This window comes from Lissotriton helveticus, chromosome 1_1, assembly GCF_964261635.1.
Source record: "Lissotriton helveticus chromosome 1_1, aLisHel1.1, whole genome shotgun sequence".
NCBI classification, from domain to species: Eukaryota; Metazoa; Chordata; class Amphibia; order Caudata; family Salamandridae; genus Lissotriton; species Lissotriton helveticus.
Window position 1 is genome coordinate 1065614017 of NC_136057.1, and position 288358 is coordinate 1065902374.

Sequence of the window (288358 nt, forward strand, 5' to 3'; positions counted from 1 at the left end):
CGTGGCTGGAACAACGGGGTGCAGGGGCGACTCCCGCCGCCGCCAGTCCGGCGGCAGCCATGGCGCGGGCGCTCGCTGCCATCCTCGGGACTTTGCTTGGACTTGTGACTGCGGTGCGGGAAGGCGAGACTTACACAGGTAAGGAGAGCTGCGGATGGGACAGATCTGGGTGCTGGGGGGAGGGCAGCCCCCTTGTTGTGATTTTGCTTGATGCTCTGTTGCAGCAGAGAACCGGTGACATGGGTCGTCTACCCCTGTACTGCCAACAGTGCCCCTGCAGTGCTACCTGTGCCTCTGCCAAGCTAAGGGGTGCACGGGCACAGGATGCATCTGTAGTTTAAGGGTGAAAGTGTTCATGTAGAGGCCCGTGGCGTGGGTGAGCCCTTCCCTATCAGTGCATGCAACAGTGTGCGTACTTGGCAAACTCCTCACCTGTGACTCGGGAGCTCTCTGGCAGCAGGCGCCCTGGCACGGCACATGGTATCAGCAGCAACTTCAGGGTGGCGGCCAAGGCTGCCCCTTTCCTCGCCCGAAACTGCCCCCTGGTCTGTCAAAGGATTTCTATGCTTCCATTCCTGTGCCCTTTCAGCTTTTGTTGCAACTCCTGATGCTACCCTCTTCCCTATACCATGAGGGTGCCCTCGCCACCATGCTGTATCACTCCCGTTGTATGTGCCCTCATGCCCAATGTGGCTGCCCTCCTTCCTTCTCTGTCGGCTCGCCGCAGTTGCCCTGTCCTGTGCATCTGACCTCAGGTCTGTCTCCTGTGGGCATATCTGCGGTGTATTTACCCGAGATCTGCCCTTTCAGTTGTCCTATTCTCTGCTCCTCTTCATAGCTTAGGATCTGTGTATTTTTGCGGTCAGGGGGTGGGGGCACCAAAGTCTGCATGGTTCGCACGGGGTTCGCACGGGGTGCACCCCAAGCAGCGGCTCCTGCTCGGAGCCGATGTGCACTTTAAATGGGCAGGTACAGTTGGATACAGAGTTTCTGCACTTTACTTATGAAGGGGGAGCACCTGCCCTTCTCAGCAGAGATGCAGGGGAATATTACCGTCACTTCGCAGTATCCCGCGGGTATTCTGGGACAGTGAGTACCTAAACTTCTGTATTTCCATTTCAAATACTGGAACAGGAGCACACCCAAACCTAATGTCAAATCTGCTCCAAGCCCACTGACAGTCACTCCTTCTCGGGCAGTCTCCAGGGAATCTTGGCAAAGCTCGCCCGCGCCCTCCGCACCTCCTGTGAACTTCCAGTGCCGGTCGCTGAGCAGACACTGCCTGATAAACATACTTCCCATGGCGGGTCGACTGGGTGGTACAGGCCTTATGCCAGTCTCCTCAGCGGGGGATCGTCAGTAAACATTAAAGAAGAACGGGGGGAGGAGGGGGGGCGCGATTCTCTCCAAACGCATCTCTTTCCAGAGATGGTGCGGTGCCCTGCAGTTTCAAAGTTTGGAGCCAGGGCACCAGCCGCCGAATCCTGGCGCTCCCCTCCCTTCACCTAAAGTGTCTGACACTGGGCAAATCTCTGTAATTTCCAGTTCCACGCTTCCTTATCAACGTGAGGGCTGGGAGCACTTACGCTGAAGTCTGACGAGCCTTGCTGAAATTAAGTCAAGTTCACACTTAACTCTACGCCTAGCCGCAAATTGACCCCAAACTCTACTAAGCTCGGTTTCCGTTGCTGAATAGCATCCTAGCAGGGGCGTCTGTCAGTCATGGTGGTTCTCCCCTTGGGGCAGGCTACGTGCCACCTAAATTTGTAATCTGTAAATATGTAACTCTCACCTCGAATAACCGTAGTAGCCATAAATGTGGTTCCTTACTACCTTGTTACTTTAAACCTTCTCATGTAGCACTCCTCGCTCCAATGTAGAGCGCTCTGACGCCTCTGGTAGTGCAGGCGCTGTATAAAATCGCATACATAAATCTGTAATATTGACTAGTGCGTGTTCTTGGAATTGTCCCAGTTGACTTGCTATGACTAATAAAGTACATTTGAATTACATTTTGCTGAGGCCCTGTAATCCACCCTCCCCCCGGAGTGTTCTTTGGGGCTCGTTAAAAGCACACACTTGAAGCGAGCACCAGGCACACACACCACCAGCCGTCAGTGCACGCTTTAGCCAGGCACATACCACCAGCTGTCAGTGCACACTTTCACCAAACACACACAATACCAGCCGTCAGTGCACACTTCCACCAGGCACACACACCACCAACCGTTAGTGCACACTTCCACCAGGCACACACACCACCAGCCATCAGTGCACCATTTCTACAGGCACACACACCACCAGCCATCAGTGCACACATCAATAAACGCATCCACAATTAACTATTGTAGAAATCGCAGTATGGCACACTTTACTTTCCACGCAACCACTGCATCACTCAGCGCAACCACAGCATCACTCAGCACCACCACAGCATCACTGGTTCAAATATGTTCTCTCAATGTTTCAAGCTTTATTACAAATGTCACAAAAAGATGTTAATATTTCACTTCTGTTCTTGGATTTTCGTCACAATAAAATACACTGAACATAATGTTCACAAAAGTTATTTACAGAAGTTTAAGCTATTGCCATTATAAATTAGAATCACTTTTAAGTATTAATTATTAAAAAGAAATAAAAGCCATTGTTATTTGTAATACCAACACATGTAAGTCACGTAAATACAAAACATGTTGCATTACCAATGCTATAGGTGTCACATTTGTGAAAGTTATAACTATTGGCATTGTAAATGACAAAGCTATTAATTACGTTATTTTAAAAAAAAACACATACATAAAAAATTTGTCATTTACCATACCAATAGCTCAAACTTTACTAATGCGAGACCTATTGCATTGCAAATGCTTGTTTCTCATGTGTTAAAAAATTAGATTAGGTAAGGGAGATCTGGCATCCAGCTAGAGGACACTTAAAATACTTAGATGTTGAAAATGTATGTTTATGGTGGGTTTCCATGCTGTAACGACACACTGTGGATCTAAGGGGAATGTTTATAAACCGAATGTGCATATGTCTCTAACACACAATACAACACAAAGTATGCACACTACCACTCATTCAAAAAGAATGGATCTTTCCCATGTCTGTTCTGCTAGCAGCATCAAATACCTTTGTTGAGGACAAAACCCTCATCCACCATAATGTGGCGTGCTTCATCACAGGGTTCTTTCTCACACCAGTCGCCAAAGTCAATGTTGGGGGATACAACGCCCCTAATCGGGAAAAAGAGCACTTGGTGGAATAGTGAGAAGTAGAAATCCTGAATGACCCTGTAAGTGGAGGTGAGGGGTATAGAATGCTAAAGGGAGGATATTGCAACTAAAACTATCTGTTGGTTGACTCGGCAAATACTTTATTTGTGTAGCCAAGGGATGGGATGAAACTAAGAGTGGAGTGTTACCTCAACCCAATTATGGTAAAGGGGTCAAAGTGTTTCTACTTATCTCAAAACCTTATTACGACGTAGTTAGGCATACTTCCAGGGCATTTTAGTAGTTATTCTAGCAATAAAAGGGAATGCAACTGTGGAAAATAATGTATAAAAATGCAGTACAATCAATGAATCAATGAATTGGTTACCTCTGAGGCGGAAGCCGGAGGCTTTGTTTGCACTCGTTTTTAAAATTGTATTTTTTTGTGTTTGGAACCTTTTAAAAAAAACTCACACCTTTCCCAGAGCACTCCTCTGGTTCTAGCATCCTCCCAGGCTTCCCACTACCAGCGGATCAAGCGCTGCTCCGTGGGCAACTTTTCAGGGCCGCCATCACTGCGAACGCGAGGCCACGCCCACCGTTAGGCCACGCCCACCTCGGCAACCTATGAATAGCGCTGATTGAAAGCGCATTCAGTTGAATTGGTTACCTCTGAGGCGGAAGCCGGAGGCTTTGTTTGCACTCGTTTTTAAAATTGTATTTTTTTGTGTTTGGAACCTTTTAAAAAAAACTCACACCTTTCCCAGAGCACTCCTCTGGTTCTAGCATCCTCCCAGGCTTCCCACTACCAGCGGATCAAGCGCTGCTCCGTGGGCAAGTTTTCAGGGCCGCCATCGCAGCGAACGCGAGGCCACGCCCACCGTTAGGCCACGCCCACCTCGGCAACCTATGAATAGCGCTGATTGAAAGCGCATTCAGTTGAATTGGTTACCTCTGAGGCGGAAGCCGGAGGCTTTGTTTGCACTCGTTTTTAAAATTGTATTTTTTTGTGTTTGGAACCTTTTAAAAAAACTCACACCTTTCCCAGAGCACTCCTCTGGTTCTAGCATCCTCCCAGGCTTCCCACTACCAGCGGATCAAGCGCTGCTCCGTGGGCAAGTTTTCAGGGCCGCCATCGCAGCGAACGCGAGGCCACCCCCACCGTTAGGCCACGCCCACCTCGGCAACCTATGAATAGCGCTGATTGAAAGCGCATTCAGTTGAATTGGTTACCTCTGAGGCGGAAGCCGGAGGCTTTGTTTGCACTCGTTTTTAAAATTGTATTTTTTTGTGTTTGGAACCTTTTAAAAAAACTCACACCTTTCCCAGAGCACTCCTCTGGTTCTAGCATCCTCCCAGGCTTCCCACTACCAGCGGATCAAGCGCTGCTCCGTGGGCAAGTTTTCAGGGCCGCCATCGCAGCGAACGCGAGGCCACGCCCACCGTTAGGCCACGCCCACCTCGGCAACCTATGAATAGCGCTGATTGAAAGCGCATTCAGTTGAATTGGTTACCTCTGAAGCGGAAGCCGGAGGCTTTGTTTGCACTCGTTTTTAAAATTGTATTTTTTTGTGTTTGGAACCTTTTAAAAAAAACTCACACCTTTCCCAGAGCACTCCTCTGGTTCTAGCATCCTCCCAGGCTTCCCACTACCAGCGGATCAAGCGCTGCTCCGTGGGCAAGTTTTCAGGGCCGCCATCGCAGCGAACGCGAGGCCACGCCCACCGTCTCTTTCCTTAAATGTGCCTTCTACGCAAGCGCAGCGGACGAGCGCAGCGGGCGCGCCGTTTGCACGCCAAAGGCAAGCCCGTCTGCGCCCGTCCGCGCTCGACCGGGCTTAGGGCCAGAACCTATGCCGGATCCAGCTCCCACAAGGGTAAGCTATTCCCGTCGAGACCTTCTTAGTCTCAGACCCGCTAATGACAGCACTTGCAACTATGTACACGATCTAGACGGACCCTTTACTAGCTGCATCATCTGCAACCCAGTCCAGTTACAACTCCCCAAACTTCCAGTACCCCCCCCCGGGCCTTAATCTAGCCACATTAAACTGCAGGTCTCTACCCATGCATTCCATGCTCATTAATCATCTCATAGTAGACCACGACCTGGATATACTGTTCCTTACAGAAACGTGGATCACCGACCACTCGGATTCGGATGTAGTCATGGCCCTACCCCCGGGCTTCCTTATCCAGTCTCAACCACGCCCCACCGGCCGAGGAGGCGGACTAGCCATCATCTTCCGGGATCACTTATCTTGTAGATCTAGCGATGCCCAAATCCTGGACTCCGAAAGCTGCCTTTTTACCATCCAGCTAGCCCCGACAAGTACCTTGTCCGGCCTATTGGTATATCGTCCCCCTGGCCATTTTGGCCCTTTTGCGGTCGCTCTCCTTGAATCCATATCATCCTTGGCCCATCTCACCTCCAATTTCTCTATTCTGGGAGACTTAAACATTCACTTCGACGACCCTCTAGACACAGGGGCATCCGACTTGATTAATGACCTGGCGGCCTACGGCCTCCTTCTTATCAACTCCGGAGCCACACACAATAAGGGACATTTGCTAGACCCAGTGTTTACTAACTTCCTTTCCCTACAAACCAAAGAGTCCCTCCCCCTCCCGTGGACGGACCACTTCTTGGTCACTATCCACTTACCAGGGTCATTCAGGAAACCCCAAAAACCAGCCACTTATACCAGGGACAGGGCATGGGCCAGACTCTCGGCGGAGGACTGGACCAGAGCCCTAAACTCAACAACCCCTAGTCTTCCGGATGACCCGGCCACTGCCGACAAACAGTTCAGGGAGTGGATTTCCACCTCCCTCGACTCCATCCTCCCTATAAAAACTCGTGAGGAGAAAAACAGGAAAATTGGCTCTGCCCCTTGGTACAGCCCTGAACTCAGATCTCTCCGCAAAGAGTGCAAAAAAGCAGAGAGATTGTGGAGAAAGGACTGGCTCCATACCAGTAAGGACGCCTACCGCAGGTCGGTGAGAATTTATAAATCCACCATGAACCTTACTAAAGCCGCCTACTATGACGCCAGAATACAGAACTCTACCAACTCGGCTAGAGAATCTTACCTTATCGCCAAAGAACTGCTTAAAATACCAGGGCCATCTTCTTCGCACCCACCTCCACCGGACAGAAGTACCGAACTGGCATCCTACTTCGATTCCAAAATTGCCCGGATACTAGCCTCCCTTCCACCTCCTAGTCCATCCAACCACACGGACAAAGAGGCGGCCACTATTCCTATGGGTAACAGCTTACATCCCCAGCTGTCCACATTTAGAGCAATATCTCTGGACGAAGTAGTTTCAACACTGGCCAAGATGAAAAGCGGCTCTCCTCTTGACCCGGCCCCTGTGAGATTCTTAAAAACTGTGTCCCCTAGCATAGCTCCCACTATCATGGAACTAATCAACATCTCTCTTTCGCAAGGCTCTGTTCCTTCGAACTGGAAGAGCGCTGTTGTCAAGGCTCTTCTCAAAAAACCTCAACTGGACCCCGCGGACATGGCCAACTACAGACCGATCTCGCTTCTCCCATGCATTAGCAAGATGGCTGAGAAATTGGTTAATGTGCAACTTTCTCAGTACCTCGAAGTCAACAATCTCCTGCGTCGGTCCTAAACTGGATTCCGCCCCGGCCATGGCACGGACACCGCATTCCTCACTGTCATCGAGGAGGCAAGGTGCATTCTGGATTCAGGAGGGTCAGTGGCGGTGATCCTCCTGGACCTCAGTGCAGCCTTTGACACGGTAGACCACCGTGTCCTTCTCCATCGGCTGGCCAGGGCAGGAATCGCGGGTACTGCGCTCGCTTGGATAGACTCGTTTCTATCAGGCCGCTCATTTCAGGTTTGGGATGGCAACTCACACTCTGCCCCTCTTCCACTGTTAAGCGGAGTCCCCCAGGGGTCTTCGCTTAGTCCCACCCTGTTTAATGTTTACATGGCCCCCCTTGAGGATGTTGTTGCCCCTTATGGGATAAAAATAGTGAGCTATGCGGACGACACGCAATTGGTCGTCTCACTATCTCACCTTGACAAACACCCAGATAACCTATTAAACTGCCTCCAGGACATTTACAACTGGATGAGCGAGTCCTCTCTGAAGCTCAACGGAGCGAAAACTGAAATCATGCTCATGGGCAAGAAATGGACAACCATCCCCCTTTCGGTCTGGCCAGACGTTTTCGGTGAGGTGCCAACCCCGAAAAGGGAAATCAAGACACTGGGAGTCTGGCTGGAACCTGAGTTGACCATGAAGACCCAGGCAGCCAAAACAGCAGGAATCTGTTTTGGGCTCATGCGATCCATCCGCAAGATCCTTCCACTTCTTCCTCCCTTATCAAGGAAACTACTGGTTCAAGGTCTCATTCTTGCCCGGCTTGACTACAGCAACGCCGTTTACCTCGGGGCCCCTGAATCCACCTTGGCTAAACTCCAACGCACCCAAAATGCGGCGGCGCGGCTCATTATGTGCCTCCCCCCCAGAGCCTCGGCCAGACCTGCCCTCAAGGCCCTACACTGGCTTCCTGTGCGTCAGAGGGTAGAATTCAAGGATCTGTGCACTGCCCATAAACTCATCAACGGTGTTGGCCCCGCTGTCCTGAAAGATATGGTCACCCCTTACAGAGCCCCCAGACTCCTGCGCTCGGACAACGAACGCTTGGCCACTGTCCCTAGATTCAGGAAGGTACGCACCGGTGGTCGACGCTTTTCGGTAAAAGCGTCCTCAGGATGGAACTCACTCCCCCGCAGCCTGCGTCTGGAATCCTGTTACCCCCTCTTCCGTAAAAGACTGAAAACTTTCCTTTTCCCCAAATAGTACCCCTCCCCATTCCCTCCGGTCTCCAATAATTTCACAGCGCGGGGATGCCTCCGGGTCACCAGGCGCTCTATAAATCGCTAAATAAATAAATAAATGTATCAACATCAACATGGCTGTTACAACCATTGTCATCACCTGAAACATAAACAATAATTCATGCAACAGACATAAAAACATCACTAGTGTTTGTCACTCAATTGTTCCAAACGGAAAAAATATGTGTGTCATGCCCATGTGTAGCAATAAGAAAACTCGTCAGCTGACAGTGTAAGATGTATTAGCATACCCTACATTCGTATTGAAGCACCCTTACCTGTAAAATGGTCAGTATTCCTCTTTAATCGCTGTCTGGTTGAAGAGACAGGGGGCTCCCGATGCTGTTCCTCATAACTACTCAAGGCTACCTCATTTATGCACACTATCGACTCATGAGAACTCTAATCCCATAGTCATCTCATAATGAGAAGTGCGTATGTATTAATGCATAGCACCAAGGGAAATGAAGTCCCAACGGGGGACTAAAGGACAGATGCAGGTTAATTCTAAAATATGGCAGAGGTCTCACTGGCTCCTGTCAGTGTTGTGTATAATTTCAAAATGTTAACGATTCAGGCTTCAACAGTTAGGCCCAGTGCACCCTACATGCGATGTTGTGATATCAAAATATGATGATTAATAAGGAGGCATGTACACACATATGCTAGCATAGGGGATTCACAGTCTAAAGCGGTCTTTGCCTAGCAAATGTCTATGAAAGAGTTTATGGTAGGCCTCATCTCTAACAATACTGTGCTCAGGGTAAAAAGATCCTCAGAATGTTATCATTTAACCCTACGATATGGGTCTTAAGCCGAAACACCCAACATTGTTCTTTCAGGAACAGAAAGTTGTTCAAATCATGTAACCGGGATCGACAGCTAGGTTTGCCAATAACAGTCCGCCTAATGTCTTCATCACTGTGATTGTGGTCCTGAAAATGCCTCATCTTCGTATTGTTATTGCGACATCATTTAGCGCTGCGATGTTCTGTTTATTTGAGACTTGATCTTACATACGGTCAAGCCCACATAGCATTGGCCACATGAACATATTATCAGATATATTTATTTATTTATTAAGTGTTTTGTATAGCACGTACATGACCAAGGGGTATAAGAGTGCTGCACAATACACATAGAACGTTTCTTTGTACAAATATGAGAGGCCACTGTCCAGTTTCACCCATTCTGGTTATAGGAATTTATGGATTGTAAGTTTTATGAGGTATGGGCGGTTTGCTGCTAGTGTCCAAGGATCCATTTGGTAGCCACTCCAGTGCTGTCTTCGGTACTATGTTTTTCCCCATAGTTACTAGTTTTAATTTGGTTGGAATTCATAGACCTGCTTGGTATGGAGATGGAGTTTTGTTTATCTTTCCTTCCAAGAAACTGGCCAGTTATATTATGTGTTTAGGTCCTAATGGGTTTGGCGCGTAGTGTTGGTAGGCTTATTCCTTCATGATACCAAGGCATCTTTTTAGTAGTAAGGATTTTGCACTCCTCTTGAAGTAGGCTGTTGATGGGTTAGCACGCATTTCTAGTGGAATTGAGTTCCATATCCTTGGTGCGTTTCCTGTGAATGAGCATTTATATGATCTATGCTTTTTTAACTTTGGCCGTTCCAGATGCAGTGTATCTGTGCTCCTCTGTTGGCGGTTTCTTCCTGATCTGATCTTTTGATAGGTAGTCCGGTATTTGTGGGTGCATGACCTTCTGTGTAGTGCAGGCTGTTTTGAGGGTGCATCTCCCTTCAACTGGTAGCCTTTTGAGTCTTTCAAAAGTGGATGTGATGTGCTCAGAGCATTTCTCTCCTGAAATGAGCCTGGCTGCTGCATTTAGTGTTGTCTTCATTGGTGCTAGGTGGGGTTTTAGTGTACCAGTGAGGGTTGCGTTCCCATAGTCTAGTCAGGAGATCACTATGGCTTGGATCACATTTCTGAGGCCTTCCTCAGATATGAGTGGTTTGATTTTTTCGATTGAATGGCACATGTTGGTGTGGAATTTATATTGGTAGTCATATTCAGATGTTTGTTCAGTGTGATCCCTAGTGATTTGGTATGGTCTTCTATTGTTGGCTGACAGTTAAGAGTATCCAATTGAGAAATCCATTCATGTATTTGAAAAGTTTGTTTTGACAGGAGATTATTCAAAATTCTGTCTTTTGGTGGTTGAGTTTTAGATGATTTGTATCTAGCCAGTGTTGCACTTCCATTAGTGTCTGATTTATGTGGACGATATCAGTGAAGTGATTTAAAGGTAACTTTACATGTCGTCTGCATAAAAGTTGTAGTTGAGGTTGGCTTCTTTCAGGATAGTTGTCAGTGGTTGCATATAATAGTTGAATTATGTGGGGGGATAGTATTAAGCATGCGTAACACCTTGGTTGAATTGGACTGTGTTGTCTAGTGAGTCATTTATTTTGACTAGTTGTGAGTGACTGTTAAGGTATGTGATGAACCATTTTAAAACGGTGCCCTTGATTCCCACACATGATTCTAGAGCCAGGTCTTCTTCAGGCCCTTGGAGATTCCTTCAAGCAAGGGGCACAGCACAGAGCAAAGTCCTTCCCCTCTCCTTGGCAGCAAAGCAACTGCAGGTCAGTCCAACAAAGAAACAGCTGGACAGTCTCCCTTCTTCAGTCTTCCAGCTTTCTCCTTGGCAGAGGTTCCTTCTTGATCCCAGGATCTCTAATTTTCTGTAGTCAGGGGTCCTACACTTATGCCCCTAAAAGTCTTTGTTCCCTTTGTGCAGGAGGGCTCTGAGCCCGGTCTGAACCAGTTCTGGGTGTTCCTTGACCCCTTTGTTTTCCTGGGGTCTCCCTTCTTTTCAGAGAGAAGGGCAGGGTCGTCAGCCGCCCAGCAGGAGGTGGAGCCAGCATTGTGGAAGGGAGGCACAGGCCTGTTCAGGCCCAGGTGCAATCTCCTCCCACCACTCAAGATGCAGATGCAGTCATTCAGCCTAGGGCTGACTCAGCCAGCCTCCTGGGGGCTCTCAGCCTCTGTCACTCTCAAATCAGACAGTCAATTCACAAACAGGCCAAGGCACACAGAGAGTTCAGACAAGAGAACAGTCACTTTCTAAAAGTGCTGTTATAAAACACAGGATTTAAAAACAACCTTTCCTAAAAGATGTGTTATTAAATTCTGAGTTCAGGGATACCAGACTTTTAGTCCGACCTTGCTCCTATGGGAAGATATGCTGGTAGCCACTGTAGCCAGCATTCCCCATAATAGCCTATGGGGCAAGGTAGCCTTACAATAGTGAAAAACGAAAATGGCTGTCATTCACTTCCAGAGCATGTCACCTGTATTAGTGCATGCTCTACCTTTCACATACACTGCACCCTGACCAAGGGGGTACCTTGGACCTTCCATAAGGGTGTTCAATGTGTACAGAAAGGGAAGGGTTAGGCCTGGTCAGTTGACCAGGAGGACATGGCAGTTCACAGACTGCACACAGGCACTGCGGTGGTAGGCCTGAGACACCATTTTGGGGCTACTCATGTGGGTGGTACAATCAGTGCTGCAGGCCCACTAGTAGCAATTGTATCACCAGCCCTGGCACACTCAGTGCACTTTACTAGGGACCTCTTGGTGATACAAATATGCCAATCATGGATAACCAATTACAATACAAATTTACACGGGGAGCACTTGCACTTTGACACTGATCAGCTGTGGCAAAGTGCCTAAAGCATCCAAACCAGCAAAAACGAAATCCAGCACAGCGTCAAAAATACAGGAGGCAGAGGCAAAAATACAGGGGAAACCATGCCAAAGATGCCAGGTCTAACAGGGGCCAACATGCACCCCTTTCCTAATTCTATAGGAAGGAGAAAGTTCTCCATTAGGGCCATAAGATACGTTAGCTGAAAGATTCTTATAGAACTGTGCATGAAGACAAACATTATTCACGGGCCCCATAGAAGAGCAGAGTATGCTGCAATATTGAATGATCCACTAATTGTTGCGCCATCCCAAGTTCCTTTCTGAGTCCATTCTGGGCCTCCGACAGGATGTAATTGTCAGTTGCCCTGTCCTCTAGTTCCTACAGAACAACTCTACACATGCTTTTCACAGATAAATCCAAGAGGAATACGGGATGGTAGCAATTCAGGTTTGATCTATCACCCATCTGATATATAGGTACAATAATACATTTGGCCAAAGAAGAAGGTGCATGCCCCTATACTGCAGCTTTAAAAATGCAAGTAAGTATTGGTGTGGACAACTCACACATGCCTATAAAAACATCAACCAGGACCCCACTGGGTCCAGAAGCTTTCCCTTTAGCAAAGTTTGGCATGGCATCTAGGATCTCATCCAACCTAAGACCAAGGGCAAACCACTTATAGGAGTGGGACTCCTTTCTGGTCTATTTATGGCCAAAGGAAAAGACCTTGATTCAGTATTGATTAAAGGGTCAAAAATCCTTTGAAAGTGGTCTACCCATGCTTGTAAGGGAACATGAGATGTTAAATCAGGACACAAATCGCTTTTCAAAAATGGGGCATTTGCGGTGTTCCAAAACAGGACAGTATCGTTTGTCTCAGCAGCCCGAACCAGAAGTAAGTCTTTATGGAATAGGTGTAAGAATGAGAGCAATCGATGTGAAGTTAAAGGAAAAAGAGAGACCATGTGTCTGTGTGACTACCGGCTTGTTTCTGTGTCGTTCTCACTTCCATCATCCATGTCAAATATTGGCATGTCAACTGACAGAGTTACACCATTCATATAAACAAACTAGTTAAGAAAAGGGGGCTCCTAAATTAAGCCTCTACAGCAACGGACTCCCGCAAGTATCTCGCTGAAACACATTCTGAATTAGAGGGCTCAGTCTAAGCCTGCGACTCTTCAACCATATGCAGAAATAAGAAAACCACATTACCTTTGAAAAGGCCATGAAAACTTCACATTTGTTGACTGTAAGAAATACCTACGCAGCCAAAAAGAAAATTACCCATCAATTACCAAATGATTAAACCACAATACAAGCCAGGAAACTACATATACCAACAATGAACTCAACAATTTCAGATAAAATATGCAAAGCTGAATAAATCTCAATCTATTTCCGCACATGCCTTTTAAAGCGATCCACGAGTAGCATGACGTTTGCTGAAACACAGGCAGAACACACGTCAGGGCCTCATTCTGCAATCAAATATTCAGATCCTCTTGTCTTCACTATGGGCAGTTAGAGTAGCATTTACGCACTATGCAAGCACCAGATAACATAACATAATATTTAAGTACACTTAAGCAAATTCTCAAATATGTCAATTTTGTCCGACGAGTTGCCTCCTTTTTTCAATAATGCTAGCCATTCTTGGTCATGCTTTCAATAACCTCTTGTTCCTACTTAAATGATCTCTCATCACACTTCAGAGGATCCAGACAATGCCCTTATCCCACCGGGCCTGCCATACATCAGTTAATTTTGCTCCCAGTGGCACAGGGGATACAGTGCAAGATGCCTTGTGTGGTTTGAAAACCGAACTTCGACATCAAGGCTTAAGCACTCCCACCATAGTGTACATGACAGAAGAAGGGAGCAGGATGCTAGTCAGTGGCTATGCAGCAGAATAACTCCGGCTAATTTCCTTCACCCTCGCCGTCCAGGAAAAAGAATTGACAGCCATTATGGAAGAGTTTGACAATGTCTTCTAAGGAATAGGGTGCCTAAAAGGAAAAGAGGTCTCTCTCCACATCGACCAATCAGTCCAACCAGTGGCGCTGAGACACCGACTCATAGCGTTCCACTTAAGGCAGAAAGTCGAAGAGAAACTGGAGGTGCTTGAACGGCAAGGTATCATAGAGAAGGTCAGTGGGCCCACTCCCTGGGTTTCACCAATCGTAGTGGCCAGAAAGCCAAAGAAGTCAGGCCAAGTGCGCATCTGTGTAGACATGCGCCTTCCAAATGTGGCCATTAAGAGGGAACGTCACTTAACACCCACCATACATGACATACTCTGTGAGTTAAATGGTGCCGTCTGGTTCTTGAAAATGGACTTACGCTCAGGGTACCACCAATTGCCTCTACATCCCAATTCCAGGTACATCACCACCTTCTCTACCCACGTAGGCCTGAGAAAATACAAGAGGATGAACTTCAGGATTTAGAGCGCAGTCGAGGTGTTTCAGAACACCATCAGAGAGGTCCTGAGTGGGCTCCCAGAAGTTCTTAATGCCAGCGACGACCTGATGGTCTATGCTGTGTCCCTGGAAGATCACCATAAAAGGCTCCGCAGTGTGTTTCAAAGGATCCGAGATACCGGCCTCACGTTGCACAGAGAGAAGTGCCAAGTCCTGCAAAAGAAAATCAGTTTCTTCGGGTACACGTTCTCAGATAAAGGAGTAGCCCACGATCCGGACAAAGTCAGTGATATTCAAGACACACCGGTACCCACCAACATATCTGAGATGCGGAGTTTCCTAGAAATGGTTAACTTCTGTGGCCGTTTCATCCAGGACCTGACCAATGTCACAAAGCCACTCCGAGAATTGACAAAAAAGTGCCACTTCCTGGCAGTGGTGGCCTGACCAGGAACATGCCTTCAGGGACACCAAAGCAGCCCTCTCGGCAGACACCACGCTGTTATATTTCGACCCAGCACAGCCCACCAACATCGCTGTGGATGCCAGCCCCTACGGCCTAGGTGCTGTGCTCACTCAACATCAACGCAATGAGGAATGGGCCCCGGTGACGGAATCCAAGCAGCGCTATTTACAGATTGAAAGGGAGGCCATCGCCATCCATTGGGCCTGTCGGCACTTTCACATCTACGTATATGGCCGCATGTTTACAGTTTCCACAGACCACAAGTCTCTCATCCCCTCTTCCAAGGGTCCACCTCCAAGACTCCTCGAGGATAGAAAAATGGATACTCCAACTGCAAGGATATGATTATCAGGTAGACTACAAGCCCGGTTCGTCAAACCCAGCAGACTATCTCTCGAGACACCCGAGGGCAGCGACCAAAGCCAAGGAGGACGAAGCTGAAAAAACTGAAGAATATGTCCGCTTTGTGGCCGAACGGTCCTGGCCGATGCCAATGACAATCGAAATGCTGGTTGAAGCCACGAAAAATGATGAGTGTCTACAGTTAGCCATTCAATTCAAGCAAATGACTGGTGATCCATCCAGACCAGCATGGCCAGACGGACAATCCCAGTGAAAGACACGTTAGAGTCGCCTGTGAGAGTCAAAGAAGAGCTGTCGACTGACAGCAGCGGATGCCTTTTGAGAGGTCCATGACTAGTCCATGACTAGTCCTTCCGTCAAGCCTTACACAGCAGGCAGTGTATCTAGCCCACTGATGGCACCAATGCGTGGGAAAAACAAAAAGCAGGCTAAGGGCAAAGGTGTGGTTCCCAGGAATGGACACAATTGTAGAACAGGTCGTCAAAACGTGCCAATGGTGCCAAGTCTCAGGCCAGCTGGAGCGACCCGTACCTATCATCACAGAAGCAAATCCACAACGACCTTGGGAGTGTGTTAGCATTGATTTTGGACATTTGCCAGATGGACGCTATGCCCTGGTGGTCCTAGATGAGTACATCAAATACCCGAAGAGAGAAATTGTAGGAAGCCAAACCGCAGGGGAGGTTATCACCAAAGTGGAAAAAATCATCGACACACAGGATTTTTGAAGTGAAGACTGATAATGGCCCGCCTTTTTAAGGACAGGAATTTGCTGAATATCTTGCATCCTGGGGAATCCCCCATTTGAAAGTAACACTGCACTGGCTTCAAGCAAACGGGGAAGTTGAACGGTTCATGCGCACCCTCAACAAGGTCATCCGCATTGCTTATGCCGAGGAAGTGTCCCTAGAACGAGCCATATACAGCTTCCTGAGGGAGTACTGTCTGACGCCCCACCTCATAACAGAGAGAGCACCGGGGGCCTGCTAGCATGGGCCGGGTAGTACGAGACACTATTCCCAATCAAGTGACCCATTGACGGAGCTTGAGTCCTAGCGAAAAAGGACCAACACCAATGTCAGATCCAGTATTGACAGAAAAGCGAAGGCATCAAGCATCCGTGCAGGAGACAAAGTATATGTCAAGGACAGACATCCAGGGAGCACATTCCACCTCCCATTCAAGCAGTCTCCATGGACAGTAACTCGCCGAAGAGGCGCGATGATCACTGCCTGTAAAGGCACGGAAGAACTTACACGAAATGTATCCTTCTTCAAGAAAGTACACATCGGGACGCCTAATTTCCCAGTCCGAGAAAATGAAGAAGAAAGTCCAAACCCGAGAACAGCGGCGGATGGTGACATCAGTGCGAGGAGGTTCCCAGTGGCTGTCCCGAGCGTGCCAGGCCAAGAGTCCCCGTCTCCACACAGAGACCCTGAGAGAGAACCAGCCTGCTCCCCACCGGAGTCTCCGGGTTGCTGCACGCAGGCAGAAGGAGTTCCATCCCCTGTACCATCCAGTGAAGAGCGTTCCCAGTATCACCTGCGGAGTAATCCTGCTCCCTCATCCCGCTTAGCTGGATTCTTTGTTTGAGGACCCACTGTCATGTGAGTGGCAGCGACTGTAAGCGGCGTCAGGTATCCGAGTTGGAACTGGTAACAGAGTGTTTTGATTTTTGGTATTGTGTGTAACTACGGTGAAGAGGAATGTAATGTTCTCAGTGCGTGGTGACGGCCTAGTCCTCCTCTGCACTGAGTGCACGCGTACACACTGGTTCATGACACAATGCGCATATATAAATAAAGATGCGGGGCTCGGCGGCGGTAGTCGGGACCGCGTTGCAAAACCAATAAGTTGTGTCCTGCATTTTTTCATGCTTGCAGCGCACAAGTGGTGCCAAGCAGGTGAGCATTTTACACTGGCGACGAGGCAGTAACGAACACACGCTGTCTCGCTGTGTGAAGAATGGCTGCACAGCCGCCCACAGAGGTACAGCTGTTTCTGCCACCAGCAAGGCTTCTGCTACCCTGCCTTCACACCCTTCCTGGTGCTGGCCCTGGGGTTCTGCCACCCCAGCTTCACGCCACCAGTGCCTGCTCAGCTCAAAGTGGCCCCTACCAAGTGACTGCTAGGTCCCGGCTGCCCTCTGCAGGACATCCACTGCCACACGTGGCGCCCAGCAGGCGAGCATTTTACAAAGGTGAGAGATGACTGGAAGAGATGAGGCTAGCAGAGAGCAGCGATGGTAGCAGAGCTGGAATGAGGCTGGGGGAGAAAGAGGTTTGTTTCTGAGAATAGTAGAGATGGAGCAAAGAGAAACAGATAGAAGTGACGAAGAAAGAAGTCCAGTGAGATGAGAAAAGGAACATCAATGGAAGTGAGAGAAACAGAAAAGTAGAAATGAAACAGATAATGACAGGAATAACTGAAAAGAAAAATGTAGGCGATTGTAATGAGACATACAGATGAAGGCGGCATAATGCGAGTTGTAGAGATGAAGAATACTGAGAAGCGAGAAGAGAGAGGGTACCTGAGAGAAAATAGGTAAACAGAGGGCAGAGCTAGAGATAAAGGGTGGATGATTGAGAATGGCTGAAATAAAGACAGTAAGAAAAGAAACAGTAGACATAGGGGAAGAGAATCTTGTTTAGTGGACACCAGTTTCAGCAATTGGTGTTGTAACACTGGTTTCCAGGGACCACACTACTGTTGCACCCAGATTGAAGCACTTGACTCTCTAAAGTTAGTGGGGGTGAGCAGTCGAAGGCTTTATCAAAGAGGTGATGTGAAGTTAGACATTAAATCACAGTTAACTCTTCGATGGCAGTTAATAGGTAGTTGTGTAGGTGATGCTACACTTTTTAGAACAAACGTACTTTAACATACCTAAGAATATACTACATGTAAAATGATGATAGGCAACGTAAACGCTAAAAGCTGTAAAAATATTTAACACGGGGACCTAAAGACATTGGAGCATATTAACAAGAGCAGGCGATAAAATTATCGCCGCTTTATCGGCAGGAAACTGCCGCTAAAGCAGCGATAATGGGCTTGATAATATGTCCTTGTGAATTGCCATAGCAGCCCAGGTTCTGGTATTAACCTGGGCTGCTATGGGAAGTCACAAGGGCATATTATCAAGCCCATTATCGCCGCTTTAGCGGCAGTTTCCTGGAGATAAAGCGGCGACAATTTTATCGCCTTTTCTTGATAATATGCCCCATTGTTACTTAATGGGCAGAGTAACAACTACTTGTCCTATCTTTAAATTCAAAGGAGCTAAGACTAACGATCCCTGTGAAAGGATCAGATAACCAAACAATAAAATGTTTTCAATCCTTCAAAGATACACTTTAAAGAGTTGGCACCTTATTCAGAAAGGTAAACTTACATTTTGTGCAAGTTTATGACTGTCTGCTAGTCACAAACGTATTTTACTTTACTGGTATTCTGCAAGTAGTGTCATTACGACTGTGGAGTCTCCGCACATAAAAAAATAGGACAGTCCTAGGATAGTTTGGGAGACTCTGCAGTCATAAAGATTCTACTCGTAAAATTCCTAAGTGAATAGTAAGCAATCATAAACTGACACTTTGTGTAAGTTTATCTTTGTGAACCAGGTCCCTGGAGTTTGCAGTGCTGCAATTCAAAGGGGGAAAATCACTTTTAATGTTTTTCGTCCAAAGAATTGGTTTCTGGTAGAGAATTGTTAATGGGGTTTAATGCTTCTATCACAGAAGCTTGTGAGGGCCTACGATCTGCTCACAGATGCACCACCCGATAAATTCATTCACACCCCCGTTCTGGCAAAAGCAACAATCTCTTTGGGGGTATGTGGATCGTGTCTTAATTGTTTAGTGCCCGTTAAGGGAGGCACAGTCCTCTAGTCCTGCTAATCATGTAGCCACTGAACTAGCTTTAGAGGTGCAATAGTGGGGTCAGCATACCAGCACAGCTTGATACCTACTCAGATGGTACTAAAGGTTGTGGGGTATGTACCTCAAACCCACTGGCTGTAGTCAGGATATTCTGGAGGAGGGTCTGACATGAGGGTGGTAGCATCAGCCACTCACCACAAAACAAGAAAAAGACAAAATCTGAGGCTATGCACGTCCAGGGGTAGTGACGAGGGTTTAATAGAGTTATCTCTGAAAATGAGTGAGCTGGAATAAAAATACCAACAGTACTGAAACAGGGCAGCCTCCTCCAGCTCTGCCACTGAATCCTTAGGCCATACAGTGAAACTGAGATATACTGAAAACACATGCAGATCCCCAGAGCACTGGCAAGTTAGCGATGGAATGGGTTCACCATCGACAATGGAGAATGTGGACACTTTACTCCTTGGACCACAATAATGCTCCAGCAGATGATATTCCCTGATAAGCCGTCAGGGGTCATCCTCTTACTTCCAAATTGGATGCAGTCCAACAGTTGTCTCCATCTGATCCTTGGTGGTCAATGGGGTTTGGTAGCAGAATGTCACTCCTACAGAAGGGTGCAGTCCGCCTTCTTCATCAGTCAGATATTCCTCCCTGCACAGATCAGCTACATCAGCAATTTCATCAAGTTCGACCCGTACTGCTGCCAAATCTGGAGGAAGAAAGCCTCCAGCAAATTTCCAGCTCTGGATCACAATCTTTCTCAGCTACACCGGTGTGCAGTCCCTCCTCATAAGTAGAGAAAAGTTGGAACCAGGCACTGATCAATGAACTGAATGCTTATGGTCAGACCTGTCCAATCAGATCTCTAGCATCCTTTGTAGCTGAGGGCTAACCCATCCTCGAATGTCCTGACAACCAGGTGATCATCTCATGTAGGGATCATGTTGGAAGTAGCTTACCCTGGGCCACTTTGAGACTGTCCTGCTGGCATGTGCTTCAGCTCAATACAGGAGGACATGTCCTAAAATTAGGCAACTCACTGTCAATAAGAGATAAGAGAGTGCTATTGATCTGGTGTAGGAAGTACAGCTATATTCAGTGAGGGGGATCACAAACTATATTTGCAGTAGGGATTAACATAGGTCCTGATGAGTAAAGCAGTGGGGGACTGCTTACGAAACATGTCGACCGAGTAGGGTGTAATAATTAACCCTACCACAACCCCTTTTTACTGTTCCCAGCTAGAGAAGTGAATAAAATATTTTTTTCTACTAGCCAGGGAATTTTTAATATTTCTTTTCTCTCACTTATTCCCTCCACCCCCTACCACTCACACCATCCTTACAACACACATAGCCTATCTTTCATAACAATCAAGTGCTCCCGCGTAGTCCGTAGGTCGTAGCACGCCCCGACCGTAGAGGGAGGGGAAGACCCCAATGATGAAGCATGACACTATGGGATTCATAGTGTGTGAGGGGTATTTTAAAAACACATAGTGCTTGCCCTTGTCAAACACAAGGCCCAGCCAACACTCCTCATCACACTTAATAATAAAAATAAAAAATATCATTTGATAGAATCTCATTGTTTGGAAAAACTGTATTGGAGGGTGATTCTATCACTGAAACCTCTAACCTCCCTCTTTTGGTTACTATAATAGATCGCAAACTATAAACATGTAGATCCCCTGGTCTATCACATACTCTAGGCAGTCTTGCACAAAGCCAGTCTGCATCTTGTCAGTATCCACACATGTTGAGTCCACTGAACTACAACACTAATCAGGCAAGCATATTTGTAAAAACCCTACTCAATCTAACTGTAAATACACAGAAGCAGGGTTCAAACTTGTAAAGGGTGACAAGGACCGCAGTTATGCAGGACAGAATGGACCTCACCTCAATCTGTTGGGAGCCAGTAGCCATTCTCCCTGTTGAATGTAGGAAAAAAGCTTGTCCCTGTACTATTCATTATGCTGCCACTACCGCCTGCCTCTGGTAACCATGGTAAAGAGGGCACCAGCTGAGATCTGTCATGAATTTAAAAAGAGAAACCTCATTGGATTAGCAGGCTGTAAATTTCACTGAGAGAAACATGCAGGGTCGCCCGACCCATCCCCAGGACGTGCTTTGTCCAAATATGCGGTAAGAGGTAGTGACGAGCTAAGAGAATGAGAGACTACAGCTGAATGTGTGATGATAGTTACAGGTGAGTGTAAAAGTGACACAGGCAAAACATGAGAAAGGGTAAAGTTGAAGGGAAGAAATGAATGAGGTAGAGATGGAGGTGATAGACTGAGAGGTAAATAGGACAGAAGAACCGGGAGAGATGGGTGAGAGGAGCAAGGGATTAGAAGAGAAGAGTATGAGACAGGTAGACATGACGAGAGTAGCAATAAAAGGACTTCCATGGAGGCTGTAAGAAGATGAAATTATAACAACAGTTAAAGGTTGAAGTAAGAGATTGAAATACATAGATGAAAGGAAACCTGGGAGACACAGTGATAGGAAGAAAGAGGTCAAGCGGGAGAAACGTGAGTGAGAAAATACGGGACAGAGACGATCTCTGAAGATTACTGGAGCAATTTGCAATGGCCAAGAAGTAGCATCTTTGCACAGAGCTATCTTTGATGTACTTCTGACCCGCCAGTCTCCAGAATGTCACCTATGATTGCAGCACCCGTTTATTAAAGTTAACACATGCCACTGCCTGAAACTACTGGAGATCCAACAGTCAGCTCTCTTGTACTGTGTGACGGCACCTGACTGAATATATTGCTATCCGCAACTTTCAAAAAAAGAAAATAAAGAATAAAAATTGAATAAAAGAAAGAAAATTCAAGTCACTACTTTTGTGTGTCCTTCTGAATATTTGGGAAAACTATCATTTCTGTTTATCAGTATGTTCTAAAATTGTTTTTGCAACAAATGTGTAACTTTTGAAGGGTGCTGTCCAACTTTCATAATTAGTTTTTTTGGGCGATAGGTTGTCTACCTCCCTTAAGGCCCGTGTGGGAATCACGTGTCTGGACATAGCACCTTCAGTCTTGACAAAGCTGATGGTATTTCAACAGTGGTGCAGTTTTTTCCTCAATTCCCAGTTCTTTTGTCTTTCTCTTGTACTGTGTGACGGCACCTGACTGAATATATTGCTTTTATTTCATGTAAATGCATTGGATTTATTAAGTTTGACTTGATTCCCCTTCCAGAGCGTTTGATCAATGCCTGCTTCTGTGTTAAAGGAGCATGATAGATATATGCTTTTTAGCAGGTCATTCCCTGCTCTTATTCGCTGTTGCACCTCTCTCCTACACATTACAAATACAATTGCATTCCAATTAACATCTTCGAGTAGTTGATGTTACTCTGAGTCATGAGCATAGCATCATGTCTTACACACGTGAGATCCATTTACACTTAAGAAAACATATCCAGCCTAAACGGGTCGCTCACATGTGACACTGAGGTCATGGTTTTAATTTTCATGATTAAAGTTATGCTTTTGATAAAAGTAGGAATGCATGCGCCAGCACAGCTGCGGATGGGTATATGATATTTACTTTACCGTGCACTTGTAAGAAACCCACACACCAACCACATGCCTCAACACAATCTGATCCTTTACAGGAAATGCCTTTGAAACCTTAATGTGCATCAGTCTTCGCCTTAAATAAACACATGTTAATAGGTGATTGAAGAAGTCTGGTTAAGTTCACAGGATTTTGCCTTCCAGCCTGGATTATCCTGCGTGTCTTCAAAAGGCTTGGATTCATTGGAGCTTTTATATTTAAATTTAGTATGCTGTTTTGCTGGTTTACTTCAAGGGACGCTCAATAAAATTAAACTTTCGCTTCAGGGGAACAGATTCTTCTTGTCGAATAGGTCGGTTTAAAGCAATTTTAGATTGCACTTTGCATAAACGCCAAAATATGCAGCACTGATCTGGACTGAAATCTGGTTTTCAATGACCGGTATAACTATAAAATCCATTTTCAAATTCCCCATAATTGTCCATGGATTTACAACATCTATTCTGAATAAATTTAGAGGTTTCAAGAGAAACTGGAATTTGTAATACATTAAACAGCCAGATATTACCACTCTTGCCGAGATGCTGCAGGCTTGATGGGAGTCAGGGGACCAGGTGCCTGCCCTGTGGGTAGTACAGTGAGTCAGTTTTGGGAGTACCTTTCATTGAGCAAAATCAGCTTTCTGCTCTCATGATGTAAAGTTATTCAAAAACTCCCTGAGCTCAGATGCCTTGTGTGTTTCCTTCCTTTTTTCTACATGCTGATTTTAGATAATTAAAGTAACTGTATGTCCCATGGGGGAGGTTGTCAAAAAGCAGCCATTGCACACAAGAGAAGGAGCTATCAACTGCATTGGACTCAATGGAATATGTTACTTACCATAGAAATGAATCAAACGAAAAAATTTAGTCCTCCTTGTCACAGTCAATACTTTGTTGGAAATCGCGACTCCTGGACGGAACCTGTTACACAATTGTAGTCTTTTTTCATGCTCTATGCAGAATACTGTTCCGTTCCCATTGAATTAGCCCCTCCTCCCTGTTACACTGCTTCACCCCAACGCTTCATTGAGGATTAAAGAATTATGTAAGGCAAGGAGGAAACTCTGATTGTGACGGGGAGGACTATAGGTTCGGTAATAAAGATATTTGATATTTATGTGTATTTGTAAAGCGCAAACGTTCGCTCCCAAGGGAGCATCATGGCGCTGAGCAAGCTGCAGAGAATAACTGATAAGTAGGATGTGATAAGAGATAAGAACTAGATGGCAGCCAATACAGAGGTGTCTGATTGTTGGAAGACCCATGTCTTAAGGAGTTTTCTAAAACTATTCACATTTTCAATGAGTCTAAGGTTGACTGGCAGGTTGTTCCAGGCCCTGGCCGCTAGGACAGTAAAAGATTTCCCACCTTTAGTCTTGTATTTGAATCTGGGGATCATGACAAGATTTGTCCCAGAGGATCTCAAACAACGCGGGGGGTTGTAGCGCGTGAAGCGATTTGCAAAATAGTGGGGCCCTAGGTTTTGCATAGATTTGAAAACTGTAAGGAGCAGTTTGAAAAGAATTCTTTTATGCAACGGTAACCAGTGTAAAGATTTTAATGCTGCTGACGCTGATGACCTTCTAGGGAGTTGTAAAACCAGTCTGGCCGCTGCATGTTGTATGCTCTGCAGCTTTCTGAGGGTAGATTTTTTCACTCCGGCCATCAATCCATTGCAGTAGTCGAGTCGGGAAAGAATTAAGGCTACCGCGACTGACTTTCTAGCTGCAATGGGGAGGAAATCGAAGAATTTCTTAAGAGATTTAATTAGGCCGAAACAGCGACCAGCAGTGATCCTAACGTGGTCATCGAAGGAGAGAGATGAATCAAATTGTACGCCCAGGTTCCGTGCTGAAGATACTGCACTGGGAGGGGCCTCTGATCCTAAGGGCCACCAGTCTTTCGGATGAAAAGACAGATTTTTACCCAGTGGAATGATTTCTGTCTTGGCACTATTACATCGTAAGTGGTTTGTATTTAACCATTTGAATACATCGGAGAGACAGTTTTTAAGCCGTAGGTCCGCGTCCGTCCACTGTTTGTCAATAGTGACGACCAATTGGGTGTCGTCAGCATATGACGTGACAAGAATCCCATGTGATTCTATCACAGCGAGGAGGGGTGCCATATAGATGTTGAAAAAAAGAGGGCTTAATATAGAACCCTGGGGCACTCCAGATGTAATGGGTTTTTCGCAGGATAGATAGGGACCGAGGGACACAGTCTGGGACCTATTAGATAGGAAAGATGAAATCCAAGCTAAGGCTGTGTCTGTCACGCCAATCTCTCGCATTCTGTTAATCAGGATGGCATGCGAGATGGTGTCGAACGCTGCTGTCAGGTCTAGCAGGATGAGGACGGCTAGCCTACCCTCATCCTGCAGAAATTGATGGAATCAGCAAGTTCGATCAGGGCTGTTTCGGTGGAATGACCGGAACGAAAACCTGATTGTTGAGGGTGCAGGATGTTATGGGCCTCTACGAATGTTTTAAGCTCCTCATGTACTAACTGCTCTGCGATTTTACTAAGGACAGGAAGTAAAGAGATGGGGCGCATGTTGGTGAGGTCAGTAGGCGATTTGTTCTGCTTCTTCAACAAGGGTTTTACAATGGCCTTCTTCCAGTCATCCGGTACTAGACCGGATTTGAAGGATTCATTAATTATGGCATTTATGTAGGGATTGACTGCCTCGATCAGGTGATGTAAAATGATAGGAGGACAGGAATCAGTGGGTGCTCCTGATTTACAAGTTAGGATTGCCTTGCTAGTTTGTTGCAGGGAGACAGGTTTAAAACTGGAGAGGGGGGAATAGTTATCTGTTACCTCTAGGAGGTCAGTCGGAGAAAGGGGAAAATTTTTCTGGATGTTGACGATTTTATCCACAAAAAAATCTGCAATTTGGTTGCATAAGCCCTCTGAAGGAGGTATTTCAATCATGAGGGCTTTCGGATGAGTGAAAGACTTAACTATTGTAAAAATAGCTTTTTGATTTTGATGGGCTTCAGTTATGACCTTAGTAAAATGTTCCTTTTTTGCTGTTTTAATGTCGGCCAGATATAGTTTCCTCTGTTGTACATAACGTATTCTAGAGGCCTTGTCATATGTTTGTCTCCATTGTCTTTCTAGTCTCCGACATAGAAGATGGCTCTCGGATAGAATCTGAGTGAACCAAGGAGCATTAGGCTTTTTCTTAGGGCCTTTTACCTGGTGGATTTTAAATTCGGAATTGGCCGAAACAATTTGGTTCATCCAGGTATGAAAATTGCGAGAGTCAATTTCAACATCTCCAGTAACTTTAGGGGATAGAGGTAGCGGTTTTGACTCCTGCTTTATGCGTTCAGTCACCTTCTTCCAGTTAACTGTGAAGGAGGCCGAGGGACGCCCTATGCTGAGTGGGGTGGGAAGGGGTATAACAATATCAAACGGGATAAAACAATGATCTGTCCAAATTTGCGGTAAAGGCAAGGACGTGGAGAGGGTAGAGAGATTAGAACAAATGCCATCCAGAGTGTGTCCGGCACTATGAGTGGCAGTAGTGATGTGTTGGGACAGTCCAAAAATGTTTAAGGAATGTAAAAAGGAGACGGTATGGGGGTCAATAAGAGATTCCAAGTGTAGGTTCATGTCACCTAATAATGTAAAGTTGGGGTACTGCAACACAAGCGCTCCAAGGACCTCGTCCAGAGAATTAAGGAAAGGAGTAGCGTTTCCTGGAGGGCGGTATAAGAGCCCCCCTGAAAAGGAAAAAGAGGCGTTAATTTTAATGGAGAAGCCTAGGCCTTCAGCGTCCTTGAGGTGGCCTAGATCAAAAGTGTGACAGGGAAAAGTTTCCTTAATAATGAGATCACTAGTAATTAGAATATTTATTGCCCCAAAACCAGTCCTCCACTTCAGAGACAACACTTTAAGAGATTTACATAAGATTAATTATGCAATGTTTCAATGACTAAACTATAACACCACAGTGAACTTGGAAAAGCCTCTGTAGCTAACAGTACTTATAGCTTTGCACATACAACACTCAGGGGGATATTCACAAAGACGGGCGATAACTATCGCCATCGTCAGTCATCGCCAGAAAAGTAAACACTGCCTAACCCTGATTAATATTGCCAGGTTAGCTGGGTATTTTCAAGCCCGCGGTACATGGCGATAGTAACAGGGATGGGGTGTCAAAACACACATACTAATCATCGCATTGGGGAATTAAAATCCTGCGTTAGCCGGCAATAAGTTGTGAATGGCCAATTATCGCCGGAAAAGTCCCATCATCACTACTTTTAGCTCCCGGCCCAACACTGCCCCTGCTGGAAGCCAGGTGTCACTGTGAGACTGGCAGCATGGTGACTGCGGCAATCAGCGTCCTCGAAGTCTGACCATTTGTTTTAACCATAAATACTATCATTTTAGTGGTGCTAACTTAGGCAGACACCTTCCATCTGGAATACCTTCATCTTAAAAGTCTCCTGGTTGTGTTCCCTTCCATGCTGCAGGTAGTCCTCCAGCCGAACACCAGCAAAAGGCAGGTGTAAACTCCCTCGTGCTACCGCAGGTTATCCCCTGTTTTTGCTTCGCTTCGCAGATCTGGCAGTTCGTTGTAAATGTGGTGTTGTGGTTTTCTCGTGTGTTTTTGCACGAGAACGCCCACTCTGCATCTCATTACTGTTAGTTGGTGGTGTCCACCGGATAGATAGATTTGGGGGCAGTTACCGCTGGGATACTGGTGTTGTCTGCAGTTTGCACCAGCTTTTGAATGGGGTGTTAATTCTATCACTAATTTTGATGCGGAAAAGTGGGGATAATTCAGAGATAAGTCCTTGCGGATATGCCCCTTAGTTAGTTGAATTTAGAGTAGTGTACCAATCATAGTTCATGTAGCCCATATTGCCCAAACAATCCTTAACATTTGAAAAAGATGAAAAAGCACACCTGAGATTAAATTCTGAGAGTCCACTTGTAAGAGGTATTCTCCACAAAGTGGTTTTTATTTTCAGGTTCCAAAATATTAATCCATACGAATTCTTTCCTTCTTTTGACATTTGATTAAATAAATATGTCTAAAATTCCCTTTATCGGCCTACCCAGCCCAGCCAATGTGTTTCATTCTGTCACCAGCACTTCATGAGGGATATGATATAATTATCATGCTACAGAACTTATTTTTTTTGGCAAATAGGTAGCACAATCATTGGGGCATTCTCTAATTTCTGGAAATATCCACTTTGATTTCACAACACAATTCCTCCATAAAACCTCCTTTCTTGTCGATATTATGAATTCATGTGTGCAAATATGCAAGCCAAAGAGTCACTCTCAGTAGTAATAATCATTAATGTCATGGAGTATGATCAAGTCCACTAGAGTTATGTGATAGTGTGGCTGTGGCGCTTTACGCATAACTATAGATTTGCTGCTTTTGCCACATCATCCATCATCTGCTGTTTAAACTGCAGATTTAAAAAAAGTTATTTCTAGCTCAAACAGCTCAAAGGATACTGAAAATGCAAGAACACGTGGTGCTGCTCACTAGAAAGCCCTTTGCAAAGGTTTACTGGTCTTTTTTCTGTTGCCCTACTGGTACTAATTAGGTGCAACCAATGCCCAGACAGTATTACCATGTCTAAAAATGACAAAAAATGAAGTAAACCCATCATAAAATGTGTTGCATTATGTTCCATAATTTGACTTTTCTTGGTGTATAATTTACTCAACCGTGCAGCATAATTTGGCCGTCCCATGCCACATAATTCTACTGTTACGTAGTTTGTTCTACATCTAGGTCTGCTAGCGGTCTGGTACATGCTGCCAGAACCAGATGCAGGACAAGAAAGTCAGTCTTGCAGCAGAAGTTTGAGTGACCTCATCAGTATGGAGCGGGGTCTGATCAAACTTCAAACATTATATAGACTAAGTTTTGAGTGAACTGTTTCATCCAGTATCATTTGTTTGTGAAATCAAAGTGAATACTTCCAGATTATAGAGTACTCCCCAAGGAGGTTGATACCTGTTTGCCCAAAAAATAGATTCCACATCAGGGGAGTAATATAATAGCCCTGATGAAATTGTGATGATAGAACAAGATAAGATGGCTGGGCTGATAAAGTTGAATTTTAGATGTTTTCCTTCAATAAAGTGGGCCTTCCTGCTGCACTGCTCTACGGCAAAAGAAAAGGGCAAGAATGCCCCATATCTATTACTGTCCTTTTCCCCTATGCAGGCGCACAACGGGCTGCCGTGCGCCAACACAGGCACATTTGCACCATGGTGCAAGGGTGTCTGCGTTGAGGGGCTGAATATTTTTGTGCAGGAAGGGAAACCTTCCTGCACAATAACAATCACAAGAGGTTTATCGGTTTCGATGTTTCGTAGCGATTGCCATACCCTTCTATTTGCCAGCTCTCCACTTTCTTCTGTGCTACTAGCCGCGGGCTGCCTGGCCCGGGGTGGCGCCCATCTTGCACGATTGTGTTTCTCCTTTTATATTTCTTTATTTTGTTCTTTCTCCTTCTTTTTCCCCCCTTTCTTTCCCCCCCCCTTTTTGGTTTCCTTCCCTTTGTTTCCCCCCATATTTTTCCCCCTTTCCTTCTCTATCCCCCTTCCCCCCCCCTTTTCTCCCCCCCCTCCCCCTTTTTCCCCAGGCTCGTATTGTTAGAAGTGGGTTCGGTTTGTACAGTTTATCCGTTCCCCTTGACTCTGTTAGCGTGTTATTGGGTGGGGGACATAAGATCTTGGTAGCGCTTGTATGCTCCACTGTGTTTTACGTTTATTTTGTGCTGCGATCGACTTGTGCCCTTACATCCTCCCTCTCCCCCCCTCAACCCCCCCCCCCCTCTTCTCGTTTCAGCATGGGTGTACTCCTGTTTTTGGGCTATCCCGTGTTTGTGAGTCAGACATGAGCCTTGTCCCCTTATCATAAAATAGACCTCATTGATCCTGATATTGGGCCGTTATTGCCGCGTATCCCATTTCTAGCAATGTTTACTTATGTTTGCTTGCCTGCCAACTGGTCTTGTGTCGCTTATTTTGATTTTTGATCGTCTTTGACTTGTGGCCGGCCGGATTGGTTGTAGGCCTGCATATGTTTATCCTAATGATGCAAATAAAGGTCTTCAAAAAAAAAAAACAATCACAAGAGGCTGTTTCCTCTTCCTATGCGTGCTGCAGAATGCAGCACTCATAGAAAAAGGAAAAGTTAGGAGGAATAAAAGATATTTCTCCCTGTTGGGCCTCGCTTACGCCCCCCCACCGGAGGCATACATTTTTGCCGCTGCCTCAGACTAATGATTTCTCGTAAGTTTGGAGAAGTATCAAAAAGCCGTGGCTGTTGCTGGGAATGCCTCCAGCAACACCCATGGAACGCTCATTTCACACAATTGTTTGCTGGAAAGGGCACATATTTATAAGACCATGAAAAGCCACATAACATGGCCTTCTAAATATGACAGTGGTACATTGCCCCATCGGAATGTAAAGAAAGTGACGTTCCGGTGGTGCAATAGTGCTGGTAGGGCCTCATAAATGAGGCTGTTTGTCTTTAGTCATTGGTTCATACCTTGTTGCTGTAGAATTCTATGTTCCAAGTCAGTTGTTGTACTGGATTCACTGCTGCAATGTGTTCCTGCTCTAAATAAAGAATTCAGCTACGAATATGTTCTCTTATCTTTTACCTACCATATTTGGCCTCTTATCTTTTACCTACCATATTTGGTGTTGAGCTGTAGGAGCACGCATGTGCATTGCATATGCTCTTGTTGCCAAGATTGTTTGTATGGGCAAGGATTCATCGTGACAAAAGTTGTGGCTCACGGTTACATCTAGCGTTTTCGTCTGACTACTTGTTGCCACAGGCTGTAATTTCATTATGGGAAGCATTGCTGCAAGAATTAAAGGCTGGTGGTGGTAAATAATAAACGTGATGGATTGGTCATTGAATTAGATCACTACAGGAGCTGCCACTGCTGTTGATGTCTGAGCAGCACATGGCGGATGATAATCACTCCGCGCAGACATACGCTCTACATTCTGTTTGCTTGCCGTATTGGTGCTTGGTTCAGTGGTGAGCCATAGGGCACTAATGTCAAGTGATGCAATTTTGGAAGTGCTGGCGGCACTGTGCTGTTTTATGTGTAGACAATTATCGCAAAGGATTATCTTTAAGAATCAGCTGATTTTTTTCCATCGTTTTCCACAAGGTTTGATTCATGGATTGCAATGCTACATTCAGGAACATCGGTACTGTTTACAACACATTTTTGATTATACCTATTTCAAACAATTGTTAGCATAATATCACTAACGCACAACACACACACTGCACACCACCACACTTTGTAACTCTTGCAACACATATACTTCCAATGTAATTATGGATCTACATATTTATCACTTTCTTCTAATTTAGCATTTCCAATGCACTAACCTATTTCGCAGCCTATACTTCGCTCAATATATCTTCTAGCCCAACCTTCTGACTCATCTCAAACTTCTTCTACTACTCCTTCCAATGCACTACCCTATCTCTCATCCTATACATCTATCAATATATCCTCTACATCCACTCTCTCATTTATCCCAAATCCCATACCACTACTATGATTGCCAAAATAACCCTTTCTAGACTCTCTCCTACTCTACCCCTCCTTGTATCATCTGACACCTCTTTTACTATGCCGATCCCCTAAAACAAACCTTTCCAAACTCTTTCCTCTGAGTCCTCCCCTCCAAAACTCCTTTTTACTCATCCAAAAGACTCCTCCTATTGCTAAGACCTAAAAAAAAAAAAAATCTTTCACTCTTTTATCCCTCCACTATCCTTTTCAATCGAAATTAACAGACTAACATGTTCACTTCTCAAATTCCATATTAAACAATACTAATATACTACCCAAATATTTGAATAACATATCCACTACTCAAATTACTTCACATTTTTTTACTATACTAATTTTCAACAGTAATCCTTTATGGGTTCCGGAGTGGCGTGCTTCTCACCAGAAAAGCGATTCAACACCCATCAGGGGTAACAATTGCTATATGAATGCAAATCTTTCTTCCCCTTTTATCCCTCCGCTATCCTTCTCACTCCAAGTAACTGACTAATATCCACCACTGAAATTACTTCATATTTCGTTTTTTTTTTTTTTTTCATAAAACCTGTATTTAGCAAAAGTATGGAAATACAGATTCTCGCCTACAACCCTTCGGGCCGGCCAGGAAAACATCACAAGGTATAGCATAATACACAGCTCATCAGCCGACAACCAGGGGTCCGGCAGCCATGGTAGAAAAAATCGTTAAGTTCCAAACGACAGGATACGAGCGGTTTCATTTCATAACATTCAAACAACAAAAGAAACAAGGCTGCACTCCGATCAGCATGGTCGTTTCGTGTGTGGCAGGAAGAAGCGGTCAGGAAACAATATGGTAAACAGGAGATGGAAAAAAAGAAAGGGAGGGAGGGACAGATCGGGAGCCCAGAGCCAGTGAAAATATCGTACAGGTAAGAGCCGAAGTGTACATTCAAGGGGAACAAGGAATATCAGGGAGATCTACGAGGGGGGGTTCACAAATGTCCCCACGGAATGCATTCCACTGGTTCCATATCCTACCCCATTTTTGGGGCCTGCCACGGGAAATGTAAACAATTTTCTCTCTGTACATGCACCAGTCCATGTTATCTTCCCACCCGGAGACCAAGGGAGCCCTCGGAGACCCCCATAACTGCGCAATGTCCCTCTTCGCGATCATGTAGCCTAGAGTCACCCATTGAGTCTGAGCAACATTACAGTCGGTCGGTTCCCACACATTCAAGAGACAGCGCCTAGGTTCAGGTAGCAGCCGAACACTCGTGACGTCATTCATCACTTCATGCACTCCCCTCCAGAAGGACTCAACCACCGGGCACTCCCATACAATATGGAGGAAAGTAGCAAGCATACCACAACCCCGCCGACACAGTCCATCATCAGAAAAACCCATACGCATCAGCCGGGGACCAGTGACATAGACTCGGTGCAGGACTTTCAGCTGAACAAGTCGCAAGCGCGCCGGAATCGCGACCTCTTTAGGAGAGGACACCGCAGCCTGCCAATCCTCATCGTCTAGCTCCAGCCCATCGGCAGTCCAGGCACCACGCAACTGGACAAGCAAGTCAGACCGAACATTAATAAGTTTTTTATAAATAAGAGAAATAGTGCTGTCTGGAACATGACCGTCCAATACCCTATCCTCCAGGGGGGAACTCTCCGGAATATCAGAACCAGTCGGAAAAACCGACCCAACGGCATGGCGAACCTGAAGATAACGAAAAAATTCCGAGTCATGTAGACCATACTCTAGCTGTAGTTCCGCAAAGGTCTTCACTCTATCCTTAACCCAAAGATCGCCCAATTTACTAATCCCAATGAGGTCCCATCTGTCGAACCCCTTCGACGTCCATAGTTCACCCAGCCTCTCCGAAGCAAATAAAGGGGTCGCCCTGGTAAGCCTATCTGTCCACCCGGTAGCCGCGGTCGCGCTGCTCCAAACCCGCACCGCCACTGCCGTGGGGCCCGTCAAATTCCTCCTAGCACTCCTAGAATAAAATGCCCTGTAGTAATCCCCCCCAGGTAAGATTCATCGGTTCATTTCAAAAGCCGGGTTCGGGACAGGACCATACATAGCATGGTTCACGGCACTCAACTGGGATGCCCAATAATATCGTCGTACGTCAGGTAAAGCAATGCCCCCGTCGTACCAGGGTAGCTTGAGTTTAGCCAATGCTATACGGGGCCGACCAGCCCACACCAGCTTTCTCTGTAGGCACTCTATTTCACGAAAATAGGTAGCCGGCACCAAATCTAGCGTGTTTTGTATGGCATACAAGAACCAGGGGAGGGACATCATTTTGAACAGTGCCGCACGTCCCAAGGGGGAGAGGGGCAAAGCGCACCACGCCGCAACGTCCGACCGGAGCCGAGCGAGCGGAGGCAGCAAGTCACGATCATAACACAGCACAGGGTCAAGTGAAATATAAATCCCCAAATATTTAAAACCAACAGTGCAAACCGGGATCGGACATATTCGGGGCAGAGAAAGAGGGTCACTAGTAAGCGGAAAGATACAGGATTTAGACCAATTGATAACCAACCCGGAGTTGCGGCCAAAACAGCGCAGTACGTCAATGAGAACTCCCAGCGATTTGCGGGGGGACGTCAGGTATAACAGGATGTCATCAGCATATAGAGAGACTCGGTCTTCAAAATCCGGAGCCCAGCGTATACCTTTCAGAGAGGGTTCCCACCGAAGCCAGGCGGCCAGCGGTTCAAGCGCAAGCGCAAACAACAACGGCGACAAAGGACAACCCTGCCTCGTGCCACGCCCGAGGGCGAAGGGTGCCAAGGCTCTGCCATTGACCACCACCTGCGCAAGCGGCTGTTCATACAGGAGTTTAACCCAAGCGAAGAATTTAGGGCCAAAACCGAACTTGGCAAGGGCGGCCCACAAATACGGCCACTCAACCGTGTCAAAGGCCATCGAAGCATCGAGAGAAACCAAGATGGCCGGCTCACGAAGAGATCCCGCCCTCGCGACGACACCATGTAGACGGCGAAGATTAAGAGCAGTATTGCGCTGGGGGATAAAACCGGACTGATCTGGGTGAACCAGTCCGCTGATCACCGTGACCAGACGATTTGCCAGTATTTTCGCCAATATCTTAGGTTCAGCGTTCAGAAGGGAGATTGGACGATATGACGAGCAACGCTCGCGGGGCTTACCATCTTTATGAATGACCACAATGGAAGCCAGCCGCTGGTCCCCGGGAAGAGAGCCAAGATCTCGCGAGGCCGCAAACATACGCAGCAAATACGGCGCCATTTTGTCCGGACACAGTTTATACAACTCAACCGGTATACCATTAGGGCCCGAAGCCTTCCCCGAACGAAGGGAGCGAATGGCAAGCGCAACCTCATCGGCGGAAAAATCAGCCTCCATGAACACCCCGTCCGACTCTGAGAGACTAGGCAGCGCAAGGTCGCAAAGTAACAAGCACGAGTCCTCCTCCGGGAGGCCCGAAACCGGGGCATATACGACCCGAAAATGCTGAGCAAACACCTCAACTATCTCCACCGGGTCCACGACTCGCACTCCATCATCTCCCTCAATCACTGGCACCACACGATTCAATCTGTCTCTCCTGTCCAGCCACGCAATCAATTTCCCGGCCTTATCACCCACATCATAAAGTCGCCCTTGCTGCATGCGATGCATCGCCTCAGCAGCGGCAGTCACAAGTGCCCTGTATTCAGTTTGCTTAAGAGCCAAAACATGCAGAATCTCAGGCGTCACTCCAGCCTCCAATCGCCCCTCAAGCACCGCAATCTCAGATTCCAAACTCACCACCTCCTCTTGGTTGCGCCGTTTCTCATCGGCCACAAGGGACAAGGTCTGACCTCGGATCACCGTCTTATAAGCCTCCCACAATGAAACCGGGGAGGAGACAGATCCCTCATTTTCTGCAAAGTAATAGTCCACACATTTGACCACCTCGGATCTGAGTCTAGGGTTCTGGAAATGCCACGGATTGATCGGGGCGATACGGCCCCCCGTCCCCAAACAAACGTCTAAGTGAAACCATATCGGGGAATGGTCCGAGATCCCCCTAGCCAAATGTCTAATTTCACGCACCGAGGTCAACTGCACCATAGGCACGACAATATAATCAAGTCTCGAGAGACTCCCATGAGCCCCGGAATGAAAGGTATACTGTAGTTGGCCAGGGTGCAGCTGCCTCCAACAATCGGCCAACCCAAAGGCATCAAGAAAGTTCCCCAACCACAACTGCGATGCAGGGAGGAGCCGGGGGGGGCTACGATCACTCTCACCATTTGCCACCGAATTGAAATCGCCACCCAGCACAAGCAGGCCTTCGGGCCGGCCCAGAATGACCTCGCCCAAGTCAGCGAATGTGGTAGACTGCAGCCCAGGCGGAACATAAATAGACAATATGGAGATCAATTTCCCCTCCCACCTCCCGGTAATGCCAGCATAGCGGCCCCTATCATCCAACAATGTGGTGTCCACCTCCAAGGGAAGGGAATTCCTGACCAGGATACCAGCCCCCCTCGATCCCGAGGTGAAGCCGGAGTGCGCCACCAAACGGTAGCCTCTCCTGTGCAGAGCGTGGCATGTGTTGCCCACCAAATGGGTCTCCTGAAGCAGGACCACATCCGGGGAACACCTCTTCAAGTATTGCAGCACAATCCCACGTTTTATCCTGTCCCCAAGACCATTAACATTCCAGCTCAAAACCCTAAGCCCCCTACCCCCCATCCCTGAAGCAAACCGACCGCACTCCCCACCTCGAAACAGGCAAGCGAAAGCAAGTGAGAAACAGAGCACAGCCTCGAAACAAACAAGAAGAAACAAGCATTTACAATGCAATAGGTCTCGCAGCATTAAAGTTTGAGCTATTGGCATTGTATATTACAATGTGTTGCATTAATTTGTTATCAAACTCTGAATTGTTTTATAAAGTTCATTTGCAAACTGTCGAATGTTGCTGAATAGTAAGCAACGTGAATAATATTAAGTATGAATTTGCTGTTTCCACTGTATTCTTCTCTAACTTCCCTTTGAATTTCTGTGATCTCTTCACAAAAGATATACACTATGTATCGCTGCTGTTGGCTGATAGACCATTAATTAATAAGATGCTGCTGACAGTCCCTTGTCTCCGGCGGGTGTGGCTGAGTGTCCTGTACTCTGCTGACAGCCTTAGCAGGCGCTGCTGTGATCCTCAGCAGACGCCACTGGCAGTCTCCTGCTGACAGTCTCTCGTGTCCGGCGGGTGTGGCTCAGCCCCTGTCCCCTCTGACGGTCTCAGCAGGCGCTGCCGTAAGTCTGGTGAGACCCTACAGACAGACAGACAGCCTCTCGCCTCCTGCTGCCCCCGTGAGACCCCTGCAGTGAGCTGCTGAGGCCGCCTCGCCCGGTCAGTGCCCTCACACGGGGCTGTGAATGAAGCCTGCCCTCTGCACACACTCACACCCGGGTGCCAGCCCCTCCCCTGCCAGGGCCGGGCGGTACCGGCCCATTCAAAGCACTGCCGGTAGTGCCCTGGTGAGTCAGTCTACCCCCATAGAGCCCACGCGCTACTTCACAGTACAGTCCGATTACCCCAGTACTGCACCTGTACCCCAGAACACCCACGCACACCCCAGGCTGCCCCCCCTCCCCGCCCCCCACACACACACGTGCTCTCACCTGTGCAGGCCTCTGTGTCCCTCCAGGCAGGTGGGGTGGCGGCTCTGTGTCCCCTCAGTACTGGCAGATGTCCCCGTCTCCTTCAGTTATTGGCCTCTCATTCAGATTTTGCGGACAAACTTTTATCTCCGGAGTGGGGGCGGGGGGGGGGGGGATTTCTCAGGCCCTGTCTCCTGCTGACAGTCTGGACGGATCCTGGTGAGAGGCTCTTGTCTCAGGGGATGTCTCTCAGGCCCTGTCTCCTGCTGACAGTCTAGACGGATCCTGGTGAGAGGCTCTTGTCTCAGGGGATGTCTCTCAGGCCCTGTCTCCTGCTGACAGTCTAGACGGATCCTGGTGAGAGGCTCTTGTCTCAGGGGATGTCTCTCAGGCCCTGTCTCCTGCTGACAGTCTAGACGGATCCTGGTGGCAGGCTCTCGTCTCTGGGGATGTCAGTCACTCCTCTGTCTGCTGCTGAAACTCTCGAGCAAACGCTGGTAACTGTCTCTCGCTAGCAGTCTGCTGCCGGGTCTTGCATCTCGACTCCTACTAGCAGTCGCTTGTCTCCGGCGGGTGTGGCTGAGTGTCCTGTACTCTGCTGACAGCCTTAGCAGGCGCTGCTGTGATCCTCAGCAGACGCCACTGGCAGTCTCCTGTCCTCTCCTGAGAGTCCCAGCAGATGCTGCTGTGAGTCTGCTGAGATCCTATAGACAGACAGCCTCTCGCCCCCTGCTGAGAGTCCCAGCAGATGCTGCTGACAGTCCCTTGTCTCCGGCGGGTGTGGCTGAGTGTCCTGTACTCTGCTGACAGCCTTAGCAGGCGCTGCTGTGATCCTCAGCAGACGCCACTGGCAGTCTCCTGCTGACAGTCTCTCGTGTCCGGCGGGTGTGGCTCAGCCCCTGTCCCCTCTGACGGTCTCAGCAGGCGCTGCCGTAAGTCTGGTGAGACCCTACAGACAGACAGACAGCCTCTCGCCTCCTGCTGCCCCCGTGAGACCCCTGCAGTGAGCTGCTGAGGCCGCCTCGCCCGGTCAGTGCCCTCACACGGGGCTGTGAATGAAGCCTGCCCTCTGCACACACTCACACCCGGGTGCCAGCCCCTCCCCTGCCAGGGCCGGGCACACGCCTCCTGGCACAGCTGTGCACGACTCGACGGACACTGCCCCAGCCGGACATGCGACGGACACTGCCCCAGCCCTGCTGGCCTTTGAACTACAGTGATGTTTGTCTAATGTCATGCCACAATAAGCAAACGTTCAAAAATGCAGTTTCAAGTAGCTATTCAGCCTTCATTCCACAGCGTGTTTGCTCTTTTCAAGATGTTGCGTTTCTGTAGTTTTATTTTCGTTATACAAATGACTCTTGTTGGGTGCAGACTGTGAAATGTGTCGTCTCCACATGTGTGCGTCTTCAGGTTGTGAGTGTTCAAGCTCTGGAGCGGAGTCTGAGAGCAGTGCAAGTTTCTCTCAGAGTCAGTGGAACATAAAGGTGTTCACATTTCATGCCCATCCGTTCTTTGCCTCGGTGCATCTCTGAAATCACCCTGAGGGATGGTCAACATATGTGCCCGTTGTAAAGAGAGTGAGAGGCCAATAGAAAAAAATGAACAGCACCAAAGGAAAAGACAAGCATTTAGATGAGATGATCTGCGAGATCAGGCGAGATGCGATCTGCGCGCGCATTCCAAAACGAAACCTAGCGTGGGGGCGGGACTCCGTCTTGTGCGCGAAGCCCGCGCCCACGGAGTTCCTGGTCAAGAGCAGTGCGTGATGCGGGGCTCCCATGCCGGAGATCCCCGCGGAGGCGACAGAACACACTGGATTGGCGGTAAGTGGGCCTTGGGGGGCGCTTGTGTGTGTGAGTGTGTGTACGCGTGTGTGCGTGTATGTTCGCTCCTGTGTGTGTGTCTCTGTGTGCGACGGCGGGGGGTAGGGGGGAGTGTATCTGTCTGTGTGTCTGTCTCCGCTCGTGTGTGTGTGTGTGTGGGCGCATGCGTGCAGGGGGAGGTGTGCCTGGGTATGTTTGTGCTTCCCAGGAGACAGCCAGGCCGAGCGCGGCGCGTGCCAGTCGGCGCGTGCCACTTTCAAATCGCCTCCAAGACGATGCGCGCGGCCAGGACTGTCTCCTGGGAAGCTCACATGCCGACAATAGGGGCTCGGCGGAGACGCGCTTCGCGTGGCTAGCCGAGACCTAAAAAGACCCCCCCACCCCCAAGGAACCCAACAGTGTCGAACCCCCCACCCTGCACCCCTGCGGTAGACCCAAAAGCCACCCCAACTTGCAGTGTGCCTGTCGCCCCATTAAACTAACCTACAGAAAGAGAGAAAGAAATCCCCAGAGGAGGAAGACCCCTCAGACCCCCCCCACACCCCCGGGCAGACACATAATACTCAAAACACAGTCCGGCAGCCCCTGCGATGTAATCCGGCTCGCCAACGTAGACTCACTGCTCCTGGTCCTCCACGCCTCCCTCGGCCCCCCTCGAGTCTTCCGGGTCCTCGGTGCGCTCCGGTAAAGTGTCCAACCAGTCACTCACCACCTCAGGGCGGTCAAAGAAAAAGGCACGCTCAGCATGTTCGATCCTCAGGCGGGCCGGGAAAAGCATGGCATATTTCAGTCCCAGGTCCCTGAGGCGCCTCTTCACGCCCGTAAAGCCCATCCTCTGTTTCTGGACAGCTTGCGTGAAGTCTGGATAGAAACTTATGGAAGCGTTCTCAAATTTAATGGGCCCAGTGGTTCGCGATGCTTGCAGGATAGCGTCTCTATCGCGAAAGTTAAACAGTCTAGCTATAATAGGCCGTGGAGCGGCACCCAGCTTCGGCTTGCCTCCCGGAACACGATGGGCCCTTTCGACCGCAAAAAATTTACTTAGGCCCTTCGCCGCCAGATGCTTCAAAACAAGGTCCTCCACCAGGACATCAACAGGCATATCGGCAGAAGTCTCCGGGACACCAACGATGCGGACGTTGTTGCGCCTGGCCCGGCCCTCAAAATCCTCCAACCGATTGGCAAACTGGTCACAAGTGGTCCGGAGATTACGGACTGTGGTCTGGAGGTCCGAGACATCCGTGGTCAGACTAGCGGTCTTAAGATCAAGAGATTTGACACGCTCGTTTGTTTTCCCAAGGTCCGCTCTGATGAGAGAAACATCAACCGCCACCGTGTCTATTTTAGCAGCCAGGGTTTCATACTGCTGGCCCATGCTGGATTGAATACTCGCAATGGCGCCCATCACGTCCTTCAGAGTAGGCTCCACATCATCAGGAGCACCTTCCCCAGCTTCCTCCAGGGCACCACTCGATCCGCCCGGGGAGCCCTTAGGTCGAGTAAAGCGATCAATGGTCTGAGATTGGGTGGCTCCCCCTCGGGACGAACCTCTTGCGCCGCGTCTCTCGACCACTGTCCTGCCCGTCATGGCCAGGGTGTAACTCCAACTGGAATCGCAGAACTCGGACAAAACAAACTCCATCGTGGCAGGCGCCAAAGTGCGAGTGAATAGGGGCACAGCACAAGCACCAGGCTGGCAGTAGCAGAGTAAGAACTCCAATCGGGAAGTGGGCTGGCACGAGGAGCAGAAACGAAACCGAAAGTACACCAGGGGCAGCGGGCGTGGCCCACCAGCCATTGTTGTTCGATCGCCACCTGGGTACCTCGGGGACTTGAGCCCCCGGTTGGCATACGTGGTAGGCCTCAAAGTTCAGGGCGCAGTAAGTTCAGCGTGCGACGGCCAAAACAAGTCACGAAAAGAGCGCTGGCATCAGCAGGGCGTCAATAAAAAATATCCGTCGTCTGAATCAGGATAGATGACAGGATAGTCGCCGGAGGTGGAAGGGGTCCCGGGAGCTCTTAGCTCACGCGTCCATCTTGGAATCGCGCGAAGCTCCTCCTCATTACTTCATATTTCACCATATTAATTCACCACTAAACCTTTGTAGGCTTCCTGAATAGCGTGTGTCAACAAGCACTATATAAATACAACAAACTTTATCCTTCTGCTATCATTCCAAATCCAAATAACTTGCTAACCTATCCACCACTTAAAATGTACTTGCATGTTTCACTATACTAATTCAACACTAATCCTCTATGGGTCCTGGAGTAGTGTGCTACTTGCCGAAAAAGTGCTTTGACGCCTCGTCAGGGGTAGTAAGCGCTATATAAATGCAATTACAATACAATACATTACAATACAATAAATAGTGTGCATGGAAATCTTTTCTGTCTGGGTCTAATCGGCCAGCGAAAAATGGGACAAGTGGCCACGACATTTTAAGAACGATATGCTGGCAATTAATGAGGATTTGTTTGCGTCCGATAGGAAATAAACACCATGATTAAATCTTATTGGAATGGAAGCTGGGGACATATTTGAACATTTAGCCCCTACGTAAGCTCCTCAAAGAGTAGATCCTCGACTGTGATTGTTTCACGGAAACATTAAATGGGTTAAAAGCTGATTTACTGGGGAGCTGCATATTGTTTTAGAAGGATTTATTTCTACACCAGACATCAACATGTCATTGAATCAGGGAATGCGTATTTTCCATGGCTCACAGTTCTAGCAGCTGAATGTGCTTTTGGGGTGGGGGTGGGTATGTAGATTATAGACCAGCTAATTATTAGATGTTCTAATAAGAAAATTCAAGAACAGTTGTTGCTACATCGCAAATTTTCATTAATGGAAACAATTGGCATTCGTAAAAGTGTTGAACATTCTATTGCTTCATTTAAGACTGTAAATGTGGATAATGTATTTCTCAATGTGGCTGCTGTATCTACTAAAGATTTCAATTACAAAGGAAAAGCTACAAAACAGAAAAATGTATTCTCGCAAACAGCTCATAATTCCAACGCAGCGACGGCCGACACAGATAAGTGCAGTGGGGCGGTGGGGCGGGGATGGACGGGAGGGGGTGAAAGGGAAGTCGGCAGACGATGGAATAGGTATAACTAAATAAATAAATAATACCTATTCTGTCATCTGTCGACTTCCTCACATGCCGTGCCCCGCCCAACCGTGCTTACATGTGCCGGCCGCCGCTGTGTAATCGGTAATGTTTGTATGTCTGGGAATAGAAGAAATGACTTGGTTCAAGACACTTACAGTACTGGTGAGTTAGAGAAAGAAAATGTTGTTTTGTGTTTGGCAGAATCTGAACATTTGATAAAAACAAGTGTATGAAGGTATGTGTGGACAAAGTATATTTACTTTCTTATGGTCAAGCTGAGAGATCAATGTGTTTGAGAAATATTGTAAAGTGGAAAGGATATAGTAAGTGTGGGTACTGTTGAGAATTAACATAAAGTGTCCAATGATTGTAATTTGATGGATGTTAAGTTGGTTGGAATAGATAAGGTTCATACACAACAAGGAGCATAAGAGGGAATTAACAGTCAGGTTGCCCTCCACTCATTAAATCACAATATATAAGAAACCCGATTGTACTTTGACATCAATCCTTTTCAAGGATACTAGGGGCAGCTTAATAATATCTCTGCCCAAAGGCTGGCTTTATAAAGTATGCCAGTCATATCTGGATCCAGGTGTTCAATTTTCACTGTTTGTCAATCCACCAAACTGAAAATCCTCTTGTAAATGTGATCAAGAAGAAAAAATGTGAGAAAGGTCAGAAAGTACCTCACTTAAGCATCACCAAGGCAGCTGCTGGTTGGTACTCACCAGTTTGCTCGCGCTTTCATCATTGGTGACTTTCATGACCGTGAAAAAAATCAAAATAGTGCCAAAATTATGTTTAAAGGTGAAGAGAGAGAAAGAGGCAGAAAGTGCTTGTGTCATTCTGTGCCCACTGGACCCCTTAGTAAGAAAAAGAATATTGCTTCTCCAAGCTAAAATTGTATTTATTAATTTTATTTAATGCGATTTTATATAGCGCAAACATTACCAGAAGATTTCAGAGCGCTTTACAAAAGAACCAGTTGCGTTACATAAGGACTTTGAATTACATGAGCTACACAAGAGATACAAACAGAGAAAAAAAAAACATTCAAATTTTCAAGTGGAGTGAAAGGAGGAAAAAATTGCAAATGTACAAGTTGTAAAGTCACACAAGGAAGAGGTACAAACAGAAACTCTAAAATCACATAGGCGTGATAGTAAGTACAAAAGGTCTACTACATATACTAGTCGTTAGAGTTATATATACAAGTGGAGTGAAAGGAGTGGAGACAGTTTGCAGGCACACAGGCCCACATGCATCATTGTGTCTTTTTGCATTTCTTAATTTGCGAAAAATAAGGAATCGCAAATTAAGAAATGCAAAATGATATGCATCAATATTTTCGGTATTCTTTTTGGATTCGGTAAAAATCGCAATTTTTACCGAATCCCAAAGAAATACCGATTTCTTAACTTAATTTTCGCAATTCCCATTGATTCCTATGGGCCAAAAGGCCCATAGGAGTCAATGGAAATTGCGAGTGGCACTTAGAAAATTTCATGGGTGCAGGGGGGGGTCCAAAGGACCCCCCCATGCACCCCTGAAATGTATTTTTCGCATCATGTTGCACACACACATGTCCTAAGGACATGTGTGTCCGTAACATGAATGTTGAAAAAAAACCATTTTCAACATTTTACACACTTTTTCCAAATTTACCGAGTGGTTCAACCACTCGGTAAATTTGGCACCCTATTTGCGAATTCTCACTTTTTAAAACAATGATGCATTGCTTTTAAGAAATCGCACATCTGCAACTTCTTAAAAGCACCCGCAATTTTAGAATTCGCACACATGTTACGAATTCTAAAATTGCTTCATGCATCCCAAAAAGCACTTTTGCATTCGCAAACGGCCGATTTTAAGGAATCGCACCGTTTGCGACTACATAAATGCTTGATGCATGTGGGCCACAGAGCTTTAAGAGCAGAGACATGCCAACTTTCTAAAAGTGGTATTTCTAAAATTGTAATGTCAAAACCAAATTTACCAGCAAAGAGGATTTGTCATTACCATTCTAAAGATATAAACCACGGGTGAGCTACTCCTTTCTAATCAGTGATGACAGCTTAAAAGTCAAAATGTCAGGTATACATTTGCATATTCCACAGATCAGAAAATGCTTGATTATAAAATTATGAGTTTTATTCAGGTTAGGGAGATATGCAAACACAGGACCAAGGAGTTCACCCTCAATTTCAGCAATTGTAACCATGGATTCAACATCTGTGGAACATACTGCCATATCATTGGCAAAGAGGTACTATGCTATGCAAGCTCATAATGCCTCTCATGTATGACTAAAAGTATAACTAGAACAGGAGTAGAGAAAGTGGACATCCCTATAATGTACCCGTCACCATCACTATTTTCTTGGACTGGAGCCCCATACTCACCACTGCAGTTGTAGACCTCTTACAGAGTGCCTGTATTTGGTCTATACAGGTGGATCTCAAACCAGTCGTATTCTTCCTAGCCCACAGGAATTGAGGAAACCCTTATTGAAGGGTTTTACAGCATCCAATAGGTTCATATTGGTCTTGAGGAGTAATCATTTGACAATACCAAAGTCCGTTCTAGCTGTATTAATATGAAATGTTGTTTAAAAGGAAAGTACCTGCATGAGTCTCAAGAGTGTGTTGCCCTCTGCACTACCTTGTTTTTCTGTACAAACTCAGGGCCTGATTTAGATCTTGGTAGATGGGTTACTTTGTCACAACGGGGATGGATATCACATCCGCTGAAATATAAATCACATTATATCCTACGGGATTTATATTTCGACTGACGGGATATCTGTCACTATTGTGACCGAGTAACGCATCCACCAAGATCTAAATCTGGCCCTTTGTCCAGTTGTTGTCTATCCCCCAACAACTGAGGCAGGCAATCATGCACATTTTACTGGGAATTCTCCTTGTCATTGGACTGAGAGCTGTGCTCGTAGGTCAATGGGCGTCCCATAGTGTAGCCCTCTTTAAGAGGGGCTATTGCCTTAGCTATCCATGCTTTGTGTTACTAGCAGTGGTGACATTTAGTGTGAATGGACAGGGTAGGACTCTCTCCTCCAAACAATCTCTTTACGGTGGAGAGGCATATTGGCCTCTCCTGTGTAAAGGTTCTACTAGTCTCTTGATGGGTTGTTAAAGTCTGTTCAGGAGATGTATGTGTGGAAGGTGCATACATAATAGGTGTATAGAAAAGATTGAGAAAGAGGGCAGTTTATCTGCCTGTTCGAGTACATGATGGAATCTAATTTGGCTGTGTCATACTTGTTGCATAAGTCTAAACTTTTGAAGGACTGAATGCGTGGCTGCCTAGGAGACTACACGTAGCAAGTTGTCTGAGCAAAATAAAGATTATTACCTGAACTAGTTAGAAATAGCTCATGAAGGCCTCCGGTTGTACATGACACTGGCATGAGCAGATCATGCAGTGGCTGTGCACTCTTTGATTAGTGAATAATTTGAAAATTGGAGAGCTTTGTATCCAGGCCTGTTCTAAACAGCTTTTAATTCTAAATGGCACAACCTCAGCTGCTGGCGACAGTAGCAGCTGCTGAGACTTTGAATTCCCTATTCCCTCTTTCAGCCCAGCATGGCTGACTTCAAATGGCTAGACTGTGCCCAACTGTGCGGCCCCTACCACAGATGTGTCTGTGCTGTCACTGGGCTGTGGTATCCAGAGCTCCAGAGCAGCTGTATAACCTTACGCAATGTCCCTCTATAAGCTGCCAATCAGTATGCCACGTTGGGAGCACGTTTGAGGCAGGGAGATGACTCACCATGGAGTCAAGAGCAGCAATGTGCCAGGAAAAAAAGGAAATCATCTCTGTATGTTGATCTACCCTGCTGACAGAGTGCTATGGAGTTGGTGTGGACCTCTGGCAGCTACGCCCAGCCAACCAATGCCTTTTCACTTTCCACCTCTGCGAGGCAGATGAAATTCCTTGCAGTTTCACAGCAAAGTATGCTGTACATTCAAGGCAATGGAACCCAGACTACCTAAGCTTGCGACTAATGAGCAATTTAGAAAGAGCAGGCCACATCACTGTGGCAGAGAATATTGTGAGCATGCTCCTTTCACCAGCCCAGGTACCTAACCTCTTTTCTGCACTATACTTCCAGTTGGCCAATGCCTCAGCCAATGTCTGCCTGTCTCTGTGCTGTTTGCCCCTTGGTACTGGTGACAGCGGTCCTCCTGACCCACATGCAGATGCATATGATCTGTTCCTCTAGATAGACACCAGTAGAAGTAGTGCATTCTAACCTCTCCAAAAGTCTCACAGTAAAGAGCGTTGACCAGATGTACTGTTTATGATGTCTGGTTAGGGGTAAATTATTGCTCATCCTATTTGGGGCAATTCTGGGACATAACGTTTTGATCCATAGGCAGAAAATGGATTCTGAGTCCAGATATCCTACAGAGTTCTTACTTGAATTTTACTTAGTGGGGCAATCTATGAACTTTGGAGAAAAGGGAATGAAATTGAAAGTGGTGTGCAAATCCCTGCCTCCTCTCCTATCGTCAATTTGGCCTACCTAAATGGGTCTTTGTCTTCTAATGCAAGGTGTATATAAGGAACAACATTAATTTGATAATTCATCACTTACGGCTATATGGTAGCTCAATTATCCTACTTCACCAAGAAATCTCAGCATATTAGGTTGGTCTTGCAGAGATCTCTCCTTGCATCTTGGATTCAGATACTTAGAGTCAAAAGCCAAAGAAATGGCTATGTCCATGGAGACAAGTGTTCGTGGAAAAGTAGTAGTTACAGTTTTACAGTGAAACGATTTTCTCTTTTCCTTCTCTATTAATCAAAATGGCCGAAGATTATGCCCCAGTTGTAGAATTTTTTTTTTTATTTTTTTTTTTATTGTGGCATTACGTGGAGATAAGCTCTAGTGGTGGTGGTGGTCCCTACAGTGGTGGGGAGCACACAGTGTTGTGTAGAATACCCCTCACACACCAACAGGCCCCTTGGTGTCATGCTTCATTATCGGGGTCTTCACACCCCTCTACGGGATGCGGCGTGCTGCGACTCACGACTACGTAGGAGCACTTGAAGTGAACTATGTGTTGGTGAGTGTGGGGGGGGGTTTAGTGTGAGTAGTGAAGTGGTGAGAGGTGAAAGTTTAAAAAGATACCTGGCTCGTAGGGTAAAAATAAAATGTATTAAGCCCTCGGCTGGTATTGTTAAAAAGGTGCAGGGTGAGGTTGTTACTGTATTTTAATGTACATCAACCTCAAAGAGTGCGTCGACATGACATGTTTCGGAGTGTGGAAACTCCTTCTTCAGGACGAGGGAGTGCACAAACCTCCTCACCTTACTCACATGTGGTGTAGATGTTAAAGTGTTAGTTACAAAAATTAAAATCTACAAAAAAATTAGGTGTAATGTTCCTAATTATGTTTATATGGTCTGGAAGTCTGTTGCGCCCAATTGGCGGTAATATAACAAGACTTATTTAATAAGGCAGGGTGGCCTCATGAGCCCTGCGTGGTATTGGGGGTAGTCTTCCGGCTCAATGCGGCTACGGTTACAGCATGCTTAGATGGACTGTCATCCCCTCAACGCGGCTCCGTCTCAAACCCCCCATTCTATGCACTCGTCTCAGGCACCACCCCAGGACGTTGCCAGTTCCACCATTGGCGAGTCACACAATTCACCCCGGTAGGTGTTCAAGTGTCCCCGTTTCTTGTCCCACACCTTGGGGCAACCCCTTATTTTATACACAGTCTTCTCCGCTAACATGCATTGGTCCACTGCGGCCACCCAGCCTATCACCAACGGTCTATCCGGGGAACCCCAACTCATCGCTATGGAGCGTTTAACCAGCAATAACCCCAGGGCCGCCCATTGTAGCTCCGGAGCAGTAAGGTCGTTGGGCCCCCCTATGTTGAGGACACATTCTTTAGGTGAGGCAGATAGGGGCTTACCCAGGGAGCGGCTCATTTTACTCAGCGCGGCCACCCAGAACCGCTGTATCACCGGGCACACCCACAGGATGTGGTGGAAGGTTCCAGGGAGTCCGCAACCACGGGGGCATAGGGTGTCCGGTCGCCGACCTATCCTGGCCAGTGTAAGGGCTGACATGCATGCTCTGTGTAAAATTTTTAGTTGGATCAGTCGGAACCTATGACATATAGCTGATTCCCTCGGAGACATCAGTGCCGATCTCTAATCCTCATCCTCTAGGGGACCCAGGTCTGCCTCCCACTTGGCCCTCAGCGGCAGGAAGGAGTCGGGGAGATTATTGCAGAGTTTACGATAAGTTAGGGAGATGGCCTTTTCAGGAAGAGGTTCCGACAAAAGCCTATCTTCCAAAGGGGCGGTGCCTGGGATGGAAGCGAAGTCCGGGAATGCCTCACGCAGAGCGTGTGTGATTTGCAAGTACCTAAAGAACTCCGTAGACGCCAGGGCGTATTTGACTTGTAGGTCGGAAAAGGTCAGCAATCTACCTTTGTGTACAAGGTCTCCGATCTCGGAAATCCCGATAGCATCCCATCTATCAAAGCCCTGGGAGAAGCATAGGGAACCCAGACGCTGAGCGAACCACAGGGGCGAGGCCGTAGTAAGTTTGTCAGCCCATCCGAGCTTTCTGTTGGCAGTGTGCCAAACCCCCACTGTATGAACGATAGGTCCAATGTATCCATTTTTTGTGGGTTTACTATACAGAGCTCCCAGGTACCCCTCACGTCCCGTTTGTGCTCTGTCCAACAGAAAGGCCGGGTTCAGAGGTGAACCATGTACCCAGTGGTTGATCACCACAAGCTGGGAGGCCCAATAGTAGAGACGGAGGTTGGGGAGGGCCATTCCCCCGTCGTGCCAGCCCTGAAACAACTTACAGAGAGCGATCCGGGCGGCACCCCCGTCCCAGAGCAGCCCTCGGAGCTCGCTTTCCACCGACCTGAAGTATGAATCCGGAACGGGGAAGGGGCAGTTCTGTAGGACGTACAGGAAGCGTGGAAGTGCCAGAGTTGTAGACATTTCTGATGCTAAGGTATTGTCTTCTTACAGAGTTCCCGTCTCTGAACTATCCGTGACTAATATCTGTGCATTAGAAAGTACATTCCTTAGGAAGAGAATTATAGTATTCTTTCTTCAATGTTTAAATTCACAATGTCGTATGGCCTCATTGGTAGTGGCCAGTTGCTTGAACTGGTAAATCTGTTTCACTTGAGCTATGGATATTGGTGGCATTAGTAAATCTGGGGGGTGGAGTTACTGAGTATTATGAGTGGGATGCTGAGAGTCTCTCTAAAAATGAGGAATTACTGGGGATATTGGAATTTCTGGTCTTCATTCCCATGTTAAGTGCCCATTCCTTCCAGACTCCGGCATTTCATCTGGAGATTTCACCTGCTTTTTTGCAGATGGAGCCTTGGGTGAAAGACACTGCACAGATTTCATAATTATGATTAGTCTGGTAAATTGCATAAGCAGATACTTTGCTATTAAGAAGTAATTCATGACAAGGATCTTAATGTTCTACTTCAGCATGAACCCTCAGTGTTTTTCAGGTTTGCTTATTTAAGCAGTCCATACTGCCTGCACTTCAACTATTGTTGCCCTATCTCAGGAAATTTCAGAAGCCAAAATTCAAGAGAACCCTCGGTGCCTTGCAAGAGCAAAGATGGAGAATTAAACAAGGTTGTCTCACCTCAATTGTTGTATTGAACAAGACACATCTGCCTGCCTGAGACTTACTTTGGTAAAGATAGCTTTGGTAAATGTGTCATGCTGCTTGGGTGTGTTACTTATGACAAATGTAATCAGACTCTTGTGAATTCTTTGAGTCTTGGACAAATCACAGAATCTCACCTATAGTGGTTGGTTGAGCTTTTTAACCTTATGCCATAGACCCTGGAAGTAGGGATGCTTGGGTGAAATAACAATTTTTATGTTAAATGTATTTTATAAAGTTTTGTATAGCGCGAACTTGACCCCTGCAGGTATCAGAGTGCTTCACATTTAGGGTAGGATTGATACAGTAATGGGAGAAGATCATTCGATACATAATGTGCATAGTATGCTATCGTTGTTATTCCCAACAGTACAACAATGTAGTAGTCAATCAAGGCATCAGAATAGAGGTCAGTAAGGAAGCAGAGGAGCCAAGGCCTTTAGGGCAGAAACGTGTTCATTAAAATCTTTTTCACTTCCTTTTTGAAAGAAGCTGTCGATGAGATTCAATGGACTTCCGGAGGAAGGGAGTTCCATCGGGGCAATGCCTAAGAAAGCTCTGTGACTCATTCTTTTTTTGTGAAAAATCTGTGGTTTTGGGAGCAGTGAACTTGCATTTCATGATGGTCAGCACCCCCTGATAATTCTAGTCTTTGAGTGAGCCAGATAAAAGGGGGTCTTGAAATGAAGGGCTTTGTGAGTCATGCAAGCAGTCTTTAGCTGTATTCTTGTTTCATATGACAACCAGTTTAGGGATTTTAGGGCTGGGTATAGGTGATCATTTCTTTTTGTACCAGTAATCACTCTGGCTGCGGCATTAATGGAAACCCTTAGTGGGGCCAAGTTATGTTTGGTCAGACCACAGAGCGTGGAACTACCGCATTCTAGGCTTTGCAATATTAGAGCTTGTACCGCCAATTTGGAGCCTTCCTGTGAAAGGAATGGTTTGAGAATCCTTAGTATTCTCATCTGGTGTTTAGCTCCCTTGGTTGCATTGCTGATATGATTCTGGATGTTCAGGTGCATGTTTAATGTGATTCCGAGGGATTTAGCTGACTCAATAATGTGGGAGAGCAGCTGAATGCTGTAAGATGTTTCGTCCAGAGGTCGATCTTGGGAGTGTGATTAGGGGGAGTGATGAGATGGATTTCTTTTTTGGAGGTGTTGAGCAAGAGGTAGTTCCCAGTGAGCCAGCTTTGAGTGTTCATCAGGGTGGAGTTGAATGAAATGAAGTCTTCAGGGGAGGTGACTTTCAGATACATTTGAGTGTCATCCGCATACATATGAAAAAGAATGTACACGAAGTTCAAAGCATTTTCTAATGGTTCCAAGAATAAATTGAAGAGTATGGGTGAAAGGGCGGACCCTTGTAGAACCCCCATGGTTACTGTAGAGGGCTGAGATAGGGATTAATTCATCTTGACTCTTTGGGATCTTTTGTGGAGAAAATAAGTAAACCATTGCATTATCGACCCTGATAGGCTCATCCTGTATTCTAGAGTGGATGGTAGTTTGACGTGATTAACAGTGTCGAAGGCAGGTGATAGGTCAAGGAGAATCAGAAGGCATGATTCATTTTGGTCTAGCAATTTTAAAATGTCATCCATGATGTGAGTGAGTGCAGATTCTGTGCTGTGACCTCTCCGAAAGCCAGATTGATGTTGATCCAACAGTTTTATCAATCAAGTAAACCTTATTCGGTTTCACAAAGAAGAACCATAAAAGTTACAAACATACAATTACATAAAACCATAATTCATTAAAAGTACAGGTTAAAAATAAAATCACTTACACAGCCTCCCATGTGATCTATAATCACAAAGTGCAATGTGCCATAAAAAACCTCGCTCCTTTGAGGATTTAACCTTATAATGTAGTCTGAGCCTTCACAACTTAATACCATCCCAATGATGCATATGTTAACTATACATCCAAGCAAGCCCTGGTTTTCACAGTGGATTTTAGATATCCCACAATGAAGGGTAAACAGTCCTCTTTCAGCAACTGCAAGTACAAAAGGGCGGGGTGGGCCTGAGTAAAATCCATCTTCTTTAAAATTGGAACCAAAAAGTGCCTTTGAGGGATTACATAAAACTTACATATAAACATAAAATGCAGCAAATCCTGTGGAAACTGACCGTCACAGCCACAGGGTGCTAGCACATAACCTCTACTGCATCCCTTGGGCCTTGCTACCAGGAGGTGAAAAAGGTTAATCCGAAACCTAGTAAGTAAAAACCTCTCGTGTGTAGATAGAGGCCCCATAAGATAAGGCTCCATCAACTGAGTTGTTTTAAGCATTAAAAACTTGCGTACACATAACTTCTGCAACTCCTGTTCATCCCTATCCAATTTTCTTTGGGTTAAAAAGGATCCCTAATTGATTCAACATCTTTCTTTACAATGGTTTCAGGCTTAAAAAATAAATTTGCACGCCCAACCCCTTCAAGTCTACTTTTAATATAATTTAACCAGGGGATTTGGGTTGCATTATCAAGGGACATACATTCTAGTAATATCATATGGTTAAGAGTTAGTTCCTCGTTCAACCAACACTTCAACCGAAACACGAGAGGACGTAAGGCCAATGTTTCACTTAAAATAGGAACCCCCAACTCCTCGTGAGCCACTAGGTTGGATAGACCACATGGGACACACAGCAGGCGCTTCAAGAAATTATTCTCGATCACCTGAAGAGAATCCACAGCGACATGTCCATAAATTTCACTTCCATAGCTTGCTGCTGCCACTCTCTTGGCTTGATAAACTTTTAGCATGGATCCAATCAGTTTCCTCCCTACTTTTGATGCAAAGTTAAAAATTGCCGCATTCACCCGAGTAAGGTATCACCTTTTACTCAAAATTAGTGGCCCCCACTTTAACTGATCGTCCGTGAGAACCCCTAAATATGAGAAAACATTTGTACGGGGGATTTTGGCCGGACCAACACTAAATTGAAAGCTTTTTTTAGAACGTTTCCCCAGTTTCATTATATAAGATTTTGCATTATTTACTTCCGGGTTCCGGTCCAATATAAATTTAGAAAATGCCTTTAATAAAATGTGCAGGACTAATGTGGTCCTAGATAGAAAGACGGCATCGTCTGCATCAAGTAAGACAGTTATGCCACGCCTTCCTACACAAAGGAAATCTATCCCCATGGCTCTCAGTACACTATCCAGCTCGTTAATATAGAAATTAAACAAAATGGAGCCAAAATTCAGCCTTGCCATACTCCCCTCTTAATTTCCACTTCCCTGGTGACCCTGAGATCCTTAGAGAACCTAACATTGGCCGTAGTAGACTTGTGCAAGTCCTCTAAAAAGTTAACAACACTGTCGAAAACCCCCATTACCCTCATGGACTGCCACAATTTGACCCTGTTGACACAGTTAAAAAGCGGACGACAGTTGGAATTTCTCAATGTGTAAGCAGAGTTGCGATTGCATGCACTTTTCCAGATGTTTCGCCAGCGTGGGGATGTTAGAGATAGGGTGGAAGTTATTAATATCAGAGCTGTCTGCGTTACATTTTTTTTTTAGAAGGGAGGATACCTGCACTGCTTTTAGACAGTCGGTGATCATGCCTTGCAATAGTGAAGCATTGACAATCTTTGCCCATATGTGGAGGATGGCAGCCTTTATTTCTTTGAAGATGGAAGGTGGTAGAGGGTCGCAGAAGTGGTTAGATGGGTTGATCGCAAGAAGAGTGTTGTAGATGTAACTTTCACTGAGGGGAGTAAAGGTGTGCCAAGAGGCATTGTTCTTGGGGCTAACACTTGGGGTGGCGGAGTCGCTCCTGGTGGGCAAGTGGAGCAGTGAACCGGTAAATATGAAGTAGAGCCCTCTTTGATTCTAGTTTGATATTGATGCTTTTTGTTTTCTCAGCAAAGAAGATGGCCCATTTGTCGCATGTTGGAGAGCTGTCACCAAGGTCAGGGTGGTTGGGTGCCTTGACCTATTGTTGCTTAATAATTTTGAAAAGATTCTTGGGGTGGTTTTTGGCTTGATTAAGTTGGGATTTAAAGAAATCGGCTTTTGAAATCTTCATTTTTTTTGTAGTAAGAGTTCCAAATAGCTCTAAGGTGGTTTAGAGGTTCTGTAGATAGTTTGGATCTCCAAGATCATTCTGCTGCCCTCACGTTACGGCGTTACGAGTTTAGGTTGTCGGTGTTTCGATGTTTGGAGATTTTGGAGGAGGAATATTTTTGTTGTAAAAGGGCTATAGCATCCATGATACCAGAGATAGAGGAATTATAGAAATATGTGAGGACATGACTATCATTCATGTCTGCTTGGGAAGTAAAGGCATTTATACAGCAGATTGCTAGCTCTTCAGTGTTGATATTTCTGAGGTTCCTTTTCCATTGCTTCGTTTTCTTGGGTTGATCCCACTTCGCGGACACCTCTCTGTTAATAAAGAAGAAGATGCAGGAGGGGTTGGGCAAGTCACATGGGATAATGGAATCCTATGTGATGGTACTACCTTTGGATATAGTGTGGTCCAGAGTTTCTCCCTCGTTATGAGTTGGGCTTTCACAGAATTGTGTCAGCTCATTATCCAATAGGAAGTGTTTAAGACAGTTCACTGCGTGATAGTTTGGGTTAGACCAGTGGAGGGTGAAGTCTCAGAAGAAGATTTGCAACACTAGAGGGTCGTCATTAGATGAGATGATTTCCATTAACTGCTCAATGAAGGAAAGATTTTCTCCGGGGGGGTGGTATAATGTGTGTCGTTCACTGGAGTTTAGATGGTGAATGAGTACTAAAGATGCCTTTAAGTTTGCTTATGTTTTTTCATATGGGAGATTTGGGTTACGTGTTTTTTTACTCTGACTGCAAAGTTAGATAATTTTGTAAAGTGAATCATACCACAATAAATAAATAAAATTAAAATAAATCTTGCTGGGTACAGTGAGTGTGAAAGGAAACGTTGTAGGGAGTCACTTTTATTCCTAACACACTACAAAATTTAAATACATGTAAATGGCCTGTCCGAATATTTCATTTCACATCTGCTGTTGGAAAAGCACAATGAACACCTTTTTAGGTCTGGCCTGACCCAGCGCTTGTGAAGCTCTGGCCAGACCTTAATTAAGAAGGGCTTCAAAAAATGCTACCACCAGCTACAGCTTGCAGTGCATGTGTACAAGCGCGCGCTTAGGAACAGAGGCGCCGTCCGTGGACACTTTCCCCCATGATCACTTTCGCGGCACCCCTTTGATGTTCTCGTTCAAAGAACATCAAACATCAAAGAACATGTTGTTGTGTTAATGCTTTGCTGCTGCCCGTTTGACTTACAACATGCTTTGTCTTTCCACAAACTCGATGTTTGTGTTCCTTTATTTTGAGATGCACACACACAACTACACACACAACAACACATACGACCACAACCACACACACATCCACAACCATATGCACAACCACACACACAACCACACACACACACAACCACACCCAACCACACAACCGCACACACAACCAACCACAACCACACACACAACCACACAACCACAACCACACACGCAAACACACACAACCACACAACCACACCCACAACCACACACACAACTACAACCAACCACACACACAGCCACACACACAGCCACACACACACACACAACCACACGCACAACCACACACACAACCACACACACAACCACACACAACCACACACACACACACACACACACACAACCACACACACAACCACACACACACACAACCACACACACACAACCACACACACAACCACACACACAACCACACATACACATAGCCACACCCAACCACACCCACACATATAACCACACACACAACCATATACACACACGCACCCACACACACCACCACACATACACAACCACACACTCACAACCACACACACATAAACACACACAACCACACCCAACCAAACACACACACAACCACAAGCACACACACAACCACACACACAACCACACACAACTACACAACCACACACACAACCACAAACACAACCACAAACACAACACACACAACTACAACCACACATGCACAACCACACACAACCACAACCACACACCCAACCACACACACACAACTACAAGCACACACACAACCATACACACACAACCACAAACACAAACACAACACATACAACTACAACCACACACACCCACACACACACACAACACACACAAAACCACGCACCACACACACATAACCACAACCAAACACACACATACACACACAACCACACACACACAACCACACACACAACTACACACAACCACACACACGCACACGCACAACCACACAACCACACACGCACACGCACAACCACACAACCACACACACAAACACACACAACTACAACCACACACACAACCACACACACACAACCACACACACAACCACACACAACCACACACCACACACACACAACCACACACACAACCACAACCAAACACACAACTACACACACACAACCACACACACAATCACACACACAACCACACACAACCAAACACACAACCACACACACAACCACACACACACACAACCACACACACAACCACACACACAACCACACACACAAACACACACCGACACAACCACACACACAACCATACACCCACACGTGTTACCATCCTTGTGGGGACTATGTGTGAATACCTGCCTTGTGGGGACTAACCTTTCCCAATGTTTTTAAAACACACTAATAACAGAAAAAGGTTAAGAAAAAATGTATGATACAGGATCCTTCTTAAAATTTGGAAATATATTGTTATTTAATCGTGCGCATAGCACCATCCTTGTGGGGACTTGAACTTGTGCTACCATTCTTGTGGGGACCTAGTCTGTAACACTATTTGTGATTGAATACAGTTGAAGGCACATGGCTAAATGTTTATTTTATCAACAATATACACAAACAACATTATAATATATTCATTTATGAATAGCTGCTTATATACTAGGGGTATGCATTAAAGACAGGTTATGATAATGTGCCAGAAAATATCATATCATGCTTAAAGAAAGACACTTAAAGCTGCATTTAATCTCTTTATCAGTGCCTAAAATCTTAGGGAGTAAGGGAACTAACAAATAAAGAAATTATCATATGGAACCTAGGAATATGCTCAAGTGGAACCTAAAGCTTGATTAGCTGCTTACTTTTTTTTACCAAAATAGATGTTCAAGTCCTCACATAGATAGTGGCTGAAGATTATTGTGTTTAAGTCTCCATAGAAATAGTGTGTACATTCAAAGCTTGAATCCCATTATTAAGAGAGTAAAGCTAATGATGTTTAAGTCCTCACAGAGGTTGTGTGTAATTATAGAAATGCTCAAGTCCCCACAGAGATGGTATGTTATTATAGCGATGTTTAAGTCCCTACAGAGCTAGTGTGTTATCATAGAGATGTTCAAGTCCCCACAGAGATGGTGTGTTATTATAATGATGTTCAAGTCCCCACAAAGATAGTGTTTTAGTACAGTGTTGTTCAAGACCCCCAAAGATAGTGTATTATTATGGTGATGTTTAAGTCCCCACAGAGATAGTGCGTGAAGGTGACTGTGTTTAAATCCTCATTAAAATAGGCCCCCATTCAAAAAGGTAAACTGAGACAAAAAGTCTAACTTTACTACTTTTCAGTATTCATAAAGGTAAATTTCGACCAAAAGTCTAACTTTACTACTTTTCAATATTCACAAAACCCTATGAAGAGAATGTGAAGCTGATTATGTTCAAGTCAAAGCAAAGACAAGGAGATGATGGACGGAGTGGTGAAACCTTTCAGTCACTCACCCCAGTCACAGATATGGGTTGGATCCATCATTGTTCTTTAGCTCAATTTGCCACCCCAGTTCAGACCCAGCTATATGCAAATCAGTCTTGACCCTGTGCCTCATGGGAACAGTCCAGCCCGAACTGCCAAGCCAGGTCTTCCCTGGAACAGAAACATGCATCCTGGGACCGGTTCAGCCAAGCTAGCTTGAATCCAGTGGCAAAATGAGCTTAGGGTGAACAAAGCAAGAACAAGAAGATGATGGACTGGGTGCTGAAACTTTACAACACATACGACCACAACCACACACACATCCACAACCATATGCACAACCACACACACAACCACACACACACACAACCACACCCAACCACACAACCGCACACACAACCAACCACAACCACACACACAACCACACAACCACAACCACACACGCAAACACACACAACCACACAACCACACCCACAACCACACACACAACTACAACCAACCACACACACAGCCACACACACAGCCACACACACACACAACCACACGCACAACCACACACACAACCACACACACAACCACACACAACCACACACACAACCACACACACACACACACACAACCACACACACAACCACACACACACACAACCACACACACACAACCACACACACAACCACACATACACATAGCCACACCCAACCACACCCACACACATAACCACACACACAACCATATACACACACACACCCACACACACCACCACACATACACAACCACACACTCACAACCACACACACACAAACACACACAACCACACCCAACCAAACACACACACAACCACAAGCACACACACAACCACACACACAACCACACACAACTACACAACCACACACACAACCGCAAACACAACCACAAACACAACACACACAACTACAACCACACATGCACAACCACACACAACCACAACCACACACCCAACCACACACACACAACCGCAAGCACACACACAACCATACACACACAACCACAAACACAAACACAACACATACAACTACAACCACACACACCCACACACACACACAACACACACAAAACCACGCACCACACACACATAACCACAACCAAACACACAAATACACACACAACCACACACACACAACCACACACACAACTACACACAACCACACACACGCACACGCACAACCACACAACCACACACGCACACGCACAACCACACAACCACACACACAAACACACACAACTACAACCACACACACAACCACACACACACAACCACACACACAACCACACACCACACACACACAACCACACACAACCACAACCAAACACACAACTACACACACACAACCACACACACAATCACACACACAACCACACACAACCAAACACACAACCACACACACAACCACACACACACACAACCACACACACAACCACACACACAACCACACACACAAACACACACACAAACACACACCGACACAACCACACACACAACCATACACCCACACGTGTTACCATCCTTGTGGGGACTATGTGTGAATACCTGCCTTGTGGGGACTAACCTTTCCCAATGTTTTTAAAACACACTAATAACAGAAAAAGGTTAAGAAAAAATGTATGATACAGGATCCTTCTTAAAATTTGGAAATATATTGTTATTTAATCGTGCGCATAGCACCATCCTTGTGGGGACTTGAACTTGTGCTACCATTCTTGTGGGGACCTAGTCTGTAACACTATTTGTGATTGAATACAGTTGAAGGCACATGGCTAAATGTTTATTTTATCAACAATATACACAAACAACATTATAATATATTCATTTATGAATAGCTGCTTATATACTAGGGGTATGCATTAAAGACAGGTTATGATAATGTGCCAGAAAATATCATATCATGCTTAAAGAAAGACACTTAAAGCTGCATTTAATCTCTTTATCAGTGCCTAAAATCTTAGGGAGTAAGGGAACTAACAAATAAAGAAATTATCATATGGAACCTAGGAATATGCTCAAGTGGAACCTAAAGCTTGATTAGCTGCTTACTTTTTTTTTACCAAAATAGATGTTCAAGTCCTCACATAGATAGTGGCTGAAGATTATTGTGTTTAAGTCTCCATAGAAATAGTGTGTACATTCAAAGCTTGAATCCCATTATTAAGAGAGTGAAGCTAATGATGTTCAAGTCCTCACAGAGGTTGTGTGTAATTATAGAAATGCTCAAGTCCCCACAGAGATGGTATGTTATTATAGCGATGTTTAAGTCCCTACAAAGATAGTGTTTTAGTACAGTGTTGTTCAAGACCCCCAAAGATAGTGTATTATTATAGTGATGTTTAAGTCCCCACAGAGATAGTGCGTGAAGGTGACTGTGTTTAAATCCTCATTAAAATAGGCCCCCATTCAAAAAGGTAAACTGAGACAAAAAGTCTAACTTTACTACTTTTCAGTATTCATAAAGGTAAATTTCGACCAAAAGTCTAACTTTACTACTTTTCAATATTCACAAAACCCTATGAAGAGAATGTGAAGCTGATTATGTTCAAGTCAAAGCAAAGACAAGGAGATGATGGACGGAGTGGTGAAGCCTTTCAGTCACTCACCCCAGTCACAGATATGGGTTGGATCCATCATTGTTCTTTAGCTCAATTTGCCACCCCAGTTCAGACCCAGCTATATGCAAATCAGTCTTGACCCTGTGCCTCATGGGAACAGTCCAGCCCGAACTGCCAAGCCAGGTCTTCCCTGGAACAGAAACATGCATCCTGGGACCGGTTCAGCCAAGCTAGCTTGAATCCAGTGGCAAAATGAGCTTAGGGTGAACAAAGCAAGAACAAGAAGATGATGGACTGGGTGCTGAAACTTTTCAGTCACTCACCCCCAGTCACAGATCTGGGTTGAATCCATCATCGTTCTTTAGCTCACTTCACCATGCCAGTTGAGACCCAGCTATATGCAAATCAGTCTTGACCCTGTGCCTCATGGCACCCCCTGGTGCTTCAAGTCAAAACAGAGCTTGCGTTTAATTACAGGAATGCTCAAGTCCCCACAGAGAAAGTATGTTTTTACAGTGACGTTCAAGTCCCCACAAATATAGTGTGTTATTATAGCGATGTTTAGGTCCCTACAGAGAGAGTGAATGAAGATGATTTTGTTTAAGTCCTCATTAAAATAGGGCCTGATTCACAAAGGTAAACTTAGATTAAAAAATCTAACTTTTGTACTTTTAAGTTTCAACAATGTAAACTTAGACCAAAAGTCTAACTTTACTACTTTTCAGTATTCACAAAGCCCCATACAAAGAATGCGAAGCTGGTGATGCTCAAGCCAAAACAGAGCTTTCATGTAATTACAGGAATGTTCGAGTCCCCACAGAGAAGGTGTGGGACTATAGTATTACCACGGTCACCGAAGAGAATGTGTGTGATTATAGACATGCCCAGGTCCCCACAGAGATAGTGTGTGATTGTAGACATGCCCAGGTCCCCACAGAGATAGTGTGTGATTATAGACATGACCAGGTCCCCACAGAGATAGTGTGTGATTATAGACATGACCAGGTCCCCACGGAGATAGTGTGTGATTATAGACATGCCCAGGTCCCCACAGAGATAGTGTGTGACTATAGTATTACCACAGTTGCCAAAAGAGAATGTGTGTGATTATAGACATGCCCAGGTCCCCTAGAAATAGAGTGGGATTATATACATGACCAGGTCCCCACAGAGATAGTGTGTGATTATAGAGATGTTGTGGACCCCACAGAGATGGTGTGTGACTTTAGTATTACCACAGTTGCCAAAAGAGAATGTGTGTTATTTGAGACATATCTAGGTCCCCACAGAGATAGTGTGTGATTAATGGGATGCACAGGGATAACAAACAGAGATAGTGCATGATTATAGTCATGTACAAGTCCTCACAGAGATATTGTGCGATTACAATGATGTTTAAGCCCCCACAGTGATATTGCGTGATTGCAGTCATATTCAAGTCTCCACAGTGATGTGTGTAATGAAAGGTATGTTGAAGAACCCATATAGATAGTAGTAGTCTGGTGGCTTATTAAATGAATTAATCCACTTGAGGAATATGTGTTTGACTACCCTCTCACATGTTTGAATCCTGGTGCTACCACGCAGACTTTATTCCTTCCAAGGTCTATACAATAAGTACTATTTACTTGGATAACAAAAACATATGGTATTCAACAAGAATATACCCTCAGGTGTGAATGTGCACTCTATATATGCACATGAGATGACATGGTGTAATAATAGTGTTACTCAAGCCACCACTAGAGGTAGACTGGAATTGTCCCACATCTTTGAATCCCACTTCGAATACAGCATTAACTGATTTAAAATGTGTTCATCCAGGAAGGCCCACACTTGCTTAAAAATCCAAGTCTCTAAGTTCTCATTTTCTTTTCTAGCCCCCATCTTTTCAACTCTAGTCTCCATTAAGAAGACAAAACTGTATTTCTGATTACAATAAACTCCCCATACTGATTCATTCTGACACTTTAGGATTATTACAATAAAGAAATTGATTTAAGAACTGGCACGTCTTTATAATTTGTGTCTCTATATTTCAAGAATGAAATGGTCCTCTCTTCACAAAGCTCTTCTTTCTCTCAAAGTATTCCTCTACTTGCTCTTGGGGCTCTTTCTAGCTAACCCGTCTCCCACTCTATAAATCTATAAAAACCTGTACATGTATGTATGTGTATATATATATATATATATATATATATATATATATATATATATATATATATATATATATATATATATATATTCACAGAAAAAACCATAGGTTATAGACCATATATAGTTAGGAATTAGCATTAACAAAACCTTGAAAATTCACTGAAAAAACCATAGGTTATAGACCATATATAGTTAGGAATTAGCATTTAAGAAACCTTTTTTTTACTCACACAAAACCATTGAAATTCCATATATAGTTAGTTGTACTAACTATATATCGCGCACCCGCAATCCACTGCTGATCATGTCACATATTACATCATTCATGACATGGTCAGTGACATCACTGATGACATCACTGATGACATCTCAAATGACATCACTGATGACATCACTGATGACATCTCAAATGACATCACTGATGACATCACTGATGACATCTCAAATGACATCATTGATGATATCACTGATGACATCACTGATGACATCATTGATGACATATCAAATGACATCACCAATGACATCACTGATGACATCACTGATCACATCTCAAAAGACATCACTGATGACATCACTGATGACATTATTCATGTGATAATACGATGAATCTCTTCAGACTCTAATAAAAACTTAGATACACTCACTGTAAACAGACACTCACAGACTGTCACTCATCCATGGAGTTACTCACACACCTAGTCAGTCATGTAAAGAATCAATCACAGCTCCATTTCCTCAACTATACAGTTATGCACACCTTACTTATTCAAACATATACTAACACATATTTACTCTCTTATACAATCCCTGATACAAGTTCACAATGATCCATACAGCCACTCACACATTCACTGGCTCTTATGCATAGTTATTTATATATGTCAACTCTCACATGTACTGTGTTTTACATATGTACTTACTTTGACATGTAGCACTTAGATATCCATTCACTCACCAATACACTCATGCACACAGTCAACTGCCCATACAGCTGTTTCCACATGCACTTTTGAACCCATACATCTAGTGAATCAACTGCTCACACATCTATGCACAGAGTTATACACCTCCCAGCCACCCACACACACACTCAGTCTCCCATACAAATACTTAGGCAATCAACCAATAACCCATATAGTTACTCATATAGCTACTGATCAACACATGCAGCAGTTTACAGAACAACAGACATAATGATGCACAAATTAAGACAGTTTAGTCACTAACCCATGCACTCAGTGAGACACATTTAATCAGTCACTCATACAGTCAGTCATGCACCTAATAAATCCTTCATCCAGACACTTATAAATCCACTCATTCTTCAATATGTAAGACATATTTTAACTTTATAGAAACATACAGTCACTGGATGTTGTCATCAGTGATGTCATCAGTGATGTCATTTGAGATGTCATCAGTGATGTCATCAGTGATGTCATTTGAGATGTCATCAGTGATGTCATCAGTGATGTCACTGACCATGTCATGAATGATGTAATATGTGACATGATCAGCAGTGGATTGCGGGTGCGCGATATATAGTTAGTACAACTAACTATATATGGAATTTCAATGGTTTTGTGTGAGTAAAAAAAAGGTTTCTTAAATGCTAATTCCTAACTATATATGGTCTATAACCTATGTTTTTTTCAGTGAATTTTCAAGGTTTTGTAAATGCTAATTCCTAACTATATATGGTCTATAACCTATGGTTTTTTCTGTGAATTTCAATGGTTTTTTAATAGCAAATATCAAAAGCTTTAAAATGTATTCTTCTTTAAATCAAAAAATATATTTTATATGTTTATTAATAAAAAAATGTATGTATTTTTTTTATTTATTTTTTTGTTTCGCTCCCGGTCCGCGAACCGGGTCGCTTCCCGTTAGCTCAAAATGGTGCCGCGACCCGGTCCGCGAACCGGTAAACGTTCCGTTTGCGCAACTTCCGCGTTAGAAAACAACATCGTGACGCGTCGCGTCAGCGTGACGTATCGCGTAGTCGCGTGAAACGTCATATGACGCCCCGCGTTAGCGTACCCGGAAGTGAACCGGTACGCGAACGAGGCGCGAAGCGCCGCTTCCCGGAAGCGATCCGGGACGCGGCCCAAAGCGCGTAACGTAAACACAACAGGTCATGTGACTTGCTAATAACACTTTTCATTGGTTCATTTCACTTTTAGTTTCATAATGATGTAAGACTAGGTCATGTGACCTAAAAGTAACACTTTTCATTGGTTTAGAACTATTGTTTTTCCCAAATGATGAAAACCCCTCCTTCTTTCCTCACTCTGACTTTCATCTTTGTGAGAGGAAGACCTTTTGTGATCACTGAGCAATGGCTTCATTAGTAGCTTCAGCTGGTGCTTCCCCACCACCTCCAAGGAAGAGAGGACCACCTGCTGAAGTTATCATTCAGCAAGAGGAGGAAGAAGAGGAAGAAGAGGAAGAGCAGGAAGAGAGGCAGTTTTTGCGTGAGGAGCCCAGGAGGTCTCATGTCAAAGAAAATTATATTTGGCAATTTTTTAAATTTCCCCGGGGCCAAAAAAAATCAATGCCCGGTACGTAACTTGCCTTATATGTAAAGAACGTCTGTCCAGAGGGACAGATAAAAAATATAGTTACGGGAATTATACAATGCATCGCCATATGCAGAGGTGGCACCCTATCAACTACAGTGCTGCGCAGTTACGTGACCAGCAAGATAATCCCCCTTCTATGGCCAGAAGATCAGTTGTACAGGAAGTGACGGGACCAGAGGCGAGGGAGATGGTCCCAAATATACAAATGAAGTTCGGGGAAGTGAAACAAGTGTGCGTGCGTTGTAACCAATTCATTTGCTACAGAGAAAGTAGCATCACTCTGATCAACAGAGCTATCGACAATCATGATTGTCCGAACCGCCCCAGAGAATAAATTCTTTTTTTTTTGTTGCTCCTGTTGAGCCCTTTATAATGAATCGTTTTCGTTTCCCCCACCCAAAAAAACCCCCAAAAAATATAAAACCGTTCAAAAAATACAAAAAAAGTAAAAAAATGTTCAGAAAAATAATTTAAAAAAATAAAACAATAAAAACAATTAAAAAAAAAGTTCTTATCAGAACTACCTCCCCTTTATAAAAAAATTGGTAGAATATTTAGCACTCTGCCAACCTCTATTTCTTTTGGTTCGCTTCCCGGTTCGCTCGCCGGTACGCGAACCGGGAGCAAACCCAAATTTTTTTTTTCAAAAAAAGAAGAGTAAGTATAAGGGAAGGAAACAAAGAGTATTGTTAAAAGAAAGACAGCTATAGGGACTAAACCAAAGATACTGTTTAATAGATCTATTTACCGAAGAAAAGATGGAAGAGGGTATAATTGAGAAAAACAAAATAGATAAGGAAGTGAAAGAAAAAAAAGGAGAGTAGAGAATGTGACTGAATGATTAAATTAAGATTAAAACATTGGAATAACAGAGAGAAAAACACAATGCAGAAAAGAAGAAGTAACAGAAAAGGAATGATTGAAACAGCAAAGAAATGTAAATAACATAGGGGCATATTATCAACATAGGCGATAAAAGTTTTGCTGCTTTTATCGGCAGAAATCTGACGCTAAAGACGCTTTTGCAGCAGTTTTCTGCCGATAATGACTGCTTTTATCGGCAGAAAACTGGTGCTAAAGCCGCTTTTGCGGAAGAAAACTGCCGCTAAAGCTACTTTTGCAGCAGTTTTCTGCTGATAAAAGCAGCGATAATTTTATTGCCTGTGTTGATAATATGCCCCTTAGTGTGCTTGAACAACAGAGAGAAAGCATAATGAACAAGTAGTGAAAGAGTGATCAGTCAGAGACAGTGAGAGTAATAGAGATGGAGTGAGTGAACAAGAGTGAGGAAGTATGAGAAGAGAGGGACTGACAAAAATAGTGGAAGGAGTAGAGTAAGTAAGTAATAGAGAAAGGAATGTGGAAAGTAGCAAAGGCAGGAAAGTGAGGGTTAAAGAAATGAAGTAGTGAAACTAATAGAAGTTAAATGTGATAGAAATGTAACGAAAAGAGTAAAAAACATTTACCTTATAATTGTCGTTAACTTAGTCACTTGTTATTTTTATACTTTCAATCTGTGAAAGAGAGAACAAACATTTGAAAAATATTAAAACATGTATTTAAAAATTAGAAAAGACAAGGGAAAAGATTGAAGGACAAACAGTTTTTCAACAACTTTGACACTTACAGAAGCCTCTGCTTCTCCATGCCCCTACACAGTCCTAAAAATATACATTTTAAACTAACAGTATCTTGATGCAGATGAAGTGAGGCCTATCTTGCAACATGGTGCATCTTTTGCACTGCTGCTGTCTCACAAAAGTGATGCAACGGCAGCGCAAAAGAGGTGCACAGCCATCATAAAACTGTCCCTAACATTTTAAATGATTGTTTCAGGATGACAATAAGGTGTGTCCTATCCAGAGGTTTGTTTGAGGTGAGGCCTACTCAGGGTTGCAGATGAAATTTAGGCTTGTTGAAGAGTACAGAGGAGATAATACATATCCATGTCTACCAGTGAAGTGAGTCATGTCCACTTCACTCTTGAACAAAGGCCAGACCTCCTCTGTTTCCTTGGACAGGCCTAAACTTGATTTGCACAATGTGATGTGTAATGTTAGGAAACACAGGTGATGTAATTGAAAAACGTGCAATTTCTTTTGCTCATTTCACAATCACATCAATTGTGTTTCCTTTGCTTAGGTATCTCATTGTGCAGATGTAGTCCAGCATATGAAAGAGTACCCAGAAGTGCAGCACTGCATGCAACAACTTTGACACTTACTGAAGCCTCAGCTTCTGCATGCCCCCTACACAGTCCTAATTATATACATTTTAAACTGACGGTATCTTGCTGGAGATGAACTGAGGCCTATCTTGCAACATGGTGCATCTTTTACACTGCTGCTGCGTCACAAAAGTGACGGAACAGCGACGCAAAAGAGGCGTATAGCCATCATAAATCTGCACTTAACATTTTAAATGATTGTTTCTAGATGCTGATAAGGTGTGGCCTATCCAGAGATTTGTTTCAGGTAAGTCCTACTCAGGGTTGCAGATGAAATTTAGGCTTGTTGAAGAGTATAGAAGAGATAATACATGTGCAGGCCTACCAACGGAGTGAGTCATGTCCACTGCACTCTTGAACAAATGTGAGACCTCCTCTGTCTCCTGGAACAGGCCTAAACCTCATCTACACAATGTGATGTGTAATGTTAGGAAACACAGGTAATTTAATTGAAAAACGTGCAATTTTTTTTGCTCATTCCACAGTCACATCACCTGGGTTTCCTTTGCTTAGGTATCTCATTGTTTAGATGTAGTCTATCATATGAAAGACTACGTAGAATGTGAGCACTGTATGCAACAACTTTGACACTTATAGAAGCCTCAGCTTTTCAATGCCTACTACACAGTTCTAAATGTATATCATAAATACAAAAAGTACAGAATTAATTATACATGTTAAATGGTTTATTTTTGCTGTTCTCAGAATTTATCAAATTTCACTAAAAATAGTGACTTGAAGGTATTCATCATATAACAGCGGGGGAAAAAAAAACACAATCAAAATGATTGTGTTTAAAAAACCCATATAACATAACCAAACAGAAATCAGAACTCCTGAAAAGTAACTTACTTTCCATGACGTCGAAGGATATCCTATGAACAGCTTACACTCTGTTGTGCTGCTATTATTTTCAGCCCGCCACTTTCTGAAAGAAAAGCTCCATCGTTTTGAAAAATATGTTACATACAATAAATGACTTCTCGCTCTCTACCGCACGTTTCCACAAGGCCAAATCGTGTAAGAGCCATTTATAACTCTTGGAATTCTTCTAAGCAAATCCCGTCATTTTGTATTTCCGCAACTTTCAGAAAGAAAACGTTCAAGATCACTTTCACAATCCTGGACTAGTAATATCTTACCCTTCTTGCTCACTCATGTTCTACATTTCCTATGACACTGATACTGCTTACTATGAAGCAGACTTACACTACCTCTATGACTACTACAATTATTTAATTCTCTACATCACTTTTAATCACAAAGCAATATAAAACAGTAGATAAAATTATATCAACCCCTAGAATCATTATACGGCAGTTACCTACCCTAAATTCTCTTTTCTGAAAACAGAAAGTAAGAATATTTTTAAATAAAAAGGCAACATTGTATCGTAGTCAAATGGGAATAATTTCCGAAACAGCAATTTTTTTTACATTTTCAATAAGCTGTGTAATAAGCGGATCTGTCAAATGACCATCATGCCATATAATAGCTGCAGTTACAAATGTTCTTCCTAAAATCAACGACTGTGTAGCCACAACATTTGTAATTAAAGTTGAAGACTTACTTTCATCAGGTTTATATAGTTGGATTTTCAAAATGACATTATAATCAAAGGTTTGGACCAATAATCTAGACAGCATTGCAGACATACATTCCCTCTACTCCATGTTTTGATTGGCTGCTTGAATTAGCTTATAAAAAGAAACAGTTTTTCTGAACTCATACGAAGTGCAGTTATTTTTCCATGACGTCAAGTGTTATGGTAAGAACACCGTTTGCTTTGGGAAATACTCTGTTGTCCTTCAACTAATCTCTGCCCACCACTTTCTGTAAGAAAATCTTCTTTTTTTCCAGGAACTATTTAAAACTCAAAAATAACTTTTGACTCTGTACTACACTTATCCTCAAGGCCAAATCGTGTAGGAGCCATTAGAACCTCTTGAAATTCCTCAGAGCAAATCCTGAGATTCCTTCCCTAAAATTTTGGTTTTAAAAACACCAGGTAAGAATTTTTAAGGTCAAAAGGCAATTTTTTTTTTAAGTTAAAACAGAATCATTGCAGAATGACCAGCCATTTCTAGACTTTAAATAAGCTGTGTAATGTCCTGATGTTATTGAAGGACCGTCATGATATATAATTGCTGCAGTTACAAAAGTCCTTCCTGATATTGAAAACTGTGAAGCCACAACATTTTTTATTAAAGTTGTCAATTTTGTTCCATCAGGCCTACATCGTTGGAACATTAAAATGACATACTGGCCATATGTTCGTATAAATAATGTTGACAACATTTCAGACTTACATTGGCTACACTCCATGTTGTGATCAGCTGCTTTTACTAGCTTATTAAAGGACACTGATTTACTGTCTGGCAAAGTTAAATATATAAATCTTTCTGAGTCTACACTAGTAGTACTTGATACCCTACAGTTCTCGCAGTCATGCTGCCATTGATAAGAAAGCCCAAACAGGTGATCTACATCTACACCTTCAGCATGCAATACATCAAGCATATACATTAAAAACTCCTGACAATCTTGCTGAATATTTTGAGAGAATTGTGTTTGACCTGAACATCTGTCTAACAGATTTCGAATTTCAGACACACTTTCTATTTTTGTTCTATCAGTGCTACATTTCTCTAACACAGAATTTAACAAACTGCAAAATCTTTGATCAGAATTGACCACAATCTCTTCTTTTACATTTTCTAGAGAAAACAAAACATTAACCACTACATTAGCATGGCAGTTGACACCAGAACTGTTTTCAAATTGAAAACCAACAACATCTTCAACAGAATCCTTTTTCTTTCTGCTTATAATTTCAGGTTCATCGACTTTTCGTCTTTTTGCTACAACCTCCCTACTATTGGTCACATTTCTTCGTTTCCGGCCTGCCACACGTTTCTCAAACAAAGGATATTGAGGCAAATGTGGCGCATACTCTCTTCTTAACCTATTGTATTCCTTAACACAATCTAGATTGGCACAAATGTTTGTGACATCACACTCAATCAAGTACAATCCCGATAAAGTTCTAACTCGTGACAATGCCACATATGCCATACCCTCCTTGAACACAGAACTGCCAATATTCACCAATGCACTGTCTACACTTAAACCTTGCGATTTATGGATTGTCACCGCATATGCCAAGCAAACAGGAAACTGCTTACGGCGAACATATAAGTCTTTTACAAGCAAAAATCTAGCAGAACAACGACCAATTAGCTGTACTTCCTCAATGCCATCAAATTTAATTTTTAAAAATTCAATTCCATCTCTATTTCTGTATTTCACAAAATCAACAACATTACCCATTGATCCATTTACCAGACCTCTTTCAACATGTAAATTCCTTCTTAAAATTATACGGCAGTTTAAGCACACATTCAGAGTCTTTTCAAAACCTGCAGTTTTAGATATAGTCTTCTCTAATGAATCCAATTTTGTTTTCAAATTCTCAGACAACATAATTGTTGATCCCATATGCTCTACTCTGTCAATAGCTTCCAGTTTCACAATCTCTTGGTTTTCTAAATGCAACATTTTGTTGTTGAAGATGGTACATTCTGCAAGAGTTGGCATCAAACATATTCCAGATTTCTTCTCAGTAATTTTCTGAAAAATATTCTCAGGCACAACGTCTTGTTCTGGATATAAATTTGACAGTAATCGTGCATGTAAAGCTTCTTTCCCATGCTCGGTCACTGTTGTATGAAACTCATCACTAAGTCTTCTGGATCTGTTCCAAATTTAGGTGCATCCTTGATCCACAGCAGCATATGTATATGAGGAGCACCTCTTGCTTGGTACTCCTTTCTCCAGAAGAAATCCAACACCTCTCCAAGAGGTGGATTCTTCTTATTCATGATGAAAGACATCATAGCTTCAAATCTATGATTGAAGTACCTGCATACATTCACTGGATCCAAAGAGCACAGTTCTCCGGGTGTCTTGAATTCGATATTTTCAATGTTTCCATTTGCCTCTCGTAGAAATTCAAGTAAGTCTTCCCAGCCATACTCGGCACAGCTCAGAGTGAGGAACCATGTGGGAGTTCCTAAGTTCCTCAGCATACATTTTAAATCACCATGACGACGGTACCAGTACTCATTAGTACCACGCTGACACGCCATGAGATTAATCAGGTGACAATCCAAAATACTGTCTTGGACATTGACTTTATCCATAAAGTCACTTGCCGAGATGTTTTGCATCTGTATACCACTTTTCAAGATGTGGTTCACTGCATATGACAGTCCAGACAGATCGCTTTCAAACAGGAGATGAAACAAATAGGGAATGCATTGTCGAAACCTAGCATCTTCTGCATACAATCGTAAAGTCCGGTATTCAGAAGCAGGAATTTGATGAGGTCGCTCATCATATCTTCCTCCTTGACCTGTTGGAAATAGCTGTGGGAAACACCGAGCTTCCAAACTTTCCTCCCAAACACTAATGGGACTCCCTTTGGCTTGTTTCATTTGAAACAACTCAATAGCATTCCCCATGACTTCCTTGGAATGCAAAGGATGAACACTATAATGTTCATATATTTCTTCACTTTTAGAGGGTTCTACTTTCTCAATTTGACCAGCACACAAATCGCTATCCTCTTCCTCACTTACTTCCTCTTCTGCAACATATACATTCTTATAGTACTTATTATTTTTTTTCAAATACAATGTTGCCTTTTTGACTTTCCTAACATCCACTAAATCTTGCCATATTTTCTTATTCTTTGTCGGAACCCCATTAACTAAGATAACCAGAGGTTCCTCTTCCACTTTTTCTACTCCAATTGTGTTAATGTTTTTCTTCAAATCTAGAGGCAAATAAACAACTCTTCCCTTTAATCCTCTCTGTAAATCTGATGGAGGCAATTTCCCTGTCTTTGGCTCCATTCTTACAATAGCCTGAAAGGGATGGATACTTTGAATCAAAATAGATGCATAAGTATTTAAATCCTTCAATTCAGAAGGAATCTCAACCAATTCCAGATTATTATGAACCGCTCTAGCAGGCATCTGGTTTTGATTTAATTTGTTACAACAATAAGTACACACACGTTGATCCGATCCCAAATCAAAACAATTTTCTACCATCAAGTATGTTGCGAAATCCTTCCATTCACTATTATTTTCCCTTTCACTTTTTGCATATAAATCCACTAACTTAGTCTGATTCTTATAATAAGTGCGTCGACAACACACACAAGTGAAATTAGGCCTCTCACTTGATTTCACCTGAAACGTGGCAATTTCCTTCTGAAAATTATCTGTACTGGAAACCTGTACACTATTTTCCACATTACCCTCTTCTTCTGGGTCAATTTCAACATTCTCCTCTTTACTTCCAAAGTAACAAAACTCAATTTCTTCACAAATATTTTTCACATCTATTTCAGAACCATGCAAAAGAGCAGCGCATAATTGTTTAAGCATAATTGCTGGACTCTTAGCATAATACAACATTCTAACTAATTTCCTCACTTTATTATGATGCACTGCTAGCATCCTGAAATGATGAAAAACACTCTGGCATACTCTCCTGGAAAGACAAGCCAGTGAATGACCATGCAAACCTGTCACTTCTCTCACTCTGCAAGGATCTAATTCTTGCAACAACATCATTTTCTGCTTCAAACTTTTCTTATTAAATGTCCGTACAAAATCACAAAGCAAATTGATGGAATCCTGTCGTACACTGCAAATACTACTACACTTCCAGGTGTACACAGGACCCTTAGGACGTCTTCCTAAAACCTCATTACCTAACACCTCTTCTGTCTCTGTTGTCACAAGTTTTTCTTTTTCAACTGGACAACCATCTTTCACCTCATAAGCTCGACCACTGGTGTCAACTGCATGCACCAAATCATTATCCTGGAAATAACTCTCCTCATTAAAAAATGCCTCACAACTTGAACTATGCATCCATTCTCCGGAAAAAACTTCACAAAAATTACTACGATTAACTATTCTCTTCCATCTACTATTTCTTTTGAAATCTTAAATTGCCTTGTTTAGCTTCCTAATTCTATTGATTATCAAAATAAATAACTTTCGTTTAATTTCAAATGCCTGATCAATAACTTTCTCAACTTTTTTTTTCCTCTTATAAAAAACCACTTTCTGTTGACCTTTCTTAATATTTTTTAACAAATTGCCAATTATCCTGTTGCGGAACATTCGTTTACGAATGTCCCTAAACTGTTGTTTCCTTCTACTATCATGCACAGAGTTATCTCTTGCTCTAGCAGTAACATTTTTGATTGGCCTTTCCTTTCCGTTTAAATTGCTTCTCTTTTTCTGGACTAAAACATTTTCTGTAGTACTACTTTTTTTTTTACAAATGTTTCTTATGAATGATTTCGTGGTCTTACCCGGTGCTTTCTTGGTGACTTGACGATTTTTTATTGTAGAGGACTGCTGCAACAATTGATGAACCTGCTGTCTTTGACGTTTTGTAGCCTTTCTGATTCTATCCTTAGACGGCATTCTCAAAATTTGAAATGATCTGCAGTTGAATCTGTGGTAAAATATAATAAAAAATGTTATTAACCACTATTACCAAACAGTAAATCAATAACAGTCATCAAAAACTTAACACACTACTTGACATTTTTACATAGAATAATTTTTAGTGATTTGGCAAATTTAGAATACACAAATAGCAGAAAAGAAATGGAATGCTTCTACATTTTACCTGTGCTGTTTTATATGTGAATCTGATCTAATTTTATGAGCATATTTTAATATTTTATTGAAGACACTACACATAACCTGTTTTTGAAGGTGTGTTTAATTTTAAATGAAACGGTTTACATTTTTACTTTTCAAGGTAGCGGAGCGCTTTACTTCAGGAGCGCGCTGTGCTGTGTGTTGAGCGCTTTTAACTGCAATTAGTGCATTTTGTGTGCAGAATTTGTGCTGCGCCGAGACAGGTGGGCTTTTTAAAATTCCTCTTACCCTCACGGTAAATTGTGTCCCCCACCGCCGCTTGGCGGGCTTGGTTCCTGGGGCGGGCGCCATAGTTCAGAGGGGCAGAGCAGCTTCATTACGCCAGCGCTTGACTGCGCATGTGTGAGCGAGGAGACGCCTACTAAAGGCGAGTCCCTGGCGTTTTTCAGCAGACAAGGTAGCGGAGCGCTTTACTTCAGGAGCGCGCTGTGCTGTGTGTTGAGCGCTTTTAACTGCAATTAGTGCATTTTGTGTGCAGAATTTGTGCTGCGCCGAGACAGGTGGGCTTTTTAAAATTCCTCTTACCCTCACGGTAAATTGTGTTCCCCACCGCCGCTTGGCGGGCTTGGTTCCTGGGGCGGGCGCCATAGTTCAGAGGGGCAGAGCAGCTTCATTACGCCAGTGCTTGACTGGGCATGTGTGAGCGAGGAGACGCCTACTAAAGGCGAGTCCCTGGCGTTTTTCAGCAGACAAGGTAGCGGAGCGCTTTACTTCAGGAGCGCGCTGTGCTGTGTGTTGAGCGCTTTTAACTGCAATTAGTGCATTTTGTGTGCAGAATTTGTGCTGCGCCGAGACAGGTGGGCTTTTTAAAATTCCTCTTACCCTCACGGTAAATTGTGTCCCCCACCGCCGCTTGGCGGGCTTGGTTCCTGGCGCGGGCGCCATAGTTCAGAGGGGCAGAGCAGCTTCATTACGCCAGCGCTTGACTGCGCATGTGTGAGCGAGGAGACGCCTACTAATGGCGAGTCCCTGGCGTTTTTCAGCAGACAAGGTAGCGGAGCGCTTTACTTCAGGAGCGCGCTGTGCTGTGTGTTGAGCGCTTTTAACTGCAATTAGTGCATTTTGTGTGCAGAATTTGTGCTGCGCCGAGACAGGTGGGCTTTTTAAAATTCCTCTTACCCTCACGGTAAATTGTGTCCCCCACCGCCGCTTGGCGGGCTTGGTTCCTGGGGCGGGCGCCATAGTTCAGAGGGGCAGAGCAGCTTCATTACGCCAGCGCTTGACTGCGCATGTGTGAGCGAGGAGACGCCTACTAAAGGCGAGTCCCTGGCGTTTTTCAGCAGACAAGGTAGCGGAGCGCTTTACTTCAGGAGCGCGCTGTGCTGTGTGTTGAACGCTTTTAACTGCAATTAGTGCATTTTGTGTGCAGAATTTGTGCTGCGCCGAGACAGGTGGGCTTTTTAAAATTCCTCTTACCCTCACGGTAAATTGTGTCCCCCACCGCCGCTTGGCGGACTTGGTTCCTGGGGCGGGCGCCATAGTTCAGAGGGGCAGAGCAGCTTCATTACGCCAGCGCTTGACTGCGCATGTGTGAGCGAGGAGACGCCTACTAAAGGCGAGTCCCTGGCGTTTTTCAGCAGACAAGGTAGCGGAGCGCTTTACTTCAGGAGCGCGCTGTGCTGTGTGTTGAGCGCTTTTAACTGCAATTAGTGCATTTTGTGTGCAGAATTTGTGCTGCGCCGAGACAGGTGGGCTTTTTAAAATTCCTCTTACCCTCACGGTAAATTGTGTCCCCCACCGCCGCTTGGCGGGCTTGGTTCCTGGGGCGGGCGCCATAGTTCAGAGGGGCAGAGCAGCTTCATTACGCCAGCGCTTGACTGCGCATGTGTGAGCGAGGAGACGCCTACTAAATGCTCCTCCCTTCCGTAGCGGGATCGCGGAGCGGGCGCGTCCTCGCGTGGCCGGAGTCGTGCCAGAGTCCTGCCCGTCTGCGCCCGTCCGCGACAGGACGTGCTGGACGTGGCTGGACTCTGGCCCTCCTCCTGGCCGTATTTCCGGCCATCATGCGGTGTTACACCAGAGACAGTCTGGCCGCCATCAACCGGTCCTGGGCGACCTGCACTGCACCTCGTGTGGACCCCTTATGCGGCCCGTTCTCGTGTGGTTGCGGATGTTTCATCTTGTCTGCCCCTGCAAGTGGGAACTGCAGGGAGACCTCCCGTGCGGCCATCAGCCTGCAACCCTATATCAGCCTTTGGAATCTCAATGCCAGGTCGCTTGTTAGGCACCATCTAGATATTTGCGATCTGCTAGATGAGGAGTTGCCCGATCTATTCTGTGTGACGGAGACCTGGCTGCAGGATGCTGATACGGCCGTCGTTAATCTGGCTCTCCCGCCGGAATACTCGGTGTTTACTTTAAACCGAGCTTCTAGAGGCGGAGGAATAGCTCTCGCTGTTAAATCTTGCTATTCTTGTACGTGGCAGGGTCAAAAAATTCCGGGTTGCGAAAGTGCTATGTTCAAGGTAGCTGTTACACCTAACTTCACCCTGTCGGGGCTTTTGATTTATCGGCCACCGGGAAGTGAAGTGGCCTTTAGAGCGGCGCTACCTGACGCCATTAGTCAACTGGCTACGGGGTGCTCCAATTTCTCCATCATTGGAGACTTAAATTTGCACTTTGACAACTCAATGAGCCCCTCGGTGTCCAGTTTTGTGGCAGATCTTGAGGCGCTCCAGCTGATTCAGCTGGTGGCACAGCCCACCCACTCAGGGGGTCATACCCTTGATCCGTTTTTTACAAATCTTACGGAAGCCTGCATTACCAGCTACACACCTCTAGCATGGACTGATCATTACTTGATACAGATCCAGTGCCCTTTTCCAGCTATTCAACCCAAGCCAGTGGTGTGTACGATTCCAAGACGACGCTGGAATAAACTTAAGCTGGATGAGTTTTTCCATCTCCTATCGGTTGACCCATTTGTCATCACGGGGTCACCTGATCAGGTTTATGACAGGTTTTGTAATTGGGTATCTAGGGCTTTGGACACTCTGATTCCCTTGGTCGGCTGCAAAACTGGGTCCGGTAAAGCCAGCCCCTGGTATGACGACGCACTGCGTGCTTTGAAGGTCTCCTGTAGGCGTGCAGAGCGGGCATGGCGTAAAGCCTACAACAGTACGAAGAAAGTTCTCTACCTGTCTACTGTCAAAGTGTATCATCGGGCGGTATGTAGAACTCGTGCCGCATTTTATGCTGCACAATTCAGGACTAGCTCGAACCCGTCCAAGGCTATTTTTAAGGTATTAAAAGACCTTACTGCCAAAAAGGTAACAACGACGCACCAGAGCTCCGTTGAGCACTGTGAAAAATTGGCAGAGTTCTTCCTGGAAAAGGTGAATGCTATCTATCGGGCCTTTCCTTTGGCTACTCCCTCGGCTAATCCATCTGTTAAGCCGCTACCATCTGAGGGACTGCATTCCTTTCCTATTTTAACATCTGATAGCCTAGACATATTGGCCCGTCAAGTGAAGTCTGGGTCCCCAGAGGATCCACTTTGCCCAGATGTGTTCAAAGACTTAGCGGTACATGACACCTCGCCGCTATGCTCTCTGATCAACTCGTCATTAACATCTGGCGAGGTTCCACTGAAGTGGAAGCGAGCCATGGTTCGGCCTATCCTTAAGAAACCCAGCCTGGACGGCAGCAAGCCGGAGAGCTATCGGCCGATTTCACTCTTGCCGTGGCCGGCTAAGGTTACGGAGGCACATGTAAACGCTGTCCTCTCGGAACATCTCCGCCGTGCAGATATCCTCGACGCAACGCAGAATGGGTTTAGGGCTGGTCACAGCACGGAGACGGCTCTGCTCTATATGGTGGAGCATCTTCGCTCCGTGCTTGACGCGGGACAAACGGCAGCGCTTGTGCTATTAGATCTGAGCGCTGCCTTCGACACCGTCTCGCACCCAATCCTTCTGCTGCACCTAGAGGAGGCTGGTGTGACCGGTATCGCTCTCCAGTGGTTCCGGTCGTTTTTAGCCAACCGGGCCTTTAGCGTGACCGTCCCACCTCACCAGTCCAAATTCCATCCGTTGAACCTGGGGGTTCCCCAAGGCTCCTCGCTGAGTCCTACGTTGTTTAATCTATACGTAAGGCCGCTAGCTGAGGTTGTCAGGCAATGGGGTATGACGATGGTGTCATATGCCGATGACACCCAGCTAGCGGTTACGATCAGCGGGGACGCCGAGGTAGATGCCCCCAGGTTTCAACAAGGACTGCGGGTGGTCGCCAGCTGGATGACGTCCAACTGTCTCCAGCTGAACGCTAGTAAGACCGAGGTCATGGTTTTTGGCAGACAGCCGGATCTTTGGGGAGAGAGATGGTGGCCTGGGGATTTGGGTCCTGCTCCCATCCCAGTCGCCGAGCTTAAGAACCTCGGGGTCTGGCTGGACCCTTCCCTTACGTTTGTGTGTCATACCAAACGCACGGCGGCCTGCTGCTTTGGCATCCTGCGCGGGCTCCGTCCACTGCTGAAGTTCTTCGATGCTCCCACTAGGCAACTCATGATCCAAGCCACAGTCATCTCGAGGCTGGATTATGCGAGTTCCTTACTAGTTGGTCTGAACCAAGCGGAGATTGGGCGCCTACAACGGATCCAGAACGCCGCTGCAAGAGCGGTGGTAGGCCTCCCTAGATTCTGTCCCACCTCCAGTACCCTGCGGTCATTGCATTGGCTACCGGTGGCCCAGCGGATTCAGTTTAAGGTCCTCTGTGTCGCCTACAAAATTCTGAAGGGGTCCCCAGCAACGATTCTTGTGGCTCTTCTTGCCCACTACACCCCAGCTCGACTCTTAAGATCTGTCGACCTAGAACTAGCTGTCGTGCCGCGCTTCAAGCGGAGTCGAGCTGGAGGACGCTCGTTTCGAGTGCGCGCGGCGGTTCTGTGGAACTCCCTGCCCCCGGCGATCCGCGCTATGAGGCATCTGCTTTCCTTTCGCCGTGCGGTGAAAACTCTTTTATTCCCTTAGTTTGTCTACACTGTTTGTTTATTGTTTCAGTTGTGTTGTGCAGCTGCCTTGTCGGGCGCCAGGACGCTCCTTATCTGGAGCATCTGTGCGCCAAATAAAAACGCATAACATAACATAACATAACATAACATTTATTGTAAATTTTAAAAATAAATGTTTATAGTTCCATAGGCTCAAGCAGGTCAGCTTCCCACCCTATGTCATACAATTCTGACAAATCGGCATCCTCATCATGTTCTTCATCATCCTCAGGATTTAAATCATCCAAGGGATCTACTTCCACTGACGTTTCAATTACAAGTTCAATGATAAGGTCGAGATCAACTGATTGCTCATTATCACTCATGGTTGATGTTGTCGTTATCTTTAAAGAAAGAGAACAACAATGAGATGTTGCAGAGTAAGAGACAAATCTCAGAGATTATAATAGTAAATTGTTTAACAAGAGTAACATTTTGCAGCTATTATTTAGCCATGTGCAGCGATGCTGAGGAGGTGAGGCCTATGTCCAAGTTTTCAGTGAACAGGACTCATCTCTTCTTAACCTTGGATAAGCCTCACCGACTCTGTGTCCCCTGCTCATACTTAAATGTAAAGGGGCAGATTTATGTTAACTGGCGCATCCCAACGGATGCACCAGTTAATGTGCACCGCTGCTCTGCCACCCATGGTGTGCCGCATTTACAATGTGGAGCACCATTGAGCAAAAACAGCACAGATGCGTCACGCATCTGTGCCGCAAAAGCAGCACATTGCAGGAATCATGTCGTAAGCGCGACATGTCTACTGCAATGCACAGGAGGAAGCCTCACATTGCATGGTGCATCACTTCTTATACCTGTTTCAAACAGGCTTAAGGATTTGATTAAGCAATGCTATAAAGCTGACTCAGTGAAATCTTCTAAATTTCACTGTGTTAGTTTTACAGGGCTTTCATGCAAATAAATGCATACCCTGCAACAAAACACCTATATGAAAACTGACGCAGGTTTCATGTGGCACAGGACTTTACAGCATGACACATCTGCCTAGATGCATCAAGTTGTAAATATGTTGCCACATAGCAAATCTTTTGCACCGCCGCTGCGTCACAAAAGTCACGCACAGTGACGCAAAAGAGGCATACACCTATCATAAATCTGTCCCTAACATTTTAAATGATTGATTCAAGATGACGATAAAGTGTGGCCTATCCAGAGGTTTGTTTGAGGTGAGGCCTACTCAGGGTTGCAGATGAAATTTACGCTTGTTGAAGAGTACAGAGGAGAAAATACATGTGAAGGCCTACCAATGAAGTAAGTCATATCCACTTCACTCTTGAACAAAGGCCAGACCTTTTCTGTGTCCGTGGACAGACCTAAACCTCATCTGCACAATGTCATTCGTAAACTTACGAAACACAGGTGATGTAATTGAAAAATGTGGAGTTTATTTTCCTCATTTCACAATCACATCACCTGTGTTTCCTTTGCTTAGGTATCTCATAGTGCAGATGGACTCTAGCATATCAAAAAAGAGTACACATAAGTTGAGCAGTGTATACAACAATTTTGACATTTACAGAAGATTCAGCTTCTTATCTTGTTGGAGATGGAATGAGGCCTGTCTTGCAACATGGTGCATCTTTTGCATCACTGCTGCATCGGTTTCAAGTGGCACGGGACTTTACAGCATGACACATCTGCCTAGATGCATCAAGTTGTAAATATGTCGCCACATAGCAAATCTTTTGCACCGCCACTGCGTCACAAAAGTGACGCACAGTGACGCAAAAGAGGCATATACCTATCATAAATCTGTCCCTAACATTTTAAATGATTGATTCAGGATGACGATAAGGTGTGGCCTATCCAGAGGTTTGTTTAAGGTGAGGCCTACTCAGGGTTGCAGATGAAATTTACGCTTGTTGAAGAGTACAGAAGAGATAATACATGTGAAAGCCTACCAATGAAGTAAGTCATGTCCACTTCACTCTTGAAGAAAGGCCAGACCTCTTCTGTGTCCGTGGACAGACCTAAACCTCATCTGCACAGTGTCATTCGTAAACTTAGGAAACACAGGTGATGTAATTGAAAAATGTGGAGTTTCTTTTCCTCATTTCACAATCACATCACCTATGTTTCCTTTGTTTAGGTATCTCACAGTGCAGATGGACTGTAGCATATCAAAGAGTACACATAAGTTGAGCAGTGTATACAACAATTTTGACATTTACAGAAGATTCAGCTTCTTATCTTGTTGGAGATGAAATGAGGCCTGTCTTGCAACATGGTGCATGTTTTGCATCACTGCTGCATCGGTTTCATGTGGCACGGGACTTTACAGCATGACACATCTGCCTAGATGCATCAAGTTGTAAATAGGTCGCCACATAGCAAATCTTTTGCACCGCCGCTGCGTCACAAAAGTCACGCACAGTGACGCAAAAGAGGCATACACCTATCATAAATCTGTCCCTAACATTTTAAATGATTGATTCAGGATGACGATAAAGTGTGGCCTAACCAGAGGTTTGTTTGAGGTGAGGCCTACTCAGGGTTGCAGATGAAATTTACGCTTGTTGAAGAGTACAGAGGAGATAATATATGTGAAGGCCTACCAATGAAGTAAATCATGTCCACTTCACTCTTGAACAAAGGCCAGACCTCTTCTGTGTCTGTGGACAGACCTACACCTCATCTGCACAATGTCATTCGTAAACTTAGGAAACACAGGTGATGTAATTGAAAAATGTGGAGTTTCTTTTCCTCATTTCACAATCACATCACCTATGTTTCCTTTGCTTAGGTATCTCACAGTGCAGATGGACTCTAGCATATCAAAGAGTACACAGAAGTTGAGCAGTGTATACAATAATTTTGACATTTACAGAAGATTCAGCTTCTTATCTTGTTGGAGATGAAATGAGGCCTGTCTTGCAACATGGTGCATGTTTTGCATCACTGCTGCATCGGTTTCATGTGGCACGGGGCTTTACAGCATGACACATCTGCCTAGATGCATCAAGTTGTAAATATGTCGCCACATAGCAAATCTTTTGCACCGCCGCTGCATCACAAAAGTCACGCACAGTGACGCAAAAGAGGCATACACCTATCATAAATCTGTCCCTAACATTTTAAATGATTGATTCAGGATGACGATAAGGTGTGGCCTATCCAGAGGTTTGTTTAAGGTGAGGCCTACTCAGGGTTGCAGATGAAATTTACGCTTGTTGAAGAGTACAGAGGAGATAATACATGTGAAAGCCTACCAATGAAGTAAGTCATGTCCACTTCACTCTTGAAGAAAGGCCAGACCTCTTCTGTGTCCGTGGACAGACCTAAACCTCATCTGCACAATGTCATTCGTAAACTTAGGAAACACAGGTGATGTAATTGAAAAATGTGGAGTTTCTTTTCCTCATTTCACAATCACATCACCTATGTTTCCTTTGCTTAGGTATCTCACAGTGCAGATGGACTGTAGCATATCAAAGAGTACACATAAGTTGAGCAGTGTATACAACAATTTTGACATTTACAGAAGATTCAGCTTCTTATCTTGTTGGAGATGAAATGAGGCCTGTCTTGCAACATGGTGCATGTTTTGCATCACTGCTGCATCGGTTTCATGTGGCACGGGACTTTACAGCATGACACATCTGCCTAGATGCATCAAGTTGTAAATATGTCGCCACATAGCAAATCTTTTGCACCGCCGCTGCGTCACAAAAGTCACGCACAGTGACGCAAAAGAGGCATACACCTATCATAAATCTGTCCCTAACATTTTAAATGATTGATTCAGGATGACGATAAAGTGTGGCCTAACCAGAGGTTTGTTTGAGGTGAGGCCTACTCAGGGTTGCAGATGAAATTTACGCTTGTTGAAGAGTACAGAGGAGATAATATATGTGAAGGCTTACCAATGAAGTAAGTCATGTCCACTTCACTCTTGTACAAAGGCCAGACCTCTTCTGTGTCCGTGGACAGACCTACACCTCATCTGCACAATGTCATTCGTAAACTTAGGAAACACAGGTGATGTAATTGAAAAATGTGGAGTTTCTTTTCCTCATTTCACAATCACATCACCTATGTTTCCTTTGCTTAGGTATCTCACAGTGCAGATGGACTCTAGCATATCAAAGAGTACACAGAAGTTGAGCAGTGTATACAACAATTTTGACATTTACAGAAGATTCAGCTTCTTATCTTGTTGGAGATGAAATGAGGCCTGTCTTGCAACATGGTGCATGTTTTGCATCACTGCTGCATCGGTTTCATGTGGCACGGGACTTAACAGCATGACACATCTGCCTAGATGCATCAAGTTGTAAATATGTCGCCACATAGCAAATCTTTTGCACCGCCGCTGCATCACAAAAGTCACGCACAGTGACGCAAAAGAGGCATACACCTATCATAAATCTGTCCCTAACATTTTAAATGATTGATTCAGGATGACGATAAGGTGTGGCCTATCCAGAGGTTTGTTTGAGGTGAGGCCTACTCAGGGTTGCAGATGAAATTTACGCTTGTTGAAGAGTACAGAGGAGATAATATATGTGAAGGCCTACCAATGAAGTAAGTCATGTCCACTTCACTCTTGAACAAAGGCCAGACCTCTTCTGTGTCCGTGGACAGACCTAAACCTCATCTGCACAATGTCATTCGTAAACTTAGGAAACACAGGTGATGTAACTGAAAAATGTGGAGTTTCTTTTCCTCATTTCACAATCACATCACCTATGTTTCCTTTGCTTAGGTATCTCACAGTGCAGATGGACTCTAGCATATCAAAGAGTACACATAAGTTGAGCAGTGTATACAACAATTTTGACATTTACAGAAGATTCAGCTTCTTATCTTGTTGGAGATGAAATGAGGCCTGTCTTGCAACATGGTGCATGTTTTGCATCACTGCTGCATCGGTTTCATGTGGCATGGGACTTTACAGCATGACACATATGCCTAGATGCATCAAGTTGTAAATATGTCGCCACATAGCAAATCTTTTGCACCGCCGCTGCGTCACAAAAGTGACGCACAGTGACGCAAAAGAGTCATACACCTATCATAAATCTGTCCCTAACATTTTAAATGATTGATTCAGGATGACGATAAGGTGTGGCCTATCCAGAGGTTTGTTTAAGGTGAGGCCTACTCAGGGTTGCAGATGAAATTTACGCTTGTTGAAGAGTACAGAGGAGATAATACATGTGAAAGCCTACCAATGAAGTAAGTCATGTCCACTTCACTCTTGAACAAAGGCCAGACCTCTTCTGTGTCCGTGGACAGACCTAAACCTCATCTGCACAATGTCATTCGTAAACTTAGAAAACACAGGTGATGTAATTGAAAAATGTGGAGTTTCTTTTCCTCATTTCACAATCACATCACCTGTGTTTCCTTTGCTTAGGTATCTCATAGTGCAGATGGAGTCTAGCATATCAAAGACTACGCAGAAGGTGAGAACTGTATGGAACATGGCTATGTAAGTCAAATAATCAAAATCTAAATTTGCCAAGCACACATGGGGGCGTATTTACAAGGACCTTGCACCACAGGGAAAGGTCTTAAATTAAAATGGGAAAAATAACATCAGAGAGACTCAAAGGCCTTATAAATATGCCCCAAGCAACCTATGAAGCTCTAGCATTACATATCAAGAAACCTAATTGATTTCAAAAATCGTTTTTAAACACATCATCTAAATCAATTATATACCTACATTCATCGGGAAGTGACTTAAAATGCCCTAAGACACATGAAAGCGTTTTTTTTAAGCCCTTGCTCCATTTTTAGATCACTTTTAACATGGCTATGTAAGTCAAATAATCAAGATCTAAATTTGCCAAACACAGATGGGGGCGTATTTACAAGGACCTTGCACCACAGGGAAAGGTCTTAAATTAAAATGGGAAAAATAACATCAGAGAGACACAAAGGCCTTATAAATATGCCCCAAGCAACCTATGAAGCTCTAGCATTACATATCAAGAAACCTAATTGATTTCAAAAATCTTTTTAAACACATCATCTAAATCAATTATATACCTACATTCATCGGGAAGTGACTTAAAATGCCCTAAGACACATGAAAGCGTTTTTTTTAAGCCCTTGCTCCATTTTTAGATCACTTTTAACATGGCTATGTAAGTCAAATAATCAAGATCTAAATTTGCCAAGCACAGATGGGGGCGTATTTACAAGGACCTTGCACCACAGAGAAAGGTCTTAAATTAAAATGTGAAAAATAACATCAGAGAGACTCAAAGGCCTTATAAATATGCCACAAGCAACCTATGAATCTCTAGCAGTACATATCCAGAAACCTAATTGTTTTCTTAAATCGTTTTTAAACACAACATCTAAATCAATTATATACCTACATTCATGAGGAAGTGAGTTAAAATACCCTAAGACACATGAAAGCATTTTTGTAAGACCCTTGCACTATTTTTGCGTCACTTTTAACATGGCTATGTAACACAAAGAAACAAAATCTATTTGTAAAACACTTGACACAAAGCAACATTTTAAATACACAACTTTCTTCATAATGTTCTCCCTAAACCATACTATTCTCTATCTAAATTAAATGAATCTTTTCTCACCTTAGCAAATACTTTATGAGTTTCAAAACAGTCTCAGAAACACACCAAATTGTCTTTAGCAGAGCAAAAGGTATGCACTCCAGAGTCTGCAGCTATAAAAAGCACAGAAAAGCTGTAATTCATCACACATATCTCTCATGTCACCCAATCAAAACTCTTCCCTCACTTTTTTCAAATCAACACCCTTCCCCCCTCTGCCCTTTCTGCCTTTTTTGCATAGCAACCACCTCCTGAAAGACCTCTCATGTTTGCAAGTTCACACAACAATGTTTCAATTGAACTCTGAACTCTCAGTACACCTGCGTATCCAGTGCAATCTTTCATAAAATGATTTTTTCTTGACCATTCAAATTACATCTTTCAAAGAACTCATCCATGCACCCTAACTGTCTGTTTTCAGCAATTAAAATCCACCAATCACTGCTACTGCTTCATTAACACAGAAACTCCACAGTTTTTTTTATTTTAAACTCTTATTTTTTCAACTGCCATTTCATTGCCACACTTCATCTGACTGCAGCAGAACCTTCTCTCACCATGTTTTCTGTCTGGATTGTTGGACATAGTTACATCTACTGGGCTCAGAGGTATGCTGATAACAGAAATTTACCTAACCTCAATTTACAAGATGTGGAAATTAAGTGGTTTGGCCACAGAGGATTAAAATGTCACCAATTGATACCATTGGTGAAAACCTTTATGCATTTGCCTAAACCTGACCTGTTAATTGTGCACTGTGGAGGAAATGACTTGGGCACTTTGACTGGGGGAGGTCTGGAAATGCTTTTAAAGGACATCTTTGAGCAATTGATGGCACTTTTTCCTCAAACTGCCTTGGTATATTGTGGAAAAGTAAATTTTGCCATGTTCTGTGTCCCTACGTGTTCCCCATCTTATGTTATATGTGCATGATTAATATGCATATGTATTCCCTTATGATTGATTAAAGACGCAATTATAGTTGTGTCCAACTCTAATATACCAGTTTCCAGTTCTCGTGAAAGCTACGAGTATTAGGCCTATGTAAAGTTACGTTGCCACGTTTCACAGTGTGCACGTTAATTCATTGAAAAGTCCCCGTTTCTAGGCCTCAAAAAGGCCCGGACTCAGATTCAGCTTCTGTCTCCTGAACCCTCTCCGAGGAGCGATACAGCCCCCACCTGTATCCCTGACCCTTCACTTACTTCCTGCCTCACAGTGCCCGGCTCGGCCTGGCTCTGCCTGCTAGTCTGCCAAGAGTATGTTATGATTCTAGTTATCAGTCCAGCCCTCCTTCTCTGCATTCCTAAGCTACTGAATCGCATCAATAGTTTCAGTCATCGTCTAGCCTTTACGTCTCCATGTAAGAGAAATACTGTATTAATGGTCATTTAATATTCCTCAACACGCACTACATGTAGAATAATGCATGCACCAGTCTTAGTGTCTGTTAGCCTTTGCCCTGATAACTTTTGGATTCTATCAACATGTTCTCTAAACATCAGATACTAGATAGGTTTAGGTACATGTCGCTCTGACTCCCCAGACTTTAGTCTCTTCTTCTAGCGCAGAAGTCATAGCCCCCAGTTTCTCCTAGTAACACGTCATTGCCAGCTTGCGCGCACCACTAGGTCAGAGGTCCCGGCTCCTTAGGTAGCCCCCTCCATGTTTCCGCCCCATTTATGACATATTCTGTTACGTTTACATCACATGTCTATGTACACGCCTCTTGTTACTCCTACTTTATGCCTTATCTTTCGCGACTGCTACAAGCTCCGCCTACTGCTACGCCTACTGTACTGAATACTATGTATTTTGTTTAACTATATATACTTGTGCACTGTTATTAAAAGTTAGCTGTTGTCCCGATCCTGCCCCCCCGGCAGCTGCCATCCTATTCCCGTGCAGGTTGTCCTGTTCCTGTCCTTTATGCCTGTATTAAAACCTGCAAACTCCAGCTACCTCGAATCTTGACTCTTATTTATTGAGCTATCTGTTATTAGTATATCTTGTCAAAAATAGCACAGGTATTTAATTATTTATTTACCACATAATGGCGCCCGAATAGGGACTTGCCCTTTCCCCACGCGCCGGAGAAGCCACGCAAGCCCCCTGACCCTCTGCAGTCGTGACGGAACCATCCTGCGCAGTGGCAGATATTTCTGCTTCAAGTATCCCTCAGGCCCACGAAGGAGACGGAGGTTGCGGTCCAGCATCCAGATGAGGCGGTGGAGGAACGCGGCGAGTCCCGACCAGAGCCCAAGCCGAGAGTCCAAGGTCCGAGGTATCCGGAGGCCCACCCGTAACTGAAGTCCGAAGTTCGTAGTCTGTCGTCGTAGCAGTCCAGTCCAGTCCGAGGCTTTCCGTTCTTGCTGCCCGGTGAGTACCGTTGCTGGGGTAGTATCTAGACAGGGTCAATCTAATTGTCTCTGGTCCGTGGGTTTGGGTACGCAAATCCAACACGAAGTGTCCACCTAGGTGGATGCGGGTCCTGACGTGTCTCTTTATGGGACCGGTATTTTTCGTACTGTTTCAGCAGTGCATCTAGTAATTCTAGTAAGTTCTGTTCTCGAGAAATTCATGTGTTTCCGTTCTCAAGTATTTCAGGTAATGTTTCTGTTCGAACTGTTATTTTAAATGTTATTCAATGTGTTTTCAATGTCGTGGTATGAATGTGTTGTTCTCCAGTAATCATCGTGTTCATTGTGTATTGTATTGTGTCTAGACTCTAGTTCAGCCATGCCTCTGTTTTCCAAGTTACGTCAGTTAAAAACTAGAAAATGTCTGCTCGAAGAAGCAGTTCCTGTCCCGCCTAGGGACAGTCCAGGTCATTTTATGTATCAAAAGCATGGCATAAGTGCCATATTATATCTAGATTTATGGGTGGAGTACACCAAGGAATTAGAAGAGAAATATAGATGGCCTGCATCAGGCACATGGGATGCCGAGTGCATCATGCGAGTAGAAGAAGTATTATGGAAAAAGAAAGCCAGACAGTCCCAGAAAGATGCCATCGAATTATGGTGCAAAGAATCTCATAAAAGAACCGAAAAAGAAATCAGAAAGTCAGAATTAAGTAGAGAATCCTCAGAAAGAGCCCAAGAAAGGGAATTAATCGAAATGGGTGAACGAGTTAAAACCGAACAGTCAGACAGACAGAGGAATGCCCTTATTAAGGGTATGTACCCTCTTCTTGCCGAGGGCTTGCCAAAAGCAACCCCGGAGGCATCCAGTAATTTTCCGCCACCACTAGTTCCGACCAAGCTACGTCACAAACCGACCGCAGCTGATATTTTTCTCTCGTCCTATTTGGACGACACAGTCCCCGAATATGCAAATCCTGCTCCGCCAGCTCCTGTAAATAATGTAATTTCTGTTCCTCCAGCCACCGGGGCACCTGTTACAGCACCTGTTACGGTACCCCCGGTCCAGCCTACAGTACAAGTACCCGCTACGTCGGTCACTCTGCCAGCACGAAGAGTATCAGTCGACGATTCCAGTTTAGGGGCCGCGGGAGGAGGTCCTCCGGGAACCCCGCCGCCACACAAACGTGTAACGTTAGTCGAGTTACATGAACGTGCGTTACAGCGTACGCCCAAATATCAGTCCGTTGCAGATATCAGACGAGCTCTTACCGAATGCCGTTATGATCCAGTCCCAGGTGATGATAGTATGGTTATATATTCATTACGTATAAGACGGGTGACCGAGTATTTGGACACCCTACCGAGTATGAAAGAAGATCTAGACAGAATATATCGTTTCATTCGTACAGGAACAGATCCAGAAAGTATTGGTGAAGTCATGTCTCAAAGGAAAGCTGAGACCCAGCTCATACTATTAAAGTTTTTAATTAATTGTTTAATAAGGGAACAAGATTATCCGACTAAAGATCCGACCGAAATGAGAGTTCTGACAAGGTGGAGTGATAATATAGCCGAGGGTAAACACAGGACCATCAGTAGTATAGAGAGTATGTACAAGAAAATCCGTAAAGAAATAATAAGGTTACACGAGAAACGTAAAGCAGCACAAGTAAGCGAGAAAGAAAATGACTCTTCTACTGAAGAGGTAGACAACGAGAATCCTTCCAGAATAGCGTATGTAGGTAGAACTAGACTTTCCGACCGACATTCACGTCTAGACTACAAGAAAGTTATCCCTCATCCAGCACCAGAACAAGGTTCTCTGGAGCAAGTATTTCAAGCTACCGATCACATTCTGAAATCACGAATCGGTTATAGTGAACTTAGTACCATGCATGAACAAGAACTAGCCCGATCAGCAGTCCGATGGGCTACTGATTCTACCACTTTCCAGACAAAATAGTGGCACAAATGTTTCTGAAACTGCCCCCAGACGAGCAGCGACTGGTGGGTATGTATATGATCCAGCACCTCATTACACTGTATGAGGGTCAACATTCTGATCCAGGTCCGTTACATGATGTTCTGAACGAGTTACTCCAGTATAAATGGAAAGGTCTAGGTACTGATTTAATTAGAATCATTCTAGAACAGCGCCACAAATATAGAACGTTTCTGAATCCGCATTTTGTTCATGTCTCACCCCCAGAAAGTAAACCATTCTACATAGATAGACAGCATCCGTTACGAGAAGTACACCCAGTTAGGACACCAGCTGGTGAAATGCAACGAGTATTTGTTTACACCCCGATTACAAAGATGGAACTCTTAGAGATGAAAAAGTTAATTCCCTGTCACGACAAAGATCCAGCAGGGTTCCACCGAGAATTAAAAGACATGCTCCGTATGGGAGAATACACGTATCCAGATATAATTAAAATTTTAAAAGTCCTGTTGCCTGCGGGCATATATGAAAAACTCAAAGAAAAAGAATGGGAGGTGGGAGAGAAAAAGATAGATTGGGCAGCTCTAGAAGCTGAAGATAATATACGAGTACCAGGTACCGGTCTAGGAGAGAAATGTAAAGAATTACCTGAACTGTTAATACAAGTTTTACCAAGATTACTAGCCACGAAAAAGGAAGACTGGGATGCAATCTCAGCCTGTAAACAGAAACAAGACGAAGATACTAGTGATTTTTATTCTAGGTTTGAGAAATGTTTTATCATTAACAGTGGTCTCAAGACGAGTAGTGAGTCATACCCTCATCTTTTTGTTACTAAACTAGTCGAGAATTCAAGTCCACAAGTTAAAAACCGAGTTTTGAAAGTCGAAAGTACCTGGCAAGCTAATACTCCGTCCCAAATGTTACAGATGCTTCAGTATCACCAGAATAGAATCAGAGAAGAGCAAGACCATGAAAGGAAACGTATGAAAGACACGAAAATGAAAGTATTAGTTGCACAATCTGTTCCTCAAGACAGTCAGAAGAGGGGTACGAATCAAGCCAGTCATCCTGCAGTTCCTGTTAAAGGGACCTGCAATTATTGTAAACAGCCAGGTCATTTTATAAACGAGTGTGCAGTTCTGAAACACAACATAGCTACCGGTAAGACTAAAGAAAGACCACGTCCGCCTAGACAAGAACAAGTTTCACAGACTTCTCAGCCACCACAGAATGCACAACAGACAGTTACAGTACCGCAGCCTATTGCTGCAACACAGCATGTTACACAGCAGATGTACCAGTATGCACAGTCCGAGTATCCAGAGTACCAGCAGTATTCATGAAACAGCCTAGAGAGGGAGGTAGGCTTGCCTCTCATCGAGATACCTGTAGATCAAGAGGGTCCCTATGTTCACAGTCAAGTATTAGGGAAAGACAGAAAGTTTCTGATTGATACAGGGGCAAGTAGGACTACTATCAGTCATGACGAGGTTCCAGGGGCTCCGCTCTCAGGCTCTAGAAATATTTCCCTTGGATTTTCAGGAAAACCAATAGTTAACGAGATTTCTAAACCAGTTACTCTAGAAGTAGGTCCATTGTCCCGTACTACTGATTTACTACTTACGAAGTCATGTCCAGAAAATTTGTTAGGTATTAAGACATTGAAAGAATTAGGTGCAGTTATTTGCTGCTCCCCAGAAGGAATACGTTTGTTCTTACGTGACTTTAAGGGTCACTATGTATTACGTGATTTTGATCCAAGATTATTGAATGTCCCGCAGCATCTATGGGCGCAAGGTCCAACTGATGTTGGTTTTATGCAAATCACACCCCATCGTGTGACCCTCAAACCAGGTGTAGTGTTACCACGAATCAGACAGTACAGATTGCCACCTGAGGCTGTAGCAGCCTTATCCAAAATTATTGACGAGCTCATTGCTCAAGGAGTGGTTGTAGAAACTGACTCCAATGTATGTAATTCTCCTATCATTCCAGTCATGAAACGTACTGATCCAAATGCACCTCCAGTATATCGATTAGTGATTGACCTTCGAGAACTTAATAAATGTATCATTCCCCAGTACCCAGTTGTTCCAGATATTTCTTCCCTATTGACAGCCATTGATTCTGAAGCTACGTTTTTCACAGTCATAGACCTCAAGAACGCATTTTTCAGTGTCCCCATCCATCCAGACAGCCAGTTCCTTTTCGGATTCTGTTTAAATGGAAGGAGCTATAAATTCACACGAGCTCCTCAAGGTTTCACAGAAAGTCCTAGTATTTACAGTCAAGCACTTAAAAGACAACTAGACAATATTCACATGCCAACTGACACTGCCCTGCTCCAGTATGTCGATGATCTACTGATCACAGCCCGTTCTGAACGTGACTGCGAGCGAGCGTCACTTACAGTTCTGTATTTTCTAGCCGAGATGGGGCACAAGGTGTCCCCTTCGAAGCTTCAATTCTGTGTCCAGCAAGTGATCTATTTAGGCCACTTACTGTCCAAGAGGGGTAGGCAGTTGACACCCGACCGTATCCAGTTAATAGCGAGTCTTCCTCAGCCCAAGACCCAGAAAGAGGTACGTGCTTTTATCGGCCTCACTTCTTATTGCCGACAATGGATTCCTCAATATGCATTCCTAGCCAAGCCACTGATACAGTTAACGACACAGGAGGCAGCCGTATCGACTGTCCTCCCTTGGACATCTGAACATACACTTGCTTTTAATGAATTAAAGAAAGCCTTATGCCAAGCACCTGTTCTAACAACACCGAACTACAGTAAGCCTTTTACACTTTTTGTCACAGAACGTGAAGGTACAGCATTATCTGTTCTCACACAAGATCAAGCAGGACAATACAAGCCTTGTGCTTATTTTTCGAGCACATTAGATCCAGTAGCCCAGGCTCTGCCTGCGTGCCTCAAGTCAGTTGCAGCCACAGCTCTAGCTATCAGACAAAGTGATTCCATAGTATTAGGACATTCCCTGACAGTACAAGTTCCACACTCCGTGGAAGTTCTTTTAAACCGAACACAGACTCAGCACTTGACAATTGCACGTTTAACAGGTTATGAATTGACACTGTTCCAGCCACACATAGAAATCAGACGCTGCAACGTTTTAAATCCTGCAACACTGTTACCGTCAGTTACTTCAAATCCTGCCACACATGACTGTGTGGAAGTAGTTAACACTATGACAAAGCCAAGACAAGACCTGACAGATATTCCACTACCAGATCCCGACCTGACACTTTATGTGGATGGTTCATGTATGAGAACAAGTACAGGAGAACTAGTAGCCGCGTATGCAGTGACTACTGACACTAAAGTTTTAGAGACACACCGTATTGACACTCTGTCCGCTCAAGCAGCAGAGCTAGTCGCTCTGACCCAAGCCTGCATACGTGCCAAGAACCTGAAAGTTAATATTTACACAGATTCACGTTATGCATTCGGAGTCGTACACGACTTTGGAGTGCTCTGGCAGGAGAGAGGTTTCATGACTTCTCATGGAACCAAGATTCAGCATGGTCTCCTCATTCAAGCTCTGTTAGAAGCAATACATTTACCGACAGCTATCGCTATCATGAAGTGCAAAGCACATACGAAAGTCACTGACATTATTTCCCAAGGTAACGATCTAGCAGATCGAACAGCCAAGCTTACAGCTCAGACTCCAGACATTCCAGTTAACACGACACTGACACACACTCCAGATCCGACTACATGTATGACAGTTAAGGACCCTACACAAGATGTCATAGATATCCAGTTACATGCTACTCCCGATGAAATCAAGAAATGGTCCGAACAAGGAGGGGTCCAGACAGATCAGGGATGGTTGACGAAGGGAAAAGCCACATGGTTTCTCCCCGACTCAATGGTTCAAGTCATTATTAATACCGCACATAGTCCTGCACACTTAGGAGAAAAAGCCATGTTAGACAGTATCCAGAACATTTGGTTCAACAAGCACTTACGAGCTGCAGCCAAGCAGAAAGTCCGTACCTGTATGATATGTTGTCAGTTCAATCCAGGTAAAAGTGTCCCGGTGGAACAAGGGGGATTCCAGCCTCCTGACCACCCTTTTGAGGTCCTCCAGATGGATTATATTCAGATGGAGCGATGTCGAGGTTTCAAGTATGTCCTTGTAGTTGTATGCGCTTTGTCCAGGTGGACAGAGGCATATCCAGTTCCAGATTACACAGCCGCGACCACTGCCAAGCAGCTGGTTCGTGAATTTTTCCCCCGTTATGGACTCCCTAGGGTCGTGTATTCAGATAACGGCCAGCCATTCTCATCTGAACTCATGAAGCATGTTTCCCTTCTGTTAGGGTACCAGTGGAAGTTCCATTGTGTACGCCATCCTGAAGCAGCAGGTCTCGTAGAGAGACATAATCAGACCCTGAAAATCCGTCTTGCCAAAGTCTGTAAAGAGAAAGGTGTAGACTGGCTAGTAGCTCTGCCAGTCGCCCTGTTCTATATGCGCATGGTCGCACATTCCAGATCAGGTCTGTCCCCTTATGAGGTCGTGTTCGGCCGCCCCCCGAATATGTGGGGTACACCTAGACCCCGAAGTATTACAGATGTTTCCAGTAATATGCTGACAGATTACCTAGCTTCCTTGATGTCTGCCCTACACTCTTGTCGTTCACAGGTTGCCGCCGCATTTCCAGACAATACCGAGGTGAAACCGCATGAAATCGTTCCAGGATGTCTGGTTCTTGTCCGAAATTTTGATCGTTCAAGTCCGCTGGAGCCTCGCTGGAAGGAACCGAAGCAAGTCCTTCTGACCACCCGCACGGCCGTGAAGCTAGAAGGCCGCAAAGGCTGGGTGCACCTGTCTCACGTCAAGAAATTCCATGGATGTCCCATAAAAACTTTGGACTGTTCTATTTTAAAGGACTGCCAGAATTCTAAAAACTGCCCTATTCTCAAGGACTGTCCCGCTACAAACTTTGATTCCAAGCCTCCCCTGTTAGAGGAAACTCCGCAGCAGGAGTATAAAAAGAAGCTCCGGTCTAGTAAAATAAGTCAGCCAGTTTAATTGTCTAAGTCCCCCTCGGGTGAAACGGTTAGACAGGTTTCTGACATGTATGACATAGACCCCCATAGTGAGAGAGTTAGTCAAAACTCTATCAGATGTATCGTTATTTTATGTTTTCTTCTATTTTTGAGTTTGATGGTTACCTGCACAAGTTATGCATCCAGAATCGTCTCGTTCTTGACGTCATACTGGCCGATAGAGGAGGAGCATGTAGAGTCATCGGATCTAGTTGCTGCATTTTCATTCCTAATAACGCGCCGTCTGTTTATTGAGCTATAACCAGACTTCATAAAATTGCCCATCTGTTACACCAGAATCCAGGCACCTGGACATGGTCCGGTTGGCTCTGGAGTATTATTTCTGCCTGGGGATGGAAAGTATTGTCATTCCTAGGTATAGCAGTAATGATCATATTCAGTTGCTGCCTCTGTTTACAATGTGGCCCTGCGATTTGCGGCATTTGTGCTACATCATGTATTCCAAGTCCCCGTCCTAAGTCCCGTTCCAAGACAATTCGAGACGAGCAAATGATACTGTATGAAATAATAGATGGTATCATGAATATTGATGTTTCCTGATGGAAACGTAGTGACAAGGAGGGAATGTGGAAAAGTAAATTTTGCCATGTTCTGTGTCCCTACGTGTTCCCCATCTTATGTTATATGTGCATGATTAATATGCATATGTATTCCCTTATGATTGATTAAAGACGCAATTATAGTTGCGTCCAACTCTAATATACCAGTTTCCAGTTCTCGTGAAAGCTACGAGTATTAGGCCTATGTAAAGTTACGTTGCCACGTTTCACAGTGTGCACGTTAATTCATTGAAAAGTCCCCGTTTCTAGGCCTCAAAAAGGCCCGGACTCAGATTCAGCTTCTGTCTCCTGAACCCTCTCCGAGGAGCGATACAGCCCCCACCTGTATCCCTGACCCTTCACTTACTTCCTGCCTCACAGTGCCCGGCTCGGCCTGGCTCTGCCTGCTAGTCTGCCAAGAGTATGTTATGATTCTAGTTATCAGTCCAGCCCTCCTTCTCTGCATTCCTAAGCTACTGAATCGCATCAATAGTTTCAGTCATCGTCTAGCCTTTACGTCTCCATGTAAGAGAAATACTGTATTAATGGTCATTTAATATTCCTCAACACGCACTACATGTAGAATAATGCATGCACCAGTCTTAGTGTCTGTTAGCCTTTGCCCTGATAACTTTTGGATTCTATCAACATGTTCTCTAAACATCAGATACTAGATAGGTTTAGGTACATGTCGCTCTGACTCCCCAGACTTTAGTCTCTTCTTCTAGCGCAGAAGTCATAGCCCCCAGTTTCTCCTAGTAACACGTCATTGCCAGCTTGCGCGCACCACTAGGTCAGAGGTCCCGGCTCCTTAGGTAGCCCCCTCCATGTTTCCGCCCCATTTATGACATATTCTGTTACGTTTACATCACATGTCTATGTACACGCCTCTTGTTACTCCTACTTTATGCCTTATCTTTCGCGACTGCTACAAGCTCCGCCTACTGCTACGCCTACTGTACTGAATACTATGTATTTTGTTTAACTATATATACTTGTGCACTGTTATTAAAAGTTAGCTGTTGTCCCGATCCTGCCCCCCCGGCAGCTGCCATCCTATTCCCGTGCAGGTTGTCCTGTTCCTGTCCTTTATGCCTGTATTAAAACCTGCAAACTCCAGCTACCTCGAATCTTGACTCTTATTTATTGAGCTATCTGTTATTAGTATATCTTGTCAAAAATAGCACAGGTATTTAATTATTTATTTACCACAATATTCAAATATATGCCAAAGACAGAAATGGAGGTGGTCGAACCAATTTTGTCCACAAATTGAGAAATCGAGGAAGCATTTAAACGAATCTGTTTCAGCTTACATGAGAGACCATGGAATGGGCTCCATCTACAACAATAACTTACGTTACTACATGCAAGATATCTACAGAGGAGATGGAGTTCACTTCTCAGATGAAGGGAACAGAATTTTCATTCTGAATTTAAAACTGTGCATTGGTACCTACTTATAAGTACCTAAATGTACCATAAACCCAAAAGCTCTTCTCAGAGCTACCCTACATCTGATCACTCACAATTATTATTTTACTCTAACTTTTTTCACTAATTTTCAACAAAGTACGCTCCCCGGAGCGCTACCCGGTACGCGAACCGGAAGCTAACCGCGCGAAATTTAAAAAAAAAAAGATTTTTTTTCACACATATGGGCCTCCTCAGCCACCCTCAGAAAACCTAGGGGGTCAAAATACGTCTACCGTGCCCCCTTCTACCCATTCTGAACATTATTTGCCCTCCATCTTGTATCTTAATTCGACCGAAACACAAAATGGTGGACTCCCGTAACGCTGCCGGTTCGCGTACCGGGGCGCTCACCGGGAAGCGCTCCATTAAAAAAGGTGGGAAAGTAATTTACAGAAGAAACCCTGGAGACACTTTCACCAAATATAGATTAGCTCATACTACATACCAATCCCTACCATTTTCACACATTTGGTTGGAATTCCATTTAGCCATTTAGCCTGTAGACCTCTCTAAATACCCTGAGGTAAATTACTTCACAAAACACATCTGAAGTGTTGGAATTGACAACCAATTAAAATGTTACTTTCATTTTCTACTTTTTTTACCTGACATTTGATTGGTTATGTACCTGAATATATATAAAAAAAGAGAGAGAAACACAGCCATTTTGACTACTACTTCCTGAACTACATTGCAAGATCATTTTCACTCACAACTTAAACTTGTTTTTAAAAGGTAAGATATTATTTTATAAATTTGAAAACCTTTTGAGATAGTTATATACTATCCCTCTGTAAGAGTTAGACATTGAGAAAGGCTTGTTTATTATAATTATGGATTGATTTAGGTTTCTGTGGTATTATTATGAATTTACATAGGCTTTCTCACAGGCACTTTTTAATAGTACTACTTCATGCCTCAAAAGTACCTGTCTGAACTTAAACCCAACAGTGCCCTATCTCTACTGATATATTTATTTTTTATTCAAATTTCAGCACAAAAATGAAAGGAGAACAGAACCTTTCCTTTGAAATTGTCCTAGACATGAATAATGAGGAAATAATTGAACCCATTGACTTGGAATTCATGGATGAATCACAAGACCATGAACTTCTACAATGTGTAGAATCTGTGGATTATTTACTTCATTATGATGACGGTCAAATGTGGGAAGTTATGTTCACTCAACAAGAGGACATATCGGACAGTCAAATGTTAGACGTTCTATTAAATTTTGAAAAAGAATCAGAAAAATAAAATTATATTTAATATTAAAAAATTGTTTGAGTCTTTAATCATTTTTATATGTAATTCATAAACTAGTACCAAATTGATTATAATGTAAAGTCAGACTTATAGTATACTGTGCACAATTCCAAAAATACATTTATATTTAATAATCATTAATACTGCTACTTAAATAAAAATTAAAAAAAACAACAAAAAGAACAATCAATAAACATACAATATTTCAAAATATCATAGTCTATCATTCTTTTTTCCTTATAGTACTCTCCCCGGACCGCTTCCCGGTGCGCGTACCGGGCGCTACCCACGCAAAAAAAACCAAAAAAAAAGTATTATTTTTTTGCCCCGCGGGGCCCTTTTCAAGCCTCCACATCAAACCTAGGGGGCCAGGAAGGATCTACTATGCCCCCTTATGGTCATTTCCCCCTTTGTTTTGGCCTCCTCTTGTCTCTCGATCCTACCGAGAGACAAGATGGCGGCCGCTCCGGACTGTTTAGAATGTTTACAGACACCGGAGAGCCAATCACCTTCGCTTCGCGAAGTTCCGTTACGCGTCAGGTACGCGAACCGGGGCGCTGCCTGGAGCGCGCTTACAGATATATATATTTTTTTGAACGTTAGTTTCTCAAAATCCACTGGAGCACATATATTGAGACCTAGCAAAGGCACATCGGGCTACCAGTCCCTACAATTTTGCCAAGTTTCGTGCAAATCCATTCAGCCGTTCGGGCTAAAAGTGAGGCCAACCGCCCTATGGAAATTAACATGGGAAAAACGCGTTTTGGGACCCCCCTTTTTTCTCGGCCCCCCCTTGACGAACCCCCCCCCCAAATTTTCAGGGGCTGCTCAGAAACAAAATGTTCCATTTTCCTGAAAATTTCAGCCAATTCCGTCCTCAAACGCCAAAGTTATTAGACATAGAATTTTCAAAAATCCCATAGAGAAAAAATCCTAACTATATATACCTACTGGCAACCGCCAGTAGGTAATATATATATATATATATATATATATATATATATATATATATATATATGTACGCTCCAAAATCCCAGGAACATCAATCCAAAAGGAAGGTAGCACACTCAGGGGAGGTTTCACAAAGATTTAATAAGGAAACCAACAGCAACGACGCGTTTCACCTTAGGGCTTCGTCAAGTTGTGCAGAGAGCCGAGGCGCGCGTCCATTTAAAAAGGAAATCACATGCACAATCAATTACAATTCATTGAAATAAACATAGGACTGTACAAACAAATGTTTGGTCGCCATCTTGGAGTGGAGGAAATAGTCGTGTAATGCAAGCAAATAAGAAACAATGATGCTTCAAATTAAACGCCTAAACCATTGGTATGCAGTCGATTATGAGCATATGCGTGCGATTGCCAAAAAGGATGACACCTACCCAGTGGCCAGGCACTTTGCAAGATTGCACAACAGCAACAGGGATCTGTTAGCTTATACCTGCATAGACAGTGTGCCTACAAGTATTAGAGGAGGGGACCGTCTACTTAGATTGAGACGTCTGGAATCCAGATATATTATTGACTTACAGACCAAGCATCCGCTAGGCCTCAATATGCATGAAGAATTAGCTGTTCATTTAGGTTGACAACTCTAGATGCACATAATTTTGTATTCCCTTACCTTTCCTTGACTGTGATTTTATATGAACTGTTTTAAGTCTGATGACATTCTAATGAATTTAGGAACACATGCTTAATTTTGCAAGCCCATCCAGGGCGTTATAAGTATAATATTTGGAATATATGTTTGTGTGATGTGCCTTTTTATGAAATTAATTCACAGGATAGGCGCGGATGATACCGCCTTGATGTTTGAATGCCCATTTAGGGCTTGATAAATGAATCATAATCGACTGCATACCAATGGTTTAGGCGTTTAATTTGAAGCATCATTGTTTCTTATTTGCTTGCATTACACGACTATTTCCTCCACTCCAAGATGGCGACCAAACATTTGTTTGTACAGTCCTATGTTTATTTCAATGAATTGTAATTGATTGTGCATGTGATTTCCTTTTTAAATGGACGCGCGCCTCGGCTCTCTGCACAACTTGACGAAGCCCTAAGGTGAAACGCGTCGTTGCTGTCGGTTTCCTTATTAAATCTTTGTGAAACCTCCCCTGAGTGTGCTACCTTCCTTTTGGATTGATGTTCCTGGGATTTTGGAGCGTACATTTTGATTTCGGGCACACCCCCGACTTGGTGTGCACCCACTCGAGCAGTGCAACTGGCTGGTGTTCGTAGCTTCTGTATATATATATATATAGATGGCCCTGCAGCGTCAAGAGCCACGGAATAAAGATTGGCAAGCTGCTTGCAGCAGTTGGACACTGAGGAATCAGTAATTCCGTTGGGCGCCAAGAACGACAGGACGTCGTGTGTGGACAGAAGTATTTGACTTCAAGGGGGCACACAGTCTCGCATTTGACCGCCCTCACACATGAACTCACCTGAAGGGACGGGCTGCTGCAGCTATGGGGACTCAGGCAGATTCCCGCTGTTTCTTGGACCTACGTTCAACCCACCTCACCTGGAGCTGGCTGCAACCTACAGTTACCCCGCCTCCCCACGCCACCAGCCTCGCAGCGCCGGGACAGTGCCTGCTGGGACTTGGAGTCCATTGAATTTTGACATGTGCTCCTATTGGTGTGACGACATCATTAGGGGGAGGGGATACAGCACTAGCAAGTATTTTACACAGGATGAGCGCTATGGGGTCGTTACTCAACAGCACAAGGCACTGAAGAAGGAGAGTGTTCCGAAATGCATCTGCCGTTGCTGGGGTGTTTGAAATAAAAGGTTCCTGCACTGCTTTCCCCTGTGGCCTCTGATCTTTTCCTCGTGAAGGGATCCTTTTGGATATATATATATATATATATATATATATATATGAATATATATATATATATATATATATATATATATATATATATATATATATATATATATATATATATATATATATATATATATATATATATATATGTTGAAGAACCCATATAGATGGTATAAGTCTGGTGGTGTATTAAATGAATTAATCCACTTGAGGAATATGTGTTTGACTACTCTCTCACATGTTTGGATCCTGATGCTACCACGCAGACTTTATTCCTTCCAAGGTCTATACAATAAGTACTATTTACTTGGATAACAAAAACATATGGTACTCAGCAAGAATATACCCTCAGGTGTGAATGTGCACTTTATATATGCACATGAGATGATATGGTGTAATAATAGTGTTACTCAAGTCACCACTAGAGATAGACTGGAATTATTCCATATCTATGAATCCCACTTCAAATGCAGCATTAACTGATTTAAACTGTGTTCATCCAGGAAGGCCCACACTTTCTTAAAAATCGGGTTCTGAGGGCTCGATGCCTTGAGCGCTCGAGTGAACAGAGGATGCCTGCATCACAAGGTAATACGTGCAAGTGGAAGACAGTTTGGCGAAGCCTCTCACCCTAATGGGTATGACATTTTACATGAACGGAGGCCGCGGAACCCACTTAGGGAGTGAACTTTTGAGCCTGTGTAGTGTATTGCGAACTCCAATTACCAGCATGCTACGGCGCCCACTGGGGCGGGGCTTATTATTAAATAAATGTGTTCTTTGCATTCCGCCTCCTGTGTTCAGCCAGCCAGTGACCAAGAAGGTAATGCTTGAAACGTGTATGGCAGATGGGAAGGCTGCTACCTGTTTTGAAGCTCTGCAACCTGTGGTGCTAGTGCGGATAATTCTCCTTTTGTGGCGATTCACTTTTGGGGCAACTCGTGTGTTTTGTATTTAGTGGCTGGCTCAGCCACGGAAAAGCCCCACCGCTTGCTAAGGCGGGTCCTAAGTGCTCGATGACTGGAGCTCTCGTGTGAACGGAGGATGCCTGCATCACAAGGTAATACGTGCAAGTGGAAGACAGTTTGGCGAAGCCTCTCACCCTAATGGGTATGACGTTTCACATGAACAGAGGCAGCGAAACCCACTTGGGGAGTGAACTTTTGAGCCTGTGTAGTGTACTATGAACTGCAATTACCAGCATGCTGCGGCGCCCACTGGGGCGGGGCTTATTAATTAAATAAATGTGCTCTTTGCATTCCGCCTCCTGTGTTCAGTCAGCCAGTGACCAAGAGCAGCACTACTTCTGGACCCCACTGGACCCTCGAAGAGTGGCGCGCACGGCGGCGGAAACAACCGGCAATCTAATGTCCCACAATTCTTTGAATCAGGGCGCTCTCAGGAAAGAGAAAAACAGCAACTCGATAAGTGTCTGTGTTGTTTAATTCACAACGCATTTCACCATAGAGAATGGCTTGATCACTTGAAAGTGTCACCCACCAATCACCACGTAAATACGGCATGGTAGCATAAACATAGAAATAAGACTCATCTTTTCAAAAAACAAAAAGAGGGTTATAGCGTGTTAACATCATGAATACATTCATTAAGTCGCTCTTGCTTAATTATAAATATGACAAATGTTGAGACAAATAATAAGTATTGTACAAAACAATGTGGACAGTGGACCACTTTTACACACTCAAAGCACCAACCCACATATCACCAATATCTGTATATAGTTTTCTTTCGAATTGCGTGCAATTTTCAAATACTCCCTGTCCTAAGAGTATATCCCAAATCCTTGGGAAAAATCAGTATTGTATCAAACTTTGAAAAGCACCGCTCGAGAATTTGGATCTCCACCATATGTGGGTGATAAAGTCTGTAATCAGGAGTGTTCCAAATGAAAAACACTGAATCCGTAATTGCAAAAAAGTTCAAGGTTCTTTTAATAATCCATTTGAGGTACCAGCCAACGCGTTTCGTTCCGTCAAGCGCAACTTCTTCAGGGCTGTAAATCATAAAGTGAAGCACACAAAAAACCCGTGTAAGTTACTTCAAACTAACATGTGTACACACGTGAATTAATATACAAAAATCAATACATACACCAAAGCAGACCCAAATTAAAAACATCCTTTTGTTTAAAAATGCAGCTTTCGCATCACATCAGTACATTGTTTGACCCTTTCTCTAAGTTATTGTGCTGCATAGTCAATCTATTAAAAGTCTCATTATATACCCGCGAACAAACCGAAAAGGTAAGGTGATATTATCGAGCAAAAAGACATTCAATTATTCACATATTTTAAAAGAGCAAATCCTCATGCATTTTTGTTTTTGTTTTCAAAATTACAGTTACCAGAAACAGCGTCATTATTATTGTCATTCACATCTAAGCATTAGACTGTGGTCATGACTCCGCACCAAACATTTACTTTGCCAAACAACTCATGTCATCGTCTAGAATCAGAGACACTTATTTCTCCATAGGCCAAAAGTTATTATTACCAGCAATGTTGCCGAAAGTATAATCTCAAAAGAAGAGGTTATATTTGGACAGATGGTTACTATGGGACCCAGGATACAGACCCCAGTGTTGTCCCTGTCCTCATAAGCCAATACTTAAAAGAAACACTTCTAGAAGGTAAGCCTATTGTTTATGGACATCTTTTTTGAGATAATTCTTTGTCCCAGTCATCAATAAAACCAGTCCAAGCCACACGAAAGCAACAGCAAATCTCTCCATATTTACCTCTTATAGCTACAAAGTGAAAATATTGAGAAACATGGAATTCATTAAAAAAAGAACATATATGCTTCCTACCGCAATGAATATCATCAGCCGTACGTATATTCCAAATCAAGGTATCGAATTGGGATATGAATCTGTTCCCTCAATGTAGGTAATGGAAAATAAAGTGGATCCAAGATGAAAGTTTTTTCAAAACCTGTTTCTTGCCGATTGTTTCAAAGTATTTTAGAGATATAGTATTCACCTGGAAATACATGAAGTAAAAATATATATGAGGGAAATACTAATTCCCAAATTTTTCATATATATACATTTCTGAAAACCTATATCTACAACAGCCCCATATGGTGTAAAAACATATGATATTTATGTACCTTGCAATTTCAATTTCAAAGGATATATTTCTTGAAAAAAACGCTCCTATTTCTTCATCCTAGTTTCGGATATACTGCGTGATTCACTGTGAGGTATTAACCTAAAACAATATTCAAATTGTAACTGGTTCTGTTACAGAATATACATATATTCTGCATTAATAACGTTTCTATCTCTGTGCGAATATAAATCTCGCATTAATTATGGGCTGTTCGAGTAACATACCTTAAGTATTATAACGTGCACGTTTTGCACCGTCACGTGGTCAAACTCCTAAATCTTCGGTTGACTCCCAATTCACAGTCACTTTAAGGTAGTTACCTAAAAATCGATATAGATATAGGCGTTCATACACTATGTTGAAAACATCGTTCATAAAACAAGTCCAGGTGCCATTTACTCCAAATCCGCCATTAAGTAAGCGTAGTATCGGTTTCCCGGAAAACCACCCATGTCGTCCCCTGGGAACAATGTAAATGCATCTAAAAACTATATTGTCCCTATCGTTGGTATCGCAGGACACGGCGCAATTATGTCGGGAACCAACAAGAAGGTCGCGATGACCATAAGACCAGATAGCGGAAAATATACCCATATCGCAAAAAGTCATTAGGTTATATATTTATCGGCATGAAGAATTTATTATTTCAACGGATCCCAAAAGAGGTGGTTTCATACAGGTCCTACCTGTCAGGGTCAAATTCCAATACCCCCAGTTGGCGTCTCGACGGTCCGCGCGCCAAATCCTTTCCGGCAAGTATTAGGAGGCACCCTCCCTTGGATAGGTTTAAATGTAGCCACTCCTAATCCACATGTAGTGGATAGTGGATCGCACGTCATTTACCACTATTTCTTGGTCTAAAACGGGCGCCATTTTAAGCTAGTCAATCGAAGCTCGTCATAGTTCTATTTTCTATGTAAGCCGGAATAGATATCAAAAATATCTTTAAAGGTTACGCAATTAGTCACATGAAAGTTCATTCTTTTATATAATCAAATTAAAGTGTATAGAGCAATTTGCCTATTTATATTCATCGGAAATTCCATTTTCTGGTTGGATTAGATCAAAATACAACTTATCATAGACATATTGAAAATATATCAGAAATTATATTCCCAGTTAATGGTTATAATAAACCTTACCGTAGACCTATTCTAGTACTAATGAGTGCAATCCAGGGAACTTGAGGAAATACATATCATTGGTAGAGAGAGATTATTGCTGCTGCTCCATATAAACCCGGACTGGTGGCATGACGGCAAGGAGTACCCAACCTCAATGTGATCACACAAAACTACCTTTAGTTCATTAAGATAAAAAATCAAACACATTGTGTGCATTGAATCTTCATAAGGCATCACAAAACATGCACAGTCCTTCAACATTTATCGGTTGTAATATTTGAAAAGGCTATTGGCCATGATGGTAGAGTACAGAGGTCAAGGAGAGGGCACGAAAGCAAGAGAGCCAGATAAACCAAGCGAAAGTAAGCCAAATTGTGTTGGCTGCAAGTTTACAGATACTATGTTGGCAACTTAGCACTAGCATCCTAGCTTATTGTAAATAATAGTGCATTTCGCCCTCTGTGTTGTGTCCCCTTTCCACACACCTTAAGCGACATATCCAAGCTGCTTCCCTTTTCCTTAGAGTGAGTTCACGATTTCCCCCCCTCGGATGTGGTGGTATGTGGTCAATGCCCTGAAACCATATTGTCTTGTTGTCTTTGTGGTGTTCTTGCATGTGGTAAGTCATAGGGTACTTTAGATCATAGTTTTTCATGGCTCGGGTATGTTCTTGGATCCTTAGTTGTAATAGTCGCACAGTACTTCCAACATATATCTTTTCACATCCGCAACCAATAACATAGATCACATGGGTCGTGTTGCAATTTATATAGTGCCTTATCTCGTATTCTCTATCGGTATTGTATTTGAACCTCCTAGTTTTGTTCTTGCCAAGAGGGCAGATGTTACACCCTCCACATGTATAGAAGCCTTTTGGTTTTGTCTGCATCCATGTTCCTGTCTTCTTCTTAGTAGGATAGCTGGGGAACAGAATGTTATGTAAGGTTTTACCTCTCCTGAAAGTGATTCTAGGTGTATCACTAATATCTTCTTTTAGGTTGGGGACTTCACTCAATAATTTCCAATGTTTTCTCAGAACTTTAAAAACCTCTGTACTGTTTTGTGTATATTGAGTAATGAAGGCCATACTGGATTTATTCGTCTTTCTATTTTTCTTCGCTTTCTTGATTAGAGTATTGCTACGTGTGACAGTCAGATTTCTCTTTTCCGCCTTGTCCAAGGTTTTTCTGTTATACCCTCTATCGGCAAATCTAGTTTTGCTGTCTCGTATAGCATCCCTAAAGTTTTTTTCTTTACTGCAATTACGCCTAATGCGCACCATCTCTCCGTAAGGAATATTACGGATAGTTGAACTGGGGTGTGCACTTGACGCATGCAGTAAGCTGTTACACGACGTGCTTTTGCGGTACAGATTACTTTGTATTGTATTATTTTCTACATAGAAGAGTATATCCAAGAATTCTATTTGATTATAGTTTGATTTGACTGTCAATTGTATATTGTAAGGATTGTCATTCAAGTAATTGAAGTATTCCAGTAATTGTGCTTCACTCCCTTTCCATAACATAATGATATCGTCAATATACCTCCCCCAAAAGATAATCATATCCATCCAGGGGGAGGCATATTTACCCCAAGCATGTTCACGTTCCCACCACCCCATAAACAGCCCCGCGTATGAAGGATCAAATTTGCTCCCCATCGCGGTGCCCCTTATTTGGTGGTACCAAATGTCTTTATGTAGAAAAAAATTCCTTGATAATATCAGTTCCGTCATTTCAATGAGCATTTCGTTATGGTCTATATGGTCTGCTGTCCTCAATGATAAAAATGACGAGAGTGCTCTAATACCAAAATGTTGCGGTATACATGTATATAATCCCGTCACATCAAGTGTAACAAACATTAGGTCCGCAGACCATTCTAGACCATCAAGTTTTTTCAAAATTTCCCCAGAATCTTGTATGTAGGACGGTAAATTGGCCACTAAGGGTTGTAAAAACCCATCCACATATTGTGAGAGACATTCTGTTGGGGAATTAATCCCCGATATAATGGGACGTCCTGGAGGAAAATGGCCTCCCTTATGTATTTTAGGCAATACGTAAATACATGGTGCCATAGGATGTGCTACCTTGAGGTAACGACATTCTTCTTCGGACAGGAGACCAACTTCACCCCAGTCTTGTATCCGATTGTTGATATGGGTGACAAGGGAGAAAATGGGATTGTCCAATAGTCTTTTGTAACAAGTGGTGTCACTTAGTTGTCTAATGATCTCACTGTCATAGTCGACAGTGTTCATCACGACGACATTTCCTCCCTTGTCAGCTTCCTTTATTGTGATACTATTATCTTTAGCCAATCCATCAAGTGCCAATCTCTCTTCCTTCGTTAGATTATGTTGTTTGTGTATATATTTGTTAGGTGAGTCAACCATTTTGCAAAAATCCTGTGAGACTCTTTCGTTAAACAAGTCAATGTTTTTGTGTGTGTTTGTAGGAATATATTTGGAACGAGCCTTCAAACCACTATTAATGGTTATATCCTCCTCGATGTTTAAATCAGAGCGAATTTCTTGCAATGATGGATTGTCACCAGTCTCAATAGATAACAGAAGTTGTGCATTCTGAAGGTCAGAGATAGTGGTGGTACAGGAAGGTGTAATACTCAAATCACAAGCAGGAATTCTAGGATTGTTCTGAAAGTGATCTTTTAATTTTAGAAGTCGTATGAATTTAAACAAATCAACCATCAATAAGGTTGGATCCCCGACCTGTGATGGACAAAAACTTAAGCCTTTCTTTAAGATGGTTGTCTCCACATCTGTGAGTTTGCGGTCTGATAGGTTTACAATAGACAGGGCGTTGTCAGTAGGAATTACAGGGTCTATATTGGGGCCAATGTCAAGAGGGGGAGTCAGAGTGTCTAGGTTCTCTTGGATCTGGTGTCCATTTGGTGTACGGTTCCCCACCTTGGTTGTGTTGTTTTTCCACCCTTTCCCTCCCCTCCTGGCTTTGGGTCTGGGTTGGTATTTGGTATCTTTTGCCCTTGGCAAATGCGTTCCATCTCCAATAAAAAATTACGTCTTGGAGAGACGGCCTGGCATGCCCCACCATCCTTGGAGGATGAGCTATCCATAGAGGAAATTGAGCTACTACTGCCGCTCATTGATTCTTCTCTAGGTCGTTTACCATCACCTCCTTGTTTCAAATTGTCGAATTTGTGGGCAAACGTATAGATACGCCCTGTCTTGTAATCGTTGTCGTCGCGCTTTATTTTGCGAAGTTTTTTGTCACGTAAGTAGACCTGGTATCGGCTTATAATATCATCAAAGATTTCATAATTCTTTTTTATGCTGTCTTTCAAACTAGATGTATCTATTTCACGTTCCAAGTCCAAGATTTCCTGTTTTAAAGTTACAACCTTTTTCTCAGAATGGCGGATTAGTATTTTCATCATGGTATGCGAAGCCTGTTTCAGATTTTCTTCCCAATCCTTGAGGGCATCGTCATCCAAGTCCGCATTTACAATGTGGCGCACCATGGGCCCAAAACGTCACCGAAGCGTTACGCATCTGTGCCGTAAAAGCGGCGCATTGCTGGAGTTGCGTCGCAACGATGGCGCAGCTCCAGCAATGCTCTGGGGTGCCCTATCTCCCCAATGCTGCGTCAAGCCGTACGTCTGCTTCAAGCAGGCGCAGGGTTTGAGTGACGCATCATTGTCCTAAAAGTGACTGATTGAAATCCTGTAGATTTCCCTCAGCCACTTTTAGGATGCGTTCCTGCGCAGGAACGCCCTCCCTTGCGCCGGAACGCTCCCTGATGGCGCAGGGCTTTACAACGTGAGGCATCTCCCATATGCGTCACGTTGTTAATATATGCCGCACCATGGCGCCTCTTTTGTTTTGCTGCTGCATCACAAAAGTCACGCAACAACGGAGCAAAAGAGCCACAAGGGGCTTGTAAATAAGCATGGGCGTAAAATCCGTTCCGCTCGCGGATTTTTCGGATTTTCGGCAAATTCGCAATCCGCGAACTCTCGCAAATTTGTCGGAAATCCGTGAATTCGCTCGCGTCAGATTTTTTGGTTGTTGACAATATTGCGGCGCGCGGCGTGGTGCACGGCGTTCACTTTCCGTCATTAAGTGTTTGCCGAGTTGTTTTTCTCGATCATATTTTGCGAGTGCTGCGCCATTTTGGATCTTGCTGCGGGATCCCGTGGGAGTTTGGCGCCCGCGAATACGTAATCGCGGCTTGCCACCTTGCAGAGCACGCCTCGCGAGAGTTCGCAATTGCGAACACGTAGTTGCGGCGGACAGGAACAATCTCGCACTCGCGAAATAGAGATTTTGCAATTCAGCACAAGAAATCCACCAGCAAACAGGATAAACCTTCAGAAAATGATGATTTTTATCAGAATCACTCCTCAGGTTGACATTTGCATGGCCTTTTTTTTTTGCAAGGAGTCCATTTTTGGGGGGGGGGAAGTGCCCTACAGTCTCCAACTTCCTGTTCCTGTCCAGCAGGCTCCTCCCAGTGCTTTCTTCATGTGCTGGTCACTTTCATTTGGACCTTGACCTGGAAGGATTACTTTTTGTGGGTGCTGCTGGATATTTGGATTTGAGGCCTTTTTGACTTTCTTTGGATCACTTTTGGATTAGAAATCAACTTTCACAAGTAAGTTTGTTTGGGGCATTACAGTTGCTGCAACTACAATTTTGGAACTTTTTCAGTACATTAAATAAAATATATTGTGGGTAGCCACAGTATCCAGTAGGACCAGGGTTGGTTATGGGTGCATGATACAACTGTTTTGTTGAATTTAAACACCATTGAGGCCATGGATGGGCTGGGATTGTGCTGATTTTTGTTGTTTTTGTCATTTTTTGGGGGCTGCTGGTGGGGCCCTTTGCCCAGGGGTGGTGAGTGTTGCATGGGCCTAGTCTTTCTGTAGGGTGTCTTCTTGAATTTAAACATCATTGAGGCCATGGATGGGCTGGGATTGTGCTGATTTTTGTGTTTTTGGTCGTTTTTTTGGGGCTGCTGGTGTGGCCTTTTGCCCAGGGGTAGTGGTGCATGGACTGAGTGTGCCTGTGGTGTGGTCTCACTCTCTTTAATGTAAACATCCTGGACGGCATTGGATTGTGGTGATATTTGGGTGTTTTTCTGTTTTTTTGGGGTGTACTGTTGATGTGGACTGGCCATGTGGGTGGCGGTGGTGGTGGCCATCTTGAGTGCTGGCTGGTACAGGCAACATGTGATTGGGGTGCAAGGGGCCATTTTGAAGAGAGGCAGTGTCTGAGGCCTGCACTTATTTTGCCTACTTTTCATCCATTATGCCCAGGGGTAGTGAGTGTTGCATGGGCCTAGTCTTTCTGCGGGGTGTCTTCTTGAATTTAAACATCATTGAGGCCATGGATGGGCTGGGATTGTGCTGATTTTTGTGTTTTTTGTCGTTTTTTTGGGGCTGCAGGTGTGGCCTTTTGCCCAGGGGTAGTGGTGCATGGACTGAGTGTGCCTGTGGTGTGGTCTCACTCTCCTTAATGTAAACATCTTGGATGGCATTGGATTGTGGTGATTTTTGGGTGTTTTTCTGTTTTTTTGGGGTGTACTGTTGATGTGGACTGGCCATGTGGGTGGTGGCGGTGGTGGCCATCTTGAGTGCTGGCTGGTACAGGCAACATGTGCTTGGGGTGCAAGGGGCCATTTTGAAGAGAGGCAGTGTCTGAGGCCTGCACTTATTTTGCCTACTTTTAATCCATTATGCCCAGGGGTAGTGAGTGTTGCATGGGTCTAGTCTTTCTGTGGGGTGTCTTCTTGAATTTAAACATCATTGAGGCCATGGATGGGCTGGGATTGTGCTGATTTTTATGTTTTTTGCCATTTTTGGGGGGCTGCAGGTGTGGCCTTTTGCCCAGGGGTAGTGGTGCATGGACTGAGTGTGCCTGTGGTGTGGTCTCACTCTCTTTAATGTAAACATCCTGGATGGCATTGGATTGTGGTGATTTTTGGGTGTTTTTCAGTTTTTTTGGGGTGTACTGTTGATGTGGACTGGCCATGTGGGTGGTGGTGGCCATCTTGAGTGCTGGCTGGTACAGGCAACATGTGCTTGGGGTGCAAGGGGCCATTTTGAAGAGAGGCAGTGTCTGAGGCCTGCACTTATTTTGCCTACTTTTCATCCATTATGCCCAGGGGTAGTGAGTGTTGCATGGGCCTAGTCTTTCTGTGGGGTGTCTTCTTGAATTTAAACACCATTGAGGCCATGGATGGGCTGGGATTGTGCTGTTTTTTGTGTTTTTTGTCGTTTTATGGGAGCTGCTGGTGTGGCCTTTTGCCCAGGGGTAGTGGTGCATGGACTGAGTGTGCCTGTGGTGTGGTCTCACTCTCTTTAATGTAAACATCCTGGATGGCATTGGATTGTGGTGATTTTTGGGTGTTTTTCTGTTTTTTTGGGGTGTACTGTTGATGTGGACTGGCCATGTGGGTGGTGGTGGTGGTGGCCATCTTGAGTGCTGGCTGGTACAGGCAACATGTGCTTGGGGTGCAAGGGGCCATTTTGAAGAGAGGCAGTGTCTGAGGCCTGCACTTATTTTGCCTACTTTTCATCCATTATGCCCAGGGGTAGTGAGTGTTGCATGGGCCTAGTCTTTCTGTGGGGTGTCTTCTTGAATTTAAACACCATTGAGGCCATGGATGGGCTGGGACTGTTCTGAATTTTGTTGTTTTTGTCGTTTTTTTGGGGCTGCTGGTGGGGCCCTTTGCCCAGGGGTGGTGAGTGTTGCATGGGCCTAGTCTTTCTGTGGGGTGTCCTCTTGAATTTAAACACCATTGAGGCCATGGATGGGCTGGGATTGTGCTGTTTTTTTTGTTTTTTGTCGTTTTTTTGGGGCTGCTGGTGTGGCCTTTTGCCCAGGGGTAGTGGTGCATGGACTGAGTGTGCCTGTGGGGTCTCACTCTCTTCAATGTAAACATCCTGGATGGCATTGGATTGTGGTGATTTTTGGGTGTTTTTCAGTTTTTTTGGGGTGTACTGTTGATGTGGACTGGCCATGTGGGTGGTGGTGGCCATCTTGAGTGCTGACTGGTACAGGCAACATGTGCTTGGGGTGCAAGGGGCCATTTTGAAGAGAGGCAGTGTCTGAGGCCTGCACTTATTTTTCCTACTTTTCATCCATTATGCCCAGGGGTAGTGAGTGTTGCATGGGCCTAGTCTTTCTGTGGGGTGTCTTGAATGTAAACATCATGGATGGCATGGGATTGTGCTGATTTTTCTGTGTTTTTCGATTTTTTGGGGTGTATAACTGAACTGATGTTCCTCTGTCTTCCATTGCTTTTAGGTGCACAAGTCTCAAGAGAACCACCAGTGCCAGGAAGAAGTCCTGCAGCGGTGTGTGTGTGCAGCATAACGTCACGCGACGTCACGTCTGGACACAGACAACTCTGCAACTCGTGCAACTGCTGCCTGCTGTTCTGACCTGCTCTGAAGAAGATGGCCCCAAAAAAAGTTACCCGTAGCTCCTCTAGCAAGAAAGTTGCCAGTAAGGAACAGAAGAAGCAAGTTACCAAGGAGACTGGTGTGCCGGCCGCCCCTTTTTTTGGGAGTAAAAAAAAAAGTATGCCTGCAGCAGCAGCGGGATCTGCTGGGGACCAAGCTGGGAGCAGCACCCCCGCTCCATTGGACTCAGTGCCACCACCACCACCACGCCAACTTAAGTCCAAGCCCTTCACTGCTGCAGAGGCACTTAGTCTAGTTGTTCAATCACCATCGACCAGTGATGTTGGCTCATCGCAAGAAAGTAGCAGCAATGTCCCTCAATCAACACAGGTTGTTGTAACTCATCTGACGAGTGTTGAACAACCACAGCCGCAACAAAAACCACATGTGCAAGCACAAGCCCAAGTACATGTGGAAGGAGAGGCAGCGCAAGGAGATGCGCAAGCAGAGGTGCATGGAGGGTCACAAGTGCCCACAATAGTTGTTCCTCCCGAAGTAGGGGCACATCAGGAAATCGACAATCAAGGCGAGGTATCATTTGAGGAAGACACTCCTCCTGATGATCATTCATTGTCTTCCACACCCCTAGCAAGGAAGAGATCAAGGGTGGTGTCTACATCTTCTTCAAGCACACCTCCTTCTGATGATACGGATCAAAATCGGGAACCAGCACCACTGCCATCTGAGAGTGAGGCACATGATCTGACAAAGGTAGTTAAGCGTAAAAGGAACCTCGTCCAAAGTCTCAGAGTTATGGAGTGTGATGATGAGGCTCAACAAGAAGTGGCGAATACTGCTGCTGATGAAGACTCTGACAACGATGACCCAGTCATCATAAAGGTCACTGCAGCCCCAGCGGGCATGCAGCAAACAGACATTTTGACCCTAGCCCGAAAAGCTGCTGAGCGTGATGATGATGATGTTGTGGACGAGGAGGCAGTGGAAACACCACAATCATTGGAGTTAAGTAGTACACCAACTCATACCGCTTCCATATTTCTTTCTCACAAGAAGGGACCTCCATCCACCTCGACCTTAATTAGTGGCGGTGAAAGTGCACAACGTACAAAAGTTGGGCAATCCAGATCCTCCACTTCATCTGGCATTAGCAGCATGACCACCACCACCAGTATCGCCGCCTCCTCCGGCCCCCACAGACACTTCAAGTCCCCAGTTTGGGACTTCTTTACTGTTTGCCCAAAAAGGGAAAAGTTCGCCATTTGTACCATTTGTAAGGTTGCAGTTAGTCGTGGTCAGCTTGGTACCAACTATGGTACCGGAGGCCAGAGAGGTCATCTTAGGAGACAGCACACTGTCCAATGGTTTGCGCACCTAAAGGCGATCAAGGAAGCCCAAATTGGAAGTCAAGAAAAGGTTGATGTTTCATCTGAGGATGACGAGGAGGAAGAAGACGTGTTAAACACTTCACTTACACCCAGTACCCCTGTCAGCAGCACACCCCATGTGAGGCACACTAAGAGTGTTGGAGCGAGTGAGACACCAACGCGAAAAAGTTCACCAGCGAGCATAATTGGGTCAAAGAAGTCATTATCATCCCGTAAATGCTTGGTCCAGGGCAACATTAGAACCATGTTTTGTTCAGACGCGCCATATGAACGCAACCACCCACTGACGCGTCTGTATAACACTAAGCTGGCTAAAATGCTAGCTGTGGACCTTCTCCCTTTTTCTTTTGTAGAAGCGGTAGGTTTTCTAGAATTAGTGGCAGCGCTCTGCCCTAAATGGAAGGTTCCTAGCCGGTTCTATTTTGCCAGAGTTGCGGTTCCAGCACTACATGGAGAAGCGTGGCTCAGTGGTTAGAGGCGTCAGACCCGGAAGCTGAGATCGGCCGTGGACCAGGGTTCGATTCCCCGCCTCGGCGGGTCTCGGGCTCAAAATTCCACGGACTCGACAATTCTCGCACCGGTGCCTACTCGACTCACGGGGTCACACTCTGCGACTCTGGGCAATAGCTTGCTTAATCTCCACTACGGCCCCTCGCGGCGGGATGCCTGGCTTTCACCTTGTGGATACTCTGCCGGGGTATCTCACAGGGGAATACCAGGACGGGTTCCCTAGGCAAGCGCCTTGATACCTTCGGGTGATACGTGCGCTATATAAGTCGCAATACATTACATTACATTACATGAAGATGTGCTGGAGGTGATTGGGACAGCTTTGCAGAAGAGTGCTGTTCACACTATACATCTGACAACAGACATGTGGACCAGTGGCGCAGGCGCTGATTACATGTGCATCACTGCACACTGGGTCTCTTTTTCAGGGGTTAAAGCAAAGCTAAATGCAGGTGTTGACCCGGACCAAGTTTTTAAAGCTGCTCGGAAACATGCAACACTAGCCATGTTTGGCTTGGAGAAAAGTCACACAGCACGAAACATTTTGGACGAGTTTAACAAAAAGGTCTTTCACTGGCTGTCCCCAAAAAAATGCCAGATTGGTTATGTTTCCACGGATAATGGCGCCAATGTAGTTAAGGCCATGGCGCTGGGTGACTATTTCAGAGTGCCGTGTTTGGCGCACTGTATCAACCTGGTAGTTCAAAAATTCTTGAGTGATAAAGACAGTCCAGCGTGCGAGGTAATGGCCACCTGCCGAAAAATGTGCAACCATTTCAGCCATTCTTTTAAGGCCCGGAAGCATCTGAGGAGCCTGCTACATGAACGTCGAATGCCAGTGAAAGCACTCACCCAGGAGGTGGCAACACGTTGGAACTCAACCTTCTACATGCTTGAGCGTCTGTATGAGCAGTATACGGTACTCGATCACCATTTCTTAACACTGGGTACAGCTCAGAAGGACCTGAGGATGGATGCGGCGCACTGGGAAATAGTTAAAAGCCTGACAGAAATGCTTCGTCCTTTTGATGTCTTCACGCGTGCAGTCAGCAAGGAGGACTGTAATTTGGGAAAAGCTATCCCATTGTTGTGCATGCTGGAGCACCAACTGAAGGCGGTGTTTTCTGAGTTAGAAAAAGATGAAAAAAACAAAGACCCTTTTGTTTTGTCGGAGAAATTATTAGAGCGCCTACGTGGTGATGAACGTCTTAAAATGATCAACTCAGAAAAGCATTACATTTGTGCTACTATTCTGGATCCACGCTACAAAAAGGCGCTGGCAGGCCAAGCATTCTTTCCTTTTGCTGATGAAGATGTTAAAAAGTACAAACGTTGGCTAGCCTGGTCAGCCAAGAGGTTTGAAAAAGAACGGCAGGATATTGAAGGAGAAGGCAGTACATCAGCATCAGCATCAGCAGGCCATCCCCAGTCAAAAGAATCCACTTCTGCACCTGTGGCTGTGGCACAAGTGACCTCTCAGCCGTTAAAGACACCGGCAACCGGATCATCTGCACCACACACAAGAGTAACATTGGCTGCTGAAGAGGATTGGCTATCTTGGCTTGGGTATGGTTCTCGAAAAAAGGTCACAGGCACAGCAAAAAGTAAGCAAAGTGGAGGAACCGTTGAGGACCTTGAGTCGATGGTGCAGGACTATCTGAATGACTCAACAGAGGTCTTTCTTAATGATGAGCCATTGGAGTATTGGCATGGGAAAAAACAACTGTGGCCACAGCTCTCCAACCTGGCTATAAACTACTTGTCTTGCCCACTCGCAAGTGTGTCTTCTGAACGTGTTTTCAGTACTGCTGGTGGCATTGTAACTCCCAAACGGAGCCGCCTCTCGCCCAAAAATGTGGAGAGGCTAACAATGATCAAGATGAATCAGCACCTCATACCACCAGATTACAAAGTACGAGAAAGCACGCCGCATGAAGACGAGGAGGACAGCAACGTAGATGAGGGAATTTGTTCTCTGTTCGGTGACGCTGACCTCATCCTGCCTGAATTCGCAGAGTATGATGACGAACTCTTATTCTTATTCCCTGACACCGAGCCCTGAAAATGAGACAATGAATCAATAACTTTCTTTTTCGTCCTTATTCACTTTTATTCCTGTGTGTCTGTCTTTCTTTGTTTTGCACAGTTAATTTAATTCAAACTTTAATCACCTAATCACAAAAACAAGCCCATCAGCAGAACTGTCTTCACTTGTTTGCTTATTGATTTGAAGGTGCCACAGTCTACATTCCTCAGGTTCACAAGTTCAGAAGAACATGCTCCTCTATCCTCCTCCTCCAGACTCCTATTTCCCTCAAAGCAGAGGGCTGGATTACGCCCAATGAAGAAAGACTCAGCACTTGTGGAGGTGTTCTACTTCTTTGTGGGTGAGTTGACGGCTCTGGGCCCATTGCTGTGAAGCTCTAATAACGGATAAAAGTGTTTTGGACCAAATATGAGGCGGAAATTTCTTGCCGTTTTTGCTGACTTGCTTGCCTTTGAGGTGCTCTTTGGCGGGGTTCTGGGTGTTTGTGGGTGACTTTTGGGGTCTGGGGGCACTGCTGCGACAGTCTAATCTTGATTGCATTTGCTTTTCAGGAAATCCGTGGTGGAAAACAGGAGTTATGATGATGACCTAGCTGCACAGCGCGTTTGGACCGAAGGCCGAGAGATATTGTAAGTATGGGATTTTGCTTTTTGGCTGTTTGGGGGTGTTGTCGCGTGCTTTTTTGTGGGTGGGTTGGCGGGTCTTGGGGCATTCCTGGGAAGGTCGAATACCGGATAGAAGTGGTTTGGACTAAATCCATGCAGAATTTTTTTTTGCCATTTCTTCTGACATCTTGCTCAATGTAGCGTTTTCGAGGGCCTGTTCGGGGGCCTTCCTGGTGTTTGTGGGTGGGTTTTGGTGTCTCTGTCGGAGCACTGCTGCGACAGTCTAATCTTGATTGCATTTGCTTTTCAGGAAATCCGTGGTGGAAAACAGGAGTTATGATGATGACCTAGCTGCACAGCGCGTTTGGACCGAAGGCCGAGAGATATTGTAAGTATGAGATTTTGCTTTTTGGCTGTTTGGGGGTGTTGTTGCGTGCTTTTTTGCGGGTGGGTTGGCGGGTCTGGGGCATTCCTGGGAAGGTCTAATACCAGATAGAAGTGGTTTGGACAAAATCCATAAGGAAAAGCCTTTTGGCAATTTTTGTAACTTATGGTTCGTTAGGGTTAGCCCTAGCAGCAGGATTGCATGTGTTTCGGGGTGTTCTAGATTTTTACAACTGGCTATGGATACTTTTGCTTGCTTGCAAGTGGTTTGAATACAATCCACGGTGGGTAAGGGGGTATTTAGGCCTACTTTTACTTTCAAAGTATGTTTTGTCACCATTTTTCTGCTAGGCCTCGTTTTTTGCGATCTGATTGGGGGTCTTCTACATTTTTGCGACTGGCTTTAGTAAGGGTCTTGGTGGGAGCATTGCTGGGAAGGTCTAATTTTGTTCTAAAACACAGTTTACAGTACACCTAGCTTGAGGGGAAAGATCCGCTAAATTAATTTGGCCATACTTATTTATCCTTCAAAAGGTGACTCAGACAGAGTACGCAATTTCAAAAATATTGTACTGCCTATTAGGAAAATCAAAGTGTGACTTTTTGCACCACACAGCGTACATACCTTATATTTATTTAGCAGTGGCATTGTAATAGCACTTCCTGTTTTCCGTTCAATAATTACAGGCCGGGTTTCAGTCAACATCCGCCAGGCAGGCAGTGGACAGGGTGTCTTCTGTCAGTGGTCACCAACAGTGATGGACGAAGCGTCAGCTGGAATGGATGAGTGCCGCTAATAAGAGGAATTGTTTGCTGCATGCAACTTACTTACCAAATTCAACAGGACAACTCCAACAACATACAGATGCAGTATCTATTGTTTTCTTCTATGAGTCTGACTGCATTTCTTGGATCTCTCTCTGCTTCTAAATTGATCCCTACAGCCATTTCTTTATCTTCAATTATTGTTTGTCCATGCTGTGCTTTTTTTTCCTTCTCTCAACAAAACCTACCCAAAAAGAAACCCCCATTCCCATCCATTTTCCAAACCCTAACCCTCTTCCCCCGGGCTGTGTGGTTTTGCTTGATGTGTGACTAAATGACATCAATAATTCCACACACTTGCTGGGGAGGATAAGGTCATAGCAACAGGCTGGTGAAGGAATCCAAGGATATATTCTAGACTTACTCAGCTTCAGTACTATTTCTTGTAGTAGTAGGAGCCAATGTCAAATAAATTCAACGCAAGTACTAGTTATACTTGCAATACTTTACCATGTGCTAGGCTACATTGTGGCACTGTTCTAGTGTACTGTCACCTGCTATATTCTCTATCGTACCATAACCGTTGTAATGCTACAGTAAGGACAAACCAGGTTTCGTTTTCTTTTTTTCCATAGGCATGCAACTGCCACTGTGTCACACCACTAGTACCACTGCAATGAGGACATTTCATCCGCCCAGGATTGCCAACCTTAATCCCCATTTCCCGTGGAGCCAGCCCTGGGCCTAGCCCTAATTTCAAACACAAATTACAGGTAAGATAAGCGTTTGGTGGGAGGTAGTATAATGGAGTATTAGGACTAGACAAGAGATTGACGGTAGTACTACTAAAGTCCCTAGGACTCTTCAGGAAAACAAACTTACTGTTAAACCCCCACCCACCAGACTCAAAAGCAGTAAAAAACAGGTATGGTCAGATAAAGTTTAAAAAAGTATATTTATGTAGCCCTAACAAAATAATCTCCCTCAAGACCCTCCCTAACCCCAACGATTGTCTTTCAAAAGTCCCAAAAAGAACCCAACTCCCAAATCCCACCCCCCAAAAGTCTCTAAAAAAAGGGCAAGGGACACTACACTACTGGAGGGTTCTGGTAAATTTAGCGGCCAGGGCATCATACTCCTTGCGGAGGGTGGCATGGTCGAAGCGGAGGCCCTCCACCAAGTTCTTATAGTTATGGACCTCCTGCTCCAGGTAGTACACTCTCAGTCCTAGGCGGCGCTGGCGTGCCTTGCAGCTCCTGTGGGGGGCAGCTGGTGTCTTTGCTGCTTGGCGGTGGTGGTTGGCTTTGGTAGCCCGGCTCCGTACCGCTGGAGCACTGCGCTGGCTGGCAGCCCGTGGGGGCACGGAGGAGGATGCAGCTGTCCCAGTGGAGGATGTTGTGGTTCCACCGGTTGACTGCGTGTCCTCCTCCTCCAGGGCCACCAGCCGCCGATATTGGGCAACAGTGGCATCCAGCCTCCGTTGCCGGGCCATTCGAGCCTGCTCCCTCCGTGATGTCTATTTGGAAGGAGCAACTATATGAAGAAAGAAAGACATAGTCTGTAACCAATGCTCCTTAACATTAATAACACAAAGTGATTGAGCCGAAAGTTGTGTCACAGTACAAGTAGCAAATTGAAAGCACAGTACATAACTATTGAGGACAGTATCTATCTAACCTCCCACTTCTGCATCCTTGCTCTAACATTAGTGGGAGTTTAATGAACAAATTCTACGACCACTATGGACTTCCATTACAGTTGACTATGACAGTACACCAGTCTTATTCTTCTTCTTCTCTCTTGTTTAGGAAAATTGGTACGTTATCTTATGCAAGCCGGCAGAATGCCAGCGCAGTGAACTTGCACCCGAGAAAAACAGACGCACACCATGATGAGTGAGACAGACTTGCGTTACTGTACCGGTCCAGTACATGCAGGTGGTGAAGCTATTACTTTTCTATTACGGGTGGCACTGAGAATACTCTGTTACAAGGGCTACTGCTTAATTAATTTACCTTTCACCCTACAGTGCAAATGAGTACTAGAAAAGGAAAATGAAGAAGCTAAATAATTTGATTATCTATCACTTCACATGGGATGTATTTGATGACATATGGGATGACTTTAGGTGCTTTGCTTATTATTGAGTGAACAGTGATACACCCACACATGAATGACGTACTACTACTAAACTAAAGTTATTAAGAGAGGTACGTGGTGTCCACCGTAATAACCGGATATATGCTGTGCTTGCAGTTGCAATACAAACTACTGCTACTATTCATGGTAGTATTGGACAAATTTACAATTTCTTTTCCTTGCCAGTTGCCAGTTGCCTTCCCTACACTGGAACGCACGTGCGGGTGCGGTGTTACATGCTCTTCAAGGTAACACTTAGTTCATCCAGTGACCATCTACTCTCTCTAGATACACATATGCTATCTAAGAGTCAGATAATACCATGCTCCAGGCATCCATCCATTCAAAGTATATGCACACATACAGTTTCTGTTTCACCCACCCAGGCTGTTCTCCTTCCACCCATCCTTGCTTCATCATTGACCCAGCCATGCACCATACCATATTCTTTCCTTCACAGCCACCTCGGGGACCAAGCAAACACATATCATTCTTCTTTGCCAGCCGTCATAAAATTTCTCGTCCTTCCACACTTACTTACACCCTTCTTTCGCTTTTCGTTCATCCCATCCATCAAGTTCATCTAAGATCTTATTGGGATTCTTCTCACCAAAAACTTCACAGCTAAGTCGAAGTACATTTAGAGGAGGCTACTACCTGGTTGATTTATTATACACCCGTGCAGAAAGCACACTATGCAGTCTTCAATCTCAATAAGTAAGGAATATATAGCTTACCTCTTCCCGCCACCACCGTGTGAACACTCACAGGAACGTCCGGCACTTGCACCGCATCCTCCCCAGAGTCCTCGTCCAACACCACCACCTCCGCGCTGGCCCCGCCACCAGATGTTACTCCTACAAAGTACATTTAAGAATGTTAGAAATACACCACTCACTACTATATAATATTTGGTTTAGGAGGAATAAAGAAATGTTAAAAAAACGAAATACAATGTAATAATTTGTAACTGTATACTCTAAAGTAAAAATGTCCCTTTTTCCAGGGAAGGCTGTTGTCTTGCTGCACTTTTTGGCACAACTGATGAATGCTTGCTTTTTATTTTTAACACACGCCACTTTTTCTCCTAACAGAAGCTTGACTTCTAAGAACACGATCAGGGTCAAGCTCAAGTTCAAACCAGGTGAGAGCTCAGCTCGACCACAAGAAATGTGTCCAATTAATCGTTAGCACTAAGCACTTTTCCAATTTCAGTTAAACTTTTACTTTTATGACAAAGTGTATTTTAATAAATGTGTTTAGTTTTAATAAAGCTTTTAAACTTAAATAGACTCTGTGGTTTTTGGTCCTCCAGACTAGAGTGGATGAGCTAAAGGTTTTGGAATTTTTGCAAGCATGAGTGCCTCTGACACTTCTTGACAGACTCCGCACTCTTGTCCTGCGTTGGGTAATCTAATCATCATTGGGGATCAATCATCGGTGACTTTGGGAGCTAAATGACTCTGCCACACTATCTAGTCAGTAAGGAGATTGGCGGTTCTTCAAAGTCTGATATCACTGAGGTATGTGGAAAGAAAGTCTACCTGCGCCTATTATATTTGATAAACAATGCACTATTTAGTGTTCATAGTTCGGTTTGTGCAGATTTGTCCCTGCAACAGTAGTAGAATGGATTGTCCTCCTATCCAAACCAAAAGTAAAGTAGTATCTTATTCTTTCTTGGTGGTCATTCACCTTTTTATTGTTGGCAATTGTCAAAGCATAAACATTTAGAAGACTTGAAAAGACATTATGGACAATCCCAGAGGACTGCACTCAGTGCTTAGAGCTATTGCTGACTAGAATGGGAGTCCAATGGAATTGCCAAATGTGTAATCTTAGTTAGCTACACAGACAGACTAATAAGAATAATCTAGTAATACCACAGGGAGTCAAAGTCGAGGCAGGATAAGAATTTAGATCCAGTCTACAAGAAGATCAAAGACGATTTAGAAAAAATCGAATGAGGAACGCTAGGAAAAAATAGGTACTCTATATTAAAATTAAAACTTACTGGGGCCAGCAAAGGAGCCCTCGCCTGCCCGATCCTGGCTTGCATCCTCCTGAACAGCACCCTCCTCCTCCTCCTGTGTCCTCTTGCCCTTGGGGGGAGCTGATGTACAACATGAAAGAAAGAAAGACCAGAAAACATGGATGAGATTTGTCAACCAAATCAAACATTTCAAAAGAACAATAACAAAATATTTTGGAGAAATAGCAAATAGATAGACAACTATTCCACAGGATATATTGACCAATCTCATATGGTATACTACGTTATTCGTATTGCCTGATTTGCGGACCGTTGACTTTGAAAGTTCCTATGTAACTCACTAAACAGACTACTAAAAAGGTTTGCCTAGGCCTGGCAGGCAGCAGTCCGCAGCACGCGAAGTGACAGACAAAGTCCATCGTGCTTGCAGATCAGTGAATACTCAAACTATCAATCCACCGACCACCACCACTATTTCTTCTTATAGCCATGTGTCTAAAGGAAGTACTGGACTTCAGTCTGTTGGGGCTGATTTAGAAGTCCCTTGTGGCTCATTTTACTCCATTGTTGCGTGACTTTTGTGACGCAGCGGCAGAACAAAAGAGGCGCCATGGTGCGGCGTATATTAAAAAAAAAATGACGCATATGGGAGATGCATCACGTTGTAAAGCCCTGCGCCATCAGGGGGCGTTCCGGCGCAAGGGAGGGCGTTCCTGCGCAGGAACGAATGCTAAAAGTGGCTGAGGGAAATCTACAAGATGTCAATCAGTCACTTTTAGGACAATGATGCTTGACTGAAACACTGCGCCTGCTTGAAGCCGACGTACGGCTTGATGCAGCATTGGGGAGATAGGGCACCCCAGAGCATTGCTGGAGCTGCGCCATCGTTGGCACGCAACTCCAGCAATGCGCCGCCTTTACGGCACAGATGCGTAAGGCTTCTGTGACGTTTTGGGCCCATGGGTGGTGGTGGTGGCATGGCGCACAATTACTGCCGCATCCCTGCTACTTTGCAGGGATGCGCCGGTAATTGAAAATATGACCCTTAGTGTCTAGCATTACGCAGTTCTTTACACTACACTCATACATCATTTCTCAGGCCAATGAAATGAACACAAAATACAAAACAAATAAGCATAGTAGCAAGCAAGGCTACTGAGAAGGAAAGCAGTGCACCTGAAATGCATAGAAGATTTTGAAATATAATTTACCTACAATGTAATCGGCAGCATTATTGCTCTTGGTAAAGAACAAAGATTTGCAAATAACAGAGCCGGATAAAACAGAGTAGTGATGAAATAGCTAGAAATAGCTACTACTACTCACCAAGCCCGGGGACCTCTACGCCGAGCGCGTCCAGCAAGTCGCGTTCCCGGTCCATGACATCCGTCCAGCGGTGGGTGGCCTGGTTATAGGTGCGCCGGACCCCAGAGAGCTTAAACATGGCCCGGCACACCTTCTCCCACCGCTTCCGGCGCTCCCGGATGCCATAGCCGGTTGCGATCTTGCCGCCTCCCAGGATGGTCTTGGGGAGGTGGCGCTGGACGTGGAATATTAGTGCGGCCACCTCCTCCGCGCTAAAGATCTCCCGTGGCATCACTAGCTCCCCCCTCAAACGCCCGCACGGGAGCCGGGCACGGGATGCGGGACCCTTCCCCTTCTCAGGGTGCTTCCCGGCTCCCTTTACCATGGTCTGGGCAGAAATGAATGTAAATAATAAAGAAGAAATAGAATAGGGACGAAGAAATGGAAAGAGTTTAAAAAAGAAGTTTAAAATTAACAAAAAGTAGCAGAAAACACAAAAATATAGAGCTAGAAAAATAGAGGGATAGATAATAAGTAAAATAGATCAAAAAAACTTCAAACAAGCAAAGGATGGAAGAGATTCAGAGAGGATACAGAAAGCATGCCCAGAACCATAGCAATGAATGAGAAACAAGATGGCCGCGCCCGTTCACGACCGCATGGGTAAGTTCGCGCAAGATTTTCCTCGCGATCACGCGCGAAATTGTACTAGCGAGCAGCACACTTTGCGAGATTACACATAGCGGCCGGAAACGGAATTACGTCACGCAAACAAGATGGCCGCGCCCGTGCACGACCGTTAGGGTAACTTCGCAAACGTATCGCTACAAGCGCCTTGCGAACATGCACAAAATCACGCGAACATACACGCCGCAAAAAAAAATAGTGTATTCGCACGCATTCGCGGCTTCCGAAATAGATCTCGCACGGATTCGCGCCCCGCAAATGGCGGGAAATTGCAGAAAAACTGCTAAACTGAAAGCAATCAGCAGGTGCAAAAGTTCAAACTTAACATTAGTAACCATTCACTCTAGTGCTTCCTGAGGGGCCCCTCCAGAGTTCAGTTGCCTATTTGCAACTATTCTATGACCCTGCTATGACCCAAACAGCAGGCTCATAGAATAGCTACAAGTAGACCATAAAGGTCCTGTGAAAAAAAAAATTCACTGCAACAGAAAGGAAATTACAGATAAGGAAGGAAGCAGGTGCCAGCCAGACTGGAAGTTTCAAAATTACTGACACATTAATGACCCCCAAATTAATTCATGGCAGTTGAAGAAGGGCAGGTGTGCTTGCTTTCACTGCAACAGAAAGCAAATTACAGATAAGGAAGGAAGCAGGTGCCAGCCAGACTGGAAGTTTCAAAATCACTGACACATTAATCAACCCCAAATTAATTCATGGCAGTTGAAGCAGGGCAGGTGTGCTTGCTTTTTTTCACCCCCATAATCTACAGTGATAAACAAACCTAATGGGTGGCAGTGAGGATGTACCAGAGGGTGGCATGGGTGTACCAGAGGGTGGCAGTGGTGAAACAGAGGGTGCTGTGAACCTGTGATGATAAACCAGACGTAGAAACAACATAGTCGCGGCCGTTGCGAGCCGAAAAGTAAGTTCGCAATTGCGAAATGGTCCACAAATCCTCGCGAACGCTCGCCAACACAAAAAACACAAAAATCCGCAAATGCGCGAGAGTTCGTGGATTTTGCGGATTGCGAATCCGTAAATACGCAAATTCGCGTACGCGAGATCCACTAGATCCGCCCATACTTACTTGTAAATCTGCCCCTACAGACTCAAGTCCAGTCCTTCCTTTGTACACCTGGCAATAAGAAGAAATAGTGGTGGTGGATTGATAGTTTGAGTATTTTAATGACTGGTTAATTTAGTAGGAAACTTTTTAGTGTTGTCACTGATCTGCAATCACGATGGAGTTTGTCTGTCACTTCGCGTGCTGCGGACTGCTGCCTGCCAGTCCTAGGTGAACCTTTTTAGTAGTTTGTTTAGTGAGTTACATAACTTTCCAAGTCGACGGTCCGCAAATCAAGCAATACTAATATCGTAGTAGACCACATGAGATAGGTCAATATATCCCATGGAATAGTTGTCTATTTGCTATTTCGCCAAAATATTTTGTTATTGTTCTTTTGAAATGTTTGATTTGGTTGACAACAATCATCCATGTTTTCAGGTCTTTCTTTCTTTCATGTTGTACATCAGCTCCCCCCAGGGGCAAGAGGACAGAGGAGGAGGTGGTATCGGCTGCTGCTGCTGTAGAAGGCCAGGATCGGTCAGGCGAGGGCTCCTTTGCTGGCCCCGGTAAGTTTTCATTTTAATATAGAGTACCTATTTTTTCCTAGCGTTCCTCATTCGATTTTTTCGAAATCGTCTTTGATCTTCTTGTAGACTGTATCTAAATTCTTATCCTGCCTCTACTATGACTCCCTGTGGTATTACTAGATTATTCTTATTAGTCTGTCTGTGTAGCTAACTAAGATTGCACAGTTGGCAAAAGGTATTAAATGAAACTCCCATTCTAGTCAGCAATAGCTCTATGCACTGAGTGCAGTCCTCTGGGATTGTCCAAAATGTATTTTCCAGTCTTCTAAATGTTTATGCTTCGACAATTCCCAACAATAAAATGTGAATGACCACCAAGAAAGAATAAGATACTACTTTACTTTTGGTTTGGATAGGAGGACAATCCATACTACTACTGTTGCAGGGACAAATCTGCACAAACAGAACTATGGACAATAAATAGTGCATTGTTTATCAATTATAATAGGCGCAGGTAGACTTTCCACATACCTCAGTGATAACAGACTTTGAAGAACCCCCAATCTCCTTACTGACTAGATAGTGTGGTAGAGTCATTTAGCTCCCGAATTCATCGATGATTGATCCCCAATGATGATTATCCAACGCAGGGCAAGAGTATGGAGTCATAGTCCAGAAGTGTCAGAGTCACGGACTCATGCTTGCAAATTGCAAAGCCTTTTGCTCAGTCACTCTTGACCAAAAACCACAGAGTCTATTTAAGTTTTAAAGCTTTATTCAAAGTAAAAACATTTATTAAAATCAAGTTTGTCATAAAACATAAACGGTTGATTAAAAATGGAAAAGTGCTAAGTGATTTATTTCACACATTTATTGTGGGCGAGCCGAGCCCTCACCTGGTTTGAACTTTAATTTTTCTTTTTGGTGCTGAATCGTTGGTCACTCCGTCCTAGTGATGATGATCTGATCTTGCTCTTGTTCTTAGAAGTGAAGCTTCTGTCTGTTATGAGAAAAATGGTGTGTGTTAAAAAGCAAGCATTCATCAGTTGTGCCAAAAAGTGCAGCAAGACAACACCCTTCCCTGGAAAAAGGGACATTTTTACTTTAGAGTAGACAGTCACAAATTATTAGATTGGTTTCTGTATTCACATTTCTTCATTCCTAGACAAAATACTAGTGAGTGGTGTATGTCTATGACATTCAACATTCTTAAATGTACTTTGTAGGTGGAACATCTGGTGCCGGGGCAGCGCGGAGGTGGAGGAGGGCACTTCTGGGGAGGAGGCGGTGCAAGTGCCGGAGGAAACTGCTGTGAGGGTTACCACGGTAGTGGCGGGCAGTGGTAAGCTCTTATATTCCTTAATTATTGAGATTGCAGACTGTGCTCTCTGCACGGGTGTAGTATATATGTTATACAGTTAAGTTACTATACTGTTAAGAAGGCTTTCAAATTTAGAACAAAGTTTTTATCAACCAGGTAGTAGCCTCCTCTCAATTTACTTCAACTCAGCGGTGAATTTTTTTTCGAGAATCCAAATCAGATCTGAGATGAACTTGATGGATGGGATGAACGAAAAGCGAAAGAAGGGTGTAAGTAAGTGTGGAAGGACGAGCAAGTTAAAAGTAATGATGACTGACAAAGAAGAATGATACGTGTTTGATTGCTGCCCGAGGTGGCTGGCAAGGAATATGATGCATGGCTGGGTAAAGAATGAAGCAAGGATGGGTGGAAGGAGAACAGCCTGGGTGAGTGAAACAGAAACTGTATGTGTGCGCAATATATCGTTTGGTTGAAATTCAAATGCAAGTCAAGCACGGATGTATGGCTTGCGGTTTCCCAAATAAAATGAAAAGGTTGTTTTCCCGTGAGAAAACGTAAGGTTTTTCCAGATGAGAGACATGAAGAAGAATGATTGACATATAGTTGAATGGATGGATGCCTGGATCATGGTACTATCTGACTCTCAGATAGCATATGTGTATCTAGAGAGAGTAGACGGTCACTGGATGAACTAAGTGTTACTTTGAAGAGCATGTAACACCGCACCCGCACGTCCGTTCCAGTGTAGGAAAGGCAAGGAAAAGAAGTTTTAATTTTGTCCAAATACTACCATGAATAGTAGCAGTAGTTTGTATTGCAAGCACAGCATATATCCGGCTATTACGATGGCCACTCACTACCTCTGTTAATAAGTTTAGTAGAACTCGGTCATTCATGTGTGGATGTATCACTGTTCACTCAATAAAAAGCAAAGCACCTAAAGTCATCCCATATGTAAGCAAATACATACCATGTGCAGTGATAGATAATCAGATTATTTATCTTCTTCATTTTCCTTTTCTAGTATTCATTGGCACTGTAGGGTGAAAGTTAAATTAATTAAGCAGTAGCCCTTGTAACAGGGTATTCTCAGTGCCACCCGTAATAGAAAAGTAAGAGCATCACCACCTGCATGTACTGGACCGGTACAGTAACGCAAGTCTGTCTCACTCATCATGGCGGGCGTCTGTTTTTCTCGGGTGCAGGTTGACTGCGCTGGCATTATGCCGGCTTGCAGAAGTTAACGTACCAATTTTGCTAAACAAGAGAGAAGAAGAAGAATAAGACTGGTGTACTGTCATAGTCGACTCTAATGGAGTGAGTCCATAGTGCTCGTAGAATTGATTCCTTAAACTCCCACTAATGTTAGAGCAAGGATGAAGAAGTGGGAGGTTAGATAGATACTGGCCACAATAGTTATGTACTGCGCTTGCAAGTTGCTAGTTCTACTGTGACACAACTTTCTGCTGAATCATTTTGTGTTAATCTTAAAGAGCATTGGTTACAGACTATGTCTTTCTTTCTTCAAATAGATGCTCCTTCCAAACCAACACGGAAGGAGCTGGCTAAAAGGGCCCGGCAACGGAGGCTGGAGGCGACTGTCGCCAAATATCGGCGGCTGGTGGCCCAGGAGGAGAGGGACACGCAGTCGACCACAACATCGACCGGGACAGCTGCATCCTCCTCCGCGCTCCCTGGGTCAGCCAGTCAGCGCAGCAGGTCTCCAGCGGTACGGAGCCAGGGTACCACAGCCACCCGCCACCGCCAAGCAGCAAAAAAATCAGCTGCCCTCCACAGCAGTACCAAAAAAAGGTTGCACCGCCTTTCACTCAGGGTGTCCTACCTCGAGCAGGAGCTGTTGAACACCAAAACCCTGCTCGAGACCCTCCGCAAGGAGCATGCCGACCTGGCCCGAAAAGTGAACAGCAGCCAGCAGTAGGAGGAGACTGTCCCTTGCCCCTTTTTTAAAGACTTGGGTGGGAATTGGGAGTTGGGTTTTTTGGACTTTTCACGGACATTCGTTGGGGTTAGGGAGGAGGGGTGGGTTGGGTCTTGCGGGAGATTATTTATGTTGGGGATATAAATATACTTTAAACTTTATCTTAACATACATGTTTTTTACTGCTTTTGAGGCTGGTGGGTGGGGGTTTACCAGTAAGTTTGTTTTCCTGAAACTGAAGTGGCATCTTGATTCAAGTTGTGTAAGTAATTGCCCAAATGTTTTCAAAACTAAGTGCCTCTCACAGAGTAAGTGAATTCAATAGTCCTAGGACTTTACTAGTACTACCGTCAGTCTCTCGTCTCTCCTAATACTCCATTATACTACCTCCCCCCAAACGCTTATCTTACCTGTAATTTGTGTTTGGAAATAGGGCTAGGCACAGGGCTGGCTGCACGGGAAATGGCGATTAAGGTTGGCAATCCTGGGTGGATGAAATGTCATCATTGTGGTGGTACTAGTGGTGTTACACAGTGGCAGTTGTAGCATATGAAAAAAAAGAAAATTAAACCTTGTTTGTCCTTACCGTAGCATTAGAACGGTACGATAGAGAATATAGCAGATGACAGTACACTAGAACAGTGCCAAAATGTAGCCTAACAAATGGTAAAGTATTGAAAGTATAACTACTACTTGCGTTGAATTTCTTTGACATTGGCTACTACTACAAGAAATAGTACTGAAGGTGAAGGACACAGCAGCGTAATCATTTGCCACGTCTAGGAGGAGGATGGTCTTGATGATCAATCAAGTTGATGGCGCACATGAAAATCTGCTTTCATTTGCCAATAGTCATGGGTCTGTGTCAAGCTGAGTAAGAATATATCCTCGGATTCCTTCACCAGCCTGTTGCTATGACCTTATCCTCCCCCGCAAGTGTGTGGAATTATTGCTGTCATTTAGTCACACATCAATCAAAACCACACAGCCCGGGGGAAGAGGGTTAGGGTTTGGAAAATGGATGGGAATGGGGGTTTTTGGGAAAGTTTTGTTGAGAGAAGAAAAAAAAGCACAGCATGGACAAACAATAATTGAAGATAAACAAATCTTTGGGTACAAAGCTATCCATAAATCTTTTAAGTGACATAAAGGAAGTGCATGCACTACTGCATGCATGGTTACTGAAAAGTAAGTATTACTTTCGACAACCGTGAATGAAAGAATGCAACAGTACAGGGCTGCAGTAATTATGCGTTTTCACTTGCATATCTCTGCACTCAGAGTAACACTTCGTACATTAAATTAGGTTTGAAAAATAGCAGAAGTAAAACCTATACAATGGCTGTAGGGATGAATTTAGAAGCAGAGATCAAAGAAATGCAGAGTCACACTCATAGAAGTTCACAGCAATAACATTACTTAAAAGATAATTAGAAAAGAACGGATACTGTATCTGTATGTTGTTGTAGTTGTCCTGTTGAATTTGGGAAGTTGCATGCATCCAACCATTCCTCTTATTAGCGGGACTACTCCATTCCATCTGACGCTCCGTCCATCAATGTTGGTGACCAGAAGACACCCTGTCCACTGCCTGCCTGGCGGATGCTGAATTGCGGCTCGCTAATGTGAAGCCTGACTTCATCCTTTTTTTCCCCTTGCACAGGCTGAATTCCGGCCTGTAATTATTGATGGAAAAACAGGAAGTGATATTAGAACATCACTGACAAATAAATATAAGGTATGTACGCTGTGTAGTGCAAAAAGTCACACTTTGAGTTTCCTAATAGACAGTACAATATTTTTGAAAGTGCGTACTCTGTCTGAGTCTCCTTTTGAAGGATAAATAAGTATGGGCGAATTAATTTAGCGGATCTTTCCCCTGTAGGTGTACTGTAAACTGTGTTTTAGAACAAAATTAGACCTTCCCAGCAGTGCTCCCAGACCCTTACTAAACCCAGTCGCAAAAATGTAGAAGACCCCCAATCAGATCTCAAAAAACGTGCGATACTGGTACCTGTCAGAGGCCTAGTAGAAAATGGTGACAAAACGTACTTTGAAAGTAAAGGAGGCCCAAATCCCCCCTTACCCACCATGGATTGTATTCAAACCACTTGCAAGCAAGCAAAAGTATCCATACACGGCACTGCTCCAAGACTCACAAACCCCCCCACAAACACCAGGAACCCCCACAAACAGCCCCCCGAAAACGGTAGAGTGAGCAAAATCTCAGAAAATGCAAAAACTTTTTCCCCGGGGATTGTCTCCAAAACACTTTCTTTCGGTTATTAGACCTTCCCAGCAATGGCCCCAGACTTGTCAACCCGGGCGAAAACAAATTTAACACCCCCAACAAGCCAAAAGGCAAAACCCGGGAAAAGCCACACTTAGAAAACTTTGGGCCTACCTGGAATTCAGTCCAAATGTGCTCTGCAGCTAGGCCCCAACTCCCCTTTTCCACCATGGATTTCCTGTAAAACAAATGCAATCAACATTAGAATGTGCCAGCAGTGCTCACAGACCCCAAAACCCACCCCCAAAAACCTAGAAGCCCCCCAAATAGCACCCCAAAGACAGGCAAGTGAGCAAAAATGCAATATACTTTTTCACCTCCGATTTTCTCCAAACCACATTTACCCGGTATTAGACCTTCACAGCAATGCCCCAGACCCGTCAACTCACCTGCAAAGAAGTAGAACACCCCCACAAGTGCAGAGTCTTTCTTCATTGGGCGTAATCCAGCCATCTGCTTTGAGGGAAATAGGAGTCTGGAGGAGGAGGATAGAGGAGCATGTTCTTGTGAACTTGTGAACCTGAGGAATGCAGACTGCGGCACCTTCAAATCAATAAGCAAATAAGTGAACACAGTTCTGCTGATGGGCTTGTTTTTGTGATTAGGTGATTCAAGTTTTTTTATATAGATTTTGCAAAACAAAGAAAGACAGACACACAGGAATAAAAGTGAATAAGGACGAAAAAGAAAGTTAGTGATTCATTGACTCATTTTCAGGGCTCGGTGTCAGGGAAGAAGTGCTCGTCCTCAAACTCTGCGAATTCAGACGGGAGTAGGTCAGTTAACAGAGAAGAACTTCCCTCATCTAAGTTGGTGTCCTCCTCGTCTTCTTCCTGCGTGCATTCTCGTATTTTGTAATCTGGTGGTATGAAGTGCTGATTCATCTTGATCATTGTTAACCTCTCCACATTTTTGGGCGAGAGGCTGGTCCTTTTGGAAGTTACAATGCCACCAGAAGCACTGAAAACACGTTCAGAAGACGCAATTGCGAGTGGGCAAGACAAGTAATTTATAGCCAGGTTGGTGATCTCTGGCCACACATCTCTTTTCCCATGCCAATACGCCAATGGGTCATGATAAACATAGACGTCTGTTGAGTCATTCAGATAGGCCTGCACCATCGACTCAAGGTTCTCCAGGGTACCTCCACTTTGCTTACTTTTTTCTGGGACCTTTTGAGAAGCCAACCCAAGCTGAGTTAGCCAATCCTCTTCTTCACACAATATTACTGTTGTGTCTGGTACAGATGATATGGTTGCTGGTGTCGTTAACGGCTGAGCGGGAAAATCACTCACTTCTGCCACAGCCACAGATGCAGAAGTGGATTTTTTTGACTCCAGATGGCCTGCTGATGCTGATGTACTGCCTTTTCCTCCAATTTCCTGCCGTTCTCTTTCAAACCGAGTGGTTGACACAGCTAGCCAATGTTTGTACTTTGTAACATCTGCGTCATTAAAAGGAAAGAATACTCTGCCTGCCACTGCCTTTTTGTACCGTGGATCCAGAATAGTAGCAGAAATGTAATGCTGTTCTGTGTGGATCTTTTCAAGACGTTCATCGCGAAGTAGGTGCTGTAATAACTTCTCCGCCAACTCAAATGCTTCTTGCTTTCCATATTTTTGAAACGTAGAAGACACCCCCTTAAGTTGGTGCTCTAGCATGCGCAACAATGGGATAGATTTTCCCAAATTACAGTCCTCCCTGCTGACTGCACGCGTGAAGACCTCAAAAGGATGAAGCATGTCTGTCAGGCTTTTAACTAACTAGCTCCCATTGCTCCACCTGTATCCCCAGGTCTATCATAGGTGTACCCAGTTTAAAGAAATACTGATTGACTACCGCATACTGCTCATACAGACGCTCAAGCATGTAGAAGGTTGAGTTCCAATGTGTTACCACCTCCTGGATGAGTGCTTTCACTGGCACTTTACGTTCATGTTGCAGGCACCTCAGCTGATTCTTGGCCTTAAAAGAATGGTTGAAATGTGTGCACATTCTTCGGCAGGTGGTCAGTAACTCGTAGACTGGACTTTCTTCACGCAAGAATTTTTTAACAACCAGGTTTATACAGTGCCCCAAACACGGCACTCTAAAATAGTTACCCTTATCCATGGCCTTAACTACATTGGCGCCATTATCCGTGGAAACCTTACCAATCATGCGTTTTCTTGGGGACAGCCATTGAAAGACCTTTGTGTTAAACTCATGCAAAATGTTTTCTGCTGTATGAGTTTCCTCCATGGCAAACATGGCTACTGTTGCATGTTTCCGAGCAGCTTTATAAACTTTGTCCGTGTCAACACCTGCGTTTAGCTTTGCTTTAACCCCTGAACAAGAGACCCAGTGTGCAGTGATGCACATGTAATCAAGGGCTTGGCAACTGGACTACATGTCTGTTGTCAGATGTATAATGTGAACAGCACTCTTCTGCAAAGCTACCCCAATCACCTCCAGCACATCTTCATGTAGTGCTGGAACCATAACTCTGGCAAAATAGAACCGGCTAGGAACCTTCCATTTAGGGCAGAGCGTTGCCACCATTTCAAGAAAACCCACCCCTTCCACAAAAGAAAAAGGGAGAAGGTCCAGCGCTAGCATTTTAGCCAGCTTAGTGTTATACAGACGCGCCGTTGGGTGGTTGCGTTCAAATGGCGCATCTGAAAACAACATGCTTCTAATGGTGGGCTGGACCATTTTACGGGATGATGATGACTTCTTCGACCCAGTTACGCTCAGTGATGATGAACTTTTTCGCATTGGTGTCTCACTCTCTCCCACACTCTTAGTGTGGCTCATATATCTTGCAGGGGTGTGCTGCTGACAGGGGTACTGGGTGTAACTGAAGAAATGTTTGACGCTTCTTCCTCCTCGTCATAGAGGAGGAAGATGGCGGCCGACTGAAGACGCTCGGTCGGGAGCTCCGTTTCACCAGAGGAAAAACCGAGTAACTAAGGCACTTTCCCCAGCAATCTTCCAGCGGTACAATGGATTGGAATTTACGAATCTAAATACATAATTTACGCGAGTTGACTGTACCTGAAGCGGCTTTCGGAGGGTAGCGGCATGGTCGACGCGCTCCACGGAAAGCACACGGAGACCAGAAGCAGAGCGTACACCGGGATCTGGGCTGCTGCTCGGGGTGCAAGGCGAAGCTGCCGCAGAGCGCTCGGAAGGATCTCCTTCCTGTTCCGGGGTGGAGGAGGTAGGGACAGCAGAGCTGCTTGCAGCGAGTCAAAGGCTCCGGCCTCAGAGACAGCCTCAGCTTCAGTTTCGGGAAATTCCTCCGGCTGCCAAACGTTTGATAACAGCCCAGAAAATAAAAGCGGCTTGCTGGGGAATAGTGAAAATAGGCAACATTTTGGAAGTACGATCTTTTTGCAACCAAAACGGATGCAAAAGGAGGAAGAATCAGGTTCCCACGAGGCTCAAGGAGAAGAATCATCAAACCACAACATACACAGTGGTTACAATAGCAAGAGAACAAAAGAATCAAATAGTGCTACACTGGAGTCGGATCTCGATCACCCATCAGAGAAACAGGTACAAGAGACAGAGGGGGAGCTGGGAGGGGTAACAGCCCCGGATTTAATTACTGGGTGTAATAGACACTACCTAGGAACGGTGGAAGGAGGAAGTGAGTCTCAGACCCGGTACGAGCCAGACACGATATTGGAAAGTGGGGCAAAATGGAGGTCTGTTTATTGTCTTAGAAACCGCCAGCTTACCAAGCAAAACCCCCTGCCACTCTCAAAAAAAAAACTGTGACCCCTAGAAGCACCAAAAGAAAACAGCGAGTTCCACCCAAACTAGTTGAGCTATCAGAAAATATAAAATCGAGAGCCACGAAGCAAAAGGAACACGGGAAACTCTTAGCAAATCAAGGTATTAAAGTGACTCCCTCGTTAAGAACATTCTTTAAAGTTCAGCAGGTGACACAAGTGCAAGGGGGCAGCCTCTCAGCCCAGACTAGGAGCCCGCCTGCTTGCGACAAGTCAAGTACAAACTCAGGTACGGACCTCCTAATAGATCAGGAACCTGCACCAGCAAGCCCAGTGGTGACCACAAAGGAAGGGAAAATGTCAAAAACCCCAACCAGCACACCTCCCCAATTAGTCTCGAATGGGGACTCATCAACTCAACGCTTGGTGGAACTCCCTGGTCAAACTACAGACCAAGAGGGGGCTGCGTCACTGATGAATGAGCGAACTGAGAAACTATTGGAAATGTGCATGGATAAAATTATGGGGGAGATGAGGGAAAAATTCGCGGTTTCTGAGGCAAACCAGAACAAAATACATTAGGTCTGTGAGAACTTGGATCAAAAGTTAAACGATCTAGGAGAGAGAGTTACAGCTGTAGAGTCAACGATTGAGACTCTTAGCAAAAAAGTGGCTGCCAATCAAAAAAGTATTAGCTCACTAAAAGACAGTGACCGGGCTATAAAAGAGAAACCCAATCATTGGAAAAACAGGGAAGAAAAACCAATCTAAGAATCCTGAATGTTCCCGAAAACTTGGAAGAAGCTGACATTAAGGCATTTATTGTGAATCTCCTTGAGGAATTCTTCCCCTGGACCAAAGACAGTGATCTGATAGCAGATATCCAGAGGGCCCACAGGGATCCATTCAGGAAAACCAAGGAAAGAAAAGCTCCAAGGAAAATATTAGTTAATTTCAAGACATACACACTGAAGGAGAAAATTTTAAGTGAGGGCTTAAAAAGTGTGGCATTAAACAAAGACAACTGGTCCTTTAAGATCCGCTCGGATATATGCAAAGCCACGCAGGACAGGCAATGGGAATTGGGACAACATATGCAAGAACTAAAATCCCTCGGGGCAAACGTGCAAATGAAATTCCCTGCAGCCCACAGAATAATGTGGCGCAACAAAATGCACAACATAAGGGAACCTCAAGAAGTAGAACACTTGATTCAACAGATAAAGGACCAGATTCAAATGGAGAAATCGGTCTAAGGAAGGGAAAGTGACCTAACTAACATAATAGTCAACATAAGCTCTGGTGAAATCGGAGCTCGAAGCGGGTGGAAAATTCCTCCCAAAAGAAGAAGAAGGGAGGCTTCCTCAGGGTGGGAAAACCGAATCTCACAAGTATATAGTAATGTAAATTCTGTAAAAACATGGGTGGGGCGCAAAATAGGGAAAAAAAAACAAAAATATCCTCATAATCCAAAAATCAAGAGCTAAAAGGGAGTCAATCAAAACCTATAAATCGTGCATTAGCCTAGATCAGGTAGCTACAATTGTAAATAAAAGATGACAAAGGAGAGAACTGTTAAAGTCCTATCGTGGAACGTTAACGGCCTTAGAACCCCTAGCAGACGGAGAAGAATTTTGGAATATTTAAAGGAAGTAGATAATGAAATTATTATCCTCCAAGAGACCCACCTTGTAAGTTCTGAATGGGACCAATTGGAAAAAAACTAAACTGGATGGAGACTTGCATTTATACGACACAAGACTGCAATATAAAAGGGGTAGCCATTATCCTAAAAAAGTCTCTTAAAGCCAAGGTCATAAGTAAAGTGGTAGATAAGAAGGGAAGATGGGTAGTGATTAAAGATAGTATAAACGATAGTATACTGACTATAGCTGGCTACTATGGTCCAAACTTGGACGTCCCGTCTACCCTTCAGGAACTCTCTACGGAACTACTGTCTACTTCCACCCCCATAACCATAGGTGGTGACTATAACATAATACTTGACTCCAAAGTGGACAGAAAACCCTCAAGCAAACAGATGATCCTTCCAAAAATGAGGGAGTGGATCGGGAATTATAAACAAGATCTAGGCGTGGAAGACCTATGGAAACAAAAAGGAGAAAAAACGCATACTTTTACATTTCATAATAAAAAATTGGGCCATAGGTCAAGGATAGATTTCTTTCTTCTTAGTAGGAATCTTCTAAGCAATGTCAAAAGCATTGAACACCTTCCAGCGCACTTGTCCGACCATTCTGCAGTACAACTAACCCTCTTAACACCTAAAGATGTAAGCCCCCCCAGATGGACAGCTGAACAAACCATTTTTAATGACTCTCAAATTGTGTGCCAACTAGAAACTATGTCGGCATATTTTTTTGAAGAAAATTCAACTGGCACGTTGAAACACGTGACTTGGGATGCTTTCAAAGCGTTGGCTAGAGGGAAGCTGTTGAACATAGGTGCCCACAAAACTAAGAACAGGAAGCGAGAAATTAGAAGAATGGAATCGGATATTAAACTAGTGGAGAACCAACTAGAGGGTGGATCCTTTTCAGAACCTAAAGAAGTTTTATAGGAAAAGAGCAGGAAGCTAATAGAGACCCTGGCTGACTATCTAGAGGACATAGTGAGAGAAAAGTGGGAATGTAGTAGGCTGTCTAACCACCAATATGGGGAAGGATGTGGGAAAATGTTAGCATGGAGAGTCAAGACTGATCAATCAAGGAATAACATATCATGCATACAAGTTCAAGATCAAGGGCAAGAAAGCTTTGATGCCGCTGAAATTAGACATAAGTTCTCAAAAAAAAATTCTAACCTATATAAAGAAGATATACACCCAACGGAGGAACAGATCAAGAATTATCTTGATACTGTACAGCTTCCTACCTTAACAGAAGAGGAAAGGCTAGAACTAAATAGCGAAATCAAACCTGAGGAAGTTAGAGCAGCCATAAAAGAATTGAAAAGAGGAAAAGCGTCGGGCCCTGACGCACTTCCAAATGAATTCTATATAGCCCTAAAAGAATCATTAGTTGACCAGTTAACAAGTCTCATGAACACTATATATCTGGATCAGGAGAAAATACCGGATTCTTGGAACGACGCCACGATCACCATTATCTTAAAACCTGGGAAAAACCCTAAGCTATGCGAATCATATAGACCCATATCGCTACTAAACGCTGACTACAAAATATTTATGCAAGTCATATCTAAAAGACTAGCGAAGGTTATGCCAAAACTAATCAATCCGGACCGGAAGGGCTTTACAAAAGGACGACAAATTCAGGAGATCACTCATGAGCTATTTGCAGCAATAGACATAGCTGAATGTGAAAAATCACCCTTAACTATAATCACGTATGATGCTGCTAAAGCCTTTGATAGAGTCAATTGGGCCTTTCTAAACGAAACCATCAAGAAAAATAAACTAGGGGAAAGCTTTGGTCACATGGTAAGGGAGATATACAACACCCCAAGAGCAAAAATTATAGTCAATGGGAGCCTAACTAACGACATTAAAATACATAGATATTTACAACAAGGGGTGGTGAGGGACAGAGTCTCTGAATTAAGCAGAATACTCTCACCCAGTCAAGAGATCAGGGCTAGATCCAACACCGTTTTTTAGCTCACTGCACCATCCCAGTTTCAGAACCTGGCTGTATGCAAATTAGTCTGTTCCTGTCCCAGTGCATGATGGGAACAGGGCAAACCAAACTACAAAAGCCAATTCTTACACTGGGAAGGAAACAAGCTTCCGGGGACCGGTTTCTGGCATTACAGCCGTCCTCGGCCCGGCTTGCTTGAATCCTGATGGTGCAATGAGCAAGGGACTCATGTCTGAGTATACCCTTCCACGCTTAGGGTGGACAAAAATATTTACAACAAGGGGTGGTGAGGGACAGAGTCTCTGAATTAAGCAGAATACTCTCACCCAGTCAAGAGATCAGGGCTAGATCCAACACCGTTTTTTAGCTCACTGCACCATCCCAGTTTCAGAACCTGGCTGTATGCAAATTAGTCTGTTCCTGTCCCAGTGCATGATGGGAACAGGGCAAACCAAACTACAAAAGCCAATTCTTACACTGGGAAGGAAACAAGCTTCCGGGGACCGGTTTCTGGCATTACAGCCGTCCTCGGCCCGGCTTGCTTGAATCCTGATGGTGCAATGAGCAAGGGACTCATGTCTGAGTATACCCTTCCACGCTTAGGGTGGACAAAAATATTTACAACAAGGGGTGGTGAGGGACAGAGTCTCTGAATTAAGCAGAATACTCTCACCCAGTCAAGAGATCAGGGCTAGATCCAACACCGTTTTTTAGCTCACTGCACCATCCCAGTTTCAGAACCTGGCTGTATGCAAATTAGTCTGTTCCTGTCCCAGTGCATGATGGGAACAGGGCAAACCAAACTACAAAAGCCAATTCTTACACTGGGAAGGAAACAAGCTTCCGGGGACCGGTTTCTGGCATTACAGCCGTCCTCGGCCCGGCTTGCTTGAATCCTGATGGTGCAATGAGCAAGGGACTCATGTCTGAGTATACCCTTCCACGCTTAGGGTGGACAAAAATATTTACAACAAGGGGTGGTGAGGGACAGAGTCTCTGAATTAAGCAGAATACTCTCACCCAGTCAAGAGATCAGGGCTAGATCCAACACCGTTTTTTAGCTCACTGCACCATCCCAGTTTCAGAACCTGGCTGTATGCAAATTAGTCTGTTCCTGTCCCAGTGCATGATGGGAACAGGGCAAACCAAACTACAAAAGCCAATTCTTACACTGGGAAGGAAACAAGCTTCCGGGACCGGTTTCTGGCATTACAGCCGTCCTCGGCCCGGCTTGCTTGAATCCTGATGGTGCAATGAGCAAGGGACTCATGTCTGAGTATACCCTTCCACGCTTAGGGTGGACAAAAATATTTACAACAAGGGGTGGTGAGGGACAGAGTCTCTGAATTAAGCAGAATACTCTCACCCAGTCAAGAGATCAGGGCTAGATCCAACACCGTTTTTTAGCTCACTGCACCATCCCAGTTTCAGAACCTGGCTGTATGCAAATTAGTCTGTTCCTGTCCCAGTGCATGATGGGAACAGGGCAAACCAAACTACAAAAGCCAATTCTTACACTGGGAAGGAAACAAGCTTCCGGGGACCGGTTTCTGGCATTACAGCCGTCCTCGGCCCGGCTTGCTTGAATCCTGATGGTGCAATGAGCAAGGGACTCATGTCTGAGTATACCCTTCCACGCTTAGGGTGGACAAAAATATTTACAACAAGGGGTGGTGAGGGACAGAGTCTCTGAATTAAGCAGAATACTCTCACCCAGTCAAGAGATCAGGGCTAGATCCAACACCGTTTTTTAGCTCACTGCACCATCCCAGTTTCAGAACCTGGCTGTATGCAAATTAGTCTGTTCCTGTCCCAGTGCATGATGGGAACAGGGCAAACCAAACTCCAAAAGCCAATTCTTACACTGGGAAGGAAACAAGCTTCCGGGGACCGGTTTCTGGCATTACAGCCATCCTCGGCCCGGCTTGCTTGAATCCTGATGGTGCAATGAGCAAGGGACTGAACTGGGATGGTGCAGTGAGCTAAAAAACGGTGATGGATCAAGCCCTGATCTGTGGACTGGGTAGGAGTGTTCTGCTTAATTCAGAATACTCTGTCCATCACCACCCCCTTTGTAAATAATTTTGGCCACCATAAGCGTGGAAGGGTATGCTCGGATGCGAGTCCCTTGCTCACTGCACCATCAGGATTCAAGCAAGCCGGGCCGAAGACGGCTGTAATGCCAGAAACCGGTCCCCGGAAGCTTGTTTCCTTTCTGGTAAAGAATTGGCTTGGTAGTTTGGTCTGCCCTGTTCCCATGATGCACTGGGCCAGGGACAGACTAATTTGCATATAGCCAGGTTCTGAACTGGGATGGTGCAGTGAGCTAAAAAACGGTGATGGATCAAGCCCTGATCTGTGGACTGGGTAGGAGTGTTCTGCTTAATTCAGAATACTCTGTCCATCACCACCCCCTTTGTAAATAATTAAAATACATAGAGGCACAAGGCAAGGCTGCCCGTTGTCGCCGTTACTTTTCAACCTGTATATAGAACCACTGGCCTGCTCTATCAGAAATCACCCCTTAATAACGCCTTTCAAGCATCAAAACTGGGTGAAAAAAGTTGCATTATATGCAGACGATCTGATGATCTTCACAGATAATGCTGGAAAAGCCAACCAAGCAATAGAAGAAACTATAAACAGCTTTGGAAGGGTTTCAGGTTATCTAACAAACCAGGAAAAAACAGAGGCGATGAGCTGGAACACGAATTCCAACACTCCATATAACAAAGATAAAATAACATATCTAGGAATCATCTTGGTTAAAGAAATTGAAAAAATCTCACAACTAAAGCTGAGCAGAGTAGCTAAAGACATGAGAAGATTGCTCAGAGTATGGACGGGCCTACCACTTACCTTTTCGGGAAGATCTAACGCAATAAAAATGACTATCGTTCCAAAGTTCACATACCTCTTTAATACAATCCCTTTGGAGTTCAAAAAAGACACTCTGAAGAAGATCCAGGGAGAATTAGCTAGCTTTATATGGGCAGCAAAAAGCACGCGAATAGCATGGAGCAAACTAAGGAGGAGGAAAGAGCTAGGTGGAATAGCTAGTCCTGACATCTACGAATACTACAGATCATTTCAATTCAAGAATTTCAGACCATTATTAAAGAAATATCATTGTTACCCAAAATACTTTCAGATTATGACAGACAGTACAGATCACTTTCTTTTCAAGTTTGGGCACCCAAAATACTTTAAAAAAATAAAATTAAAGATCTTATATAATGCAGTAAGGCTTTGGTTTCAGATCAGAAACACTGTAAATATACCCTATTACAGTTCCAAGGCCCCAATATGGGACTCCCCAGGGACACCAGAATGCCTGAAAGACTCATTGGCAACACCACTAAAAACAGCTGGAATAGAAAGATGGGAACAACTAATGGTAGATAACGATATAATCACGTGGGAACAGTTATGTATAACTACAGAAGCCAAATTATCAAAATTCAAATACTATCAGTTAACCAGCTGGGCGAAATCGTTACCAGAAGGAAAAAAGGGCAATGAGATCCTTGAAAATGAAATGACCAAAATATCATCAATAAAGAAGGAAATAGCAAAATGTTATTGGGCGTTCCTCGGGGCTGGCGAGAAAGACTTTTTAATACCAGAAGTCACATGGAGGAAAGATATGCCTGATCCAGATCTAGACCTACAAACTATATGGCAAAGATCCTCGGGAAAATGTTGGTCATGTATAAAACCGGCCGCCTTGAAAAGGAATCACATGTTCACTATTCACAGGGCATACTGGACTCAAAAAAACTATCAAAATTCAAAGGAACAAATATTAAGGCCTGTCCTTAATGTGGAGAGGAGAAGGCGGATGACATCCACATGTTCCATAACTGCCCTGTACTTGGTCCGTACTGGTATGAAATCGGTAAGACTTTGACAAAGGTATTGGGAGTCCAGATTACTGTAAGTACACCTCTTATTATTTTTGGGATATATAACAGTAATGAGGCGGGGATGGGCATGTGGACCAAAAAGCAAGAAAACCTTCTATTTGTATTGACACTACTGGCGAGGAGAGAGATCTGTATAAATTGGGTTAAACCATCAGCACCCACGCACATAAACTGGTTAAACTCTGTAGTAAAACATAACAAACTTGATAGGAAAGGGAAAAGCACTAGGAGAGTTAACTTCTGGGAAATCTGGGAACAACATTTCCAGATAACCACCTAATACCTTTTTGGGTTACCGGATCTTTCCAATGATTAAAGCGATGACAATAATTTCAGGCAAGAAATAATTTTTTGCTGAGTAGCCCGGAAGGGCTAGCTCCTCCCCCAACCACCGAAATTATTGACCACGATAGAGGACATGGAGAGAATCTGGTAGGCGATAAACTACAAAGGGATACTCCCCAAACAACGGGGCAGTGAAGGCATAGAATGTGGAACCACCAGACTCCCAAGCCTCCTTATCCGTACAATCGCAATATGAGGAAAAAAAAAGAAAAAGAAAAAGGGAGAAGGTCCAGCGCTAGCATTTTAGCCAGCTTAGTGTTATACAGACGCGCCGTTGGGTGGTTGCGTTCAAATGGCGCATCTGAAAACAACATCCTTCTAATGGTGGGCTGGACCATTTTACGGGATGATGATGACTTCTTCGACCCAGTTACGCTCAGTGATGATGATCTTTTTCGCATTGGTGTCTCACTCTCTCCCACACTCTTAGTGTGGCTCATATATCTTGCAGGGGTGTGCTGCTGACAGGGGTACTGGGTGTAACTGAAGAAATGTTTGACGCTTCTTCCTCCTCGTCATCATCAGATGAAACATCAACGGATACAATTTGTTGACTTGCAATTCGGGCTGCCTTGATCTCCCTTAGGTGCGGAATAAACAGGGGTTCTGCCCACATTACCCTCCCATACCTGGGCAAGGAACATCACATGGATGAGAAAGTAGAACAAAAAGGTACTGAGGGATAAATTAAGCAAACGCTACTTCAAAACAGGAAACAATTTATTAACCTGTTTTCTACACTCTTTTTTTCAACAATAAATGATATAATTTTTGCAAAGGACAAAATATTGAGCCACAAAACAGGGGGGGAAGGTAACCAGACTATATACAGTAATCAAAATTAGGTAATTACAATATATACAAATATACAACTATGTACCCTAAAAAAAGAAAAACAGGGGGGTAAAGAAAACACTATTAATTATCTGTCGACGCAGTCGCGGTCGCGTTTCCGCCAGTGGTTTCTTATGGCTTCATCAGGACAAGGGTACTGCAAAATGTAGTGCACGTGACCCCCCCAGTGGGAAGTGCGGAGGCACCACCCTGGGGGTTACAGTCGACCTCTTTCCAAGGGTCAATCAGTTCACGCTTTCCTTCACAAATATCCGATTTAGGTGGAGGGGAAGGATTATTTTGTCGGTGTCAGCACACCCAGACTACTTACACGCCCTCAAAAGGAATAAACAGGGTTACCTCTGGTGCTACAATTCCCCCAAGTCACACAAGATTAAGGGAGACAATCCGTCGTTTGGAAAGCTCCGCCGTCCATTAGTCAGGAGACAATCTCCCTTAGGTGCGCATGCCATTTGACAGTGTGCTGTCTATCAAGATGACCTCTCTGGCCTCCGGTACCATAGTTGGTACCAAGCTTACCACGACTAACTCGAACCTTACAAATGGTTCAAATGGCTATATTTTCCCTTGTTGGGCTAACACTAAAGAAGTCCCAAACTGCGGACTTCAACTGTCTGTGGGGGGCGGAGGAGGCAATACTGGGAATGCTAATGACAGATGAAGTGGAGGATGTGTGTTGCCAAAATTTACTATGTTGTGCACTTACAGCACCACTAATTGAGGAAATGGAGGTCGAGGTGGATGGTGGTCCCTTCTGGCGAGAAAATATGGAAGCTGTAGGTGGTGGTGTACTAGTTAACTGCATTGGTGGTGGTCCCATTGACACGTCGCCAACATCACGCTCAGCAGCATTTCGGGATAGGGTAAAAATGTCTGTTTGCTGCATGCCCGCTGAGGCTTGAGTGACGTCTATTATGACTGCGTCGTCGTCGTGAGAGTCTTCTTCAGCAGGAGTATACGCCACTTCTTGTTCAGCGTCATCATCACACCCCATAACTATGAGACTTTTGGGGACCTTCCTTTTATGCTTAGCTACCTTTGTCAGATCATGGTGTGCCTCACTCTCAGACAGCACTGGTGGTTTCCAATTTTGATCCATATCATCAGAAGGAAGGGGGCTTGAAGAAGATGTAGACACCATCCTTGATCTTTTCCTTGCTGGGGATCTGGAAGACAATGAATCATCAGGAGGAGTGGCTTCCTCAGATGATACCTCGGCTTGAATGTCGATTTCCTGATGTGCCCCTACTTCGGGAGGAACAACTATTGTGGGCACTTGTGCCGCTCCATGCACCTCTGCTTGCGCCTCTCCTTGCGCCGCCTCTCCTTCCACATGTACTTGGGCTTGTACTTGCACATGTGGTTGTTGTTGCGGCTGTGGTTGTTGAACACTCGTCAGATGAGTTACAACAACCTGTGTTGATTGAGGGATGCTGCTACTTTCTTGCGATGAGCCAACATCACTGGTCGATGGTGATTGAACAACTATACTGGCTGCCTCTGCAGCACTCAAGGGCTTGGACCTAAGTTGGCGTGGTGGTGGTGGCACTGAGCCCAATGGAGCGGAGGTGCTGCTCCCAGCTTGGTCCCCAGCAGACCCCGCTGCTGCAGGCGTACTTTTTTATTTCCCAAAAAATGTGGCGGTCGGCACACCAGTCTCCTTGGTAAGTGGCGCCACTTGCTTCTTCTGCTCCTTACTGGCAACTTTCTTGCTAGAAGAGCTACGGGCAACTTTTTTTGGGGCCATCTTCTTCAGATGTCAGAACAGCAGGCCGCAGTTGCACAAGTTGCAGAGTTGTCTGTGGCCACACGTGACGTTGTGCTGCACACACCGCAGCAGGACTTCTTCCTGGCAGGCACTGATGAGGAACGATAAGGCTCATGATTCGTCTTTCTGCACCTAAAAGCAAACAAAGCCAGAGGAACATCAGTTAAATAAATGTTGCATATGTAGCGCTTCAATTAATAGTTTGCAAGTAAGCATTTTTATTATACCCACCCCCCAAAATGGAAAGATCAATAAAATGCACCACTGACAGAGTACCCCTGGGCATAATGGATAAAAGCATGGCAGACTGGGTGCAGGCCTATGGCACAACAAAGCACACTGCCTGGCTTCAAAATGGCCCCTAGACCCCCACCCACATGGCCAGGCCCTGCCTGGACCAGGCCTCAAAATGGCCCCCACCCACATGGACAGGCCCCAACACCACCCCAAAAAGTCGAAAAACACACAAAAATCACCACAATCCAATGCCATCCATGCCCTCCATGATGTTTACATTAAAGATACCCCACAGAAAGACTCAGTCCATGCACCACTGAGTACCCCAGGGCAAAAGGCCCCAACAACAGCCAAAAAATCGAAAAACACACAAAAATCACCACAATCCAAAGCCATCCATGCCCTCCATGATGTTTACATTAAAGAGACCCCACAGAAAGACTCAGTCCATGCACCACTGAGTACCCCTGGGCAAAAGGCCCCAACAACAGCCAAAAAATTGAAAAACACACAAAAATCACCACAATCCAATGCCACCCATGCCCTCAATCATGTTGAAATTCAAGACACCCCACAGAAAGACTCGGTCCATGCACCACTGAGTACCCCTGGGCATAATGGATGAAAACATGGCAGACTGGGTGCAGGTCTATGGCACAACAAAGCACACTGCCTGGCTTCAAAATGGCCCCTAGACCCTCACCCACATGGCCAGGCCCTGCCTGGACCAGGCCTCAAAATGGCCCCCACCCACATGGACAGGCCCCAACACCACCCCAAAAAGTCGAAAAACACACAAAAATTACCACAATCTAATGCCATCCATGCCCTCCATGATGTTTCCATTAAAGAGACCCCACAGAAAGACTCAGTCCATGCACCACTGAGTACCCCTGGGCAAAAGGCCCCAACAACAGCCAAAAAATCGAAAAACACACAAAAATCACCACAATACAATGCCATCCATGCCCTCCATGATGTTTACATTAAAGATACCCCACAGAAAGACTCAGTCCATGCACCACTGAGTACCCCTGGGCAAAAGGCCCCAACAACAGCCAAAAAATCGAAAAACACACAAAAATCACCACAATCCAATGCCATCCAAGCCCTAAATGATGTTGAAATTCAACAGAACAGTTGTATCATGCACCCATAACTAACCCTGGTCCTACTGGATACTGTGGCTACCCACAATATATGTTATTTAATGTTCTGAAAAAGTTCCAAAATTGTAGTTGCAGCAACTGAAATGCTCCAAACAAACTTACTTGTGAAATTTCTAATCCAAAAGTGATCCAAAGAAAGTTAAAAAGGCCTCAAATCCAAATATCCAGCAGCATCCACAAAAAGTAATCCTTCTAGGTCAAGATCCAAATCAAAGTGACCAGGACATGAACAAAGCACTGGGAGGAGCCTGCTGGACAGGAACAGGAAGTTAGAGACTGTGGGGCACTTCCTTCCTCCCCCCCCCCCCAAAAATGGACTCCTTGCAAAAAAAAATGCAGGCAAATGTCAACCTGAGGAGTTATTCTGATAAAAATCATCATTTTCAGAAGGTTTATGCTGCCTGCTGGTGGATTTCTTGTGCAGAATTGCAAATTTTGCAATTTCGCGAGCGCGAGATTGTTGCTGCCCGCCGCATCTACGTGTTCGCAATTGTTTACTCCCGCGATGCGTGATCACGGGCCTTTATGACGTACTCGCGTTGACAAACTCTCGCTGTGCAAGGTGGCGGGCCGCGATGACGTAATCACGGTCGACAAACTCCCGCGGGATCACACAGCAAGATCCAAAATGGCGCAGCACACAAAAACATGGAGAAAAACAACTCTTCAAATGCTGAATGACGGTAAGTGAACGCTGCGCGCCGCAATATTGCATTTTTCAAGCGCGACTAAGCAAAAAAATCCGCTGCTTGCGAATTTGGGAATTTTTGGCAAATTCGTGAGAATTCGCGGATCGCGAATTTGCCAAAAATCCGCAAATTCCACGAGTGGAACGGATTTTACGTCCATACTTAATAAATAACGAATGTTGAGCTGCACGTGAGAAATTTAGTAATGTTTTTTGTGATCCCATTGTAGCTGACCTGTTTGCATGTTTTACTATTCGCACAGGGTTTGCAATGGCCGCACGGGTAAAACCCATCAAGGCCTTACATGTTGGCAGGAGGATATGACGTGATATCACTGTGGACCAGCATGTCCCTGATGTTTTTACCAAGTCGATTGGTAATACCAGGTCTCTCAGGGATACTGGCTCCAATGACATTATCAGACTTGAGTACCTGTCAGTTTTTTGTAATGATTTTCCTAATTGCCTGGGCATCAGAACTGTGCATAAGTATGAGCCTAGTGGTGTTGTTGTTCTTTTCAATGTCGGTATCTTTCTCAGCAATGGTTTGTGACCTCGCTACTTTGTCAGCTCTGTCTAGAGCAGTTTTGAGCACCCAATTGGGGCAGCCCCTCTCCCTAAACCTTTCCAGAATGATACTGCTTTCCAATAAGTATGCCTGATCAGTGTTACAGTTCCGTTTAGCCCTCAGCAGTTCCCCATGTGGAATACTCCATTTAAGATTGTCGGGGTGACTACTGAGGGCATGCAGGATGCTGTTACCAGCGGTGGCTTTCCGATGGAGGGAAGTGTGGACTTTATTGTTTTTGATCTCCAACTTGACATCAAGGTACTCAATGCTGGTTTTGCTCTTAGTCCCGCTAAGGACGATTTTTCGGTCATTCTGATTAAATCTTGTGATGAAGTTGTCAGCCTCATCAGCGGAACCTTTCCATACAATGAACAAGTCGTTGATGTAGCGAAGCCACATCGACACATTCTTAAAGTCCTGATGGAAAGTAGGATCAGACCGTATGCTTTCCTCCCAGCTCCCCAAGAAAAGATTTGCGAAGCTGGAAGAAAAGCATGACCCCATGGCTGAGTCATTGACCTGACTAAACAAAGTACCGTTGAATAAAAATATGTTGTTATACAAGCAGTACTCCACCATGTCCAGCACCATCTGAGTATGTTCATGAAACCTGTTGTGTCTGTTTCCTAGAAATTGTCTGCATGCCTCTAGGACTTGTTGGTGATCGATGATGGTGTACAGACTCTGCACATCAAGCGTGATGAACATACACTCTGTATCCCATTCCAATTTCTCTATTTTTTTTTAGGAAATCCTCAGTATCCCTCACGTAGCTGTCCAAGTTAGTCACATACTCCCTGAGAAAATGATCAATATACTTGAACACACATTCCGATACACTTCCTCGTGATGACACTATGGGTCTCCCTGGTGGTCTGGTGGCATCCTTGTGTATCTTAGGTAAGAGGTAAAGGACTGGGAGAACCGGATAATCACATTTAAGGTAACCAAACTCCTCCCAAGTAAGAATCCACTTATCCTTCCACTCTAGTAGGAGTTCCCAAAGGATGCTAATGCTCTCATGATACTTTTCAAAATTAATGGGTTCATAGAACATGTCATCAGACAATTGTCTGTTGGCTTGCTCTATGTATGGTTCTCGGTCAAGAATCACAATGTTCCCTCCCTTATCAGCTGGACGGATGACAATCCTGTCATCCTCCATGAGGGATTTGAGGGCCTGTCTCTGAGTGAACGTCATATTAGGATCCCCCTTGTGCTTGAACTTGTGTTTCTTGTGTCTAAACTCGTTCAAATTCATATTCACACACTCGTGAAAGGTGTCTATATGGTCATGTGGAAGTGTGGGAACGAAGGTGGATTTGGGTTTAAAATCTGTGTCTGCAGCTGCATCAGTGCAGATGTCAAGTTCAGATATTAATTGAGTCGGAGTAACAGATACTCCCCTCCTACCTGATTACTCCCCAATTCTAACACAGCACTCAGAATTTTGGTGTCTCTAATGTCAAAGTCATATGCATTAGACATATCATTACCATTTTCTCCCATGATACAAGCACTACCCTTCAATTTATGGCACTTTTTGAGTTTCAACTTGCGAATATATTTAAAAAGGTCAATACGATTTTCGGTAGACTTAGAGGGGTAGGAAGGGCAAAAAGATAAACCTAGGCATAGGGCTTTTATCAGTCATATTATTTTTCTCTTGGACAAATTAATAATAGTCCTAATCACCATTCTGTCGTCCATTAGTATGCTCTTCTGGCGCGTGCTCTGTTGGTTCCCTTTGCGCCACGTCCCCTGCCTCTTTTGCCACCGTTGTCTAAGTCTCGTTCTTCGATTTCTACGTTGCCTCCCTCCCACGTCCTCTGCTATTGGGAATCGGTGTCTCCCTTGTTGTTTGGCGACCCCTCCTTCCTTATTCTTCTTTGTTTAACCACTTAGTTTAAGTCAAGCGTGGATTAAACTAAATGGTTAAATGGTTAAATAAAGAAGAATAAATGAGAGTAAAGACTGAAATTGATTCATCGGATTCAAACCAAGTCAGGGCTGTGCAGCCTGGTGGAATCGGTAAAAGGGTTCTTTCGTGGATTCGAAAATACGGCCGCTGTCATAGTCCCCATAGTCACGATTGAGTTTTCTTTCTTTGGGTGCTTTAATGTCATCTTCATGTTTGGCCAATCTCTCGCCGGTTGACTCCGCTGGCGTGCACGCCACTCTTCGAGGGTCCAGTGGGGTCTAGAAGGAGTGCTGCTGTTTTTGGATTGAATACTGAGGACCTCGTATAGTGGACCGGCCGACTGATTATACTCACATGAAAGGAGGGGTGTTGGTACGACCGTGAGCGCTTTTCTGATTTAAGCGGAACAGAGTTTCTCCATCCTTGGGGGATTGGGGTGGGGTGCCCAGCGGCGGTTGGACGTTGTTACTCCTGCGACCTGGGGCAGAGGGTTTCTCTGGTATACCGCGTTGGTACCTTATACGCTTTCAAGTGGTCAATAATGTTGGCACACCCGGACAGATGGTCCAGTATTCTGTTGACTGTCTATACTGTTTTATGATCTAAATAGACAAACGCTCCTGTACACGGGAGTGATCGTGGCAAAGAGAACCTAGGGGGACTGAGTTACAGCACTTTTAAAGTATTGTTGTGTTGAAGCGCCACTATGGAGGAGGATGAGGAAAGCACCAAAGCAGCAAAAACAATGTTTATGAGAAGAGTGATTCCCAGTAGCATACCGAAGGCGACAAATAATCAAACACAGCCTTTTGATGAAAAATTGAAGCAATATAAAAAACTGAAAATAACTGAAATCACCAAGTGGTGGGAGGCAACGTTGTTGCAGCATTATGTAGAGCAAAACATGGTGCCCAGAGGCTTGAGAATCTTTATGAAAAACCTAATCCTCTGATGTCGGAGGAACGGTCGATCAACTCGGCAACCAGCTCAAGGAGGATGTTAGAAATCCTTATACAGTATGCATGGATAGACCGTGAAAGCATCATGAAGGAGATCAATGAACTGATGGAGGATCTCAAAAAATTTACAGACACTGAAAGTCTGGATAAAGCACTTAAGATTATCGGCGAGAGATTGGCCAAACATAAAGATGACATTAAAGCTTGCAAAGAAAGAAAACTCAAATGTGACTATGAGGACTATGACAGCGGCCTTATTTTGACATTTAGTCATAAGTATGACCATCTTTACAAAGGGGACGGCTCTGAAAATGTGACCATAAATGATTCAAGAACCAACCCTGGAAGTGAAGTGGCAACCACAAGTGAAAGTGAATCTGATGTTTCCGTGGTGAATGAGACACTCACAAAATCTAGTAAAAAACAAGTCACTTTTTTAGACGAGTACTGGACCCTGAGAAGGGGTCGCCAAACAACAAGGGAGACACCGATGCCCAAGACAAGGGGACAGAGTGTACGTGGGAGGAGCCGCAGAAGAGGCAATGTAGAAATCAAAGAACAAGACTTAGACAACGGTGGCAAAAGAGGCAGGGGACGTGGCGCAATGGGAACCAACAGAGCACGCGCCAGAAGAGCATACTAATGGATGACAGAATGGTGAACAGGACTATTATTAATTTGTCCAAGAGAAAAATGAATATGACTGAAAAAAAAAAACTAAGCCTAGGTTTATGTTTTTGCCCTTCCTACCCCTCTAAGTAAACTGACAATCGTATTGCCCTTTTTAAATATATTTGCAAGTTGAAACTCAAAAAGTGGCATAAATTGAAGGGTAGTGCTTGTATCATGGGAGAAAATGGTAATGATATGTCTAATGCATATTATTTTGACATTAGAGACACCGAAATTCTGAGTGCTGTGATGCAATTGGGGAGTAATGAGGTAGGAGGGGGAGCATCTGTTACTCCGACACAATTACTATCTGAACTTGACATCTGCACTGATGCAGCTGCAGACACAGATTTTAAACCCAAGCCCACCTTCGTTCCCACACTTCCACACGACAATATAGACACCTTTCACGAGTGTGTGAATAAGAATTTGAACAAGTTTAGACACAAGAAACACAAGTTCAAGCACAAGGGGGATCCTAATAAGACATTCACACAGAGACAGGCCCTCATATCCCTCATGGAGGATGACAGGATTGTCATCCGTCCAGCTGATAAGGGATAGAACATTGTGATTCTTGACCGAGAACAATATATAGAGGAAGACAACAGAAAATTGTTTGATGACATGTTCTATCAACCCATTAATTTTGAAAGGTATAAATAGAGCATTACCATCCTTTGGAAAATCCTACTAGAGTGGAAGGATGAGGGGATTATTACTTGGGAGGAGTTTGGTTACCTTAAATGTGATTATCCGGTTCTCCCAGTCCTTTACCTCTTACCTAATATACACAACGATGCCACCAGACCACCAGAGAGACCCATAGTATCATCACAAGGAAGTGTATTGGAATGTGTGTCCAAGTATATTGATCATTTCGTCAGGGAGTACATGACTAACTTGGACAGCTATGTGAGGGATACTAAGGATTTCCTGAAAGAAATAGAGAAATTGGAATGGGATACAGACTCTATGTTCATCACGCTTGATGTGCAGAGTCAGTACACCATCATCGATCACCAACAAGGCCTAGAGGCATGCAGACAATTTCAAGGAAACAGACACATCAGGTTTCATGAGCATACTTAGATGGTGCTGGACATGGTGGAGTACTGTTTGTATAACAACATATTTTTTATTCAACGGTACTTTGTTTCGTCAGGTGAGTGGCTCAGCCATGGGGTCATGCTTTTTTCCCAGCTTCGCAAATCTTTTCTTGGGAAGCTGGGAGGAAAGCATACGGTCTGATCCTACTTTCCATCAGGACTTTAAGAATGTGTCAAAGTGTCTTCGCTAAATCAATGACATGTTCATTGTATGTAAAGGTTCCGCTGATGAGGCTGACAACTTCATCACAAAATTAAATCAGAATGATCGAAAAATCGTCCTCAGCGGGACTAAGAGCAAAATGAGCATTGAGTACCTTGATGTCAAGTTGGAGATCAAAAACAATAAAGTCCACACTTCCCTCCACCGGAAAGCCACCGCTGATAACAGCATCCGGCATGCCCTCAGCAGTCACCCGACAATCCTAAATGGAGTATTCCATATGGGGAACTGCTGAAGGCTAAACGGAACTGTAACACTGACCAGGCATACTTATTGGAAAGCAGTATCATTTTGGAAAGATTCAGGGAGAGGGCCTACCCCAATTGGGTGCTCATTACTGCTCTAGACAGAGCTGACAAAGTAGAGAGGTCACAAACCATTGCTGAGAGAGATACCGAAATTGAAGAGAACAACAACACCACTAGGCTCATACTTACGTACAGTTCTGATGCCCAGGCAATTAAGAAAATCATCACAAAAAACTGGGGGGTACTCAAGTCTGATAATGTCATTGCGGACAGTATCCCTGAGCGACCTAGTATCACCTATCGACGTGGTAAAAACATCAGGGACATGCTGGTCCACAGTGATATCACGTCATATCCTCCTGCCAACATGTAAGGCCTTGACGGGTTTTACCCGTGCGACCATTGCAAAGCCTGTACGAATAGTAAAACATGCAAACAGGTTAGCTACAATGGGATCACAAAAAACATTCCTCAATTTCTCACGTGCAGCTCAACATTCGTTATTTATGCGATCATATGCATGTGTAACAAGTGGTATTTTGGGAGTACCCCGTGCATGGCAAAGAAACGAATTCTTGAGCACACTAGGGATATCACTAATTTTGACCCCAAATAACCTGTGGCACGTCATTTTAGCGAGAAAGACTTTTCCAATGTTAGAGATCTTAGTTACATCACCCTGGAACAAGTTGTAAAGAATCCATGGGGAGGCAATAGGGTCCTCATGTTGAGACAGAGGGAGTCAAAGTTGATCATAGACTTCCAAACGAAGGCTCCGGGAGGCCTTAATCAAGAGGAGGAATTATCGATACATTTAAAAGAATAATGTTCATTATGTGCTTATGTTCCTCATAATCTTCCATTCCTTTTTAAGAATTGTTTTCAGTTCTGTGCCCTAGTATTAATTTTGTGTAACATGTACCTATGTAACTGGATGACAGGTTATTCTTATTCTGTTTTTAATTCTTGTTCTTTCTCTCTGTTCTTTCTTTCAGGAGGAAAGGAAGGGGCCCAGTGCACCTACACTCACTCTGCACGGGCATTCTCCCCTTTCTTCTTCTCCTTTTCACGAGCACCAGAACGTTCCTGCACCCGCCATGACCAATTTTATCCACCATGGGTAACGCCTTTGTTGTGGACTCATATTTGACATATATATATATATATTTTATATCTTCACATTACCGCCCCCCCACCCCGCCCCATGTTCCTTGTCAACTTGTACTTCTTGTGTGACCTGGTTACATGACTGCAAGGACAGTTGGACCTTCACTTGGCATAATCTGGGACTTGCCGGCACTGCCACATCTGGACCTTGGTCCATGTTATTTCATTTGGGTCTACATCCCATTTGCCAACTCTGGCCATACTCATGCTGCATTGCACAGAGTTTGTTATTCATTTACCTTCACCTGGAGCTGGCCTGTTTGTCATTTTCAACATAACTTTATTGAGCCCCTCCTACTGACACTCACGCGGGGTACCAATGATGATGTAATTTGCCTCCACTCCCGCGGATCGCGTGCACTTCTATCTGTGATATGTCCCTTATATTTCTTTGTTGGGTGTACCTTTCTCGATTAATTTACAGATATTTACTGTTGGAATGCATTTATGGACATTAGCGGTAAATCGAGGCACATGTTATTTCATACGTATTTATATTTATGAATACTCGTGTACATACTGATAATTTGTCTCAACATTTGTCATATTTATGATTAAGCAAGAGCGACTTAATGAATGTATTCATGATGTTAACACGCTATAACCCTCTTTTTGTATTTTGAAAAGATGAGTCTTATTTCTATGTTTATGCAACCATGCCGTATTTACGTGGTGATTAGTGGGTGACACTTTCACTTGATCAAGCCATTCTCTATGGTGAAACGCGTTGTGAATTAAACAACACAGACACTTATCAAGTTGCTGTTTTTCTCTTTCCTGAGAGCACGCTGATTCAAGGAATTGTGGGACATATATATATATAGAGAGAGATTTGAGTGCTGGTCTATTCTTCATGTGAGAAGTGGGATTTTTTCGATTGTTAGAGGTGTGATGTGGCATTGCATCAAACCACCACCACTAGCGATTAGGAAGCACTCCAGAATCCACAAAACCCAGGTTGCAATATGTATATATATATGTATATATATATATATAAGCTCAAACTCGCCTCGTATTTTCTGAAGAAAAGAGAAAGCACTCACAGGAGCGGATTCACAGTTTATTTAAAAACCCACAGCGACCAGACGCGTTTCGGCGTTTTGCCTTTTTCGATGGACCACTCCTGGGAGTGCTTTCTCTTTTCTTCAGAAAATACGAGGCGAGTTTGAGCTTCTATTTATTGCGGGAGGCACCGCCCGCGAAATCACCCGTTCCTTTGAGTGCGCGAAGTAGGTGTTAACCGAGGGAGCTTTGATATATATATATATATATATATATATATACACACACATAAACCTTGTTTATCAACTTTAAACATTTACTGAGTTTGAGAGTACAAATTCTATAAGTGGATTTCCAGAATGGAGCTAGCAGTCCTTTGTGCAAGAGTAGAAAAAAATCAAGTTGGGAGAGGTACATCACGCCTTTGTATGGGAAGACACATTCTCAAAATAAGCTCAGATGAAACATGGGAAACTTTCACAAAGTTGAAACATTTATTTGTTCAGCCTTTTATATTTGGAGTGTAAAATAGAAGTTATTAAAGAAGGCTTAAACATTCTCAAAAGTGTGAGTGTCAGCTACAAGAGACTTTCTCAGCGTTGATGGTCTTGTTAGTTGAAGGGCAAATCATAAACAAGAGTCTTACAAATTGTATTCCTGAACTGATCTGGTATGCTCATAATGTAAGAGTGGAGAAAGTCACTTTGGCTGAAATACAGCTCTCTTTTTCATGGGAATACAAACCTCAGAATGTGCCTACTTTAATTATAGGAATCTTTCACAATGTTAACAAATTAAATTTTAAGGAGTGAGCCCAAATGTTGTCGGTGTGTGTGGGGTATAAAACTAGGCTTCCTAAAAGTAGCCGGTGAATCCTTTGTTCAGGAATAGAGAAGGACAACATGATAGTCATGCACTAGCTGTTTTTATGAGAAAAGAAACCTTAAAATGTGCCCATGGTAAAGATAGGAGTACTTCACAAAGTTGAAAAACGTGTTTTTGGCAGTGGACATTTTATACATACAGGGGCATATTACCAAGAAGTGCGTTGGTAAACGCACAACGCACATCCCCATATCGCCGGCTATCTCCGGATTTCATCGCATTTTTAGCGTGCAATTATCAATGCGCATCACGTAGGCGAATTGAAATCCGGCGATATGGCACATTAGCGCACGAAAACAAACGTTGTTTTCACGCGCTAATGTGTTCCTTGATAATATGGGGGGGTGGATTCAGCTTTATGATCCACTCCCCCATATTATCAATGCCTTAACACCTGGTCAGAGCAGGCGTTGGGAGACCTGCGATAAACGAGTTTATCGCAGGTCTCCCTCTCCCAACGCCTGCCTAGGTAATAGGGTGTTCCCACCTCCAACCACATTTTACATGTGGTTGGACGTGGAAACGTCCACTTTGCATGTCATTAGCGATGTTTATCGCCGACATGCAAAGTGGGCTTGCGCCAGGCTTTAAAATGCCCTTGTTAATAGGGCTCTAGCAGTATCGCCGCTTTTTCTGCACAATTTGCCGAAAAAGCGGCGATACTTGCCCTTGGTAATATGCCCCACAGTCTTAAACACTAACGGACTTATTAATGAAAAGTGTTGCAACGCTGTGTGAAAGCAGAGATGCAACACTTTTCAGTGCGCCCTCCTTGCGACATGATGGATGTGCCGCATTTATTGTGCAGCGCACCATGTTGCAAGGAATAACAGATTTGTCAGGAATCCTGACGTATCTGTTGGCGCCAAACCCAAGCATTGCTGGAGTTGTGTCGTAAGTATGATGCAACTTCAACAATGCATGGAGGAAGCCTATTCCCTTTGCACTGAGTCACCCTTATGCCTGCTGTGATGCAGGCATAATCAATCAATCAATCATAGCATTTGTAAAGCGCACTACATACCGGTGAGGGTCTCAAGGTGCTAGGGGGGGGAACGCTGCTACTGTTCAAAGAGCCAGGTCTTGAGGAGTCTCCTGAAGGTCAGGAGGTCTTCGGTCTGCCGTAGGCGGATGGGGAGGGTGTTCCACGTCCTGGCGGCAAGGTAGGAGAATGATCTGCCGCCTGCGGTCACTCTTCGGATGCTGGGGATGGTGGAGAGGGCGCGGTCTGCGGAGCGGAGCTGCAGGCGGGGGTGTAGCGGCTGAGTCGGCTGTTGATGTACGCTGGTCAGGTGTCGTGGAGTGCCTTGTGTGTATGGGTGAGGAGCTTGAAGGTTATCCTCTTGTTGAAGGGGTGCCAGTGCAGGTCCTTCGGGTGGGGTGTGATGTGGCTGTGGCGGGGGATGTCGAGGATCAGGCGTGCAGAGGCAAGCACTAGCAAAACCAGTAGGTCTCGTCTTTTGGTGATCAGCATCAGCAAGAAGAAAAACAGGCATTTGCAATACAATAGGTCTCACATTACTGAAAGTTTGAGCTACTAGCATTGCATTATTATTTGCAATACCTATAGCTCAAACGTTTAGTAATGCAAGACCTATTGCAATGCAAATGGTTGTTGAGCAAAGGCAGCAGGCGAGGGCAAGACTGAATTGTCTATTTACGGAGGCGGAATTGTTTATGGTTTTGAGTGGAAATTTGTTGGGTTGCCTGTTTGACAGCTGATTAAAATAGACTTATTTTCGAATATACAAAACAATCTCGCATAGGCAGTTCCTGGGAGTAATCCGCCTTGATCACTTATAACACAGCGAGTTCACATGCTCCCCATTGGAAAAGCCTTTAACGTTGCGTATACAGCAACAGTGTTATGGTACATGGAACTGGTTCAAGATATCTGTGAGGTGAGGTCTCCCGGTTCCGGTGACCTCAGGGGCAACCACACAACCTTTGGAACTGCAGAAACCAGACTACTGCAAGATCACTGAAATATCTTGTGTTTAGGGTTTTGACTTTCAAGGGTTACCAAGGTCAACCAGCAAAGGCTAATTCCTGAATATTGGTTTAGGCTCAGCTAACAATGTAGCAATTTTAATAATTAGAATGTTCATTTAGTGTTATAGCATTCATAAAGAGACCTTATCAATATAAAATCAAAATGCTTAGTAATATTTTGTATTTGAGGTCACATTAGAATTGTCACTTAATAGTCTGTGGATAAACTATATCTATGCTTTGTTCGAGGTCGGCAAGTGTTTCTGAAGGGGCTACGTAGCTCTTGGGAGCAGAAATCAAATAGGTCAAAATGTAGTGTCTGGTTTCCTATGGGCATAAGATTTTATAGTACAGTCTTAGATCGACTTTCTAACTGACTTAAGGTGTTTGGAGATAAGTATTGCACGATACAAAACAAAGCAGGGCATGGAATTTACTAAGTGGGAAAATGATCTCCTACTAAAAGTTTCGCCGTCCAAAATCAGGCAATACATGTGGATTTTGAAGCTCAACCACCCAAAATGCCACATGTCCCAGTGCTAATCACGATTATTTTTACCCCTGTTAAATTCCAGCTAGTTCGACCTGTTGGAACATCTCCAAGGAGTAGGGGGGCATATTATCAAGGGGGGCGTTTTCGGCCGCTAAGCGGGGATAATTCTATTGCCCTATTAGCAAGCTGTCGCTAACAGCAGTTACAGCTACAGTTTGTAGGCGATAGCGAGCGGTTTGGTGCCCGCTTTGCATGTCAGCGATATTTATCGCTAATGACATGCAAAGTGGGCGTACCCAACCTGTTAGCGACTGAAAGCAGTCGCTAACATCGCTATCGCCTATTACCCCATCAGGCGTAGCGATGGAAATATTTGCGCTAAGCGCGAATATCTCCAACAACTAACGCCTGCTAGACCAGTTCTTAGCCATTATATCCAATGGGAGGTGGATATAATGGCTAAGACCCTGTTAGCGATAATGCGTGAATATCGCTGTATTCTCAGCGATATTCACGGATTTTGCCGCTATCGCCTGGAATTTTATCGCTTTTGAGATAAACGTTGCTAATAGCACGTTATCTCAGCGATAAAATCCGGTGATGCGCGGCGATAAAAAAATTGCTGCTAAGCCTACTTAGCGATAAATATTGCTATTTGTTGATAATGTGCCCCAGAGAGTTTTTTACTCTTGGTAATAATGGGAGGAGTTTGGGTTGGGAACGGGCAGGCATTATGAATGGGTGTGGAGTGGACAGATAGACAGTCTGTCACAGTTGGGGCAGCTGAATTCACAGCAAGAAGATGGTACTCCAGTGAGATGAATGTCTGAAGGCTCACAGGCCTTCACAAAGTGGGTCGACACCTCAAACAGAGCTATTTCTCTTTCCTACGCAGCCAGTGAAGCAATTTTTTAAGCGAAGGTCGCAGTTCTTTTCTTGGGATTTAGTCAGCAGCAACACACTCATGGTATGGCACATGTAGGAGAAGGTGGGAGGGGAGAGGCACGTCTTTAGATATTAACTCCTATGTTGATCCTTTAAGATTTTGTGATTTCAAGATCTGCAAAAAAAAGAAAATGCCCCAACCCCTCTGATTGCTGTCATTCTGCTGACCACCCTCTCTCTGTGACACGTATTTTTGCCCCTCCTTCTCCTATTTCCACCTTTACTTGTTTTCCACACCCAACTCCCACCAGTCATTCTTTTTCCTGCATTCCCTGTGGCACCTGTTTTCCCGCCTCCCTCCTCCACTGTACCTGCTTTCCTGGACCTTCTCTCTGCCATGCTGCCCCATCTCCCATGATCACCCCAGACCTTTGACACAGCCGCTGCCCACATAATTTTGTAGGCATACACCTTCAAAGCGTAGTAGGTGCTATTTTTTAAGTTCGCATGCAGATCCATGTTGAATTTGTAGCTAAATAGAAATCAAACGTACAAAAGCATATTTTCAAGTGGGGGGGGGAAGCAACACAAGACAGAGGTAGCAATAAGGGAGGACTGGAGCAATACAAGGGCCCAGGTGAGGGAAGGAGAAACAATTGGCAAGAGACCAACATGGAGCGGGTGAGACAGAAGCATACAGGCCAGAAGCCAATGGCGGAGTACAGGGTGGGGAGGAAAAAAAAGGGCTAGAGAGGAGGGCATGGGGAGCCAACACGGAGTGCAAAGTTGGGAAGCAGGAGCAACATGCAATACAACAACATGGAGTGGTTGGGGGAGAAGCACACGGGTGACAAAGCAACAGAGGGAAGTACACAAAGGTGAGCATATTCAGAAGGGGATAGGAAGAAGCACACGGACAACAAAGAGCAACATAGAGTGCAAGGGGAAATAAGTACCCAAAGGTGCATAGATGCAACACACAGGAAGAAGCAACATCCAAAACTACCAGGTAAACTGGATGTACAGTCAGTTCTGTTGATCAGGTCCTAACGTTTTAATAAGAACTAGGATCAAAAAATGAAAATTTATTCCCATGGTTACAAGGGGACAACATGTTAAAATACATTTTTCATAAATCACTCTAATCTATAACTTTTAGTGCAAATGATTGAACTGAATGACATTCACTGCATCTCCCATTATGCAGTAGCTTATTGAATTAATGCTTCAGACAGGAATGCAGCAATGCACCTGACACCCTACCAACCTGGCTCAATGACTTGAACCTTGACAGCTTTGAACTCAACCTTTCAACGAATGCCAAGTTACTTTGATTCACCCTGCACACCAACCACATACTCAAGGAACACACTTCCAAAAAAAGTGGCCTGGTTCTAGCTCTCTCCTCCGAAAGAAGGGAAACTGTTACTTCCTGAAAGCAACTTCAAAACTGCTGTTGAAGACTTCTTAATCTTGCATGAATATATATATATAATGCCCTGCTCCATGCTCTCCTGGACTCCCCACTGGCACCCTTTAAGAGCATCCTACACACCATAGAACATCTCACCCAGGGCCTGAAGAAATATGGGCACATCACTTTCATCCTAATGGAATTACATGGGGTCCCATTGCTGGCCTGTACCATCTTCAAAATAAGCAGTGTCTTTTACAAAGCCATCACAACAAGCAGCCCGCTTATTTTGCAGACAAGCTCACTATCTCTGGAGGTTTTTAGTACATGCACCGCCAGGATACCATCAGGCTGCAGAATAAGGAATGTAAATAAGAAAAGGCACAAGGCATTATGCCTTTTCCATGTATACACCCAGGATTTGGAACAACATCCCTATATCTTTCAGAACCGCACCAACGCTGCTTCAACTTTGGAGAAAGTTTAAGACCCACCGCTTTACGAAACACTACATTGCACTGCTTTAACTGTTCACAACCCAGCTGTCTCTCTTATGAGTGGTTGACTTTGCTCCTGACTTAGATCTTGGTGGAGGGGAATACTACCCACTCTTATGAGTGGTTGACTTTGCTCCTGACTTAGATCTTGGCGGATGGGAATACTCTGTCACAAATATGACGGCTATCTCATCCACTGTATTACGATCCCATTACATGCTATTGAGATCATAATATGGAGGATGGGATATCTGTCATGTTTTTAATGGAACATTCCATCCGCCGAGATCTAAATGATTATCATTATTGAGATTTTTTTTACCTAATCCATAGCTCATATATTTAAACTGATGATATTTGATACCTTTATGGACGTTCTCACTTTGGGATGTTTGCTCTCTCTCTCACTTAAAAAGTCACTATTCGGTCGATTACAAGTCAAGTGGTGTGTTATCCACAGGGAGATACCACCCCATCTGATTCCAAGTTTTACCAGGTGCACAAATGCACTCAGTAAAACCACATTTCCATGCATTTTCATTCCTGCTCAAAGCAGAGCAAAATGGTCTGGAAACAGACCCAGAACCATCACTAATCTGCAAGTAAAAAATGGATTGATAATTACGGTCCATGCATTTAGTTGCTATTCGGGGTCTAAGAACGGGGGAGAAAAAATGAGCCAGAAATGGTCATTCTGGTCCAGTATTTCTGAAATCCCTGGACCACACTACTCGTAATCAGGTTTTTAATATGCAGTTCCGTTTGGTAATACATCTCCTTCTTAAATCTCCAATCTCCCTCCTGGGTGTTTGCAAATATTAGATGTAAGGTGCCTCTTCTTCTTAAAGAATCACTCAAAGCTCCCCATCTGAATCACCTTACATATTTCCAATGCCATTCTTGTAATTCTTGCCCTGATTCAGCCCTTTCACTCCCTGCTTGCTCTAATCTTTCTACTTCCTATGTGCACCCATCCAGTTCCATACACTTCCCAGGTTTTCATCTCGTCCTATCGCACTCCCCAACATCCCATATTGTCTTCTGTCATGTCGCTCCATGATCTCCACCTTATATGTTCAGGTCCTTCGTCTGGTCCTTTTTTCCTTCCCCAAATATCTCCATTTTTATTGCAAATTGTAGAAGATGTCAGCAGCTTATGAAAACGAAATGCAGTAAATATTAGTGTTCACCTTGTGGCGGGCTCTATGAGACATTAAAGCCTTTTCCTTTGCACAAGTCACAAAAATCTGTAGTTCATTATCTAAAAATATAAGAAAGTGCATAGTAAAATAAGCCATTCAATTTGAAATGAACACTTGGCTTAATTGTTGCAATTGTAAAACTGCAGGCGGATCAAATCTGTGTTCAGACACAGCCTTTGTTTGAACCCCTCAGCCCTATCCTTGTTGCCATCAGTGTCTCAAGTCAATGTCATCCTATGCGACCTCACAGGAACCCGGGAAGGTTTGTTGTTAGGCCCAAATTGTCAGACTTCTGGGATTAAGAGCACACAGGTCTCTTGCGATGCTAATGGCCCTTTTGTTATTAGGAAGGATGCATTTGCATCTCGTGTCGGTCCAGCTGAAGTCCTGCCTTGAGGTTCCTATGAAGGAAGGACTGATCGTGCGCCAATACTAGGGAGAGAGTAGGACAGTACCATATCATAGTTGATTTGGTTCTTTCCTACTCTATCCTTCTTATGCCATGCAATGCAGTGCAGCAAATGTGGGTGTTGTGCTGCAGTGTGTGACAGTTTTGTAAATCTGGGCCTGTTTGTATCTATGTGCATAACTATCCTTTTTATGCCATGTAGTTTAGTGAAGTCTGAATCAGAATTTGTGCTGCATTGCAGCAATGCTCCAGAAGCTCTGACACAAATGTTATGTCAATTAAAGTGCCCTAGAGCCAGTTTGTATAAGATAACTGATAGATGGTTGTATGACGTTACAATGCATGCCATTACCCTGCATGCCATTGCAACGCAAATCTTTAACCCGACTTGCTGTCAGGGTGCGTTGGAAGTTGGAATAGTTTAATTTACTATTCCAACTCCAGTGTATGCAACTGTAGGGAAGGTGTTGGAGTTAAATCCAAAACCTTCAACCCCCTGCTACACACCTTTTGCGTTACAACGGCATGCGGGGTAATGGCATGCGTTGTAACGCTTGCGGTGTAACAGCTGTTTCCCCTGCACTACACATAGTAGATACTCAGTCAAGGCACATGCCATAAAAATGTCAAGCTCAGTTTCAGTGGGAATATTAACCATGTGATAGGCTCATTTGTGATTAAGGGGATGAGCCAAGTAGCGAATGCTGCCATGACCTAACTTGCAAGTGCTGAACCATCTCACTCTGGGCAGGTCGACTAGAATGAACAATGGGGAAGGCTTGTGATGATGCCTGATAGGAAAGCAGCAATTAAGCCTAGCAATGAGGTTTTAGAAATATGGGACAATTATTGTTTTTTTCTCAAACATATTTATTAAAAGAAAGAAAAGATACATGCCACAATAATTTGGGAGAAAACCTAACAGTGGAAATAGCCCCACATATACATTAAGGTTAGCATCTATTTATATTCCCTCATCCCACCAGAAGTGTAATAGATGATACCATAACTAAACCACAAGTAGCTTACCAATCTCAGCTGCACCTAACAAATGGACCGAGACTGAGAGAGAAGGCCCTGAACCTTGTCTGCAAACCTACCCCTAACTGCATCATCTAATTGTTATATGTATATGTGTATCTTGTGTCAAAGAAAAACAATAAAAATATATTTAAAAAAAAATAACAAACTAAGGCATCCACTAAAATATTAGCCCTTTAGTACCTGCAGCTGTTCAATCATCTAGTGAAATTCATTTCTCATTGGCATTAAGTCATGTGTCCTCATCTCCGATGCTGCGCTAACAACACAAGCAACCCAGATTGGTTTCTCCCTGATTGGGGTACTTCAGACAGGTGAATCTTGGTTCCAGTGGCACAGTGAGCATGGGACATATGTCTGGGCATTCACATCACACTGAAGTTTTCAGACTCAAACAAGGGCATGGAACCGGAGCTCAATAAGGGAATACATGTAGTGTCCATTGTCAAGGCAGTGGGAGAGGGTGTTTCCCTATTGATTTCATGGAAAATCAATCCAACAGGCTAGCCTCTCTGCTGTAAGCAGTTTTTAAGGAAGCGAAAGATGGTGATTAACTCGCAATGGATTTTAACTATCACGTTGATAAGAATCAGACTCCCACTTACTTCCAAAACCTCAGAAAATGATGTCAAATGAAGCCTTTTAACTTTCCTCATCAGAAGATTGCAAACTGTTGGAAGGGTTGTAGTCGTCAGATATAACTACCTCTTTAGGATGCTTCCCCTGAAAATCCCTGCCACCTATTACAACAGTCTCACAACCTAATAATACATTGTGTGGAACAACTCCCAACCTCTGTTTCAACTATATGCAGCTACAACAACAGGTGGACTGTGATTGCTGCACATGCTGTCTAACCGCGAGGCCCATTATATTTTTGCGAAAAGGGACTATTACACTTCTAAGTCTCAGCAACAAGCATCCTGTACACAAAAAGCAAGCCCCACTAGACACTGATAACCTATGTTAAATGCAAAGTTTACCACCACACACTCTGTACATAAACACTGAAGACTGACACGCTGAAATGTTCAAATGCTCTGATTTGGCACAATTAAGGTCTGATTTTTGGTGGCTAAAAATTCTTTTGGCCACCTAAAAAAACAAAAGGAATTTTATGGCTAAAGCACAAACTACGAGATGGTCAAATGAAAACATTTGAATCTCAGTGACAGGCATTTCATCTGTCTAGTAATAAAAGTGGTGAAACTTACAACTGACAGAGTGCTTGAAGAACCATTCATTGCCCTGTGATTGCACTAAAGAGAAATTCACCAATCAATTACTTCTTCAAAATTTGGGGACATTAGAGCAGAACTGTGCCGGGTATGTACAAAACAATCCTCCCAGAAACCACCTTCTAAACAACATGAAACTTGTTTGATACTAGCCTGGCAGGATGAACCACAAACAACTTTCTTGGTGGACAGTTAGTCAGAGATACTGTCATTACATGACCTTGACTTCAGACAGGCCACTTGCAACTAAACTTCTTCAAGGCTAGCATTGGTTGCCTCAACTTCTGCACATTCCTCTCTCTGGCTAGAGATGCCAACAGATAGACTGTGGCATTGTACATATCCTATGGTTTGATACAGCCCTTCACACATTCTAGTAAACAATGTGGGAATATTCAAAAGAAACAATGATTAACATGCCAATAGATGTTGCAAAAAAGATGTGCTCTTCGCACAGGGAAATCTCTTAGCTTTCCAGGAACGGAAAAGCTATATGTAGATACCTGAATTATACACTCAACGAGGAGGGGTGTGTGTAAGGTCCATGTCTTTTCTGGGAAAAAATGTACAGACAGTTTCTTGAGCCCTGATAGGATTTGGGGATGTAGAAGGAAGGGGAGGCCTCAAAGAGTCAAGTCTTGTTATTGAACGAAGTCTATTTCCAGAGGTTCCACCAATGGATTTTGGCACTTTCCTAGAGTTACTAACACTGATAAACCTTGGAATGCGTCAAAATGCTACTTCTCACCAGATGAGGCATAATGGGGGTAAATGTATTTATTTCTCCTTATTTTTTCTACTTTCTAACGCCTCTCAGGATTGTTTTTGTGCAGGAAGGTGCCCCTTCTTGCTCAGAAACAACCCTGCTTACAACGCAGGCACCCTTGCAGATGGTGCATGGGTGCCTGTGCCGGTGCTAGGCAGTCCATCATGCGCCAGTGCTGGGAAATGACAAGAATGCACTGTATAATGTTAAGTACAGCGCATTCCTGGCCTTTCCCTATCAAGCAGTGCAGCACAGCAAGGTGGCTTGCTGTGTTGCAGTGGGTGATTTGTTGATCAATGTGCCCCTTAATGAGAGTGTGTAACGCCTCTTGTAACTCATACCACATCACTATAGAATGTGTGTACTTTGCAGTGTAAGACTGCACTACAGGCTGAGTTAGGGAATACATTGTGAAAGGCATACTCAGAGCCTACGGAATAATGTCAGCCTTCACAAAATTAAAAAAGCAAAATATGCACACAGAATTTTTTTTTTTGTAAACTATGCACCTAAAGTGAAATTATGCATCCGATTCTAAGGCTTTATTTCTAGTATTTCTACCATTTAACATACATTGATACAAATTCCAATGTTGTAGAAGATGCAGTGGTTTAACCCTTTCCGTGCTGATGACGGAACCGCTCCGCCATCAGCTGCGGTGGCGTTGTGCTGATGACGGAGCGGTTCCGTCATGGCCCGGCCGCCGCGCCTGCGCGGCGCTGATTCCGTGCCTGCGCTGGAGGTTCTATTGAGCGGGCGGGGCCATGACGGAACCGCTCCGTCATCAGCACAGCTCAACCGAGGCTGGTGACGGAGCGGTTCCGTCACCAACATGCGGCCGACGCGCGGCCGCCCCGCCCCCCTTAGCACCTCGGCGGAATAGCCGCCGCAGCGATGCGGTTAAGAAACTTAACTACGAGTTCAGTAAGTAATAATCAAATTGTTATTTACCAACAAAAGAGTGGGTATTTTGTGCATGGTTGCCCCAGAACACCATTTTATGAATGGTGTTCATTGAATCACTTACATTTTTTTGGCCAGCTTTCATATAGAACGAAATAGACCCAAAGGTATTAGAGTGCTTTATTTGAGCACCACTTACATTACACAAGGAATTTTTTTTTTCAAGCACAGGGAGATTAAGTGATTTACCCAGAATCACTGGATCTGAAACTGAGACTCGAACCAGGATCTCCAGTTCCAACGTTGGTCACTCTGGCCATGTGCCACATCCTCCCCATTAAAGGAGCTAGTGTAAAACAAATGTTGAATTAAAGAGAAAATAAAAACAAGAAAGCACAAGTGTACTATTAGGATTGCCTTGTTTTTTGTTTTAAACTGGGTTTTCAATATTGGGTGAACCAAGTGTTCACATTATTGGGCCTCTGGAAGCACCTCCTTCCATTAGAAAAAAGCCCTGACAATCCGAACAAAAAAGTAATTATTATTAACGTGTCTCAATGGAGCACTCAGGCGCTGAATACATCTGAGAGATGTGTCATTCTAAAATCTGAGAGCTGTTGAAAAAAGTACTGTATTTACAACAGTGGCAGTTAAATGCTCCTCATTTCAGGACAATGCATGTAATGCAAACATGAATGTCTGTCGATTTAAAACAAAACAAATTCATGGCCAATAAGAACGCGCTTTTCGCACCTTTTCTGAATGGCATTAAAGTATTTCATGTTTTGTTGCATCCTGAAGACGATAAAAGAAAGGCCTTCCATCCAGACATCAAGTGGATGTAATACTATCTGCCTTGAAGGGAAACTCAAGGCTGGACTTCTGAACTGCAGGTCAGATTGCAAATGCACGTCTGTGTATAACAAAAGGGTCATTAGCCTCGCAAGATACCTGTGTGGATGAAACCCCTGAAGTCTCCTACCTTCCCAGACTGGGAGCACACCTTCCTACAAAGAAGTGGCATGGGATAGCTCTGATATGCGGCCCTGATTGCAGCAGGTTTGGGGCTGAGGCCGAGGTGTGCAGACAAAGGCAGCCTGTGAACAGAAACTCCGACTCCAAATAATTTTACAACTGCAATAATCAAGGAGCATTTTTCATTTTAAAGGGCAGAACTAACTTTGAAGTGCACTTTTCTAATTTGTAATTAAACAGCTGCACCTCTGCCATGACTTTGAACAGTAGGAAAGGGCCTCAAATCTCCAGCCCTTCAAAAAGTGAACGCTTTGAGTTGTTTTTTCTCGCGTTGTTCATTTAATTGAGATAAAGAGATGTGGGAAAGGAGAAAGTGACAGAGCTAGGAAATAAAACATATAAGGGGGGACCATGGAGAGAAGAGAACATGGAGTGTTTGGAGATTGCTTTATGAAGAGGGATACAAAGTTGAAAGTCTGCGAAACTGTATAAGATCAGAGAAATACGTGTAAGGCTTTAGTGCAATTTTAGAGAAGGAAGATAATTAAAGGAATGGCGCGAGAAATATGTAGGGAAGTTCGGATAGATTTGGGGTGATGTGAAATGGGTATGAGGCACCTTACATCCAACATTTTTAAACACCCTTGCAGGCCACCATCCTTGTGATTGTAGCCGATCATAATGGGTTGCAATTTGCGACCTAGCTCATGCATACTAGTAAGGTAGGTCAAAGTGTGACCCACTACGATTCTGTATGATGTGAATTGACTTAATAGTACATTAGTTGGCTCGTAAAATACAAATACATTTGGTGAAAGTTAATGTGCAAATTGCAAACCCTTTTACCAAATGCATTCTTCGTACATGAAGCAAAGGCCCAGATTTACTAAATTGTCACGCAGCGTAGTGCAACAGCTACAAATGCTGCACTACGTGAGAAGGTGAAAGCAGGAAAACTCCATATTTACAGAAATATGACACTCTCCTCCCCTCTCCCTAGCCGGCGCAGAAATGTGCTGCAGTGCCCCATGCACATATCTTTACACCATAGTGCTTCCAGTACAAAATACTATGCTTAGACTAACTTTAAAACTTATCCCACCTTGTATGTTTGCTGTACAGTGCAGCACACATACAAAGTCAGAAAAGAAAGAAGAAATAAAAGCATTTCTCTGTGATAGCGCCTGGTTGAAGTGGCCACTCTTTTTTGACGCAAAACCCTTTCTACTTTTTAAAGTAAATAGGGTTTGCTTCAGAAACCGTGGGTGCTTGCATGGGTACGCCCATACACCACCCATGGAACGCCCCCTTGCCGATAAATAAGCTGCTTTGCACTCATTTCAAGTGATTTTCCAGCACAAAACACGTTTTGCGCTGGAAACTAAATAAGATTTAGCAATTATTTGCGTCCCTTTTGAGATGCAAACACAGCGCTAAATCTTAGTAAATATATGTTAGAACTGGGGGTCTCTAGTTGGCAGAGGTAGGTACCACTGTCCAAATAGGGATCCTTGCTTCTAATCAGGGTAAGGAGGAAACCCTCTGCGATAACCCCTGCTCACCATCTAGGTAGCTTGGCACGAGCAATTAAGGCTAATCAGAAGACAATGTGTAAAGTATTTGTACCAACACTCAAAGTAACACAGTAAAAACACCACAAACTGACTCCACAACAGTTAAGAAAAATAAAGGTATTTAATCTAAACTACACAAGACCAAAACGACAAAAATCCAACATACACAGTTCAAGAATATGGTTGCAAAAGAGTTCTTAAGGTTGCGATAAAAATAATCCACAGTTGCGTGTAAAGTTCACCGTTGCGTCACGTTTAGCCAACAGTACCTTTAGATGCGACAAAGTTCCAAAAGCAGAAGCTGGGGCGGTGAAAAACAAGCGATGCGTTTCTCCTGAGACCTTGGAGAGGCGATGCAACAACCCCGCTGCAGCAGCGGGCGTGTTGCGACGAATCCGGTCTGTATGGGGAGGAAGGCCTCGACGATTTCCGGGGCGACGATGCGTGGTCCAGCAGCGATCTCTCTCTCGCAGCTCCTCGATGCGATGGCTCTGCGACGATGTTCGCAGCGACGTGATGCGGTCCACAAGCAAGCGGTGCGGCAATCTCACCCAGCGGCGACAGGCTCTGCGACGACACTCGCATCGATGTTAGTCTTCCCGCACCGGTCTGGTGCGTCCCGCAAACAAAGGATGCGCCGGCTCTGGCAGCGGCAACATGCGCTGCGACGATCTCGGCCTTCGTAGCGGCGGGAATTTCCTCACACCGTCGGGGATGTGCTCCACAGCGAGCGATGCGATAACTTTTCTGTAGCAAAGTCTTTAAAGCTTGATTTACAGCTTCCCAACACAGGTACAACTTCCAGAGGCACCACACAAGGGCCACGCACTCCAGGAAGGACAGAACTCTCTCAGTAGAGCTCAGGGGAAGCTGGGGGTGTAGTCCTTTTGTTCCTGGGACTTCAAAAACAGGGAGCCAGCTCTTCTCAGGCACTTGGAGATTTCTTCAAGCAAGGGGACAAAGCACAAAGCAAAGTCCTTCCCCTATCCTTGGGAGCAAAGCAACAGCAGGGCAATCCAGCAGAGCAACAGCTGGACAATCTTCCTTCTTCAGTTTCAGCTTTCTCCTTGGCAGAGGTTCCTTCTTGATTCCAGGATGATCTAATTTTTTGTAGTCAGGGGTCCTGTACTTATACCCCTAAAAGTCTTTGTTCCCTTTGTGCAGGAGGGCTCTGAGCCCGGTCTGAACCAGATCTGGGTGTTTCTTGAGCACTTTGTTTTCCTGGCTTCTCCTTTCCTTTTAGAGTGAGGGGCAGGGTTGTCAGCCGCCCAGCAGGAGGTGGAGCCAGCATTGTGGAAGGCAGGCACAGCCCAATTCAGGACCAGGTGCTATCTCCTCCCACCACTCAAGTTGCAAATGCAGTCATTCAGCCTAGGGCTGACTCAGCCAGCCTCCTGGGGAATCCCCAGCCCCTGTCACTCTCAAGCCAGACAGTCAATACACAAACAGGCCAAGGCACACACAAAGGTCAGACAAGAGAACAGCAAATTTCTAAAAGTGCTATTCTCAAACACAGGAGTTAAAAACCACCTTTCCTAAAAGATGTGTTATTAAATTCTGAGTTCATACTTTTATGTCCTATCTTGCTCCTATGGGAAGATATGCTGGTAGGCACTGTAGCCAGAATCCCTAATGATAGCCTATGGAGCAAGATAGCCTTGCAGCAGTGAAAAACGAAAATGGCTGTAATTCACTACCAGAGCATGTCACCTGCATAAGTACATGCTCTACCTTTCGCATACACTGCACCCTGCCCAAGGGGGTACCTTGGGTCTTCCATAGGGGTGACCAATGGGCACAGAGAGGGAAGGGTTAGGCCTGGTCAGTGGGGACACTGACCAGAAGGACATGGCAGTTCACAGACTTCACACAGGCACTGTGGTGGCAGGCCTGAGACACCATTTTAGGGCTACTCATGTGGGTGGCACAATTAGTGCTGCAGGCCCACTAGTAGCATTTGTCATCACCAGCCCTGGCACACCCAGTGCACTTTACTAGGGACTTCATGGTGATACAAATATGCCAATCATGTATATCCAATCACAATATCAATATACACAGGGACCACTTACACTCTGACAATGATCAGCAGTGGCAGAGTGTCCAAAGCATCTAAACCAGCAAAAACAAAATCCAGCACAGCATCAAAAATACAGGAGGTAGAGGCCAAAAAGACAGGGGAAACCACGCCAAAGATGCCAGGTCTAACAATATACAACCAAGTATTATGAAATAATGAATCATAAAAGTTGCTATTTAAGACTCTGGACCCACAGTACATACAATTTTGCTATTTCCAAATAGGAACTGGAAACATTGCTTTCTGTACATGAGGCCCTTAAAGTAGCAGAAGCAAATGAAAACGATGAAGACAGGATGAGATTCAATTTGCATTTCTCTGGGTGAGAGGAAGGTAGAGGTGTTGGAAGGATGCATATTTTCCAGTAGCGGGTATGATTTGAGTTACTTAAGGCTCAGTTTCTGACTTGATATACATAGAGTTTTCCAAAAACTATGTTGCATTAAAGTTGCCAAATGAAAATTCTCCCATATTCCATACTATGACTAGTTTCAGGGAGCACACTAATGTATACAAAAAAAGATGAATGGAATGTTTGAATTAATCTCAGCCACTGGTAATTACCAGGGCCACTTCCCAGTCTATTCATTTTTTTACACTATGCTACCTGACTTTGGACCCAACCGGATGCAAATCAATCTTGACCCTGCTCCAATGGGCACAGTCCATCCCAAACTTCTAGGCCAGACCCTCCCTGACCTGGAACATAAGCAACACAGGAGCTGTTCCTCTCTGGTAAAGGCACATCAGGCAAGTATAGCTTGGTTCCCGTGACACAGTGTATATGGGACACACAACTTTGTATAATGTAACGGATGCTTATGTAAAGTGCTCCAATACCCTCAGAGCAGAGAGCACTGAAAAGCCTTTAGGAAGGGATATGTAGGAACTGTTGATATACCATAAAAGGCTTTGGTGCACCTCCTGCAGTGATTTCAATAGACATTGCTATAGGAAAATGCCTGAAGGACTGTCACATATGTTTCATTCAAAAGAGAGCACAGGACACCATCTCTCAATTTACCTCAGGGTGAATCTAGAGGCGTATTTGTGCAAAGCACCCAAATCGAATTAAGTCTTACCACTGGAGGTGGAGGGAGTTAATAACTTAGATTCAGTATGAAACAGTAAACAGCACTCAATAACATTAATATCCAGTCTGTACTTTATGCTGTTAAAAGAAAAGGACTTAATTTATCTGGTATATAAATAGTACTTAAATACCTAAGAAAAGCAATTAAATATAGAAGTTGATAGTACTTTAACAGGCCGGGCGGCAACACCGAATGCTTTCGTACATGGGTTAAAGTCTCTGCTGCTGTACATGGAAAGGATATTGCAAATCAGTAAGGAGTTCCATGATTTAGTTTAGCGGAATAAGGCTAAAATAAAAAATTCCTTTGTATGTCATTCAAATTCTGAGGTGATTTACAATATCCTTTTAACTTTCAGCAGAGACGACTTTAATACATGATCACACTATCACTCATCTCACAAACCACTTACATTCTCGTTAACTTGCTCTTTCAAATAAAGGATAATCTGCTTGCAAACATGAAGTGTTATAAGAAAATCTGTAGTATGGAATTTAGCACACCATAAAGAAGTTAGTAACTTGCAGCAAAAAGGTATTAGATCCAATTGTTTGTATTTTAATTGCTTTATATAGTTCTTACTACCACTGACACGATAGTGAATTATTTTGTGCAGGTGGCACACTAATTCAGTACTCAATTAAATTGAAATTATGAAAATGTCATTCATAACAATCTGAAGCCTTGACAGCTATGGTATAGGATTATGGGCATGTTCAAACCTACATATACATAGTGTGTGATAATGATGTTCAGGTCCCCACAGAGATATTGTGAGATTATAGGTGTGATCAAGACCTCACATAGATGGTGTGAGAAGGTAATGATGATCAAGTTCCCACAAAGACAGTGCATGAAGACAGCGTTCAAGTCTCCACATAGATAGTGTGTGTGGATAATGATGTTCGAGTCCTTATAGAGATAGAGTAAATACAGGAAAGTTCAAAATCTCAAAGTGATTGTGTGTGAAGGTAATCATGTTCAAGTCACCACAGAGATAGTGGTTGATAATAATGTTCAAGTCTCCTCAAAGAGTGGGTGACTGTAATGCTGTATTAGTATCAGAGAGATACTGTGGTCCTGATTTACAAAGGTAAACTTACACTTTTGTGTAAGTTTATGATTTTTCAAAACTTCCATGAAATGTTACGAGTAGTATCGTGATGACTGAGGCATCTCTGCACTCAGGGCAGAGAATCTGCACATAAAAATATAGGGAGTCGTAAAGATACTACTTGCAAAATTGCTTTGTGACTTGCAAAATGTCATAAACTTACACAAATATTTAAGTTTATCTTTGTGAATCAGGCCCTGTGTATGAAGTTAATCATTTTCAAGTCCCCACAAAGATAGTGAGTGAATATAATGGTCAAGTCTCCCCACAGATAGTGTGTGGTAAGTGGTATGTTCAAGTCCCCTCAGAGATAGTGTGCAACTATAGTAGTGTTCAAGTCCCTACAGTGACAATGTTTAAACATACTCTTCATGTCCTTGCACAGATAGCATGTGAAGGTACAATTGTTCACATTCAAACAGGTATTATAGGCATGTTCAACCCTGCCCATACATAGTGTGTGATTATAGGAATGTTCAAGTCTTAAAAAGATTGTGTGTGAAGTAAATGATGTTCAGGTCCTCACAGAGATAGTGTGTGATTATGTAATGTAAATTGCATTTATATAGTGCATAAATCACCCGATGGTCTTGGAGCGCTAGCAAATCCACCAGACAGAGAGCAAGGGCAGGTGATCAGAAAAGCCAGGTTTTGAGGTCTTTACGAAATCTCAGATGGTTGGGTTGTGTCCTGATGAGTAGGGGCAGGGAGTTCCAGGTTTCAGGAGCTGTTTTACTGAAAGCCCTATCTCCGTTTCTGACAGTGCGGACTTTTGGGACTGTTAGGAACTGCTTGCTAGAGGATCTGAGAGTTCTGGCCGAATTGTGGAATTTAAGCTTTTTTTCCAGATAGGCTGGTCCTTGCCCATGGATGGTTTTGTGTACTAGGCAGCATAGTTTGAATTGTATGCGTTTCTTTATGGGAAGCCAATGCAGGGTCCTGAGGGAGGGCACGGATGGGGTGCGGGGAGGAAGGTCAAGCACCAATCTGGCAGCGGTGTTCTGTAATACCTGAAGTTTCGCCAGAAGGTTTTCGTTTATAGAAGTTAGTAGGGCGTTCCCGTAATTTATACGGCTAATGATGAGGCCCTGCAAAAGGTGCATACGGGACAGGAGGGGGATCCATTTAAAAATTGTCTTCAGACTGCGAATCAGGCCAAAGCTAGTGTGCCCAACTTTATTGACATGTTCAGCCATAGATAGCCTGTTGGCAATAATCACCCCTAAATTCCTGACCGAGGACTTGGGGGAGGGGCAGGGTCCAAGTGTAGATGGCCACCAATCGTCAGTCCAGAACTTGTCAGCTGTTCCGAAGAGCACAATCTCCGTTTTGCTGGCATTTAGTTTTAAAAAGTTGTTGGTCATCCAGTTGTCAATTGTGACCATACACTTTTGGAATCTTAATTTGGTTTCAGCGGGATCTGGGACAACGGTAATCAGCAGCTGAGTGTCGTCAGCATAAGATACAGTTCCAAAGCCATGGGATCTGATTACTTTAGCCAAGGGGGATACATATAGGTTAAAGAGTGTGGGGCTAAGTATTGATCCCTGGGGAACACCTTTGACATTTTTCTGGTAGCTGGAGGAGTATATTCCTACTTGGACCTTTGAGTGCCTTTTGGACAGATAGCTTTTGATCCAAAGTAACGCTGAGCCCTCGATACCAATCTCTGCAAGCCGATCAAGGAGAATGTTATGCGAGATGGTGTCGAAGGCAGCAGACAATTCGAGCAGGACCAGTATGGCAGATTGTCCTACATCGAGAGTCATACTGAAATTGTCTACTATTTCAAGCAAGGCAGTCTCAGTGCTGTGGAACGCCCTGAAACCTGATTGGGAGGGATCCAGGACTTTGTTAGTCTCCAGGTAAGTGACTAGTTGTTTATTAATCAGGGATTCCATGACCTTTTCAAACAACGGCAGAAGACAAATTGGCCGATGGTTGGAAAGTTGTTTAGGGTCGGCTGAAGGTTTCTTTAGGATTGGTCTAATTGTGGCCTCCTTCCAGTGCAGGGAGACAGAGGCATGAGATAAGGAGAGATTAAGGGTCTTGGGGCCAGATGTAGGTGTCCAAATACCGGTCGGAAACGGACGAAAATACAGATTTTCGGCCGTTTCCGACCGGTATTTGGACATTGGTATGTAGGGGTAGCAAAAACATACAGATTCGGTAAATTTACCGAATCGTTAATTTTACAGATTCGGTAAAATTACCGATCGGTAAAATTACCGAATCTGTAATTTCTTATGTAGGTAGCACTTTAAACAGTGCTACAGGGCCTTTAGAATTCGTTATTTACCACCTAATACCATTGGGTGGTAAATAACGAATTCCTGTGTACATGTTGTCATGTGACACACATACATGCCGTTAGGGCCCTTAGGGCATGTATGTGTGCCACATGGCACACAAGCCAGAAACAGGGGTGTAACAGGCTGTCAAAGTGACACCCTGTCGTCCTTGGCAATTCGGTATTTTTACCGATTCGGTAATTACCGAATCGGTATTTGCTATTGATTCATATGGGCTTCAAGGCCCATAGGAATCAATGGCAAATACCGATTCGGTAATTACCGAATCTGTAAATAACGAATCCTACCGATTCGGTAAAAATTACAGAATTTTTACCTACATCTTATTTACCGATTCATAAATACCGAATTGGTAAAATTCGGTATTTATGAATCGGTAAATAAGATTTACCTACATCTAGCCCTTGGTTAGGACGGGGATCAGGGCGGGTGCGATTTTCGCGAGAATCTGAGAGGAGGTAGGGTCGCCGGGGGATCCTGATTTGATTTTGCGGAGGGTGGATTCTACATCTATTTCTGAAAAAGGTATAAATTCATTAAGGGCTGTGACTGGGAGATCTGGGTCTGTATTGGCTAAATTGAGCAAGGGTGTGGTCTGAATAAGCGGAGTTGGTTGTGGAAAGAGTTTATGTATAACATTGATTTTTTCATGGAAGTAAGACGATACAGAGTTGACCCAATCTTGGGATGAGGTAAAAGCGGACTGACAGGCGGGGGGGTTGTGAATTCTTTAACTATTTTATATAGCTCTTTCTGAGCGTTGGCTGCCTGAGTTATTCTGTTCCCAAGATAAGCTTTTTTTGCTGTAGCGATTTCTTTCATATATAGTCTGTGATTTCTTTTATATTGTTGTCTGTCAAGTGGGGTTTTTGTTTGTCGCCATTTTCTTTCTGCTGCCCTAACAGAAAGTTTTGTTTTCTCAAGGTTTGGAGTGAACCAAGGGGAGATTTTAGAGGGAGGCCTGGAAGCCTTTAATGGCGCAATTATATCTAAAGCCGAAGAGATAGTAAGTTCAAGGTCGACGGCTGCTGTATTAGGGTCAGTGGTTTTAGTGATGGGCGGGGAGTGAAATGGGTGATGAAAGAGTCTAGATTGATTTTGTTCCATGGTCTACTCAATTTAGCTTGGTTACTGGTCTGAGGCTTTGTAGGGGTGCCTTAGATGTGAAATTTAATAACATAATGATCAGACCATAGGACTGGGAGTGTTTCACCGATTTCTACCATTGGGGAATTAGTGCATAGCAGATCTAATGTGTGTCCAGCAATGTGAGTGGGGGTCCGTGGTTAATACTCTTAGTCCTAAGGAGTTGATGCTTGAAATAAGGTCATTTGTGTGGGGTCAAGGGTTTGTTCAGCATGGTAATTGAAATCCCCTAAAAGGAGAAAATTACCAGATGCCAAAGCATGTGGAGCTAGTGCTTCCATCAGTTTGTTTACAAAGTGGGTTTTAGAGCCTGGGGGTCTATAAATAAGGGCAGCCTTCCATGAGCCCTTGTGACCGGTAGTTATGGTGGCGACGCACATTTCGCCCCAGTTTTCTAAGAGGGAGTCGCTGACATGGAGTGTAATGTAGGATTTATAGATGATTGCGGTGCCCCCCCCTCTTTTGCCTGGTCGGTCAAGTCTATATAGCTTATAGTCATGTGGTAAGGCTACGGAGATGTCAGGCATAGAGGACTTGTGAAGCCAGGTTTCTGTGACGAAGAATAGGTCTGGATTTTCCGAGTCGAGTAACGCCCATATTTCTAGGGCATGTTTACAGACGGACCGGGCATTGCAATATAGACAGGTTAGCTTTGTCGGGGGAGTGGGGCAGGCTCGCGTTTGCTATAGTTAGTGACACTGGAAGCCATTAAGCCATCGCGAGTACGGGTATTAAGTTGCGGAGGTGGGAATTTTTCCCATGGCAAGCGAGGAGCAGCATCTAAGGAGCGAAGCTCCTGGCTGGTATACTGAATTTTGGCCATCAGCTGTCAGGATATCCCAGAGGATTAAAAACAAATAAAAAGGGCAGGGTACCTGGCGTCTGGCATCGGACAGGCGCGGACTGGCGCAGACGGGCTTGCCTTAGGCGCGCCTTCGCACGCATAGGAATGTTTAAGATCTCACAGAGATGGTGTGTGAAGGGAATCATGTTCAGGTTACAACAACGATTGTATGCGAAGATTATTATGTTGAAGTGCCCTCACAAATAGTGTGTGATTATACGACTGTTCAAGAAGTCACACAGATTGTGTGAAATTAACCTTAAACAAATCCCCAGAAAGATACTGTGTGAATAAAATGTTCAAATCTTTCCATAAATAATGTGTGATACTAACATGTTCAAGTCCTCACAGAGATAGTGTGCAGTTATAGGGATGTTCAGCCACTCTTGAGACCTATTCCTTGGCTGGCTGCAAATCCACAAACTCACCTGTTGTGGATGATCACAGTTCAGTCGGCAGTCGCAGACTCTTTTTACTCGAGTTACATGCATAAAGAGTCCAGAAGGCACATCATGCTGTAGGGAGCAGTGCACCTGTTTTGAATTAACCCTGAATGTCTATGTGGGCATGTAATAACTTGATAAATACAAGTTAGTGAATAAGCTGGAGATAGCACAGCTCAGAAACAGGGGTGTCATGTCGTTTCAGCAGCTACAGCGGGGGCTGTAGTTCTTTGTGCTTCTATTCTGTCTGCACCTGGGCAAACACAATGTCATCATTAGTGCAATAAAGGAATACTGCCACAATAGAAAAGCAAGCAGGAGAAAGGAAGAACAAAAGATGGGTAAATAGAAAATGAAAGAAATAAGGAATATTTAAAGGAAGGAAGGGTGAAAGGAAGGAAGATGGATGTATGAGTAGGTGGTTAAAACCATCATGGCTCTACAGTGTTTTATGAAAAAGCTAGGAAAAAAACCCATAAAGGAAATTTTAACTATTTATAATGCTACTTGTATATCCGTAGCTATTTATGGTTCAGGATTGTGGGGATATATGAATGTTAGTTCAATTCAAATCATGGAAAATAAGTTTTTACGCAACATGTTGTCCGTACCTGAGAGCACTGCGACCCATATATGTCACGCTGAATTGGGTGTGGTGTGTGTGACTGATACAATAATGATTCAGCCTATTCTACTCTGGCACAGGGTTTGGACAAATGAAGAATGCGTGGTTAACCGGGCTATTTTAAAGGACATTCTTGTACTGGACAATTTAAACAACTTTAAATGGATATGTTATGTCAGAAACTTTCTTGAAGAATTAAGTTGTGCCCAATACTTCGAGGACCCATCTTCAATGGCACATATATCAAGAAGAGGCCTAAAAAATCTGTGCATTGCTCACCTCAGGGCCAAAAGACAAACGGAGGAGGTGAAAAAAAAGACTGTTTCTGCTCACCAAATAATTATAAATGGAGAGAAATTACAGCCATATTTATCATTATACATGTCCAATCATGAACTATTCCTTTTGACGCGGTTCAGATTTAATATCCTTTTCAGGCTATTATCTTTCCCTGTGATGAATTGTTGGGCGAAAGAATTATGCCTTTGCCCATGTGATGATGTTTCCCCACAATCCGATATGCATATTTTATTCTTCTGTAAATTTTATCTATTGTATCGAAGAAAACTTATCATCCCCATCCTCAAAGAGTTAAATGTTTATAGATGCCGCTTAGCGTTTTTAGAGTGTCAGAAAATGGAAACTGTTTTTATGGTAGCATCTCTTGCTGACTTTTTGAAACTTGTTTTTAAGTGTCGTAAATCAATCCAAATCAATTAATTCCTTTTTATTTTGTATATATGTATTTACTTGGGTGTCTCTTTATGTGTTTCCTTTATCACCTGACCCATGTAAACTGTACCTTTTCATGCTACTTTCATGGTTATTCTCTGTTTTTAACCGAATAAAGTACTTTGAACTTGAACTTGAGTAGGTGGATAAATGAATGGGTGGATGGATGAGTGAGTGAAAGGTTGCATGGAATGAATGGATATGTGGATGAACAGGTGAAAGGATGGCAGTGTAAATGGCTGGATGGATGAGACAGCAAATTAATAGATGGATAAACATGTGATGGCAGAGATAAGACATGGATAGCAGAGTAAAGCGATGGATGTATATATAAGTGGACGGATAGGTGGAAGACTGGCTGAGTAAAAAACTGGATGGATGGATGAGAGAGTGAATGAATAGTTGGATGAACGTGTGAAAGGATAGCAGTGGTAAGACATGGATGGATGGCAGAGTAAAGCAATGGATAGATAGGTGAATGGACAGGTGAAAGGACGGCAGTGAAAAGGGATTGCTGGATCTATGAGTGTGTGAATTATTGTATAGGTGAATGGGCAGGTGAAAGGATGACGGATTAAAGTGATGGATGGATGGTTCAATGAGTGGATGAAATGAGTGAATGAATGGCAGAGTGGATGAATGAGTGCATGGATGACAGTGTAGATGGATGACTGAATGGATGGCAGAGTGGATGGATGGCAGAGGATGGTACAGACTGGATGGATGATGGATGGCTAGATGAATTGCTGAGTGGGTAGATGGATGGCAAAGTGGATGGATGGATGATGATAGATGGTTGAGTGGATGGGTGGATGGCAGAGAGGATAAATGGAAGAGAGAATGGATGGACGGATGGTAGAGTGTATAAAAGATAGATGGATGAGTGAGTGATAGACGGACGGCAGAATGGAGAGAGGGTTGACAGAATAGGTGGATGGATGGATGCATTGCAGAGTGGATGGATGGCAAAGTAGATGGATGGCACACTGGATGCGTCATGGATGTAAGGGAAGACTAAATGATGGATGAAAGAATGAATGAATGGATGATTCAATGTAAAAGTTAAATAGTGGATATCAACAAATAGGTGGAAGGGTGAAACGATGAATGAACAGATGCTTGAATGGAAGAGACATGGGAGCTCTTCTAGGGCGGGTTGGGCTCACTTACATCAGAGCTTTAGTTCAAAGTGGGGAGTATGTTCACATTCTGGCTTCTCTCTTGTACATAATATGGAGCTGTGGTGCCACCCTGTTATCTAGAAAAACGACAATTGGGGCAGTGCTATATAAACATTTGTAGTATTCCATTGCACTCCCTTGGACAAATAGTAAAAATAGTACAGCGCCATATTTTCCGCATGCCAATGTCGTCTCTTTTGTGTGATTCTGAGCACTGCACGACAGTGCTAAGGCAAGCTAGTAGTGTACTGTGTGAGATGTTGATGAGATGAAGACCTCCAGTACAAACTTCAACACAAGGTCAAGAGGCTAAGGTAAGTTGTGTCAAATGGATATTTTTTGCAGAAATTACATATGTGTACGGAAATATCATAAGCTTTTCCATATACCCACTGTTTGTGCCTGGTTGGTGGTATAACTTCAGGCAAAGCAGGACATGTTAGATAAGTGGATCTGGCTTTGTGTGGATTCCAGTTATCTTTGCACTGTTCCCACCCTGCTAGTGGGTTGGTGCACCACAGAGCAGAGAATTTAATGCTGCACTTATGTCAATGTTTGACACAAAAAGCACTTTATGTGGCAAAGTTGATTGAATCCCCCTCAATGACATTGCAAAGTGATAGTAAAGCATGGCTGTATTTATATAATATACTGTCTACAGCTTAGCCGCTAACTTAATCAATCAATCATTTGTAAAGTGCACTACATACCCGCAAGGGGGGCGCTACTGATCGAACAGCCAGGTCTTGAGTATCATCCTGAAAGTCAGCAGGTCTTGGATATGTCGTAGGATCAGTGGGAGGGTGTTCCATGTCTTGGTGGTGAGGTGGGAGAAGGATCTCCCGCCGGTGGTTGTTCTTCGGATGTGCGGGACGGTGGCAAGTGAGAGGTAGGCGGAGCGTAGCTGGCGGTTGGGGATATAGAAGGAGAGCCGTCTGTTGAGGTAGGCTGGGCCGGTCTTGTGGAGTGCTTTGTGTGCGTGGATGAGGAGCTTGAAGGATATCCTCTTGTTGACGGGGAGCGAGTGCATGTTTCTCAAGTGGGGAGTGATGTGGCCGTGTCGTGGTACGTCAAGGATCAGTAGTGCTGAGGCGTTTTGGATTCGTTGTAGTCGTTTGATGAGCTTGGTCAGGGCTCCAGCATAGAGGGCATTTCCGTAGTCGAGTCTGCTGCTGACAAGGGCCTGGGTGACTGTCTTTCTTGTATCTGTCGGGTACCATCTGTAGATCTTGCGGATCATGCGGAGGGTGTTGAAGCAGGAGGAGTTGACTTGCTTGGTCATTGAGACCGTTGAGTCGAGAATGATTCCCAGGGTGAGTGAGTGGTCAGTGGGTGTCGGGGCTGCCCCCAGTGGCGTCGGCTACCAGGAGTCGTCCCAGGCTGTATGGTTGGAGCCGAGGATGAGGACATCTTTCTTGTCCGAGTTCAGCTTCAGACGGCTGAGCTTCATCCAGTCGGCGACGGCCTACATTCCTTTGTGGAGGTTGGCTTTGGCGGTGGTGGGGTCCTTGGTGAGGGAGAGGATCAGTTGAGTATAGTCGGCGTAGGAGATTATGTTGAGGTCGTGCTGTCGGGTGACATGCGCGAGCAGGGCCATGTAAATGTTGAACAGTGTTGAGCTGAGGGAGGATCCCTGAGGTACACCGCAGATGATCTCAGAGGCTTTGGAACAGAATGGGGGGAGGTGGACGCTCTGGGTTCTACAGGAGAGAAAGGAGGTGGTCCATTCCAGAGCCTTGTCTCGGACCCCTGCGGCGTGGAGGAGAGCATGTACAGTGCAGTGGCAGACGATGTCGAAGGCGGCAGAGAGGTCTAGGAGGATGAGTGCTGCGGTCTCACCGTTGTCCAGCAGGGTCCTGATGTCAGTGGCGGTGATGAGGGCAGTCTCGATGCTGTGGTTGCTGCGGGACCCTTACTGGGAACGGTCCAGGATTCTGTTTTCTTTGAGGTATTGGGTTAGCTGTCTGTTGACAATTTTCTCGATGACCTAGGCCGGGAAAGGGAGCAGAGAGATGGGCCGGAAGTTCTTGAGGTCTCTTCGGTCTGCCTTTAGTTTTTTTTGAGTAGGGCGTTCATCTTGGTGTGTTTCCAGCTCTCTGTTAAGGTTGCAGTCTCAAAGGGAGAGATTGATGATGTGCAGGTGGGGTGCGATGGAGCTGCTTGCTTTGTTGAAGACGTGGTGCAGGAATGGGTCTGCTGGAGAGCCAGAGTGGATTGTGCTCATGGTTTTGATGATGTCATCGATGCTCACGCTGGCCCAGGCTAGCAGGGGGTCGGGGTCGATGGTGTGCCGAGGGTCTGTTGTGTACTTGTATGTTGGGGCTGTCTGGGTGTTGAAGCTGTTGTGGATGTCTGCTATCACTTGTGGGACACCCCCGCGCCGCACGGCCACCAGCTGCTGCGTGTGCCCCCCTGTTGTGCCCTCCGCCTCGCTGCCTGCCGCGCTGCCGGCTGACCCTGCTAACGCTGCTCTGCTCTGTTGCGACAATCACTTGTGCTTGTTTTTTCTTCACAGGCTTTACCCGTGGTTAGTGTTGTTTGATCAGCATTTGTGCTTGTTTTTTCCCTCATAGTTGTTTTTTCCCGTGTTTAGCGTTTCTCTTATCCTGCATTTGTGCTTGTACTCTTTGTTGTTGTCCCTCGTGTTTTCCCGCCTCCCTCGCCGCCCCCCGCTTCCCGCCACCACCGCCGACCCCGCCCCTTTTTTCTTCTGTTCCCTCCCCGCTCCCGCCTCCCAGCTGCTCCGCCCACCCGCGCACTTGGCCTTAAAAGGCGACCGTGCGACACAGGTGAGTGTGACCCACTTGTGGGACACCCCCGCGCCGCACGGCCACCAGCTGCTGCGTGTGCCCCCCTGTTGTGCCCTCCGCCTCGCTGCCTGCCGCGCTGCCGGCTGACCCTGCTAACGCTGCTCTGCTCTGTTGCGACAATCACTTGTGCTTGTTTTTTCTTCACAGGCTTTACCCGTGGTTAGTGTTGTTTGATCAGCATTTGTGCTTGTTTTTTCCCTCATAGTTGTTTTTTCCCGTGTTTAGCGTTTCTCTTATCCTGCATTTGTGCTTGTACTCTTTGTTGTTGTCCCTCGTGTTTTCCCGCCTCCCTCGCCGCCCCCCGCTTCCCGCCACCACCGCCGACCCCGCCCCTTTTTTCTTCTGTTCCCTCCCCGCTCCCGCCTCCCAGCTGCTCCGCCCACCCGCGCACTTGGCCTTAAAAGGCGACCGTGCGACACAGGTGAGTGTGACCCACTTGTGGGACACCCCCGCGCCGCACGGCCACCAGCTGCTGCGTGTGCCCCCCTGTTGTGCCCTCCGCCTCGCTGCCTGCCGCGCTGCCGGCTGACCCTGCTAACGCTGCTCTGCTCTGTTGCGACAATCACTTGTGCTTGTTTTTTCTTCACAGGCTTTACCCGTGGTTAGTGTTGTTTGATCAGCATTTGTGCTTGTTTTTTCCCTCATAGTTGTTTTTTCCCGTGTTTAGCGTTTCTCTTATCCTGCATTTGTGCTTGTACTCTTTGTTGTTGTCCCTCGTGTTTTCCCGCCTCCCTCGCCGCCCCCCGCTTCCCGCCACCACCGCCGACCCCGCCCCTTTTTTCTTCTGTTCCCTCCCCGCTCCCGCCTCCCAGCTGCTCCGCCCACCCGCGCACTTGGCCTTAAAAGGCGACCGTGCGACACAGGTGAGTGTGACCCACTTGTGGGACACCCCCGCGCCGCACGGCCACCAGCTGCTGCGTGTGCCCCCCTGTTGTGCCCTCCGCCTCGCTGCCTGCCGCGCTGCCGGCTGACCCTGCTAACGCTGCTCTGCTCTGTTGCGACAATCACTTGTGCTTGTTTTTTCTTCACAGGCTTTACCCGTGGTTAGTGTTGTTTGATCAGCATTTGTGCTTGTTTTTTCCCTCATAGTTGTTTTTTACCGTGTTTAGCGTTTCTCTTATCCTGCATTTGTGCTTGTACTCTTTGTTGTTGTCCCTCGTGTTTTCCCGCCTCCCTCGCCGCCCCCCGCTTCCCGCCACCACCGCCGACCCCGCCCCTTTTTTCTTCTGTTCCCTCCCCGCTCCCGCCTCCCAGCTGCTCCGCCCACCCGCGCACTTCGCCTTAAATGGCGACCGTGCGAACGCGCAGCGTTGACGCGCAGCGGGCGCGCCGATTGTGCGCCGAAGGCGCGCCAAAGGTAAGCCCGTCTGCGCCCGTCCGCGACCGGACCGCGACCAGCGCCAGGACCCCTGGCCCCCACCGACGGAAGCCGACCCGACGAACCTACAACGCCGCCGATCTCATCGCACTCAACACCGGCCGCATCCCAGGATGTCATCGAGCCGCCCCGAAGCACACCCACGGACCCTTCAGCTGCCACGCCTGCAAGTTCACCTGCACCCGGACTCACCCTGCACCAGGACTCGCCAAGCCGAACATCAGCAGCAACCACCTCAAGTGCATCCTGCTCAACACCCGCTCCGTCCACAGACACGCCGTAGAACTCTGGAACCTCCTCGACACCACCGCCCCTGACGTTGCCTTCCTCACCGAGACCTGGATGAACGCCTCCTCAGCCCCAGACATCGCCATCGCCATCCCGGAGGGCTACAAGATCATCCGGAGGGACCGCACCGCCAACCAGACGGGAGGAGGCATCGCCATCATCCACAGAGACACCATCCGCATCACGACCAACACCGACGACACCCTAACCACCGCTGAACACCTGCACTTCCAGATCCACACCAACCCGAGGACCACCCTCAGAGGCACCCTGATCTACCGACCCCCGGGTCCACGCACACGATTCAGCGAGGACATCGCCGACTTCGTCAGCCCGCATGCACTCCCCTCCGCCGACTACATCCTCCTGGGGGACCTCAACTTCCACCTGGAGAACAGCGACCACAACACCATCAGCCTGCTCGACAACCTCGCCAACCTCGGACTCAAGCAACTGGTGACCACCCCCACCCACCTCGCCGGACACACACTCGACGCCGTCTTCTCGTCCAGCAAAGACGTCACCTTCAGCCACGCCACTGGACTCCACTGGACGGACCACAGCTGCGTCCACTTCAGCTTCAAAAGAACGACGATCCACCACCACCAGCAACAGGTTGCCCGAAGAAGCTGGAACAAGATCACAGCCGACCAGCTCTCCGCCTCCCTGAGCCAGCACCCCCCCGCCAGCTCAGCGAACCCCAGCCAGGCCACCGACAACCTCACAAAGTGGATCAACAACGGCGCGGACGAACTCGCCCCTCTGAGAACCCCGCCCAGCAGACCCTGCAGCAGAAAAACACCATGGTTCACCGACGAACTCAAGAGCTCCAAGAAGAACTGTCGAGTCCTCGAGAAAGTCTGGAGAAGGGAACCAACCACGGACAACATGACCACCCTCAAGCTCGCCACCCGGAAACACCACCAACTGATCCGCGCCACCAAGAAAAACACATACAAGGACCGGCTGGACAACAACGCACACAACAGCAAGGAACTCTTCAACATCGTCAAAGAGCTCTCCAACCCCAACGGCGGAAACAATGACATCACCCCGTCGCAAGACCTCTGCAACTCCCTCGCATCCTACTTCCACAACAAGATCGCGGACATACACAACAGCTTCAGCAACCAACCAACGCAAGCCACAACCACAACAACGCCACCCACCACCACCCTCCGCACCTGGACTCCGATCAGCACCAAAGACACCATCCGCACAATGAACTCCATCCACTCCGGATCTCCGACTGACCCCTGCCCTCACCACGTCTTCAACAAGGCCGACGCTGTCATCGCACCCTACCTGCGGGACATCATCAACACCTCCTTCGACACCGCCACCTTCCCCGAGAGCTGGAAGCACGCCGAACTCAGCGCTCTCCTCAAGAAACCCACAGCAGACCCCACCGACCTCAAGAACTACCGTCCCATCTCGCTCCTCCCGTTCCCGGCCAAAGTCATCGAGAAGACCGTCAACAAACAGCTGGCCGCCTTCCTCGAGACGAATGGATCCCTCGACCCCTCACAGTCTGGCTTCCGAGCGAACCACAGCACAGAGACCGCCCTCATCGCTGCCACCGATGACATACGAACTCTGATGGACAACGGAGAAACAGCGGCCCTCATCCTCCTGGACCTCTCCGCGGCTTTCGACACTGTCTGCCACCGCACCCTAGTACAGCGCCTAGGCAACATCGGAATCCAGGACAAGGCACTGGAATGGATCACCTCCTTCCTCGACGGAAGAACACAGAGAGTCCGCCTACCACCGTACAAGTCTGAGGCCACCAAAGTCATCTGCGGCGTCCCTCAAGGATCCTCACTGAGCCCCACCCTCTTCAACGTCTACATGAGCCCCCTCGCGGCCATCGCACGCCAACACAACCTCAGCATAATCTCCTACGCCGACGACACCCAGCTGATCCTCTCCCTGACCAACGACCCCGCCACCGCCAGATCCAACCTGCACGAAGGTATGAGAGAGGTAGCCGAATGGATGACGACCAGCCGCCTGAAATTGAACTCGGACAAGACGGAGGTCCTCATCCTGGGCTCCTCGCCCTCCGCCTGGGACGACTCCTGGTGGCCCCCCGCCCTGGGCACCGCACCCAAACCTACGGACCACGCACGCAACCTGGGCTTCATCCTGGACTCCTCCCTCTCCATGATCAGACAAGTAAACGCCGTCTCCTCGTCCTGCTTCAACATCCTGCGCATGCTACGTAAGATCTTCCGGTGGATCCCCACCGAGACGAAGAAGACGGTCACCCAGGCCCTCGTCACCAGCCGACTGGACTACGGCAACGCCCTCTACGCCGGAACCACCGCCAAGCTCCAGAAAAGACTCCAGCGGATCCAGAACGCCTCGGCCAGACTCATCCTCGACATCCCCCGTCGCAGCCACATCTCCGGACACCTGAGAGATCTGCATTGGCTCCCGGTCAACAAGAGAATCACCTTCCGCCTCCTCACCCACGCGCACAAAGCCCTACACGACCAAGGCCCGAGCTACCTCAACAACCGGATCAACTTCTACACTCCCAAGCGCCTCCTCAGATCAACCACACATACAAATACACACACAACCACACACAACCACAACCACACACGCATAAACACACACAACCACACACACAACCACACACACAACCACACACACAAACACACACAACCACACAGACAACCACACCCAACCACACTCACACACAACTACAAGCATACACACAACCACACACACAACCACACACACACAACCACACACACCTACACACAACCACAAACACAACACACACAACCACAACCACACACACAAACACACACACAACCACACATGCAACCACACCCACACACCCACAACCACGCACATCACACACACAACCACACACACAACCACACACACAACCACACACACAACTACACACACAACCACACACATAACCATAACCACACACACAACCACACATACAACCACACACACACAACCACACACAGCCACACACAACCACACAAACACACACAGCCATACACACAACCACACACACACCACCATACAACCACACACACACACAACCACACACACAACCACAACCACACACACAACCACACACACACAACCCCACACACACACACAACCACACACAACCAAACACACAAAACCACACACAACCATACACACAGATCACACACAACCACACAACCACACACACACAACCACACACACAATCACACACACAAACACAACCACACACACAACCACACACAAAACCACACACACAACCACACCCACAACCACATACACACAACCACACACAACCACACACAACCACACACAACCACAACCACACAAGCAACCACACACACAACAACCACACACACATAAACACACACAACCACACATACACAACCACACAAACAAGCACAACCACACACACAACCATAAGCACACACACAAGCACACACACACACACGACCACAAACACAACCACAAACACAACACACACAACCACAACCACACACACAACCACACACACACAAGCACACACACAAGCACAACCACACACACACAAACACACACACAACCACACATACAACCACAACCACACACAACCACACATACAACCACAAACACACAACCACACACAACCACACACAACACAACCACAAATACAACCACACACACAACCACACACACAACTACACACACATAAACACACACATTCACACACACAACCACAAACACAAAAACAACCACACACAACCACAACCACACACAACCACACATACAACCACACACACACAACCACACACATACACACAACCACACAAACACACACACAACCACACACACACCACCACACAACCATGAGAACACACACAACCACACACACAACCACACACACAACTGCACACAATTAAAACCACACACACAACCACACACAACCACACACACAACCACAAGCACACACACAACCACATACACAACCACAAACAAACACACACAACCACAACCACACCCATAACCACACATACACACAACCACACACACACACAACCACACAAAACCACAACCACATTCAACCACACATACAAATACACACACAACCACACACAACCACAACCACACACGCATAAACACACACAACCACACACACAACCACACACACAACCACACACACAAACACACACAACCACACAGACAACCACACCCAACCACACTCACACACAACTACAAGCATACACACAACCACACACACAACCACACACACACAACCACACACACCTACACACAACCACAAACACAACACACACAACCACAACCACACACACAAACACACACACAACCACACATGCAACCACACCCACACACCCACAACCACGCACATCACACACACAACCACACACACAACCACACACACAACCACACACACAACTACACACACAACCACACACATAACCATAACCACACACACAACCACACATACAACCACACACACACAACCACACACAGCCACACACAACCACACAAACACACACAGCCATACACACAACCACACACACACCACCATACAACCACACACACACACAACCACACACACAACCACAACCACACACACAACCACACACACACAACCCCACACACACACACAACCACACACAACCAAACACACAAAACCACACACAACCATACACACAGATCACACACAACCACACAACCACACACACACAACCACACACACAATCACACACACAAACACAACCACACACACAACCACACACAAAACCACACACACAACCACACCCACAACCACATACACACAACCACACACAACCACACACAACCACAACCACACAAGCAACCACACACACAACAACCACACACACATAAACACACACAACCACACATACACAACCACACAAACAAGCACAACCACACACACAACCATAAGCACACACACAAGCACACACACACACACGACCACAAACACAACCACAAACACAACACACACAACCACAACCACACACACAACCACACACACACAAGCACACACACAAGCACAACCACACACACACAAACACACACACAACCACACATACAACCACAACCACACACAACCACACATACAACCACAAACACACAACCACACACAACCACACACAACACAACCACAAATACAACCACACACACAACCACACACACAACTACACACACATAAACACACACATTCACACACACAACCACAAACACAAAAACAACCACACACAACCACAACCACACACAACCACACATACAACCACACACACACAACCACACACATACACACAACCACACAAACACACACACAACCACACACACACCACCACACAACCATGCACACACAACCACACACACAACCACAAACACACATGACCACACACACAACCACAAACAAACACATGACCACACACACAACCACAACCACACACACAACACAACCACACATACAACCACACACACAACCATACCCACAACTACACACACATAAACACACACAACCACACAAACAACCACACACAACCACACAAACATGAACACACACAACCACACACACAACCACAAGCACACACACAACCACACACACAACACACACCCACACCCACACATACAACCACACACACACAAAACAACACGCACACAACCACACACACAACCACAAGCACACAACCACACACACAACCACAAGCACACAACCACACACACAACCACAACCACACCCACAACCACACATACAACCACACATACAACCACACATACATAACCACACACAACCACAACCACACACACACAACCACATACACAAAACTACACCCAACCACACACACACAACCACAAACACATACACAAGCACACACACAAACACACACACAACCACATACAACCACAACCACACACACGACCACACACACAGAACCACACCCAACCAACACACATAACCACAACCACATACACAACCACACACACAAGTATACACACAAACACACAACCACACACACACAACCACAACCAGACACACAACCAGACACACAACCACACACAACCACACGCACAACCACACACACACAACCACACACACACACAACCACAACCACACACAACCACACAGACCCACAACCACACATGACACACACACAACTACACACACACAACCACACACACAACCACATACACACAACCACAACCACACCCACAACTCACATACAACCACACACATCCACACATAACCACACACCCACACACAACCACACACACACAACCACACACACAACCACACGCATAACCACACACACACACAACCAGACACACAATCACACACACAGAACCACATGCACAAAACCATGCACACACAACCACACACACAACCATACACAACCACACACACACAACCACACACAGACACATCCATACAACCACACACACACAACCACACACAACCACATACACACAACCACACACACACACACACAACCATACACACAACCACACGCACAAAACCACACACACAACCACACATACAACCACACACACAACCACACAAACACACACAACCACATACACACAACCACACAAAACCACACACACAACCACACCTAACCAACACACACAACCACACACATCCACAACCACACACACAACCACTCACAACCACAACCACACACAACCACAATGTAATATAAACAGATATTTGTACCATGCAACTGTCGCTCCAGGGAGTATCTAGGCGCCACCACTGACCAGGAAGATATAAACACTGGTCATGCTGCTATTAGTAATTCCGCCAGGCCTTCATACTAGTACTCTTGCACAGGTATCAGGAAGCCTAAAGATCCAGGTTTTCAGTGCCTTTCGGAATTCTAGTTCCCGCTCTATTGCCCGGAGGTGAGGGGGGAGGTTATTCCATGCCTTTGCCCCTAGAACTGGCAAATATTTACCCCCCCCTTGAACTCAGTCTGAAAACAGGGACAGACAACAGGTTGGCATTGGAGGAACACAAGTTACGCCCAGGGTGGTAATGAGAGAACCTCCCTTGTAGGTACTTTGGTCCCTGAGAATGGAAGGCTCTAAATGTAATAACTAGGATCTTGAAAAGGACCCGTTTGATAATTGGTAGCCAGTGCAAGGTATTTAAAGCAGCAGATGCAGAGGATTTCTTTGGCCATTTCAACACCAACCTAGCGGCTGCATGTTGCACCATCTGAAGTTTGTGCGTGACCACTTTATTGGTCCCTGCATATAGGCTGTTGCAATAATCTAGTCTCGATGTCACGAGAGCGACCATTACCATTTTCCTAGCTGCCAGGGGGAGCAGGTCGAAAAATGTTCTTAGTCCCTTGATGACGTTGAAACAGGCCCCTGCTACTGCCAGTGCCTGTTGTTTGAAAGACAGAGCAATGTCAAACTTGATGCCTAAATTACGTGCCGCATTGGTGGTATGAGGCAGTACCTCTGTGTTCACCGGCCACCAGAGTTTAGGGACAAAGTCATTATGTGCGCCCATTGGCATGATTTCTGTTTTGCCCGTATTACATTTCAAATGGTTCTTCCCCATCCAGTCGAATGTAGCCGTCAGGCAACCTTTCAGATTTTCTTCCCAGTCCTGAGTGTCTTTATCAAGGACTAGGATCAGTTGAGTATCGTCCGCGTATGCAACCACATCAATACCAAAGGACGATATCAACCTGATCAAAGGGGTGGTATACACATTGAAGAGTGTCGGCTTAGACTAGACCCTTGCGGTACTCCAGTCGTAAGTGGTTTTTCCTTCGAGCAGAAATCACCCAGTGTGACCACTTGTCTCCTGCCACTTAAAAAGTTCTTAATCCAATCCAGGACCTTTCCAGTTATGCCAGATGTTGCTAGCCGGTCAATCAAGATGGTATGTGAGACCGTGTCGAAGGCTGCTGACAAATCTAAAAGGATCAGGACAGCCTTCTTAGCCTGGTCCAAAGCCATACGAATGGTATCGGTGGTGAACAGGAGAGCTGACTCAGTAGAGTGTTGTGCTCTGAAACCTGATTGATTAGGGTGCCAGGCCTGGTTGTCTTCAAGGAACTTAGTGATTTGTTTATTTACAAACGACTCTGTAATTTTACATAATACAGGGAGCAGTGAAATTGGTCGGAGGTTAGATAGTGTGGTGAGGTCAGGTAGATGTTTTTTCTGCAGCGGTTTAACTGCCGCCAGTTTCCACTCTGAGGGAATGATGGCCGTGGGCAGTGATGCATTTATGATGTTATTAATCATGGGATTGACAGTATCCACAAGCGTGTGTAGAAGCAGGGGGGGCAAGGATCAAATGGCGACCCTGTTTTGGTTGCCAGTATTGCCCCGTGAGTCTCTTCCTGAATTATTGGCTGAAACATCGCCAGAGAGTGCGGAGGACTATTCACCCTACTGCTAACTTCCCCCAATTCTTCGACAGGAGCTGCAAAATACTTAGTGAGGCCCTGTACTTTTTGTTCAAAAAAATCGGCAATAATATTACAGAAATTTTCAGAAGGTGGAATTTCCTGCGCTAGTATTTTGGGGTTGTTGAAACCATTTACTATCTTAAAGATAGCTTTTTGTTTGTTATTAGCCATTTCTATTGCTGTCGTGTAAAATTTAATTTTTGCTTTTTTAATCAGCGCATGTGTAAATGCTTCTGGCTGTTTTATATTTACAGCGATCTTCCTCGTGATAATTTTTCCGCCACATACGTTCAATCCTACGTACCTCTCCTTGTTTTTCTTTAAGTGACTGGTCGAACCATGGGGCCGATAATCTCTTATGGCCAGACCTATTCCTAACATTAGCAGGACCCGCTTTGTCTTTGAGCCGAGACATCCAGTCCCTAAAGTTATTATTATCAGTTTCCGGGTTTCCTGTCATAAGGGGCCCACAGTTACTGGCCATTGCTATCAATTCCGGGTGGCCGACTATTGCTTTCCATCCCTCATTTCTGTCCTGATAGTTCTTACCAGGCTGCTTGCCCTTCCCATCGCCTTCCAATAAGAGGTTGAAAGGGACCAGCGCATGATCTGACCATGTCTGGATCATGGGGGATTGACTTTAAGTGTGGTGAGGTTAAAACAGATGCAATCTGGGATGTGTCCTGCCCTGTGAGTGGTATTCAGAGTGAGTGTTGCTAGACCAAGGACATCCATTGTTTCTTTAAATGAGGCAGCTGCTGGATAAGTGGGGGAATCCAAATGGATGTTTACATCCCCGAGTACCGTAAAATTAGAAAATCTGAGTGCCAGGTTGATAAGTGCATCCCCAATAGTCCCCAGCAATTCCTTGTATGAACCTGGGGGGTGATAGACCAGGGCGCCAGCGAAGGTAAAGGTGTCATTAACCTTAATGTGGAAACCCATACCTTTGGCCCATTTTAGGTCTTGCACAACCACACACACAACCATACACAACCACACAACCACAACCACACACAACCACAACCACACACACAAACACACACAACCACAACCGCACACACAACCACAACCACACACACAACCACACACACAACCACACTCACACAACCACACACACACAAGCACACACAAACACACACACAACCGCACACAACCACACACAGAACCAAACACAAAACCACACACACAACCACAGCCACACACACAACCACACATACAACCACAACCACACACACAACCACACACAACCACACACACAACCACACACACACACAACCACACACAACCACAAGCACACAACCACACACACAATCACACACACAACCACACACCACACCCACCGCTACATACAACCACACCCACACATACAACCACACACACCCCACACACTGCCACACACACAACCACACACACAACCACACGCACAACATCACACACAATCACGCACACAACCACACAAAACCACACATACAACCACACACACACACAACCACACACACAACCACACCTAACCACACACAACCACACACACAACCACACACACTACCACACACACAACCATACACACAACTACACCCAACCACACCCAACTACACATCCACACACACAACCACACCCACAACCACAACCACACCCAGACACAACCACACACACACACACAACCACACACACAACCACCGGCACACAACCACACACACAACCACACACAACCACACACACACAACCACACACAACCACAAGCACACAACCACACGCACAATCACACACACAACCACAACCACACACCACACACAACGATACATACAACCACAGCCAAACATATAACCACATACACACAACCACACACAGCCACACACACAACCACACACACAACCACACACACAACCTCACACACAACCACACACACAACCACACAAAACCACACATACACCCACACACACACACAACCACACACACACAACCACACCTAACCACATACAACCACACACAACCACACACACAACCACACACACTACCACACACACAACCATACACACAACTACACCCAGCCACACCCAACTACACATCCACACACACAACCACACCCACAACCACACCCAGACACAACCACACACACACACACAACCACACACACAACCACACACAACCACACACAACCACACACACAACCACACACAACCACAAGCACACAACCACACACACAACCACAACCACACACACAACGATACATACAACCACACCCACACATACAACCACACACACACAACCACACACACAACCCCACACAACCACACAAAACCACACATACAACCACACACACAACCACACCTAACTACACACAACCACACACACAACCACACACACTACCACACACACAACCACTACCACACACACAACCATACACACAACTACACACAACCACACCCAACTACACATCCACACACACAACCACACCCACAACCACACCCACACACAATCACACCCACACAACCACACCCACACACACAACCACACACACACAACCACACACAACCACACCACACACAACCACACACACACAACCACAACCACACACAACCACACACAACCACACATACAACCACACACAAATACACACAACCACACACAACCACAAACACACACAACCACACACACACATACAACCACACACACACAACCACATGTACACAATCACATATACAACCACAAGCACACAACCACACACAACCACACACACAACCACAACCACACATACAACCACAACCACACATACAACCACACTTACAACCACACACAACCACACACACAACCACACATACACAACCACACACAACCACAACCACACACACACAAAACTACACCTAGCCACACACACACAACCACAAGCAAACACACAAGCACACACACAAACACACACACAACCACACACAACCAACAACCATAACCACAACCACACACACAACCACACACACATGTACACTCACAACCACACACACAACCACACCACACGCACAACCACACACACACAACCACACACACCCACACACACAACCACTCACAACCACACACAACCACAACCATACACACAACCACACACAACCACAACCGCACACGCAACCACAACCACACACACAACCACACACACAACCACACACACACAACCACACACACACACAACCACACACACACACAAGCACGCACAGCCACGCACACAACCACACAGAACCACACACACACACAAAACCACACACACAACCACACACACAACCACACCAAGCAATGGCATAGCCAATAGGTTTCACCTTTGGGACCTTATAAGCGTTTAACCACGCAACAGTTGATGTGGTTGCACCAAGGATATTGTGCTGCATAACTAAATACTTAGAAGGTCCCAAAAGCGAGACCTATAGGCTATGCCAATGCATGTTTGTAATTCTGAAGTGTGATGGAAGCAAGTATTTGAATAAAATCAACGCAAACAAACTTGGTGATGCATAGGTGAAATATTCACAGAAACAAGATTTCCACACATTATTGTTTGTGCCTTGTAATGATTTATCAGTAAAGTTGTGTGTCCAATTTTAGTAGCCATTTCAATGGAAAATGTGCTGTCTATAAATGGCAGTGCACTACCACACTATGCTTTAGAAATATATTTGTGACAGTGTGCTCCAAAATGCACCACTAGCTGGATGTATGACGTTATAACGCATACTATTACTCCGCAGACCATTACAACGCGACTTTTACTCCGCATACCGTTACAACGCATAGCGCCTTGGGGCGCTGGATAGTGGTAAGTATAATTTACTATTCTAACTCCAGTCCCCGTGGACCCTAGGGAAGGTGTTGGATAGTAAATTATACTTATTCCCTATCCTAGAGCGCCCCCCAGCGCAATGCGTTGTAATGGTATGCGGAGTAAAAGTCGCGTTGTAATGGTAGTGCGGAGTAAAAGATGCGTTGTAACGGGTGTATACCCCACTAGCTATATACATACCTCTAGTCTACACTACACTCCAGATGATTTCAATAATGTAGGATTGATGGCAACACTCCCACTCTGAAATTAGTTCCAACACCAATGCCGTATGCAGTGATTTATGGATCTGCAAAAATAATGCAAGAGTCTGAACAACGGAGGTCTTCATTACAAGTTTCGACCCTACTGCTAAATGACTGACTTTAATGCAGAAATCGATTGTACAAAAGAAACACTGTCCAAATATAACTGAACGTTTGCCCCAATCAACAGCAGCAAATGTTCCTCACTGCGCTACACACTTAGGTTGCTCCAAAGCCTCTGCTGCAGAAGAAGAATCTGCTTAACCTGTTGCTCACAAGAAGGGTGTGTGAAGTTCCGAGTGGATTGCTCTGCAAGTTCTGGGAAATGCTAATCAAAATTGCAATCTTTACTAACTAAAAGTTGTGGACAAACATAAGCAAAAGTTCATTTTACGCCATAAACTCTCTTCAGACTCTCATTTGTAGTGAAAAAATTCTGACACAAACCTTTTATTCCACAGTCCAAGTGTACAACGCTTTGTGTACTATGCAATGTACAATTTGTATTCTGTAGTCACAAGTACAAATCCTGACAAAAGAATATGAGTAGAGTAGAGTGCTAGGGCCAGATTTGCTAACCTTTCATGCAATGCAATGTAGCAAGGCAACTTGCTGGACTGCGCTGCGTGAAAGGGAAAGAGCAGAAAAGCACCATATCTATTAAAATATGGCGTACCTCTGCTCTCATACTGTTGGCATGCTTCAGGCAGCCTAGCGCCAATGCAGGCACCCTTGCACCATTGTGCAAGCGTGCCTCTGTGACAAGAAGAATTGTTTTTGTGCAGGCAGAGATACCTGCGTGCACAAAAACAATCTCTTGAGGCATTTTCCTCTTTCTATGCATGCTGCAGATTTCAGCACACATAGAGGAAATAACAAGGAGCAAAAAAGATATTTCTCCTTGTTACGCCAACCTCTGGGAGGCATAGCTATTTCACGCAATCCCAGGTTTACAAACCTTTGTAAATCTGGGATTGCATGAAATCCAAGGGTGGATGCATGGGAATGCCCATGTCCCACCCATGGACTACCTCCCCGAATGAAATGTAATTGAATGCAGTGCAAGCCGCTGCATTGCGTTACTATTTTTTTTTTACAAAGCCACACAAGGTGGCGCAAATCGCCCCTTGCGTGGCTTTGTAAATATTAACTAGCATTTTGCGTCATGGATGCGCCACAAAAGTGGTGCAACCATTACGTAAAATGTCGGTAAATCTAGCCCCTACTGACTAACACTTGAATAAATTATCAATGTGTCAATACTTCAGAGAGTTAGGAGCAGATTTATCAATATTTCAAACAGTCTAGTGCAGCAAGCCCCCTTGCCGCAATGTGCTGCGTGAAAGGGCAGGAATGCACTGTATTTAACATCATATATTTCTGTCCTTTCCTTGTGCACAATGTGATTCCTAGCGCCAACGCAAGTAACTATGTGTCGTGGTGCAAAGATGCCTGCATTACAGACATGGTTGTTTTTGTGGAGGAAAGACACCCTCTGGCACAAAAACAATACTCTGAGGCATGTTCCTCTCTCTATATGTGCTGCAGAATGCAGCACACATAGAAAGAGGTAAAAACTATGAGAAATAAAGTTATTTCTCCTTGTTAGGCCTCACCTGGTTAGGTATAGATTTTTGATGCATTGCCAGGTCTACTAATAATGGAAAATCTAGAAATGTGCAAAAATCCATGGGCGGTTGTGTGGGAATACCCACGCTCCACCCATGAAACGCATCCATGGGGCACAGTGATGCAACGATTTGCACTGCATTGCATTACGCTAGATTTATCAACCCCCGCAGGGCCATGCGAGGTGATCTTGTGTGGCTTAATAAATCCAATTTAGTAGTTGTGTTATCCTTCCGTAGCACAAGGACGACATAACTCGTTGATAAATCTGCACCTTAGTTTGAGTGGGTGAAAGGGTGACTGAATGGATAGATAGATTGACAGGTGAAAGGATGGCAGTGGAACGTGCTGGATGACTGAGTGAAAGGATAGGCGGATGGACAGATAAAAGAATAGCATAGTAAAGGGAGGAATAGGTGGATGAACAGGTGAAAGGATAGCAGAGTAAAGGAATGGATGGATGAGAGGGCTTTCACCCCTGTGGATGGATGAGTGAATGTATGGCAGAGTGGATCTATGAAAGATTGGATAGATGGATGGGTCAAATTATGAACGGAGAGGGGATGGATGGCAGGTTAGATGGATGGCAGAGTAGAAGGATGGGTGGCAGAGTGGATGGATGGGTGGAAGGATGGCAAAGTGAATAAATCCATGGAATGAATGGGGAAGATAGATGAATGGATGACAGGATGTGAAGGTGAATATCAGAGGTGGATAGAAGGGTGAAAGGATGACTGGAAAGATGCTTGGATGGAAGAGACAGTGGAGATCTTCTAGGGAGGGCTGTGCTCACTCACTTGGTGCTATCAGAGCTTTAATTCAAAATAGGGGGCATATTAATTTCTGGTTTCTCCCTCGCTCCTACTACGTACTGGTTACTGCATACCATGAATAAGGTCAGAAACTGGCCTTCCACAACCTGTATAGCCCTAGACCCTCCATGTGGGTTTGTGCTCTATAATATATCTCAACTAAACAAATTATAATAACACTGTATGTAAAAGATTATCATTGTTAGCAAGGCGATACCAGGGGAGACAGAAGATGTCTGACTGACCACCCCGAGACCCACCTCTCCGTATGGAATTGGCCGAGCGCCGTCGAGAGGCCTCCTGGGCGAGGCTCCTCTCGTACAATCGTAACAACCGAGCAATCGCACCACTACAAAGGGACACCACATGAGAGTAGATTCTTAAGAGTCTTTATAAAGAATAAAGGCAAGTTCTTGCAGCAATAGGTACCGGAGGATCGAGGGATCCTTAAAGTCTCGGTATCAGGGGAAAGGGGGTAGCGGGACAGTCTTGGTATCAACGGTTACTAGGATACCCTGCGCACAGCTCTCAATCCTCGAGCTGGGGGGTGCAAGGAGCCGCGACGTCGTCAGCAGGGCTCTGAGGATGGTTCAGCGTGGTCGGGCCGCGACAGCGTCAGCAGGGCTCCGAAGATGGTTCGGCTTGGTCGGGCCGCGACAGCGTCAGCAGGGCTCCGAGGATGGTTCAGCGTGGTCGGGCCGCGACAGCGTCAGCAGGGCTCCGAGGATGGTTCAGCGTGGTCGGGCCACGACAGCGTCAGCAGGGCTCCAAAGATTGTTCAGCTTGGTCGGGCCACGACAGCGTCAGCAGGGCTCCGAGGATGGTTCAGCTTGGTCGGGCCGCGACAGCGTCAGCAGGGCTCCGAGGATGGTTCAGCGTGGTCGGGCCGCGACAGCGTCAGCAGGGCTCCGAGGTTCCAGGTTCCGAGTACAAGATTTCTTATCAAGATCAGCCGCGACGAGGTCAGCAGGGCTTCGACTCCAAGATACAACTGGAGTCCTAATCCAGGGTTAGCCCAAATATAGGACTGGAGTCCTTTGATGTCCGGACCCTTGTGCCTGGGGGTCAGAGGGGCCGGGATGAGGGTGTCCAGACAACCAGCAGGGGGGTGGCGCCAGCGCCCAGGGAGGTCGGAGGGCGTTAGAAACCAGGCATCCGGGGACGGCTGGAGGGCCATCGAAACTCCCCTCCTCCTGGATCCGCCAAGTGGCCATTCTACCACCTGGGCGGATCTTGGTGCCTCGAGGTCGGGGCTTCGCTGGGGCCGCGGCCGGGGTCACGTGCCTGGACGTGATGGGCCCAAGATGGAGTCGGGCCTGAAATGGCGGTCCGGGGTGGTGGCCGGACCTGCAGGGTTGGGGCGAGCAGGGTTCGCCGGGTTCCAGGGGGGAGAGCCGTGGGTTGCCAGGGGGGCTGCTCTCGTCGAGAGTTCGTGGAGGGTAGTTTTAGGGGGGCGACAGCGGGTCGATGGAGGGCCGATGTCGTCCAGGGCCCGCCATGCGTGAGGGGTAGGACCACGCCACGAGGCCGGGTCCAACACACGTCCCCTCCAGCTGAAGGTAGGGAGAGTCACCCATCTTCTTGGGGGTTCTCCTCGCCGAGGCGGAAGAAGCGGGACAGGCCGTCAGCATTGGCGTGGTCGTTGCCAGGGCGATGTTCCACAGTGAAGTCCATCCCTTGCAGGGAGATGGACCATCGCAGCAGCTTCGGGTTCTCGACACGCATCTGCATCAGCCACCGCAGGGGCCGGTGGTCGGTCTGGACCCGGAAGTGGGTGCCGAAGAGGTAAGGCCGGAGTTTCTTTAGGGCCCACACAACGGCGAAGGCTTCTCTCTCGATGGTGCTCCACCGTTGTTCTCGAGCCAGCAGTCGCCGGCTGATGAAGGCCACAGGATGGTCAACCCCCTCGGGGTTAACTTCCGATAGGACCGCCCCGATGCCGTGCTCCGAGGCGTCGGTTTGGACTACAAACTCTCGGCTGTAGTCGGGGGCTTGGAGCACAGGGGTGGTGCACATGGCAGTCTTCAGAGTCTCGAAGGCCGTCTGACACTCTGGGGTCCAGTGCACCTTCTGTGGCTGCTTTTTGGAGGTCAGTTCAGTGAGGGGCCCCACAATGCTCCCATAGTTTTTTACGAAGCTCCGGTAATACCCAGTGAGCCCCAGGAAGGCTCTGACTGCTGTCTGGGTGACCGGAGGCTCGCAGGCCATGATAGCGTCAATTTTTGGTTGGAGGGGAGCCACATGGCCGCTCCCCACTTGGTGCCCCAGATAGGTCACGGAACCTTGGCCTATCTGGCACTTGCTTGCTTTCACAGTTAGTCCGGCCCGTCGGAGGGCCATCAGGACCTCCCAGAGGTGCTTCAGGTGCTCGGCCCAGTGGAGGCTGTACACCGCAATATCGTCCAAATATGCGGCACTGAACTCTTCTAGCCCCGCCAGCACCTTATTCACCAGTCTCTGGAAGGTAGCCGGGGCGTTTTATATGTCGAAGGGCATCACCTTGAAATGGAAGTGGCCATCGGGGGTCGAGAAGGCAGATCGCTCTTGGGCACCAGGGGTGAGGCCGATCTGCCAATACCTGGCCGTGAGGTCGAAGGTGCTGAGGTACCTGGCGGCCCCCAGGCGATCGATCAGTTCATCGGCCCGGGGGATGGGATGGGCGTCGGTCCTGGTGACGGCATTCAGTCCCCGGTAGTCGACACAAAACCTGAGTTCCGGAGTGGCGCCGGGGGCGGCGGCTTTAGGGACCAGGACAACTGGACTGGCCCAGGGACTATCTGAGGGCTCGACCACCCTCAGGGCTAGCATCTTGGCAACTTCGGACTGGATGCAGGCCCGAACTCGGTCGGGAACTCGGTAGGCCCGGTGTCGCACGGGCGGGCTGTCCCCGGTGTCGACATCGTGGACACACCACTGTGTGACCCCGGGAGTGAGTGAAAACAGGTCCGCAAACTGCCCCAACAGCTCTTGGCAGTCCTGTCGCTGTTCGGGGGTCAGGGCGGAGGAGAGGGTGACTCCCTCGACGGAGCCGTCTTTTTCAGCGCACTTCATGAGGTCGGGCAGGGGCTCGGAGTCGTCTTCAGCTCCGTCATCCGTAACTAGCAGCAGGCTCAGCTCCGTGCGGGCAAAGTGAGGCTTGAGCCGGTTGGCGTGCAGAACCCGGAGGGGGTTCCTGGGGAACTCCATGTCTACCAGATAGGTGACGGGGCTCTTGCGCTCCACTACTTTGAAGGGCCCCGTCCATTTGTCCTGGAGGGCACAAGGCTCGACCGGGGACATGACCCAGACCTGCTGGCCCGGCTCGAACTCGATGGACGAGGCGTTCTGGTCATACCAGCATTTCATCTCCTCCTGACTGGCCTCAAGGTTCGCCTCGGCAAGTTCCCGGAACTTCCGAGTCTGGTTTCAGAGGGTCAGGAGGTACTGGTAGACATCCGGCGGAGCATCTCGGACTGTAGTCTCCCAGCCTTCTTTGACCAGGCTGAGGGGACCTCGGACAGGGTGTCCGTACAATAGTTCAAAGGGGCTGAACCCCAGGGACTTCTGTGGCACCTCCCGATAGGCAAACAGGAGGCAGGGCAGCAGGACGTCCCATTTGCGGCGTAGGGGCTCTTCCAGGCCCTTGATCATCCCCTTGAGTGTTCGGTTAAACCGCTCCACAAGCCCATTCCCTTGGGGGTGATACGGGGTGGTGAACTTATATGTGACCCCGCACTGTTGCCACAGGGACCGCATATATTTTGATATAAAGTTTGTGCCCCGATCACTCACGACCTCTCGGGGGAACCCCACTCTGGAGAAGATCCCCATTAGCGCTCGGCCCACCACGGGGGCCGTTATGGTCCTGAGGGGGATGGATTCGGGGTAGCGGGTGGCATGGTCCACCAGGACGAGGATGAAGCGGTGCCCGTGAGAGGTTCGGGGGTCCAGGGGCCCCACGATGTCGATCCCCACTCGCTCGAAGGGGGTGGTTACCACAGGAAAGGGTTGGAGCGGGGCCTTGACTTTTCCCCCGCTCTTTCCGCTGGCTTGACAGGTCGGACAGCGCCCTGCTATAAAAGTTCACGTACTCTACCCATGTAGTATCGGGGATCTTTTTACAGTCTCTGAATCTCTGCCGGTACATCTCAGGGGTGAGGCCATAGCGGGTGAGGAGGGCGTCCTTCATGTGATCATAGGAGGACATCACATCGTCGGCCAGTTCCACCAGGGTGTCTCTTCCTTCGCTGACGAATTTCCCCCATAAGCCGGCACCCCAATCTTTTTGGGGTATGCGGGCCTTAAACCACTGCTGGATGTCGTCATTTTTATAGTATTCCTTGACGACGTCCTTGGGAATGTGGACCTTCGTGTCGGCCGGAGGCGGGGGGCTTCGGTTCACAGTGGCGCCAGCTTCTTCGCTCTTGGCCTTGATCTCCAGTTCTTAGAGGCCACGCTCGTGCTCCAACGTGTTTTACTTTTCTTCCAATTCGCTCTGCCTCCGTCTCTCCTCCAGGTCTCCTTGCAGCCGTAGTTGCTCAAGGGCCATTTTCTTTTCCGCTAGCTGGAGTTCTCCGTCCAGCCGGAGTCGGGCGAGCTCCAACTCATGGAGTCGGCTTCTCTCTCGCTCTCTGGCGTCTACGTGGGAGAGGCCCGTGTCTATGTTGGCGGTTCTTTTTTCCGCTGGGGCTGTTATGGTTTCCTGGGGCACGTCTGGGACCGTGTCACCTTCGGTTTGGGGTGGTGTCGCTTCGGCCTCCACCCATGTTTGCAGCGCTTCTTTAAAATCCTCTTTGGTGCTTACTCCGGTGGTAGCGATACCTAAATCTTTGCAAAATTGTTTGAGTTCTTTATGGGTGTACTCCTCCAATAGTTCCTTCTGGAACTTTGCGGTCGTTCCGGCTTCTTTAGTACTCATGGTTGCTGTGTGTCTCTGTTAGTAGTGGGCGGTTACTCGCTGTACGATTTGCGTCGGCTCGGATCCCGTCGCCTGCCACCAATGTTAGCAAGGCGATCTCAGGGGAGACAGAAGATGTCTGACTGACCACCCCGAGACCCACCTCTCCGTATGGAATTGGCCGAGCGCCGTCGAGAGGCCTCCTGGGCGAGGCTCCTCTCGTACAATCGTAACAACCGAGCAATCGCACCACTACAAAGGGACACCACACGAGAGTAGATTCTTAAGAGTCTTTATAAAGAATAAAGGCAAGTTCTCGCAGCAATAGGTACCGGAGGATCGAGGGATCCTTAAAGTCTCGGTATCAGGGGAAAGGGGGTAGCGGGACAGTCTTGGTATCAACGGTTACTAGGATACCCTGCGCACAGCTCTCAATCTCCGAAGATGGTTCAGCTTGGTCGGGCCGCGACAGCGTCAGCAGGGCTCCGAGGATGGTTCAGCGTGGTCGGGCCGCGACAGCGTCAGCAGGGCTCCGAGGATGGTTCAGCGTGGTCGGGCCGCAACAGCGTCAGCAGGGCTCCAAAGATGGTTCAGCTTGGTCGGGCCGCGACAGCGTCAGCAGGGCTCCGAGGATGGTTCAGCGTGGTCGGGCCGCGACAGCGTCAGCAGGGCTCCGAGGATGGTTCAGCGTGGTCGGGCCGCGACAGCGTCAGCAGGGCTCCGAGGTTTCAGGTTCCGAGTACAAGATTTCTTATCAAGATCAGCCGCGACGAGGTCAGCAGGGCTTCGATTCCAAGATACAACTGGAGTCCTAATCCAGGGTTGGCCCAGATATAGGACTGGAGTCCTTTGATGTCCGGACCCTCGCGCCTGGGGGTCAGAGGGGCCGGGATGAGGGTGTCCAGACACCCAGCAGGGGGGTGGTGCCAGCGCCCAGGGAGGCCAGAGGGTGATCGAAACCAGGCATCCGGGGACGGCTGGGGGGCCATCGAAACTCCCCTCCTCCTGGATCCGTCAAGTGGCCATTCTACCACCTGGGCGGATCTTGGTGCCTCGAGGTCGGGGCTTCGCTGGGGCCGCGGCCGGGGTCACGTGCTCGGACGTGATGGACCCAAGATGGAGTCGGGCCTGAAATGGCGGTCCGGGGTGGTTGCAGGGTTGGGGCGAGCAGGGTTCGCCGGGTTCCAGGGGGGAGAGCCGGGGGTTGCCAGGGGGGCTGCTCTCGTCGAGAGTTCGTGGAGGGTAGTTTCAGGGGGGCGACAGCGGGTCGATGGAGGGCCGATGTCGTCCAGGGCCTGCCATGCGTGAGGGGTAGGACCACGCCACGAGGCCGGGTCCAACAATCATCATCATTCATTCATAATAAAAGCGTATTTATTTTCATTTTGAACTGAGGTCTTGTCCTATATGTTAACCTGTGAACGTTTAATTAGGAGATTTTCCTTGAAATTATTTGACTAACTTGTGTATTTTAACAACAGTATTTCCGTGAATATTGCAGAGCATTGAGCAAGCTCTCATACACGCAGTTTAGGGGGGATTATTGATAATCCTTCCTAACTGCCGAGATTTCAGAAATGATTTAGATGCACCATAGTGTAATGCGAGGCCATTGTTGTAATTACTGAAAGTCAAGCCCCAGTTTAGCTGTCAATCCGACAAAGATAATTAGCTGTTGACAGATGACGCTTAGTTAGGTGTGCATGGCCTCATGCTTGGGAATGCAAGGGATAAAAACGCCCCTTGTGTTAAAATAATTCATGACGGTCTAGGTAAAGAAGTTAAGAGATGTAACTGCAACTTGTGTTAAACCATCCTTCAGCAGTTATATATTTGTCAAAACAATTAGGAATTATACAGTAGGAGTAGTTCGTTTATGTCATTATGTAGCACATGCAAACTGTAAGAATAGTGCAAACGAGGTTCCAGTACCATACATTTATTTTAAAAACTAGTAACCCAAAAGCAGCAACTGTGTACTGGACACAAACTGTTTTGGTTGCCAGTGACTTTAGGAAAGACCAGAAATGGTGCATGCCCGATGCTTAAGGCAGTAGGTGCAATTCATAAAAGGCATTTTTGGCTGTAAGGCGAAATGCCTTTATTTATACCTTCCAGGAAATCATAAAAGTATTAATGGTGGCAGTGAATGAGTTTAATACTTCCGAAAAATGTTTTCCCAGTGGAGAAAAGGGAAAGACAAAATTGCATTAGCACATTGGTCACCTTTTCTCCAGTGCATACATGGACAGTATATGGAATTTTTCATTGGAGAAATGGAGGCCAGGGAAACATATCCAACTTTCCAGGTACACAACTAGGAATGTTTGTGAATACCAAGAAGTAGCAAATATGCACGTGTTTCTAGTTAATACTATTATAAGTGCAGATTTAAAACCTTTTTGTGAATTGCCCCATAGTTTTCATTCTCACTCTAGGATTATCCCAACTTCTCTGTAATAATGACAGGTTACTCCTCTTGTCAGGCACCCTTGCCTCGAACCAACTAACAGCCGCGGCCCGTGTAGGTAAGAGAGGTGGGAGAGGGGCTAACAATGACAGTGAAGATTGTTGACAGATTGCTTACCATTGGTTGTACATTTGGTGATGCACACTGGCACCAACAGGTAAAGTGTATTTTCAACATGAGCTGGCTACCAGATCTTGTGGTGTGGAAGGCTTGTCTGACGTCCGTCATATGTGGGAGCAAGAGAGCACACTGTGCTTTGGCCACTGCTGTTAACATGTGGGTGCTCAGTGGCTGCTAGTGTGATCCACACTGTCAGGATTCTTTGCAATTCTCCCTGGGTGTTCTGTATTTCTCACTTAATTATTGCTATGTAATTGTCTAATCCAATTCATATTAATTATGTTAGTCGACCGTCACGTATGAATAAACTGTTGTGCGTTAAGTAACAAGAAAATGACCTGCAATTCTCTTAGAACAATATTGTCCAAATGATTAAAATAATCAATAAATCATTATACAGGACATATAATTTTTCACTTCTTTTACTCACTATTTTCTCCACATCTATTTATTCTGCATTCTCTCAACCTCCCACTAAATAGAAGCACAATGATCATTACTAGAAAATTTATCCTGTAACGTAATCACAGCAGGGAGGACAGGGCCGCTTCCCCCTAACACCCACTGTGGTCGAGGAAGCATTTTGGTGGGCTTTAGAACTTTCCTCTGGGCAGTATATTCATTAGAAACCCTGACTATCGCCATTGTCTTACAAAAATCTTGAGTGTTCATTTCTACAATTAAATTGTGCAAATAGTAAACATCACCTACATTCAGAACATATGAAATCCTGGTTCTTATGAAACAGAGGGGCATATTTTCAAGTAAGGGCGTTACATTATCGCCGCTTTTATCGGCAGGAAACAGCCGATAAAGCGGCGATAATGGGCTTGATAATATGCTCTATGAATTCCAATCGAAGCCAATGTTAGATGCCTTACTTAATAATATGCCCCAGAATTCCGTTTATAAACGTTACCATCATAGAAAGATCTGCAATAGCATCATTAAATGCCACAGCAAGTTTCTACAATGTTAAGATGCCTCTAATAACACCATTTCACAGTCTGCATATTGCTAACAACACATATAACATTCTTTCCACTCAACATATGGAATGAAGTGAAGAACTGAAAATCGCTTAAAGAAGTGCCACCTACAGCTGTAGTTGTCAAGTAATGCAACATATGGGAAAAAAACAAACAGTTTACGTGTGAATGGTATACTTTACCAAGCCCAGTTAATTGGTGTAACCCTGTCAGTAATTTTAAATCTTACCCAATAATGATTAGGCCTACTGGGCTACAGCAACAATGGAGACCCTCAACTGGAGAACTGTCACATTTGGGTAGGTTTAGCTGATTCATGCTTCAAATGTCTGTAGGGTGTATCCACAGTAACTTTTAAAACTAAGAGCAGCTATGGGAGGAGTAAAAATGTCCTCTTGACTATTCACTGCCTGATCCTCTCTTCAAATATAACAAACCAAAGTAACTGACTTGGCGAGGATAAAGCTTATGGCATTGTTCATTCAGACTGCAAAACCTTTTTACTCACTGCTAGTCATGGCTGTAGCCTGTGACATGTATCGTGTCTTCTAGTCAGATGGTGGATAAATAATTCCTTGTGTCTTTTTTACGGCTTTTTCTGACTTGAGCCTTTAATTAGCTATTAACTCTGGGACACAACCTTGCTTGGTCATCTTGAAAGTAGAAATAGATCACATCAGGGAAAAATCTCCTGGATCTGAACATATTTCTTTTTAAAGTTGCCAATCTTACTTAAGGAGAGGACGAAAAACAAATTTGAAACCGATGTTAAACATAACCGCATGGACAGATCTTGAGCTTAAATCAAAACATATCCTTCAAAGTTAGATGGTTGAATGGAAACGAGGTGGAAATCACTGGTGAAATAGATAAAATTGAGAAGCTACTGCTGTTACAGTACTGAGATATAAAAACATTGTGCAAAAGTAGCTGAAGCATTCAAATCAATGGTGAACAGAAATCATATAGCATAGATCACTTAACATAATTTTATAAGCTTTTCAAAATGTCACTACCTCCTTCACTTGCTATTCTTTTCAGTGATTGCATTAAAAGCAGCATGTTCAAGGCTCCATGCAGAAATCATATGTCACACTAATATCCAAACAGAAAAAGATCACTAAAATGTACCATCTTCAAGCCTATCTTACTAATAAACCTCAATGTTAACCTTTTAATAAGCATTTGGGCAAATTGGTTGAATTTAATAATAACTAACAGACGTGATGAAGCTGGTTTCATACTTATTTATTTATTTATGCATTTTTATAAAGCGCAGACTTTACCCGAAGGTGTCAGAGCGCTGTACAATAGATAAGAGGTAGATCAGGCTGCAACAACATAAGATGGGTCATAATTCACTGCACTAAATCAAAATTACCTTATCACATTCTGAAGCATTTAGATGCAGAAAAGACATTTGATAAAGTTGTCTGATTATACTTTATTTCAAACAATTGTAATTATGAACTTTGTAAAGCCTTTAATGTGTGAACCAATGTGTGAGGGGATGAAGGCATCTTATAACACATATGGATTGTTACCCGCACTCCACAAAGAGACTATACAGGGTTGTCCAACAGCATCACTATTATTCAAATTGGCACTTGATCCCTGAGTAATTGACAGTAGGACAGTGTCACCCCAGCCATCAAAATTATGAAAAACAAAATACAAACACTATTTATTTGCAGATGTCTGGTTGCTCACACCATCTTCCCTACAGACATCTAACCCAGAATTAGTGAACTGGTAAATAAACGTGGCTCTTTTTCAGACAACAAAATGAAATGGTCAAAATACACAATTTCGTGTCTTTCCAAAGTGGGAAATAACAATGAACACACAGACTGGAAGCAAAACATTTAACTTAACTAGCTGTGAACATATAGAAGGAGATGCAGTCCCCTCTTTCTGAGAAGAACTAAAGGCTGCAATAACATCAGGTTTGGAATACTGACACAAGCTTTATTTAGGTGTTTGAGCAAATCAACAAAATAAACATTAATGTTCTACCAAGGATCACAAAATATTTGTACATTAGGAAAAAGTGTGTTGGACCTTTGCACTGGACTCTACTCTGGGAATACCCACCATAACAGTGTGCCTGTTGGGAGGGGACCTGGTTTAACAATTCCTGATTTGCATATGGCTGGGTTCTGTCTGGAATGGTAGAGAGGGCATTCCACCTATCACGTTTTTGAGATTCCAAGAGTGTGAGTGCATGCACATATTCAAGTCTCAATGACACTTTGTTTTATAACTTATGGTATAACTCAATGAAGAGACCCCCAAAAAGGCTGGAACAGCTCTGAGGTTGCTTTTGCTCCTGCGTCAAGTTGTTGAGGCCATGCTCGTCAGGTTGGACTGTTTCTACTGAAGCAAGACCACGTCTGATTTGCATATCTCTGGTCTTGGAATGGAGTGATGGGCAAAAAAAGGAAGGACTGGAATGCAGGCTAAGTAACTACCAGTTGCGAAGATTAATTGAAGAAATGCCCCCTTCAATTTATTTGTTAAACATGGAAAACAGGATGCATGCATGTGTGTGTATGGGGGTAGGGGATGTAGTTAAACATACGTGCCTTGATTGGTCCTCACATCTACATGCCTCTCAAGAGGGTGGTCTGATAAGTGCACGGGTGGCAGAATATTTGGAGCTTTTGAAGCCTGTGTTTACTCACCTACTCTGCTCCCTCCCTGGAAGCAGTGGTCGTGCTCATTGAGAGTTAAACAGTTCCTCCCCTTTTCTACCGTAAATCTGCTCAGTTTTACAACTGGCTCCTGATCTGGAGCCATTTCACTTTTCACCTGAGCTGAATAAAAGTAGTCTCTGGAGGGGGGAGTAGAGCTGCATGCCTGTGTTCAAGCTGAGAACTTGGCCCATAGGATTGGGAAGAGACGCCACAAAATGTAAAAGAGGAGGATAACTACCCTAGTTCAACATTTCATCATAACATCCTTGGAAGTCTTGCACACCAGAGAGGAACAGAGCCATGAATGGAACCACTGCTGGATTGCTATTTCCCTTCCTGACTGTGCCCATGTTTTGGAAAGACTGTGTAAGGATATGGACTGCTACTAACAGGAGGAGTGGCTCATCTACAGTCAATGATATGGTTTACCTACCTGTAAAGTCCTACGTGAAGGACAGCCTGGGGAACTAAGACTGCCCAGGCAATAGAAGTTCACCACAGTCAGCTAGCCAGTCCATAAGATCACTAAGCATGATATCAGGGTCCACAAAATAATGTGTCACTATCAGGTGTCAGTCAGGTGAGCGTGCTTCATCCCCGACCTTTCCTGTGCCCAAAGGGTACCTGTGATGCAGAGAATGTCCTGATTATTTAACTGTTGGTATTTTTCTATTACCTGATGAATTCCGAAATATTATAGTTTGACCTCCACTGTCAAGTGACGTCACCATTCACCACTTTGGCACCTGTTTTGGGACAATCTGGACTGTGACCAATGGAATCTGGCCCAACACACCTGTACACTACTGAAGAGACACTAAGTGTGACCTGTCACTAAGAGAAGCCCAATGTTTCCAACCCACAGCCCAGTACCGACTGGGCTTTGAACTCCTGTGACTGTGGGGCAGCACCAGCAATGATGACCAGACACCCAGATACTGTTAACACTCCAACCCTCTCCCACAAAGCAGCCCAGAGACAAAGTACTTCAAAAAGGACACTTGCATTTTGGATGGATGGTCCAGTAGACATTGGTGGACTTCATTTTAAGCGTCAATGTTTGTTCATTACTTTCATTCCACAGCACATATCAAAACTCATGAAAATCAAATAACTGCTACCAAAACTGGTGCTTTTGTCTTTGAAGTATACCTTTGGGTTCTTCTAAAGTCGCTACTGTTGCTACTATTTGTCAGTGCCTGAGAAATGTTTAGTAGATCCAACAATCCCTGAATCTTCTCCCTTAGAGTAATATGAGCCAATGGTAAAGTGATTTCTAGAGTTCAACACTTAGGAGTTTGAAATCCTATTTGGGTTGGTTCTATGGCCCTGGAGGATTTAAACAAGTATATATTTTGCTAATATTCTTAATTCTATGGGTTTTTTTTACGGGTTTTTATATAGCGCAAACTTGACCTGAAGGTATTGGGTATCAGAACGCTTTACACAAGCACCAGTTGCGTTACTTGAGGACACATTCATTTTTGTTAGGCGAGGGGAGATTGAGTGATTTGCCCAGAATCACAGGATGTATCGCGCATCCCTGCCGAGACTCAAACCTGCTTTCCCAGCTCCGAGGTCGACAGCCATAGCCCTTAGGCCAAATACTCTCCCCAATGTGCATCTTATTGTTCTTTTATTTTATAAAGCATTGAGCTGCATGGACATGAACCTCATTAAGAGCCTCAACTGTTTTACTATTGGACCTCTCGCAGACCTTTAGCACAATTTCACACTCCATCCTGGTTAATCATTTCCTCAGTTATGGCATCCGTTGATCTGCACTCAGATAGTTTTGCTCTTTTCTGTCAGACAGGTCACCGTCTCTCTCTACAACTTCCTTATTGCTCTTCACAGTTTCCACTCCTCCAGAGTTTTACATTTCCTAAGTTTCCAATGTGTTTGAAATCGATCTTGCAATAACATAAGTCAAACTTTGCTTTCTTCCATTTTTGTATGACTTTCTAATGCATCACATGATAGTTGCTGTTGTTGCTGCCTTTGCTCTAATAAAGAATTGTGAGCTTTACAATAAAGGACTGGAGTTTTCCCAATCTTGGGGTTTAAGATGTACCTAACCAAGGCCAACCTTGCTGTCTCAGACTGCATTCTATAGTGTTACAAATTATGCTACCCGAATAGACTCTGAGAACCTCTCAATCGAATGCAATTGTATTATGAGAGAATCTTCAAATGTCGGCTGTAGTAAAATGTTCCTTCTTGCCTGTTCCCCATTGGTGTATATCCTGGGAACCATGTTTTTGTGTAGTAACGTGTGAAATCCTTTCTCTAAAGTCCTATAAAAAGCACCTGGTTTTCCCCTGATGATGGGACCCCCACCTGCCCGCTTTTAGAAGGGGAACCTATGTTGGATTTACTATTGAACTTTACCGAGTACTTTGTATTTATGATTTGAATGCTTTGCTGATAGCTTTACCGATTATATATTTCATATATTTTGCTTTAATAATTCCTTATTTAAATCTTTAAAACTTTGCCCCAGGCCTGTCATTTTTATTGAGAATGGTATTACCTTATGCCTATATACTGGAAGTTATATGTACTAGAGACTGGTCCAATCGGGGAGCTTTAAAGTCTGTATAGCAACTACACCGATTCCGATCCGAGCTGTTGGCACTCTCTGGGTTCTTTAATGCAAGACAGATTTGCACGCTGACAACAACCAACTCTATTTCTGGTCTCCTGATTGGATTGCCCGATGAACTTGGCCAGTCCTCTGTCATAAGAAACCTAGGTACCTTGTTCAATCATAACCTCTCTTTCACATTTCAAGTTTCCAAGGTAGCTGATTTGCCATTCTTAGAACCCTCAAGAAGTTTTTTCCCATTTCTCCCTTTATCATTTTTGAAGACATTAGTCCATGGTTTGGTCACCTCCTGTCTGGAATATGCTAATTCCTTTTATCTAGGTTTGACACAATATCGTCCAAAACAGGGCTGGAAAGGCTCATATGCAATACTCCCCATCACCACTCCATCTCTGGCCATTTAAAGGATTGGCACTGGTTACCTATAGTCAATATTCCATTTTCAAGGCCCTGTGTCTGATCTTTAGTGCTTTTTCTAATAAAAAACCCAAAATCTTCCTTACTTCATTCGTCTCTACCATTCCTCAAGACCTGTGCTCTGAGCTCTACAAACTGGCTCACATCTCCTGCATTAAACATACTAGGCAGGGTGGATGCTTCTTTTCCCACCTTGCCTCTATAAATTTGAACAAGTTACCCCTTAGTATTCAGCTTAGCCCCTTTGAACTTTCCTTCTGCAAAAATCAAATCATGGCTATTTAATCTTCAACTGGAAGTGAGCTTTAGACTTTTAGTCTGTGGTCCAGGATGCACTCTATAATACATATCATATTGTATTCATCTTAGAAGAACTAATTGCTGTTAAAGTAGTCACAGGCTACTGCAAAATGGAAAAGAGGTGGACTGAGAGAGCTCTTCCTCACCTGTACCAATACATCAGTAAATCCTAATCAAAGGGGTGGATTTCCTAAAAATCATAAGTAGGAGTTGCTCTCCAAGTTGACTTTAGGCAAGTAGGTGGAAGGGTAACAGTGCTGTCATCCTTCATTTGACCTGTATAGAGATGATTAGGGGCACCCATTATATGCGATGATAAGTGGTGATTCATCTGGAGGATATGTCGCTCAACATCTGAAAAACTGTACCTCGCAGGTTGTGCGAGGCAATCACCAGACCGAAAGTTATACTGTGGCCCAACATCTGCTCAAAAGGCCTGACTACAGTGAACTCCAGCCTAGTCTGTGAGCATGCATAAGGGGCTTTGTATTAAACCCTGCCACAAGCAGTAGGACTGAAGCCATGAAGCACTGCTGGAAGGTGAACGCAGATCACTATTGTTTGAAATGGTGTCTCTAATTGGCAGAGGTATGTACCTTTGTCCAAGCGGGGACCCATGCTTCTAATCAGGGTAAGGGGAATATACACTATAGATAACTCCTGCTCAACCCCTTGGTAGCTTATTCCAAAGGCCATGTGTAAAGTATTTGCACTCAGAACAGACAGTAATACAGTGATAAGACCACCAATGGACACCACAACAGTTTAGAAAAATAAGGTACCTTTATTTAAACCAAAAAAGACCCAAATGACACAAATCCAAAATACATCTATCAAAATAGCACTTAAAAGCAGTTACTTGCAGAACTAGCACTTTTAGAAACAAATAGCTCCATCTGGGGCTATTACGACGTTGTAACAGGAATAAATATAAAGTATGTCGCTGACTGAGCGGTGCACGGCGTCGGGCAGGGAGTCTCGCGGACCCCCAAACAACAGTAACTTTGAAAACAAATTCTATGGATGATGCATGGTGTTGAGGAGGAGAGGCGATGGTGCAGAGGTCGAGGTCGGTTCCCTGGTTGCCACTTGGGAGGCAAGGCGTCGTATCCACGATAAGTTGATGTGTTGAGTCAAGGAGAGGGGAATTTGGCCGCGCCGGCAGTGAGGCATTGGTTCCGGTGAGGTGAGGTGAAGTCGAAGAGCCCATGAAGTCACCCTCATTGGTTAACGGCTCCGCGATAATGGGATGCTGGCCATGGTGGTGATGGCCTGGGTGTGAGCGCAGGCATCGTGAAAGTGGATAGCTGCAGGCATTGTAGGGCGTCCAAGGGCATCAGAGCTGTGGTGATGGTGGGGCGGTGCGCTGTGCACTTCACGAGCGGTGCCTCTGGCCTTGGTGCAGGTTGCAGCAGCACTGGCGGCAGCGCTGATGGCATTAGAGTTGTTTTTCTTGCTTTCTTTAAGTTTCTTCCATCTCCCAAAAGCAGGAACAACATCTAGAGTCCCAAATCTGGTATAGGCACCTCCTGGCAGATCAGAACTCCCAGCAGTGGATTTCAGGGGAGCTGGTGGTGAAGTACTTATGTCCCTGAGACTACAGAGCAGGAGTCCAGCACACACAAGCCCATGGAGCTTCTTCTTTAAGCAGGTTCACAGCAAAGTTACAGTCTTTGTGCTCTTCCTTGGCAGAAGCAGCAACTGTACGCCAACCCAGCAAAGCACAAGGCAAAGAGGCAGTGCTCCTCCTTACAGCTCTCCAGCTTTTCTCCTTGGCAGAATGTTCCTCTTGAGTCCAGAAGTGATCTATTTCTCTGGGGTTTAAGGTCCAATACTTATACCCCACTTTGTCTTTATTCTTTTTGTGGCAAGGGTCGCTGAGCCCAGTCCAAACCAGTTCTGTCCTCTCTAGTGCAGCATCACTACATGAGGTTGAGGCAGCATTCTGCAGAGGAGACTCTGCCTATTAAGGTGCATTTGAAACTCCTCCCACTACTCTAAATGCAGCCACGGTCTATTAATCTCAACTATGAGCCACCCAGGAAAGGCAGGACACACCTCAACCCACCTTGTGGCCGTCTACAGTGGAAGCACGTCTCCAGCCCCTGTCACTCCAAAACCAGACAGTCAATACACAAACCAGCAGAGGCACACAGACTGGTTAAATAAAAAAAATGCCTACTTTCTGAAAGTACTTAGTAATCAACAAACAAGTGCTAGTGCTAATAACCATTCAATCTACCATTCACCTCCGATGATCACACACTCCAATTGTTCTGATCATTTGAATTTATTTAAACTGATTTTTTCAATTTGCAAATTGTTTTGTAAACAAAGACCAATAATGAGCAATGTAAACAAGTTTCATTAAAATCAATAACCTTACAATACACAGAGACAAACAACTCATAGTATGTACAATACTGAACAAATCAAACTGACAATGGACACAACAACTATGACATCATAGTACAAAACAATGCTTCTCTCTTTGGTTCTGTACAAATAAAGATTATTCAATACAAAAAATGGCCCTTGTTTAATACCATCCAGGGAGTATTTAACATAGTTCTTACAAGTGCAAATACAAAACAGTGACCCTACTGAAATGATTATAAATCTCTGACTTAGGCACAGTGGTGTTGCTTAAACTAAACACTTGTTTGGCTAAAAGAAAAAAACAGTTGACGTGTTTTGAACCCTTCCAAGTGTCTATAAGGGTACTCCTCAGGGTTCAGAACACAAAAGAGCTCTTTTTCTTCTCCACGGGTGGTCACTCCACTTTCTATGTAACCTCCAATTTTCCGAAATATCCAACCAAGACACCTGTAGATGAATGCATTTAATTTTTCTTGAAGATTAAAACATGTACTCTTTAAGCAGCAAAACGTCTAAACTCCATCTCGATCTAATTTCCAGGGTTGACAACTTTCTAAAAGTGGCATTTTCAAACACACAATTTAAAAACCATATCCTTAAACAGATGTGTTATTAAATTCTGAGTTCAGAGAGCCTAAACTCTATTTATCTATCTTGTCCAAATGGAAGTTATACTTGTAAGATGCTACAAAGTAACTCCCATTCTAGTCTATGGGACAGATAGCCTTTCAATAGTAAAAAATAAAACGGGAAGCATTTCACTATCAGGACATGCAAACCATATCAGCACATGTCCTACCTTTTACCTACACTGCACCCTGCCCCTGGGGTAAGCTATGGCCTACCTGAGGGGTTTCTTACATGTAAAAAAAGGAAGGTGGGGACCTGGCAAGTGGGTGCACTGGCCAGGTCGTCATGGCAGTTTAAAACTACGTGCAAACACTGCAGTGGCAGGTCTGCAACACTTTTACAGGGCTACTCATGTGGGTAACACAACCAATGCTGCAGGCACACCAGTGGCATTTGACTTTACAGGCCCTGGCACACTCAGTGCACTTTACTAGGCACTGACCCTTAAAACATATATGCCAATCATGGATAAACAATCATGATAACAATTTACACAGGAAGCACTTGCACGGCCCAAAGCATCTAAGCTAGCAAAAGCAAAATCCAGCACCGCATCAATAATACAGGAGGTAGAGGCAAAAGGTATGGGGAAACCATGCAAAGGATGACAAGTCTAACAGCTATTTACCAGGAATGAGTAGAAGATCCATCCCCACCAAGCATGTGGTAGGGACCCCCTTGAATCCAGCAATGTTCAGTATTCTGACTTGGAGTGAGTTGCTAATCCACAGCACGGGAAATGTAAGCTGGTGGTGATCCAGCCATACACCCCAAGGACAATGGAGGTGCCCTTCAGGAATAACAGATGGCCTGGCTGTGGGACCAGCAACACCCACTCAAGCACTCCTATCATGAAGTGACGACTGACCTGTTTTGCTTCAGGTATCTTCCACGGTAGGATTCAGTATTATTGTAAAATGGACTTCATATCATAATAGCATCCCTGATATACTGACCAAACATTTAAGTCAGACAGGACACAGACCTTATCATATGCCATGGTCCAATGAATGATTTCCCGCATCCATCAACACTGTTAGGACTTGGCCACCAATAATTGGCCTTATTTACACCAAACACCTTCAATTCAAATAATGCAACATCAGAACCTTGTATTATAGACATAGATCTTGGCACCTGCTGCCTTAACTGAGAACAAAATATTTGAACTGGGACATACTTTTGTATTGTTTTTTTATGTTAGTGTGTTTTTTTATGTTAGTGTGACATTCCTTGTCTTGTACATTTTGTCATCATTAGTTGTGCCAGGTATATATTTTTTTGTATTACATGTAAAAAATGCATTTGAATGTGTATGTCATTTTTATATTGCTTCAATGTTTATGACAGTCTCCTTCATACAGATTAAATTAAAATTTTATTTGAACTATTAGTAAATACAAAAACAGTGATCACGTTGGTTAAGTCATGACCAGAAGTCCAAAACCATTTTTGAAGAGTAGTGTCAATATTGGCATAGTTCAGTGATTGTTCACTTGTAGAAACTTTCCTTTTACCTGCCTTAGCCATTTGGTGCCTGCAGCCTGTCTCTGGGTCAAATGACTGGGTGTAGCTAACAGTTGGGCTTTGTGTATTTCTCCTAAATAGCCAGACACAATAGAGAGCTTAGGGGTGGCTGGATGGGCCATCACTGGCAGGATGGGATGGGTGAGCTGAGCACTGCCCTACTTACACTTTAAAGGGCTGTGTCCTGCCTCCACACAGAGGGTTGCATATCCCCTGTAGTTATTCTGGAGCCAGGCAGGAAAGGCAGGAAGCTTGTGCACTTCAAAGAGAATTTTTAGAAGCGTGTTCCACCTTCCGGAGGAAGGGCATCAGATATAAATATTAGACCTCATACACCACCTCTAAAGTGCACTTCGAGGCCTGTGGATATGCTGACAAGTTCTGGATCCGTGGATACTTTGTCAGGAAGAAGGACTGCTGTCAGGCTGAAAGAACTGCCCCCCTACTGGACTGCTGCTCTCAATGACTGATGCCTTGCTGTGTTGACTGAATGCCGTCTTGCCTGGCTGCAGTCCTGCACCTGTTGAACCCAGGTCCCTAGAGTAACACTAGCGGCTAGTTCGCTGGCCTCCTGACTTGAGCGTCAGGGTAGAAGGCTCCAACAAAAGTGAACCCAGCACCTGGATTCTGCCATCTGTTAGTTTACCCTGTCAAATGATGCCGCCCCAGTCCTGGACCCTTGGAAGTGGGCCCAATGTGCTTTGCTAGCCTCGGTGGACCCAGCGGAACCCATCCATCTCCTGTGCTGTGAGGCGCAACCCCGAGCAGAACCGACGCATTGCCACTGCTGCATGGATCATCCTGTCTCAAAGTCCTGCATCGCCTCTGCAGCGCACATCCTCTTCTGAACCGTCACTGCATGACTCCTCCTCAACACATGACCCTGCATCCCTCATCAATGAAAGCCTCGAAGACGGACTCCTCATCAGAGGCTCGTAGCTACTCAGAACTGACACATCATCCCAGGCGCGCAACACCCATTGGGCTCACCGGGCTTCAGCCCCCCCGTCGCCTCCTCTGCCCGGGCTAAGATGACATGCACTGAAATGATTCACTAACGCTGCGCATCCGATCTGAGAATGTGATTTTTTTAATGCTTTCTGAGAGGCCCAGCAGCCCGAGCCAGACAGCCATCCTCTGAACAGTTTCAGCGAGTGAACCCCCCCTGCCCCCACCTCTTGCTTTCCTTTAGAGTGGCACGGAGGTGAAATCCTTGCCTGAAGGCAGGGATTTCACCTAAGCACTTGATGTATTGTGAGCATGGGGTGTGAAGTGCACAGCAGGGGGAAAGGGCTGGCCAATGCAGGTGACACTTTTCCTTTGTAAAGGAATTTCTGCTGGCATCATAGCCCAGGGTGTGCTGTCTGTGCAGTTGTATAGATGTGTATTCCATACAAGTGCACAGACAGCAAACCCTGGGCTATGACGCCAGCAGAAATTAATTTACAATGGAAAAGCGTCACCTGCACTTGCCAGCCCTTTGCCCCTGCTGTCTGTGCACTTGGATGGAATTCACATCCACGGCTGTGCTCACTAGATGAATGGTGAACAGGGCCATGGATCTTTCTATTTTTGCATTCAAGGCCACCCACAAAGAAGCAGAGGAGGCCCTGGCAAGGAGAAACCAGGAAACATTTGACCCACACCTATCTACTCTGTGAGATCTTTGGGAGGGGCTGGATGCCAGGACGCAGAGCTGCTGATCAGCCAGACTCCACAGTACAGTATCAGAAGAGCAGGCAGCAGTTTTTATGTAAGTTCCAGTAACTTTAATGCATTGTTCAGCACAGCATTACCTACTGCCTGCATATCTAAGTTACTCTGAATGTTGTTCTTGACTTACATACATGGAAACGTCAAAGAAGACAGTGCCCTCCGAATATGCAAATGTAGTTTTCATTTTTTGGGGTGCTAGTGGGTAACTTTAGGGTTCAGGGTGGGTGTGGGTTTTAGTGTGCCAGGGAGTCATTTTAGGGTTCAGGGTGGGATACAAATTGGGGTGCCAGGGGGTAATTTTAGGGCACCGAGTGGGTATGGGTTTTGGGGTTCCAGGGGGGTAATTTTAGGTATCATGGCGGGTGTGGGTTTTGGGGTACCAGGGGTCATTTTAAGGTTCAGAGTGGGTGTGGGTTTTGGGGTGTCAGGGGTGCAATTTTAGGGTTCAGGGTGGGTATGGGTTTTGGGGTGCCAGGGGGTAACTTTAGGGTTCAGAGAAATAATGGGTTTGGGGTGCCATGGGGTTAATTTTAGGGTTCAGGGCGGGTATGGGTTTTAGGGTGTGAGGGGGTTAATTTTAGGGTTCAGCGTGGGTATGTGTTTTGGTGAGCCAGGGGTAATTTTAGGGTTCAGGGCAGGTGTGGGTTTTGGGGTGTCAAGGGGCAATTTTAGGGTTCAGGGTGGGTATGGGTTATGGGGTGCCAGGGGGGAATTTATGGTTCAGGGTGGGTATGGGTTATGGGGTGCCAAGGGGGAATTTATGGTTCAGATTGGGTATGGATTATGGGGTGCCGGGAGGAATTTATGGTTCAGCATGGGTATGGGTTTTTGGGGTGCCAGGGGTCATTTTAAGGTTCAGGGTGGGTATGGGTTTTGGGGGGCAAGGGTGTAATTTTAGGGATCAGTGCAGGTATGGGTTTTGGGGTGCCAGGGGTAATTTTAGGGTTAAGGGTGGGTATGGGTTTTGGGGTGCCAGGGGTGATTTTAGAGTTCAGGGCAGATATGGGTTTTGGGGTGCCAGGGGGTTAATTTCAGAGTTCAGGCTAGTAATGGGTTTTTGGGTGCCAGGAGTAATTTTGGGATTCAGTATGGGTTTTGGGTTAATTTGAGGGTTCAGGGTGGGTATGGGCTTTGGGCGGCCAGGGGGCAATTTTAGGGTTGGTATGGGTTGAAGGGTTGTGGGGTTTTAAGGAAATGTGTGTGAATGTATGTATATATATATATATATATACACACCTTACAAAAAAAATACATTTACAGGGATATATAAACCTATATAGTGTACATATATATATATATATATATACATATATATATATATATATATACATACACATATATATACTGTGCACCGTCTGTCTCCCAGCTAGCACGCTCGCGCAGACCCAGCAAGCAGACTCCGGACACGGACCTCGAGGTATAAACAGCTTTTATTCACGCAGAAAGAGTCACCAACGTTTCGGCTCTAACGGAGCCTTGATCACATGACAGCGTACATTTGACTGGGTACACCTTTTATAGTGAAAGCGAGTGATTAACGTAAAACACCTGTGCAAACTTGCTAATAAACATGGAAAACATACTACAATTCTTTACACTCGGCAATGCAATTTCTAAATAGATGTAAAATACAATAAGATTTCTTAGAAATTTCCTAATACATGTAAAATACATTTGGATTCAAATCTTATAAGAGTGACATTCAACAGATTAAATAACAAAAATGACTAAAAAAGTATTGAAGTAAAATACACAGATCTATTATACTGACCCGTTTTAAAACCATGGTTATAATATATAAAATGATAGAAACCCCGTTTATTATAATTACAAAACTGTGAGGAGAATTTACACAGTTTTGTTTTCCAATTCAGGAATCCCAGCATAAAATACATATAAAGTGCTACGTGCTAACTTGCTAAAGTGCATAAGTGCTTTGAAAGTGCATCAATATGTGCAAAATAGGCAATGTGCAAATACATATACTGCAATATGCTGGTGTCCTGATTCATTCCACTTAGATACAGGAGACATTAGCCTGTATATCGAATGTTGGTGAGGAGACAAGATAATGTATCTCTACTCATACAGGGATCTATAGAGTATATTTTACTAAAACTTCAAATCCTAAACGGGTACATCTTATTTCACAACTGTCACACATTAGTCATACAAGTTCATGCTGAAAATCACTGCTAGAGTGCCAAGGTTTCCATGTTTAAAATATGTATGTGTTAGAACGAGTTAAGACAAATACACCAGGTCCACAAGGGGCCTGTAACCCAACACCAAAGTAATTCAAACCATATATAAATAAATGTACAACCAAATGTTAAAAAACCTATACATTTCATCGTATATCCATGGTAATTAACCTGGTTTAAAGAAAAAAACGTGCACAGTGAAAAAACAATAATAACTAAACATTAATAGTTTTCTTATAGCAGCATTATTATTCTCAGTGTAAATTCTTATGGATTGTGTTTGCTCGCAGCCCCCACGGGATCTGTCCCAGCACTTTCCCAGCCGGGTATGTACCATGGACATTATCCACGTGGGGGAGAGTACACATACCTAATATTCAAAGTCGTTCAGAGCAGGCTAGTGTGGAGATCCTCAGTCACATTCAACCCATGGGGCACCTTGGTGTTGAGCAGGAGGATGTATTTTGTTTCCAGTTTTCTCAGCTTGGTCTCCCTATCCCCGCCTCTTTTGGTGTTAATGACAGAATCAATAACCCAGTATTTGAGGCCACCATTGTTGCTTTGATGGTGGTCCTTAAAGTGGCGTGCAACAGGGTATGTGCTGTCCATATTTGTTATTGCTCGCAGATGTTGCAAAATGCGTTTATGGACAGCATTCCTGGTACTGCCCACATACTGTAGGCCACAGGGACAGCGCAAAACATATATGGCGTATTCTGTTTTGCATGTGAGCACTTGGGTTATAGGATGTTCCTTGCCTGTGAACCCATCTCTATAGGTTTTGGTGTTTTCACCATGGGTGCACGCTTTACAGATCTTACAGTTATAAAAGCCCTTGTTACTTTGCCACCACTCAGTTCTGATGAAAGGGTCCGGGTTGGTTTTAACTATATGGTCCCTTAGGGAGGGGGCTTTGCTGTAGGTCACAGAGATAGATTTAGGCAAACTCTTGCCTATGACATTATCCCTCAGCACAATGGGCCAGTGTTTATTCACTATACTCTTAATTTGCTGATGTTGTCTAGTGAACCCTGTAATTAATCTGAAGCTTTCAGGCTCACCCATGCCCGGTTTCGATGTGCCTCCGCTGGGGAGCTCCCTATCTGTTTTACTAATAAGGAGCTCATCTCTACTCTTTAATAGGGATTTCTGCACAGCTTTGTCTATCACCTTTGCGGAGTAACCTCTTTCAATGAACCTCTCCCTGCTTTCCATTTGTGCTTGTTCCAGTTCCACCGGGTTGCTGCATATGCGTCTTAATCGCAGCATTTCCCCATATGGAATACTGGAAATAAGATGGACCGGGTGCGCACTAGCAGCATGTAAAATGCTATTACCTGCTGTCTTTTTTCTGTGAACCCTGGACTCCAAACGGCACCCATTAGTATATAGCTCAGCATCCAAAAAGGTAACCATTTCCTGACTGAGTGATGCAGTGAATCTGAGGTTAAGGGGGTTGTCATTGATATCTTCAATGAATTTAAGGGCCTCCTCCTGACTACCTCTCCATATGACGAACAAGTCGTCAATGAAGCGGAACCATGCTACTAGGTTGTTCTTAATGATATGTTGGAAACCAAGTCCCAGGACCAGTTCCTCCCAAGCCCCCATGTGCAGACATGCGTAGCTTGGTGAGAAACTGGCCCCCATAGCCACCCCCTGTTTTTGGCGATACAGTTGAAAGTTGTATAGAAACACATTATTTGAGAGACAGAAATTTAACATGTCTAACAACATTTTGGTGTGCTTTTCATTGCCTGGTTTCCTTCTTGATAGGTAATACCGTATTGCCTCGAGACCATCAGTATGTGATATACTAGTATATAATGATGTAACATCAAGGGCTATCAACCAATCCCCCTCCTGAATTTGTACATCTTTGATTTTCACTAGGAAGTCCCCAGTATCACGTATGTAAGACCCCAATTGCTGAACATAGCCTTGTATAAAGTGATCTATATAAATATATATACATACACATATATCCTGTATGGACTCCACTTGTGGAGTCCATACAGGACTTGATTGTGTGCTTCCCGGACCACACTTCCCAGAATGCACAGTCTCATTTGAGCCTCCCATCGGTCGGTGTGTTATATATAAAATGGGGAAGTGGGTCAGCGGTTGCGCACACCGCTTCCGTTAAGGCCCCTGAAGAGAAGCATATGGAGCTTCGAAACGCGTCGGGCAGATCCCGTACGGAGCGGCGTCTACGAGTGGATCCCCGTCCTCACCTATACATAAACCAAGCTGCTGTTCGCGTGCTACTCAAAAAGGTGGACACCTTCGAGCATTGATTTATACGCGGCCGTCCAGCCGTGGAGTATGCACCACCCCGGTACCCTGGGGGTCACTAAAGTGAAGCAGCAGTCGTACTTGGAATCGAGGACGGGCCCACTTGTGGAGTCCATACAGGACTTGATTGTGTGCTTCCCGGACCACACTTCCCAGAATGCACAGTCTCATTTGAGCCTCCCATCGGTGGGTGTGTTATATATAAAATGGGGAAGTGGGTCAGCGGTTGCGCACACCGCTTCCGTTAAAGCCCCTGAAGAGAAGCATATGGAGCTTCGAAACGCGTCGGGCAGATCCCGTACAGAGCGGCGTCTACGAGTGGATCCCCGTCCTCACCTATACATAAACCAAGCCCCATTGTTTTGCTTCAGGTATCTTCCACGGTAGGATTCAGTATTATTGTAAAATGGACTTCATATCATAATAGCATCCCTGATATACTTACCAAACATTTAAGTCAGACAGGACACAGACCTTATCATATGCCATGGTCCAATGAATGATTTCCCGCATCCATCAACACTGTTAGGACTTGGCCACCAATAATTGGCCTTACTTACACCAAACACCTTCAATTCAAATAATGCAACATCAGAACCTTGTATTATAGACATAGATCATGGCACCTGCTACCTTAACTGAGAACAAAATATTTGAACTGGGACATACTTTTGTATAGTTTTTTTTATGTTAGTGTGTTTTTTTATGTTAGTGTGACATTCCTTGTCTTGTACATTTTGTCATCATTAGTTGTGCCAGGTATATATTTTTTTGTATTACATGTAAAAAATGCATTTGAATGTGTATGTCATTTTTATATTGCTTCAATGTTTATGACAGTCTCCTTCATACAGATTAAATTAAAAATTTATTTGAACTATTAGTAAATACGAAAACAGTGATCACGTTGGTTAAGTCATGACCAGAAGTCCAAAACCATTTTTGAAGAGAAGTGTCAATATTGGCATAGTTCAGTGATTGTTCACTTGTAGAAACTTTCCTTTTACCTGCCTTAGCCATTTGGTGCCTGCAGCCTGTCTCTGGGTCAAATGACTGGGTGTAGCTAACAGTTGGGCTTTGTGCATTTCTCCTAAATAGCCAGACACAATAGAGAGCTTAGGGGTGGCTGGATGGGCCATCACTGGCAGGATGGGATGGGTGAGCTGAGCACTGCCCTACTTACACTTTAAAGGGCTGTGTCCTGCCTCCACACAGAGGGTTGCATATCCCCTGTAGTTATTCTGGAGCCAGGCAGGAAAGGCAGGAAGCTTGTGCACTTCAAAGAGAATTTTTAGAAGCGTGTTCCACCTTCCGGAGGAAGGGCATCAGATATAAATATTAGACCTCATACACCACCTCTAAAGTGCACTTCGAGGCCTGTGGATATGCTGACAAGTTCTGGATCCGTGGATACTTTGTCAGGAAGAAGGACTGCTGTCAGGCTGAAAGAACTGCCCCCCTACTGGACTGCTGCTCTCAATGACTGATGCCTTGCTGTGTTGACTGAATGCCGTCTTGCCTGGCTGCAGTCCTGCACCTGTTGAACCCAGGTCCCTAGAGTAACACTAGCGGCTAGTTCGCTGGCCTCCTGACTTGAGCGTCAGGGTAGAAGGCTCCAACAAAAGTGAACCCAGCACCTGGATTCTGCCATCTGTTAGTTTACCCTGTCAAATGATGCCGCCCCAGTCCTGGACCCTTGGAAGTGGGCCCAATGTGCTTTGCTAGCCTCGGTGGACCCAGCGGAACCCATCCATCTCCTGTGCTGTGAGGCGCAACCCCGAGCAGAACCGACGCATTGCCACTGCTGCATGGATCATCCTGTCTCAAAGTCCTGCATCGCCTCTGCAGCGCACATCCTCTTCTGAACCGTAACTGCATGACTCCTCCTCAACACATGACCCTGCATCCCTCATCAATGAAAGCCTCGAAGACGGACTCCTCATCACAGGCTCGTAGCTACTCAGAACTGACACATCATCCCAGGCGCGCAACACCCATTGGGCTCACCGGGCTTCAGCCCCCCCGTCCCCTCCTCTGCCCGGGCTAAGATGACATGCACTGAAATGATTCACTAACGCTGCGCATCCGATCTGAGAATGTGATTTTTTTAATGCTTTCTGAGAGGCCCAGCAGCCCGAGCCAGACAGCCATCCTCTGAACAGTTTCAGCGAGTGAACCCCCCTGCCCCCACCTCTTGTTTTCCTTTAGAGTGGCACGGAGGTGAAATCCTTGCCTGAAGGCAGGGATTTCACCTAAGCACTTGATGTATTGTGAGCATGGGGTGTGAAGTGCACAGCAGGGGAAAAGGGCTGGCCAATGCAGGTGACACTTTTCCTTTGTAAAGGAATTTCTGCTGGCATCATAGCCCAGGGTGTGCTGTCTGTGCAGTTGTATAGATGTGTATTCCATACAAGTGCACAGACAGCAAACCCTGGGCTATGACGCCAGCAGAAATTAATTTACAATGGAAAAGCGTCACCTGCACTTGCCAGCCCTTTGCCCCTGCTGTCTGTGCACTTGGATGGAATTCACATCCACTCTCTGCTCACTAGATGAATGGTGAACAGGGCCATGGATCTTTCTATTTTTGCATCCAAGGGCACCCACAAAGAAGCAGAGGAGGCCCTGGCAAGGAGAAACCAGGAAACATTTGACCCACACCTATCTACTCTGTGAGATCTTTGGGAGGGGCTGGATGCCAGGACGCAGAGCTGCTGATCAGCCAGACTCCACAGTACAGTATCAGAAGAGCAGGCAGCAGTTTTTATGTAAGTTCCAGTAACTTTAATGCATTGTTCAGCACAGCATTACCTACTGCCTGCATATCTAAGTTACTCTGAATGTTGTTCTTGACTTACATACATGGAAACGTCAAAGAGGACAGTCCCCTCCGAATATGCAAATGTAGTTTTCATTTTTTGGGGTGCTAGTGGGTAACTTTAGGGTTCAGGGTGGGTGTGGGTTTTAGTGTGCCAGGGAGTCATTTTAGGGTTCAGGGTGGGATACAAATTGGGGTGCCAGGGGGTAATTTTAGGGCACCGAGTGGGTATGGGTTTTGGGGTTCCAGGGGGGTAATTTTAGGTATCATGGCGGGTGTGGGTTTTGGGGTACCAGGGGTCATTTTAGGGTTCAGAGTGGGTGTGGGTTTTGGGGTGTCAGGGGTGCAATTTTAGGGTTCAGGGTGGGTATGGGTTTTGGGGTGCCAGGGGGTAACTTTAGGGTTCAGAGAAATAATGGGTTTGGGGTGCCATGGGGTTAATTTTAGGGTTCAGGGCGGGTATGGGTTTTAGGGTGTGAGGGGGTTAATTTTAGGGTTCAGCGTGGGTATGTGTTTTGGTGAGCCAGGGGTAATTTTAGGGTTCAGGGCAGGTGTGGGTTTTGGGGTGTCAAGGGGCAATTTTAGGGTTCAGGGTGGGTATGGGTTATGGGGTGCCAGGGGGGAATTTATGGTTCAGGGTGGGTATGGGTTATGGGGTGCCAAGGGGGAATTTATGGTTCAGATTGGGTATGGATTATGGGGTGCCGGGAGGAATTTATGGTTCAGCATGGGTATGGGTTTTTGGGGTGCCAGGGGTCATTTTAAGGTTCAGGGTGGGTATGGGTTTTGGGGGGCAAGGGTGTATTTTTAGGGATCAGTGCAGGTATGGGTTTTGGGGTGCCAGGGGTAATTTTAGGGTTAAGGGTGGGTATGGGTTTTGGGGTGCCAGGGGTGATTTTAGAGTTCAGGGCAGATATGGGTTTTGGGGTGCCAGGGGGTTAATTTCAGAGTTCAGGCTAGTAATGGGTTTTTGGGTGCCGGGAGTAATTTTGGGATTCAGTATGGGTTTTGGGTTAATTTGAGGGTTCAGGGTGGGTATGGGCTTTGGGGGGCCAGGGGGCAATTTTAGGGTTGGTATGGGTTGAAGGGTTGTGGGGTTTTAAGGAAATGTGTGTGAATGTATGTATATATATATATATATACACACCTTACAAAAAAAATACATTTACAGGGATATATAAACCTATATATGTGTACATATATATATATATATATATATATACATATATATATATATATATATACATACACATATATATACATACACATATATCCTGTATGGACTCCACTTGTGGAGTCCATACAGGACTTGATTGTGTGCTTCCCGGACCACACTTCCCAGAATGCACAGTCTCATTTGAGCCTCCCATCGGTGGGTGTGTTATATATAAAATGGGGAAGTGGGTCAGCGGTTGCGCACACCGCTTCCGTTAAAGCCCCTGAAGAGAAGCATATGGAGCTTCGAAACGCGTCGGGCAGATCCCGTACGGAGCGGCGTCTACGAGTGGATCCCCGTCCTCACCTATACATAAACCAAGCTGCTGTTCACGTGCTACTCAAAAAGGTGGACACCTTCGAGCATTGATTTATACGCGGCCGTCCAGCCGCGGAGTATGCACCACCCCGGTACCCTGGGGGTCACTAAAGGGAAGCAGCAGTCGTACTTGGAATCGAGGACGGGCCCACTTGTGGAGTCCATACAGGACTTGATTGTGTGCTTCCCGGACCACACTTCCCAGAATGCACAGTCTCATTTGAGCCTCCCATCGGTGGGTGTGTTATATATAAAATGGGGAAGTGGGTCAGCGGTTGCGCACACCGCTTCCGTTAAAGCCCCTGAAGAGAAGCATATGGAGCTTCGAAACGCGTCGGGCAGATCCCGTACGGAGCGGCGTCTACGAGTGGATCCCCGTCCTCACCTATACATAAACCAAGCTGCTGTTCGCGTGCTACTCAAAAAGGTGGACATGTTTTACATATTGAAGAATGAGTAGATGTATAAGTGTCTGAATGAAGGTTTTAGTAGGTGCGTGGTTGACTGTATGAGTGAGTGATTAAATGCGTCCTACTGAATGCATAGGTTAGTGACTAAACTGTGTGAAAGTTTGCATCAGTATGTCTGTTGTTGTGCAAGCTGCTGCATGTGTTGATCAGTAGCTATATGAGTAGCTATATGGGTTATTGATTGGTTGGCCAAGTATTTGTATGGGAGACTGAGTGTGTGTGTGGCTGGTTGGGAGGTGTGTGACTCTGTGCAGATCAATGTGTACTTGTATCAGTGATTGTATAAGAGAGTAAGTATGTGTTAGTATATGTTTGAAAATGTAAGGTGCTCTATGTTTAACTGTATAGATTAGAAAATGGAGGTGTGATTGATTCTTTGCATGACTGACTAGGTGTGTGAGTAACTCCATGGATGAGCAACAGAGTGTAAATGTCTGTATAGGTGTATGAGTGCATATGATAGTGTTGTAAAGATGAGTGATTGTATGTATGAATGATTGTATGGATGAATGAGTGAATGTGTGTGTAGACGTAGGAATCAGTGAGTGCGTATGTAGTAATTAGTATTGGTGTGTCAATGGTTTCAAAAATTATACTCTGTATTTAACACTGGTTGTAACAGAGGTTATATTAAAATGTTAGGAGATGCATTGTATTGTCACATGAATGATATCATCAGTGATGTGGTCATTGATGTCAAATGAGATGTCATCAGTGATGTCATTTGAGATGTCATCAGTGATGTCATCAGTGATGTCACTGACCATGTCATGAATGATGTAATATGTGACATCATCAGCAGTGGATTGCGGATGCGCGATATATAGTTAGTGCAACTAACTATATATGGAATTTCAATGGTTTTGTGTGAGTAAAATAAGGTTTTGTAAATGCTAATTCCTAACTATATATGGTCTATAACCTATGGTTTTTTCAGTGAATTTTCAAGGTTTTGTAAATGCTAATTCCTAACTATATATGGTCTATAACCTATGTTTTTTTCAGTGAATTTCATTGGTTTTTTAACAGCTAATATCTGTAGCTGTAAAATGTATTCTTCTTTAAATCCAAAAATATATTTTATATGTTTATGAATAAAAAAAATTTTAAATATTTTTTTTTCTTCGTTCCCGCTTCGCGAATCGGGAAGCTTCCCGTTAGCTGACCTTGATGCCGCGAAATAGACCGTGAGCCGGTAAACGTTTCTTTACCGCAAGTGCCGCGTTAGAAAACAACATCGTGACGCCTCCCGTCCGCATGACGTTTCACGTTGTCGCGTGATACGTCATATGACGTGCTACGTTAGCGAACTGGTACGCGAAGCGAGTCGCAAAGCGCAGGTTTCTGGAAGCAAACCGGGAGGCCCTGCAAAGCGCTTAACGTAAACACAGCAGGTCATGTGACTTGGTAATAACACTTTTCATTGGTTCATTTCACTTTTGGTTTCCTAATGATGTAAGACTAGGTCATATAATCTATAATGAACACTTTTCATTGGTTGAGAACTCTTGTTTTTCCCAAATGATGAAAATCCCTCCTTCTTTCCTCACTCTGACTTTCATCATTGTGAGAGAAAGACCCTTTGTGATCACTGAGCAATGGCTTCTTTAGTAGCTTCAGCTGGTGCTTCCCCACCACCTCCACCACCTCCAAGGAAGAGTGGACCACCTGCTCAAGTTATAATTCAACAAGAAGAGGAAGAAGAGGAACAGAACGACGAGCACGAAGAGAGGCAGTTTTTGCCTGAGGAGCCCAGGACGTCTCACCGGAAAGAAAACTTCATTTGGCAATTTTTTAAAATTCCCAAAGGTCAGAAAAAAGTAAATGCAAGATACGTAACTTGCCTTATATGTCAAGATAGACTGTCCAGAGGAACCGAGAAAAAATACAGTTTCGGAAACTACACAATGCATCGCCATATGACTAGGTGGCATCCTAACAACTACAGTGCTGCACAGTTTCGGAACGACCTAGATAATCTCCCTATTATGGCCAGAAGATCTGTTGTCCCGGAAGTAACGGGACCAGAGGGCAGGGAGATGGTGCCAAATATACAAATGAGATTTGGTGAAGTAAAACACATCTGCGTATTTTGCGATGGATTCATTTGCTACGGAGAAAGAAGCATCACTCTGATCAACAGAGCTATTGACTATCATATGCAAGTTTGTACGAAACGCCCAAAATAATAAATACTTTTTTTTTGTTTTGTTGCTCCTGTTGAGCCCTTTACAATGAATCGTTTTCATTGCCCCCTCCAAGAAAAACCCAAAAAAATATAAAACTGTTCAGAAAAATTCAAAAAAAGTAAAAAAATGTTAATAAAAAAAAAAAAAAAGTTCTTTTCAGAACTACCTCCCCGTTATTAAAAAATTGGTACAATATTTGGAACTGTGCCAACCTCTATTTCTCTTAGTTCGCTTCCCAGTTCGCTTGCCGGTACGCGAACCGGAAGCGAACCAAAAACAGTAAGTATAAGGGAAGGAAACAGACACTTATGTTAAAAGAAAGACAGCTATAGGGGAGTAAACTAGAGATACTATTACCCGTAATCCACTGCTGATGATGTCACATATTACATCATTCATGACATGCTCAGTGACATCATCAGCAGAGGATTGCGGGTTTTTTGGCAACGTGCCTTATCCACGGTTTAATAACGCTGCCTTTTGCTTTATATAAGTTTTCAAATTGTATGAAATATATACCAATAGGTCGTTATGAACCTTTAGGTAGTGCTTTCTTCATGAGGTCTGGTCGCTTCCATACACATACAGATGTTTCAAAGATGATCAAGAAGTTTATCTGAATGGAGAGGAATGCACTGAGATGCCAGATCATTCACTAATGTGTAGGCACATACAGTTACACGGTTCATGCAACAAACACCGACCAAATATGGCTTGCGTGTTGCAAGGCATGCCAGTTCTTGCTATCATCCCCACGTTCAAGTTGTTGGAAAATGGTAGTTATTTGATGCTCAATAATGAAGATTGTTCTGGGTTAATTAAAAGTATTCCTTTTATCGTAACAGTAAGTGAACGGGTTATTTGCTGCAGAAATGTTCTATTTCCTCCCACACATGAACATAGGGAGTTTTCAATCTGGCCACAAATACCAACCTTGGGAGCAGATTTCAACGGCATGGCAAGAATAAGAGCTCTTTTGTCTCAGAGAGAGGTGGCCTTGAGTTCGGCCCGTGAAACTTTCGTGCTTCACATAGCGAACACCCGTACAGAGGTGCAGACCCTTTTCAATTCAGATTTGCCTTTCAATTTCAGCAAGATGGTTCGGACTATCTTTAACGCATCCTCCACAAAGGCCCTGGCGCACTTTTTTAAAGTTGTTACCAGTGGTCTCATGACTTCATTTGAGAAAATCTTTGGAGTCATCCCTGCTTTCTTTCATTCTATTTTCTCCATTCTGCTTCGTGGATTGCCATTTTTACTTGCATTACCAGCGGACGCTCTTGTGCTTTTTTACATTTTTAAATATGGATGTCCCTCCTATGCAACCTCCCGCCCTGCAGCTGCTGACACTGTTCCGCAATCGCATGCTAGAATATTATGGCACAATGCCGTTGGCGATATTAAGCACGGCATATGGATTATCTTTTCGATTCTCCTACTTCACCTGTGTCCAGCCTGTATTTCACTGCCTGACCTGTGATTTCGATTGGGCCATTGATTTGTGTCTCTGCGGACCGGTTTCTCCTGACGTCGACTTTAATCAGCTGATGACTCCTATCATTACTCACGAGTTGGTTTGTCCTGGCGAAAGGATTATGGCTGTGGCATTGATGCATGGACTAATTGGTCCCTGGAATTTACTGGCGGCAGCACAGTCTTTCTTGGAACAGAGCTTTCTTGAAAACCCACCGAGCTGTCCTCTGATGGTGATAGAGGATCCGGTGCTGGGAGAGCACGTATGTTCTTTTCCGCTTTTAAATTGGATGGCTGAACTGTTTTCGGATGAAGACGGTGACTTCCTATTGGAGGCTGTTGCAGCTTATTTTGCATACACAGTTATGTCATAGACCTTTTTCATGTTTGATATGCTGAGTACTAGCATTTCATTGACAATTCATTGACTTATTTGTCAAGTTTTTATTATTTACCTTGCCTATTGGCTTAAGACTCGATAAAGTACTTGGCTGTTTTATTTTTCTTTAGCATTACATTTTCCTAGTTTTTAATGCTTTACCTTGCGGACCGTCCACATATAAACTTGCAATCTGCTCTCATGAGATGGCACTTCTATTATCTTATTCAGTTCGTTTCCGGATCATGGGGAGGTGTCATCTAGGTCCTGGATATCTTTACACCGTGTTAAGTTAGCATGGGCTCATTACCGGTTTAAACGCCATTTTTCCTTTTTTGCAACTTCTGCACACGACACTTAGTTGTTGCTTTAGCTTTCAACCTAGTAGTTCATCGTGGTTTACATGAGAATAATATGTTATTGCTCTACTATCTGCTTTGCTTGTTAAACTATATCTGTACAGCGAGTGCTAAAGTTTCAAGAACAACACGATACAGAATTGTTATGAGGTCTGATCTCCACGACTTCATACTCATAACATAAGTGCAACTTCTGCCAATTCTGGGCATGAGGCGGGTTTTATATTGCTTTGCCGAACACACATACACAACACTTGATGCGGTTCACATGAAGAGAGAGCTGGTGTATGCTGATGTGATTCCTTCAAATCTAAGACACTAAAGTATGGGCACGCCCTAAACCAACACAAAGAGACCTTCTTAGCAAATAATATAATATGTGTATTAGGGAGGGTGAGATATAAGCAGCCGCGGGCCGTGGAGGGAGTTACGGTGAGGCAGGGAGGCGGGGAGGGGGAGAAGCAGGGTGGAGCCCTCTCCACCCTGCCCCTCCCCCTCCCCGCCTCCCTGCCCCACCGTAACTCCCTCCACGGCCCGCGGCTGCTTATAAGTGTTGCTAACTCTTATTCATTTACAGCATGTTAACATACTATCACCATTCGCTTTTTATGTACTAGTAACTATGCTGGTAATTTTGCTACTGATAATATGTGTACTTGTATTATCTAAGATACTACGCCTGAGAAGACGGCATTAGTAAATAAACATTTCAAATACACATGTGTTCTTCTTAACTCCATGTTCTGGTTTCTAAGAAATATATAACGACCGACTGTTCATGAGTTCCACGTATCCTGAGGTACTATAAGTTCATATTCTGGATTGTCTAAACATTGAGAGTTTGTTATATCCAATGTGACACTGTACCTAGCTTGCTAAGGGGTTTTTGATTACTAACGTGAGTTTTGGGACACCCTAATTCGCCGAGGTTCCAATCCTCTGTCCACAGTTCTGTGTGAGAACAGAAACCCTGCGACAGGGGCACCCCCGACCCTTGCTGGAGCTTCATCACACTTGCGATACAACTCCAGCAATGCGCCACCTTTACGGCACAGATACATCACGCATCTGTGCTGTTTTTGCCCCATGATGCGCCGCATTGTAAATGCAGCACACCATAGGTGACGGAACAGCGGCACAGAATGACTAACACATCCCTGGTGATGCGCCAGTCATCATAAATCTATCCCTATGCTTCTTATCTTGTTAGAGATGAACCGCCATATGTATCATCAAAGTTTTTTGCATTTCCTAAATAGCGAACTTTAAGGAATAAATAGCGATTCTTTACCATTCCTAGTTTGCGATTAGCTATTTGCTAATTACAAATTACCCATTCATTTCCTTCATTTCCATAGGGCGGTTGGACTCACTTTTAGCTCGAACGGCTGAATGGATTTCCACGAAACTTGGCAAAATTGTAGGGACTGGTAGCCCGATGTGCCTTTGCTATGTCTCAAGATATATGCTCCAGTGGTTTTTACGAAAATTAACTTTGAAAAATATATATTGGGCTACATTGGCCTATATATATGTTGGAGCCCAAATGTAGCCCAATGTAGCCCAATGAAGCCCAATGTAGCCCAATGTAGCCCAAAGATGGCCGCCAGAGACAAAAAAAAACAAATGTAGCCCAAATATCAGCCAGATGTAGCCCAACTATAGCCCAGTGACAGAATGACCAATCAGCTTCGCAAACCTCCGTTACGCGAAGCGGAGCGCTGTTACAGATATATATCTTTTTTTTAACGTTAATTTCTCAAAATCCACTGGAGCACATATATTGAGACCTAGCAAAGGCACATCGGGCTACCAGTCCCTAATATTTTGCCAAGTTTCGTGCAAATCCATTCAGCCGTTCGATTATTATTATTATTATTTTTTTTTGCCCCGCGGGGCCCTTTTAAAACCTCCACATCAAACCTAGGGGGTCAGCGAGGATCTACTATGCCCCCTTATGGTTATTTCCCCCTTTGTTTTGGCCTCCTCTTGTCTCTCGATCCTACCGAGAGACAAGATGGCGGCCGCTACGGACTTTTTGGAATGTTGACAGACGCCAGAGAACCAATCAGCTTCGCTTCACAAAGCTCCGTTGCGCGAAAAGTACGCGTCCTGGGACGCTGCCCGGTCCGCTGTTACAGATATATATCTTTTTTTAAACGTTAATTTATCAAAATCCACTGGAGCACATATATTGAGACCTACAAAAGGCACATCGGGCTACCAGTCCCTACAATTTTGCCAAGTTTCGTGCAAATCCATTCAGCCGTTCGGGCTAAAAGTGAGGCCAACCGCCCTATGGAAAACTCAATGTTAAAAACACGTTTTGGGACCCCCCTTTTTTCTCGGCCCCCCCTTGACGAACCCCCCCCCAAATTTTCAAGGGCTGCTCAGAAACAAAATGTGCCATTTTCCTGAAAATTTCAGCCAATTCCGTCCACAAACGCCAAAGTTATTAGACATAGAATTTTCAAAAATCCCATAGAGAAAAAATCCTAACTATATATACCTACTGGCGACCGCCAGTAGGTAATATATATATATATATTGTTCACCAAATTGGAGTGCGTGTGTTATGTTTGGCGACATTGGTGAAAGATATATATATATATATATATATATAGCGTTTATACTTACCTGTAAAATAGTTATATTTTAAAACGAAACTTTTACTACGCATATGCCTTTGTTGTAAAGGCATATGCGTGGTAAAAGTTTGCATTGTAATGGTAATGTGTTGTAACAGCACATGAGTTGTTACAACCGTGTTGTAAAGGCATGCATTGTGATGGCATGTGTTGTAATGTCAGACATTTGTGCGATGCTGAAACTGCTATCCTTTCATCCATCAATCCAACCATCCATCCTTTCTGATTTCAATTTACTCTGCCAACCTTACACCCATCCTTTGTGTGGTTTTGCGTGGTTTAGAAACTCCAGAGTAATGAGAGGCAGAGCATTGAGCTGCCTTGAGTTACCTTGAGTTGGGAAGTCGTTCCATAGGTGGAGCTAGGGCATTCCCACACACCTGTCTATGGATTTCACAAGCACATTGTCCTCCTATAGAAGCAATTGTTAATGAACTGGCGAAAAAGGGTTGTCGCCTTGAAATGGCATTGTGAAAATTGTGTTCCTAAAGTGCTTTGTAGTAAAATATATTAAATTGGCCTTTTAATTCAGTACATTCTGTTCCTTTTTCATAAGACAATGGCATATAAATGCATCAAGTTAACAAAAATGTGTGCTCTAATTGTTGTCCAGTTTCAAATGCAGAATTCACCACAGTTTTTTCTCAGCTTGACTTGAGCATTAACCGATCCTGATTATCTGCCATTTTAGCTCCGCCCCATTGATTAACATTAGCCACACCCCTTCATTTGCCTTGTTAGCCCCTCCGAAATTAAGATCTAGTTGCGCCCCTGCATCATCCCAACTGTGCACCACATCCTCAACACAAGACTTCGCATTGCAAGCCCCTGTCTACAGGATCCTCATAGACGATGCAGCCTCACCGCACCTCAGAACCAACGCATCACCTCTGCTGCAAAATGCAACTTCGACGTGGATCCTTGCAATGCTCCGCAAAGAAGGATATAAGGTATTTTGTTCAGTGGGATTTCCTGGGTCCCTGTACTCCATCGCAGTCAGCCTGAACTTGTGACTTTGTCCTGTCTGGAATGACCAGATATCCGCAGTTGGTGGGTTATGCTTTTTGGTGCTACTTTCACAGAAATTATTAAAATTGCACATCACTGGGTCGACTGATTGGATTGTTGTTGTTTTGTTCTTGTTTTATTTATTTAAAATGACTATTTTTAGGTCGAACCTAAACAGTTCTTCCGCTTTTAGGCGATCTGCTGTCTGTACTTTATGGGGTCTGACTCCTCTCACTCTTTGGATTGGATTGTGTGTGTATCCTTTACAAATCATAGCCTTCAAATGGCTACTGGTGGGTGCATGTCCCACTTTTTCTCGCAAGTATATTCCCATGAAGTATCTCCGCGGGAGCGAGCAGGCAAGTGCACTCTGCATGCGTACCTTTACCTGCTTGTTTTCTACTGCTGCTCTCCATGTGCATCGCTGCTCCTATCAACATGCCTGCAGCTGCCTGTCTTCCGTGCCCCTGCTCATCGCTACTCCATCTCTACTTCCCATTTAATATAATCATATTATTTTATTTTGCTATGATATGGTGTAATGGGGGATGAGGTATTGGCAGCCAGCTCGCCACCGTTTGGGGGAAGTAGTTTCAATCACTGATCGTGAAGCCTCTGTCTACGCTTCCCCTTCTCCTGTCACCAGCGGCACTGTGCTCTGTCAGTAGGTGATACGCCTCCAGGTCCTGCCCTCTAAGGACACACCACGCCTGCTACGCATGCGGTGTGACGCCTGGGTCTATGAGCACAGCGTGCCCACCTCTCCTGTCCCTCCAGCTCCTCCTCCTAGTGCTCCTCACCTGTCTGGCCATGGCAGGCATAGTACACAAGCTCCCCTCTGCAGACTTTGAGGTGTTTGGCCCTGTGAAGGGTAGTTAGGAGCCTTTCCGTTGTTAAGGAACTGCTATTGATTCGGTGAGTTGGTTATCTGCCTATATGAGAGCCTCCAATAGGGATATATTATGTAACGTTTATGCTTGTCAGCCACTGGTAATAACCACATTCCAAGCTGCCCTCAGCTGGCTCATGTGCATTTTGTGGGAGGGGCTCAATCAGAACGAGTGAGAGAGGAGTCAAGAAAGGTTGTATCTTTCTGTGAAAGGGGGGATTCCTTGGAAGGGCCGGGGGTGGACCCTGCCACTGTGGGACTGCCCCAAGGCTTTAAAGAGGGGGAAAAAGACCTGGTGAATGGAGGCTCCATCCTCCACACGTGTCTGTGCCAGAGGGTGTCTGGCTGTGTGTGAGGCTGTGTCTCCATGTCAGTGTGTCTGCAGAAGTCTGTGTGCAGCCACCTGCTCACCCGAGCAGCTCCCTGAACTTTGACAGGCAGGAGGTGCAACCCAAGGGGGCTCTCTGCACAAATGAGCCAGAAGAGCGATAACCGATGGATCATCAATGAAGGCGAGGAGAACAAAATGGTAAGAGCCCTGTATTCTTCTGCACGGTAGGTGAGCACAGCGTCAGTTGAGCTCTTCTGTAATCTTTGTAACTTCACTGGCTGTGAGTACTGCATCAGCAGAGCTCTAGTGTGATCTCTGCCAATTCACTGACTTTGAGGACAGCATCAGCAGAGCTCTTGTGTGGTCTGCGTCACTTTACTGGTTTTGAGCAAAGCATAAGCAGAGCTCTTGGGTGGTCTGTGTCACTGAACTGGTTTTGAGCACAGAATCAACTGAGCGCCTGTATGATCTGAGGCACTGCATTGACTGTGAGCAGGACATCAGCTGAGCAATTGTGTGGTCTGTTGCACTGTTTGGGACATTGACACTGCCCAACCTGACTAATTTTCTTGTTTTGATTGTGACACGCGCTGTCATCAACTTTATGACAGTCTGATGTTTATAGCAGAAGATGTTGAATTTGTGACCGATGGCTGAGCACCTGAAGGAACATCTCGGAGACATGCCTGGGTTGAGAAGAAAATCATTTGATTCTGCCACCAGGGATGCTGATCCTCTGGGCTGCCCTGCAAATCTCATAATTGTTCCCTGATTCCCTATTGAAAATTTGATTTAATATCACACTTTGTTGTTAAGTGTTTTGTGTATTGCATTGTTTTCTTGTTATTTTGTAGTTTATTCAAAAGCTTTTTTTATTGAAAGGCACTAAAATATCAGGAAGACTGGTGATAATACTCTGCACTCTCTCTCTACCTCTCCTCTACTCTCAGACTCCGTGGCTCTCTTATTCTACCCCTCAGTTCTCTCTCTGGCTCTCACCTCTTTCTTTCTTTCTTTATTTCTTTCTTTCTTGCATTTCCTTTTTCCCCACTTAATTCTACCACCTCCTAATTCTTTTACTGTCTCTCCTACCATCCATCTTTCGATCTTTCCATCTGTTTCACCCTGAATGTCGTTTATTTTCTTTCTTTCTCTTTCTTTTCTAGCTTTCTCTCTCATCAATGTCATTATAAATAATATATGCCATCTTGAGTGATGTCATCAATGATGCGATCAACAATGTTTTCAGTGACACCATGTGTAAAGCAAGGAGCAGTGTGCAGGTGGAGTGGGTTATAGTTTGGTAACTTAACAACAACTGGCCAGATTCAAGGTTTATTTTAGTTTTTTTTTAATTTCATTCTCTCTTTCTTACACTTTTTTCTTTTCTTATAGAGCTGCCCCCATGAACTTGTATTGGGCACCCTTGGTCTACTATTTCACAAATGATGAGCAGAAGTGTCCACATCAGGGTTTTATCTTTGGCACTAGAGGTGATGTTTGTATATTCAGTGGTGAGTCTTGTATAAGAAATATGTTATGCAGAACATTGTGAATGAGCCCTTCCTGCTCACTCGTGAGACACAGGTCCATCATTGGTGCGTTTGAGAGCTTCCACTAAATGTAAATGTAAATGTACAGGAATTTATATAGCGCAAATCACCAAGCGGTTTCTAAGCGCTTGCTTAGGGAACCCGTCCTGGTATTCCCCTGTGAGATAACCCCGGCAGGGTATCCGCAAGGTGAAAGCCAGGCATCCCGCCGCGAGGGGCCGTTGTGGAGATTAAGCAAGCTATTGCCCAGAGTCGCAGAGTGTGAACCCATGAATCGAGTAGGCACCGGAGCGAGAATTGTCGAGTCCATGGACATTTTAGGACTCAAGACCCCGCCGAGCTGGGAATTGAACCCTGGTCCCGGGCTGACCTCTGCTTCCAGATCTGCTTCCTCTAACCAGTGAGCCACACTTCTCACTGGTACTAATCCATGTTTTACCACAAGTTGCTGCTTCCTGTGAAATTGTGCAACTCCTTCTGAAGGACTGGGCTATTTAAGGCCCAGCGGTGCCAGGGAACAACACCTATAACCTTCGTGGGATACCTGTTTCGGCGCACTAAGGACAGAGACACGGGACACTTCCTTCGGCGTCAAAGATCAGAGTTTATTACTGCAGGGAGGCAAAAGTCACTAGAAGTACAACAGCGTGTAGGTTCTACGAGTCTGCTTCTCAACTTGCATATGTGAGTCGCTCTCCTTTATACAAGATTCTGCCATTGCACAATATGTGAACAAAAGGTTACAACCCAGTTCCTATAATAAACATCAAAAGGTCGCTTTCATGTTTTCAGAACCCCGGAACATAATCACAGTAACATCACTGGTTCCCAACTGTAAACGTATATCTTCCCACCACTAGGCACATCCCACCAGAGTTGTAAAAATGAGAAAGAAGAGAGAAAAGAACAGCTGCTAGGAAGTCAGACACATCTAGATAAAAGAGTGTGGGGGTAATATTGGAAACATGATCGAAGGATCAAGGAGCTTGATCCCAGCACGTGCACGGCTGAAACAATAGGCCGCCACGGCACGATTACCCTCAAGCTGAGCCATTTGCCTCTGCAGTGTCATTCCTCCTGTCATAAAGACGTGTGAAAGGAATATGCGTCTTCCGTATGGCTTGGGAACGAATGGGGTCATGAGGCGAACAGTTGCCTGCTCGCTGACTGCGTGAGGGCAAGAAACAAAATGGACGCCGTATCTAAAATGGAACCCGAGGGTTCAGACGACGAAACACGTAATTTAGGCGAACCGTGTTGAGTAGTGTAGCGAAAACGCGTACACTTACTGATTTTCGCCATTTACGGTTCATAGATACCAAACTCGTCCATATTCGGCAATGCCCACAACACCGAATCGATTTTCACGGAACCTCACTTCTAATGTGCTCAAACTTACTCCAAGGTTTGTCTAATCCAGATGTAGTCCACACTGTCAGTGCTTTCTTTTGGCAAAATTTGTGTTTATTTTCATATAACAAGTGAATAACAAGCAAATACAATCCACTGGGTGTCATTACTCTTCAGCCCAGTGAAGTTGCTATTTCCGGGGTTACAGTGATTATCCCTAAAGAAGTAGAGATAACCGAGTTGACACAATCTTCACAAAGTAAATCTCCCCCAACCTGGAGTTTATCACCTCCCACCCCGTTCCCCACCAACCTCCCACCCCATAATAACAAAATTTAAAGTATTGTAGTACATTAGGGAATAGGTTGTACCTAGAGATGAAGCTGTATACCGTGATAGGACGTCTCAGTGCTATTTTCGCAGTGACATAAGTCGCTTATATCCCCCATAGATTGGTACAATCAAAATTGAAACAAGTGGAGCACCCTCGTTCTGGCGAGACAGGCACATAGAGGTAAACCCTTTGAAAGATATGAAACCAGTGGGCTCCAAATATACTCAAACCTTTTGTAGGAGTCTGCTAGGACATCTGCCAGGCATTCCATCATTATTGTCTTCCATAGCCTAGCATGCCATTGGGTCAGCGCGGGGGCCTCCGCTTTTTCCATGCAGCGGCCACTGCCATTTTGGCCACTCCAAAGCAGAGCCACATAATGGATTTGTCCCCATGTGTTTAGAATCGCAGATAATCATTCTGTAGGCCCAAGAGTACAAACCCTGGGTCCTCTGGCATAGGGTATCCTACAATGTCTTTAAGTTGCCTAGTATCTCTGACCAGAACGGTCAGATCTTGGGGCAATCCCACTGTTGTGTAGCATTTTAGAATACAAGCGTAATTTACCGATTCATGCCTTTATATAGGGTACAATTCACATTAGCCTTATATAGGCATAGAAATCATAACCGTATTTAGACATAACCCATCCAGTCCAAAAACAAGCATGGCTACTTCCACTTGTTCCAAAAAGCCACAACGATTTCTAGGAAACACTCAGCGTCAGCAGTCAGGGACATCACCTTACTTGAATATTGATTTGTCCTAGAAATCATGGAGTTTTCAAGAAACTACCATTCCCTTGGGGTTCTTTGATGACGTTATCATGTCCACCTTTACGTCAAACTTGGCACCTTCAAGGTATAAATATGCCTACACTTACCCTAGCAAACACACAGTGGTTCGGAGCAGCTCGACTATCTACTTGCCCGACGCAACTCGCTACAGCAAGTGATGAAGGAAGCTGACCCTCCAGCTGACGCACTGATTGAGAAGCTGTCCTTTCTCTCACTGAGAATCCAGCTCCAGTGTTTCCAAGCTCTCCGAGCGGGGTGCTGGGAAATCTAGTCCCGAGACAGAGATAAAAGAACTCCTTCATTCTAAAACCAAGGTAAGGAGCTGATGCGACCCTAAGAGAAATCTTGGTTAGATTCTTGGCAAAGAAAAACAAAACCTTTGCTACACCTCACTTACTTCTTCCCACGTACTAGACTTAGGTTAGGTACATTGGGATAGGCGTATTTTAGAAGCACCAGTTGAGTACTTTTAGCCTTTGTTATTTATGTATGTATTTATCTATGGTTTAGAAACCATACAATGCTTTTATAGTATTATTTCATAATACTCTTCTTACTGTACCCATTATACTTTGCAACCAGTATTACGATTGTAGCAGTTCACTTTACTTGCATGAGAAAGTAGACTATTCAATAAAAACCCTTTTATTGAAAACGCCCGCCTCTCCATTTCTCTGCAACTCTGATGAAACAAAGCATGCACGATTGACTGAGTAAAATATCTATCTATTGTTTCCACGACTCTGAAGATCAGTTTTATTCTTGAGGAAACAAAGTTGTCATGTTTATGAGGTTGTCAGAAACTAATCCCTTCTTGTGTATTCGAGAAAGTTTCTAGTTACCTCTGAGCTAGCTGGCACTCACAATTAAGTCTAATATATTCAATGGAGGCCTAGCCGACCGAAGTCCTACGTCAAATCTATAGGATATACTATTCCAATGCGCAGAGCCTATTGGGAATATAGGAACTACACTACACCACCAGATATGTTGAAAATCATCCAATAGCCCACAACCCCTCCAACAACAGTCTGATGACTGTGGGAATATTTTCTTCAGTTTAGCAGGATAAAGATACCAATCAAATAATGGTTTGCAATGCACCTCTCTGAGCCCCATGGAATGGTTGAACTTGGGGATATCCCTCACCACCCCTGTCCATTGAGCTTCTGTAATGGAGCCATCTACAACTCCCTCTCAGTGGCCTTTATAACGGGTCCGGGGTGTGTGCAGAATATCCAACAATAGATTATATAGAAAGGAGATAGTGCCCTTTGTACCGCTACTACACTTCGCAAACTTTTCAATGGCTGTGAGTTCTCTCGTGACGGCTTCCCGCATGTTCGGGTGAGATATCCAGTGTATTAACTGATTGTACCTGTAGTGTTCTGTGGAGGGGAGGTGAAAGTCCCGGCCGCAGTTTTCAAATGTTCATACATCCCAGTTGTGAAATACGTCTGAGACCGTTAAGCAGCCCCTCCACCTTCCATGCCTCAATGGGGCCAAGTTGCAGCAAGGGTGGGAATGCCGGGTTGAAATGTATAGGGGTAATTGGAGAAGGGAAGGTAGTTAGCCCGTCAGCCCCATTGACTGTGTCCCACACTCAAAGAGTGGTGCGAGTGGGCGTGCTCAAGTAAGCGTCAATTGGACGGTCCGCTTTAGGCTTCCACAATACGTCCCAAATGTACTTCCCCATAACTGTCCTATCCATACTGAGCCAGTGTTTGTCTGACTCTTGGGCTGGCCATTCAGGGATCACCCTTAACTGTGCTACATTATAGTATACGTTGAAATCTGGTAATCACAAGACCCCCTTATCTTTAGACAATAGCAGCACCTTATAAGAGAGCTGTTCCCTCCCTCCTTGCCATATGAACTGTGTTATCATGGTAGGTAAGTTCGAGGAGAAGCTGCACTCCACTTTGATTGGAAGCCCTTGGAACAGATAAAGCAGTCTCGGAAGGACTGACATTTTAATGGCGTGTATCCTCAACAACTAGGATAGATATAGGGGCGTCCATCTCTTTAAGCCTGCCTTCAATTGCCGTAGTAATGGTGGGTAATTGGCTTGGAATAGCTCCGCCAGTTTGGGGGTGATTTTAATGCCGAGGTATGTAGTCATGTGAGAGGCCCATTGAAAAGGTGTAGATCCGATTAGACCATCCACCTCTGCTTGAGAAACCGTCAGATTAAGTGGATGTGATTTGGATAAATTAATGCGGAGCCCTGCCACTTCCTCAAAGTGCTGTAGGTTCTCTAAGGTAGCCGCAAGAGAGGTAGAGGGTTGGGCCATTGAGAGCAGGATGTCATCCACAAACAGCAATATCTTATGTTCCTCTTCTGCAAATCAGATTCCAGAAACCTGTGGGTTTTGACGTATCCTGGCTGCTAATGGTTCTATGCTTAAAGCAATTAATGAAGCGGAGAGGGGGCACTCCTGCCTCTTTCCCTTCGCAAGTGGGAACACTCTGGAGCTTAGCCCATTGACTAACACCCTTGCCATGGGGGATGAGTAATTCACTTTAATCATGGTCAAGAATCTTTCACAAAAAACAAATGTTCTCAAAGTATGAAAGAGAAATTGCCAATCAACCTGGTCAAACGCCTTCTCTGCTTCCAATGCCAGGAGAACTGCCGGGACAGATTTCTTGGAGACTTTTTCAGTCAGGTGGACTATTCACCTAATATTATTGTGTGTCTCTCTACCTGTTATAAACCTGACTGATCTGGACGGGTCAGGTCTGAGAGTAGGGTGTCCAAACGGGTACCTACGATTTTTGAGTACAGTTTGGCGTCTAAATTCAACAGAGCAATCGGACGATAAGAGCCGCATTTCTTCCTGTCCTTACCTTGTTTGGGGATCAGAGAGATTAGGGCCTCGCTCATAGATTCTGTGACCTTACCCTTGTCGGCCATATAGTTATATAGTGAGACTAGCTGTGGGGCAAGTTCTGCTGTATATGCTTTGTAAAATTGGGATGTCAACCCATCCCACCCCGGAGATTTGTGACATTTGAGATTAGTTATGACATAACAAATTTCCTCCTCTGTGACAGGGCAGCCCAAGAGATCGTTTTGGGCTTCTGAGACCTGTGGCAGGCTTGCAAGTATTCTAACTGCACAGCCTCGTTAGGGAGGTCTTCCGTATATATGGATCGGTAAATCCTTCCGAAGACCTGGGCTTTCCTTGTGTCGTACACAATAGTTTTGTCTTGTTCATTACAAATATCCCCTATATGTTCTTTTTCATTTTTAACTCTCAGTTACCTAACTAGATGGGTACCTATCTTGTTACCCTGGTCATAGGTTGTTCGGTGAAGGCAGAGCAGGGTGAGTTCCGCTCGAGTTTTCCCCGCTGGGCCATAACTTTTTTCTGCTGTGACAACGTGGGATTATCTATGTGAATTTTCTCTGCAGCCTGGAGTTCGGTCTCTAAGGCCTGACTCTCCTTAATCCGTGATTTGTTAAGGGTAGAATTTAGGGCTATACATTGCCCCCGTAGAATCACCTTAAAGGTATCCCAATTGTTTAGTGGGGAGGTGTCACTCGGATTGTTATTTTGGCAAAAATCATTTATGGTGGCCCTTAAGGAATCCCATAATAATCTATATCGGAGCAGCGATTTTGCGAAAAACCATCTCCTATACTTAGGGGGTAGTGTCTCCCAGTTGATACAGATAAGCACTGGTGCACGGTCGGAGAGGGTTATGGAATAAATTGTCGCTGACTGTAGGGCCTGACGTAGACTGTTGCTCACAATTACATCCTCTAATCGGGGATAACTTCCATGTGAATGAGAGAAGAAAGCGGCCTAAGTCTCCAAACTCCCTCTCGAGAGATTTGTGGAAGCTGCCTGTGATTGAGTAGTGCAGATGTGTGCTGTCCAGCTCTGCTTCCCACATAAGATTAAAGTTCCCCAGAAGTATAATTGCCCCTTCTGCAAAATTCCCCAGGGTGGTTAGAAAACTATTTTAAAACCTAGTTTGATTTGTGTTAGGTGCATATAAAGTAGCGAGCGTACATTGCCATCCCATTGTGCCTCCCTGTCTGCCTTACAACCCTCTGGTTCGAACCAGAAGGATGAGTTAAAAAAGAGTGCCACCCCATAGTGTTTAGTAGATGCCGAGGATTTGTACAATATCAGATATTGTTTATGTTTTAAGTGGTGTTCTTCCGAGCGCTTGAGGTAGGTTTTCTGAAGAGCCACTACGTCATGCCTCTGGTCTGTGATATGTTTCCACAAGCATTGCCACTTCAGGGGGGAATTAAGTCCCCTTACGTTCCACGTTAGGGTTGTAATAACCATTACTTACAGTGTTCTGTGACCCTCCGCTGTGAGTGAGCACCATGTGAGTCTCCCATTCTGAAGGATCACCCCCTCCGCCACATCCATCTCATTCTCAAGTAGCTCCCTCTGCTTTGAGGATGAGATTGTCTAACTGCCCAGAATCCCCCCATGTACTACATGAGAAATCAAAAGGTAAACCCCTAACTAACTGAAAACAAAAACCCATTTTACTCATCGACATTTTTTACATGGCCTCCATACTTGCCTAAAGGCGTTCTGGTCCTTACCCTTTAAGGCATTATCTCATAAAACATCCCCTTAGCTGGAAAGAAAAGGGGATGAGGAGAGAGTGAGGGAAGATATATGAGGTGGGCACAGTGCCTGCATGGGCCCAGACCGGTGGTATACAGCATTCCACCACATGCGCCCAGTGAGTTAAAAGTCTGAACTAGAAAAACTGTCTGTTCAGGCAAAGGGCTGTCCTTTCCCTTCATGGGGAGCTCCCATCAGGTCTGCAGGCCAACAATACGCTATCCGTCTTCTTCAGCGGGTTTTGGGCAATTTCTGATGATGTGGTGTCTGCCACTGGTTGTCCTTCGGTGGGTCTGACCGGGGGCCCGTCAGTCTGTCCTCCCTTTCTGCTTCAGGCTTCCCCAACTGCAATGGCAGACCTAGGATCCGCCTCGCTTCCTGAAGATTGGTGACATGTCTTGACTTGTTCTGAAGCTCAAATGCCAAGCCAAAGGGATATGTTCATCTGCCCCGGATATTATCTTGTCTGAGCTTGTCAGTGATAGGCTTAAATTGAGTATGTCTCGCCAATGTCACTGGGGCAATATCCTGAAAGAGGGCACATGACATCCCTTGGAAGGACACTTTGTTGGTCTTTCGTGCCACCTGAAGGATGGCTTCTTTCACTTTGTAGGAGTGTAGTTTGACCATCACATCTCTAGGGTGACGTTTCTCACCCTGTGTTTGGGGTCCTACCCTGTGCACTCTCTCAATTTTTGCCTTTTGACCGGATTCCCCCAGCAGTTCTGCAGAAAGGCCCTGGACAAAGGCCCCCAAATCTAGTCCCTCAGCTCCCTCTTGCAGGTTCCAGATGCGTACGTTGTCCCTAAGCGATCTATTTTCAAGGTCCTTGTGTTTTAAGACTGCTGATTTGAGTTGGTCATGTAGGAGTTTTACTTTATTCTCTGGCCAGTTCGCTCTTCTCTCCAAGTCATTGATTTTAGTCTCCAGGTATACTGCTCTTGTAGCGACCACGTCTACATCTTGCTTGAGAGAGAGCAGCTGGGTGTTGACGTCAGACCTTAAAACCTCCAACGAGGCAGTCAAGTCCGTCTTGAGCTCCTCTCTTAACTCTTTTTTGAAGTTCCTTAATGAGGCCAGGAAGTAATCCTTCATGAGGGCCATGATCTCAGGCTCTTGTCCGCGAGAGAACTTTCCCCCAGAATCAGCTGTAGCGAAGTAGTTGGAGACCCTGTTACTCTGGGCCTTCTTTGGCGGCATAAAGGCCAGTGGGGATCATCAACACCAACACCACTTGAGGACTGGTCCTTGTTAGTGAGATTGCTGTTGTAATGCACCTTCCGCTGCACCAGAGGCTCACCGGCGCCTTCACCTCCCCCTCCCCCACAGTGACTCCAGCCAGTACCGCTCGGTACTAGCACCCCTCAGGGCAGATCGCTATATGGCAGACTTACTATCCTGACTCGACTCCAACTGTCCCAAAAGACCTCCAAGCCCTGCACACCTCCCTCAGTTGCCACTGTATCATTCCCTTTTCAGAGTCGCTGAAAACATTTTGTGTTTACTAGCCGTGCTTAGGGAGAGACATCATCCTGCACTCGGCAGTCCGCATTTAGCTCGTTCCGGAGGCCCCAGTGTTACCGCTGTCCCCGACAGCTGCCATCTTGATGTCAGGCAGTCAACAGTTTTCTGCAGCCCTCACTTCCTCCGCTCTGGGTGCCCATCAAGACACGCCACCAGCCCGGCATTCACCAGAAGCGACCCATACAGAAGCGAGCCCCAAGGCCTTCTTCACTCCAGTTGCATTCCACTGACCGCTCCAGACAGGCCTCTACGTTGCCAGCACCTCACCAGTGGGTGTCCTCGATGGGGTTCAATGGTAGGGACTCTTTCTCACTTGGCCCTTTGAGGTGTCCGCCGTACATCTGCGCTTGTTGGCCTTCGGGTAGCGGACATGTCTTTTCCTCCTCCTGGCGGTGTGCTAGTCAGGCCCTCAGAGGTGTGTCTCACTCGCTCCGTAGGCCCGCCACATGGATCACCGGGCCACCGCACTGGCCCACAAGTGTTTTTCTTCCGTTCCTTCTCCGTTCAATACAGGCAGGGAGTCAACCCCGTTCTATCTCGACCTCCAGACTCCCTCAGTTAGCTCATTTCCAGCTTTGTTTCGGCAAATGCCAAGGAGCCCTTGCGGGTCACGTCCGCACAGCCATCTTGGTTGGCCACGCCCTCCTGCCAGTGCTTTTAATTCTGATACATGTAGAAATCTGCACTTGTCCCCAATTTATAAGAATTGGAAAGACTGGATGAGTAGCCTTGCAGCTAAATAGTCTGGTTTGCATTGTGCATGTAACTTAAGTGAGGGTAATATGCTAATATTTATGCATTTACTTTTTTGTGCATGGGTGCCGCACTTTATGTTTCAGCACAGCACCCGCTTTCATATTTACAACACAGGCGCCGTGTTTTGTGTGGCAGCATGTCGCCTGATTTTATATTTACAAAGCCAATAGCAGTAAGTCTGGTAAATGCGAGACCTATTATCTTGCAAATGCTTGTTCTTACATGGTGTGGGGTCATTTTTGTGTGGTGTTTTTCACTTTATTACTGTTTGAAGTTACGCATTACCTTTGAATTAAGCCTGACTTGATATCCATCTGCCAAGCTACCAAAGTGTTGATTATAGGTTAATTTAGGTGTGGCTCGTGCTTCACCCGGACTTTGTTATGTTATGTTATCTATATTTATAAAGCACAGTGGTAACCCTGGGGTGTCCTAGTTCTAGCTTAGACTATCAGATCAATCAATCAATCAATCAATCAATCAAAAAGTGCTTTATTTGGCTTTGGTGATAAAAACCATAAAGGTCAGGGTTACAACATTACAGGAGATTCCCTTCCATGAATGTCATTGGACAATGGTCACCATTTATTGTTAAAAATACATTCAGAAAAGATACATAAAATACGTATTCACATGTTATATAAAAGTCAGAAATGGTCACATTTTCAAGCCTATACCATACATAGAACTTAGTCGCAGCTAGATCTAAGCCTAACTGCAGCCTTTAAAAAACTAAGAACATGCCATAAAGTGGACCCTGAAAGCATAGCTAAAAAGGTCAAAGCAGGGCGCACTTGAGTAACATTTGCTTGTTTTAAAATAGGGATTAAAAAGTTTTTCCATGGCACCTCATAGTTACTACAAAACATTAAAAAAATGAGTCATGTCCTGAGGGGATTTGCCATCACAAACACACGACAAAAGGGTCTCGCCTTTTTTACTCCCACATGGGTGAGCGTGTTTGAGATAGAATAAATCAAAACGGAATCTTGTCAATAAAAAAAGTTATACGTGTTGGGAAGCCAAAGGAGGTATGGTTCTGTTGAATGTATAGTTTTCAGGATAATATATTTGCGCACGCTGGGCTCCATCAGCTCACGCTCTTCCCTGTTCGCCAACCGCTGTCTAAAGAAAGTCTCCTTGGCCCAAGGAAGATCATTTCTTTCAATTGAATCCCGCTTACTATACAGATCCACCCTACCAAGAGACCTATACCCATTCCGAATGTATTTTCAACCACGGAATGTAATTGGCATGGTCCAGAGCCATACAATCCATTTGTTTAGGACAGTCCCCTTATTCAACCAGACTTTGAGCCAATATGAGAGGGGGCGAAACGACAACATGTCAGTCAGGTAAGACATACCCAGTTCTTCATGTACGGTGAAAGAGGGGGTTTCCTGTGGAACACATAAGAGACGTCTCAGGAACCCGTTTTCAGCTCTTTGTAGCGCCTCGTGTGATGTGTAATAACAAATTATTATACCATAGGATACCTGTGTTAAACATTTTGCTCTATTGATCTCCAGAAGTTGACCTATAGGATTTTTACCTAACCATGAGGCAAAATTAAAGATTTCCGCATTACCCCTTAAAAAATCCTCTTTCTTTGTACTTCTCAAGGGGCCCCAGTTAAGTTTGGAGTCAAACATAACCCCCAGGTACGAGAAGGCGCAAGTCTTAGGGACCGGGATAGCCAGACCCTAAAATGAAAATCCTTTTTTAAACTTGGCTCTATCTGTATCATGTATTACTTGGAGTTGTCGACCAACATGTCCCCGTCCTCCATAAACTTTACAAAGGAGTTAAGTAAAATTTGCAAACCCTTTGCGGTCTGGGCGATAAGGACTGCGTCATCTGCATATAGTAATACGGGCAAACCACACCGTCTCACCTGTGGAAAATTTACCTGTGTGTCAACTAAAACCTTCTCCAAGCTATTAATATATAAATTTAAAAAAAGGGGGCCAATATGCAACCCTGTCGGACCCCTCTCTGGATTGGAAATTGTTGAGTAACCTTACAGTCTCTCGTATATCGTACCTGCGCTTTGGTATCCCTGTGAAGATCTCATAGCAATAGGACAATGTCTTTATCTACAGCCATGCAAAATAGGGTCCCCCATAGCTTGTTTCTATTAAAATGATCAAAGGCAGAGGACAAGTCCATGAAGGCCAAGTATATCCTGCCAGATCGAGCGATGGAATATTTATTGTATAAATTCAAACATTGGTGAACTGTCGACCTCCCTGGCTGAAACCATATTGGTTATCGGTTAAAATGTTGTTATCATTTGCTCAAGTAGATAACCTATACAACAGGATGCGTCCCACCACATTAACAGACGAGTCGAGTAGCGATATGGGCCTATAACAGAGAACACTGTCCCTATTTCCCTTTTTAAAGACTGGACGATGGTGGATATGGACCAGGTGCTAGTTTGGGCATCTCTTATTGCTGCATTTATAACGGTGGTGAGGACTGGCACCCACAGTTGCGGGTTAGATATGTAAAGGTCTGGTGGGATACCATCAGGTCCTGGTGCCTTATTCCTAGATAACCCCGCAATACTCTTGCTGACCTCATCTGCTGTAATAACAAGGGCTGACTTCCCTCCACCACTGGAGGTACTGGTGTCCGGTGGGCTTCTAAACAGTTCCTGGGAATTACCCACTCATTCCTCTTCCATGATCTGTGCATATTCCCCACCCAAAAAAGGGTAATTACCAATGCTCCAAAACTGGGTGGTATTTTTCAACGTACATGCCACAGTGAGCTTACTCCATGCCAAATCCTAGAGCTCGGTCTGGCGCCTTGCTAGTTCCACTATATATATCCCTCTACACTCTTTTACCAGAGCACGGTCCCTAGGTTTAGTCCCCAGTGCCCCCCCTCAAATTCCTGGCTGCGCAGGAACAGTTATGGTCAAACCATTTCATGACTTGATCTTTCAAGTTCAAGTTCGGTGCCTTCAGCAAATCTCCAATTGAGTGTGAGATGGCCGAGAAAGCTTCTAAGACAGCCCCGCTTTTTCCCGTCCAGTAGTACAAGTGTCAAAATCCCTCTTACACTTACCCATGAGGGACTCATTAAAAGAGTCAGGGGTTATCTGAGCCCATCTTAGCCTTCTACCTTGGCCTATTTCCCTTAATGACCCCCTAAATGCTGACATTTGGGATTTTCCAAGTCTTGGCCATGTGGTCGAAGTACAAAGCGGGTTATGATCACTAAAAATACTATCTTCAATGGTAAAATCCAACAGAAATTGGTAAAAGGTGAATGAAACAAAAAAATAAAATCTATGAATGTTGCACCACCCCTACCTGTAAATGGCATATTGGAGGGTTCCTACCTTTAACCATCCTACTCATGGACAATGCTAGATTAAACTCGTCCACTAAGGAATTAAGAGTATCCCTGCAAAGTATGTTCAACATGAATGCCCCAGATACGTGGGCATCCTATTCCAGTTAAAATTCCTTCTGTTGGGTCCTCACATAGATGTACATTAAAATCTCCAGCAATCATGAGGTGACTGTTGTGAGGGGCCTTAACTGTCACTTTTCTTAAAAAAGAGCCCATTCTAGAAATATTACACACATCTGAGAAAGCAGGCAAGGCATTCTAAAGGTTCAAGAGCAACAAGTTGGCAGATCCCTGGGAAAGGGACAAGGCCTGCAAACAAGATTGTCAGTAGCTAACACCCTCAAACGACAATGTACATCCAGGGATACATACATTTCCAGTCCACCCTTAGATCATCCCACCCGTGAAGGAGTGGCTGGGACATAAAATGACTTATCAATCAATCAATCAGAGCATTTATATAGCGCACTACTCACCCGGAGGGTCTCAAGGCGCTAGGGGAGGGGGGTCCGCTACTGCTCGAACAGCTAGGTCTTGAGCTGCTTTCTGAAGGCAAGGTGGTCCTGGGTCAGGCGGAGGTGGGTCGGGAGGGAGTTCCAAGTCTTGGCGGCCAGGTAGGAGAAGGACCTTCCTCCTGTGGTGGCTCTTCGGATGCGGGGGACGGCGGCGAGGGCGTGGCTGGTCGATCGAAGCTGGCGAGTGGGAGCGTAGAAGTTGAGGCGGCTGTTGAGGTATCCTGGGCCTTGGTTGTGTAGGGCTTTGTGTGTGTGGGTGAGGAGACGGAAGGTGATTCTCTTGTTGACCGGGAGCCAGTGCAGATCTCTCAGGTGTCCGGAGATGTGGCTGCGACGGGGGATGTCTAGGATGAGTCGTGCTGAGGCGTTCTGAATCCGCTTGAGTCTCTTCTGGAGTTTGGCGGTGGTTCCGGCATAGAGGGAGTTGCCGTAGTCCAGACGGCTGGTGACGAGGGCCTGGGTGACCGTCTTCCTGGTCTCGGTGGGGATCCACCGGAAGATCTTACGTAGCATGCGTAGGATGTTGAAGCACGACGAGGAGACAGCGTTGACTTGTCTGGTCATGGAGAGGGAGGAGTCCAGGATGAAGCCCAGGTTGCGTGCGTGGTCCGTTGGTTTGGGTTTGGGCCAAGAAAAAGCTATTGGTGTTAGTCCACATCTCCTGCAGGCAAATCACATGAAAACCTTTAGGTAGCCGATCCAAGTGGGATCAGCGAACTTGCTTGCTAATCTGGCTACATTCCATGAAATAAATTTGCAAGCCTTGCCATCCCCAATACCAGTAGGTAGAGGATCTGGTACCAAATGATGCATGGGTGCTGTCTCAATGGGTTCTATACCGGAAAGTCAGTCACAAGAGTCCATTAATTCCAAAAGGTGGGAAAAAGTTATAAAGGGGTAAAATATAAGTTAACTTCTGTTGGTCCAGCACAGGATTAACCGGGAACCTCCATGAGCCCACCTTGTTGGTTCTTGACGTGCTGCTGAAGGATCAATAGAAGTGCCCGAGCGGTAAAGCCACAATAGCTGAGCCAACCCCACCTAATAGATCTCTGAGGCTGCATATAAAATTCTCTCCACCAAGTGGGGTCAATTAAAGTAACAATTACGCAGTCTCCTCTCAAGTCTTTTGTAGATCTTGCGACCCAGGAAACTCTGTGCACCATATTTATAAATTTCTCCAACCTTAGACCAAGGGATGTGCTACGATTCAGACAAAACAGAACCTTGTGCTTTAGTTGCTCATATTCCTCAATGGCACCCAAGGGGAGCACAGGGACATTACCAAGTATTATTACATATGGTGAAGATTCTGGAGGGAGATGTATAGTAGGTAACGTCTGCCTCCATCTCTCCACCATGGGGTCTGCTATGCTGGGCTCTAAAGTGACCCGCCTCCGCTCAGTGGCTTCCCACTGATGTTCTGGCTGGGCCAGGGCCATGCTGTTGGGCACTGTATTGGGCACTGTGGTTTCGATGCAACCACTCCTCCCAATAAGTCCACCTCCCTGGAGTTTAAATCCACCAAGGGCCAGGGAGGGAGATTGATGCTACTTTTCACAGATGTTAAATGTGGCATATACCCACTTGGACCTTGCTCACATCTTGTACTGCTTGCTTGCCGGGGGCCGGTTAAAACCCCCCAGCACTGTGTTGAGAATCTGTATACCAAGCTGGCCTGTGTTGGCAAAACCAAATCATTTCTTGCTCTGTTGTGGATTAATGTTGTCAGATAGGGTCTGGTTATGGTCTATATTTGTCATCAAGGAGCACATCCATCCTTCCACCATGGGCTCCATATCTTCCTTGGACAGCGGTTGCGATTTACTAATGTGTTGTCCTGTCCCCTCTGCCCTTGAGTGTTTTGGTTTAGCCCCTGTCGATGAGCCTTTCCTTTTTGCTCCAAGCCCTGCCCCTGCCCTCACCCCCCCACCCCCCGGGTTGGCTATGCATTCCGTGTCCTTAGTTGAAAGAGCTTGGACAGTAAGATCAGGCCCGGTGATGTTGCCTGGTTCTACATTTAGGCCATAACCTCTATCTAACCCTGCTGGTGTTGATGATGGATCTTGGTCGAACTGGGTATCCTGGGCACACTGTGAAAAACTCCCCTAGGTATGCATGGAGGACTAGAAACAGGACAGGGTACTGGGGAACAAGAACCAGCTTGATTTCCTTATCTATAATACCAGCTGCTCTTAATAGGAACGCATCCATTGTTGTGATTGGTGGACCAGGAGGTACTGCTGTTGGACCCTTACATTTTCCCATAGCTCCCAAAACAGGTTGGCCAGCAAGAGAAGAAGACTAAACTGTATCCACAGTCACACCAGACAAGCCAGGTAAACCTAACACCCTTGGCAGGAGTACAGACAGTGCAAAAATACAAGAAGACACCTCCTACCTTCCTGTATCAAGGGATCTTGTTAAACACCCACGATGATCCCCTATCGGTGCCTTTCCTTGAAGCCCTCACGGTTACACCAAACTCTCTCTAGCGAGTCCCAAAGCCAAGAGGGGTGGCCCAGCCTCCTTCGGGCTCTGACGGGCTCAGATGGGCCCGCACTTGTCCCAGGCTTTGCCTGGGCACGCCCGCATGCGCCGGTGCTGTGGGAGCCCAAAACAGCTTAAATGCGCCTCCTGGCGTGGACCCAGTGACGGTGGTGGCTCCGGTCGCCGAGGTATATGGGGAATGGAGTCACGGCGCGTCAGCTGCAGTAAAGTACCTCCGTGCGATGAAAGTCTCCCACGCTGCGGGGGCCCTGAACGGCTTAAATGCACCCCCTGGCACGGAGCCAGTGACGGTGGCGGCTCCGGTCGCTGGGGAATATGGGGAATGGAATCCGCGAGCGTCAGCTGCGCTAAAGTGCCTCCGTGCGATGAAGGGCTGAGCTGCCTAAATGCGCCTCCTGGCGCGGACCCAGTGACAGTGGCTACTCCGGCTGCTGAGGAATATGGGGAATGGAGCCCCCGAGCATCAGCTGCGTTAAAGTGCCTTTGTGCGATGAAGGGCTCCTACATCAGGGGATGGCATATAGTCCCTAATTGTGAAAGAGCCATGTTTTAGTGCCTTTCTTAACAACATCAAATCAGGGGCGTCTCTAATGTGGAAGGGGAGTTCTTTCCAGGTCCTAGCCGTACAGGTGACAAAACTTCTCCCTCCCCAGTTGACTTTCTTAAAGAGAGGTACTGTCACCATTTTTGCTCCTTAGGAGCGAAGAGTTCTTTTTGTAACATACCAGTTAAATCGCTGTTTAAGATGTTCTGGTCCTACTCCATGAAGGGCTTTGAAGGTTGTACAAAGGGATATGAATCACACTGCTGCCTTGCTGGCAGCCAGTGAAGCTTTTTAATTTCTTTTGTAACTGATACGAATTTCGGCATGCCAGTAAGCAACCAGGCTGCCGCATTTTGCAATAGTTGCAGTTTATTCATGTGTTGCTTTTGAATGTTCAGATAAAGGCCGGTGCAATAATCCAACCTTGATAAAATAAGGGATGTTATCACTATGCGTTGGCTGTTCTCGGGTAGGCTAAGGCAATATTTTCCTAATCATTCTGAGGGACTCGAAGGTGGCTGATGTAACTGCATGTATTTGTCAGCTTGTCATCAACTATTACTCTCAAATGTTTTGCTTTCCTAACAGGCTTTGGAAGGGTGCCTAGCTCTTCCGCCCACCATCCGGGGGCCCAGAAGTTGACATAGTTTCCAAAGATGATGACCTAGGTTTTGCTTGAATTCAATGTCAAGCAGTTCTGTGTCATCCACATCTGAACCGATCTCATATAGTCATGAAACGTCTTGGCCTTCTCTGATTCCTGGTTTGGCAGCAGAGACACCACAATTTGCATGTCATCCACATATGAGGTTAAGTAAAAGCCAAATGATCTAATCAAAGTGGCCAAGGATGAGACGTAAACATTAAAAAGAGTGGGACTAAGAGATGAGCTCTAGGTTAGATGGTCCATCAGGAGATCATGATGGACCGTATCGAAGGCAGCAGCAGATTGTGGTGCTGCTTGACCAGCGCTCACACCCCAGTCAACCAACAATCACATTTCTTACACTCTTCCTCCGCACTAACGGCGCTGCTGACAGAAAGGAGCTGCTGCCAAACAACTGATTCTGATGTTTTCAAGCTTCCTCATTGTCATTACACCTTAATCTTGTTTTAATGTCCTGAAACGTCCTGGACTGCCTAACCGATTTTCTGGACATGTTTATTTGGCTGTACCTTTATGTTTTGATCTGTATATTTTTACTTGTATGTACTTCTATGCAAAGTCCCGGAACGATATGTAAAGTGGTCTGATGCCTTTGGGTCTAGCTAGTGCTATATAAAACGTATAAATAAATAAATAAATAAACTGAAGACCTCGCTTTGCAAGCTGCAATTCCCGGCTAGATAAGGCTATGTGAGGTTCGTACCTACTTGGGTATCCACTTGCTTTACAAATTAATAAAACTGAAATCGAAATATTGCGAGCGAGGTTGCAAGTGTTCCTGCAATCTCTGCTCTTTTCATTATTTAACTATTACTCAAAAGTTCACGTCATTGAGGACTGTTTACACACTTCACTACACTTAGTAAAACAGCTTTGATACATTAAATAGCAAACCGAAATATTGCTGAGATTCAGGTTTCAAAACTGAACGTCTCTTCTACATGGTTAAAAGCAGAACCAGAAAGCAGTGCAGACCATTGCTCACTCCCAAAGGTGTCTAAGTATCCCACACAGCTGTCAAGTGTCTGGAAATGGATGCCCGGAACTTTTAATATGTCTTTCAAATATAAAGAATGAAAATACATATGATGCAATAAATCTGACCAGTCCAAACATTTAAAGTATGTGTGAGAAATGTCTGCTTTAAACACGTTACTCTTGCTCATTCGAAATAATGAATGATTCCCAGCATTAAACATATCGTTTAGTGTTTTCAATTTTAGTTTAGTTTGTAACACAGCCAAATGTCTACTAGTTCAGAAGAACACTCATTAGGGGCATAACACGGGCCCCTGCAGCACCTGCAGCGGGGGGGGGGGAGGGGGGGAGAGAGAGGGGCATTAGGGGCAACGCTTCATAGGAGTCCCATTACTAGTTCATGTGCGTGAGAAGTGGGAGACTCGGGGGGGGGGGGGGCACTTTTCACAATACTGCAGGGAGGCCCCATCGTATGTTAAACCACTGATGCTCATAAGGCCGTACATTTCTGTCTTGCATTCCATAAAGTGAGAAAAGTGAGTGAGTCCCCACGACATTGCAGATTTGAGGCGACTTTACCGTAACAACAATTGACGTATTTTAAAAGGTGCTCGTTTTGACTCTAGGGACCATGTGAAAAATGATGCAAAAGTGGTGCAAGGGGCTTGTAAATCTGCCTCTAAGTGTTCGGCTTTTCACAGTAAACACTTTCTCTACCCTTTAAAACATCACTAAATAACTTACTCAAGAAGGACTACACTGAAAATGGACAAAAGCGACTCTCACCAGCCTTCATTTTTCTTTGCATATGTCTGGAGGTCTCATAATCGCTGAAGCGTGGCTGGAATGTGAAAAAACACTAAAATAACATAAATCAATGCACTAATTCCCCAAACCATCAGATTGTCATTTCCCGAAAATAAAGTAATGTCCCGTAAAATCAGATTGTTGCGCTTCATATTAAATTATTATTTCTGTTCCCCAAAGAAGTTAGCAATTGACATTTAATATTGTTGTTGAGTCTCTAAACTGCAGTTTGTCATTTTCAGTGAATACGCACATTTTGTTAATAAAAACAAGCTTTTCACTTTTAGTGTATACACTGATTTCATTCTGAAACGTACATATGCATGTTTTGGTCCTTAAATTCCAGCTTTTTCATTGTTAGTAAAGAAACTACTTTTATCTCCAAATGTCAGCTCGTTATTCATTAAAAACTACTTTTGTCGCCTGCAAATACCAATGTGTTATTTCTAGGAAATTCACAAATGCTGTCCACACCTATCTAATCATTTTTGTTTTGTAAAGTAAAGAATGCTTCATATTTCGATGTATATCCTCCTACGTCTACCTATCATAAATGCAAGCTACATCTTACCCGCCCACATACAGGATCACATGCCTGCGTATAGGTTTATGTGAGGAACCATTCATATGGCCAGCATTTATTTCCCATTTGCGGGTTCATGTTTCCAGTGGCGTAACGCAAAATGCAGGGGGCCACCCACATAAGGGGCGTGGCCCCGTTAGTGGCAGCCAAAGGGCCGCATAGCTAAGGGGTTCCTTCCGGGTCGTGTGACCCGGAAGGGATATCGGTGGAGAAAACAGGAAGTGCGTCAGGGAACAGGCTCAAAGTGACCCGGAAGCAGTTCGGGAGCGCGAGGCTTGAAAAGCCAGTGCCTCAGTTTACGCCCCCTCTTTGTCCACTTCGCCTCCCAAGAGTCGGATGTCGCATAGGAAGTCCTGGTGGAACCGTGTCGCTGCAGCTGGGACTCGTGGAAAGTCATCCGACTTCAGGCGCAGGTGAGTGGGCCTCGCAGTGCGATAGTGTGGTTGGAAAGCGTATGTGTGATCCGTGCGTGAATTGTGACCAGCATAGAGCGTGGGGCTGGTCGAGGCGAGCGAGCGTGTGGATGAGATACAGTATGTTTGTGAGCGCCTCGAGTGCGTGACTTGGCCGAACACAGCGGTGGTAGGAGCAGCAAGCTCAGTGTAATAAAAGGTGCAGAAATTTTAAAGCGTTTGTTCGAAAAGCGGCAGCGGAGCAATAATGAGCGGTGCTGAGGTGAGTTAGGGTTACACACTTAATGTAATCGAATACCGACGGATTTGGGGCTGACCTGCTGGTGGCCCTGGATTCTCTAGCCCTACCCTGGAAGCCGTTGGTTGCCACAAGTGGTGGCAGATTATTTACCTGCGGCTCTGTTGACTGGAGGGCGGTCAGCTTAAGGTGAGTAGGCTAACTTGGTTGTGGCCTGCTGGCACAGCCCGAAGGTCAAGCAAAACCCCGTTGGAGAACGGGCTGTAAATAGAATGACTATGTATATACGTGTGAGTATTTGAATACTGTGATGTTGATAAGCAAGTTAAAGAGTTTACAATAAACAAAAAGAGGCCAATGGAGTAATTGGCCTGGAACTGTAATTTAATAAAAATGTACACACTGCGAAAACCAAACAAGACTCAGGTGTCTCTATTGAGAGGGGGGGAGAAAATGATGATTGGGGTGAGTGCACTTTGTATGCCATCTATAATGTGTCCACCCACAACGAATGTGAAGAGGAGCACCAGATTCTCTCCTATCTGACAGATATGCATTGGCCTGGGGCTCAATGGGACCCCTTTTTGAAAGGTTGGGGGACCACTGCGCCCCAGGAGCATGTGTCATGCCCCTGCATGTTTCAGCCCTATGTAACACCAACATATCCCAAAAATAACATTAGATAAGAAGGTTCAGTCTCATTTGCACACAGCCGCTATATCTATGTAAGGTATCATGTGCTACTGTACTACTTATATGCCAACAACAGTTTCATATTGTTAGAACCGGCTATTTCTGGTAGGCTAAGGCTGATGCCCAAGCCAGGCAGAAACCACCATTCTAGTCAGGGCAAGGAAGTCACACGCCAAGATAACCCCTGCTCACCCTCTAGGTAGCTTGGCACGAGCAGTCTAGGCTAAACTCGGAGGCGATGTGTAAAGCATTTGCGCCAGCGCACAACAGAAACAACATATTAGGTACACCACAAAAGAGACTCCACACAATGTTATATTAAAATACCTTTTGTATTGTCAAAACATATCAGATAGAACTACACATATACATTGTGCCAACTGGCACGGGCAATATTCACATGGGATTATTTACACAGGACAGGGCCACATGGGCCACTGTCATAATCAGCACTTTTAGAAATAGAAATACTTGTCAGAAATTAGAATAAAAGTATATAAACTTCACTGTAACACAAAGTAACAGTTATAGATCACATCCAGTATCTACTGGGAACAGGTAAGTACCACCTACGCAACCCTAAACCCTTAGGAGACTGTCACGCAGGGGACCAGGACCTCACTAGGACCACCTGTACTGAAAAGAACAACCCCCTAAGTATCACTCAGCATTTAGGGGTCTAAGCAAGAACACATTACCCATGATGTAGGAAACACATTCAGAGGAGTAGTAAAGAAAACCACATAATGCATAAACCTACACATTCAGCGGTGTTAAGAATAAAGCACATGATGAAATAAAAATACATTCAGAGGTACCAGGATAATACAGTAGCGCAATAGTCACATGATGTCTAAAAACATTCAGAGGTGCAGGAATAAAACATGATGCAAGGAAATACATTCAGAGGTGCAAGAACCATACAATTGCGCAAAACCTACATAAGCCACCATCTGTGGCAGTCCCTAGGCCAACTGGCCTTGTTGGGGCTAGAACGCCCTGAGTCTCAATGTCAAGGGCCTAAACAATGCAGGGGCCCACTACTTGCTGGGCCCCTGGGAACACTCACAAGGGCCTAAACGCTGCAGCTGGCACTAAGTGCTGCGCAGCTGTGACTGGCCGGGCACCTCTGTGCCATCTCTATCCCTCTCAGGGACTCACTTTCCATCTTGCGCCTAAACGGTGCAGCTGCCCACTAATTGCTGGGCAGCTGGAGACTCAAAACTGCGCCGGGGCCCTCATGGCCCTAGAACAACACTGCGCAAAAGGTTGGAGCCACACAGGCTCTGAACAAATATGCCCCCTGAGCCTAGCAGGCTCTTAGAACAACTGTGGGGGTCGTTGGAGCCACACAGGCTCTGGCATGACACATGCCCCAGTCATTGGAGCCACACAGGCTCTTGAAAACACTGGTGTCCCCCCAAGAGCCTCACTGGGCTCTAATCACAATTAAGGGGTCGTTGGAGCCCTCCCTCAGGGGCTCGACATCAGGCACCTGGCCCCCGAGCCTCTCTGGGCTTTAGACTACGTTGGGGTGACCCGCTGCCAACCGGGGCCACCCTGACTCTGTGCCCCGAAGCGGCACCAACACCCAGCAATGCGGGCCCTCAAGAGCCCCTCGCGGGCTCTGTAACCCCGGTGGGGCGACCCACTGCCATTCGGGGCCGCCCTTACTCGGTGCCTCGACCGGCACCGCACGGAGCTTCCTCCCCCGCAGCCCTTCACTCACCGGCTCTGCTGCGGGGGGGGGCTCCATCGTCGTGCCGCTCTCTGCGGCGTCCTCCAGGCGGCCGGCACCTCTCTCGGCTCCTAGCAAGTCCGGTCTACCTCTACACACGGGAGACCGGCGACGAGGCAGCCAGGCTTTTCCCTTCTCTCGGGGCTCCCTCTCGGTCACGGGAGCTTCGCAACGGCCGCCATCTTCTCCTCGGGTCTTCCTCAGCTGAGAGGAGCCCCGCCAACGGCCGCCATCTCCCGCGCCTTCTTCAGCTTCCTCCCCCCGCGGACTGCGGGGCGGGACTTCCGGCCGGCCGCGACAGGATTGGCCGGCCGGTCAATCACTTCCGGGTCGCCGCGGGCAGCGCGGCGGCCCGATCCAGACAGGCAGGCGGGCGGCGATCAAAGTGAATGATAAAGCGAGGTGGGCTCTCGTACCTCAGCGCGTCCAGCGCTATCACTGAGCATAAAGCGCTCCTAAGCGCTAGAGAGTCCAGAAAAAGCGCTCTCAAGCGCTTGGGTGCAATGAAGCTCTCCTAAGCACTAGAACACAGGCAGAGCGCTCCCAGGTGCCCAGGAGGAAGCTCAGCACCTCCAGGCGCTAGAAATACAGTTCCAGCGCTATCCACAGGGCAATGCAGCTCCTCCACGCTGCCAAAGCCCCAGAGCCTCCCAGGGGGGCAAAGCCAAGTCCCCCCATCAGCCCAGGCCGCGCAGAGGGGTCCCCCAGGAGTCCAGGAAAATCCATCAGGAGTCCAGGGGCTGGGCAGGACTCAGGGATTCCCCTGAACCCAAGCAGCAGCACGCCCCTGGCAGATTCGAGTCAGAAACAAGAACAAATTGGAAGGGAACACAGCCCCTTCTTATACACAGAAAAGGCTTTGAAGTCTTTTGAAGTCTTTGTGTAAGCGAGCCCCTAAGCCCTGGGTGTATCTGGTTTCCCTCTCCTGTCAGCCTCAGGTCAGAGGTGACAGTGGGCCATCAGGAGGGAGAGCCATCAGGGGTGGGCCGACAGGCACAGCCTGGTTCCACCAGACGCTCTTTCCTCCCATCCCTGACAGCAGATGGGGGCCTTTCATCTACGGCTGACTCAGACCCCCCTCCTCCAGGGCCCTGCAGACCCCGTCCTACTCACCAGACAGTCCATCTACCAGCAGGCCAGGCTCATCAGCCAATCACGTGCCAGCAGACTCACTACACAATTATGCCAACTTCTAAAAGTGGCGCTTCTAGACTAGACACAGCCATGCCGCATACACCATTCTGCAGCATTCATTCTCACAAGTTCACACATATCAAACTCGACCCTGCACTCCCCATGCATCAGGAATCTACCATGGGCATACATATTCCCCATTCATTCCTATGGGAGGGCAGGTCACTCACCACACCTTCACAGAGAGCACACGCACTTTACACTGTACCACAGTGAAAAAGTGCGCAGAGGCCTAAAATCACCATCCCAGGTTCCAAAAACAGGCTAGGAAAAAGCAAAAAGTCACGGGGTGAACCTGCCCAAAGGACCGGGTCCAACACATATGTTATGGTTCAACCGGTAGCGTAACAGTAGAGGAGCCCCCCTGCAAAGTACATGGAGCCCCCTTCCCCTCCCCTCTCCCACCCAGTCAGGAGCTCCCAGTCCAGGGGCCCGTGCACAGTGGAGCTCGGGGCTAATGTCACACCACTGGTTCAGACTCAAATGATCATATGAAACGTCATATTCGCATGTACGTACTCTTATCTCGATGTTTCACATTGTATGAAAGGAAGAGCTTAAAATGGTCAGGCTGGGCCTTTTATCACCACATATGTCCCCATAAGCTGGCATCCTGCCATTGTACGTCAGAAGCCACTTAATGTGTCATTCAACCTGGCATAACTGTGTGAAATCGCAGATAATATAATATTTCATAGATTATACCTTCCTTTTCTTAGGCCCGGTGTCAAATACCCATTAATAGTTTAATAAACAAGTTTAAGCACGTTTTGTATATCCTTGTGTTGTCTCATATACACAAAAATCACACTCACAAATCAGGAACACCCCCATATGCCCAAGGTAAATCTTTCTTTATGTGAGGATGTACAGGGTATCCTATTCTGTGGTTGGGGTGTTAGAACATATCAGGTCCATAATGTGGCCACCACGATGGGTGGGTTAGGTGACACATTGTTGTAGTTGGGCTAGCTTCAAGGAATCAAGAAACTCCAGTGTGCCCCCCACTTCATAATTATCCAAATGAATGTTGAATTCCCGGAGGAGCACGAAATGAGAGTAGCAAAGTGCCCGGAGGATGAGCACCTTGTCCAGGGATTTGAGGAAAGGGCCGGCTAGACCAGAAGGCCTGTACATCAGTATACCTCCCACCGTGTATTGAGGGGAGATGTTAATGCAGAAGTCAAGGGCTTCCACCTCCGCCAACTCCCTTATCTCGCTCCATTGACATTTCCAATCATCCCTTAACAACAGACAACTCCACCCCTAGTGACTGCCGCCCTAATGATTAGGAAGTTATAGAATTCTATTGGTTCGAGATTGTATTTGGCATGGAGGTCTTTAAAAGGAATGAGTATGACCCTGCAAAAAGTTGGTGTGGGAAGAAGATACCCTTTCTTATCCAGTGTGGGTTATGTAGTGGTTTACCCTTGTGTAGTACCTTGTCAGGCTGGTCAGGTGAGGCAGGAGTTACCGCTCATTGGGACCGGCTTACGGGTTGAGGCGGTCGCGTCCCTGGGCACCGGAGTGCAGCGCCATACTGGGGCACCACGACGGCTGCACGGCTGTTAGCAACCGGGGCTTGAACCTGCACTTTCCCATCACTGCATACGTCGGCATTTACACCCGGGAGATCCCAGGCAGGTGCGGAGGCAGAATCCGTCGGTGTCGGTTCTGGGCACTTCGTAATAATCTCCTGTGGTGGAAAAATTCACCCTCCTACGTGGCAGGGATCGGATTAGGCAGTCATTTCCACTGCCATCCAAGCCACACCCCCTCTCTCTCACAGTTTTAATGTCGTTTTCTCTATCTCTCTCTCTCTCTCTCTCACTCTCTCTCACATCGTTTCTCTTTCTCTTTTAAAGTTATGGTCGCTGCTGTCAACTCTGACGTGTAGAACCAAAGCTCAGTTGAAGTTGTGAACTCTGTTTGCCACAATGTTTACACAAAGTAAGCAGAACGGCCTAGATATACAATACCTCCGATTAAATGTATTAGAAATAAAAGAGCTTATTTACAAACCCTTGCGCCACTTTTGCGTCACTTACAACATGAGAAAAGCAACACAAAAGTGGCACAAGAGTCTTGTAAATAAGCCCTAAAAAATATTGTCCAGCATAATGACTTGACCTCTCAACTAATTCTGTCTCATCTCTGATTCATTTTAAAGACCTGTTGATCCCAAATATAAATCTGACGCAGTAAGCACTTCTATACAGACACCGCCTGAATGCAAGCCTATAAGATAAGTGAAATGTATCAGGCACACTACAAACATTAAAAAATAATAAATATCGTCAAGTGTTACTTTGACTTGTGATGTTTGACCTCATTTAGTCACATCAATCTAATTTTAAACACTAATTTTCTTTTTTGTTTTGCAGATTAACTACCGCACTTCTATTGGAGTCCACATCACATGTTGTTTATTAAATTATTTTGTTAAAGTTATGGTTCTAGTTATTTATTGTATGATCTTTAAGTTATATTTCCAGTTATTTATTGTTTTAATAAAAGTTAATAAAAAAAAGTATATATGTCTTTTTTTTTGTTGGGGTAGCATTCCCCAATAGAAATGATATTCATAATTTGAAGTATAATTCTGAAGCTAACTCTTTACCAGGGCCCCGATGTAGGTAAAATAGATTTACCGATTTTTAATTACCGAATCATACCGATTCGGTAATTAAAAATCGGTAAATCTAAGGGGTGGAGATGTAGGAACATCCAGATGTTCCTTTTACCGAATCGGTAAATATCTGTATTTACCGATTCGGTAAATACCGACCGGTAATGCCCCATTCATTCCTATGGGCTTTGAAGCCCATAGGAATGAATGGTGCATTACCGGTCGGACAAGGGTGCAGGGGGTGTCACTTTGACACCCTCTAGCACCCCCAAAAAAGATTCGGGGGCCATGTGGCAGGCATACCTGCCCTAAGGGCAGGTCTGCCTGTCATATGGCACAGGTGTGCATGCACACATGTGCATGCACACCTGAATCGGTATTTTACCATCAAATATATTTGATGGTAAAATACCGAATCGGTAAGGGTTGTGGGACTCAGAAGAGTCCCACCTACATAGCAAAAATACCGAATAGGTATGAATACCGATTCGGTATTTTACAGATTCGGTAAATTTACCGATCGGTAAATTTACCGAATCTGTAAAATTCTGGGCCCTACATACCAAATCTTATTTACCGGTCGGTAATGGCCGAAAATACCGATTTTCGGCCGTTACCGACCGACCTACATCTGGCCCCAGATCTTTACCAGAGTCTGTACCTAAAGTGTGGTGAACTTCTAACCTCTGTGCTCACGTCAGTGTTCCATGAACTGTTACTATGGTAACAGGCAGAAAGTCGTTTGGGGGTAGGGTTAAAAGTTACTGGCTATACAAAAACCATTATATTTACCCTGGATCCTCTACAACACCAAAAAGAAAAGCAAAGTAAAAATTAAAACACTGTGTACCAGATTTACAACCCTCTGCACCACTTTCGCGTCACCCCGCTACAAAATTACAAGTATGTGGGCCTCAAAGACCCCCCTCAAGACCCGGGAATCACCACCCCCGGGAATTTGTGTATTACGGAAGGCAGACTGCGAGGCCTCTGCCTTGTCCCCTCGAGGGCCCTGGGAACTAGCACGACCGGCTGCTGCAGTGTCCTGGGGTGCCTACCCCCGGTATACTGCTGTTTGCTTTGACAGAGCCGGACTCTCACGACTCCCGCCCTCCCATAGCAAACTTAGGGGCCGATTATGATCACGGACGGACTTGAGTCCGTCCACGACCCCTGAGAAGGAGGGAATGTCCGCAGGGGCTGCGGCGTTCCCTCCTAGCAGATTAGGATGTGACCGCCAGGGTGGCGGTCACATCCTCTATCTTTAACATTGCGGCGGGTGCAGCTTCAAGCTGCACCCGCCGCAAGGTTAAAAATGCATGCATCGCATTTGCATGCACAAAGCGGCAGGCACCGTGCAGTTCCTGCTGCTTTGTGCGCGCAAATGTACCCCCCATGTGCACCCCCTACCCTCCCTTCACCCAGGGGGCCCGCAACGGGCCCCGGAAGTGAAGGTCCGTATGCTTTTGCACGGCGGAAAAGCCGCCGTGGAAAAGCATAGAAGTGCAGACATCCTAATATGCCTGGTGGTGTCTGATAGACACCGCCAGACATGTTAGAGCTTTTCCGCCGAAGTCGGAAGGCGACCGCGGCGGAAAAGCGACGGGCGGTCTTCCTGACCCCCCAGCCATCCTAATCCGCTGTGGTTTTTCCGCATCCTCCGGGGCGGCGGACACTTCCGCCGACCCGGATGATGCGGAAAAACCGCAATCCTAATCGGCCCCTTAGTTTGCATTTTGAAAGATAGAGCAGTGAAATCTGTTGTCACTTTCAAAATCCAAAGCAGATTGCATTTCCAGATACAAATTAGCATCTACCCATGCAAAAAAGTAATGCTGGCTCCCGAAGAACGCAAACGTTCATCACACAATTTTACTAAATAAAACAGCAAGTGTGCTCGACTTCTCAATATACAACCTTATCCTACGTAATGTTGTTTTCAATCACGTTCTAATAACCAATAAGAATCATGCTTTTAAAAAACAGAAACATGCACCCTTCTTTTCTGTGTAGAATGTTGTCAAACAACCAATCATTTCTTTTCTGTTTTTCAACACTCCATCTTATCCACCTTTTTAGAAAGATCTAAGTTTTCAAACTGCCATTTCATTGACAGAGACCATCCGAGTGCATTGAGACCTCCTTTCAAGATGCTTAGAGTGTGAATTGTGGGACACAACTATATTTTCTTGAGCCAAAGGAATGCAGAACACAAAGGAATTCACAAAGACCTAGGTTTACCAAATGTAGACATTAAATGGATTGGACAGAGAGGATTAAAGTGACACCAATTGGTGCCATTGCTTAAATCCTTTTTGCATCTCCAACACCTTGACCTCATAATTGTGCACTGTGGTAGCAATGACCTAGGCAATTTGAATGGGGTAAGTCTGCAAATGCTTACGTTGGACACCTTTGGAGAATAGATTTCACTTTTCCCCCAAACTCCCTTTGTCTATTCTAACATATACCAAAAGCACAAATGGAACTAGTACAATCAATTTTGTCCACAGATTGAGAAAGCTAGGAAACATGTGAATAATTCTGTTTCTGCTTTTCTCCGAGACTATAGAATGGGGTCCATATACGACAAAAATCTGCGTTTCAATATGGATGGCATTTATAGGAGAGATGGTGTACATTTTACAGATGAAGGGAACAGAGTCTTCCTCTTGAACTTTAGACTCTGCATCAGTACTTACTTGTAGGTACTAAAATCTCTCAATAAACACAAGGGCTCTTTTTAGAGCCACCCAACATCTAAACACATAAGCTTGATATATATCTCAAAAATACATGCTTCGTTTTTTTCGGCGGTGAAATGCGCGGATCCTACACGCATCCTGCGACTTTTTTTGTTAAAAAAAAATGTTCTTACTTTTTTTGCCCTACAGGTCCTTATGAGACCCCCTGCGCAGGCCTAGGGGGTCAGGGTGTGTCTACCCTGCCCCTGTTCACGTTTTGCACACATATTTCACTGACTTCCTCAGCCTCGCTTCTACCGAGGCACAAAATGGCTGCCAACTGTTCCTGGTTTCGAATGTTTACAACCGCTTGACAGCCAATTAGAATTCAGCGTGTGATCGGGACGGTGCGCTTATGCTACAATGCCAATCCTCGCACAATCCGTGGATCCACCGCGCCCATAGATATATAAATGACTTTAACCATAATTTTCTCAGAAACTACTGAACAGATTGACACCATATAAGCAAAAGGCACCAGTTGGAACTGAGGACTACCTCTCTGCCAAATTTGGTGCAATTCCGTTCAACCGTTCGAGCGGCAGCCGTGTCTAAAGGTCCTATGGGAAATTGCATGGGGAAAATATGTTTTGGGACCCCCTTTTTTCTCAGCCCCCACTTCACCAATCACCCCCAAACTTTCAGGGAAGGAGCAGAACTGAGCTGGCCAAAAGTCTGGAAATTTTCAAGAAGATATATATATATATATATATAAACTTGGCTGAACTGATTAATTTCGGCCGGAGATATTTCTTAGACTTCGTATATGATTTATACAAAAAGGTTAGCTAAAAAGTGCTCCATGAATCTTCATGTGCATATTTGTGTGAGAAGAGGGCTTATGCCACTAGCAAAAGCATGCTGTGATTTGTAGTTTTACCCTTCCTGTTAGAAGAATGGCTTCATTAGCCCCATCAGACATATGCCAAAAAAATCATCACTAGCCATTTGAAAGCTATGGATTATGTTTGTTTTGTGAGCCAAGTGCTATGAAAACTCACTCGTGGCACACCATCCTACTCGGAAGAACATCTCTGCAAAGAAACTACCGTATTAAAAAATTTATCGAAATGTTTGTGCTGATAAACACACAATCCGTGTGAAATACAATAAAGCAATACATGAACAGCCAGTAAACGGATAAAACATAGCTGGATTCACATACCTTCACGATGCTCCACAAGTCTCATACATACAACCTCTCCGTCTCCACAATCTCAACGACCACACGCTCCACATAGCTAAGCTTATGAGTGATCACCCCAACTTTGAATGCAAACGGGGAGAGTGAGCCAGACCCCCTCAGTCCTCTGCGGGTTGCTGCATTGTTGGTATTGTTGTGTGTTTGGTAGACCTTGGAGAAGGCTACAATAGCCACCTTGTGGCTGTCGTGTTCATGAGTTTCCATGGCATCCGGATCCAGGTCTGCCCGTGGGTCCTGCAGGGTGCTTGGAAGCACATGTGTCATGCTGGACCCAACATAGTTGCTCTCGAGGAGGCAGTGGCTGTTGAGCAGGGAGTCAGAGGAGGCTGTGGACACCAGGCTTACTGGGCAATCAGAGTCAGATCAGTGCTGAGAGAGGCCGCGATGGACATTCGGTCATTGCTGCTGGAGGATGAAACAGCAGAGAGCCTGGACGAGTCTGGAAAGAGAAGAGTGTGATAAAACAAGTGTGATTATAAAAGGCCAGCTATACAAGCACAAGCGTGCGCCACCTTCGATGGCAGCAGGGGGGAGGGGAGAGCAGGGCCGGACTGGGAACCACAACCGGCCCTGGCAAAGTGCTCGGCCGGCCCCCCCTCCCCACTTGGGGGGTTTGGAGGTGCAGCCGAGCTCTTTGCCGGGGCCGGTTTTCGGCCGATTTTGATACAGGGCCGATTTTGAGCTATGCTGCAAAAACGCCCTGTAACAAAATCGGCCCCCAGGGCCCCAAAACCGGCCCCCACCCGTGCGGCGCACTGGGGGATTGCCCGGTGCCCGCTATGGCCAGTCCGGCCCTGGGGGAGAGAGGAGGGGGCCGGCGCAATTCCCTCGCAGGAGAAAGGGGCTAGCGCCCCAATAATTGAAAACATTTGGCGCCAGCTGCTTGCTCCCGCGACTGAATAGCCAGACGTGCATGCGTTGCCATTGGAAGCAATGCAACGTGTGCACGTTTTTGACTGGAAAGCTCTACCGATGGCTAAAGGTATCTTTCCTCTGTAGCGCATGGGCGCTGCGGAGGCGAGACCTAAACAGGCACTTATAGGGTGTGAATACTTCTGGAGGGAGCTATGTTAATCTTCAAATTCTGTCAAATATATCTGGATTATAGAACACGCCACAGGCAGAAAAGGCAGTGGATATAGTTAGGTGTGCTACAGGCCATGGAATATCTGCTGCACAGAAGACTCCATACAATGGCACAAAATGAAAGGAGATCCTGGCAACTACTGTCGCAGGGTTTCTGTTCTCACACAGAACTGTGCACAGAGGAGTGGAACCTCGGCGAATTAGGGTGTCCCAAAACTCACCTTAGTATCCAACTCACCCCTTACCGAGCTAGCTACAGTGTCTCATTGGACATCTCAAACTCCCAATGTTTAGACAAACCAGAACATGAACTTACTGTACCTCAGGGTACGTGGAACTCATGAACACTCTTTCGTTATATTATCATTACAAACCAGAACATGGAGTAAAGAAGACACATGTGCATTTGAAATGTTTATTTACTAATGCCGTCTTCTCAGGCGCAGTATCTTAGATAATACAAGTATACTTATTATCAGTAGCAAAATTACCAGCATAGTTACTAAGACATAAAAAGCGAATGGTGACAGCATGTTAACATACTGTAATGAATAAGAGTTAACAACACTTATATCTCACCCACCCTAACACATATATTATATTATTAGCTAAGAAGGTCTCTTTGGGTTGGTTTAGGGCGGGCCCATACCTTAGTGTCCTAGCATGAAGGAATCACATCAGCATACACCAGCTCTCTCTGCATGTGCACCGCATCAAGTGTGTTCTATGTGCCTCGTGCAAAGCAATATCAATCCCGCCTGAAGCCAGAGTTGGCAAAGGCTGCACTTGTGTTATGACTATGAAGGCGTGGAGATCAGACCTCATAACAATTCCATATCGTGTTGTTCCTGAAACTTCAGCACTCTTCGTGCAGACATAGTTTATTAAGCAAAGCTGATATCAGAGCAATAACATATTATTCTCACATACACCACGGCAAACTACTAGGTTGAAAGCTAAGTCAACAATTAAGTGTCGTGTGCAGAAGTTGCAAGACAGAAAAATGGCGTTTAAACCTCAAATGTACCTATGCTAACTTAACACGATATAAGGATATACAGGAGCTATATGACACCCCCCCATGATCCGAGAACGGACTAAATATGATAACAGAAGTGCCATCACATGAGAGCAGAACTCAACAGTAAACGAGCATGAATCGAAACTAAACTTTAAAAAGTAATGCTAAAAAATAGACCAAAAATATAACGTGGCTCAAGCCAATAGGCAAGTAAAATAAAAATTTTCTTGACAAATAAGTCAATAAAATCAATGAAATGCTATTAATCAGCACGTCAATCCGAGGCAGTGTCTATGATAAAACTGTATATGAGAAGTAAGCAGCAACAGCCTCCAATAGGAAATCACTGTCCTCATCCGAAAACAGTTCAGCCATCCAATTTAAAAGATGAAAAGAACATACGTGTTCTCCCAGCACCGGATCCTCTATAACCATCAGAGGACAGCTCGGTGGGTTTTCAAGAACACTTAAGTCCAAGAAATTCTGTGCTGCCGACAATATATCCCAGGGACCCATTAGTCCATGCGCCACTGCTAAGGCCATAATCCTCTCGTCAGAACAAACCAACTCGTGAGCAATGATAGGACTCATCAGCTGATTAAAATCGACGTCAGGAGAAACCGGTCCGCAGAGACACAAATCAATGGCCCAATGGAAATCACAGGTCAGACAGTGAAATACAGGCTGGACACAGGTGAAGTAGGAGAATCGAAAAGATAATCCATATGCCGTGCTCAACGTCGCCAACGGCAGTGTGCCATAATATTCAAGCATGCGGTTGCGAAACCGCGTCAGTAGCTGTTGCGCGGGGTCTTGCACAGGAAGGACATCCATATTTAAAGAGACAAAAAACCACTAGCGCGCCAGCTGCTAATGCAAGTAAAAATGGGAACCCTCAAAACAAGGATGAAAAAATAGAATGGAAGAACGCAGGGATGACTCCAAAAATCTTTTCAAATGAAGTCACGAGACCACTGCTAACAACTTTAAAAAAATGTGCAAGGCCTTTTGTGGAGGATGCGTTAAAGATAGTTCGAACCATCGCTCCGAAATGCAAAGGCAAATCAGTATTCAAAAGAGCCTGAACCTCTGTACGGGTGTTTGCAATGTGAAGCACGAAAGTTTCACGGGCCGAGCTCAAGGCCACCTCTTTCTGGGACAAAAGAGCCCTTATTCTTGCCATGCCGCTGAATTCTGCTCCCAAGGTTGGTATCTGCGGCCAGATGGAAGACTCCCTATGTTCACGTGTGGGAGGATAAAGCACATTTCTGCAGCAAATAACCCGCTCACTTACTGTTACTATGAAAGCTATACCTTTAATTAACCCACAACAGTATTCATTATTGAGCATTAAATAACTACCATTCTCTAATAATTTAAACGTGGGGATGATAGCAGGAACTGGCGAGCCTTGTAAAACGCAAGCCATATTCGGTCGGTCCTTGTTGCATGAACCGTGTAACTGTATGTGTCTACACATTAAAGAATTATCTGGCGTCTCAGTGCACTCCTCCCCTGTCAGATAAACTTCCTGGTCATCCTTAAAACATCTGTATGTGTATGGGAGTGACCAGACTTCATGAAGGAAACCGCTACCTAAAGGTTCATAACGACCTATGGGTACATATTTCATGCAATTTGAAAACTTATATAAAGCAAAAGGCAGCGTTATTAAACCGTGGATAAGCCACGTTGCAGCAGTGGCTTCCGCCACGGAAAAAGGTAAAGATTCTAACCTTTCAATATGTAACATAGAAAAGGAAGCATCACGCATTGAAAGTAAGCGTTGTTTGTCAGTCAAATTAAACGGTGCAAATAAAGAAGAAACGTTCATGTACCCCCAGGGAACTTTACCCATTTTCAGTGTTTGAAGGGTCCATGCAAACTGCATGATTGATCGTAATTGATTTTGACCATGGTATAATACTGACACTTCATCATGTACAATATCGACGACTGACGACACAATATTATCCAATGTGTAAATTCTAGAGGAAAGCACATTAATGCTATTGTCAACAACTGCAAGCACTTTCTCAAGATTTGCTTGATCAATAGCCCTAAGGCGTGTAGCAGCCTCAATCTGTGATAGCTTCCAAATTTCATTGTAAACCCCATATAACCACCTTTTCGACCTGCCACTAGCCGGGCCTTTAATGAAATCATTCAAGTCCACATCTGCATTTAGTTTAGAAAGGTGATCCTTAACCGCAGGTAAAGTTGAATGTTTCAGCCAATTTTGACACAATTTGCCTACAGAATACGAGGTGACAGTATGACCTAAGCTAAATCTGGGATCAGATCTAACAGTTTTAAAACCGTCAGTTAAATTCAAAAATCTATGTTGGCAAGAATCAGCACTACGGTGCCAAAGCAGCCAACCCTTAGGATTCATACTGGAAATGTTAAAGGAGGAATTAAGATGTAGAGTCTGTAATTCTCTAATGGACAACTAAGTAAAATTACTCCAACCATCATATCCTTCCAACTCCGGGAAAGAAGGAGTGTTTCACTTTTTAGAAGTAGCCAATCCAAAGCATGTGGTCTGGGAAATCGTTTCATTCAGAAACAACATATGATTCGGGATGAGACATGCACGGTGCAAAGCCTCAGTGCCTTGTACCTGCCAGGCCCTTGAACCCCAAACCGATTTAAGGTCTATTGTATCCTTCCATAACTCATAGCCTCCAGTAACTAATCGATCAAGGAAGGCCTTCGAATACAACAATTTAGTATCGGTAAGTCTAACCTTGGACATTGGCAATTTTTGAAACTTAAAATAAAAGGACTCGGGATTGGACTGGTTAAAGTCAGTAAAGTAAGTATACTTCTTTAGAAACGTTACAGAACTCCCTTGTTGAGGTGCTGGGCAATGTTCCCACTGAGTAAAGGTAACAGTATCCCTTCTGGATGATGTTTTGTGTAAGAAGTGATTGCCATAATGTTGGTAACAGAATAATTCACCATAATTAGCAGATTCTAAATATAAATCCTCAGCATCAAATGCAGCATAGTAACGCAAATCAAAAAATAAACTTTCTACAGCATTGACATCCCAGTCATCAGAACGAATGTTTTGTTTCACCACATCCCCCATATTCACTCTAAGTACATTAGAGACATTAACGACTTCCGTTGGGCCATGTATCTGAAACCGAACTGCATCCCACACGATACCATCAAGGACAGGCCAAGCTGTGATGTTAACCAAAGTCAAGTCTCTTTTAAATCTATGTGTAGAATGGGACGAGGAAAGCGGGGCCAAAGTTCCATTCAGATGAGTAATGCAAGTTCTTTCCTCCACATAGTGTCCATCCATGATTCGAAAAAAATAAAACACAAAACCGATTGACATAAACAGGTAAATTGAAAAAAGGGCCAGCCAAATGTATGTCCAAGGGGGTATCAAAAAATGCTTTTTAAAAAGGCTTGCATAAACTGCAAAACGAGAGGGTTTCTTTGAGGCAAGAGAAACAGAGTCAAAAGAAAATCTGGATTCAGTGGCTAAACGTGCTTGCAGGTCAGGTATGGACAAATCAGTGGGGTAGGCATAGTCTGTCTCATCAACGTTAGTTCCGGGTAAACTATTTAATAAAGGACTGGAAAGAGCAGGTAATTCGATGGCCACATCAGGTTCATTATCAGAAGCAGTGGGCATAACTGAATTTCTCACAATTGAAGGACAGGAAACAGCCGGTGTCATGCTAAGAAGAATCGTCCACTCTGTGTATCTTGACATTGTCAATTGAAATAAACCTGTTTTCCTTACGACCAGGAAGTGGTGGTAAAATGACTGTTCTTGTGCCCTTCACTCCAAGGACGGGAACCGGAGCTCGATAGGAAGGACCAAATTCTTTCTTGTTATCGATCTTCTCTCGAACCAGTTCGCCAACTTGGGGTAGCCAGCCAACTACCGGGATCTGCAACGCATCATCCGACGTGGAGGGCAAATGTTCCTTTGCAAGACTGTCTCTGGTCTTTTGTAGATTCTGTAAAACATTGCAATGTTCATCTGCGTCAAAGGAAGTGGCGCGAACCACACAGTCTAGACCGTCAAGGTCAGGGACGTACATCTTGATGCCAAAGAGCATTTCGTATGGGGTCCGCCCACCCAGAGACCTTCTAGGGAGATTATTAAGAGCACGCTGCACGCCATAGAGGTGAGCCAGCCAGTTTCTGCCAGTGCCTATAACTCGGGCTGTCAAAGATTGCTTTAAATCACGGTTCATTCGCTCAACTACACTGTTACCCTCAGGTCTGTAGGGAGACGAAAACTTGACTTGGACCCCCAACGAAGTCATGGCATCCTTATACGCCTTAGAGACGAAAGCCGGACCCTGATCCGAATGGAAGGCACCACAGGCAAAAATCCCTATAAGGACACGCAAATCTCTAATGACAGTCCGTGAATCAGCGCTGCGATGTGGCCATACCCACACAAAGCGTGTGCATGAGTCAACTGCTACTAAGATGTACTTATACGCAGTATCAGATGAAAAAGGACCGCAGTGATCTAAATAAACACAACCTAGCGGTTTATTAGAAATATACAACTGAGTCTGTGGCGGACGCGTAGCAGTCGAAGGTTTAATCTGCTGGCATATGTCACAAAGAAGGACGTAATCACGCGTCTGTTTGTACAGTCCCCGCCACCAGAAACGTTGTTGTAAATGAGTTACAGTGGCCGAGACGCCCGCATGCGCAGACGCCACACCTTCATGTGCCGCTGTAATCAAGTCTGCTCTGCGATCCGAGTTGGGAATCAGCCGTTCCCCAACGTCAGGAATTGTCACAAAAGGAACCTTTTCGGGACTTAAGTGGTATTTGTACTTCGAAGGGAATCCCGCAGGATGCTTACTTCCCTTCTCAGAGGCAGCAACTGCTGCCAAGATGTCGCTATCAATCTTGGTTTTTGACCTAGTAACCGCTGCAACTAAGTATGTAGATACTGCTGATTTCGCTGCTTCATCAGCAAGCGAGTTGCCAACAGCGTGAACTCCTACGCGCTGATGACCGAGAGTATGAATCACATAAACGAGAGGCAACATAGCCTTAAGCTCTGCCACTCGAACCCAGATCATTTTGTGTTTTATTGTGCTACCCTTGGAATCACGAAAATCATTTTGAATCCAAAAGAACAAGTTTTCATTGTAAGACTGGACACAGTAGTAAGATTCACTTACAACGAGTGTATTAACACTTGGATCTGCGTACTCCAACGCTAGTAAAAGAGCACGAAGCTCTGCCAATTGTGCGGTGCAGTCTCCCAGGGGCAAGGTGTGCACTTCACTGGAAATGAACTCATCGTTCAACATAGCACCGACCACAATGGCGCATGCGGAAACGTAGGCATGTTTAGAGCCATGCGCAACCTGCGCCGAACCGTCAGTGTAAATGATGCAATGGAAGTCCTCCAAAGGCCGTATAGACAGAGGAGCAGGATGAACGAATTCATACTGCAAGAACTCCTGCGACCGTAATGAGGCGTCAAAAATAAACGTGACATCAGTGGACGTCAAGGACGCAGCCCATTGAATCCACCGTGGGTGCAAAACTTTTGAATTTGGTACACTGGCTTTTGTGACTGCCTCCAAATGAGGACAGGGTGTTACCACTAACATGCGCTTCCCCTGTGACAAAGCTCGTTCTTTAAGAATCGCCATCTGTACAGCAGTTAAAACTTTCTCCACAGTGGGAAACCGCAATTCAGCCGAAGTGTACAAGTGTGACTTGTAAGCAATAGGTACTGTGTCACCTTCATTAAAAGTCAGGTACGTGAAACCCACCGCCCCTGGAATTATTCTTATCACCAGGTTGGTGTGATTATCACGAGTCAGTAAGTATTTAGAAGCGAGCAGATCAGCCTGCAAAGATTGCAAAATGGCCGAATGCTCAGGCAGCCAGCATGATTTTGAAAAAGTTGGTTGTATCAAAGCATATAAAGGCTTGATACGCTGGGCATATTCCGGAACATAAGTTCTGCCGAAATTCAATAAGCCCAGCAAAGACTGTAATTTTTTCAGTGTTGTAGGAGCGCGCAACTGTGCGCATTTCTCCAGGAAGTGAGGAGCCAATCCTCGACCTTCATTGTTCAGCTCATAGCCGAGGAACAACACTGTGTGTTCTGCAATGTGCGATTTTGCAAAATTAAACTTGTAACCCATATCTGCAAAGTTACAAATTATTGAATTCACTCGACACAGATGCATCCAAATTTCGTCGTCTGTGAGATAAATGTCATCCACATAAGAACATGCATCTGGATCGATACTCTCCAATAGAGTGACTATTCTTGAGGTGAAGACTCCAGGACTATTTTTGTAGCCCATCGGGAGTCGCCGGAAGCGTTTTTGCACACCAGCGGACGTAAAACTTGTCCATTGGGAGCTAAAGCTATCCAGTCTGTGGGCATAAAAACCGTTGGATATGTCAAGCGTTGTCTTGAAACGCTTACGCACTAGACTATCCACTAGCGCAGAGCCGTGAGTATTCTGTACTGCACAGTTACGGCAATGCGAGTTCAAATGCCGGTAATCCAATACCAAACGATATGATCCGTCAGGCTTGGTCACAGTAAAAAGGGGATTATTCATCGGTGACACACACGTTTCAATAACTCCCTGATATTCCAATTGTTCAAGGATTTCTGCGACGGCAGCTTTAGCTTCACGCCGTATGGGATATTGAGGCTGAGGCTGCGGCTCAGACCGCAAAGGAATTTCGTGGCAAGGAGACAATTTATCCCAACCACATTGGTTGCGGTACAGAGCCGGCGCAAGAGCCCGAGCCCACTCTTCTGCAAAATGCTGCGCATGCTCAGTTGAGACAGTGTGCGCGAAACTGGGAAGGATTACCTCCTCCCCTCGCGGCGCTGCGAGCACAAAAGGTGGGGGCCAGTCAGCCTCAGAAAGCAAAATGTCGTACGTAGACGAAAGGTTCTCCCAAAATACCCCTCTGACAGTACGCTGTATGTCACCTTCAATTAACAGGACAATTTCAAAAAGTCTTTCAGGGGGAGCTAGTCTTGTATCGGCTGTTTCTATTACAACGAACACTTCAGTCGCTGTCACCCTCAGTAGTGGACGGAGCGCCTCTCTGACTATGGTTATCTCCGCCGCGCTGTCCAGCAAGGTCAGAGCCCACGTCAGATTCCGAAGCCGCGTTCTCACTATCTGTGGCATATCGATGCGCCGTTAAGGCTGCGACTTTCTTTTTCGCAAACTGCGGTCTCTTTGGCGTAGAATCCTCCTGCTTCCATGCGCCTTCTGTCTGGCGGGGCTGGCCACGTCCCTGTTGGCCACCACATCCCCGTCCGCCTCCTCCTCCACCGGTCTTCTGGGCCGATGAGTCCTGAAAGGAACGAGGAGAGCGTTGATCAGAAACCTGAAATCGATCAGGTGATTTAATCATCGCGCGATCGCGCAAATCATAAACTTTCTCAGCTGGCGCAGGGACTTGTGTTGCAGGATAAGATTCCTGCGTTTGCTGCTGTTGCTTCCCCTGTTTCTGTTTCTGAGGCCAATTTTGTTTTTTGGACTTTGGTTGTACATCTGCCATAGCAGATTGCACTTGTGGTTGTTTCTTCTCCTTAACCACGAAGTACTTTAAACCCTTACTTGTGCGACCGATAGTTTTATAAGCGGCCACCACAATCTTCGCCAACTGGCGGGGCTTTTCGGCATCGGGTAACGCTGCCAGAGCATTAAAAACCTGGAAGTTCACAGCATCTCCCTTGATGTTGGAGAGTATGAGATCACTTACAATCTCAAAAGAACCACACAGGCGCATACCCAATTCAACCGCTGCCTCAGGACCGTGATCATCCTGAACACGTTTTATGATCGTAGGCAGTACAGCCATAGATGGGGTGCCGAAACACCTCGCATAAACAGCCGCAAAAGTCTTACCCCAACTTTCACAGTCAACGAGCTCGGGAGTAATATCCTTAGGTAAAGTAATCGTCAACATTCTATGTTTGTCAGCAGGAGAAGAATTGGGAAACACGGCTTCCAGTTGGTCAAATTTCTCGGCCAGCCAAAAAGGAAAATCATCTTTATTTTCAGGGCGTTGACCAAAAACCGAATTTACCATAACTGGATTGAGCCGTAAACCACCACGTTCCGTTTGAGCGGCCGGACCCCCCGGGGAACCACCCGGGAGATGACGACCTATGTATTGCACTAGTGCTCGAATCACGGAAATAGATACAACATGTAACCTGCGAATTTCCTGCAGGGTACAAGCGCCGTGATTCGGGTGCGGGGTAAAACCACCCAACGCAGGCCAGTTAGTACCTGGAATCGAGAGTGGACCTAACCTCGCAGCGGACAAAGAGTGGGGGAGGGCGCCATCAAACCAAACTCGATGCTGCCAATGATCAATAGGTATTTCCAGTGCCCTGTACGGTGTATATTCAGCCGGGACAGCCGAGGCGGTGTAGGAGTGGAACAAACCAGAAGTTGCGTCCACAGCCGGAAACGTAACCCAAGAGTAAAACAACTCGTAAGGGAACGCCGGATCTGCACACACCACGAAAATCACAGCCATCCCATCCACCGGGACTTGGTACGTCTGAAGATGGTTGCGCACCGCCACGCGACTATGTTGCGCAATGGCCACCGCCGCCATGACAACACTGGAAACAAGAAAATACAAAGAATACTTTGTAGCACAACTGGGTAGTAATTCAAAGAAACCGTTTAAGAAAGAATCAAGCTTGAATAAGACCTATTTCAAAAAATAGGTAGGTTTCACCGACACCCCGCTTTCCGGAAACGGAGGTGAAGGGGTTAAGGTTTGAACGATATACTACTTGAGTGTCATGATATAAGACCACCGAAAACGTTGGGCGCCATGTCGCAGGGTTTCTGTTCTCACACAGAACTGTGCACAGAGGAGTGGAACCTCGGCGAATTAGGGTGTCCCAAAACTCACCTTAGTATCCAACTCACCCCTTACCGAGCTAGCTACAGTGTCTCATTGGACATCTCAAACTCCCAATGTTTAGACAAACCAGAACATGAACTTACTGTACCTCAGGGTACGTGGAACTCATGAACACTCTTTCGTTATATTATCATTACAAACCAGAACATGGAGTAAAGAAGACACATGTGCATTTGAAATGTTTATTTACTAATGCCGTCTTCTCAGGCGCAGTATCTTAGATAATACAAGTATACTTATTATCAGTAGCAAAATTACCAGCATAGTTACTAAGACATAAAAAGCGAATGGTGACAGCATGTTAACATACTGTAATGAATAAGAGTTAACAACACTTATATCTCACCCACCCTAACACATATATTATATTATTAGCTAAGAAGGTCTCTTTGGGTTGGTTTAGGGCGGGCCCATACCTTAGTGTCCTAGCATGAAGGAATCACATCAGCATACACCAGCTCTCTCTGCATGTGCACCGCATCAAGTGTGTTCTATGTGCCTCGTGCAAAGCAATATCAATCCCGCCTGAAGCCAGAGTTGGCAAAGGCTGCACTTGTGTTATGACTATGAAGGCGTGGAGATCAGACCTCATAACAATTCCATATCGTGTTGTTCCTGAAACTTCAGCACTCTTCGTGCAGACATAGTTTATTAAGCAAAGCTGATATCACAGCAATAACATATTATTCTCACATACACCACGGCAAACTACTAGGTTGAAAGCTAAGTCAACAATTAAGTGTCGTGTGCAGAAGTTGCAAGACAGAAAAATGGCGTTTAAACCTCAAATGTACCTATGCTAACTTAACACGATATAAGGATATACAGGAGCTATATGACACTACAGACACTTCAAATATAAATAAAGTTCTATATTTTGTGTTCAAATATATTGAATGTATTTCTGAAATATTGTAATTTAATTTTTTTAAATAAACCCAAAAATTTGGACTTTCACTCCAAAAGTTCTTAAATCGGATTGAAGCTAAGGTAATAAAATCCAGTTTACCAGGTCACTCTACCACCACATTTAGGCCCGGATTACGTGTTGCATGGTATGGGGCACACGGGAACACTGGGACCAGAATTGCAGCTTCTGGATGGTATTATTTCACTAGTACTATGCAACTCAGGGTTTTAAACAAAAAAACGGAGAATACATTGTGAGGACTAGAATTACTGGCCCTTTTTACTGCATGTTTTATCCCAATTCTGGATGTGTGATTTCAGCAGGGGAAATGTATGTGTCGAAATATAATGAGACATACTAAACCAAAATCGGGTGGGTAGGTATCTCTCGGTGAGGTATCTCTCAAAGGAGATATCTCTCCACCCAACTCAGAACCTGGACCTAAGAAGGCTGCTCTGCATAAGTATACATCAGCATGAAATGCAATTTCAGTATCATGCTTTACACCCCAGACTGTATAATGTCTCAAGTTGCACAACACCGCAGTCAACCATTCAGGTGATCATCTGTGGGCATATATGTTGGACCAACATTGATTTGCAATATACTATAGTTTAGCAAACACAGTCATATTTTACACAACCACAGCAACAGGGTACAGAAGAGAACAGCATCACCAAACGATTCAATAGGTGAATGGCCAACAGCACCATAAACACGCAACTCAAGGACTGTGAACACCTAATAATGTCAGCGTGAAAATCGGCCTTGGACAGAGGCAGTGCACAGGAATATGACATGTATATTGCACCCAATATATTGTCCACTGACTGTGGCAAGCGTCCTGTGTGTTTACTTTCGATTGTCCTGCTACATCCCTCCCTTCTCATTCCCCGAGCAACCGAGCCGCATCGAATAGACTCGCGTTTGGATTAATCTCCACCTTCAATGGGAGAGACTTTTCCCCTTTGCCTTTGAACCATTGGATTAATTTCCACCTACATTGGGAGAGACTTTCCCCTTTGACTGTGAACCTCTTAACTCTGGAACCAAGCCCACCCTGGACTAAACTTTAACTGTCTTTCCTCGGACCAAAGTGCTCCACCGTCCTGATGAAGACCCCGTTGTGAGGCCACCACTCACCCTCCTTACTGCAGGGGTCGAAACGTAGACTGTCTCACTAATGACATGCTCATAGAATCAAATGTATGGATGTTAAATACCCCTATGAGCAGTGTTTTGTAAAGGAACTATTGTGACCTACATAGGCTGGAAAGGTCTTTTTGTAAATACTGTGTATTGTTTCTCCATGTCACAAACACCTTTACCTCATCCCCCACTTATCAACTCACTATCACCACCCTGAATCTTCCTTTTCCTACACCTATGAGCACTACCAATAAGAAATGCTAAGTGATCCGCTAATGCTTTGAATTACAATCGCATTTGATGTTGTTATCATTTGGAAATTAAATTCCTGTGTTTTTGGAATTCGTTTTTGTGGTGAACTGTTGTGTATATATATATATATTCACTTTCTAATTGTACTCAATGATCTGACCATTCTGACCAACTGTGCAAACGTACTGCTTTAGTGACCCAGGCCGGGTGGTTTTTACTTGGGCTTAACCACGTACAAACTCAACACATCCCTTCCAAACAGCATTATGTTAAACTCACGTGGAGGTATACTTCCATTACTAACATAGGTAGCTACATGCAAATCATGATGACCTGCATCTACAGGTGGTTACAGCTTCTGTGTGCCAGAGGCTGGTGAAAGCTGGCTGGATTCCTAGCTGAAGTTGCACCTTCACAATGAACTATGCATCCAAGTTGCTGGGGTAATACTGCGCCAAGGGATACCATGAAAGAAGAAAACCTAGTGAGGAGTGGGGAGAAATATAGGATGCACATATATGTGAAAGGAGAGTACAGGGAAGCTTGCAACAAACAAAGTTCAAGTGAACTCTGTTCTCTGGACGCCCCAGAGAAGCAACAACATGGGGATAATGTATACATGCAAGGTAACTGACATGTGTCGTCTATGTGAGGCATGTGCAGATCTTCTGTGATCGCAGAAATACCAATGGACACTTCCATAGGAAACACCTGGCATCTATGTGGGACAACACTTGAGCACTAGAGAAGGATATTGCCAGCTTGCTGGTAGAGTGCTGCACATCATTCATTCTGACTCCTCCAGATGGCTCTGGATGGTGTTGGACTGCTCTAAGGCGCGATCTCCCCTCTTCACGGGACAGCGGGTTGATGCCCAGTCGAGCCGCCTGGCTTGGCTATTTGGAAGTCCGGCCTGGGTTCTCTTGCAACCGTCTCCTACCCAGCTGGACATTGGAGAAAGACATTCCTAGTACCACTGCCGCTGCTGTTTTCTCCTTCTGCCTACTGCCTCGGACCAACTCGCCGCTGTTGATTGAAAATGGGGCCAGCCTTGGTGCAGCTTTGCTTCCGTCGCAGCCTGCCAGTCCTCACTGCCGCCTCGCTGCCTCCCCATGCTGGCTATCTACCTGGATATGCTCCGCCTCATCACTGACTCCGGAGACACGAGAGAACTTTTCCCAGGTATGGGGGTGCGGGACCCACGACCGGCTGATTGTCTACAAAGTTGCCCCAGTGGACCCAAGCATACACGCCTCCTCTCCCTTCCTCCCCGACTTTGTCTTTGGAACTACGTACCCCCGACTTTTTTTTTGCACTTTAATTCACGCTCCCTGGGTCACTTTCATGGACTTTATGACTTTTTATCTTTTGCCCTGCCCTCCATTTTGTTGCTGTTCTCCACCGTTTTCTCCGGACTCAGACCCGGCATCTTGCCAAACCTTTGTCCTTTACCCTTTTCCCTTGTTCCCCCTTGACGATCCTCAAACATTTCTGCCTCTTTCTGAGTTGCCTTTTCTCCATCCACTCATACCTTTTGTCCCCCTCTACGTTTTCTACCCCCTTTCTGATTTTCCCACCTCCCCTGTTAATTTCCGTGCAACTGTCTTTCACGTAACTGTTCCTTGACTGTACTCTTGGCATTTCCATGTGGAATCACACTCTAACTTATTTAAACTCGTAACTTGCAACTCGCTGTGGGGTAACCTAATGTAAAGCACTCTGATGCCTACGGGTCTAGCCAGCGCTATATAAAACTCATTAAATAAATAAATACATTTCTTGTATCACTTCAACACCTCCCTCTGACTGGCCTGTTTATTTAAAAGTATTTGTGAATCATGTTTTAACTTCAGCAAGTTAACCTTGTATTCACCTGGTATAGATTAGATATATGGTCAATAGTTTACAAATTCTGTGCCTCTTCATCCTGCCTAGAATATTTGATACGAAGTAAGCCACATTAATTAGGCAGGGTGATTAGGGAAGGAACCTACAGGTTTTTGCATTCATATGCTGTGTATGCTGAGAAGAGCCTTTCCTTTACTACCACTCTCCTCTAGGAAAACACTTGTCCAGGCACTGGTTATCATTCGACTGGATTTTGGCAATTCACTTTTGGCCTCCATAAATGAGAATCTGCTCTCTAAACTTCAGGTTGTTCAACACATCGCCACACTTCATGTATGTAACCTCTCCCCTGGCACGGCAACTGCCCCCTTTCTTCAGTCCTTATACTGGCTACCGGTGAGAAATAGAATTATTTTCAAGATCTGCTGTTTAACCCACAACGCCCTCCATGGACAAGGCGCCACATATCTAGCCTCAAAGCTTTTGTCTTACACTCCTGCCAGACTTTTAAGATCTCGTGACAAGGCCTGGCTTAAAGTCCCTAAGTTCGGAAAGGCCAGGTCTGGCTGCAGCTCGTTCTCCTTCCTTGCCTCTCATCTTTGGAATAAACTGCCATTGCAACTACGCTCCTGTGAAAATCACTCCCATTTTAGAAAAGCATTTAAGACCTAGCTATTTTAAGAGTGCCTTTTTTTTTGCCTGCCGTCTTGGTCTCGAGCTGAGATGCCCCTTTGGGGGTGATTTGAGCGCGTAATAAATTATATTAACATAACCTGCTACCACATAGAAACAAGCTCCACTGTGCACCAGTTCTGGGGATGCTCACGTGAGCCAAGCTGCTCTCAGACTGAGCATACATCATCATGTGCTGGATCTACAAGACCAACACAATACCTGATGTCACAAGTGCTGATCAAAAATGCAAAGTCAGGCTATTTCTGACCACAAATAGAGGTGAAAGATAAGCCAACAAAGGCCCTCAGTGGCCACATAATGTGTATGGGTATGGTAACAGCATTTACAGCCCCATCTGAATTATGAGATTTGCAGAAATACTGCAGATCCGAATATTTTCACCCATAGTGTCTGGCTTTTTAATCAAGTCTAGGCCATAATAAGAAAATAGTAGGGAAAACCGATCTGGTGTTGCCAATTCTGTAGTAATTCCTAATATCTTAATGGACACTCGTGGTCCACGTCCTCATGGGACTGATTTTCTCCACCCTTAGAGTTACCAGAACCCTGTGTAACAGTTAGTCTTGTGGTGGGGAAATACTTCCCTATTTCCTGTCCACTTATAATATGGGCCATGGCCTACAATGTACTGGTATATCTTTTCTCATTCAATATTAGCGACTATATGGCATTTATATTAAGGGCATGCTACCCACCATCTTATAATACACACCAATTGAAGGTACAAGTGACATTCTTCACACTTTATTCAATGTTCTCCACTGAATAA